We start from the raw sequence: 241,231 nt of genomic DNA on the forward strand, positions 1-241,231 counted from the left end.
ATGGACAGAACAAGACGGAACAACGTAACACATATAACCCACGTTACCGCCTGGACCACGGGAGGCATGGGACACGTAACTAAACCCACTAGAAAGTTGGGATGCACACGAGTTAGCAACAGACCCGGCACAATACACGACAACAAGCAGGGGAAAAAGACGGGACAGAGGGAAACACGACCGAGACACACGGGAAAGACGCCGTCTGAACGGTAACAACCCAGACACCCGCACAACACTGAACCACACACAGCCCTAAGAACATATTCAGCGCACGCGGCGCAGACAGACACCTCTATAGATACCAGGAATACACACCTCACCCACCGAACGACACCCACACACAACTCAAACCAAACACAGCACACAAACTATGATCACCAATAAGGATGCAATAGACATGCCCGAACAGCCTCTGCGCAGGCACCTTTACGTCACCTCGGATGCTAGGTGAAATGAGCCTCGGCGCAGGCGATAAAAATAATAAGACAGACGTATTGAGAAACACGCCTCGGCGCAGGCAACTAAACAATATGTTAGATGCAGGGTATGAAACGCTCCCGCGCAGACACCTGACAGCTTCGATTAATACAACAAGGAACACACCTCCACACAGGCGATCGACTGCAATGTGCACAGGCGACCGCAAACCACATCCACGACATGACACGGATACTAATGTCCGCAACAAAATTACATTTGTCACAAATAACCACCCCAGGGATAGCTATGTGAAAGGTCAAAAGCATAGCATTTTCATTATCCACCTAGGTAAAGCAACAAAACGACGCAAGCCTTTACATGCTCCTCAAGGTACCATTGTAATTCCACAAGGGCCAATTCAGAACCACCATACACAGTTGTTCACAATACACATTTATTGTTCTGTTACTAGACATGTATGTCGAAATGTTAATTCAGAATACTGAGGTTATGTGTTAGATTCTTGCTTAGACATAAGCACCCATGCAAAGTTTATGTACGATAAAATGACCTGATTAATTCGCCTCTGCGCAGGTGATAATTTACATCTATTCTTCTATACAGATGCTTAAGCCTCTGCGCAGGCGACTGTTCGCTTTCCTGAAACTCCGTTTGATGTATGAATACCTGACATGAGACCAATAAACATATTTAAAACAAAAAAATATATATATATATATATATATATATATATATATTTTTTTTTTTTTTTAAACAGTACTCTTAGGGTTGCCAGGTATTTCTCAGGTATTTCTAATGGTTGCCATGTATTTCTCAGAAGTATTTCTTAGGTATTTGAGGCTGCCTAGCCGGTGCCTGCATTGCAGTAATACCGGCAATACAAATGTCAGTCTCAGTATAAACAGAGATTATTCTGCAATACCAGTGCCAGCCAATAGGGGTCGTTGTTTGTGTGGAAAGAGGCAAGGATAAGAAGTTACAGCATCTCCCTCCCTGCCTCTCTCTACTCACTGATCCGCGAGGGAGCATCTCTGTACAGAGAGTCCAGACAGCAACTCTGAGCCTGCAGATACAGCCAAAGCTCAGGAAAGTGAGGGATGGAGGGAAAGGCTGCATGGAGGCACTGGGAGACATAGGGATACTTGGGAACACTGAGACACTAGAGGGCACTGGGAGACCTGGGGACACAGACACTTGGGGACACTGAGACATGGGAACACTGAGACACTAGGGGGCACTGAGACACTAGGGGACACCGGGAGACATAGGGACACTTGAGAGCACTAAGACACTAGGGGGCACTGGGAGACCTGGGGGCACAGACACTAGGGAAAACTTGGAGAGATGGGGATGGGGAGAGACTTGGGGACACTGGGGAACATGGGGACCCTGAGATACTAGGGGCACAGTGGCCCCATGTCTCCCAGTGGCCCCTAGTCTCTCAGTGTCCCCATGTCTCCCAGTGTCCTTGGTGTCTCTCAGTGTCCCCGTATCTCCCAGTGTCCCTGGTGTCTCTGTGTCCCCAGAGTCCCAGTGTCCCCATGTATTACAGCCAGTGTCCCTAGTATCTCAGTATCCCCATGTCTCCCAGTGTCCCTGGTGTCTCTCAGTGTCCGTAGTGTGCCAGTGTCCCTAGTGTCTTAGTGTTTCCTAAAAAATCTCAGGCACTCACTGTAATAGATTTAAGCAGGTTTATTGGACACCGCAATGTTTTGACCTATACCCAGGTCTTTATCAAGTCTCCAGTGTCCCCTAGATATCACAGTGTCCCCTATGTATCACAGTATCTCAGTGTACCATGTCCCCCATAGTCCCCTCATGTCTCAAAGTCACCCAGTGTCCCCAAGTGTCTTAGTGTCCCCAGGTCTCCCAGTGTTCCCTAGTATCTCAGTGTCCCCATGTCTCCCAGTGTCCCAATGTCTCTTATTGTCCCCTAGTGTCCTAGTGACATGGGGACACTGGGAGACATGGGGATACAGACACTAAGGGACTGGGAGACATGGGGACACAGATATGCCCCCTTTTTGTGTTTGCCCCTTTCGGCAGTTCTGGTTATGTGATTTGCGTCAGTACCCACCCTTTTACCCCATCCATAGACTTCCTGCTTTACTGGACACTGCTGCTAGGGGGTATATATTTACTTGAAAGATGAAAGCATGAGATTAGCATAGGGTATATGTTTTCTCATAGCTGCATCCTATGAGTTTCCCTTCAGCACCATCTACATGAGATACATGACGCTTGGGAGGTAGGACTGTTTTAGTGTTTTTGCTCAATAAGATTTTGTAATTAGGCCCATCATAATTTTCAGCACCAGGCCCACTGGGCTCTTAATCTGGCCCTGATCCCCACTAACCATTTTCAATGATTGGTATAAGGAAAAGTTACTAAATTGGCCCCACCTGACTATAATTGATTATTTAATTAAATCTGTGCTTTCCTGAGTGGGGTATTTTTTTAGATACAGGGATGATAATTACCCTAAGGTATGGTATTAAACAACTAATAATTCCATTCCTCTTGATCACTCTTGATAAGAGATCCTGATCACTGAAGCAGTTTGAATACTCACCTTCCTTCCTGGGTTGTAAGAGTAAGAAGTGCATTCTCATTAGCTCATTTATATAGTTGGACAGGTGTGAAAAGGACTATTATAGTACTAATTGGCCATGCTTGAACGCAGTTATCAGAAATATTTCTTTTACAGGAAAGTTGTATATTAATTAGTCCAGGAACGAGCAACCAAAAAAATTATTCATCATAATTAGTGGTAGTCGAAACACTGACATTACTTTATGGTCTGATTGGATGTTTATGCTATTCAAGCATCACTTCACTAGTGGTTTTCAAAGCTCATTGCCTCACTAATGTATTAAATTCTGAATTTTATATATATATATATACACACACACACACACACACACACACACACACACATAAATACACTTATCCTCTTAACTTTGGCAATAGAAATTTGATACAAAGTGACCACCAGAAAAGAAGACAAGAGTTTTTCTTGCCCCAGGAACGGAATATCTACTGGCAGTATGAAGTGTGGCCACCTGTCTAATACCAATGATGCACACCTGATGGTGATTCAGGTTGTAGAGAAGCAGGATACCATTCTTCTCTACAGTGTTAGTGATTAGAAGCTGTCCCTTGATCAGTATTGGAAGAGTCCCTGGTCCTGGCAGCTACAATCACTCTAACCCAGTGACATTTTATTGTCCGCTACATCATTGTCCGTACATCATTGTCCGCTATAAGCTCGACCACCATGCATGCGGCCACACCGGCCCTGTCTTCTGCATGGCAGTAACCATCTTGGGAAGAAGAAGAAGTGGCCGCTGTGGGTGGATCCCCTGTTGGTGCATAGACCAGAGTAGGATACAAGACGTCTGGCAGGATCCTGGAGGCCAAGGATCATGGCCAGACAGCCTCGTGGACGACTTGTGCCCCCTGGGCAAGTAAGAGACTGCCATGACAGGAGGAAGGGAATCAGTGACATATTACTGTCCCTCTTCTTCACTTGTCCCTCCCATGTCACTTGCCTCATGTCACTTGACTTGCCATGAAGGGAACATGCTGTTTGATTGCATCTATGTTGATAAATAACTATAAGGTCTTCAAATTCTGATCTTATATGTGTGTGCATATCTGTGAGAGAGAGAGCATATTCTGAAACGAAGACATCCTAATTAAAACAAGCTAATAAAAATATTAAGATGCATTCGCTAAAACTGAATGATGCAGACTGCACCATTAAATGCATAATAAATCTGGTCACATTGCTTAAAATGCAAAAGGATGGATAAGGACCAGCGCTTATTTACTAAATATTTGTTATACCACTGTGTGTGAATACTTTTTAAAATATTAGCTGCTATACATTCATGCGATACCTTCTCACAAATACAATATACAAGAAAAAAGAATGTAGCGCTTTTTATATAGATAGATAATATATCACCTTGGTGAAATTGAGTGATGTTCTTTTGAAATGTCAAATTATGCCGACATCTACAAAAAGATAATCAAACATAGTATAGACTGTAAGAATATACAAAACACAACGAGGGAACCGGCTGATGGTCTAAATAAGAATGAATAAAGAAAATATAGTGTAATACAGTTTACAATATAAAAACTGCGCAATATGAAATGCACTCACAGGATCTTGGACAATTCAGGCATATATGGTGCCTCCCCTGAAGATACGGGGGGACCTGGGGAGATCCCCTGGATACTTCCACTCAAGCACAGGACTCCGGATGAAGTTTTGAAAAAGCGGCTTTAATTCAATATTAAAAAATAAATATGAAATAAATATAAACAAGGTCCTACGCGTTTCGTCCCTTCAACAAAATGGGGACTTCCTCAGGGACCACAATGTTAAAATACAATTGATGCAATACAATCAAAAAACTGCCTAACAAATCCCCACCCGAAAATCCTTTAAATAGGGCTAATCCCTAGATGTAATTCTGTCACATGTGCCTCTCTGTCCCTCCTCATTGGTCCTGTGTTGATGAAGTTCATCTGTTGATGATCATGAGTATTCACAGCTGATCTCGACCACTTGAATGATCCTCCATTAATTTTCGGCAATTCCGTGCGTTCCAAAAACCGAAAGTGCCGTGCGGTCCAACTGTACTCATGAAACCGGAAGTAGTATATAACCGGAAGTGGCATGCGTTCCAACCTTGTTTATGCGTTTCATTTGTAATCTGTAACGTCTGGCCATAAAAATACATGTGAATATTCCCACTCCATAACTACATTTCTACTAATAATGTATATCATATAGAATATACAAAATTTACATTACGCCATTTGTATAATATCCTCCAAATCATTGTATTTTATCTACTTCATATATACAATTTTTAATGATATGAATCATATATTACCATGTGATCTGTCCCCTAATTTCAGTGGGTTTACTATTTAAATATATAATTTGTATTCCAAATTGCAATAAATTTGTTAATAACTTCGTTAGTGTCAGTCTTTCTTTAATAATAACAATTTTTTTTTTTTGATTGTGTGTTAGATTAAGGGTCTTTCAACCTAAATCAATCTGATTAAAATTAATACTAAACCACTAATAATATGAATTTCTAAAAAAATCTAAATTATAATTATAATTATATAACAATTATACAAATGGTGAAATGCAATCATAGAAAACACACTAGATCCACATCTGCATTCAATCCTCCTGGCTCCAATGTCTGCAGTCTGTGGATCCAGTAAGCAGGGCTGCCATCAGAAATTTTGGGGGCCCTGACAAAGCACAAGGTCTGGGCCCCCCACCCTCTCCCTCCCGGGCCCGCCCACGCCCTACCTAGTCCGCTGACAATGATGCGGGACTGAATGTGGTGTGTATAGTGGAAGTGAATTAGAATGTGTGTAATGGATGTAGTGTTTGTGTGTATTAGATACTGTTTGTGCAGTGAATGCAGAGTGTGTGTTTGTGTAGTGGATGCAGTGTGTATAGTGAACGCAGAGTGTGTTTGAGTAGTGGATGTAGTGTGTGTACAGTGATGTAGTGTGTGTTTGTGTAGTGGATGTAGTGTTTGTATGTACTAGATGAAATGTGTTTAGTGGATGCAGTGTCTGTAGTGGATGTAGTGTGTGTATTAGACGCAGTGTCTGTGTATAGTGAATGCAGAGTGTTTCAATTTGTGGTGGATGTAGTGTGTGTAGTGTGAATACAGGATGTTTGTGTAGTGGATGCTGTGTGTACAGTTAATGCAGAGTGTGTTCAGTATAGTGAATCCAGAGAGTGTGCATAGTTTAGTGAATGCAGAGTGTGTGTTAGTGTGTAATGAATGCAGAGTGTGTGTTAGTGTGTAATGAATGCAGAGTGTGTCCGTGTAATGAATGTAGTGTGTGTGTTAGTGCAGTGAATGCAGAGTGTGTGTAAATGTGTAGTGAATGCAGAGCGTGTGTTAATGTGTAGTGAATGTAGAGAGTGTGTTAGTGTGTAGCGGATGCAGAATGTGTGTTAGTGTAGTGAATGCAGTGTGTTAATGTGTAGTGAATGCAGAGGATGTGTTCGTGTGTAGCGGATGCAGAGTGTGTGTTAGTGTAGTGAATGCAGAGTGTTAATGTGTAGTGAATGCAGAGAGTGTTTGAGTAGTGGATGTAGTGTGTGTACAGTGATGTAGTGAGTGTTTGTGTAGTGGATGTAGTGTTTGTATGTACTAGATGAAATGTGTTTAGTGTATTCAGTGTCTGTAGTGGATGTAGTGTGTGTATTAGACACAGTGTATGTGTATAGTGAATGCAGAGTGTTTCAATTTGTGGTGGATGTAGTGTGTGTCCTGTGAATACAGGATGTTTGTGTAGTGGATGCTGTGTGTACAGTTGATGCAGAGTGTATGCTAGTGTAGTGAATCCAGAGTGTGTGCATAGTTTAGTGAATGCAGAGTGTGTGTTAGTGTGTAATAAATGCAGAGAGTGTGTTAGTGTGTAATAAATGCAGAGTGTGTGTTAGGGTGTAATGAATGCAGAGTGTGTGTTAGTGTAGTGAATGCAGAGAGTGTGTTAATGTGTAGTGAATGCAGAGAGTGTGTTAGTGTGTAGCGGATGCAGAGTGTGTGTTAGTGTAGTGAATGCCGAGTGTTAATGTGTAGTGAATGCAGAGAGTGTGTCAGTATAGTGGATGTGGTGAGTGTGTTAGTGTGTAGTGTATGCAGAGTGCATGTTGTATTAGTGAATGTAGTGTGTGTATTGTATTAGTGTATTAGTGTATGCACTGTGTGTGTTAGTGTATGCAGTGTGAGTGTTGTATTAGTGTATGCAGTGTGTGTTGTGTTAGTGTATGCATTATGTGTGTTGTGTTAGTGTATGCATTATGTGTGTTGTGTTAGTGTATGCAGTGTGTGTTGTATTAGTGTATGCAGTGTGTGTTGTATTAGTGTATGCAGTGTGTGTGTTAGTGTATGCAGTGTGTGTTGTATTAGTGTATGCAGAGTGTGTGTTGTGTTAGTGTATGCAGAGTGTGTGTTGTGTTAGTGTATGCAGAGTGTGTGTTGTGTTAGTGTATGCAGTGTGTGTGTTGTGTCAGTGTATGCAGAGTGTGTGTTGTGTCAGTGTATGCAGTGTGTGTGTGTTGTGTTAGTGTATGTAGTGTGTGTTGTGTTAGTGTATGTAGTGTGTGTGTGTGTGTGTTGTGTAAGTGTATGTAGTGTGTGTTGTGTTAGTGTAGTGTGTGTGTGTGTGTTGTATCAGTGTATGCAGTGTGTGTGTTGTGTCAGTGTATGTAGTGTGTGTGTTGTGTCAGTGTATGTAGTGTGTGTTGTGTCAGTGTATGTAGTGTGTGTTGTGTCAGTGTATGTAGTGTGTGTGTTGTGTCAGTGCACGTAGTGTGTGTGTGTTGTGTCAGTGCACGTAGTGTGTGTGTGTGTGTTGTGTCAATGTAGGTAGTGTGTGTGTGTGTGTGTTGTGTCAGTGTATGTAGTGTGTGTTGTGTCAGTGTGTATGTAATGTGTGTGTGTGTTGTGTCATTGTATGTAGTGCGTGTGTGTGTGTGGTGTGTCAGTGTATGTAGTGTGTGTGTAAATGTGCAATCTGGGGGGAGGGGGAGGGGGAGGGGGAGGAAGGGGGGTCCAGGCAGCACACAGCCTCTTCTCTTGGCAACCGGGTTTCGCGAGAGTTATTAGCAGAGAGGAGAAGAGAAGAGGCTGTGTGCTGCCTGGACCCCCTCTGCGGTAACAGGGAGCCGGGGGCCCGTGGCTGCACACATAGATAGCGATATTTGCTATCTATGTATGCAGAGAGGGAAAGTGGGGCCCAGGACTGCCAGAGCAGTCCGGGCCCCCCAGGGCCGCCGGGCCCGTGACAACCGTCATGGTTGTCACCCCCTGATGGCGGCCCTGCCAGTAAGTCTCACGTTGTGATAATTTTTTTACTCTATCACCCCCTCTCCAATCAATTGATACCCTTTCAATGCCAATGCACCTAAAACTAGTGAAGGAGAATAGTGGACAATGATTACAATGAACTGGAATAAAATGGGTAGCTAAATTCCTTTTGATATTATTAATGTGTTCCATAAAACAAACTTTCAAGACCCTCTTGGTCCTACCAACATATTGTTTGCCGCACGGACACTGCAGTAAATAAACTACATAGTCCGTGCGGCAATTTATCTCAGTCTTAATATGGAAAACCTCCCCTGTAATGAAACTAGAAAATGTATCTGTTCTTTCAATGTTAACAGTGTGACAAGCTTTACAAGAGTTACAACCCCTGAAATAACTATTACCAACGGAATTCCCACTAGCCTCATAAATTTTTATGGCATAACTAGGTGCCAGAATGTTCTTAAAATTCAGATTTTTCCTAAAAATAAATTTGGGCTGATCAGGTAAGACAGAATTAAGTACAGGATCCTGTTGGAGAATCGACCAGTGCTTTTGTAAACTTCTCCTAATTTTAACATGATTTGTACAATTTTGGGTTCTAAAAGCAGCTGTATTGTCCTGGTAGGATTTGGCACAAGGTTTGTCCATCAAATAGTTACCCCTGACGGTCTGTAGAGCTATATGAATTTCCCTTTCAAGTGTGTTCTTCTTATAACCTCTTTCAACCAATTTGTCCTTGATGTGGCCAGATTGTGTTATAAAATCTGGACTTGTGAGCAATTTCTTCTCACCCTGGCAAATTGTCCATTAGCTATTCCTCTAAGCCAGGGGCGGTGATGGCAACTCTGCTGGTGAACATATCCATTGCCATCACTTGGTTTGAAGAAACACTTTGTTCTTATTAAATTATTCTCACATATCAAGGACAAATCTAAGAAATTAATTTCCTTTTGGTTCCATACGGAAGTAAACTTTAAATTATACTTGTTCTGGTTCAAATAATTTTCAAATAATTGAAAAGAAGAAAAAGACCCCTTTCAAATAATAATAACATCATCGATATATCTCCGCCAGAGCACCAGGTTCTCCCTCCAGTCATGACCAGCCCAAACTGATAAATCTTCCCATCTCCGCATATAGGTATTGGCATAACTGGGGGCCAACCTGGTGCCCATGGCGTTTCCCGTGATTTGTAAATAAAATTTGTCATTAAAGAAAAAATAATTGTGTTCTAAAATAAATTTAACTGAGTGTAAAATAAACTCTCTAATATCCTGAGATAAATTTCGATCTTCTGTCATGAAATGGTTAATGGCTTCTAATCCTAATTTATGGCTAATTATAGTGTAAAGGGATGATACATCCAATGTGGCCCAACTATAACTAGAATGCCATTCAATGTTTTCCAATTCTTGTAGGAATGATTTTGTGTCTTTTATATAAGAAAGAGAGCCCTGAGCATACTTTTGTAGATATGAATCTACAAAAGCAGAGAGATTAGCAGACAAGGAATCTACCCCACTAATTATGGGGCGACCTGGGGGATTGAATAAACATTTGTGAATTTTTGGAATAAAATAGAAAATTGGAATTCTCGGATTACTACAAAACAAAAAAATCATAATTTGCCTGTGAAATTGTGTCCTTATTTTTCGCTGCCTCTAATAGATTTTTTAGGACTAAATTGAATTCCCTAGTCGGGTCCCATATTAGTATAATATAGGTTTCACTGTCACTTAAAATGTTTGATGCTTCCTGTAAATAATAATAAGCAGACATAATAACAATACCCCCTCCCTTGTCTGCTTCCTTGATTATCATGTCCTCTCTTTTCTTAAGTTTGTTAAGACATCTATCTTCGTCTCTAGTTAGATTTCTACTACTATTAGAATTTTGTTTATTGATCACTGATTTAAACTCCCTATCCACTAGTTTTTCAAAAATTTCTAAGTATGGACCTCTATTTTGTGTAGGGTAAAAATGTGATTTAGGTCTAAACTTTCTATTTCTTAATTCCTCCTCATCCATGGTTGGAGTCATTGTCTGGCTAGATTGCAACAAAAAATGTCTCTTTAACGTTAATGACCTAATATATTTTTTTTGTATTTTAGATACTTATCCTATTTTGTTGATATCTGTGAGGGTATTGAGGTCTAGAATAGTTTTCATTGTGGGTTTTATTGTAATCTCTCTTATTTTTATGTTCTAGGCTTTTATTGTTTTGTTCTGAGTGGATGGGTCTTTTTTCTCTTATATTAACTTTATTTTGTTGTTCATATATGGAAAAAGACCTGACTTGTTTAAGTTCATAGTCTTTAGTGTCTCTAAGATATATATTTTTTTTAATCCCTATTACGTCCTTTTCTAGTCTATCTAGATTCTTCTCAATTCGTGATGTCATCTCTTCAAATTGTTCCTCACTTACTGAATTTAATAAAGTATCCTGACACTTGTTGATGTCTTTATCTAGTTCTCTCAAATTTTCCTTTGTCCTTTTGATGATTAAGTGCATGCTAGTAAAGGAGAAATTTTCTAACATAAGATTCCGTTCTTCCATAAAGCCATTGTTTTCTCTACCGAAAGTTGGCATTTTAAAGTATCTCAAACCTCTTGGTGTTATTTTCTCTTCTATATACTTCTCTAATGTTGCTATTTCCCATTTAATTTGTAATTCTTTCTCTAAAAAGCGTTCTAATTCATTGCTAACTTTGGGTGTTGTTACTGGTAGTCTGGTTGTTATTTTGTTAGACCAATTAGCCAGTTCCAACTCCATCGTTACATTGATGTTTCTTCTCTTGTCAAATAATGACATGGTTTTTATTTAATTAGCTGCTAGGTACCTTAAAGATTAGAAGGAAAAGATACGAAATGCAAAATGATGGATAAGGACCAGCGCTTATTTACTAAATATTTGTTATACCACTGTGTGTGAATACTTTTTAAAATATTAGCTGCTATACATTCATTCGATACCTTCTCATGTCACAAATACAATATACAAGAAAAAAGAATGTAGCGCTTTTTATATCGAAAGATAGATAATATATCACCTTGGTGAAATAGAGTGATGTTCTTTTGAAATATCAAATTATGCCGACATCTACAAAAAAATAATCAAACATAGTATAGACTGTGTATGATTAAATAATATCGAAAATTATAGTATGGTTTATAAACTCACAAACAGAGAGCTATCCAGTTTGTGCTATTAGATAGCTACAAGGTATAGAACTAAATATACTATTATGTTCTAAGAAAGAAATGATACACGATAATATGATGTATTTAGATATATACAAATCAGCATAAAGAACAGAAACGAACGCTGAATATACCATTATGTTTTAAGAAAGAAATGACACACGATAATATGATATATTTAGATATATACGAATCAGCATAAAGAACAGAAACGAACGCTGAATATTTATCTTTTATTTTTCTCCCTCCTTATATTTATGTATGAACTAACAAATATGGACTATGGCAACCAATGGGTTAATGTGCCCGATATGGACTTTGATTTCATTATTAAGAATGGAGTTCGGAACGAATCTACTAACATATTTATTACTGAGAATCAGACCATGGAATCTTTGACGGAATTCAACAAGAAAAGAAAGAATTCGGATTTACTGAAAGGACGTTAAATTTGAATACAGCAGGAAACAGATCCAAACAGAAGGTAAATAAACAATGTAGAGACTCACCGAAGTGAGGCTCATGAGCTGGTTTTTTTTTAACAATAAATACTTAATGACTTAACATATATACAAATGACTCAACCAGACGCACTGTATAGTATCTATATTATCCTGATGTGTGGCTCCAAATATAGGGCATAGGTTCTAATAAAAATACTTTATAGTGTTCTTTGACAGAACAGAAATCCATAAGAACACATAATGCCTCTGAGGAGGCATTATGTGTTCTTATGGATTTCTGTTCTGTCAAAGAACACTATAAAGTATTTTTATTAGAACCTATGCCCTATATTTGGAGCCACACATCAGGATAATATAGATACTATACAGTGCGTCTGGTTGAGTCATTTGTATATATGTTAAGTCATTAAGTATTTATTGTTAAAAAAACCAGCTCATGAGCCTCACTTCGGTGAGTCTCTACATTGTTTATTTACCTTCTGTTTAATACTCTAATCTGGGTACAAGCCCTTTATGGTGGAACTGGAACCACCGAACTGACCATTGTTTGTCACTCACTCTCATATGTTTATGAGGTGTCTGACACACTCCTCTTATCTTATTTAGGAAACAGATCCAGCCGACACGATTTTGTATAGGAATACTATTGATTGCTATCGACTGCGAGGTGAGAGGGAGGCATGGACCGCACACGTTGTACCTGTGGGTGGTAACAACGTGTTGCGGTACACATGCCCTGACCTTTCACCCGCTGATTTTAGCGGTATTTAATTCGAACAGGGAACTTTGAATTCATTTATCCGGTTGAGGAAGCCACAGCGAAAGTGGTGAAACGCGTTCTGGTTTTTAAGGAAATTACGTTTTTTATTTTTTCATCTTATCCTGGTTCCGGATTTATTTTTTACAGAGGGGAGTGCAGTCCCAAATCTGCATAACACTTTGAAATTGAGTCATTTACATTGACTCCAGTTTTGATTAAAGAAAAATCTTTCCAGCAATAGGGGTGGGTCGCCTAAACGGACCCAGAAGCGATACATACCAGAGCTGGGTCTATAGCTCTCTGTTTGTGAGTTTATAAAACATACTATAATTTTCGATATTATTTAAAGGGACACTATAGTCACCTGAACAACTACAGCTTAATGTATTTGTTCAGGTGAGATCTATAGCTCCCTGCAGGCAATCTAATGTAAACACTGTATTTTCAGAGAAAATACAGTGTTTACATTGATTGATAGGAATACCTCCAGTGGCCGTCACTCAGACGGCCACCAGAGGGACTTCCTATCATGCAGGGCCCTAAAAAGGCCCTGTACACGTCAGACGTATTAAGATACGTCTGACGTGTGCAGGAGAGAGAAGGCACTGTGTGCGCGCCTTCTCTCTCCAGCCTGTCAGAGAGGAGAGGGGGCGGGCAAAAACCGCGAGCTGAGCTGTCAGTCAGCTCAGCTCGCGGCCGCGCACACCGCGCGCATGCGCGGTAGTGTGCTCAGGACTTCTGAGGGCGGCATGAATGCCGCCCTCTGAAGTCTGTGCGCATGTGTGACGAAGTCGCACATGCGCACAAGGGAGCAATGACGCTTCTCTCAGAGAAGCGCCCTATTGGGCCCCGCGATTTGTCATTTTGACGAAAAAGGGGACGCGGCATGGCTGGGAGCTCGGCGCTGGAACGGCAGTAAGTTTTTAATATAAAAAAGCATCGAAAATTATTTTTTATATTTGAAAGGACATATAAAAGCAAGAACGAAGGCTTGGGGACCTGTCTTTCTTGCTTTTATATGTAGACTATAGAGTCCTTTTAATCATATACAGTCTATACTATGTTTGATTATCTTTTTGTAGATGTCGGCATAATTTGACATTTCAAAAGAACATCACTCAATTTCACCAAGGTGATATATTATTTATATATCTATATAAAAAGAGCTACATTCTTTTTTCTTGTACATTGCTTAAAATGTTGCTTTCCGATTAGCTAATAGCTGACCTGATCAAACATGCATAAACATGCTTTACATTTATAGGACAAGTCTTAACATGTTAAAGGAACACTATAGTCACCTAAATCACTTTAGCTAAATAAAGCAGTTTTAGTGTATAGATCATTCCCCTGCAATTTCACTGCTCAGCTCACTGTCATTTCGGAGTTAAATCACTTTGTTTCTGTTTATGCAGCCCTAGCCACACCTCCCCTGGCTATGATTGACAAAGCCTGCATGGAAAAAAAAAAACTAGTTTCACTTTCAAACAGATGTAATTTACCTTAAATAATTGTATCTCAATCTCTAAATTGAACTTTAATCACATACAGGAGGCTCTTGCGGGGTCTAGCAAGCTATTAACATAGCAGGGGATAAAACAAATCTTAATTACACAGAACTTGCATTAAAGAAAGCCTAAATAGGGCTCTCTTTACAGGAAGTATTTATGGAAGGCTGTGCAAGTCACATACAGGGAGGTGTGACTAGGGTTCATAAACAAAGGGATTTAACTCCTAAATGGCAGAGGATTGAGCAGTGAGGCTTCAGGGGCATGTTCTATACACCAAAACTGCTTCATTAAGCTAAAGTTGTTCAGGTGACTATAGTGTCCCTTTAACCCCTTAAGGACCAAACTTCTGGAATAAAAGGGAATCATGACATGTCACACATGTCATGTGTCCTTAAGGGGTTAATGGACATTTCTGGTCCTGTGGCTAAAATGTTTGAAACTTTGGAACATGCGGCAGCTTCGGGGAATCCTCCCAGCATTGATACCTTGAGAGGCTGGACCCAACGCATTATATGCTTTTTGGGGAATGCTAACGCAGCGCTGACCAGCGAACGCCGCAGGTCTATTTTAATGAAAATTGACCCCCAACTGTCAAATTTAGCCACTTCTGAACCTGGTCCAGCTGCAGAAGGTCTCCTATTCGGAGAATCCTTTATTAAAGACATTAATAAATATGTCAATCTATTTAGTTCCCTTGATAAGGCTCAGTCATCCATGAGGAAAGTTTTCCCAAGGTTTTCGGAAGGGCTGGAAGAGGAAGGAACCGTTCTTCCAGCCGTTCCTTTCAGCATAGACAGGTTCCAAGGAACACCTTTCAACCCACCAGGCCCTCATCTGACACCCAACAATCAACTCCTTTCTTTCCACTACGTGGCAGACCTTGGAGATCAAGAGGCCATCGAGGAATGTCTCACTTCAGATCTTCGGTGAGTACGACAACCCCCCTTTCTTCCCTGGTAGGGTTAGGGGGCAGACTCACTTGTTTTTTCCATGTCTGGAGTCAGATTACAAACGATTCTTGGATACTAGACACGGTTCTAGGTTACAAAATAGATTTTATATCATGCCCCGTCCAAAGAAACATGCCTTTCCCGATACATTTTTCGACCCAAGACCAGGCCCTGGTGCATCAAGAAATATTAAGTTTATGCTAAAAAAAATGCCATCATACAGGTGCCCATGAGCAGCCCAGGCTTCATAAGCAATTTATTTTTGGTGAAAAAGAAAGATTCTGGTCACAGACCAGTCATAAACTTGAAATACTTAAACAATTTTGTCAGATACCACCATTTCAAAATTGAGGGAATTTGTTACCTCAAAGACCTATTGATGTTCAACGACTGGTTGATCAAAATAGATTTGAAGGATGCATACCTCACGGTACCTATCCACCACTCATGTCAGAAATATTTACAGTTCGTATGGCAAGGGAAGAAATGGCAATTCAAATCATTGCCATTTGGTTTATCCTCTGCACCTTGGTGTTTCACCAAATTACTCAAACCAGTAATATCCCTACTTCTAAGCAGGGGAATAAGAATGATAATCTTGTCACAGAGTGTGCAAACTCTTCAACTACATTCTCAATGGACATTGAATCTGTTAACAAGCCTTGTCTTTGTAATAAATTACGAAAAATCGATTTTAACTCCCTCTCAGGAGATGGAATTTTTAGAATTTCTAGTGAATTCCAATTTAGCCACTCTCAGCCTTCCATCATGGAAATTGAAAACAATTCGAAAAGAGATCAGGTCAGTTCTAAAGAAGGAATTAATTTCCTTTAGCACAGATTTTTATCAGCCTCGATCCAGGCTATCTTTCCAGCACTTCACTATCGGGCTCTTCAAAGATTGAAAAGAGAACATCTACGCAACGGTCTCCTCTATTCAGACGAGATTTCTCTAACTTCAGAGACAAGAACAGAACTATCCTGGTGGTTAGATCACGTTCAAATTTGGAACGGGAAAGCCATTTTCACGTCATTACCAGACCTAACTATAGAATCCGACGCAAGTCTATTAGGCTGGGGAGCCTATTGTGGAGGCAATTCCACAGGAGGCAAATGGTCTCTAGAAGAGACAAATATGCATATAAACTGCCTGGAACTCATGGCAGGGTTTTTCGCTCTACTCAGTTTTGCAAAACACAAATCCCATTGTTGTATCCTTCTCAAGATGGACAACATATCAGCAGTCCAATATATAAATCGCTTAGGAGGTACAAAATCCAAGCAACTGGCCGACATTTTTTTTGCCTCGATCGAAACATAACGTCACGAGCAGAATACCTTCCCGGCCTTTCCAAAACAGTAGCAGATTGGAATTCCCGCTTCCTAGTGGATTGCAGCGACTGGATGTTGGATCCCAACATCTTCCAACGACTACTTGCTCTGTGGGGTCCATTTCAATACGACCTCTTTGCATCACGGCTCAATCGCCAACTAGAAACATTTTTCAGTTGGCATCCGGATCCAGAAGCAGTAGATCAAGATGCTTTCCTCCAATGTTGGAAAGACGGAATCAATTATGCTTTCCCCCCGTTTACAATGATATCCCGGGTACTTCTGAAAGCATGGTCCCAGAAATCGACCATAGTGGTCATAACCCCTCTCTGGCCATCACAACCATGGTTCCCTCAGCTTCTCAGCATGCTGATATACTAACCACGACTCATACAGATGCGTCAGGATTCTCTTCGCGATCCGGAGGGAAATTTTCATCCTCTAGTGCTGTCGGGCCAACTACCCTTGATTGCATCTCTCATTTCGGGTCATTTGAATCTCATAGTGAATTTTCAAACACTACTAGAAACATTCTCTCAGAAGCATGGGCACCGGGAACCCGTGCAAATTACAGATCAGCCTGGAAAATTTGGCTTAATTGGTGCATGGGACGGGCAGTGGATCCCATACATTCAGATGTAGCAAACATTAAAAAAATGTTGTCAGCCTCTTTTGACTCAGGGAAAGCTTATCGCACGATTAATGTCTATAGATCTGCTATCTCAGCGAATTATGACCCTATTGAATTTTTCCCTGTGGGTAAACATCCTCTAGTCTGCAGACTTATGAAGGGTATCAGATTTAAACGTCCTCCATGCCCTAAATATAATTCCACCTGGGATGTTACTCTGGTACTCCAGTTGATAGAATCATGGGGTGCCAATGACTCATTATCCTTAAAATTGCTTTTGTTTAAGCTTACCACATTAATATGTCTCATCTCTTTCAAAAGAGTTTCTGACTTTAAGGCTTTAGACTTAAATAATAGACAATATACTCCTGATGGTGTTAATTTTTCTATTGTTAGACGTACCAAAACTAATCTCCGCACTGTATTCTATCCTTCATTTTCTGACCATCCTCTTCTATGTGTTGTTAGTTGTCTTCAAACATGAGTTTAAAACCTCTTTGATTCGAAATTCTAATTTCTCGCAATTACTAATCTCTTTTCGTAAACCTTTTCTGCCTGTCTCCTCTACATCTTTAGCTAGATGGGTACGACAAACTATGTCTATCACAGGTATTAATATTTCAATGTTTGGAGCTCACTCATCAAGGGGAGCTATGACTACTAAAGTGTTTCAAGCAGGAGGCTCTTTATCGGATCTGTTAAAAACTGCAGATTGGTCTTCAGAATCTACATTTAAACAGTTTTATTTTAAACCTAGCCTGCATGTTTCAAAAATAATATTGTAATAACTTCTGATGTATGTTATATTATGAACATGCATAATACGAGCCTCCTGTCTTGTTATACAATTCAAGATTTTCCTAGTCTTGACGTCATTATTATCCCTCCCATTAACTCACCCTGTTATTTATATTTCAGCTTAATCCTGTTTGGAGTTTCGTCATTCTATCCTTGGAGTTACTCTGCTAGACACTTCTTCTACATTTGCAGCTCGGAAGAGGGAGAATATTGGGGATCATTCACTATATGGACTATGCTGGATGCTGATTGGCTACCAACATTCCATTTCAGTTACTCTGTTGTTTTATCTTTTTTATTCACTAAACTTTATTGAAAAAATGTCATTGCTGTTGGAGTTAAGTAAAGAAAGTTAATGCATAATACTCGCCTCCTGTCTTTAATAAAATCTATATTTTCTGACGTCAAGACTAGGATTTTGTTTTCACAGATATATACCAAGCAGTATGTAGGATCTTTGTTATGGGAGTAAAGAATTGGAAAAACCAAGCACCCCATATCTTTCCTTATTATTCAGGTGTCCTGTAGGGTTAAGCTTGATGAGCTCCCTGCTCGGCCTTGTCTGGGGTAGAATGGTTTTATCTTTCTCACATCCCACATCCTAAAAAAGTAGATGGTGCAAAGAGTCCCAGTATAGTGAAGAACTTTTGTGAGTCAGCTATTTGGGAGATGTATGGACATTTCCCATTATGTAGAATGGAGAGCTTGCGTCCGGACCCCAAAGATATTGAACTTTATTTTACCTCAGAAAGTTGGGTTGTTATAAAAGGACAACATTGATCTTTCGAACATTTAGGTAGGCAACTCTTGGGCAGCAGTTTGAATTGCTTGTGATGGAGTGACTGAAAGCAAACTAATAAGTCCCATGGGATCTCAAGGGCTTTGGGTGGCTTTGGCAGTCAAAAGAAATGCTCTAAAAGAATGCGCTTCATCTTTCCTCGGGTGAGCATGGAGGCCACTAGCAGCCTCATACAGCTGTGGAGGTCGCGCTGTCTTTTGAAGTCTTGTATTGCAGCTACCTTATCTTCCACATGCTTGTTTAAGGTGATCCATGTCCTTTCTCAGCTCTTCATATTTGTCATCCATAACTGCGCTGTCTGCCTCCACAACTTGCACTCGGGCCATCTTCCCAAACAAGAAGGGCATTCTATTCCACAAGGAGGTTTTGGATGTCAGCTTTACTTGCTAGTATTTGTTGAAGAGGCTTTTAACAGGAGCCTCTTGAGGTCTTCCCTGTCTGTTAGGATCTATGGTCAGGGCCAGATTAGGAGCCCAGTGGGCCTGGTGCTGACAATTATGATGGGCCTAATTACAAAATCTTATTGAGCAAAAACACTAAAACAGTCCTACCTCCCAAGTGTCATGTATCTCATGGAGATGGTGCTGGAAAACATATACCCTATGCTAATCTCATGCTTTCATCTTTCCATACCAAGTAAATCCATACCCCCTAGCAGCGGTGTCCAGTAAAGCAGGAATTCTATGGATGGGGTAAAAGGGTGGGCCACTGATGCAAATCACATAACAAGAACTGCCGAAAGGGGCAAACACACAAAGGGGGCATATCTGTGTCCCCATGTCTCCCAGTCCCTTAGAGTCTGTATCCCCATGTCTCCCAGTGTCCCCATGTCACTAGGACACTCTGGGACAATAAGAGACATTGGGACACTGGGAGACATGGGGACACTAAGACACTTGGGGACACTGGGTGACTTTGAGACACGAGGGGACTATGGGGGACATGGGACACTGAGATACTGTGATACATAGGGGACACTGTGATATAAAGGGCACACTGGAGACTTGATAAAGACCTGGGTACAGGTCAAAACATTGCAGTGTCCAATAAACTTGCTTAAATCTATTACAGTTAGTGCCTGAGATTTTTTAGGAAACACTAAGACACTACGGACACTGAGAGACACCAGGGACACTGGGAGACATGGGGATACTGAGATACTAGGGACACTGGCTGTAAGACATGGGGACACTGGAAGTGCCGCATGTCTCCCAGGTCTCAAAGTTGCCCAGTGTCCCCATGTCTCTGTGTCCCCTAGTCGACCAAGGTCCCCTAGTGTTTGTATCCCCATGTCTCCCAGTGTCCCTTTGAGTCTGTGTCCCCATGTCTCCCAGTGCCCCCATATCACTAGGACACTAGGGGACACTTAGAGACATTGGGACACTGTGAGACACTAGGGGACACTGGGAGAGACATGGGGACACTGATATACATGGAGACACTGGGAGACTAGGGGACTCTGAGGACACATATACACCATGAACACTGGGAGACATGGGGACACTGAGAGACTAGGGGTCACTGGGAGACATGGGGCCACTGTGCCCCTAGTGTCTCAGGGTCCCCATGTTCCCCAGTATCCCAATGTCTCTCACTGTCCCCATGTCTCACAGTTTCCCCTAGTGTATCAATGTCCCCAGGTCTCTAAGTGCCCCCTAGTGTCTTAGTGTCACCAAGTATCCCTATGTCTCCCAGTGTCCCCAAGTCTCTCACCCTCCCAATCTCTCCCAGTTTCGCCTAGTGTCTGTGTCCACAGGTCTCCCAGTGCCCCCAGGTCTCCCAGTGCCCCCTAGTGTCTTAGTGTTCCCAACCGTCCCTATGTCTCCCAGTGTCCCCAAGTCTCTCTCTCACAGTTTCTATCTCTCACAGTTTCCCCTAGTGTCTGTGTCCCCAGGTCTCCCAGTGCCCCCTAGAGTCTCAGTGTTCCCAAGTGTCCCTATGTCTCCCAGTGTCCCCTAGTGTCTCAGTGTCCCCATGTATCACAGTGTCCCCAAGTGTCTCAGTGTCTCCCAGTCTCCCCTAGTGTCTGTGTTCCCATGTCTCCATGCAGCCTTTCCCTCCATCCCTCACTTTCCTGAGCTTTGGCTGTATCTGCAGGCTCAGGGCTGCTGTCTGGGCTCTCTGTGCAGAGATGCTCCCCCGTGGATCAGTGAATAGAGAGAGGCAGGGAGGGAGATGCTGTAACTTATTATCCCTGCCTCTCTCCACACAAACAACGACCCCTACTGGCCGGCGCTGGTATGGCAGAATAATCTCTATTTATACTGAGACTGACATTTGTATTTTGCTGTATTTAGCAATTTATAGGTAAGTCTCCAGAGAGCTCAGTACAACCGGGCCTGCTGCTGTATACAGCTAGCTCTGCCCCCCTCTCAGACTCTTAAAATATTCTAAAATCTTTAACTTGCATATTTAAAACTCCTGATCAATTACTGTTGCTGGACATTTTTTATTTTTTACCTATTTTTCATTTGTTTTGTGTGATTTTGTTTTTGGGGTGTGTTTTCTTCGGGAGAGTTTTTATAAGAAAAAAAACACTGTCTCTTTCCTTTGTTATCTGTCTTTGTTTGAATGGTGCTTGGATTGTGATAGCTTACTTACTAGGATCCTCATGCTGGATCAAAACTTGAAGAGGCTCTCTCACCTTTGACTGTTTCATAGAGATCTTTCTGAAATACTCATATTAACAGTAATGATGATCTTAGCCAGTGGAGGAACGATGGCTAGACTGGTTCACCGGAGGAACTAAAGTAAAGTTAAACTCTTTCATTATTTCTGGGGGGGACTGTAAATCAAAATAGTTGGGACAATTCTATTGTTAGAAAATAATGATTGTAACTGATTAATATCAGTGTGTTCCTTAAAAAAAAAAAAAAAAAAAAAAAACAGCAGTTCAAAGATAGCAGGATCTTCACTAAGCACAAATGGTTATTTAATTTGAAAACGGAAACATAAAAGAATGACTAATATATTTATTTGTTTTACAAAATAAGTTGGAAAAAAATCTTAAATGAGATCGCTTCTTTGGTCTAGGTTTTTCCTGTCATAGGTCAATCCCCAGTACCCACACTTTAGTAAACAATCCCTGAAAAAATATATGATCCAGTCACATGCCATTCAGGAGAGTCACAAACCACTTTTGGGGGTACTTTAAGAATATTGTGCTTAGACACGGGCCTTATGGGAAATACTATCCCATAATGACATATAACAGGAGTCTGGCTATCCCAATATACAAAACCATACTCTCAGCTTTTCAAAAAAGCCTGCAGTTTTAATGTGCCATTAAAAGAACTTTAAAGAGCTGTTCTGTGATTAGAAAATACATTTGGAAATGAAATGTCTGTTGTATCATTTCTTGTCTTAACATTCTTAAAATGGCTAAGGACATGTTGGGCGGGGGTGCCTGTGTAGGATACATATATAATTAGCGGCTGATAGCAAACTGGGATAAGTGGAAAAACGTATATCTTATCATATAGACTTGACAGCACATTCAGATCATCGTAGAGATGCAAAGGAAAGAACAGACTTAAACATTGGATAATGGTGATGAAAATATTCTAGATGGTAGAAACTCGACTAAACAAACATCTGGACTCTGAGAGAATTTACATTAAATAATCTGCCATCTGCCTTCATTCTCTCTATTTCCTTTTCCATTCTGTGCTGCCAAGATTAGTTCATTGTAACAAATTATTTACATTGCCGGCCCAACTAACTTCTCGAGATGTGCATGTATTTCTGATACTGAACTTTGCTAATTTATGCAATGCATGGACTTTGTCTTCTATAATGGCAGACAAATGGTGGCACAGCATCAATGTTGAAGAGGCAAGTATTGGCCGGAGTTGTAGTGGTTAGACAGAGCTGGGACTGGGATGGGGATCTACTGATAAGCTATGAATGTTTAGTATATGCGATTAAATTCCTTTAAACATGAAGTGGTTTATGTGACTTTTTGGACTCTTTCACCCCTGGTCTTGAGAACTCCAACCAATAATGATTTGTGAATAACATTTTTAAATCTGATCCTTTTTTTCTACTGTTTCCTTCATTCTACCTTTATGGCATTCCAAATCTACATATTGGAAAGGACTGATAGTTCATTTGAAAGCCCAATGCTAAACTGCAAGGCACAAAAAATGCATTAAAAAAAATAAAGTATGTGATTGAGCCAAGAGCCAATGTGAGTATAACAAAAAGACCACATGACAAGATCATTCACTGTAAATACAAACATTTCTATGCATAGCAAAGTAAAAAAATAAAATATGTATTCTTTTAAAAATAGCTTACAGATGTATGATATTTAGATTGAATAACTAATTTGAAATTACAATACAATGTTGTATTTGCAATAAAGATCTTACTAAAGCTGATAGTCAATTCACAATGGTTCATATAACCTCCTCCCCCAAGTTTATTGCAGGAAATGAAAACTAAAATATGTTTGTAGAAGAAAAGATAGGTGGATAAGAAAACTTTCCTGTAGTGAAATATTTAGAAATATACTAGCAAGAGACTACAGTAATTCAGAAGAAACTAATCGAATTTCCATTTTCTGACAAGATTTGAAAGTGCTTAGGGTGCCATCATTTTGGCTGTCTGTTAGCATGTGAGTCATGCCAAACTTTTGAGTATTTTATATTTCTGTTTTCCAAAGTGTCTGCAGAATATTATTATTATCTATAGCGCACCAACATTTTTTACAGTAGGATACAAACAGTATACAAAACAAATACACAAAATGTGACAAACGTCAAAAGTAAAGGAATCAAAGAAAAAAGTTACCTGCTCTCTTCCAAAATCCCTATGTATATTTAAACAAATGGAGGTTTTTAGTTACCTCCAATGGCCATGAGAGGGTATGCCCACCTGTCACGTCAAGGCAGACCTCTTAGGTGGGTCCTAACTCTAACCATTCACCTTGCTTCCTTGAGCTTTGGCAAATATATCTCTAATGAGACAGAAAGGGGTATTTTTTATATACATCCCTACATGCTTATTAACCCTTAATAGGGAACACATGGGATGGGCGGCAGCATTGTAACAAATCTGTGTGATACAAAAGTGAATACAAGTACACAAGGAAAATGTCCTGCGCTCAAACTCCCACTACTCTTGGGTGGCAGCTACGACCATAGTACACATGCCGCCTAAGAGTAGTGTGAGTTTGAGCTCAGGACTTGTTTTGTGTAAAGGTAAAGGCATCCTTTGGGCACCACAACAACTTAAACTAACCCGGTCATGACAAATATAGGTTTGCAGTTTTCTAACCATCTGACTTGATGGTATTTCTTACCTTAATACTATTAAAAGGTCCTATTTTAATGTATTTCCATTACCTCTGTCGCCCGCTGAGAGTATCAGTCATATTTCAGTGGGTATTATACTTGCTGTAAGATACACATTTCCTGCATAACCCTGTTTCGGATGTACAGACGTGCTTCCCATAACAGGTTAAAAGTCCCCAACACTGTATGTTAGTTTTATGGTAGGTATTAAAACATATCTGTTCTCTCCCTCTCTCCATCCTCAGATTGCTTGCCCAAAGCTACTGCAATAAATCATTCTGACACTTTCTCTCTTGTGCTTTTGCACAGAGCCTGCCCCCTCCCTCATACTCCTTGCATGCACTGCTTTCCCATAGGCTGAAGGCAAGAAGGCGAGATGCCTAGAGGAGGGTTTCTTTGATAGCTGACATGCAGAACACAGCCTTCTTATCCCTGTGCCAATAGGCACAGAGTGAACTGTTTGCAGTCGAAAAGGATGGTGCACTTAACAGAGGTGTACTTCCACCAGGGTGCTTCGGACAGGAGGGCTAAGTTCCTATTAAAATCCAATGGTAGTAGATACATGTTGTGGCAGACCCACTACCTGTCCGTGAATTGCCTGTCTTTACATTGTGTGTGTTTTCTCGATTCTTTCATTTATTGTGCCTGCTCCTCATTTGGGATGTCTTCCTCCAAGGGAATCCATTTACCTCTCGAACGGGGATCACCCCAATCCCTCATTTAGAATGCTAGGATAGAATGTTCACATCTCGGATTCACAATAATTACCCGATACACCAATCACACATGAGTTACCTCCCACACATCTCCTCCCCTCAGCATGACACATAATCCACTTACTCATGTACATTATTTCCCCACTTTCTGGATGTACCCCAGATACCTAGTGTACACTCCTAAATAGGGGATCCCCTGATAGCCCTGGTCTGGGTGAGTAACATACTCAAAAATCACCCAGATCGGACCAGGGGTTCGGGAGTTATGGAGGTTTAAAGTTATGACAACCGCACAGGCAACAGTAGCCAAAAATAGTTCCATAAGTCCCATAAAATACCGGATGAAACAGCTGTTGCTTGCCTTCATTTGAATTTGTTCGTTTGAATATTTCTACCGAACGACGGCCCGTTCGGTAGTTTCGGCACGAATCCATGGAAGTCTGGAGGTCTCAGCGGTGTTTTCCTAGTCGAGTGTCTGATTTTAGTTCCAGACACTCGACGGCAAAACACCGCTGTTCGGGAGTTTAAGATGGCCACCGCCACGTGTTCGTTCCCCGAATGGCGGCCACCCAGAGGACAAAGCCCATACTGCACGGATTGCCAATTACCCGTTTGCAACATTGTTGCGGACGGTAATTGGAGGCACACTTCCTCCTGGGGTGGTCTGATTGTTTGGTAGTTTCACTTGTATAATAAATGGAGTGATTTTACCGAACAATCAAACGAATGCGGCATACAAGGTGAATATACAGAATAAGCAATACACGAACACCTTTTAAAAGACACAAATTTTGTTAGACAGCTCAATGTCCTGTGCTGCATAGTTTATATAGTCCGAAGTCTCTGCAATATTATTTTATATTCCTTTGGTTGGTTCTTAAAGGGCCAGTAATGACGGACAAAAATCCCCTTAAGCCCAGTCAATGTGTTTAAAGGGTCCCATCTTCATAATCAATGGGCAGGAGGCGAGCAAGCAGTTCCCTCCAGGAAACTGGGGCAGACTCTGGTACAGGGCTTAGTCCGCTACACAGTCTTCATTTGAAATGCCAAAAATAGAGCCTGCAATAGAAGAGGATGATGCACACAATTAACAAAGGGGTACTTCCAGTTTGTTTGTCTTTTTAAAATACACTTTCAGGTGTGCCTGGATACTTGTACTTACAGGCACATAGTGAAATGGGGAGGAAATAGTTAATTTTAGAGAAATCTAGACATTTGATAGTAGTTAGATAAAATAGAAAATTAGATTTTCTATAATTTAAAGTGAAATTGTATTCGTCATAACTGGCACCCTTTAGTCTTAATAAAGGTGCAATGGTGCCTGGAGTGCATCAGCAGAGTCTTCCCTTTAAGTGATAAAATGTTCTCAAATGTTTAATGCTCAAGTATGTCCCTTGGCTCTGGTCTGCTTTTTTCTTCTTCTGCTCAGGCTAATGGTGAAGCATTAGCATGAGTCACAAGCTGGCAGCAGTGATTGGCTGAGAGCATCAATGAGTGAGAGCATCAGTAAGTGATCTCAGCCGATCACTGTCTCTATATTGCGAGTAAAGGATAGAAATGTAAATTTGTGATGGGTTATCAGTTGCAGCTGAGAGAGTCAAATGACACTCAACCAATCACTGCGGTCACTTTGCTGCTTGCACTACTGCTTGCACTACTGCTTCCACATTAGTCAAGACCACTCGGGCAAATCGGTCATGGCCCGCCCCTGCTGCAGTAAGTAATGGCTGAGCTGGGGAGTTAAACAATCTCCCCAGCCAGCCTGCACTCAGTAAGGGGCCCGCATAGCCTTCCGCGGGCCACTGCTGCTAAAAATATAATCCCACTTGCAGGGCACACTGAGGGACAGCCAAGGGTCCTTCCAAAGACCCCGCTAGGTTTCCCCGCAATGTGCCTGTCTCCAAACACAGCCTCACTGAGCTGCCTGTAACACTGCTCAGGGTAGCTCCGTGCGGCTTGTTTTGCATGAAGTGACATCACCAGTCACAGTGAGCTATGCGGAGCTGCCCTGAGCCGACTTACAGGCAGCATGTCAGCATTGTGTGCACTCAGGGAGGTTCCTTCAGAAGAGGTACACCAGAGAGGTAAGGTTTGGGAGGGGGGGGGGGGCTTTATTTTTTTAAATTAAAATGTTTTATTCTATAATTTCCCCCACTACTGCCCCATCAGAGCCCCTACCCCCTCTGCTCCCTCTGCATCCCCTACCCCCCTGCTCCCACTGCATCCCCTACCCCCCCTGCATTCCACTGCATCCCCTACCCCCCTGCATCCCCTACCCCCTTGCTTCCACTGCATCCCCTACCCCCTGCATCCCACTGTATCCCCCTGCATCCCCTGCTCCCACTGCAGCCCCCTGCATCCCCTGCTCCCACTGCAGCCCCCACCTCCCACTGCAGCCCCCACCCCCTGCATCCCCTACCCCCCAGCATTCCACTGCATCCCCTACCCCCTACATTACACTGCATCCCCTACCCCCCTGCATCCCCTACCTCTTGCTTCCACTGCATCCCTTACCCCCCTGCATCCCACTGCATCCCCTGCTCCCACTGCAGCCCCCACCTCCCCTGCTCCCATTGCATCCCCTACACCACTGATCCCACTGCAGCCCCTACTCACTGCAGATCCTACTCCCTGCTCCCACTGCAGCCCATACCCCCTACAGCCCCTACCTCTGCAGCACCTACCCCTGCTCCCTCTGCAGCCCATACCCCCTGCTCCCTCTACAGCCCCTACCCCCTGCACTGTGCTTTTGGTAGTGGCTAGTGGGCTACCCAACTGCTCCCACTGCAGCTCCTATTACCCTTTGCACCCACTACAGGCTGTCCCTCCTCTGCACCCACTACAGCCTCTATTCCCCCGTACCCTCTGCAGCCCCTTCCACTAGCACCCTTTACAGCCCCTTCCTTTCGGCACCCTCTGCAGTCCCTACCCCTTTGCACGCACAAACATAAAGGGACACTATAGTTACCAGAACAACTGCAGCTTAATTTATATTATACAGCTTAATGTATATTATATAGCTTAATGTAGTTGTTCTGGTGAGTATAGTCTACCACTGCAGGGTTTTTGCTCTAAAGACTGCCTTTTCAGAGAAAAGGCAGTGTTTACATTGCTGCCTAGGAACACCTAGGCGCTTCCTGTTTCAGTGTTGTAAAATGTGCAGCACTGACATTCAGCATCTCCATGCTCTCCATGTCGACGCTGAACACTTGTCATAGAGAAGCACTGATTCAATGCATCTCTATGAGGAGATGGTGATTGGCACAGCACAGCGTTTTGCTGCGCGTGCACAATAGCCTTCCAGTGCTTTCCTATGGTAGAGCATTGGGTTGGCTGAGATCATCTAAATTGATGAATTCTGCCAAGGAGTTTGGTCGGTGCTGGGAAACAGGTGAGTAAATCGCATTTTTAAGGGGGGAATATACATTTGTATTCCTGAAGCTATAGTGTTCCTTTATAGGGACACTCCAGGCACCCAAACCACTTCTGCCCATTGGAGTGGTCTGGGTGCCAACTCCCACTACCCTTAACCCTGCAAGTGTAGTTACCTTGCAGGGTTAACTCCTCCTCTAGTGGCTGTCTAGAGGGCACTTCCTGGTCTATAGCACAGATTTTCTGCCGAGCATGCGCATTAGGTCTCCCCCGCCGGCTAACGTGATGAAGAGGAGGAGGGTGAGTTTTCACCCCTTCAGCAACCGGGGATGGAAGGTGGGAGGGAGAGGGGACCTGCAGTGCCAGGAAAACGGATTGTTTTCCTGGCACTGGAGAGTCCCTTTAAAGTGGCTCGTAACATTTAACACTTGGTTTCACAAATACCCCCTTATACATACTGCCATGCTACACAAACACACACAAAAAAATACTACCCTATTCACAAAACCAAAAACATGTATTCAAATATACTAATAATCCACATATCCTGACACTACACCCAAAGACATACATATATTCACTTACACTACCGCTCACAGTGAATATACACACAGAAACATGCATTCACTTTACATGTACATACAATCAAATATACGGTACATCAATATCAGCATATATATCGGTCTGCTGGGGTCCCAGGAGCTAATTTTGCCCGGGGGCCCAGGCCACTGTCAGTCCGTCCCTGGTCAAGACATAAGAGGAGAGAAGTAGGCCAGTACCTGGAGAAGGATCTGATGTATAACACTTAAAAGTAGGGCGGGGGCGTGGCCTAACTACTGAAGAGGAAAGTCGCATGGCCTCTGAGCTCCGGCATATCGGAGGGGAATAAACAACAAAAATAGCCAGCCAACACTTACAAAACCCACTGATGTAGAATTATTAAAAATCTTTATTGAACTTGTATTGAATTATTGCACTAACTCCATTTTAACTTCATACTGTGACAAATCCTCCATTTTGTCCTCATAACCTGACTTCTTCATTTTAAAACTACATTACATGACAGAATTTCCCAGCACATCTAACACAATGGACAAAGACTGTATTCTCTATAAAGACATGACTAACTCAGGAACTGCTGAATTTCCCCTAACTCGCAACATAGTATAAATTGAAGGCCATGAGAACACTGTAGTAATGAAATGTTCTATTCATAAGAGACTCTGCACCTGACCACAGACCTGACATCATGACAGTGTAAATTGACGCTCAAGCCCCCCTTTCCACCGAGTAAACCTCATGCTAAGGGAAATGGCGCTTGAGCCCCTTGTCCCCACCCGTGTCCAAACAATACCACCTCTCGGTGGGTGGACACATAGCTAACCACTTAGTTTTTGAGCCAATTAATTATATTGATAGGTGGACACTAATCCAGACACTTAACAATTAATCCAATTAATGATGTGTATTTACTGATATTCTGATAATCAATGATGACGCAAAATGCCTCTTAAAAGGGCCTGCGCGCCCGCTTTTCTTCACTTGCCAATAAATTTTCTCGAAGTTATTTTAACCTGAACTCCGTGTGTCAGACTTAATTACTTCAGCGTATATACGCAATTCAATTTTCTTAATTTGGACAGGAACAGATAGACATTTAAACATTTTGGTTTACTGCTAAAAAGTACCATAACACCACTACATACCCCATGGGTTGGAAAAGCAAGAACCAAAACTGGACAGACCCTGGCAGGGCACAAGAGGAGCACAAGATGGCGGCGCTCCATGGAGGGTGCTCGGACTTCTCAAACGGCATGTTGGATGAGGAGGTGGGAGTACTCACACTGCCTCCACGGGTACCGGAGACCAGTGGCAGATGCATGGGGAGGGCAACGGGGCAATTTCCCTCCCCCCACCACCCCGAGAAAACCAATGGTCTCCCTCTTCCCTGCCGGCTAATGCAGGGCTGGCACTGTCTAAGTGCCAGCCCTGCAATGTGCCTTCAAGGACCGGAGGGGAGATCAGATATGCTGGCAGTCAGCAGGGGAGGGAGAGAGGACCCGGGAGCTCAGCCTGAGCTCCTCCGGGTCCTACTCTCGCGAGCACGGAGCGTTGCCATGGTTACCACAGCAACGCTCCAAATCTCGCGAGAGTGAACTCTAGCCCTGAAGCGCAGGCTAGAGTTCACCTCAACACCACTGGGACCACCAGGGATTCCCCACCGGACCACCAGGGATCCAGAAATGTTCCTCTTCCTCCCAGTAAAGCAAGAAGGGAAGGGGGACATAATGAACATTTGTTTTAATTACATGTAAATAATTAAAAAAAAAAAAAAACACATGAAGGGGGGGGCTTTTAATATTTTTATCTAAAATGTGTTTTTTTAAAAAATGTAATTAATATTTATGTATGGGGCAGTGTGTGTGTGTAAGGGGAGGCAATGTGTGCGATAAGAAGGGTAGGGGGCTTTTTTATAATCACACACATTGCTCCCACACACACACAGACACTTCCCCACACACACACTGCCCCCCATACACACACACACACACACACACACTGCCCCCATACACACACACACACACTGCCCCCATACACACACACACACACTGTCCCCATACACACACACACACACGCTGCCCCCATACACACACACACACGCTGCCCCCATACACACACACACTGCGCCCCATACACACACAAACACTGCCCCCATACAAACATTGCCCCACACATACACTGCCCCTCCATACACACACATACACTGTAATCCTCACACACACACACTGCAAATGTCACACACAAATACTGACCCACACATACACTGCCCCCCTAACACACACACACACACACACACTGCACTCCTGACATATACTGCTGCCCTCACTCACACACTGCAACCTTCACACACACACACAGTCCCCCTCACACACACACTGCACCCCTTACACATTGCACCACTCACACACACACACCACTGCTCCTATGCTCTACTACAGCCCTATTTCCCAGCAGACCTCAGGTAAATTGTCAAACTATTCTTAAACAGTTTGACTACTTACTCTGGGAGGGGGTCCTGGCACTATTGACACCATAACCGCTGCACTGAGCTGTAGTGGTTATTGTGTCTGGATTATTTCTTTAAATAATATGCACGTGCCCCTCCCGAGATCAGGCTCCGGATCCGCCACTGCCGGAGACAGCACACCCGACACCCTCACTTCCAGGTGCAGGTGCCGCATCAGCAACACTGATGACTATGAAAGAGCTCATGGTCGACCTCCACCGAAAGAAATCAGCAGATGTGTCCCTAATAAGGGAAGACTTGCGGGACCTGACCGGCCACCTTGGCCAAGTGGAAAATACCACACAAAAGCACACTCACACCATCGCTGAACTGCAAAGGGAGGTGAGGAACATGCAACAACGGAACCAGGCCTTAGAATGCAGGCTAGACGCCCAGGAATATAGGCGAAGGCAGAAACATTTAAAAATCAGGGGAATCCCAGAAAATATACCCGCGGCTGAGCTCCCACACCTTACCCGGTGCCTCATAGCAGCCCTGCTGATGCCGAAACAAGCAAAGGCAGTATCTCTAGAAGGAATATTCCAACTCCCGAGGCCTACCAAAGCACCACTGGCAACATCAGGGGACCTGGTGGTCCAGTTCCAGAGCCTTAAGAACATGGCAGCGGTAATGACCGCCATCAGAGGGCAATCGCCCTACAGCTTTGAGGGGATGTCACTGGCCTTTTATGCAGACCTTTCCGGAGGGACCCTGGCATGGCGGCGATCGCTACACAAGTTTACTCTACTCCTACAAGCAAAAAATGTTAGCTGCCACTGGAGCCAAGCCCACTCGCTGCTCGTCGTACAGGGGGACTCCACCATCTCAATCCATGACCTGGCCGAAGCTACTACACACCTTTAGGCACTGTGGCGAAACCAACCTCGCCACTGGGCCCTGGAGAAGCCTGTTTGCCCGCCTCCTACCTGCTGACTATGGCCCCTGGATTATTTAAGCACAGTGAATGGTATTTTATTGTACTGCTGCTGGCCCTTTAAGAACTGTCTGGGGTCATATTGAGACTTTGGGTAACAATACCCTTTAAGACTATGGCCCCTGAAAACGTATGGACTTTTATTCGGTGTGTATGGCCCTTTAAGAACCGTCTGGGGACATCTTGTAACTTTGGTGAACAATGTTCCTTTAAGACTATGTCCCCAGACCTGTAAAATAACTTGCCCCTGGCTTTCTCCCACTTGGTTCAGTAAATAGGGCTTACTGAACCAAGTACCACACAGGCGGACCACCCAGGAGTTAAAGTGTGCAGGCAATTTACCTGCGGTTACTGCAGGTTAATTGCACGTGGCGGCGGCCATCTTTGTTCAGTCGAATGCGGTCAGCGGTGTATGCTAAAGATTCTGTGGAACTAAAATCGGCTACACATTTTACCGAACACCGCTGACCCTTACCTTCTCCTACACTTCGTTTTTCAGCTCCAGAGACTGTTCAAAATGGGACTTAGTCGTTTTTCCGCATGAAATTGACCGACCGCACAGCCCAAATCTATGGAACAGTTTTGGGCAGGAAAATGTGCTTGCGGTCGGTCATAAAGGGACCTCCAGCTAACTTTTGATCCACTGGAGGGATTTGTCTGATTTTTGGAAGGGTGTATGTGTAACCCCTTAAGGACCAAACTTCTGGAATAAAAGGGAATCATGACGTGTCACACACGTCATGTGTCCTTAAGGGGTTAAAGTGTGCTGATTCTAAATATGTAGTTTTTAGGAAGATTGGATGTATGGATTTAAAGTTATAGCACATGTATAAAAACTGTAGTTTGCCTGGCTGTATAATTATGTTAACTGGTTATCTGAGGGGAGGGGATGTGTGGGTTGTACCATGTATCTGACTGGTTATTTTATGCCTCCCCCTGGGTGTGGCCTGTAAGTGTACAAGTGTAATAAAAGCCAGGCTGGATGAGCCAGTCCAGAGTTCCTGTTTAACCCTCAAAGTGAAGTGTCGTCTCATTATTGGGGGAGGATTTATTGTATGCTGTTCCAGTTTGACTGCTAGGAGTGCAAACCTATTCGTATGGTTCCTATTCAACTGTCTACAGCATTCATATGCTTGGGAGAATTTAAAAGGTTTCTCGGATTCGGTGATTGTGGTGTCTGCCAGAGTGCTTGGAGTCCTCAGGAAGCACTAGGAGCATCCATTAACAGAGGTACCAAGTCGGGGTGCCAGGTGATCCGTTACAGGCACTATGAAAGGTTGTTGAGGTACAATGAAGAATAGCATTAATTTACCTGATAACTGATAATAACCAGTACTTCCAGGAACGAGGTACAGGCAAGCAATATCCAAAGGCGTAGTCAGGGACGGAATCAAATGGACAGGACAGGCGGCTATCAGGCATAAACGAAGGACGAGCAGAGGATCAAGAAACATGAGTCAGATTAACAGCAGAAACACCAAACAGGAACAAAACGATCTGAACACGAGACACCAACCAGGCAGGGTTTAAATAGGGAAACATCAGCCACTTATCAGGAACAGGTGTGCAGGGTCCAGGAGGGGAGACACAGACAACAGGATACCAGGAACCATCAGAAAATAACAAAAGAAGTGTGGAGTACCTACTGGGAAGCAGGAGACTCAGGTTCAAACCCAGCCAGGCCCAAGAGCACAATATTAGCGGAAGGCACGATGACAATCGTGACAGAGGGTAGGTTTGCCAAGCACCCCAATGACCGGATGATGAACCTTTTGCATAAACCCTGTAAATTAGAGCAGCATCACTACATATAAATGTATGTGTCCTGAAGACCACACATTCACCATCAAGTCTCTATGTCAGACCATCCTATTTGTAGTAATTGAAATAGTGTGGCTTACCACAGCATGAGTATGTCGATACTCTACCGGTCTGTAAACTCTAGTTCCTCCCACATAACATTTTGGAGACATAAGCACGTTATCTCCAGTCATGAATAGAAGTGAGAGAGGTATAAATAGTAGAAACTAAACCCTTTGTGTAGGTTTCTTGATAGCATAATTTTTCAAACAAAGAGATTTGTGCAAATGCAGCTGCCTGAACAGGAGGTTATGGGCAAAGCTTCTTAGTTGCAAAAAACTAAAATAGTATTTTCTACCTACAGGCGCCTTAGAGCTTATTGAAATCCATTAAAGAGCCTCAATGTATGAATTATAGCACATAGTGTGACTTCACCCGTTATTCAGAATGAGATTTGAAATCACCTACTATTGAAAAAACAGATCATGTAATACATGGGGCAAGTAGATTACTAATCAAGATTTTACACAGTTTGCACAATGTCATTAAATACACATACTCCCTCCCAGCACTCAGAGATCTTATACAAAAGAAATACTTTATTTTCACTGTGTTTTTGCAATTGATCTAAGTCTCATCCACAGCTGAGTCACATCACTTTACATGGTGAATTCATCAAAGGCTGATAGAAAAAAATAACATATGGTTTATCGCCTAACATTTTACATTTTTTAATATCATTATTCATGATTGCAATGTGCCTAAACATAATATGATATCTATCTGTGAGATATGTACAGAATAGCCTGAAGGGGCTCTTCATACACAAAAAGAAAGCAAAGAGTTAAAGTGGAACTGTCATCTTCCCAAATCTTATGTTTTACAATTGAGTTTTCTTAATAGAACCATCTGGCACTGTTTATCTAGATTAAAGTAAACAATATACAGTATGTATGTGATATCCACCTAATGCATGACTGCATGTGGCATGGGAAACGTAATTTCAATTGTCCCATGATTTGCAGGGTTCTTACATTTCATTAAATTGATCCTTCCCTGTGTGTAAACCAATTCTGGAAACCTTAAGAGGCATCTCAAACATTATGTCCCCTAAGATTTTCTGAATCACAAATCCTATGATATTTTTTTGGCCATCTATTGCATTCAAATAATTCTGGGAGATGTAGGTAATTAACATTTCGGGAAGGGGGGAGAGTTTGAGATGCATGCCTTAAAATGGACACTGCATGCACTAAAAAACATTTCATCTCATAGATTTGATTCTAGTGCCTAGGGTTGTCTTGTATTGTCCCATCTTTCAGTGTTGTACCATTTTGAGCTATTTTAACACTAAATAGAGGTCCCTAGCCTCTAGTGAAGGTATAACCAAGCCATATGGATACTCTGATCTAAAAACGGTATAACGCTGACTAGTAGGACGATGCCAGAAGCCTCTTAACATTTTAATGAGATGAATTTACAGTGCTTATTTCCATGTAAACATGACAGTAACATTCTGCTTACGATAGTTTCAACCTTGTAAGGTATCATCAGTGAGGTATAACCAATATCCCTCTACGCACCGTAAGTAAGGGGTCCACATCTGGATTGTGTCAGGGTGGCAGTCCGAAGACCGGGACCCATGTTCCTGATATGGAGATGAGCGGAGTCTTCAGTGTGGTAGGGGACACGTAGGGCCTGGTGCAGGGTAACCACACGCCCTCTGGTGATGAGCACCAGCGTTTGTGCAGCCACAAACTAAGACCCTGTAGCAGCTTAGTGGAAGCAAGAACAGACATATGCTGAGATGTATCCAGTACTAGAAACAAGGCAAGGCTGGGATAGACACCAAACAAGAAAACAAGACAAAACTAGTAGAACCCAGAACCCGAGAAGGACAGAAAGCTAAACCCAGAACATGTACACAATACATCTGGGAAATATTAACATAACATGGGCAGGACAGGACAGGACTGCACATGAACTGGAAATACAAAATAGACAAGATAATAATAGGCAAAACAAGAGGAGACATAACTAAGCACTATATATGAAAAGTATGGGGATTTAGTTACATTATATGATCATACATTGCATAAGCCTGCCACAACGCCAATGTACCCCATATTCGGCAGGTCCTACACTGCCTAATGTTCACTAAAAGAACCATACTAGACCAACAGTACTTACCTGCAAGAAAGGGCAGAAGTCTTGAGCAGCTGCCTGCAGGAACACTGAAACAAAACGGAATGATGGAAAACAAACGGGTGTGGTAACATAAAACAAACATTTAAATGAAACCAAGAGACTGGGAAATCCAGGGACGGAATATAAGAATGAACCCAGAAACCCAGCAATAAAGAAAACCAGACATAGACTAGAAAACCAGAAAACCAAACAAGAATAGCAAAAGGAGTACTGGATACCAGAAGCCATGGTCAGACATCAGAACAGGACAGAGCAGATCTTGACAGATTGCCCTTTAAACTTAAGAAGATAAAAACAAGTAGCAGGAGAGGTGAGAATGGACAACAGCTCAATTAGCCTGCCCTCCAGTGGGTCTCCGCTCAGATCTCAAGCTGGTTTTAGCTCATCTTGTGCCATTACAGAGAGAACATCTCTGATGCATATCTATGTGTAAGCCAAGTGGCTAAATAGATCATAAATATAGGTTGTACTTTATTTGTTTTTGCACACACTCCATCACTGGAGTGACCATTGCGTATGTTCAATGCATGAGAGGGAGCATGATTCATGAATATTTCAATGAAACAGTCAACCAGTATGTTAATCAATTTACAGCTAACATTAAGAAATAAAACAGAATATTTGCAAGTTTTACATTACAGAGTCCCTCTGAAGAATGAATGATAAATTCCTGTGTAAATGACAGGTTAATTTAAAAAAGTAACTATACTATTTCATCAGGTGTGTTGCAAAGATAAGTATAAAAATCATTTTCCCAGCACTCCCAGTGGAAGTAGCTGCATTGTTCCCATGATGCCCCGAGTGCACACGCCTGCTGGGTTTCTTCCTAAGACTCTCTGACTACATATTCATGCTTGGAATCATGGGAAAAAGATTCATTTGCATTCATATTAAAGGCTGTAGAAAATACAATTGAAAAAAATGCCTCAACCGCCTTTATTGTTTATACACACATACATTATATGTAGCTTTGTTTTACATATTTGCTGGTTTCTGAAACAGGCAAAGTCGTGGCATTAATAGCAAATTAACTTTATTTCCTGTGTTTCTGTCTTGTTGGTGACAAATTATTATGATTGAACCAATGTATACTGCCGCCCTTCACAGTTTTACCGTGCAAATGCATTACAGCAAGAAATTAGCAAACAAAATAATTTCTAAAATCCAAAAATAGAGGAGACTGCAGTTATAGAGGCACAGCTATAACTGCAGTATACGACAGAATGTGCTTTAATCACGCATCAACCGAGAGGTTGTAGACACCTGCTGTGCAACACTGAGGAGCCAAAAACTAGACATGGTAGGAGGACGTGTGAGCAGTGTACATATGTATGGACTACTAAACAAAAAAAAAAAAATCACCAGAAAAAAATAAATAAATAGTGCATTGCTCATATGAGTTTACAGTATAGGAGAACTTATTAAACAAGTTGATGTTTTTAAGTCACTGTCGACTGACTGCCAGTTGGCAAGATTTGCAAGTAGCTAAATTTGCATGTTTGAAAACTAGTTATTGAACACATTACCCGTTATGTTGGCAGATGTAGGCGGATTGTATGCAACATTTCCTAATGCTGTGTAAGAAACCTCTTATATCAATAGAATACATTGAGTAGAAGGCATTGTAAGAAGACATCATATAGAATGAGCTAGGTCAGGACATCAAAAATATAAATGTGATTGTAGGTTCCTTTTTAAAGATGGAAAACATTGGAATTACTCACTAAAAATGGATTGGAAATATAGTGAATTACAAACAGGAATGTAAAATATGGGGCCATATAAATAGAAAATTGCTGAACTTGAGATTTTGTGGTTATGGAGCTGTGTATGGTATACTTTCGTTAAGGGGTTAATGTGGTAGGAACTCATAACATATTATACAGTTTTTTTTTTTTTATATTTTCCAATGTTTATATTATTAGTAGTAGGATATAATGCATGCAGTAAACGTGTTTAGGTTTATAATTGTGATAATTTTGTTTAAAAGAATTTACATGTCCGTTCACATGCCACAAGATAAATTAATGTTACCTCCATTACAAATTAGTTTCCTGACGTGTGTCAATATCTTATATTATATGTAAGATGGCCAAAGATTTAATAAGGAATGCGTATGAAAGTAAATACTGAAAATGATTGATTGTTTAATATACAGACTTGTAATGAAGGATTTTCATAAAATGCATGTTTTTTGAAAATGGAATTACGAACATATTTTCTAAATAATGAGAATGATTCATTTTTAAAGTGACAGTAACACTTTTTTTTCATTTATTTTTTTTTAAATTAACTATTTATGACAAATCCTTGTACATTGTTTTGGAAATTCATTGAAAATGCAACCAAACAGAAGATAGAGTAGAGACAAGGAATGGACATTTTTACTTGGTCTAATGTTTGGCTTAATGTGGCCATACCATACAGGGGTGCTTCCTGCACCACATCCTGCCATTTCCCTGCCTGCAAAAGACAGTAACAGGCCTTCTCTTGCATGATGCACAAAAGATGCATGTGGCAAAAGATCATTTACAAACCATATCACTGCCTTGTCCATAGATCCCTGCTTTATACTCTTGCTTATCCTGACACCTTGATGACTAAGAGGTGCGAAGGAATGAGAGAGGTTTATATAAGCATATCTATCTTGCCGTGCTCCCTCCTAGTACCACCTTCTAATGGTACCACTAACAGTGCTGCTTTAACAACAGATCAGTCACAGCAGGGTTTATTCACTAAATAACATATGTGGTTGGACGACAAAGAAAAATGGAATTTGACCAAATTTGAGACTTTTCCATCTACACTATTTTTGTATTTTACAAATTGGTTCTCAAGCCACCATAACTCACTGTTTAGTGAAAAGGCCCCATGTGTAGATAGATGTCAGACATGAAACAAAATATATCTTTCAATGTGTCTCTATTTTCTCAATGCCCCCCAAGAATCTTAGTGAACTTTCCTAAAATAAAATGTTTATTTTGTTGTTTTTTTTAATGCAAACATCTCCAAAGCAGACTGAGGTGGGTTTCACAGTGTAACAAAATTCCTGCTTAGCTCAACCCAGCCCTCTATCGTTCAGTTTGATGGTAGCACCTTATCAGCTTCTTTGCTTTGAATCCACACAAAATAATAATTAGGAGCCCCTCTCCCTTTCTTCCTCCCTTGAACAAGCCTCTCCCAGTCATAGACCAGTGGCACTAATAGGTTGCTCACATTCCCTTCCCACACAATGCTCCTCCCATTGCCATCCTCAACTGTGCCCCCTCTCAGCACAGATTCTCTCCAAGCTACAGAGCAGGACTGAGCGTCCAGGCGATCCTGTGTCTTCTCCAAGTCCAAAGCTGACCCAACAGGTCACCTCCAGAGCTTCAGGCACAGGGGATCGCTAAGAATCCATCCTATTACCCCATTCAGCGCCTGTTTGCACTTTAGCTGAAGCTGTCCGTGGTGCTGAAATCCGACCCCTTGACCTGTTGTGCTTAAATTTCTGCAAACTTTAAACTTGGATGTGGGGAGAAGACATGGTGGCAGTGTGATGGCATCTGGATGTGCTTCAGGCAGACCTTGCATGGAGGTGTATGGGGGCTTCTGGCGGTGCAGTGGGGATGTAAAGAAGGCTAAGGTGCCCATATGAAAGTGCGCTTGTTTTACTCAGAGCTGGAGGAAGACAAGGGATGTGGTTTATGATCCCCTCCAAAGAGAGTTGTTGGCCACGGGAAATGTTTTTGATCGGCCTTTTGATTGCTTTGCGGGAATCCATGGCAGTGCCAACCCCTACAGCGGAGGATATAAACCGAGGAGTTGTAAGTGACCAAACGGGCAGCTTCTGTGTTACATAGTATGTTACATTATGGGATATAAATATATTCATTAAATGTATTAATAATTTATTATCCATAGTATGTTTAATTATATCTATTTATAAAAAATGTCATGGTAAATAAACCATGCCTATACAGAGGATTGCAGGCGAGGAAATATAAAGCTGGCTTTAAGTTAGGGTGCTCGATCCCCTGTTAGCTTGGTGGTAAAGTTGGACTCGTTAACCCTGTAATTGCCGTGCGAGGGTGATACAGATGCAGGGTTATTCCGCCGGTGGGTGTGAGCACAGGTGTCCGATAAATCCGTTCCATGTGCTGCCCAGTCCATCAGTCACTGTGCGGTGACACAATCCATGGAACCGAACGCTGATCATCGAACGTGGGAGAAGAATTCTACAGTGTGAGGTGTTCGCTTCCATCAAATATCCCTCCTTAACCCTTCCTACCCGTACCCTTGAATTGCCCCCCTCAAAAAAAATAATAATGATTACAATCCAGAACTGGTGTCATGAAAGGGTGAGATGTTTAACCCTGTGAAAGCCAGAGTCTGCAACGCTTTACTGATCAGCGTGCTATTCTATAGTGATTTTAATTCAGCATCGTGTCGTATCCTGAAAACCGAAATGATTAACTACCTGCATGCTAATTCAAAGGAGTATCTTTAATCCCATAGTCACATCCAGTCACTCAAAGAAGCGAACGTGCTTCGTGTGACATCAATAGGCTGGATGTGGTTAAAAGTGGCTGCCTCATCTAAAGCTATTTGATATCTGCTCAGTTATATGCCGGTATGAGGTACTCTCTGATATACTGTAGAATGTGCGGTAATGAAACCCCTGACCCATAGTAAACACCTGGCTTTAAAGTTGCTGTGAAACCACAACTTTGGCTGTGTAGAATTGTCATTGCAGTCCATATAGAAACAAAGCAAGCAAGGGTTAAAGACTTGTCATGTGTCAGCAAGACATTGCGTTGATTGTTGTCCAGAGATAGTCGTCTGGAGGATTGTTAGCATTTATGTTTAACCCACTAATAACTGGAACAGATTTATTATTTCTTTTTAATTATTTTCCAAGGAACTGTTAGTTAATATAGAAAACATTCAGCTTCATTGCGTAGCAACAGTTTTCAGTTTTATCATATTTTTAGAAGAATGGATAGCAGTCAAATTGCCTAATCCATATAAAAAACTAAAAAAAAAAAAAAAAACAAGCTTTGAATAGGTCTTCGGTTCCTCTTTGTAACATTATTCTTAATTCTAGAACTGAACAGATTTTTCTCATATTTTCCAAGAAAGTTGCAGAGTTGTGAGCTTGCTCAGTACGCCCTATAATATGCCTTGTAAATGAATAGGATCCTATGGACAAAAGCAGATCATTTGGTTTTACCACTGGTATGTGTTACGCCACTTAACCTTGGCTAATGTCAACTTGTTCTAAATGATGAGATGGCAATTAATTTCCTGCAGTCTGTGGAATGATTCCATTACTTGAATGATACATTTTAAAAGGTCAAAAAGTCTCCCATATCCTGGGGCATTCCTCTCAGCATGACTTTTATTGATAGTGATGCTAGCCCTTCTCCTGGCATATAGAAAGAACACGTCTTCCTTCCAAAACCCAACACAATGACATTAAAAGCAAATATGTATTGATTAGATGCACCTATGCTTTTAATATCTTTTCTAACGGAAAACAACGAATTGTGGTTTGCAGTTATTAATGAAATGTTATTCTATCCATTGCAATATAATGATGATATATCCATAACTTTCATTTGATTCCCACTTGTATTACCACTACAGTCTCAGTACAACCACTGGATTTCAGCTCAGTTGACATATTTGTATGTGCATGATTATATATATATATATATATATACACACACACACACACACACACACACACACACACACTAATAAAGGCAAACAGATGCAATTTGGGATGCATGGTGCAAAATGTAGAGAAGAATTCTCTTGGTATCCATGTTGATTACTACTTATTTAGCTCTTTCCCTTGGAATTACCTGGATAATTCTCCCCCAATAATCTTACTTCCCAAATAGTGATATCATTTGATGAAGGCTGTTTTTTTGGCCATTTTGAGCAAGTAGTTGTTATTACCTTCATTATTCTATCCTATATGACCGTCTGCAAATAGTAGGCCTAGATTTGATGATATCAAACTTAAAAAAGGTAACTAGTGATACAGCTGGATATACATATTTAGTTGTTATTTTAAGCCAGCTCGTTGTCTTTATGGTTAGCATGGTGTGTACATTAAATAAAGGCTACTACTAGCCATAATGGTAAGTGGATTCACTTGCCAAGTCTGTTTGACTTTTCCACAGACTACTTAAAGTAGCATATCCAGAGCTATGAGTATGCAACTATACTGGACATGGTGAATAGCTAGAGTGGCACCTACATACACGAGGAATCTCTAGTCAAAGTGAAGCAGGGAGAGTTTTTTAAAATTGGAATTGCAAGTGAGAGTGAAATAGCCCTCAAGTAAAATCAACCACTCCTTGTTCTGTGTTACTCATAATGTAGATAGATAGATAGATAGAACTTGGAGTCAATTTTCATGTAAACATTTGTCTGTGAATGCAGGGTCCACCAGAAACAAGGTGAGAAAATGTAGACGTGGATTGTAAGTTTCTTTTAGCAAGTGCAATGGGGGAGAGAAGGTGTTTGATGAGCACTGAAAACCATGTGAGAAGGCTTTCAATACTTTTCTCACGCAGTTTTGTATACCATGCCTCACAAGCACTGACTACGTATGAATTCTATAGCTAAAGCTGGAAACCAGCAATTAGCAGACGCGAATCTCTGTGAAATATGTCAACCAATCCGAGTAAATTATAGCAAACGATAAATAAATGCAAAACAAAAATATCAAGTGTAGAAAGTACAGTCTCAAAAGAACTGGCATACATCATCTACACACTGACAAATGGATTTTTAAGCAACACAGTTTGGAGAACATCAGTTGACTCCTATAGGTCCAAAATAACGCAGTAACTTACAGAGATTTAGAGTGACACGCAGTGGATGCTGATTTGCATATTCCTCAGCATTCTGGGAGAGTGGTTGAAATATCATATTCTCTAAATTGCAGTGCATTAAGTGTTCCAATTATCAATGTGTGAAACATGAATGTCAGTACTTTTTAAATCATGCATTGGAGATACATTTTATATACTAACATCACAGATAAGGTTGCTGAAATGAAAATGAAGTCAAAATGTTTTGATACAGTGGAAAGGAAAGCGGACGTGTAATAAAAAGAGTATAGAGGTTGTATAAAATAATTGAATCTGCATCAAGCAAATGTTGAATAGAAGAGTAAAAATATATTTATATTATTATTTTTCAAGAATGGTAACATCACTGAATGTGTGTGGTTGATGGTTCAAAACAGTGGATTAGCCCACCTCCCCCTTTTATTTGTTATCCAAGTATTTACAAAAAACAAACATAAACCAAGTGAAGGAATACCTATGTTGTGCTGTGTATTCAGTGATATCTGCATAGTTTTCGGAATGGGAACTCTGTCAGCCTTTCCCAGCTGTAATGTTGCCTTTAATAGGAGTACTGTACATATCTCAATTTTGCAGAGCAGAATATTCTTTCATAGGTTTCTACTAAGAAAAGTAATGTTGCAGGGAGTGTGCTCCACAGACTCAGTAGAGGGAGTTTTGTTAATAAATTATGACATCCAGCGTTTTGTATTAACTTACATGAGTAATTTCATTCTTTTTTTCCCCCCTTCCTTGAATGAATGCCACTGCACTTCTTATTACACATGACTGATATACAGGTTCTTATTGAAAGCTGAACCAAGTTTTACCCTCTATTTCAGGGTTTAGGGATTACCCAGTTGTGCCTAAGGTGTTTACAAAGTAAAAGAAAAAACACATAGACACAACTGGGTAATCCCTAAATCCTGGACTGGTTGGCGTGCCTTGAGGACTATTGATGTCCCGAACGGTTCGCAGGCGATTAGTTCTTGGCGAACATAGCATGTTTGCGTTCGCCACGGACGGCGAACATATGCGATGTTTGGTTCGCCTCCTATTCGTCATCATTGAGTAAACTTTGACCCTGTACCTCACAGTCAGCAGACACATTCCAGCCAATCAGCAGCAGACCCTCCCTCCCAGACCCTCCCACCTCCTAGACAGCATACAAGATTAATTCTGAAGCTGCATTCTTTTTTTTGTTTTTTGTTTGACAGAAGTGTGTTATATTTGAGCATGCTAGGCTGAACGTGCGTATATCATGGCTAGTTGCACTGAGGGTATGAGTATATAGCAGTACATTGTTGTGAAAGATGGCTGTCATGTTTAGGGTGTAGCTTGCACGTTATAAACTGTGTATTTATATCAGCAGCTCCACCACTAGTTGTAAATCAAGTGTGAGTCACCCCATGAGATGAGACTAGTGAATAACATAATACATGAACGGTTAAGGTAAAGGCATGTAAGGAACTACGACAATAAACTCTTTAGGAGGTGAAATAATGACATGTTTAAACGCTTGCTACTTTACGATTAGTTAATGTGCAGAGAGCAGTTCATGTGATCAAAGGCATGGTGTGGAGGATCAGCTATAGTGGGACATGCTTGGCAGGCTGCTGTTTTCTGCTTGTGCTCATCCGATCCCTTCTGGGCGCCAGGTGCAGGCCCTGGGAGTCCCTGATACCTGGAACAACAAAGGCAAGTCTCTGGCTGAGTGCCGGGTTCGCGGCTTTAGGTGGTGGAAGCTTGTTTTGTTGGGTGGTCGGATCTGTCCCGGTGGTGCTTCACGTCCGGTGCGGGATTGTGGTGGTTTAAGGTGGAGGCGAGTGCTTGACGTGGGGCAGGCTCTTCGACGCCTTTTGCGTTGGTGGATTTTAATGGGGACTCTTCGCTTAGCTGTGGTGGAGCTTGTTGGGGCTGTGGTGGAGCTTGTTGGGGCTTCCTGCTTGTTATTTGCTTCCAAAATTGATTAAAGAGTCTGTCCAGCTTAGACTCAATATCCTGCCATGCTTTGCTGGTACCAGGAGGACACGCGGCTGCCACCATATTGGGAGAGTCGCAGATGAGTATGTCAGCCTGAGCGGCTGTGCTCTGTGCGTCCATTAGCTCCAGATAGCCTCTCAGGGGTGGACCGGGATAACCCTCACCGGTCCGAGGGGGGGGGGGTAACGGAGCTCCTACCGGGAAGTAGCTGCTCCTGGGCATCCCAGGATCGGGAGATCGGCCGCCTCTCCCGCCCGGTGAGCACCAGGCCACACTTGCCACGCGGAGGTAAGTAAGACTCTGTCGAGTTGCTGACCGCTATTAAGCATGTCGGGTCAGTCAGGTAGGAGCAACATTGCTGGGTCATCCCCTTCTGGGGTGAAATTCGCTTGTTGATAGCTGCTTAAAGTGAGATATTGAGGGAGCTCACACGAAGTGTGTCTTTCCTCCATGACAGCTAGGCCCCGCCCCCCGGAAGCTGCAATCTTAGTGAGAGGAGGGACAGTGTAGCTGCTGCTGATTTAATAGGGAAATCGATAGCTAGGCTAGTGTATTCAGTGTCCACTACAGTCCTGAAGGACTCATCTGATCTCTGCTGTAAGGACAGCACCCCAAAAAGCCATTTTTAGGGCTAGAACATCAGTCTGCTTTTTTTTTTTCCTGTGTAATCTAATTGCAGTTACCTGCCTGCCAGCGTGTGTGTCAGGCTCACAGCGTATACTGTGCCCACTTGCCCAGTGCCACCACTCATATCTGGTGTCACAATAGCTTGCATTTAACAAAAAAAAACTTTTTTGACTGTAATATAATAGCAGTCAGTTTCCTTCACACGTGTGCGTTTCAGGGCCTGCCAGGGCACAGTGTCACACCAGTGCAACTCTCAATATCTGGTGTAACAGTAGTGTAAATTTTAAAAATAAAACTACAGGGGGCTTGTTGTCACCTTTCAGGGACCCTTGGTGTTGTACGTGGCTGGGTGGAGGAAGAGACCTTCAATGACATCAGTGAGGACAAGGAACGGGACATGGCTAGCTTGGTATCCAACCTTGTGCAAATGGGGAGTTTGCGGTTGTGCAAATGGACTGTTTGCGGTGCGTTAAACGGGGAGTTTGGTCTGTCACTGTGAAGCGGGCGTAACCCTTACACTACCTGATCGATACAACATCATACCTGATGTTTTAAAGCACGTTATTCCAAACAATTTAGGAATGTTAGGTGATTTATGCCCTTTATGGATTAAAACCAGACTCTGCATCAACTATGTAATTTTGTATGTGAGTTTTGCCATGGATCCCCCTCCGGCATGCCACAGTCCAGGTGTTAGTCCCCTTGAAACAACTTTTCCATCACTATTGTGGCCAGAAAGAGTCCCTGTGGGTTTTAAAATTCGCCTGCCTATTGAAGTCTATGGCGGTTCGCCCGTTCGCAAACATTTGCGGAAGTTCGCGTTCGCCATTCGAGAACGGAAAATGTTATGTTCGCGACATCACTCTTGAGGACTGGTTTGGAAACCACTGCTCTATTTTATTTCTTTTTTGTGTGTTACCATTTGCTATCGGAAGAGGCAATCCACTAGTTGGAGCTAGGGTGCAAGTGTTTTTGCAAAAACAGTGCATCTGGCAACACAGACATTTTTTATTGTTTGTTTTTTGCATGATGCACTCATCAGAAATACACTTGCACCATAATTGTCCAGAGTGTCTGTTTTTTTTTAGCGGAAAACACTGAAGAACATTATATTGTTTAAGGTTTTTGAGATATAGGAAAGTAAAGGAACATTCCAAGCACCATAACCACTACAATCGCTGCCCTGGTGCCCACTCTTCACTATAAGTAGTCAAAAGATCCTAGGTCGGGTGTTCAACAGATGTCACTCCCAGCCTTCAGTAATTCTTATGGAGAGCCAGAAGCTCATAAGTAGAATCCTCAGCTCTCCTGAGCTAAGCCCTGCAATGCAAGGCGAGCTCACTTGCTAATCTCTCTCAACGAAGTCCTGCACAGTATGACTTAGGGTTTATAGAGACCTTCCAGTGGGGGCAGGGAGAGACACCCAATGAACCACAGGCAAAAAGTAAAATCATTATAAAACAGCTGTCAACAATGGAGGAGTGCCACTGCACTCCCAGCACAATAACCACCACAGCAAGTAGTTTTGAGTGTTCCTTTAAAAAAATAGTTAGGGATTTGAACGTTTGCAAATAACTGGAGGGTTTTCCTGAGCTGAGGAAGTATGTTATTGTATGTATTGAAACAAGTATTGTTCTGGGAATTGCATGAGAATAGTTAAGTAAAATGACGTGCAGGGTGTTGGGAAGGGGAAATCTTCAATAACAATATAGGGGCTGTCCATGTTTTGTAGTCTAAAGAATCAAAATATATACTTTGATAAATCAGTATAATTAGTAAAATCGTAAAGATCAATCACAGTACGCATAATACTGACCCAGATGGCTGGGCAATGTTCTGAAGCCTAAGCTGCCACTGAGCTTCCAGGTCTAGGCCCCCTACTAGGTCTTTTTTGTCACATATTGGGAACTCAAACACAGAGCAATGGAGCACCATGGGACCTTCAAACACACTTTCTCACATCAAACTCCTGTTGCCATGACCTTCTGAGTGATGAGGTGCTGTCTACAAGCAATTATCACTATTTATTTTTATTTATTCATTTTAAGCCGCATCGGTACATGTTTAATTCATTTTTGTCAGTCAGTTTTTTTGACACTTTTCTTCTCACTGGTTTTTGCACACTGGAAAGTCCACAGCATTATCAGTAGCCCAGGAGCAAGAGTCTTTGGCCATTTGGTTGCATTGTCTCTCTGAAGATCTTTATTGAATTTCCTTGAAAAAGAATAGGTCATGCTAGGCACAGTGGATGCAGTGGTAGAAGACCAATCCTGGACTGGTCTTATCTGGCCAAAGAGGCAACGTACAATGATAACCTTGAATAGACAAAGTACAGGGTTCACAAAGACTGAAAGGTGGCTCACCTTCACAGCTGGAGTATAGGTTTGGCACAGAACGATAGCTACTTTTTTAAGCATCAAGACATCATGTACTTTGGTTTTACAAAAATGAAGTAAAACAGCAGCTACAAAAAGAACAAAAGTACAATACATGTCTTTTTTTTACTTCACATCCTGAGTGTCAGTGAAAGGTTCTACCTAGGGACAGAACTACCAGGAGTTTAATAAATTCTACAATATAAAAAAGGAATCACAAGTGTTGTTTTTTTCAGGGCACACATTGCTGGAAGTAAAAATAAAAAAGTCAGCGTGACAAAAATATTCTCTTTATTCTGTATCAAGCGGACTCTATCAGTGCCATTCAGGGATTCCATGATTTGCTTCTGTGGTGACAGATGGCATTTTATATTGATAGAGATTTTGAAGGCAGATCAGCCTGGGTGTCTTATATGACCAAGTGGCATCATCATCGCATACAATTGAATAGTTCTTGCAGCTTCCAAAATATCTTCACTGTCAGCTTCAAGAACATTTTCTAGATCATTTTCTGCTCACAAAAGGATTTCATTAGCTCAATTGATAGCATGGAGGTCAACAATAAACATACATGGCCCACAAAGGAACTTGAGCATCTGTTGTGATATAACCCAGTGCTGCTAATCCCCAGGGCATTATATCCCACATTTTTTTTTTTTACTAACTCAATACATTGACAGTACTCCCAGCAGACACTACAGTCACCATTTCTGTGCCCAGTGAAGGCGGTTTCTTATATTACATAGACGCAAAGGGTTAATGCTATTGGCAGAAATAGATGCATACAGTGTTTGAATGAGCATGTAAGTATTGGGATACAAACCTTTAGCATGGTGTGTGACTGCATGTGCTCTGCTGCTGATCAATGTTCATAAAAAAAAAAAAAAACATAGCCAAAGAATCTATCATTGGAATTCTTCAGCAAGGTTTTTGTTTTCAGAGCAATTCTGTCCTGCAGTCAGTTCAGAAATTGGCTATTTTATGTTGAGGCACAGATAGCATACATGATGAGCAGGAGGTAGTTTCCTCTTCTTGCAATCACTTGTTTAGGATCTTACAGGTAGGTCGATGGACCACCTGTCACTTAGTTTGGCAGACATCCAGCTCCTCTGAACCTGACATATTGCTTAAGACCTGTCCTGAGTATGATCCAAATCGTTGAAGCTGGCTTGCATTGTCCCTTCTTAATTAGGATCATATGTTCACCATAACTTCTGGCTAAAACCTCACAAAATTCATTGAGGAACTGGAAGGCATCATAATTCTTTCATAAATTACTGACCAATAAATCCCCTTCCAGGCAGAGGTTCCAGCCACACATCACAGCATCGCCTCTGTTGGCTCAAATGGGTTAAATCATTATGATCTCCCAACAGGAATAATGAGAAAGAATTCACCCACGCAGCCGCTCTTTACAACGCAATAAGACAATAATGAAAATACTCAGTGACAGCCTTTGTCTATAAAGCCTGAAAAAAAACTGCAATAGAAATGATATATTTAGATATTGATAACACAGATGGAAATATTTCTGGATATATAAAATCATACACATGGCTGGTTTGATGTGAATGAAGGAGTTATAGGATTAAATGAATGTATACGACTATAGCATAATGTTCTGTGCTTGTTTGTAACCATTTTGCATCTGGGCCATATAACTTTGCATATTTTGCAATGTTTCCTTTACCCATACCTGGTGCAAACAGGGTTCATTTACAATAGCAGCACACTCCCATGACTGAAATGGTTAAGAAACAAGTTTCTGAATGAGATCACCAATCTATCTGAGCCCATTTATGGTTAATCTGTCACTGGTGAAACCATAGCATGCACTTTAAGATCTCTATGAACATCTGAAAGCTGAATTACTGTGTTTAATATGAATTTGCTTTTAGTGATGGCTGAAAGAGAGGAAGTAAGCTATTCTGATGGAAATGTGCCACGTCTACTGGCAAGGAATGTTCAGTGTGTTTGTGTGCCTGTGTGTGTGTGTTTGTGTGCCTGTGTGTGTGTGGCTAAACATTGCATGTTGTAGTTTGAGTCTGAGAAATACATTATGAAAAATACAAAAACATCAGCATGTGTTCACTTGAATTTAAACACTGAAATCAGATTCAATAGGAAACATATAGGTAAGGATTATGGTGTACACTTTGCAAAGAAGAAGATAGTTTAGCACATGGAGTTAAAGAAGACATCCTCATTCTAGTTAAGTGTGTTCTCTTCTTTGTATAATGCTTGTGTTGTTATTGTTACAGAAATTGTGATTTTTTTTGAACTCAGCAAATTGGAAGGAATCTGCTGGTAGTATAACTAAAGATTCTGGCACAAACTAAAAGGAAATGACAAAAAGGAACACCTGTAGCTTAATCTCATAAGGAAATCAGCATCTGTACATGTTTTGTTTTTTCTAATTGTGTTTCAGTAAAGATTTTTTTTATATATAGTTTAATGACTTACTGCAGCACTTGATTCTAGAAATCTGTAAACTCCATTTATTCACTCTGATGTGCAGTGTACAATCACCTGATCGGCCTACCTGTCTAAGAACTTTGTGATCACATGCATTACATGTCCACTGCAATACTGCGTGGAAAACCAATACACCCATTTTAAAGGTTTCTCGGCCATAGAATGGAACTTGCATGGAATATATATTGTTGCAGAAAAAAAGTGGACCTTGCTTACTAAACCAACACAAGTACAATTGAAGATGCCAAAGTCTTCAATAGAACAAACAGAATGTAATTTAAACACTTCTAACAAATGAACCCATTAGCACGTCCTATGGCAACCCAATACAACTGCTAAATGCAAACAGCCTTTAATAACTAAATAAATTCAGATTTAAAATTGCACCATTCATTGAATAGCAATGTGATTGGCAACAACCAATGAGCCTTCTGATATTATATTCCTCTAATGAGAATTGAAAAAACGATGATCAGAACAACGTATAACACAGAACATATGGCTTGTATTGGACAGCATCTCTGCTCTCTTTAGGTTTTACAGAGATAGCTTGGAAGCTGAAGGTTGAGCCATCCTTAGTCCTGTGGCACTGAAATAGTTAAAAATAAATTGATCAATAATCTGGGAGTGACAGGGTTCTACAAAAGGATTAGAAATCTCAATAGGGTGTATATGATTTTCTCTCACCACTGCCAACAAAAGGTCAAATATAGACACAGTGAATTAAGATGGGTATTTTTTCCATCATCAACAAAGATTCATTGCTTTGTCAAATTTTAAAAAATTATATTTGTAACTTTTTTTTTTTTTTTTTTTTTTAAAGGCCAGGAAATTTCCCTATGGCTCGTTCGTCACACTTTAAATAACACCAGTGTCCTGACCTGCTTTATCAGTAGCATGGCATATTCATTTATTATGCAGTCACGCTTGCTTTCCTAGACCCCATGTCCATCTGGGACAAGATGCTCTTTCCAAACAGGTGCCAGATGTATTGGCTTGCTCTTTGTGTAATTAAAATCATCTGTCAGGCGTTAGTGATGTCTCCTGCCGGAGCCTGTTCCAATGCAGGAAGGAGGGGGCTGCAAATGTATTATTTTCCTCACAAATAATATTTAACGTCTCATTTTGGCAGCAGGCCCACTACGCTAGTTAAGGTTAAGAGCCAGTAAGTGCTGGATATTACCAAGCTGCACATTACCCTATAATTTACACTAGTACTATCCAAAAAATGTATCATTGTAAATGGTTAATGGAAAACAGCCCTGATTTAGCAAGTGGCAATAGCCATATACTAGCAAGCATTTGGAATATAGATTGCTCTCTATAGTTAGTCTTTCTGTAGAACATAGAAGTCTTGCAGGAAACTAGATTCTAGAACATTGTCAATACCCTGAGGCCATTGGATCTCTTATGTTGACGCTGGACCCAAATGTCCACGTAAGATTTATGAAGTAATTTATATTTATTTTTTTTAAAGAAAAAAAAAATCATTATCAAAATGGCAGATGGTGGTTTCTGCTGTTGCTACCAGCGCTGTCATTGACCTTATTTTGCCCTACATAAGGGTTGTTGGTACACATTTTAATGATTCAAATAATCAGGATATTGGATTTCTGTGAGAGGTTCCTGAAGCCATTCTTAAAACTTCTAATTATAGCAATTTATCTTAGCAGCGTTTAAAGGGGAAACGTATAACACTGAAGCAGTAATACTATGAGACATGATAGATTACTTGTTATTTGATTAAATTGAAACAACTTTTGTAAGACCTACCTTGAAATGAATAAACTGAAACTAGTTTATCTCACTGAATGTTAGGTTTTTTTTAAGTAGTTCTCGTGTGGTTTTCTTCCAAGCTTCCTATGAGAATTATCCTTTTTTTTTCTTTTGAATTTGGTTGCTTTTTGGTCTTAACCATGTCCAGGTGTTCACACACACATTAAGAGGGTTATTTACTAAAGTGAGAAATCAAAGTGGATTGAAAGTAAATTCAATTAAGTCTAATACGTTGAATGCCTGATCTTCTGACTTCATCTCTAAATAGGCCTTAATTGGGTTTCTTGAGTGTTTTGAGTTACTATTGTGCTACAAATCAAAATTTTACTCATTTGTGTTCCTAAAAGAATGGATGAACAGACAAACCATGGACAGAATAATACTTTTTCCATTGTCATACCTCCCAAGTGTCCCTATTTAGGAGAGACAGTCCCTAATTTGGGCACAAATCCATTTGTCCCTCTTCTCTATCTTAATGTCCGTCTTTTCTAGTAGCTCTATATAGTCCGTGTCAGAGTGTATAACAGTGCGACAAAGCAATAATTCTCATAGTAATGTGTCTTTAAACTGAAATAAAAATGCTTAGAAATCAGTCTGTGTAAATATATTGTTTTTGTTCTAATTTACATTTTATTGTATAAATTGTTATTAGTAAGTAACTTAAAATTTCTCAGCCAAGCCTCACCCCTGGCCACAACCCCATTCACAACCCCTAAAATAAAAGTGTCCCTCTTTGTCCATTTGAAATGTTAGGAGGTATGATCTGTTATTTTGTCTGCTTCTTAAAAATTGCCTTTCAGTTAACTACAATTCATTGTTTGGTGAACAAACTATGTTTTTTTTTTTTAGTTGCACATCTGGGCATGTAAACAAAATGGGGCAGGTTTAAAATGTGCCTTGTTTCAGCAGGTTTTGCACGTCTAGTGTCCTTTAACCCCTTAAGGACACCTGACGTGTGACATGTCATGATTCCCTTTTATTCCAGAAGTTTGGTCCTTAACCCCTTAAGGACACATGACATGTGTGACATGTCATGATTCCCTTTTATTCCAGAAGTTTGGTCCTTAAGGGGTTAAGGGGTTAAGAAGGAATTTCAGGAATTTTACATTGAGTTGCCATTCTGGCAGCAGAACCAGCTGCCCTTGAGTAAAGGGATGCTATTAGTCCATCTATTCAAAGGCCATCATTGGCCCATAGCATCAGGAGATGGGGTTACAGTGCTCACAGAAGAGAAGCAAGAAGACATCTTGGAAGTAACACAGAGAGAGCACCTCAGCAGTTCTTGCCCCTGCCAAATATAAGTGTATGATATTATATTTTTCTCCCCTCCAATAGCCGCAGTGACTGTCTCAATTATATAATTAAAATATATATTATGCTAAGAAAGCCCAGGGGCGACAAAGAGGGAGGGTGGAGGGCATTTCTGACACACAGCACTGTGGTGCCTGTCACTAATAGCTTTAATATCTCCTACTGCACATACCCACCATCTTTTTTTAGTGCCCTGTCACTCTACAGCTGAGACCTAAGACACTCACGTGGCTAGCTGAAAAGTTGTGAAGTTTCAAAATGCAGGACTGGGACTGTGACTCTGAGGACTGATCTGATTCTTGTTTTAATATGTAATGATTGTTGATTATGTTAACCATGTCAGCCTATTTATATTGTCAGTTGCAAAGGTAATAAAGGTATCAGTTTATTGATGCTTTAACCAAGTGCACACTGTGCTAAGAGCTAGTGGAATAGCTGACATGTTTCATAACTGCAGCAATATTTAATATAAACCTTAATTTATCATACTAGAAGCATTTCTGAAGGTGAGATCATTAGAGTGGAGCTAAGAGGGGGATAGGAAGTTAGAGAACCAAAACATTCTACAGAGACATTGTACTATGTGGGGATCTCTGTAGCTTTTGTGACTCATTATAGTGATCCTGGCTGTGTGGGATCGTTATGTTACCTCCTGATTATGCCTAGCTTTGTTTGTTATTTCTCAGTTTTTTACTCATCTCTATCTGTTTTATGGGTACCTATGTAGCCTGCGTCTAGGTATCTTTGTATTGTGCCCAGCTCTGTGGATTATATCTCTATTTTTTCTCTGCTCTGTTTGTGGTATCAGGTCCATTTATTTTACAGATATCTTTATGTTATGCACAGCTTGTTTTATTGTATGAGCATCTGTGTATTATGATCAGCTCTCTGTATTGTATGAGAGGAACCTTCACCATCTTAAAATGGCATCAGCCGCCACTGCAAATTAGCACGTTTTTTTTGCTATGCATTGTGTTAATTGTCACTGTGATAACTAGTTTGTCTCTGCCCAAGATGTCATATCATACTGTGTTGTAACCTTGACTTGCTTGATTTTTGTACAAGAGAATCAGCAATGATATGTTTCTAGTTCATCACAGCCTTTAACACATAATTGCATATTGCCTGCATTAAATAACTGGGTAATCCATCATGTGAATAGAGTTCTGTACTGCTATTATTTATGTATAGAATTTCTACTTTGGTTACATTGTACCAGGAACCTGTCTTTTACTGAACATTTGATAATCGAATGAATACCTGAAAATTCTTCCTACATGACCTTCTATTTCATGTGTAGCCCACTCATTACGTAGGAATCAAACTACCTGTGGGGCACTTGTGTCCCTAATGGTTTTTTTCCTAATAGGCTATATGGAAAAATGTATTGGGACACCTGACCATTAAACTAACAGGGACTTTTATGACAACATTGGTCCCCCCTTTATAGCTATAACAGCTTCCGCTATTCTGGGAAGGCTTTCCACACATTTTAATGTGTTTTAGTGGGAATATTTCAACATTCATCCAGTAGAACAGTGCTCCTGAACATTTTCTCACCCAAGGCACATCACAGCTCTTCCCAGAATTTCGCTGAACACCACAGGTAAAAACTGCATGTTCCCTGGTGGTCCGGTGGCGCTGTAGAGGCTCTCGGCCTTCCCTTCAGGCTTTGCGGCTCTGCCGGGTGAAGACTCTTCTTGTGAGCCTCTGCACCATGTGAATATGAGCCTCCTGCCCTACCTACATGCTGTGCATCTCTGCAAAGACCTGGGGAAGGAGATCTTTCACATGCAAGGGCACAGACCACTTTGGATATATGCCTTGTGAGCCCAGGCCCCTTACAAGTGTAGGGGTTCTACCGTCCTGATGGCCCACCTATCACAATCCTGCAGTACACTGGTTGCAGAGCACTGTAGTAGAGCATTTGTGAGGTGAGGAACTGATGTTGGATGGGAATGCCTATATCCCTTTAAAATAAGTTAAAGACTGTGTCAATGATGGGTGGAGTAGTGAAATCCTCACTGCAAACAACATGTTCATGAATCATTAACAGTCAAACTCAGAGACAAATATCCCTCTGCTGAATACTACAGAGATCTCCCACATCCAATTAATTCCTATGGTGGCCTCATTATCTCATTCTTCCCAAACTTTATGCATGGTTTATACAGCTGTACCCAGAGGACACACAGTAGTCTGAATAGGGATGAGGGTAAATAGTGGGTCACATGTCGGCTTAGCAATTCTTTGTGGGACCTGCTATTATTAGAGAAAGCACTGAACTATTTATACATTATAATGGGGGAAAACGAATGTAGAAAACAAAGTGTCTGCTTGTTCCCTTCAGAGAATCTTTAGGTTGCTTGTTCCTTACACATCAGTTAACTAAAAAAGGAATTCATATTAAAACTGACGGTACATTTTTACCCATTTCCATGAATTGTGTTTAATTCATTAATAAACATGTGGTGAACTGGAATCTAAATTGGTAAAAAATATAGGTATAAGTATACGAGTTGTAAAAGTTATCTAACAGTAGTCCCAACTTGTCTGTTTTGGCCTGGATTTTGACAGTTTGTTTTTCAATTTATCACACTATAGTGTTTAAGGGAAATAAACCTTAGGGGTTTTCTTTGCAGGAACACAGGCCTTTTATTTTTGACAGTAAATCTGCCATAAGCATTTAAAACTGTCTGTAACAGCTTATTTTTTTCTCCTTACTTCCTGTGGGATCCCATAGACAATAGATCCCTTTTATAAGTGTCACAAACTCCATATTGTTCTGTTTTCAATCTCATGCTGTTGAGCAGTGTGAGAAAACCAACAACAGACATAGTGAAATATAGTTAGTATTAATGTGGTACACTATTTCTTTTTTTTTTTATAAGGGAGTGACTGGTACTACTAGTAGTGCAGAAATATAAGAAGCATAGTGGCACATAGTACTATCTAACTAACTAGCAACCAGTGTGTCAAAAGCAATGCATCATTTTCTCTTGATTATGAACTGGCCAATTTTTACATCAAAATTACTCTCCTTTTCAAATTTTCCATCCCGCTCAGAACACTCTGTTTTTCATAACTTGTATGATAAGCTGTGTAATCATACACATATCAAGCAAAATCAGAAGTATTGTATAATTTTCCATTTAATGTCTAAACCAAAACCCATAGAGCTTGTGACTGTTCTTTTTGTGGAATTGCTACCTCTCTGTCTGAGTTTCATAGCTCTTCAGTCAATCACAAACACATCTCGATCAGTGATATAATAGCTAGGAGCAAAGCATTATAAGGAGCTCCTTACAATTATCTGATCTTAACGATAATTTCTTGTACTGCACCCAAGCTTAGCATTTTCACCATTAGGCAACGGTAGGGTCTTCTCCTTAGGCAGAATGAATCGGTACATATAAGGTTCTTAATTTTTCAAGATATTTGAAATATAAGCATATCAACCTAAATTTGAATGTATAGTTTCTTTCAATAATGTTAACCAGAATTTGCAAAAATGTCTTTAAGTGGAAAATTAGAAATAATGTGTGGATTTTTCTAGGAGCAGACTTTAGCACTGCCAAGGACAGATGCATCTTCACTATGGGTACTGTGACTGTGACTAAGACAGACACTTCATATAGGTCCCCGGTTGACTTTTATTTTTAACTAACCCTATGCCCATTATAGGTTCAGGGTGTGTATTATTGTTCATTGTTAAATGTTTTGTGTGCTCTCCTGTCCGGCTGATGCTCTCTACAAACTAGGTGGATATGGCATCTCTTGGTTGTGAAGATCTTGCAACAGTTATATACAGTACACTGCCACCTGTTGGTTGCAACTGTTATGTGCACTACCTGAATAGAAAAATTCTGTCATTTGCATATGCAAGTAGATTTGTATATTAGGGTTTCTGCAGGCAGGAGAGAAATTTCTTGTTAGTTTTTGTGTTCCCCACTCTTTTATAAATATTCTATTGTGTTATTATGAGTGCCTGTATGATTTCCCTACATTATTTGGTTAAATGTATTGGATTGAGTGTGTCTCCACAGGTTTAATGTAATGCGGGTAGGGGCCTAACATATGTTTTTTGTGTTTTAAATATTTTTATTGTTATCACAACATAAAAGCAGGTTTCAAGTATAAAACAGTTTAAGCAGGTAGTCGCCTTCGCAGAGGCGTGCGTATTTAATTTTCAGTTAGCATGGGGCAAACATATTGCAGATTCGTCTGAATATCATGTATTTGCCTACGCAGAGGCGATTGAGTCATTGTAGGCATGTATTCACAAATATTAAGTTTATATAAGCTTTGCAGGGTTGGACATCGATAAACAAGAATATTCTGTACTGAACTAGTATAACAAAGGTAGCGAGTTAAGAAGAAGAAAAATGAACAAAGAACTATTAACTGAAGAGTATATCTTAGTTATGCGTTTTAGACCATTGCACATTTGTGTGCTCCAGCATATTTCCAGTTGCATGTAAACAGTTGGTCGTGCTGTCTGGTATTTAACGTAGTTGGCCTGCTGACATGGCTAGCGTCTTAGTGTGCGTTCTATGTAGGTCTGTGTGTGTGCCCCAATCCTGTGGGTCGTATTTGTCGGAGAGTTCGGTTTGGGGTCTGGTGTCTGTACGTGTGTGTGTGTTTGTTTAGAGTATTGTCGTAACGTGTTTGTGTGTAGCCTTTTTGTATATTTCTCTCTGCGTCTCGGTTGTTTGTTTATCTAGGCCGGGACGTGGTCTTTGTGTCCTCGTGTTGGGTTGTATCGTGTGTGTAGTGTCTCTAGTCCGACATGTTCAGTGGGGGGTGTCTCTCCCCTGTCTGTCTGTCGCGTGTCGCTGCCGTGTCCGTCTTGTGTGACATGGTAGTGGGTCTGGTCCAAGTTTGGTGGGGGATGGTGGGTTGGTGTAAGGGTATGGGGTCATTTGTGGCTCCTTCCCCTGCTGCTGCTCCACTCCGCCGCACCCCTCTGCCCCCCCTCTGGTTTCCCCTGCTGCTCTCTCCTTCCTCTCGTCTCCCCCGGTTACTGCTGGACTAGGCGTAGTTGAAAGTCGTTCGATGTGGTTATCCTCAGCCAGTGAAACCAGCGTGAGATGTAACGGTCTCTGAGCTTCGGGGTGTTTGCCTTTATATCTTCGTACTTCCTGGTGGTTTCCACCTCTTCCACCCACCGCGATATCGGGGGTACGTTTCCCTGCTTCCAATAGATGGGGATTATAGCTTTGGCTGCGTTTAGCAGTCGCGGTACAACGGACCTGCTGTATGTTTGCACTGCTATGTTGGTATGATGGAGGAGGAAGGCTGCCGGGGTTCTTGGGAGCATCTCGTCTGACACCTCTCGTATGACGTCCCTGACCGTGTCCCAAAATGGCGTTAGCCGTGTGCATGACCACCAGATATGTAAAAATGTGCCTGTTTCCTCCCCGCATCTCCAGCAGGTGTCTGGCATGTCTGGGTTCCTAGCGTGTAGTGTTGTTGGTGTCAAATACCATCTGGTGAGTATCTTGTAGGAGTTTTCTTGTAGGCGTGCGGAGCTAGGCGTTTTTTGTACTAGGGTGAGGCATTTGTCCCAGTCTGCCTCTCACATGGCCAGCAGTCTGCTAATTGGTGGGCATGTAGAAGGCGAAGTGTGTTGGCATGTTTGTCGTGTGGTGTTGTTCCGCGTGGTGACGTGGAGTCCTGATCTGGGTGCAGTGCCAAGTTCAAGTCTCCCCCGATGATCAAGGTGCCCTCCGTGAATTTCATCAAGGTGCTTAGGGCATTCCGGAGGAAGTAGTGCTGTTTCGTGTTTGGAGCATACAGGTTGGCGAATGTGTAGGTCTGATCTACTATTGTGCCTTTAGTGAAAAGGTATCTGCCTTGTTTGCACCTGAGGGTGGCTATCTCCTTGTATGGGGTCCCGTTTGAAAAGAGAATGCAGACTCCTAGTGTTCTTTTATCCGGGTTGTTACTAAAGTACCCTGTTCGAAAGTTGCGGTCTTTCAAGGCTGGCGCCCTGCCTTCTTGGAAGTGCGTTTCTTGGATAAATGCCACCGACGCCCTGTAGTGTTTCAGGTCTCTCAGGAGCCTTGTGCGCTTCTCTCTGACGTTGAGGCCGTTTACATTGTAGGAGAGAATGCTCAGGTCTTCCCGGGTGTACCCGTCGGGGCTCGGGGTCGGCATCGTCAGGGCAGCCGCAGGGGGTGGATAGGAGGGTAAGGGCAGGAAGGGGCGGAGGATGAGGTTGTGGTTAGTGTGTTTGTATAGTGTGGTGCGGTTCTGTGTTTAGTCTCTCCTTGTGCTAGTGCTGTGTGGGTCTACGTAATCCGTAGAAGTACTGTGAACTTTAGGTTAATGGACAATCGTCCCGGTGGATTGACCGTGTAGCTCCACCAGTTGGTGGGCTTGGGTCGTTTCCGGGAGTTGTATGGCCCCCTAGTATCGGGGGTTTCTGTGTCCTACACCTGTGGGGGTGTCGGGTAGTTCGTCCGTGGTGGGTTATCCCTCCGCTTGTCGTAAATAGTAGTTAGTTCTAGTAGTAGTCTGTGATCCTTCGTCTCCTAAGTGGCTGTGTATCGGTAGCGTCTGCTCGGTTTCTCTGTGTGTGTTGGGTTTTATACTGTGTGTGCGCGGTGCGCTGTGCCGTGTGCGTGTTGTTACTGCCGCGCTCTTACAGCTTTTCTGATTCTGAATTGTATTGCCTTGGGTACGGTGTGCCGTGTGGGGTTGGGTCTTGCGTGCTGTTGAGTTTAGGATCAGTCTGGGCTGGGCTGATCATTGTTGTGGGGTGGGGGCTAGTCGCTATTCTGTAGTCTGCTGGTGGTGCATGTCTATTCGGAGTTAGGGGATTGGACACCATGTGACATGGGGGGGTTATATTGTTTCCTGGCCTGCGTCTTAACGTCAATTTCTGCTCAGCGTGTGGGTGGTCTGGCATCTATGTGTTGCTTCTCACGGTATGGAATATCCCTCTGTTGTGGCTATGGTTCGTCTGGGTCTCTGAGTTTTACGCTTTGTCATGTTCGTCTCCCTAAGCTTGTGTTGCGTCCCGTTTTGTCGTGTGCGTACGCCGTCTGGTGCTCTGGGTACCACAAATTTTGTCATGGGCATAACGTTTCGTGCAGTACATCTTAATGCAATGTCACACAATTTATATACATAACATATACACCATTCTCAGTTTCCCTCTTTCTGCTTGTAAGTGTCGTGGGACCTGGGCTGTAAGGATCGGGTGTCTGCCTAGATTCTTGCTTGCCTCTACCCATTCGCGTGGTCTGTATCCCCGTGTTCAGTGGCTGAGCGCATGTGGGTCAACTTTTTGTACTTCCCCCCCCCTCCCCCTCCCCCCTCCCCTCCCCTCCCCCCCTCGTGTGTTTGGGAAAGTTTTGGAGCTTTTATCTTGTCGTTTCCCCCCCTCTCCTTCACCTTTCTTCCCCCTCCCCTCCTTCCCCCTATCACCCCCAGTTGTTAACCTACATGTCTGTATTATTGTTTCTTCCCCCTGCGCCAACCCTCCCCCCTCCCCTCTGCCTTCCTGCGACCCCCCCTTCTGCCACTCTTTCTGTCTCGAGTGCATCCCGTCTTCCTGCTCTTGCCGTGCTTCCTTCATTCCCTTCCCTGAACCCTTCCTATGCTCGACTCAGCTTTTGTGCCCCGTGGGTCCCGCTCCCCCTCCATCTCAGGTGCCGTCCCTCAGGTTCCAACCCCTCTCCCTCCCCCTGTGGGTTGTTAGTTGGTATTGCAACATGAGGTGGGACCCAAGCGTCTGTCTGAGTTGCACCTCAGGTAATAGTTCTGCTGGGATGTTTGCGTATCTGTTTGTGCTGCTGCTCGCCATCTTCGTTGCCCACTGTGGCTGGGCTGCCCGTCCCCCTCCCCAAAGTGTCCCGTCTGCCCCCCCTGCGCCTTATCTGGCGGTATAGGTGTTGCCATTCGTTCGTCTTTATGCAGGAACCCCCACGGTGTGGAGCTGATGTGGCTGGTGTCCCCTGCGTCCCTTAGCTCCCCCATCCCCCTCCCCACGGCTTGCTGACAAGTGTTGTATGAATTGGTCTGTACCCACTGCTTGTACTCACGGTTTCGTTGAGCTGTGTAGTGATTCCCATGTCCCCACACCCGTTCCCCGGCTGCGCTGCTTGGTGTTTGGTTACCGCTCCCTCCTCACTGGGCCCTGGTTCCCGTCTCGTTGTTGCTGTTGCTGGGGCCTTTGTTGGCCTGCGTTAGGTCTGCGTGGTGGTTGTGGTCCCGGTGGTTGCTGAAGAAACGATCTCGCCAACCAGTCAGGTACCTGTTGTGGCGGGAGGCCTAGGCTACGTAGGAATCCTGGGACGTCACCTGGCTTTCTTATGAACAGTTGGTCCTGACCGTGTCTTGCAGAAAGTGAGAACGGGTAGCCCCAGCGATATTGGATTCCCGCCTGTTGGAGGGCTGATGTCACTGGGCGTAAGGCTCTCCTGGCTTGTAGAGTGTACCTGGATAAGTCTTGGTATATGGAGATAGTTTGGCCTGCCATGCGGACATTTCCCATGCGGCGGGCTGTGCGTAGTATTTCTTCTTTGAGATGATAGTTGTCGAGGCAGCATATTATGTCCCTGGGTTGTTCTTCTGGTGCTGGCATGGGTCTCAGAGCTCTGTGCGCTCGGACCAGACCTATTCGTGGCGTGTGTTGGCCGCCCAGGACTTGGGCGAAAATTTGCCTCAGTAGTTCCGGTACGTTCTCCGAGGGGCCTCCCTCCCGTACCCCACGGACTCGCAGGTTCAGTCTGCGGCCACGGTTGTCCAGGTCGTCGACCCATGTTGTAAGGTATGCTATATCAGCCTCCTGGTTCATCACTGCCGTGTTTGTCTGCTCGACGTCTGTTCTCAGCGCCTTGGTCTCGGTTTCTGTTACCGCCATGCGTGCCTCCATGTTCACTAGGTCGGCACGCAGTTGGGCTACCTCCTCGCGGACCACACGGCCCAGGCGGTCTGATAGGGCTTCAAAGTCAGATTTATGGAGCAGATTGGGGAGAATGTCTCTCCACTCACCCCCTTGCTGCTGCTGCTGGGGCTCTGATAGTGTTGGGGAGAATCTGGCTGGTGTGGATGGGAGTGATTCGTCTGCCTGACTTGCGGCCTCCATCTCCCGTTGCGGTGACTGTGCGCGGGTTGCTGCCTGGAGGTAGGACCGGATTGTGTGGTCTCCCCCGGGTCCCGAGGGTCTTGGGGTGCCGCCGGGGTCTGTCTGCCGTTTTGTGCGGCCCATCTGTGGTGTGAGAGTGTGCCGGTTTCGCTTGTTGAGCGGTATTATTGCGGGCGCCACGAGGATCTCTGGAACTAAGCCGCCATCTTCGTCAGCTGCCGGACACGCCCCCCGGGGCTTAACATATGTATTTATTACAAAATAAAAAAATACTGCATCACAAACAACATTTTCTTGTCAGCAATAATGAAAAATGATAATAGCTTCCTTTATGTTAGCAATCATGTATTGTATATTGATTTTATTTAACCTGAAACGGGCACTCCAAGGAATCTATCATTCTTGTGATTTGTAATCCCCTTTCATGAATATTTATTAAACATACGAGAAAATTTCTGATCAGGTTTAAATAAGCTAAAACTCAAACTTCATACACTTTGTTAGTATTCTCGTGCCAATCCTTTGTATTCATTTGCCTAGGGTCCGTGAGCCGTAGTTTGCCAGAGGTTGGATATGTTCTGGCCTCTTTTTCAAGTCTTTTTACATTAATGTTTAAATGCATTGTCCCTTCAGTCTTCTGATGCCAGTGAAACCGTTATCATATTGATGCATTCAAGAACCTTCCATTTTGGCTCCTTGAAATCTACTCAGTTGTCTTAGCATTATGCTAGTGATATCATCCGTCTGTAAGATGAAATGTTTGCAGTCACTTTTGAAGTATATAGTATTTGGGGTTCCTAATAGTAGGCACAATGTCAATAAATACTAGCGAACTAGTTCCATTATTAGTCTAGACTCTAGCATAACATCACCTACACTGTGTTTCCTAGTTGAGGACCATGCTCCTTTCTTTCTCCACAACTCTCTATCACTCTAGTGCAAGATAATCTTCCTAAAATCAATAGATAGTCAAACAGCGTTGTGCCTGATTCCTTCAGTTTGTTATGTGTTCCTTAGAAAACTGTAACCTAGTTATTCTGTATCGGTGTTTTGCGTTTTTGCTAAACACTAGAGGTTTTTCCAGTCTAGATTTTCTTTCACACTCCTATGCCTTTGACACATCCATGCATTGATATCCCAGAGAGTGGTCTTGATCTGCTCATCAACTGATATATATTTTATTTCTCAAACATTAACCGCAATGAATTTCTCTACAGAGGATATTTCTCCATAAGCCGGTAGGTTTCTATCTTTGAGCAGTCCATTGCCTTCCAAATTCTCAATATAAGCAGTGTAGTTTATTACAATTCTTCTAATGCTGACTATGCCTCGGATTGATACATTGTAACTGTTGAGAGACAACATTAAAAAATCCCAATGCATACTTTGAATCGCCCTTAGACCTTTTGTTAGCTCTCTTGTGTATGAACTAATTATGCAGAAACTATGCCATCACCGAGTTAGCTGCCAACTGTTCAATATCAATTAGTCCCTAAAATTGGAGGTACTGTAAAAGGGGCTTTAATTCTGATATGGTTCATGATTTATGGATGTAAATACTATTATAAAGCATATATGTCCTCAGTTTAATCATTTAAAATCCAATCTTCTAGACTCAAGTACACATTTGAAATACTTCTATCGGTGTACAAATATTTATTGATGGGACTTTATCTAGTGGACTAGGAAAGTCCCAAATAAATGTATAGATTAAAGAATATATGTTCTTGAATATTGGCATACCTTCCTGCATGGAATCATAAATAACTAAAAACATGTAACGATATATTTCACATTGTAAAAATGTTACTACATGTTTGTAGCCAGTAGGATGAGTAGATACATTGACATTATTTTTAAAGTTATACCATGTCATTTTTTGGCACTTACATTTTAATTGGGCACTCTAAGAACCATAACCACTACAGCACATTTTTTTGCATACTGCAGTGGAGATTGGTTCTTAGGTGCAGGTGGGACACCACTCCCTACCCTACTGCTTAATTTGTTTTGCAAAATATAAAATCAGATTTATTGGCATTGTAAGGACTACATGTAGGTATGTAGTCCTTACAAAGTATGTGTTTGTTATTGTTATAACTGCAGTTGCTATTCTCTTTATTGATGACTGGAGATGCAGCTAGTTTTGAACAGGGCAGGTTGGGTGGGTAGAGTCAAACATGTCAGGTGCGGGCAGCTCCCTACCATCTTTAAACTTCGCTAGACACCAGTTGGGATCTATAAACTCCACCCTCTTCAGATATACTTATTAAACCAAAATTGCATTTCCTTATTATCAAGTGAGATTATCAACAACCAGGATGGCAGTGATAGGTTGAAATAGCTGGGGGATAGTTTATATCCCCTCGCCTGATTTAATAGCAATGTGAAAAGATTTCACTGTGATAGCAAAGTGTGAATATCACTACTGGACCTGTACATCTCCATCAGCCCCTGCTGACTGAATGCAGTGCCTACTGATGCCCTAGTTTTCACAACCAGTATCCGCTGGGTGGCAGTGATTACAGAACATTATGTATTGGCAAAAATACATGAGCTTTACTTTGCTCATGCAGCAACAGGCTTCAAATAGCTGCTTCTTTCATAGAAGTGACAGGTAAAATTACATGTTTAGTGACACCTTTTCCATCAAGTTAGCTTTATTTATAACTCTTAAGCAGTTTCCAATATTTTATTTTACAATATATTTCAACGTACTAGTCAAAAAGGTTAACATACAGTCACAATACATTAATTTAACTGTCTCCTCTCTCCTGATTATTTTGCTTGTTACCAGGCCTTTTACAGAAGAATGGAAACCTTATAAAGCAGACACTCAGAAATAGAAAATCAGACGCCTGTAGGTAAATATGAGGTAGCTGTTGCCTTTAAAACTGGCCAAATCAGGCATAGATGGTACATGGAATAAAGCAAAAGCAATAATGCCACCGGGGGCTGCTCCTTAATTGGCCAAGAGCAACATGGCAGCGGGCACCTGGTCACAGCTCAATGAAGTGGTCTGGCTGCCAGGTCCCTCTAGTTTTAACCCTGTAGCTGAAAACATAGCAGTTTCAAAGAAACTGCTATGTTTAACTGAGGGTTAATCAAGCCTCAAGTGGCTGTCTCACTGACAGCCGCTAGAGGATCTTCTGCGATTCTCACTGTGAAAATCACAGTAAATAGATGCTGAACGTCCATAGGAAAGCATTGAGTAATGCTTTCCTATGGGCGGTTTGAATGCGCACGCTGCTCTTGCTGCGCATGCGCATTCGGAGCTGAGAGGCGGATTGGGGCGGAGGGATCCCCAGCACCAAGGGAGTCCGGCGCTGGAGAAAGGTAAGTGCTGAAGACACACACACTCTCATGAACAGACGCATACACACTAGCTAACAGAGACACACATTTACTGACAGACACACACTCAGTGACAGACATACATACACACTCACTTACAAAACACACACTCACTAACAGACACCAAACAGACTCACTAACAGACACACACAAACTAACACACTCAGTAACACACACACACACAAACTAACACACACACTGACACAAAAACTAACACTAACACACACACACTCTAACACTAACACACAAACACTCTAACACACACACTCTAACACACACGTTTTTTTTTCTTTTCTATTTCATCCCCCAGCCTCTTTACCTTTGGGAGAGCTGAGGGGATTTCCTGGAATCCAGTGGTGTCACCGGACGGGCAGGCTGGCGCGCGTGCGAGGGAGCAATCTCCCCTGAGTGCTTCCTGTTCAGCTCCCTTGCGCGCCGCGTCATCTTCCGGCTCCTGCATTAGTATCAGAGGGAGCTGGGCAGGGAGCACTGAGGGGAGAGTGCTCCCTCGCGCGCCCACCAGCCGGGTGATACCAGGGACAGCCTCGGGGGGCCCTGAGGTTGCCGGCTCCTGGGCCCCCAGGAGAAGAGGCTGGCCACAGTGGGTACACACCGGGTCGCAGTCAATAAGGTTAACATACAGTCACAATACATTAATTTAACTGCCTCCTCGATCCTGATTATTTTGCTTGTTACCAGGCCTTTTACAGAAGAATGGAAACCTTATAAAGCAGACACTCGGAAATAGAAAATCAGACGCCTGTAGGGAAATATTAAGTAGCTGTTGCCTTTAAAACTGGCCGAATCAGGCGTAGATGGTACATGGAATAAAGCAAAAGCAATAATGCCACCGGGGGCTGCTCCTTAATTGGCCAAGAGCAGAATGCCCATGTTACATCTCCCCCTTATAAGAAGACAAAGGTTCAGTCTATAGTCTACTATCTGGACTGCTCAAATCAAATTGTCCCAATACACATTACCATCCTTTGAAAACAACATATGAATCTGATTATATAATCTTTGTAACAAAAAGAAATATATATATGTTTTATTCATTGTCAGCCTAATTACTTTAATAATTTGCACCACACTTGACTAACTGCTGTAACTCACTTGGGTCTTCTGACACCCTGGTTAAAAATTGCTTGTTTTTGCTAATAAATGTTGTCAGAGCTCCCTCTAGTGGGTTTAAAAAAAATATGATATCATCAAAGTCATTATGTAGCTCCAACCTGTTCCATATTAGAATGTATTCCCAACACATCTGCCTTGAAGATAGAATCTTTTATTTTTGTCTCATGGGCTGTCACTTTTACTCAGGTTGTTAAGCTGAGGAAGCTCTTTGTATAATGAGTGTTTAGCCTTTTGCTCAGAGAATTTAAACTAGATTCTTACTCTAAAACCCCTTAACAGCGCGTCATTCAAACATACACCATCTGCTGTATCTGATTTACCCTCTAAAACTATTGAATGGGGCAGCTTGTAATATAAAATTATTATTTTTCTGTTACCATCTGCACAGACTGGTCTCATAAAACCTTGGATTTAAACACTAACCCCCTAAGTGCCAGAAAGGTATAGTTTGCATTGTGTCAAACTAGCTCAAGTCTACAGATGGTTTATTGAAATAACCCCATGAATTATACATTTAATTCCAACGACAAAGATATAATTTTACATAAAGTCATGCTTTACTGTGATTTTTTTTTTTTTTTGTGGCCAGGTAGGATAAGTTGAATGTGTAAATCAGGTAGCTTAACAATCCAGCTGTATACTGATTGACAGTAATAGTGGTTCTCATATTGCACAATGGATAGATAGCTAGACCACCAATGTGTTAGCAGCATCAGTGTTTTTTCTGCATGGATTGCCTTACTTGCTGTTGTAGAACTTCAGCTATGATGTTTGACATCCTTAAGAAGTCATATTTAAACTGTGGAACACATATTGGCCACTTTTTTAGGAAGGAAGGAAGAGAGGGAGGAAGCTGTCCATGCAGAAAAAAGAAGGACCAATGTGACTGGCTAGGGCAGGGGAAGGCAACCTTTTAGCACTGTTCCGATATAGGATTGTGATGTCCCGTAGCGTGCCGGTCCTATTTTTTTAAAATTGAGGTGTGTATGCGGCCGTATTCTTCTTGTGTTATTTTTACTGCAGTTGCTTTGCATCGTTGTATTTGTGCGTATATGAGCTATTATATTGTATATGTTCATTAGTAGTTTATGGTATTGTGTATGATACATATGAATGTGGGCTGTGTATGAGGGCTGCTTGTGGAATTGTGTGTGGATTGATATGTCACATTGTGTGTTTGGTAGTGTGTGTGGGCTGTTTGGTGTATTGCATGTGAGAGGCTGCATGTTGGGTTGTGTGCATGTATGTGGATTGTTAGCAGGTTACGTTTGTGCAGATTGTGTTTGTGTGTGGGCTGTTCGTATTATTTGTATAAGGGGAGGGTTATTCTTCATTTCTGTGTTATGGCGCCTACATCCGGAGTAAAATCCCGGGATGATGGTGACATCACACCTCGTAGGATGTGCATTAGATAAGACACTTAACACCTAACCAATTAAATATGGATTCTCTCTGTTATCTACATTTTTGCCTTTATAAGGGGCTTGCTGCCCCCTGATTAAACATTCCAACCTGTGTCTCAGTGTGATTTACTTCAGAGCGTGCATGCATTTATTTTAACAATTTGGAAATGAGCAGATACTCAGATAAACACTTGGTTTGATCCACAATATCTGTGTATATCTAGCAGTATGGTTGGGTTCCAGTGGGGACCAGGCTGGCCTGGTACAGGTCAAAGACAGTTGCTGCAACAGCAGCTGCAGGCTGCTCTACTACAGTGTGGATTCCCATTCATAAGTGCTTGGAGGAAGTGATCTGAGATCACTTCCTCTATGTGCTGCAATGCTTAAATTCAGGATTGTCCTTCACCATCTTTTCGTCTTAGCAGATATTTGAAGTTTTACTGGGACTCCTGATAGGCCAGAGCCTGTTTGGCTCCAGCAGCCTTGAGTGCCGTGCAAAGACAACTCGAGTGCCGTGCACGGCACTAGTGCCGTAGGTTGCCTACCCCTGGGCTAGGGTGTTCAAGCCAATCACAATGCTCTTCTGCAATTTTTGCATTTACCCTCACACCATTATCTATGATGTGATAGAATAGGAGAGTGGTTGACCATATTTTTCCTTATGGCTAACAGAGAGCCCCTTGAATCCTCATTCATTCATTTTAATTCTACTTTTATTTGCTATTTTTTCCTCTGGCTATTAGATTGGATAACTACCCTCAGGTGTTGAATTTCCAGTTATCTGCTATATTATCTCTAAGGAATGTTGGTGTTATTTATATAAACTTACCTTGCTGTTGATTACATTTGTTCGTAAAAGGTAAAATTAATATTGTAGTATAGTGTTTAGATATTTGTGAAAGGGACATTTTGCCAAGTACTCTTGAATTCATTTAATAAAATGGGCATTGTTGAGACTTGAGAACAAACTTTAAAATGTAAGAAATAAAATTTGCAATTCAGCTTTAATTTTACAGGAATAGATGTTTATATCATGTAAAAAGCAGCATATTGTAGAGCGGGCTCAAAATTTCCATTTGATAATCCAGTTTAGTAGCATAGGACTTCAGATTTTGAGCCCTGTTCTTTAGAGGACCACATTCTGGGGTACAGACTGAGGTGCAGCCTGTGATTTAACCATACTTTTTCCAACTCAGCATCATCCGCGCATATTGTCAAACTTTAGTTCAAAACCAGAGTCCTTCAAGGTATAGCAAGCTAGACTAGGGACACACCTGTAGTTTTACTTGTGTTCCCATCATGCTCTTCCAGTCAGAGATATAAAAATATTTATGTCCAAATATGGCAATGAAGGAAGACACAGGTTTCATATCGAATGCAAGAATTCATTTAGAACCATCAGTTCATCAAATAAATCTCCTGTGTTTTCGTGTTTGGTCTGCTTTTCTCATAAAGCTATATCAGTTTTATACGTGAATGTGTCTGCTCTAGAAAATTGGCATCATGAACTAAAACTGATTAGCTTCTCTCTGATAAATGACTACCCTATATCTCCTGTGTGGGGGTTTGTGCAAGCAGGGGATGTTCAGCGCACTGTGTGAACCAGCTGGTAAGCCATTACTTAGTATATCCTGTATGTTCCAGAAAGGCTTTTAGGCACATTCATACACTAAGCAATGCCAACCCTTTCAGTGTTTGGCAGCCGTATGAATAACTGTGTAGTGCCATAGCTGCTTGTACCTTCACAACCCCTTTAATGGACTTCGTTTGTGGCCAATGAGGCCTGTGATGCATTGCAGAGACTAATAGGAATGCTCAAAGAATCAACTGGCAGGTGAATAGAACAATCGTTAATTTTTCATCCCGTGCTCTAAGTTTTATTTCTTACTAGCTGCGATGCCACCCTTCCTGTTATCCCATTAATATTGTATATCTGGACCTCGAGTGAATCCAATTAGGTGGAAAAAAAAAAAACCACATCAGTTTCAGTAATGTGAAAGGATTGCTAACTCCTTAACATACTATACAAGATGCATCATGCAGGGTTTTGTTGATTCCAATGCGGCCCTGCTATATTCCTTTTCCATAAGCATCACTAGCAAAATACAAGAGGTGGTCACTCTACATATTTTTAGTAAAACATGTTCTACTGACAGAAAACACAAGACATATTGTTCCTGCCTTCTATCTGTATCCTTCGCCATGATCCATCTGTAACTTTCATATAACTGGTGGCTAGATTCACCTCCATGTAACGGCCAGTGAATGAGGAGAATTCAGTCATTCTACATGCATATCTTCCAAGTATAACACAAATCCCTCTACACTAGAATATACATGAGCATATGCAGACTTTGGTACCCCACCCCTGACCTTTGGTATATCAGCCCGCATCTCTATGATGAAAGATGACTGTATCTTCGCATGAGTTGTTTCTTGTTTGTTATTCGTTCTCCCTTTCTGCTCTGCCTATGTTTCTCCTGTGATGCCTGTTTATATTTTGGCTGGCAGTTCAGAAGCTCACAGTGAGCAGGGCTACTGACTTATTGTCACTGGAGCCTAGCACACATTAACTGCATAACCAAGTCTTATCGTTATCTGTTTTCTTTTGGAGGTCTGAGGTGTAAGCATGGGGAATAAAACACATTTCTGGTGTCAACAAAAGAAAGAGTTTTTAATACCCTATATGAAAATAGTCCCCCCCCCCCCTCCACCAGATGATGTGTAAAAGCTGAATTAACATAATATAAAAATGCAATTAAAAGGAATTTTTGTAGCAGGTTTATTATTACCTCTTTAACCAAGCATTGTTTGTGGTTAAATGAATTGATAGATCAACACAAAGTGGTTTAATAATTGTCCTGTGATCCGTCTTGATTGGAAACTATTCTGGCCAGAATAAGTGTTCTGGACATTTATGCTTACTCCAAGCATTGCTTTTGCCAGACCATTGTGAACGGAGTGTCTATGACATTGGGTAGGAGATGACCTACTGTGACATCTTGCAAAGGTTCCTTTCCATCGGTAAATTGTAATGGCTATGTTGCTTACAGTGCCACCAATTATGGTCATCTTTTTCACAAAAGACATTATAATAAGGAAGCTGTGCATTTATCATACAGATCTTAGACATATATAGACAACTTAAATTTGTAATAACTCTCACATTCAACAACCTTCACAATTTTAATAGCTAAAGATTTTCAGTATTGATATGCATAAGGTCAGAGACTGGTGGCAATCAATCAAGAGAATGGAAAATGGATGTCCTATCTTTGCGACAAATAATATAGAAAGGCAACACACAAGAGAAACAATTTTGCATTGACAATTCCCCTGTGATTTATGAAATGCATTTGAAAAGACAGGACTCATTATATATAACAAAGTTCTGATCAGTGTAGCTGAATAGCCTGTTTGAAGAATATGACAAAATATGCCAGGAATCAAGACGTAAATTCTGTACAGGAACACAAGATGCAGGATCTGCAGAGACTTGTTCTACTCATAAGCTGCTAATTAATAATGAACTCTATTACCCCATGCATTTTGGATATCCTGAAAGGGAATTGTTCACAATTTCAACCCCACTCACATCTACAGGAGCCTCCATAGCTTAATACAGTGTTTCTTGATAGCACAGCAGATACTTAAGCACCTTACAATCTAAATTGTGTATAAGTATTTTTATTTTAATGTATTTTTCAGAATGAAATCTATTTGCTAAAGTCAGCCGTATGAATAACGTAGGAATTTACCCTCATCTATATTCTAATGATGACTGCCAGCCTGTAGAGGAACACATTTCTTTGCCAGAAGCCACTAGTCACTGATACAATGCATGTACATTTGCTGAAAATGTAAGCTCATCCCCTGCTATCAAACTGCCAAGGAAGCTCCAATGGGTGATATCATTCATACAGTCGGAGGTGGGAAGGGAGTGAATTAAATCTACCATTCTACTGTCAGCATTAAAACAGCATTCCTGAGATTGATAAAGACTAGTATAGTAGTTTTAGGTACATTATTGCACTGCATATGGTCTAAAGCTTTTCATTTCTCAAATATTTTTATAAACAGATAAGTGACATATAAAAATTGATGTGTTATGCTAGCTATGCATCTCTTGCTTCAGATTGTCACGATTACTGTGTGACCCAACACACAAAACTATATTAACACAAACAACATATACCTGGCCTTAGAATGACCGGACTTAATGTTAAAGAGAATGGTCAAATAACAAGCCAAGGTTGGGTATACAGAATGAGACAATACGAATAAACTAGCCAAGGGTTGGGATACTAGAAGTAGGGAAAGTCAAAAACATAAGCTAAAGTCAAAAACCAAAAAATATAACAAGAACGTGCTCTCTGACAACCAACAAGTGGAAACTACGACAGGGCACTGAGAAAAGGCATTACAGGGTTTAAATATGCCTCTCAGTGCTGTGATTGGTCAGTACATGGCCTTTGACCCCAAAAGGTGCGTGTGCGTCGACATCGTGACATCACATGCACGCTGGCACCATCTTTAATGTGGGCAGTGTGCCCTTTTACAGTAAGAACGAGACCACAGCAGTCGGCATCCCTTAGACCACACAAGACAGGACCCAGGTAAGTTTTTATTTCCCTTTTGAGCGCCGATTGGGGACATAATAGTCTTAGTAGTATTGTCATGACTATACAAATAATTTATTTCATCAAAAAGTGCTCAGTTGTGAAGGGATTCATTTGACAGTTTATCATTCTTTCATCTCTTATGCTGTTTACCCTAATGTCTAAATAAAATACAGACATTTAGGGAACCTCAAATTAAAATTTATGAAGAGTTTAAAAAATATCTAATACTGCTGTAAAATAGACTGTTATCCTAGAAAATTCTCAAAATATACAGTGACATAAAAAGTGCATAAACCATTATATCACCCATGATCTGAACTGTTGACAGGTAAAAAAAATTGTACTCACATGCATAGGAGCACTTACATGCTCCCTCGTAGCTGGCTAAGCAAATTAGAAGGAAGAAATGTATGTTTTAACAAGAAAAATAAATTGAGTTTTCTCTTAATATGTTAACTCACTCTCATACATCCAGTATGGCAGTAACATAAGAACATGCAAATACACTTTCCATATACAGTTTGCGTGTGACTAAAATACTGGCAGTAGAGCCTTATTTACTGCTGCTATTCAACATATACAGTAGCATTGCAAATAATGTCTGTCTCTTGGTGATTTGCAATACATGTAAATGCTAATGTTTCCTCTTGGTTTTGTTTTTTTTATTTGTGTTTCCCCTTGGGAAAGATGTCTCAAATGTTACAATTATATTGTAGAATATCATAATCGTTGCTGGCACCACGCGTCTTGTACATGACTGTGCATTGAATCAGACTTTAGTCAGATGTTCATAAAGCTAGCACTTAGCAGGGGGGAGTTGTTGGCTTTTGTTTCTTGGGTTAGTGTTTGGTCCACATAACTATTCACACAAGGAAGCTGCTTAATTGCTAACAACATTGATTGCTTGCCTGCCTTTTGCTGCCAACTGTATAAAGCATCAAGTCTGTATCCTGGTCCCATATGCTGCTGTCAAAGCATATGTCTCTGATTTGAAACTGAATTTTAACCCAACACCATATCCATATATATCAAAATAATGCAACTGAGCCACTAAATACATTAGCTTGGAGGCTTCCACCTTTGTGTAGTATACAAACAATTTTGACAGAGGGGTCTCTCCCCCATGTGTCTTTGACTCCATAGTATTTTTTTACATACCTGCCAACATTTCAATTGGACAAAGAGAAACACTTTAATTTTTGGGTATTTGAGTGAGGCCAGGGGACGTGCTTACTAATAACAATTTAGGAAACTAAAATGTAAGTTAGAACAAGAGCAATTTATATTATTTACACAGACTGGTTGCTAAACACATTTATTCTAGTTTAAAGGAGCTCTGTTATACACTGTTAGACAAACCAACAATCTGAAACTCCTTGAAAAGAGGGACATTAGGATAGAAAAGAGGGAAATAAGGATTTGTACCAACGTTGGGACATTTCCACCTAAGTAGGGACACTTGGTAGCTATGGTATAGACTACAGGTTCTCAACATGTGGTATGAATATCCTAGGGAAAACATGCACCACCAGCAGGAGTATGCCAAAACTACCAGTTGGCCACCTTAGTGTCCTGCATGAGGCTGCAGGGTGTTTGCTAAGGAAGAACAGGCACCCCCAGATGGCAGATGAGGAATGAAGGTGGATTGCATGGGAACACTGATGTATGTGCTCTACCAGCACTGCTCCCTTGCATGCCCTGTTGTGATACTGGGAGCTGGATTATGACATAATTCTGTCCCCAGCATCACTAAACACCGCGCAAGGGAGCAGAGAAAGAAGACCATAAAGATGACAGATGATAACACTAGATCCCATGGAAAGGATCCATCCAGCTCTCCCAAATACATTTATTTATTATGTGTGTGTGTGTGTGTCTCTGTGTGTGTCAAATCAGTGAGTGTGTTTGTCAGTGTATGTCAAATCAGTAAGCGTGTGTTTGTCAATGAGTGTTTCAATGTCCTCTGTGTAAATGTTTGTCTGTTAGTGTCCTATGTGTGTGTGTCTCAGTGTCCTCTGTGTGTGTTTGTGTGTGTGCGCGTCGGTGTCCTCTGTGTTTGTGTGTGTGTGTGTGTGTCAGTGTCCTCTGTAAATGTGCATGTGTTTCAGTGTCCTTTGTTTGTAACTATTGTGTGCATTATATTTTCATTTTGTGACATTTATTCTTCAGAATAATGGGTCATACACTTCTCCTTACACACAAAATGTTTACATTGTCATTTTTTATTTATATATATTCTTTGCTATCTTTAATCATTGGGGTTGTTCTCCAATATGGGCTTAATTCAATGGTTCCCAAACCAGTCCTCATGTCCCACTAGCAATCCAGGATTTAAGTATTTCCCTGTTTTATATCAATGGAGATACTGACAAAACCTGGACTCTTGGTGGGTCTTGAGGACTGGTCTGGGAAACACTGGATTAACTTAACTATCAGTGTCTACATGCTAATTACACACAGTGCATCCACAACACATGCACTAACACACACTGCATCCACATAACACACACCCTGTATACACTCTGCTTCCTTGTGGGCAGATTTGGAGGTGGGTCATCTGGTGGGATTTGGGGGCGAGCTAGGAGGCAGGCACCTGAGGGCCCAGACCTTATCCACTTAAAGGTTGTCCCTTAGTGTTTTATGTAGATTGGGACCTACACAGTCATAAAAGGTCTATTAGTATTCAGTGATACTGATGCAGTGTGACTCTTTTTGGATGCAGACTGTTTTGGTTAGGAAGCTGGAAGAATCCCAGGATATTGCAGGGATTGGATCTCACTTTGCAGTCCTTCCCTAACATCAAGTAGAGTTTACGGATTATACTTTTGTCTGATGGCTGTACCCAATATCCAAACCCTTGGCTCGAATCATGTACAACTTACAGCAAACATCGTCAAACGTATATCTGATCAGGCATGGGAGATACTCAATTGCTAGACTAATATCAAGGGAGAAAGAGTGTAAACAGGTCTACTGTTTCGACTGGTCTGGCATAGCAAGGAAAGGATTCTCCTCTTTGTTCTCAGAGCTTGGAGTGGTAGTCCTAGGTAGCATGTGGCTGTAACAGCCCTCCTCTCAAAAGTCAGCCAACTAGCAAAACGACTGACTGATATAAATGCTTTACTGTCTGCAACCCAGTATCCATGACAACCAAGTTATTCACTACACTGCATCAGTGATCATTTCATAACTCAAACAAGCCAAACCACCGAGCACATCTAGATGTTTAATGATTAATATTGCTGTGATGTTTGTTTTATCACAAGGTGGTCTCGCAACTGGTGTTAGTCCAGGAGCTTATACAAAGTATCCACACTGGGTTTAAGGTAAGATAAGGAGAGGACCAGTTTAGGTCAGTGTGGCATCTGTGTATTGGGTGCAACATATAATATCTGTGGATTTTTTATACCAGCATGTGGCATTTATAGAGCTAATTATGAATGGGCAAAGCAGAATTTGATATCTTAGATCTTTTAAACTTTAACAGTACATAGAAGATTTTGTTCCTTACGTGTAAGAGCCACATTCTCAGTTTTCTTTTTCCTACCCAATTACTTCTTCATCTCCCATACTTAATTTCTCTTTGTTTTCACAAACATTTGATGATTGAAACCAGCATTAGTGATGGGGGAATTAGGGTCAATATATCAGAAATCAGTCCACTTAACATCAAACGAACAGCACAGAGTGGAGTCCTTGTATAGTATTTTACAGGGCCGTCTTTAAGGAGGGGCAAACGGGGCAGCTGCCCTGGGCCCAGTTACTCATTGGGGGCCCAAAGCAGCTGCCCCGAGGGCCCCACCGCCTGCAATTATTATTATTATTTTTTTTTTTTTTTTAATATTTCCCTACCTAATAGTCCCGCGGTGCTAGTATTGCGGCTGCACCGGGGCCCGCACACTAAGGGGGCTTACTGGGTGGCCCATACCCTTAGGGCCACCCAGTGAGCATATTCTAGCAGGGGTCCGGTCGGCGCTGTGGCCCTTTAACAGCGCGACCAGGCCCTTGCTTAACGGCTGCATGGGAGGAAGTGACATCCGTGAATCACTTCCTCCCACCTCACGGACATCGGGCCGCGCGGGAGGCTGCTGAGCCAGCATCCAGTGAGGAGGGGGAGCAAAGAGAGCCAGACCCCCAACTCCCAACTACCCCAGCCAGCACACTGGACCCCAGGGAAGGAAGCCTCTTTCAAAGGTAGGAAACTGAAGAGTGTCTGCCTGTGTGTGTGTGTGTGTGTGTGTGTCAGGATGTGTGTCTGTGTGTCAGTATGTCTATCTGTGTGTCAGTATGTATGTTTGTGTGTCAGTATGTTTGTCTGTGTGTCAGTATGTATGTGTGTGTGTCAGTATGTATGTCTGTGAGTGTGTGTCAGTATGTTTGTGTGTGTGTCAGTATGTTTGTCTGTGTGTCAGTATGTCTGTCTGTGTGTGACAGTATGTCTGTGTGTGTGTCAGTATGTCTGTGTGTGTGTCAGTATGTATGTCTGTGTGTGTGTCAGTATATGTATGTATGTGTGTGTGTCAGTATGTCTGTCTGTGTGTCAGTATGTATGTCTGTGTGTGTGTCAGTATGTATGTCTTTGTGTGTGTCAGTATGTCTGTGTGTGTGTCAGCAGTGGTGTATCCTGGTTTTGTGCTGGCCCCCCCGCGCCACCCCCACCCAACCTTTCCCCCCGCCCCGCATTCTAAATACACACACACACATTCACTGACAGATACGCATACACTAGCTAACAGAAACACACACTCGCTAACAGAAACACACACACTAACAGACACACTCACACTCAGTAACAGACAAACACACTCACTAACAGACACACACTCACTCACTAGCAGACACAAACTAGCAGACACACACACTCACTAACATACACACACACTCACAGGCAAACACACACACTAACAGACACACACACTCACTAACAGACACACACACTCACAGGCAAACACACTAACAGAAACACACTAACAGACACACACACTAACAGACACACACTAACAGACACACACTAACAGACACACACACACTAACAGACAGACACACTCACAGGCAAACACACTAACAGAAACACACTAACAGAAACACATTAACAGACACACACTAACAGACACAGACACACACCAACAGACACATACACTAACAGACACACAGACTAACAGACACACACTAACAGACACACACACACTAACAGACACACACACTAACACACACACACACTAACACACACACACACACTAACACACACACACACACACATTAACACATTTTGTAAAATTTATTTAAACACCCCCCCAAGCCTTTGGGAATGCTGGGGGGGTCTCTTCCTCCCTGGTGGTCCAGTGGCTGCTGGGCGAACGGCACTGGTGGGCGGGCGGGCGGGTGGCTGGCGAGGGAGCACTTCCTCTGAGCTGTCTGCTCAGCTCCCTCTCGCGCCTCAGAGTGAGGCTGGGAGCCGGAATATGACGTCATATTCCGGCTCCCAGCCTCACTCTGCGGCGCGCGAGGGAGCTGAGCAGACAGCTCAGAGGAAGTGCTCCCTCGACAGCCGCCCACCAGCGCCGCCCGACCGCCCAGCAGCCCGCCGGCAGCCCAGCATGTCTGTTAGCCGCAAGGCTAACAAGACATTTGCCTTGGGCATTTGGGGGCGGCTTTTTTTGCCACCCCCTGGAAAATGCCACCCAAGGCAAATGCCTTGTTTGCCTCGCGGCTAATACGCCCCTGTGTGTCAGTATGTATGTCTTTGTGTGTGTCAGTATGTATGTATGTATGTGTGTGTGTCAGTATGTATGTGTCAGTCAGTATATGTCTGTGTGTGTGTCAGTATGTCTGTGTGTGTGTCAGTATGTCTGTGTGTGTGTCAATATGTATGTATGTCTGTGTGTGTGTCAGTATGTATGTGTCAGTCAGTATATCTCTGTGTGTCAGTTTGTATGTCTGTGTGTGTGTCAGTTTGTCTGTCTGTGTGTGTCAGTATGTATGTCTGTGTGTATGTCAGTATGTCTGTGTGTGTCAGTTTGTGTGTCTGTATGTATGTCAGTGTGCCAGTCAGTATGTCTGTGTATGTGTCAGTATGTATGTCTGTCACAGTGTCAGTATGTCTGTCACAGTGTCTGTGTGTGTGTGTGTGTGTGTGTGTGTCAGTGTGTATCTGTATGTTGTCAGTATGTATGTATCTGTGTGTGTGCCAGTGTGTATACCTGTGCATGTATCTGTATGTATCCAATGTGTGTATCTGTGTCAGTGTTTGTATCTGCATTTGTCAGGTTATGTATCTGTGTGTCTGTATGTTGTCATTGTGTGTGTTTGTGTATCTGCATGTTGTCAGTGTATCTGCGTGTGTGTGCGTGTATGTGCATGTGTGCATCTGTGTGTCTGCATGTGTGCCAGGTTGTGTGTCTGTATGTGGGTGTGTCAGTGTGTGTAGATGTGTCTGTATAGCTGCATCTGTATTATTGTGTATATCTGTGTATCTGCAAGTGTTTCTGTGTGTGTATGTGTATCACAGTGTGTGTGTGTGTGTGTGTTTGTGGCAGTGCATATTTTTGTGCATACATCTCAGCATTCAACACTACACGCAAATACACATCTGCATTCAAACTTCAACACTACATTTAAACACATCTCTTTTTTTAAACAACAAAATTATATATAAACACACCAGTGTATTCATAAACCAACACTACACATAAATGCATACTTGCCTTTAAATGCCATCTCCACACACGAACACACCCCTACATTCACACAAACATACTCCATACAAAAACATGCTTACACTCAAACACACAAATACTGCTCAGTGCTAAATACAACCCTGCATGCATGGGAAAATGGTAGCGCCCCAGCTGTCAAAGCATTGTTGGAGTTGCATGACAGATGGGGATCTACCTTTTTCCCCCTCTTGCCCAAAATAATTCATGCACCAGAGCCCTCTCTACTTTACATCCGCCTCTGCGTTGTGGTGGGGGGCATGATTGCATGCCAGGGAGGGGACGACAGGGTTCAGGGGGCCCAAGCAAATGTTTGCCCAGGGTCCAATCCATATTAAAGTCGGCCCTGGTATTTTAGGTAACATTTTGATAAATAGAAACGCTTACTCTAACTGCAACATCTAGCTTGTAAATTTACCATTGGAATAGGGCCCTCAGCTCCTCCTGTATTTGTTTGTCAAATTTATTTTTTGTCTGTTTTGATGTGTTGTACCTTTGTCTTTTTATTTGTACCAATTGTACTCATGGACAGTGCTTCAGAATGTGTTGACGATTTATAAATAAAGTAGAATAATAATAACCTCCATACCAATTCCCTTAAAACATTTTTTTTTAAAAAAAAGCAGACTTCAATGGATTAGTCAGTTGTCACCTCTAATATCCATGACTATCTAAATGTCATGAAAGGCAAACATAACGAGATGTGACACCTTGATCATGCAGTCAAATGTATTACAAATTGTATTTCAGTCGTTTTTTCTCTCTTTTATTTGTAATTTGAGGTTTGTTAATAAAAATTTGTTCATAACACGCACACATACACACCACACGCAATTTGTTGCTTGTCAAAATATATAACGCTATACATAGTTTATTGTAAATAAATTATACAGAAGGTGTTCCAGGTGTTACATATATACTATGATTTTGGCAACGCATTCAATACAGTTGCACACAATAGGTTAGTGTTCAAAATAAACTAAATTGAACATTCTTGGGTAGAACATTGGCTTAAAGGCAAAGTAGAGGGAGTTTCATTAATGGTGTTTTCAGGCTGGACAAAAGTGGTAAGTGGCGTCCCTCAGTGTTATGTTCTGGAACCCCTTCTGTTCAAACATATTTATAAATGATCTTGAAATAAGCATTGAAAGTAATTTTCAGGTTTGTAGCTAATACAAAACTTTGTAAAGTTTTACAATGCGTGCAGGATATTACTCAGCTAAAAAGGGATTTAGACATATTGGGGCACTGGGCACTCAAATGGTAGGTGAAATGTAATGTAGATAAATGCAAAGTTTTGCACTTTGGGTTAAAGAATGCACAAACAACTTACACCCTAAACTGTAGTGAATTAGGATTTGGGAATTCTTATAAACAAATTAGACAACAACGTGCAACATCAATCAGCAGTTGCTAAGGCCAGTAAGGTATTGTTATGTATAAAAAGGAATTTTTCTCCTAGTTTGTTGCAAAAATTTGAAAACACTTCAAACAGTGTTTTTTTGCCTTCTTTTGGATCAAAAGCAAAACCAGATGCGAGAAAGGCTGAACTTAATGGACGCATGTCTCTTTTTAGCCTATGTAACTAGATAATATATCCACTGGAGTGGTAATGATTTCCTGGCTCTAGCCCTTATGATGAGTATTGATTCAGCTATGGGTCATATCATTTTTCTAAACATTATTAGAATTTACTCAGCTTCGTCCATCAGCCTTTCTGTCCTAATAATGTGTTTTTCAGTTTGTACCTTCATCTCCTATTTTCCTTCTTTTTTATTTTTATTCTTGAATCCACTCTTTATTATTTTATATCCCTTTAGTTATCTGAGTCCGCAAACTGCTGATCGTTTCCATTCTGCTATGTATCCCCTCTACCCTGTACTTCCTTACTGTCATAACTCAGCACTTACTGAGATCAGTGAAATGTATTCTGTTTAAGGTGATCAGATAAATAAAAAATAAAAAATGCTTAAAAACAAGGGTACGTGCCAGGAAGTTTGTAATCCCCTCACCGTCTGTATATGGCAGGCTGCATTACTCGCAGATATTTAAATCCAGATAATACTCCAGTTTCCTAGCTGATGTGGATTATCCAGATCTGACAGCAATACGAAAGATGAAAATCAGGCTGAATTAGACTGAGTGTGATACGGATGTTGCATTATCCTCACGCAGTTGGACATTGGATGCTTTCAACTTGTTCAAGGATTAGAGTCTTACAAGTATTTGTTCCCAATATCTTAATGTCTCGGCAGTTTGCCTGCACCTTGACGACAGGAAGGCATTGCAGAAGGGATTAGTGTAATGAAGAAAGATGTAATTTTAAAAATCAGTCACATACCAGATATTAGTAATCATACTATTTTGATCAGGGAAAGGACGTTGAGATTTTTTTTATTCATAATTTTGAAATAAGAGCATATAATAATAAACTCACGGGAGCTAATTTTATAAAGCTCAAAAGAATAAAAAGCTAAATAACACACTGATAGGAATAGATATTGCTACCAGTTCTACAATTGGTGGAATAATCAACTGAGCTATCTCACCAGTTCAAATATTTTTTTATTTTTTTTTATATATATATATTTACGTTTTATTGTTTTAAAAAAGTATTGGGTTGCGGGGTACGGAAAAGAAAAAGGGAGGGGAGGGAGTGGGGTACATCACAAAGTCATTCATTATTTTGTACAGCTGGTTTCAAGTTACATACATCATATTGAAATTTCTCAGTGAGTCTGGCTCTTTTTGTGATGGTGTCTGAACAAGGTAGGGCGTTGGAATTTTTTTTTTTAAAATTTTTTTAAATATAAATTTTAATAGTTCACTAAATAATTTAGTGAAAAGGAGCTGTGATGTGATGCAACACCGTGATCATAAAACATAAATCATACACAGTCTAAAGGAATCGCGGCTCACTTTCTTTCTTTTTTATTTATAAGTGTTTGTGTGAAGACACTAAAAAGGATCTGTATTTAGATCATTGTTTTTTTTCCTGTTTGATAGTTACTTGTATTCTTTTTATGAAATAATTTAGGCCAAAATAGCCAAATTGGAAACATTTTCCACATCAGGTATGTTTTTCAGTTTGGCTATTTTTTTCTAAAATTGTATTTACTTTGAACTCCCAACATTTTAGTGAATAACCCTGACAGTATTTAGCAGCCATAAGTAGTAGCTCAGCAACTTAAAAAAAAAAAAAAATCTGATTAACTTTTCATAGAAGAATGAAAGAGATCTAAACACAAGCAATGTATTCAAAAGAAAAACTATTCAAATCAGTATGTTTATCAAACATGTAATCTTTTTTTTTTTTTTAAACTGCAGTTTAGGCTCTATTTAAAGTTGAACAGTAATAATGAGCTGCTTTCACTGCAGCACATATATACGTATTTGTAAACTAATTAAGCAATTTGATTTCTCAGAAGAAAACTTGCTATATTTAACTTGCTATAAATAACTTGCTATATTTCACTTTCCTAGCCGCAATATTATAAAGTAGTCTTTGAAGATTTCAGATTGACATGTATACTTACCCCTTAGTTACATGAGTGTATTGAGTGTTTGTATTTATCATTTATTTTGCCTTGAGTATGCTTAGGCTGTGCATGGGTATCCTATGATATGATAGAATGAGCTCTATGGTATCTTATTGGCATCGTTATAAATTCTATCGAAACAGACTATTATATGTCTGATTTATGCATCATACTGGCTTTCAGCTGCACAAAATGAACATTAAAGGATCACTATAGGGTCAGGAACACAAACATGTATTCCTGACCCTATAGTGTTAACCCCCCTGGGCCCCTTAATGCCTCCATAAATATAGTAAAATCTTACTGTATTCAAACCTGAAGCTGTAGATCTGCATGCTGTTAGACTCAGAAAAACAAGCAGTCTGCTGACATGTGGTAGCCTGATCCAATCACAGTGCTTCCCCATAGGATTGGTTGAGACTGACAAGGAGGCAGATCAGGGGCAGAGCCAGCATGATTCAAACACAGCCCTGGCAAATCAGCATCTCCTCATAGAGATGAAGTGAATCAATGAATCTCTATGAGGAAAGTTCAGTGTCTGCATACAGAGGGAGGAGACACTGAATGTTTGGATGCATTTTAGGCAGCCACGACCCAGGAAGGATCTCTAACAGCTATCTGAGGAGTGGCCAGTGAAGTTATCACTAGGCTGTAATGTAAACACTGCATTTTCTCTGAAAAGACAGTGTTTACAGCAAAAAGCCTGAAGGTAATGATTCTACTCACCAAAACAAATTCAATATGTTCTGGTGACTATAGTGTCCCTTTAAACATGCCAAGAGTGGAAATATTTGGTTTGAAAGAAAAATTAGTTGTCCATGTTGTAATTAGTCTCATCTGAATATCATCCATGTGAAACCAAAATGGCACAGACATGCGCCAGTCTACGGAAAAATATATACATAATTGAAATATTATTTATATATTTTGTAGAGCATTTTCGTACCATTTGCTTTACAAATATAATGAAAAAAATGTAACCAAAAAAAAAGAGAAAGATAAGAAGAAAAAAAATCTCTTTATATATTATATATATATATATTACACACACATATATATATATATATATATATATAAATACAGATTTTTTTTTTTTTACTGTCTCCTTTTCCTCCCACACCAACTAGCCACTTCTCACATGATCTGTGAATAGAATCAACATTTAAAGTATGAATAGATAAATAAGGTGGTGCAGAGTGAAACAAGACCCAATGTACTATATTGGAAAAAAGAAAATTCATGTTACTAGTTAGTCTTTAAAACTCTCCTCGGGCCCATCCCAAATAAAAAGCAAGTCATCTATGTAATGACGATAGGCTAGTGTCCGTGCACACCAGTCATGTTAGCATAACTGGGTGCATAAGTACTGCCCATCGAGGTCCCCCTATTCTGTAAAAAATATGAGGAATTAAACCAAAAATAGTTATCTAGGGTTCATCTAATACAATCAAGTAAAAAAGTATATTTGTTTAGAGGGTAATGTGTGATCATCAAAAATACCTGACAGCTGCACACCCTTAATCATGTGGGATACATGTATAAAGAGAAGCCACATCGCATGTGACTAGAAGGCAACCCTATTTCATGTCCCTTATCATTTTAATGACATCAACGGTGTCCTTCAAAAAGGACTTGGTCTTAAATACCACTGGTTGAAGGAAGAAGTCAATATATTTAGATAAATTATGGGAGATCAATCCAATCTCAGAGACTATAGGTCGCCCAGGGTGGTTATAGAGGTCCTTGTGGATCTTTGGAAGGATATAGAAAACTGGAGTTCTCGGTGAACTGACATTAAGAAAATCCTATTTCTTGATATTCCTTTAGAATCGTTTCCAGCTTTCCCCTATCCAGAGTTTCCACAAGAGATCTCCTCATCCCACCTAGCGGATCTCCATTTAGTTTTGTGTATAGTTTAACATTCTCCAATTGTCGTGTGCATTGTGCCATGTATTCATGGGTGCCTCTTCTATATTGCCTTTTTTAAGATGACTTGGATAAAAAATAGATTTGTTCTGTAGGGATGAATGCTTAAAATTATTTTGCTCTAATTCTATTACTTTGCTACTGCAATTATTTTAAAATAATTTCCTAATTGATAATTTCCTCCCATACTTTAAAAGATCAGCATAAGCTGAGAATGAGTTAAAACCTCTCATCGGTGCGAATTTCAAACCCTTACTTAGTACCCTTTCCTCATTCCTCTTCAGATTAAATGAGGAAATATTATTAATGCCTATGGGGATTACCGATTGTACCTTTTTTTTTTTTTCAACTTGTTGCTATTTTTCGTATGAGATTGAAAATGACTGCAATACCAGCGCCGACCAGTAGGTGGTGCTGTGTATGGAGAGAGACAGGGATAGGAAGCTGCATCTTATCACTGCTTGTCTCTGCTGACTGAAACCGCAGGGGAGCGGCACATGCAGGCAACAGAGACAGCCTACAGATCAGGTAAGTGAGGGATGGGGGGGCAGAGATAGCCTACAGATCAGGGAAGTGAGGGATGGGGGGGATGGGCAGAGATAGCCTACAGATCAGGGAAGTGAGGGATGGGGGGGATGGGCAGAGATAGCCTACAGATCAGGGAAGTGAGGGATGGGGGGATGGGCAGAGATAGCCTACAGATCAGGGAAGTGAGGGATGGGGGGATGGGCAGAGATAGCCTACAGATCAGGGAAGTGAGGGATGGGGGGATGGGCAGAGATAGCCTACAGATCAGGGAAGTGAGGGATGGGGGGATGGGCAGAGATAGCCTACAGATCAGGGAAGTGAGGGATGGGGGGGGATGGGCAGAGATAGCCTACAGATCAGGGAAGTGAGGGATGGGGGGATGGGCAGAGATAGCCTACATATCAGGGAAGTGAGGGATGGGGGGGAGGGGCAGAGATAGCCTACAGATCAGGGAAGTGAGGGATGGGGGGGGAGGGGCAGAGATAGCCTACAGATCAGGGAAGTGAGGGAGGGGGGGGGAGGGGCAGAGATAGCCTACAGATCAGGGAAGTGAGGGAGGGGGGGGGAGGGGCAGAGATAGCCTACAGATCAGGGAAGTGAGGGAGGGGGGGGGGAGGGGCAGAGATAGCCTACAGATCAGGGAAGTGAGGGATGGGGGGAGGGGCAGATATAGCCTACAGATCAGGGAAGTGAGGGATGGGGGGGATGGGCAGAGATAGCCTACCGATCAGGGAAGTGAGGGATGGGAGGGAGGGGCAGAGATAGCCTACAGATCAGGGAAGTGAGGGATGGGGGAGGTAAAGTAAGAAAAGGAACAGAAAGGAGAAGGAATGCGCAGAAAGAAGAAGGAATAGAAATTAGCAGAAAGGGGCAGCAAGGATCTGGAAGGGACAGCAAGGAGCACAACAGGTAAAGAAGAAGAAGGAGCACAAAGGAACACAAATGAGCAGAAAGGGGCAGCAAGGAGCTGGAAGGTAAAGCAGCACAAAGGTAAAGTAGAAGGAGCACAAAGGGTCAGCAAGGAGCTGAAAATAGCAGCAAGGAGCAGGAAGGGACAGAAGGAGCACAAAGGTAAAGTAGGCGAATGAACAGAAATGAGCAGGAAGGGTCTGCAAGGAGAAGGAATGGTCTGCAAAGAGCAGACAGGGACAGAAGGAGCACAAAGGTAAAGTAGGGGAAGGAGCAGAAAAGGGTAGCAAGGAGCAGAAAGGGACAGCAAGGAGCACAAAGGTAAAGTAGGAGAAGGAGCAGAAAGGTCAGAGAGAGACAGGAGCAGAAGGGGGAGCACAATAAGCAGAAAGTAGCAGAAAGGTAAAGGAGCAGAAGGAGCCAAGGAGTAGAGAAGACAGTGTCAGAAGAAAAAGAAGACTGTGACAAATAAAGGAGAAGAAAAGGATATTGGAGCAGGAAGGACAAGTGAAGTGAACCCTCCACTTTATTCTGGACTCCACATCATAAGTACCTGGTCCTGGCAGGGAAACTTTGGACCTTCTCATCTCCCCAGGTAAAAAAAATACCAGTGTTAATGTGTTCACTTTTATTTACTGAGTGTCAGGAAGCACAGAGGGCTGCTGGGGAGGGGTGTCACTGATTGGCTAGAGTGGTCAGCTGGCACTCTAAGCCAATCAGTAGGTATGGTGAGGGAGTCCACTTTTAGCGAGGTGTGCGCCTGGCAGGCTCCGGTCGTGTGCAGCTGCTCAGCCGTACCCCTCCGAGTGCCTAGTACAGTCCCAGAAGATATTGGTAAGAGGGGCCCAATGCAGGGGCACAGTTCAGCCTGGTCTCGAGTGTTGCAGCGTGGCGATGGCAGTGGGCTCAGGTATCCCGGGAGCTTGCTGCAGGTGTCCTCTGCTAGTTAGCTGTGGCATAGAGAGTTCTTGGGTACTGTTGCCTCTCGTGGTTGGGCTGAAATACCTTATTAGAGTGTCGCCTCTTGCTGGGTCGACCCGCAGGTAGGTTCTCGCGCAGGGGGAGCTGTGTGGGATACTGCAGCGCCACTTTGCCTGTTGTGATGAATGGCCTGTGGCGGATCTGTTTTTGGCGCCTTGACGTTTAGCCTCCGCCATCTTGTCTGCTGTGTCTGGGTGTCGGAGCTGGTCGGCCCTGTTGCTGCGCCCTGGATGATCGGGGGCGTGCGGGGGTGTGGACCGGGATCACCCCCCCGGTCCAGAGGGGGGGGGAACGGGGCCATTCCCGACGGGTCTGGCCTTGGTTAAGCACCGATGGGCAGGATAGTGGGGCAGCGGCCGTCTGCCCCATTCACCGCCGGAGTAGGCCTCATTTGCGCCAGTGAGGATTCTTCCTCCAGGGGACTGAAACCAGTCAGGCCAGCCTCACCCTGGGTCTGGTGCTCTCCACACGATGGGGTCCACCTGTCAGGGTACCTGAAGTCTCTACCTCTGGGAGAGGTAGAGACTTAGACGTCTATCCATCCGGACGGTCTGTTTCCCCTGTTCCTCGCGGTCCACCCGGTCACATAAACGCCGGCCGCGAGGGAGTGACTTCCTTTTGTAGCATGACGTCCGGAAGTCGACGTCATGACGCCAACCCGGAACGACCTGTCACTCAATTGTTTGGAGACTAATCAGGACTCGTCTGAGGCGTGTCTACCCTTCTGAGCCAGGGTATTTAACAGTGCTTCTCTCATTTGCTCATTGCCCTGTCGTGGTTCTAGCCTGCCTAGTCACACAGTGCTCTGGTATTGTCAGTTATCCCTTTGGTTCCGACCCGGCTTGTTTGACTTACTCTGTTTACCTCTGTTATCCTTGACCCGTCTTGTTCCTCGCTTACCTGTCCTCTCGTTCCCTCGACCTCGGCTTGTCTCTGACCATTCTCTATATTCTCCGTACGTTAGTCCGGCCATTCTAAGGTCCGGTATACGTATCCTGTACCTGTTTGTACTCTGCGTGTTGGATCCCTGTCCCGATCCTGACACCACCTCAGCTGGTCGTTTTTCCTGCTTAAAGTCCGGTTTCCAGGCTTATTTCTTTCAAGGTTGCAGGAGCTGGTCATACATGCGACCATCTTGCTTGGCGGCCTGGCCCTGCCCCTATCCTCGTTTTTTGCCTGCACACTTACTTCCACACTATTTGAATTTAGCACATATTCACTTGTATGGCATGTATTTATATGAGGGGTTTTAATATTTGCGCATTATTACTTTGTACAGAATCAACATTTAATTGCTGTCCCTCAACCACCAATCATCTTTTTTTTTTCCCCATCAATCACATCTCTTTTTGGCACCATGGCCAGAAAGTCGAATTACGAATCAAACGAACATGTTCGTGCAAGTTGTTCAGTTGTACATACATATGACGCTTCAGAGAATGTAATTCAGACTACTCACTGATCAGCCTAAAATGTGATTTTTTGCAATTCGGCTAAAAATGTATACACAGGTCAATTATTTTTTATTAAAGATCTTTTATTTAAAACCTGCTTAAACAGTGATTTACTATATTTCTGCTCACCTAAAATAGAAAGTAATGTCATCTTTACTTAATGCCATAGAGTATTTAATCAACTTAAACTTCATGTGACTAGCCTGTATTTACAGACCATTGAACTGCCCTCTTGATCATGCTAATACTGTAAATGTTCAGTATTTTCACACATCATTGAATTGTATGCTCCCTGATATTGATTAAGCTTGTATTGATATTGATTGAGTTTAGCTGTGCTCTTCTGGTCATGTGTGCTGACATTTATTGGTTGATGTTTATATTGTCTTGATTATGTTTTGCTGTGTATTTTCCTGTTGGTTGTCTCTGCCTTGTGAGAAGTATTTCATGCTCCTATCAGCTATGAAATTCACATGTATATTATGGTCTGTGCTGTGTCCCTTCAGTCATCCCAGTTGTATAAATTAATGCCCACTTCTTGAGCTTAGTAGACTTTCAAGTGTATTGTAACTGTCTTTTTAATTTAACCAATTACCCGTGGACTGTGCAACGTGCGGTTGCATTATAAATAAAGAGCAATGTTATACAGGAAACACGAGTGGTACCGACAACAACATATGAAGTAACCAAAATATACCCAATATAAAACCAATATATAATAATGGCATTTTGGCTGAGCTAAATACATTATCAGACAAGACGTAGAAGAAATTCTGACATTTAGTCAGCCATGAATGGTCAGACATTAAAAGGTGGCTTAAAAGAGAGACAGAGAGGGAGTCTCAGGGTTGGTTAGAGGCAGCAACCTAACAAAGACAAAGACAGAGGGATAGGAAGAGACGTGTTACCGGACCTTATAGTGGCCTGGCTACAACAGGACAGACTACTACACTGGACAAGAGGAGTCTACAGGCCAGGACAGGAACAAAATAAAAATGCACAATACCAGACACAGATAAAACAAAGAAAAACAATGTTGGGTGCAAGCCAGGGACTGGTACAGGATGTCAGACAAGCCAGGGACTGGTACATGGAACTGGATGTCAGACAAGCCTGGAAGTGGTACATGGTACTGGACGTCAGACATGCCAGGGACTGGTACATGGGTCAGGAAACAGACAAGCCAGAGAATGAAACACGAAATCAGGCGGAAGGCAAACACAAGGGAATAACAATGAATAAAGATCAGGACAAAACATAACAATAATTATGAAACCAAGAATCAGCTCACAGCAGCCATATAGCCCTCCTTAAATAGGGAGGATCTGTACCTGATTAGCTCTTGAAATTACATCAAAAAGGTAGCATCTGTGTTACTCAAAGGTACCCTACAAAAAACAAGCAGTCGGTAAATATCAGGTAGGTCAGAATCAAAGTCCCACCAAAAGAAGGTTTCCTGAGAGGGAGGGAGACATATTGGAGAGACAGATTTAAGAAATGCTCCATCCATTATGAAGAGTGTCTTTAATTTCACCATTTGTTAATGCATACAGCTCTGTCATTTGCAGTAGTCTGAGATGTTTGTAATTTACTTTTTCCTAAAGTCATCACAATCCACGGAAATTATTTTCAGTAATGGGTTTTTGAAAAGGCTAATGAGGTCAAGGTCTGCAAAGACAGCAGAATTAAATGGCCAGTAATGTTGTAATATAAATGAATCTTATATGAAATAGCACAATGGAATTAGTTCAAATATTTGTGTAAAAGTTATGGGACTTGCCTTTTTGCCATTTGCCACTGGAAGAAGCCCAACATTTTAGACACAGCAGGTAAAGAGAATGGTAGAACTGACCTGTGTAAAAATAAGGCTTCATCTAATTTACATCACGATCAGTAGGCAGAAAATTCACTGATTACAAGAAATGCAGATTTCCTGGGTATTTACAGGGCTATTTGCTGAACTCTCAGCTGAATTTTCACCAAATAATTCTAAAATGAACCCTCTGATTCCCCATAGTCTCCCCTTTTTTCAGAGTGTGTAATGTGTCCCCACCTTCTTTGGGTTGCACCCACTTTCTCTCCCTCCCACTGGTGTCCCAATTCATCTGGCGCCAATTTTTAATTTAACAAAAACGGGAGACATACAATCTTGCACAGAGGGGAAGTATAACAAAATATAGAAACATCACAGTATACTCGGGTGTACTGTGATGGTGCAAATTCTTCTAAACACGCAATGGAAGAAAGCAAAAAATGACCTTTTCCTAAAGATAAAATCTTCCTGAAATTTTACTGAAATTTCAATTCAGTCAATATCATAAGACAAAGCCAGGACTATATATTTTTCTGACGCTGGACAAAAAGGTGCTGCTTTCGTTGTCAGGCTTTGTGAAGACCTAAGCTGACACTGGTGGTGGCTGAGGGGAAAAAGGCTGTGTTTATGGAGAAACATGTGATCTTGAGCAATCCTTCAAAGACATAAATGTTGAATCCTCCAAGGATATCAGTGTTGCATGCTTGTGCATGCACAATAGTACATGATAATGGCTACTGGCACGTAAAGCTTCATGAGCAGAAGAATACCTTGCGGAAGATAGCAGAGGACGCAAGGGACCATCCCCTGCACCCCTGGAGTCTTTGTGAAATATGTAAAGACTCCAGAAGTTGACAGAGACACTTTAAACGGATGGTCTAGGAACCATAACAACTACATAACAATTACATGGTTATGGTGCAATTCGTCTGTGGGTGCCATCTTCCAATTCTAGGTTAAACTGTTTTAAAGTTATTTGACCGAAACATGGGGCTATTGAAGAGCCCACCGCCCTGTCCCCAGCTCTCCTATTGTGGTTCTGAATGTTCTATTGGATGAGTCTGTCAGCTGACCTGCTGAAAGAGTCACAGAGACAAAGAGAACATTATGGCATTATATATCACGCTATGGCATTGAAGCAAACTAGGAATCTTCGTAAGACATTGTGGAATTAGCATCTTGGGAAAGATAGAATCAACTGAACACTTAAGGTGGGACATAAATAAATGGTATTCATTAAGTCCACAACAAGTGCTCTACTGGAGTCTAAATATGTTAATAGAGACTAGAGATTACATTTAAAAATGGTGCAGACTCTCAATACATCTCCCACATACCTCTCAGAGAATGGGAAAATGAAAACTGAAGGGTAAAGCATAATCAGAAAGTAATACTATTAGGCAGCTATCAATTTATTTTATTTTTAAAGGCATATATCTAACGGACTGTATTGCACATGACCAACGTAGTATCCTGGATTTTGCATTAAACATGACTATCCGGCCGGAGGAGAGAAATGTGTGTCATTGTAACTAAATAATAGTTGAAATATTTTTCTCGAAGGCACAGCTACCACATGGAAATAACATTTGGATAAACCTAACACCATTTTAATGACTGTATGTGCAGTACAGAATCCCATTATTGGACACTTTTTTTAGATCTCGATTCCCCAGGGAATTCCAGTTTCCATTTATTATAGTTTTCGTGTAGATATAACCATGTATACCCAGGTGATTTATTGGAGAACTGAGCAGCAGGTCGGTACATTTACATTAGGAAAATATTAATATCATCACCAGTTTAATATTTTCATGTGTTTGTTTTTTTACATATGATTATGATTATTATGTTTTATAATAATAATAATATACATGTTTTAAATATCTCTTATACCATTTTAATTACTGACTGTGTTCTTTGAGAAGTACAGTTTTGGAAGTTAATGTACTCTCACTTTAGCTACATGTGGTGGAGATAAGTCTAGCTTCTACTTCCATTAGAGTGATATAGAGTAGCACTATATGATTCATAAACTTGTGTACAGCAAAAAAAATATTTCAGCTGAACCACTTGAACTGAAAGGAAAACAATTTTATAAATAGATTTAGTAAAAATGTCTCAAAATAGATTCAAGAAAACAAATCAGAGAAACCATCGGGGTGGACTAAATTCTTTTCAGTACACCGATAGAAGCATTTTTCCACCAAAGTTCAAGTGAGAACAATAAATAGAGCAGTAAAAAAAAATCTACATTTTTTTATTATATATTTATAAAATTTATAAATATAGATTTATTTTTTACCTTGGTTGGTCTGAATTGGTCTGAATTCTGAATCACAAAGCAAAGTTTGGTTCTTGATTCAGCTACATTTCTGCTTGGAGTTCAGGAATTTGTACGATCACCCGATGAGCCCAAATTTTGTCTCAAGACTTAAATAACAAACATATGATGTATAGTACAACATTTTAATAAATAATAGTTTGACCAGGCTCTATGTGTCACTATGAGGCAGATGTATGCCTCCAGTTATAATGATCTGCTGTGATGATACGCGCCGGTGACTTCACTATAAAGGCAGTACCTATTATTTTGTGTAAGAAGGCTGCTATAAAAACGTATGTAAGGGCACTTACAATGAGATTTTGGTGGGGAGAAGCACTCTCTCTCAATAGAGTTCCTGCATGTCACTGTCTGCTGATAATTACGATATGGTGACAAGTTTCATTGTGTGAGTGACAGGTGAAATCTATCACTGTCTGGAGAGTTTTACATTTCCGTGATATTTTCTGTGAGTTATCAGGGTTAGATGTTCCATGGTCTGTCAAAGCAAAGTCCCAGAGGGACATACTTTGCTTGAAGTGTCCATTTAGGCCTTTAAAGCCAGTCCTAAAGATAGATAGTTTGTATTGGCTTATAATGGTTGTAGCACAAAACGGATTTAATTTTTGAGATTGAAGGTATATCCTTATTTTGCCTAGAGTCATGTTCTCTGTCACTGTACGGGAAACGTACATTCATGATTAGTAGCATCCTCATTGTAAAGAATAGATTGATATAACCGGGGGTAAAGGAAGAACTGTTTGTAATTATAAGCTGCAAGGGCAAGTAGTGGAGAAGGTTAGCCCAACACTCGCAGACTATTCACCAACATCTAGAATTGGATGACTTTGTATAGGTAATTTGACAGTGAAAATTCCTTATTATTATACCTACAGCAGACTGTTTTGGATGGTAGGAGAACAGCATTTTTTATGAACATTTTAATTCAAGGGTTATAAAATGTTCATACAAAAGTGGCAAGTACAAATAAGCTACACATTGGAAAAAGCATAGACATGGTAGATAGTACTAGACAATAAAGGTAACAAAAGCTGTAAACGGGTCAATATTTTTAAAATGGTTTGTCAGAAAATAGAAGAGCAACATCTAAATTCTACTTGTACCATAGCCACAGCAATAGGCTGCACTGTATGGTGTTTAGGTGTTACCTAAACCCTTTTTTAATATATATATATATATATATATATATATATATATACACTTATCAGCCACAACATTAAAACCACCAACAGCTGAAGTGAATAACATTGATTTTATTGTATATATAATATAAGGCAGCAAGTAAATACTCAGATGTTGAATTTTGTGGCCGAACTGCTGCCTGATCGTGACTTTCCCTTTTTTTATGTATGTGTATTGTGCCCACTCCCCATCTGGCAGTGCTTCCACAAAGGGAATCCTTTCCCCTCCTGAATGGGACCACCCTGATGTTCTCACCTCGCAACATAAGTGTCAAACCGCAAAGGAAAAATTAATTAGCGCTCCCCTGGGTGGCCACCATTTTGTTAGACGAATGCCAACCAGGGGGAGCGTTCGTGGGTTATTTCCTGAATGAAGACCTCCCCAGCGCCCCATTAGAACGTTCGCACCAATTAATCAGAACGTTCACACTTGCAACATAGGTGTGAAACCGCAAGAGAAGTAATTAATGAGTGCTCCCTGGGTGGCCGCCATTCATACCAATGAACGGCGACCAGGGGGAGCATTTATACCCGGAAAGGAGACGCTTCCTTTGTCTGGGTTCCACAGCTGGACCTCGTGAATAGAGGTCCGTCGAAAGAGGAGCCGTTGTCTGGGTCCCTGAGATTGGTGTGGATGCTTTTGGGGCACTGGCTGGTGTGGCTGGCTTTCCTGTGCCCAAGGGACAAAGAGACAAACTCTTTTCCCGCAGGCAGGCACAGAGGCTCCTGGAAAGAAGACCCCCTGGCATCTGGGGTGGCAAACCCTGTGTTTTGGTGGTGGGCTTTGGGGACAAAGGGAACAGAGTCCCCTTTCCGCGTTAGGGCCCCAAGGAGGGGGAAGGATCCTGGGATGTGACCCTGTATGATTGTGTAGGAGACCCCTTGCATGGGGATATGCATAAAAGCTATGTGTGGCCAATAACATTATATTGTACCTCCAGGCCTGTGTGTCGTCCAGTTACTGTGGAGAAATGGGTCTCTATATACTCTAGGTGGTTCCTGACTGGCTGTAGGAAGGGAATTGGCGGAGGTAACCGGTCGGGATCCCCATGGTTCGCTACAAAGTTCATGTGTTGAAAGCAGGAAAAATGGGCAAGCAAAAAGATGTTTAATCAAATGCTTCTTGTAGATTAGACCAATCTCCAGTCTCAGAGGAGGGACGGGAGGGAGAGATGGGTGGAAAACGGGAGTAGATAGAGGTGCGGATTAAAAAAAAAAAAAATTCAGTGGTGGAAAGGGCTGGGAGGAAGAGGACATACACGCTTCTCCATACAGGCACAGCTCACTGCTCTGCCATCAAGGGGAGGAACTGATATGTCTATCCCTAGTGTGCAGTGCATGCTGATGACACATACTTTTTGCACAGAATTAGCCTTAGACATGTGTGTAGGGGATGCAATAAACCTCTGACAGAAAAATACAGATTACTCTCACTTTTACCTTGCTCAAAAAGCAAAAATGGTCATGGAGATTGAAGTAACCCTTTACATTCTAAGAGTAAAACAATCAAGACATTGCCCCTGGAATGTTCTGCTATATTTGTTGGTTTCCAGTTTCTTTTACAAACACTTTTTGAAATTTCCCACTGACTGTAGGTTTGTGTGGAGGTATAGTGTGGGCAGTTCTCTCATTGCTAATGTGTAGTATATATTCATGATAAGGTCTCAGGCTGTCACTCAAAGATTTCAAACCTTCTTGGAAACTAATAAGGACTGTAAAAAAAAAAAAAGTTCACAGATTTAATAAGTTTAAAAAAATATTCACAGTTTCAGCATCATTAACTGCCTCTCGTGGCAATATCTCCCGGCGCCTGTGCTTTTCCAACACAGCTGTTTATTTCTGGTTTTAAATCACTGTAAATTGTTTTTTGACTGGTGCAGAAAAAAACCAAAAAATAAATAACCAAAAAAGATGGTTGAGATGAGTTCCCAAGAAGCCTATTTTATAGTTTTATAGCAGCTAGGCTGAACGCTATCATTAAAAATGTAAACTGCAGTCTGATATTTGTTAAGCTACGCTGCTATACTGTTTCAATGAACCAGTTTGAAATTAAAAATATCTTAAAACCTGCATAACCAATATAAACAATGGTAAAACAACACGTTCTATAATGCTCTGTGCTCCAATGAGTAATATGTTTATGTTCCATTAGAATTTTGCTTTAAATAATTGCCAGGTCTGAGTTCTCTCTGCCTCGTAGGAAGCATATGTATTGCTATCTACAAGAGAAGTTACATTATAATTTAACCAACTTTCAGTGCAATTCTAAACAGAAGCATCGTATAAATAATTCAGAAATCATATAGTTAATTACAAACTAATGTATGTTAACATCCATTAATTTTATTTACATGATATCACTTTGGTTGTTTGCACACCTGCCAATTTAGAATTGCCATGGTTACTGACAGTAAAAATAGAAATGTATGTTCTCTTATCTGTAATTATTTGCGGCAGGTCTTAGTAGTGTTAGTGTTAATTCACAGTTTTCAGTGCTTCCTGTATATTTAGAGAATTTGTATAGCAGTAAAAAGAGCAGATATTTTCATCCGTGGATTTTCTATCTCTCTATCCTTCTTTTTTAGACCATCTAGCCGCACAGTAAATGCACTCACTTCCTATTCATCGCAAGGTCCTATAATCATCTTCCCTACAGTGTTCGCCCACCCGCGCTTCAAGCAAACCAGCATGGAATGTATTTCTGTCACTCAAACACCTCCTGCCTTAGGGCAGTTTTTTTCTTGCCTTTGTATCAACACAGCACTGCATGAAGCCAGAAGTTTATTAAAAGATCTCAAAAGTCCATTATTGTTACACCTGCTGACAGAGGTGGGCGCAAGGTTAAAAGCTTTTAGTGTCTCCATATATTTCTAACAAGTGCTCGGATGGATGTCATTGAGGGTATCGTGGCCCTTTGCCTCGTGTCCTTTTCTCAAAAGAAAGATTGGGGTTTTTTTTAGCCCACTCACCGTAAACTATGCGCTCTTCTTCTACTCTCTGAGTATTCATTTCTGCTCATCTAGGTATTCCATCTGCTCGAATGCAGAGAGCTTTTCGGTTCAATAGATGGTATATATAGTTAACAAGTAAGGTAAAGGTGATAATCCAATTCTTTCATTTCTAAAATGCCAACATATATCTCAGCTGTAAATAGCAGGTAAACAAACCATGTATGTAAAATGATAAATTATGCATTTAACTATACAGGGCCATGATTGCAAGAACAAAATACAGTGGTTTCAAAACGTATGTTCTCAGTTCTAGAACTTTGTGTACAAAGAACTTGTCATGTGATGCAGAATTCCATTAAAATATATCCTTTATGTCTACAGTAGGAGGGACAGTAAGCTCAAGGACATTATTAAGACTATAAAGATATCGCAAATACTATTTAGCAAGGATGTATTTGTTTCCTCTTAAATGTGCTGTATAGGTGGTTAATATATTTCTCCAGATTCAAGAATGCTAGCATACAAGGACTTCTTTTGTTTCGGTAAATAATGCAGTGTTCTCATCAAGTCTTGGAATAAGTGCCCTTTGTTAAATTGTAGTATTATAATACCACCTTATAGTAAAAGTATACACAGCTGTATCCTTTGAAAACTATTTTAAGCAATCTGTTGACTGCCAAGTCGGATCATGATACAGGCTTCTGTATTCTGCCTACGTCAACTCACATGCACATGTAACAGCCTAACACAAAAATTCTTTAATAAACAGACTTAAATAGCGAAGTCTTGGCTTGTAATCACTTCTTAACCCCTTAAGGACCAAGCTTCTGGAATAAAAGGGAATCATGACATGTCACACATGTCATGTGTCCTTAAGGGGTTAAAGAGGTACCCTAGGTAAGGTTTGACCCTCGTTGTTAATGCATTAGATAATTTTCAAAAAATATAATGCCTATGCTATTTCTGCTGTTTTGTAATCCTCTGCGAAAATGCAATAAAAATCGAAAACAAGAAAAAAAACGAAGCCCTGTGGATGTTTGCCCGCAGACTCACTGTGACTTGGAAGAAATCACCAAAGAGGCATTTTTGCAATTATTTATAAAAGTGCCAACTTCCAATCGAATCCAGCACTTTTTTAAACTGCAATTAAAATGTTCGTATTCTCACATATAAAGCACCTCAGCAAACTGAAGTGCTTTACGTGTGTGGAGTCTTCTGTTTAATAATTTAAATAGGATGTTAAATAATTTAAATAAAATGCTAAAATACCAAGGAGCATGAGAGACAAACAAGACAGATAAAAATAAGAGGTTATTCGCCATCAACTCCTTTCCCAATATTTAGTATCATCATAAGATACAACAAGCAAAGTGGGGCCAGAGCCAATTATTTTCAAATGTGTACATAGTTAAATAGTAGTGAAACTCATGGGATATCGTCCACAGTTAGACACACAGTTTCAATTGTTATCTCAATTTTCGTATTTGTGTTCCTTGCAGAATGGTTATAAGATATTTTAAAAAGTTAGGGAGAAGAGGTGAACAGGTAGCAATTGGATATCGACCAAGCAGAAAGCATAAACAAGAAAGAAAATGAAAAAAGAATAAAGAGAAAAAGAGGTGCTGGTGAAAGGAGGATCAGAGGAGTTAGGGGAAGGTTCAATAGATATGAACTTGCCGATATCTATTCAGTCGGCGGCGGCAGTCATGTATGTTTGACCAGAAAAGAAGAGAAGAACTCCAGGCCATAAAAGCATTGGTATGAATATGTTTCTTTGTTTCCTGAAACAAATGAAAATCTTCATGTGTCTTATTTCCTATGCTGCCTGTACCCAGGCCCTTAAGGTGTGCTGTCTCCACCCCAGTTAAGGGGAATAATAGAGTTATATGAGGTGCCCAGATACCCAGGGCCATCATTTTTGCACTGTTCTTGTGGAATGATGTTAGCTTAACTTGAAATGAAGGTAAAAAGAAGAGGTACCAGCTACAATTCTTTAAGGATTTCTAAACCTGTTTCTAAAAAGTTAAAAATGTTTCCGAAGCCCTAAAAAGCTCCTCCCTGTGATATTTCCCATATTATTATTATTATTATTATTGTTATTATATTTATATTGCGCCATTAAATTCCGCAGCGCTTTACAATGGGTGGACGAACAGACATGTAGTTGTAACCAGACAAGTTGGACACACAGGAACAGAGGGGTTGAGGGCCCTGCTCAATGAGCTTACATGCTAGAGGGAGTAGGGTAAAATGACACAAAAAGGTAAGGATAGTATAAGACTAGGGGGGTGTATTGGTTGACTCTTGTCCTTCTTCTACTAGGTCTGGTATGTTGTCTTTATTTTTGTGTAATTTATCATTTTTTGGGGGGTTATTGAATTTGGCATCTCATATAGCTGTCTTGTATACTCATATATAATTTTTTATGCATTATGCAGTTTGCTTGTATGCAACTTAAGAACCTATAGATATTGCATTGTATTCTTTATTGGACATTTATTGTCTTTTTTATGCATTGATACTGTTTATGAGAGCCTATTATTTTGACCCATGTAATAAACATATTTTTCTATATACTTTTGTGGTTGTGCTCCTTGTTCAAGCAATAAATAGTATTAGACTAGTGACAGTTGCAGAAGAGGAATCAGTTAGGAGCTATTAACAGTTTAATTGATACGCTTTTATGAAGAAGTGGGTTTTTAATGATTTTTTGAAGGAGTGGAGACTGGTTGAGCATCTAACGGAGGAGGGAAGCGAGTTCCACAGGAACGGTGCAGGTATCAACTGTATTATAGCATATAGCACCTGTGGGACTTGACACCCTCTGGAAAGTAGTTTATACAACATTTTCTAAGTCATCGCAAATATTTTGCGAACATCTATGCACTGCTAAGGACATTATATATGAAAGAAATAATTCTAACTACGGTTTATGTACCTTAACATACAACATGTTTGCAGCTATAATTAATAGACTGAGGGAAGATATGGATAGTTGAATCCCTAGCACCATAATGATCATAGATAAGTTATGGTGCTGAGGGTGTCCCTTTACTAAGAGCTGTGGCCATTGTACTACCTACTAATTGTGAGTTTGGTTATGGGTGGGTGATGGAAATATATCATATGCATATAGTATTAGCAATCTAGAAAGCAAACTTCCTTCAGCCAGTAAATTCAAAATAAAATGAAACAAAATTATAGAGGTTACATTACATTCACTGACTAACCCAGCTTAAAGCATAAAATATAATACAATATACATGATTATTCTTTTGTATTCACACTTTTATTCCCGATCAGAGACTGACTCTTTTCATCAATCACCTGACATCTTTAGTATATATAAAAAAAAATCATATAACCTTATCCCCTCATCCTATATAATGAAACCACCAAACATCAATCAATAGTATTACCTTCTCAATCCTGCTGTATTATATTCCTTTACCTATCATCTCATTTTTCATTGATTTAACAAGCAAATGCTAACAGAAGCTCATGTATTGTATTTTAGCGTAAAGCCATAGCTTTATAAAAGAGTTATGTGAACCTATTATTTGGCTATTTTTTATTAAGAAGGTTTGAGTGTTGGAATGAGACTAAGATTGGAAATGATCCATTCCAAATTTGTAAATAAATTGCACGGCAATCTCTTTTTTACAACATGTCAACAGACCTTGCTTATCAAAGTCACAGGGATGTATAAAACGTTGATGGTCTTGACAAGTGTATGTATGTGACGGAACCCAAGGGGATCAATTTCCTTGACTATTGATCTACAAAATCCAATATCTTTAATTCATAGCTGAGCTTCTAGCAATAACAAACACTGGTAACAGGTGATGGGTCCCTAGTTTAGGGATAAACTGCCAAGAGCATTCAGCCATCTGGCTCAATAAAGAAGTCACTTGAAAAGTGGCAGCTTTTCTGGGTAGGGAATTAGAGAGAAACCATGGTTCTGCATGCTGGCAAGGATTAACTGTTCTACTGCCAAAACATTCTGTAATTCATATTGTTTAAATCTGTACAATTCACCCAACAGAAAAATGTTAAGTGGAAATGGATATTTACCTCTTAGTTTACAATTAATTAGTTTACTAAAGCAAGCAATATATTAATATTAATATATTTTCTGACTGTCGCTGAATTCTTATCGATTTATGATATAGTCTGGTTCTCGTGTACAATGTGTGGTCTTATTCACACACAAAAAAAACACAATTTCTCAAATGTGCTTATCTTTTATTTGCTAGGTTATTTGTACTGCAGATCACTGTATTCCAACCATTTACATGTCCGTCAAATTAAATCCCTGCTGCTGGCATGGATTTCACGTCATTTAAGCCGGTGCTCCAGACGACAGTTCCTTGACCAGACTCTTCAATCCAAAAAGAATTGCTCTCATAACAATTTTAACAATAGCCTATTATTGGGAATACTTTTAATACCCTAATATTTTAGAAACCTATAACAGGTCATACATTACGGAAATATTATAACTTTTTACTGCTCTAAAAGAGAATATATATCAAATGAAAGAAATAAAACCTCCTGTACAGAAAAAGAATGGAAGAAGGATAATTGAGTGACGTGTTCCCTGATACCTGCTTTGTGTGTGTCTTAAGAGTTCTAAATGCATAGCAGATTAAGCCAGTTTCGTTCTATAGATAATTAAATAAACATTTTGACATAGAGCCAATGACAAGATGCAAGATGTATTTAAGTCCCAGGCATAATTTAACAAATAAAATGTTACTGTTTGGACTCGCCACGCCAGTGCATATTAACTAAAATGATGCAGAGAATAGGATCCTCTCTTTGTTATAATGTTCATAATTCCTTCTTAAACAAACAATAATGAACCCCGACGTTTTTAGTACATTGTGCGGCTCTTCCTGCTGCGATGGGATGTTATATTTTATTGCTTTCCAAAGGAAACTATGAACCTCAATACAAGCACTTCTGGTGCAGCGTCTCTTGATCATACCAAGGACATGCTTTTACAAATGAAAGCTGCGATTTATGTGGATATATGTTGGCAACATTAGGCAATGGGTCCATCACTGAAGATTCTTTTATTTCCTGTTCATGCTTCTGGGACCTATTTACATTACGATGGGGGTCCCAAGTACACTATCTTCATTGGTTTTTTTTAATGTGTTTGGCGCCAGACAATGTTATTGTTCTCTGTATGTTTATGAAACTTGATCTGCAGTGTTAATAGTTAAAAAGCTCAGTAAATGATGATGTAGAAGTGATTTGCCCAGCACACAGACACTCGCAAAAAAAAAATCAATAATCTGCATGTCTTCTGCTGCAGTTTCCAACAGACTCCCTTGTGCTTTGCAAAAATACTTATTTCATAAATAACAATGTAGAATTCCTTAGAGGTGGTCTCGTGCTGCTTGTTGCCATTTTGAGAAGATAGAAGGATATACAATACATGTCCCCATTGATTTAAAAAAAAATGAAAATTTCCCTCTAACTTCTTAGCAACTTTCCAATATACTATTGTTCCTTGTGGCACAGCAGGTTTAAACATAGCATAGCTCATGTAATATTTTGAAGGCATTTTTTGATTGAACGTTCCTAAACAGTTTCCTCCAGAATTCTGCCCTATGGCTTCTGATGTCTATGGCATTGATTCATTATGGTGCTTTCATGGGGATTCTTGAGCTATATTTATTATGAGCAATAGAAGATTAAAGATAAGTTTATGTTCCATTAGTTATAGGCAACAGCAGCATGGACTGAAAATCTGCTACATTTTACAATGAATTACCTTGTTAGAAACTGCAGGGTTGAGTGCACACAATTACAACCATCCTTTTCACTTTATCAGCTTACAACCTGACATATAACCATGAACTCAAACAATTTTAATGTCCACTCTGAAGACAGTAAAAAACACTAAATATATGGATATACTTAATAAATTCTGAAAATAAATTCCTTTTTCTGAAAAATCGTTAAAATGTATTTTACTAGTAATTTGTATTATAGGGCAGCTTTAAAAATAGTATTATTTTATAGGATGCATGTTTTGTAAGTATCCCTATTTAAAGGGACTCTATAGACACCCAGACCACTTCATCATATTGTGTAACTCTGTGCGACAATCCCAATGTTCTTTTCTAGCATTCCTGGGGATAGGGCACTGATTGGCTGGTAAAAATGAATAATTCGATAACATATTTAACTGCTTTTCTTTCATCCTGCAGAGTTAGGCAACTGTCTCATTCAAAGCTAAAGATTTTGAATGAGACAGTTGTCTCAAAGTGATGCCTGTCCCTTTAATGTCCCTGGGGAAATACATTCTCGTGTGTGAGGTCCAAGGCAAGAAAGAGCTTCAAAACACCAAATCATCAAGGATGACTTGCCAAATACTTTAACGGGAAGGAGCTGATGCTCATTACTGGCAAATCTATGAGGCAAGTAACACCACGTTCTTGATATAATGAAGATCAATAGTGGCTCCAGTGTGAACAAGCAGGCTCTGTAGCAGCATCTGTTTCTCCATGATGGTGCTAGGGCAAATGGCACCAAGCTGAAGGTATACTGAAGGTCAAGACCAACAAATTTGTGGTCATGCACAGTACTGTCACAGGTAACAGGTGTCATTTTCCTTTATGATTCCTACTAGTAGCTGTCCATAGTTAGCCAAATACCATACTAATCGGACAACCTCTTTAGAAAATTGGGCAGACTAGATGGGCCGAATGGTTCTCATCTGCCGTCACATTTTATGTTTCTTTACAGACAGCTAGAGCATGTAGGATCAATGTATGAGCAATTTAGGTAAAAACAATTATTACAATATACCAATATGCCTTTAAATTATACAATTATGTAAAACCTAATTAAAATATGATGCATTCATTTAAAAGCTTGGTGTGATTAGAGGTATAAATCATATAAGCATATTTTTTTTCTATATATCAAAGACTTGTTCAAATAAAGTTTTTTGTTTGTACATTTATAGTAAATTAATTTATTTAAAAACACACTTTCTATTCCAAATGCTCTCTGCTTAACAGATAATATCTAAGCTAACAACTATACGTTTTTCTTATCTTAAAGAAGAAAAGTACCATTAGATTTTGTTAAGATATAAATGAAAGATTAGTAGACAATGCTTCAGCAGCAGTGAATTGGAATATATAAATAGAACAAAACATACAAATACCGTATATAGGGCCAGAAACACAACAGGCATTTTGAAAATATCACAATTAGTTGCTAATAAACTTATTTAATATTTTAAAGCGGTATGTAATGATAATAAGGCCAAATGACAGTTTTTGAATAACTGTTGTCAGCAAAGATTAAAAAATATATTAAATGTAATTATTTTCATAATTATATAACACTATTAATTTATTTAAAAAAATATGTCTCTCTTCATACACCAGGAAATTGTACAGAACCTTGAAAATTTATGTAAGGCTGGCAGGATGGTGGACCATGTGCTGGTTGCAAACAACTTTCAGATTGTTGCCCTCTCAAATCGCCACTACATTTATATTTACCATAAATCATTATAGTGGAATTTCTATTCACAAATGAATAGATAACAAGGTTGTTTATGAGAAATAAAGCTTAATTTTTACATCTTTGTAATGTTTACATTAAAATATATATTTACCTGATATTTGCTCTTTTTTTTCTTTTTTTTAAATCTAAAATATTCTTTCACTTTCTGTGCAAGTTAGTAGGCTTACTCCGTCACAACAGCTGGAGTAACGGCTTATTAGAACGCATGGTTTTAGAGAGTCATGGCATATAAAGTATTTGCACATATTTTATGTAAAAGCAAATTATAAAAGATATAGACACAAGAAGGAGCATAATGCTGAGTGTGACTGTTATGTAGACTGATATAAAACAAGCAATATGCACTATAGTTGGTCCACAGATTGTTACAGTATAATAACATGAGAGATAGCAGAGTGATAGCCCAGGAAGTTCCCCAAAGTGGTGGGAAAAACCTAAAAGCAGCATAAAGTGTTCAAGGCAACAGCCCACAAAGCAGGAAACACTATGGAGTGTGGAACCATAGGACAGTGAGCTCTATAAGGTGGAAAAGATGAGAGACCAAGAGTGGTATTCTGGCCAGTCCATGTGCCCAGATCATCCTATGCCCTCCATAGGCAGAGCATAGTTCCATTGCAGATAGTGGCAATGCAGGCCCTCCAGCCCCGCAGAAAACAGGCTTGGGTGAGTAAGTGGTAGGATCTTGTGCTCCGGTGAATCTTTAGGCGCTCCTCCAGCATCAGCAATGTGCCAGACTGATGCCTGTCCCCTTGGCGCCGTGTGCACGCTTCACCACCATCTTAGGGTCTTGAGAGTATGGAGGTGGTCTTCGGGGGAGACTGCACTCGGCTGTTGTTGGACAGGTTGGTGCAGCCTGTGCTCCAGCTTGCGCCGGAAGTCTTTGAAAAGCCTGTCCAGCTTTGTCAGGATATCAAGTGTACAGCTGCTGGAGTCATTAGCACATGCTGCATCCGCCATCTTAATTTGGTTGCCATGTGTTTCCTTCACCTTTGCAGTATGCTGGTCATGCTGGTATGGCCCCTGCCCCAATATTTGCTTTCTGGTCTGTATGAACACATAGCATTCTGGGATGGAGACGCCTACATACTATTCCCACCTCGATAAAAAATATATAATTTTAGCAGAATTAGATAGCTACCCCTTGTGAGGGACCATGTACAATGGCATTTAAATGTAAGTAGAGTTCATGTATTATGTAACAGTATTGTCAGAAATCCAAAGTGAATTCAGAGTGCATTTAAATTAAATATTAGACAAAAACTGGAACTGGAATCAAAGTTGACTTGGAGGAACAAAACACGGTTAGTTAATGAGTGTGCCAAACTGATTTGTTCCACCAGATCTAGGACATTGGAGAGGTCAGTAGTGGGGAATATTTACTGACAGCAAGAGTTTTCTCATTGTGAGACCAGAGAACCAAAGATAGTAAGTATATTTTCAGTCATGTTCTCTGGACATGTTGAAACAGTAAGGAGGAGACATTTGGGGATGTGGAAAATCTCACAATACATGTGCATGTAATAGAGGGTAAGACATGAAATCTAAGAATGAAAGGATAAATCCCAAGTTACCCCTAAAAGTGACCGTTCTGGCTTTAGTATTGAGTAAAAAGTTCTCCTCATCTTTCTCTGTCATCATGTGAAAAGGAGCAGCCTGATCACTGGATCTCTGAGGTTGGTTGGGTTTGGCATGGGTGGATTGAGATTCACAGATGTAAAATATTAGGGATCAACACCATTAGTTCATCATTATTCAGAAGTTGGATGGTTGGCATCTACATCTACCTATATTGCAGCCCACTTCATTTTAATATTTCTCATCTCTCTATGTTCTGCTGTTGGAATATGAATTCAATCAAAGGTGCTACAACCCCGTGTTGTCTATCTTACCAGCAAAAATGGCCCCATACCAAGAGATCTTCAATATTTCCATTTGTTCTATAGATTCGGTACCAAAAACTCAAACCTAGTTGCCACAAGAGATAACTGCATAATTAAAGTCAAAGTCCTAAGTGAGCTTAGAGGAAATATAGGTGAAGAATTCCATGAACAGAGGTTTAAACAGATACATAAACATAGAAAGAAAAGTACATTATGTGCGAATAGTATCTGCTTGATCAGAGAAGACGTTTCATCACAGGTACCCAGTGAGATTAATACTTCTTTCAACACACGTACTTTTTTCAAGATGTATGTACATAATGCTATTGGGTACTTGGCATTATATATTCTGTAAATTCGGAACTAAAAGAAATTGCTTTTTATTTAAAGAAAGTCTTTTACTTCTGAGTATTTAATATAGATAAACTGATTGTGAAAGATGTATATTGACAATAAGTGGAAACTTCAGGTAAATAGTTCTCCCATTAGCTTCTACGGGCTGATACACTTCGATTCTTTTCAAAATGTGCCATCAACCCGAAAGTGACAGAGTGCATTTTACAATGTACAATTATGCAAGTGTCAGCGGGGTTCAGATTATTAATAATTGAATATCAAAACATATGAAGTAAAAAGAAAAGAAGAAAAAAAAACAGCAAACGTTTTTAACACAATAGATTTCCTTTAACCTTTTTGCTGCAGAGGAGTAGGGCGATCAAAACACAGTATGGCTAGTAAAAGATACTGCCAATCTTCTTTTTTACAAGGGTTAATAGGCTCAGAATATTTCGAATTTGCAAACACCAGATGTGCTAGGCTCGCTAATGACTTTATTCACTTTGTCCTCATGAAAATAATGAGAGGAAAATGAGACTAATATTGAAACAAATGTCTTCTATTTACTCCCTTTTCAACAAACATTTACTTTGTATCATTGAGACCCACTAAAATAAATATTACATGTGCTTCTGACTTGCCCTGTGCCAAATAATTAGCTAGTTGGTTTCAGAACAATTGTATTCCTTCCTGCATTGTAATAGATAGTAAGGACTGGTGATGAGGCTGGAATTGAAGGCTCATTTAGAAGAAAGTACTCTCTGATCAGCTCCCCTAGCACAGCCTGCACACGGCTATTGTTTGTGCTAATGGACGCCTGGGCAATTTATGATAATTGGTGTTCTTATAATATATTTATATATTGTAGTTCTTTTAATAGATACAAAACTTACACAGAAATGAAAACAAAAAATGAAAACAAATGTTCTGTTGTAAAAATTAAATGGTTTTAGACAGGGATATCTGTAGGCACATACAGATAGATTAAGTGTGTGTGTGGTGTGTGGACATGTGTGCTAATGGCTATGTGTATTTATGACTGTGTATGTGTGTGTATGTGTAGAGTGTGTCTGTCCCCTAGACTCCCCTCTCCAATCAATCATATCTGCAGTTTCCTTCCCACCACATTCACACCTATCCTAGATCCTTCTCCAATCCACCTCAGATAGCCAATCTCCAGTCCTCTTCATTCTTGAAATAACAAATAGTCATGTTTCCAGCCCCATTCTCCCTTTCCATTGCCCATGTTTACGGCAAACTTCCCCTTTGGCTACAGCGCTACCATAAGCTCTACTTTGCAGGATCACTGCCTATGTGTTCGCTTTGACTCAAACCTTTTCTTCACCCCTCTTGTGCAGTCGATAATCAAATCCTGTCTCTTCCATCTCAAAAATATAGCCCCAGACTCGGTTAAGGTGCTGATCCATGCCGCCTTTCTTTCTCGCCTTGACTATTGCACTCCACTTCTCAGTCTTCTTACGTATGCTCAACTTTCCCCGGTACAGTCTATAATGAATGCGGTGGTGAGGCTATTCTTCCTTTCCTCCCACGCCTCCTCCCTGTTCATGCTTTCACACCTGATGCTCACCTTCAATACTTCTCCAAGGCTGCACCATTCCTACGGAACTCACTTCCCTGCTCTGGTAGACTCTAACTTAGTCTCCATACCTTCAAAAAATCATTAAGAATTATCTTCTTCTGGAAAGCATATCAATTAACCTGTTAACAGCTCTCCTTCCCCGCACCTTGCACTCAAATAAGCACTCATTGAAAACTATTCTAGCAATCTACTTTTCTATACTTACCCTTTGTGTCACTTTACCCCACTCCTAGAATGTAAGCTCATTTGAACAGAGCCCTCAACTCATCTGGTAACAATTATTTGTCTGTTAGTCCACCCATTGTACAGCTCTGCAGAATTTATTGGTGCTTTATAAATATTGATATAAATATACATATACGTGCATTTCTAAATTACTTATTATTTAATTTGCTTATTTGCTTTGGGTTTACTGAGATGCTGTTTATGCATGTTCAGTAGCTATAGCATTTTGCAGGGATCTGTGATCATTTGTTCTTAGGAATAACGCAAGTCTCTTATAGACAGCTAGAAGGCCTTGTCTGCCTTGCAAAGAATGCTGCCAGCGAAGCAATCAGCTAGTTGTTCCTCACCCTGATTTAAATGTGCAAGACAGTTAATGGCTGTCCTTACACAAGTGGAAATAATTTGAGTAGAGCAAAAATGACCCAGTCATACATTCCTCATGAAAAATAAGCAATATTGTAAAGGGAATGCAATATGACCAAATGCTTGTGCCTTAAAATGTAATATTTCTTCTTAATAAAAAATAACAAATGAAATACATTTCAATAGTATGTTGAGAAATTGTACAGTTTTACCATAAACATCCAAGAGAACGCATTGAGTGATCACTCTTTGCTGATGAAGATGGACAAATCATCACCTTAAAGGGTTACTCTAAGCTTCTGTTGCTCTGCCTGTACTGAGTGTTTGATTAAAGGCTTAGACTCGCAGGGATAGGCAACCTTCGGCACTCCAGATGTTGTGGACTACACCTCCCATGATGCTTTGTCAGCATTATGGGTGTAAGAGCATTATGGGTGATGTAGTCCACAACATCTGGAGTGCCGAAGGTTGCCTATCCCTGCGAGTCTAAGCCTTTAATCAAACACTCAGTACAGGCAGAGCAACAGAAGCCTACCTGAAGGCTTCCGATGCTCTTACCTACACTGCTGGGCGCCACGTCCGGCAACCCAGAAGTGATCGCTCGGGTGCCCGGCAATGTGGGGGGGTATTCCACGATGCCTCGATATCGAGGCATCATGTATTACCCATAAAGTGGCTGGACGCGATCATGATCATAAAGGGGTTAAATACCTCTAGTGGCTGTTACTCTGAGTAGCTGAGTGAAACATGGCTATTTACATCAGATTCATCTGATTGGTGCAGCATGGCATTTTGCTGCTCATGAGCTTGAGTTTCCCAGTGCTTTCCTTTGGGAAAGCATTGGATTCATTGCGATCATCAGTCTTGATTATCTCAGCCATAGAGGCAGGATGGCAGCACAGAGGCCAGTGCTGCAAGGGAGAAAAAGTAAGTAAAATGTATTTTTTTTTTTCCCTCGAGTTTGAACCCTTTTTCAGACATGAAGACGTCTATGTCAAGTGGTCTGGGAGCCTATAGTGTTCCTTTAAGATGTTGACATTGTTCTAAGGGAGGGGTGTCTCTTTAACACACATAAATAAATGACCTGGAAAAATTGTCAATCTCAGCTATATTCTCATCTTGGCTATATTCTCATACTTTGCTCTCTTCATTTTAAGCTGGGTTTCACTTTTCACAATAATTCACAGTTTAGTTAATAAACCCCTTGGACATCAGGAATTTTCTGTCATTTAGGGCAACAGATATTGAAAAGAAAGAATGCTTTATGTTTCTTATTTACAGAGGATCTGTTTTTCAATTAAAAAATATTATGTATTAAATCTCCATTCTGAATATTTCCACTTTCAATCTGTTTAGAATTTAGAACTGATCTCTAGCATCCATCTGTATTGGCCATACGGAAAGGATAGCTTATCCTCTCCAATGTTCTAATGCCTGGTCACTCTATCTCTTCCTCTTCAATTCTATTTCTAAAAATTTCTAAACTGAACTTGTCTGATTTGCTTTAGGTACAGTCTCCACCGGAAACCTTATTAAGGGAACAGGAATACCCTCACAGATTAGTTTCTATATCCACTTGTCTGGTAGCATCTGCACTAGTAGCAGTTTATCGCATGTATGAATGTTTAACTGAGGTTTTGATTTTGCTACAAACCATGGTGTACATAACTTTCCGTCCTGCACCATTTATTCTGTTGCTTTCATGTTATTTAACTGAAAATCTAAGGACAATTCTTGAGATGTGTAACTTTAAGTCCTCTATTCAAAAGAATTATTAGAATGTAAAATCTCCTTGTATATATCAGTAAAATAACTAGCTACAGATCATTTTAGTTCTTGGATAGATTATTTCGTTATGGAATAGGACCTTTTAAAGGGACACTGTAGTCACCAGAACAACTTTCCCTTCATGAAGCAGTTTTGCTGTATACATCGTGCACCTGCAGTGTCACTGCTCAATTCTCTGCCATTTAGGAGTCCAATCACTTTGTCTGTGAAGCCCTAGCCACACCTCCCTGCATGTGACTTTTAGAGGTTTCCTCAACAATTCTTGTAAAGAGTCATCTAATATTTACATTTCCTTTATTGTACATTCGGTTTAATTTTAAATTCCTTATCTCCTTCTCTGTCACTACAGGAGCCTCCAAGGTCAATTCACAGAGCAGCAGATAAAAACGTTTAAAGTAATTTACATCTGAACAAAAAAATTAATCTTTTTTTTTTCATGCGGGTTGTGTCAGTCACAGACAGGGGATGTGTGGCTAGGGCTGCATAAACAAAAACAAAAGTGATTTAACTCCTAAATTACACTAAATTGAGCAGTGAAAATTCAGAGGTATGATCTGAAAAGTGCTTTATTAAACTAAGTTGTTTTGGGGACTATAGTGTCCCTTTAAGTTTTAATTTTCCAGGTTTAACATTTTTGGAATTGGGAGGTCAAAAATATCTAAATTCATCAAGGTAGACAAAACAACCTTCTGATACTTTAAATGCAACTTCTTGATTGGCCAATAAATAAAGGACAACTGCCATCTCGAAAATATTTTAATATGAAATTCCTTTCATTGAGTATTGAGTATGTGTGTGTCAGAGTTTGTCTGTACTACGTGTGTGTGTGTGTGTGTGTGTGTGTGTGTGTGTATGTATACCAATAAGTTTGTCTGTGTGTGTAAGTGATATTGTCTGTCAGTGAGCCTATTTGTGTGCATCCGTGAACTTGTGTTTTTATGTCAATTAGCTTATGTATATCAGTGAGATTGTTTGTCTATGAGGGTGTGAATCAATGAGCTTGTCTGTGTCCGTGAGATTGTCCGTGTCTGCATACGAGTATGCTTACTGTATCATTAGATGTTTTACTCTGAAAGGACCAATATTTTATATTAGAAAAATAAATATACACATAATGTTCATATATTATTCAATCATCTGGAGTGGCAAGACATAGCCTTGCATATTACATGTGATAATACATGGCACAGTGTACATTTCTTTTTCTAATATAAATGACTTATGGGGCTGGCATAGAATTTTTTTCCAGGGCTGCTTTGTATCCCCAGTGTGGCCCTGACATGCTCTCTGGTCTTTGGTGCTTTTGTGCAGAGAGTGAGGCAGGAAAGATCACAGTGACAGACAGTTGTTTTTAGAACACTGTCCGAACAGAGGTGCATGCAGCATGCATAAGGCTGAAGGCTGAAGGATCTTGTCATATACTAAAGGTAGGGGTGAGTTTTTCTCATTTTGCTTTTTACACATACTTATTTTAAATAAAAATCTATTTCCTTCCACTACATGATAAGAGGAATATTATATTAAAAAACATTTTTGAGGTGATAGTTGTCCTTTAATGTAGCTCTGCTGGAGTCTTATTGTAAAGCCAATTTATAAGAAAGTAAAGCTTCAGTAATGCATTTAGTTAAAAACAATTTTTAACTGAAATATCATCTACATCCTCATCATTATCAAGTATGGATGGAAGCAATGGTCCATCCTCAGTAGCGATTTTAAATTAAATATTATGTAAAATCAGATCCGTTATTACTATTAGCTATGGGAAATGTACACCCTGTAATTGAAATTAAAGGTAGATTAACCTCTCGATCTGTGTGGGCTTGTGTGAGAGGAATTCCAATACGGCTTTTGAAAACCAATTTAGAGGGTGGACCTGAAAGCTGTGACTGTAGGTGCTCTAATGTTTAAATATTTGTATATATATCCAATTAAAATTATGTTTTTGGTAACAAAAAAGGCTCTTTTCATTAGAATATCACTAATTTCTTCACGCTCACAATCTCAGTATTCTTAAAGGTACACTACAGACCCCTAGAGAACGTAACCACTTGCAGTTTCAGATTAAAACACTGCTTCGATTTACCTGCATGAGAGCCTGGTTTCTATTCTGTGAAATACTACATCACTCTCAGCTAGTATATTTCCAACTTAATGTGCACATTTAAATAGCTTTTTTTTTTTTTTTTATAGCAGTAGCATTGTAAATGTATAAGCAGCAGGATCACATTCAAAGTTACTTCCTAATAAAAGAGTTATTTTTATACTGCAACATGCACGTTTAGTAAAATGATTAACTAAACAACATAGCCACTAGAGCTTAGTTAAAGCAACACTGTGGGCACCATAAGCACTTCAAATGCATGAAATAATTACGGTGCCTGGAATCCGTTTGTGTCCCGTCCCATATCTCTGTTGAACCGTTAATCCATAATTTGGCAGAGATGCTTGGTTCTCAGCAGTCTGCAGCTTAGCCCCCAATGAAAAATTGACAGTAGTGTAGATATGCTCCACTTTAACGTCATACCAGGTATAGTGGGCATTGACAGACTGAGAGTGTCAACACTTCCCTTCAAGGTATAAAATTAATCAAGAGAAACTTCTAACTTGTGGCTAGATCCGATGTACACTTCTGATAGAGTACACTTCTGGGCATGCCACTATCAGGGCTCTCCTGCCAATAGATTAAGGTGTTAGGTACTATTGTATAAAATACATTTGTATCCTCCTGGGGCTTCTTGAAATAACTCTTTTAAATTTTATAGCAGATGCCTTTTAAATAAAATATCAAATATAAATTTGAAATATATGAGTGATGTTACATGCTTTATGTGTCTATGTAAAATGAGTTACTGCTCTCTGTTGCTTTCACATTTTTCGCATGGTCACTGAGCTTAGATCCATATGGATGATGTTCACTCCTGCCATTTGTATGACGTAACTTTTCTGAATTATATTTGTGGAATACTGTTCATAGCTTTCGAGAGAAAACGAAATAATCTAAAACTAACAACAGGATCTGCCATTCAACGATAAGCCCTTTATAATTATCTCAGGACCAGATGAGAATAAGCATGTCTTACTGTCATAAGCAGCAGCTTCATATCATCAGTAATTGTTTATGCTTGTCTGTTTCTAATGTCGCTGGTTACCTCCATGTTATTGGTGCCCTGCTCATTGCAGATAACCTATTTCTATTGATCAGCAGTAGCTAATGATTTTGAGTCTAATGTTTTTCAATACCTTTTGCCACTACCACTATTTTTACATTTGATTGAATGGTTTCCTGTCCACATGATATGTTTCTTTTCTTGATCAGTCACCATGGAAGCATTATGGGCGTTAAGCTTGTTACGAAGACTGACTAAAAGGGAGCTGCGGCTTCAATTTATACTGAGTTCAGAGTTCTATTTCCTGACTTTATTCGTGGCCATTGGTTAAAGGACCACTATAGTGCCAGGAAAACAAACTCGTTTTCCTGGCACTATAGTGCCCTGAGGGTGCCCCCACCGGTGCTGGGGACTCTCCTCCTCCTTTAGCCGTCATCGGCTGAATGCGCATGCGTGCATTCAGCCAGTCCGTATGAAAGCATTTTCAATGCTTTTCTATGGACGCTGGCGTCTTCTCACTGTGAAAATCACAGTGAGAAGCGCGGAAGCGCCTCTAGCGGCTGTCAATGAGACAGCCACTAGAGGCTGGATTAACCCATAGGTGTCAGGGTACCTGAGGTCTCTACCTCTGAGAGAGGTAGAGACTTAGAAGTTTATCCGTCCAGAAGGGCTGTTTCCTCCGTTCCTCGCGGTCCTCCCGGTCATTTACACGCCTGCCGCGAGGGATCCACTTCCTTTTGTAACACGACGCCCAGCAGTCGACGTCATGACGCCAACCCGGACCGACCTGTCACTCAATTGTCTGGAGACTAATCAGGACTCGTCGGAGGCGTGTCTACTCTCCTGCGCCAGGGTATTTAACAGTGCTTCTTCCATTTGCTCATTGCCCTGTCGTGGTTCTAGCCTGTCTAGTCACCCAGCGCTCTTGTATTCCAGTTATCCTTTTGGTTCCGACCCGGCTTGTTTGTATTACTGTCAGGATCGGGACAGGGATCCAACACGCAGAGTACAAAGAGTAGCAGATACGTATACCGGACCTTAGAATGGCCGGACTTAACGTAATACTACGTATAGAATGGTCAGGGACAAGCCGAGGTCGAGGGAACGAGAAGACAGGTAAGCGAGAGACAAGCCGGGTCAAGGATAACAGAGAAGACAGGTAAGAAATAACAAAGCCGGGTCAGAACCAAAAGACAAGAGAATACAAGAGCACTGTGTGACTAGGCTGGCTAGAACCACGACAGGGCAATGAGCAAATGCTGAGAGCTCCCTTAAATACCCTGGTTCTAGAGACTAATCACGCCTCCGCCGAGACCTGATTCGTGTCCGGGATTTGACTGACAGGTCGGGCTAGAATAGCGTCATGACGTCGACTATTGAGCGTCACGTTACAAAAAGGCATAGTTCTCTCGCGGCCGGCGTTTACATGCGCGAGGGGACCGCGAGGAACGGAAGAATCATGCCGTCTGGATGGAAAAACGTCTAAGTCTCTACCCGTCTCAGGGGTAGAGACTACAGGTACCCTAACAGTACCCCCCCTCTCAGAAACGCCCACCGGGCGGAAGGAACCGGGACGAGATGGAAAGCGGGAATGAAAAGCCCTGCGAAGACGAGGAGCATGGACATCCTCCTGTGGTACCCAGGTCCTCTCTTCTGGACCATATCCCTTCCAGTCAACCAGGTATTGGATTTTCCCCCGGGAGATTCGAGAATCGATGATGGAGTTGATTTCGTACTCCTCCTGACCCTCAACCTGAACAGAGTGAGGAGAGGAGACCTTGGAGGAGAATCTGTTACAGATCAGGGGTTTTAGCAAGGAAACATGAAAGGAATTAGGAATACGTAAGGCAGAGGGAAGCGCTAGGCGATACGCAACAGGATTAATTCGATTCAGAATCCTATAGGGTCCAATGTAGCGAGGAGCGAATTTCATAGACGGTACTTTCAAACGAATGTTTCTAGTACTCAACCATACCCTATCACCAGGTACAAAACTAGGAGCCGGCCTTCTGCGTTTGTCAGCGTGTTTTTTATACAGTATAGAATTATGTAGGAGAATTTGTCGAGTGTGATCCCACAACTTCTTCAGATTGGCAACATGAGTATCAACCGACGGTACTCCCTGGGAAGAAGGAACCGAGGGAATTATGGAAGGATGAAAACCATAATTCATGAAAAAGGGGCTAGAGCGAGTTGAATCGCAAACAAGATTATTGTGTGCGAACTCTGCCCAAGGAATCAGACGGACCCAATCGTCCTGGTGTTCAGAAACAAAACAACGCAGATATTGTTCAATCTTTTGATTGGTACGTTCAGCGGCTCCGTTAGACTGAGGGTGATAAGCAGAAGAAAAATTCAATTTAATGCCTAGTTGAGAACAGAATGATCTCCAGAAACGTGAAACAAACTGGGAACCTCTATCAGAAGTAATCTCGGAAGGTATCCCATGTAAGCGAAAGATCTCTTTAGCAAAAATCTCCGCTAATTCAGGTGAAGTCGGAAGTTTAGGTAAAGGCACGAAATGAGCCATCTTGGTAAACCTATCCACCACTGTGAGAATAACAGTGTGCTTTTTCGAAACAGGCAAATCCACAATAAAATCCATCGCCAAACAGGACCAAGGTTTTTCTGGAACTTCCAGGGGATGTAAGAGACCACAAGGAAGCGAATGAGGTAGTTTAGTCTTAGTACAGACCTCACAGGCTCCGATAAAATCCTTAATATCCCTCCGTAAAGAAGGCCACCAGAAATCCTTAGAGATCAAGGAATATGTTTTGCGAACGCCCGGATGACCAGCCACCTTACTCTCGTGAAGACACTGTAAGAGCTCCAGTTGGAGTTCAGGAGGAACGAAGTGTCTAGACGCAGGAGTCAGTCTAGGTGCCAGATGCTGCAAGCTCCTGATCTGAGCAAGAAGCGGAGAATGGATTTTGAGAGTTGTGTTAGCGATAATATTACACTTAGGTACTATAGAGGATAAAACCGGCTCAGATATGGCAGAAGGTTCATGTTGGCGAGACAAGGCATCAGCTTTAGAATTCTTAGAACCAGGTCTATATGTGAGTATGTAATTGAAGTGAGTAAGAAATATAGACCAACGGGCCTGTCTCGATGATAATCGTTTAGCCTCCCCAATATAGGATAAGTTTTTATGATCCGTCAAAATGGTAACAGGATGCAAAGTCCCCTCCAATAGATGTCTCCACTCCTTTAAAGCCATGATAACCGCTAGGAGTTCCCTGTCACCAATGTCATATCTGCTCTCAGTACCCGATAATTTTTTGGAAAAATACCCACATGGATGTAATGGTTTATCCCCACCCAAACTTTGGGACAGGATGGCACCTATACCCGTCTCAGAAGCGTCAACTTCGAGTAGGAAAGGCAGAGTAGTATCAGGGTGAACTAAAATTGGTGCGGAAGCAAACAGCTCCTTGAGAGTTTTAAAAGCCAGAAGTGCTTCAGTAGACCAATTCTTAGTGTCAGCCCCTTGTCTGGTCATATTGGTGATAGGAGCAATAATAGAGGAGTAACCCTTAATGAAACGTCTGTAATAATTAGAGAAACCAATAAATCTCTGAATGGCCTTGAGACCCTTAGGTAAAGGCCAATCTAAAATGGATTGGAGTTTCTCCGGATCCATTTCAAACCCCTCTCCAGAAATCACGTAACCAAGAAAGATAGTCTGGGATTGGTCAAAGCTACATTTCTCTAATTTGCAGTACAAGCCATGTTGAAGAAGTTTGTGCAAAACCCTTCTGACCTGTCCGTGGTGAGTCTCAATATCCCTGGAATGTATAAGTATATCATCGAGGTATACAATAAAACAGTCATGTTGAAACTCCCTAAGAACTTCATTAATTAGATCCTGAAATACCGCCGGGACATTACAGAGACCAAAAGGCATTACTGTATACTCATAGTGCCCATAACAAGTATTGAACGCAGTCTATCACTCGTGTCCCTGCTGAATTCTCACCAAGTTATAAGCACCTCTGAGGTCTAACTTAGTGAAAATCTTGGAACCCTTTAATCGATCAAAAAGCTCGGTGATCAAGGGGATCGGGTAGGCATTTCTAATGGTTATCTTGTTCAAACCTCGGTAGTCAATGCAAGGTCTTAAAGAACCATCCTTCTTTTTAACAAAAAAAAATCCAGCCCCAGCAGGGGAGGAGGATCTCCTAATGAACCCTTTGTCTAGGTTTTCACGAATATACTCCTCTAAGTTCTCATTCGTAGACAAAGGGTATACATGGCCCCTGGGAGGCATAGTACCAGGAAGTAAATTAATTTTGCAATCAAAAGGCCTGTGTGGTGGTAAGGTATCAGCCTTTCCTTTGTCAAATACCGCCTTTAAATCTAGATACAAGGACGGTATCTGTACTTTAGTAGAGTCGGTAGAGTTATTAAGTGTGTTAACAATACAAAGGGGTGACACTCTCTTTAAACATATCTCTTGACATCCCTGACCCCACGGGACTATTTCCCCTGATTTCCAATCTGTAATGGGGTTATGTCTCTTCAGCCAGGAGTATCCCAGGACTATGGGAACAGAAGGAGATGAAATGAGTAGTAGAGATATCTCCTCCTTGTGTAGAATACCAGTAGTTAAGTTAAGAGGTGTGGTTTCCCGGAAAATCACAGGCTCAACTAAAGGTCTACCATCTATGGCCTCAACAGCCAAAGGTGTCTTCCTTAACTGGGATGGGATAGCGTGTTTGGTGAGAAAAACTTGGTCGATAAAGCTCTCAGCAGCTCCGGAGTCTATCAATGCCATAGTCTCTAAAGTTCCCTTCTCCCAAGTTAAAGAGACGGGTAATAGAAGCCTGTGTTCTTTGTAGTTATGAGTAGAGGACAAAATAGAAACACCCAAGGCCTGTCCTCTAGAGAAACTTTGGTGCGAGCGTTTCCCGGGCGATTGGGACAATTCAAACGTAAGTGACCTCTGACTCCACAATACATACACAGTCCCTCCCTTCTCCTGTACTGTCTCTCCTCTTCTGAGAGGCGAGTAAGGCCTATCTGCATAGGTTCTGGAAACTGTGGAGTTTTGGTTTCAGGGCTTTGAAATGATGGAGCTAGTCTAAAGGAAGGTCTACCGGTTCTATCTCGAGTGTTCTGCCTCTCTCTTAGACGTTCGTCAATGCGAGAGATAAAGGAAATTAAGTCCTCCAAATTCTCGGGAAGCTCTCTCGACGCTACCTCGTCAAGTATTACATTGGATAATCCGTTTAAAAATACGTCTATATAAGCCTGTTCATTCCACTTAACCTCTGCCGCCAAAGACCTGAACTCTAGTGCGTAATCCACAAGTGTTCTACTTCTAGACGCGTACTACTTCTATTTCCCCTGTGAGTTCAGGCCTAGAGGTAGCCACTGTAGGTGCCTCTTCCCGTATTACCCCACCAGTACGTTATGGTGGTTCACCTGAGAAGTGTCGTGGTTTTTTAAACCAGATCAGTATCCACTTTGAATTACAACCTCGCTCCTACCCTACAGATAGGGCGAAGGTTGGATTTATTATCACCTTACTCATTGAGAGAGCTCTGAGAAGGGCCAACCCATTATGGGAGAATGATAACCCGTTAGTATATAATTATAATGCCTTTGTAGCTTCCTTTAGAAGAACTTTTGACCCCCCTGGTAGAAAGGTCAATGCAGCTAGATTACTTTTGCGCCTGAGACAGGAGAACCGAACACTTGTGGATTATGCACTAGAGTTCAGGTCTTTGGCGGCAGAAGTTAAGTGGAATGAGCAGGCTTATATAGATGTATTTTTGAACGGGCTATCAGATGTAATCCTTGACGAGGTTGCTACTAGAGAGCTTCCTGAAAATTTGGAGGATTTAATTTCGTTCATATCTCGTATTGATGAGCATTTAAGAGAGAGACAGAACACTCGAGAGAGGAACTTTAGACCTTCCTTTAAATTAGCTCCCGCATTTCAAAGTCCTGATTCCACTACCTCACTGTTTCCTGAACCTATGCAGATAGGCAATACTCGCCTCTCTGAAGAGGAGAGACAGTACAGGAGAAGGGAGGGATTGTGTATGTATTGTGGAGTCAGAGGTCACTTACGCCTGAATTGTCCTAATCGCTCGGGAAACGCCCGCACCTAAGTTTCTCTAGAGGACAGGCCTTGGGTGTTTCTATTTTGTCCTCTACTCATAACTATAAAGATCACAGGCTTCTGCTACCAGTTTCTTTAACTTGGGAGAAGGGAGTACTAAAGACCATGGCTTTGATAGATTCCGGAGCTGCCGAGAATTTATCGACCAGGCCTTTGCTACTAAACACACTATCCCATCCCAGTTAAGGGATACACCCTTGGCCGTTGAGGCCATAGATGGTAGACCTTTACTTGAGCCTGTTATCTTTCGTGAAACCATACCCGTTAACTTAACTGTTGGTATCTTACACGAGGAAAACTTATCGCTTATGCTTATTTCGTCCCCTTCTGTTCCCATAGTGCTGGGTTACCCATGGTTAAAGAGACATAACCCTATTATTGATTGGGAGTTAGGGGAGATACTCTCATGGGGCCAGGGCTGCCAGGAGAAGTGTTTACGGAGGGTTTCTCCATTGGGGGTAATTAACACACCAGGTAGTTCTACCCAGTCTACAGATTTACAGATACCGCCTCTGTACCTGGATTTAAAAGCAGTATTCGACAAAAGGAATGCTGATACTCTACCTCCACACAGGACTTTTGACTGTAAAATTAATCTGCTACCTGGTACCATGCCTCCGAGGGGTAATGTATATCCTCTATCCACCAAAGAGAATTCTGTTCTAGAGGAGTATATTCGGGAGAATCTAGACAAAGGATTCATTAGGAGATCTTCTTCTCCTGCCGGGGCTGGTTTTTTTTTTGTTAAAAAGAAGGATGGTTCCCTAAGACCTTGCATTGATTACCGAGGTTTGAATAAAATAACCATCAGAAATGCCTATCCGATCCCCTTGATTACCGAGCTGTTTGATCGCCTAAAGGGCTCTAAAATTTTCACCAAGTTGGATCTCAGAGGGGCATATAACTTGGTGAGAATCCAGCAAGGACACGAGTGGATGACAGCGTTCAATACCCGTTATGGGCATTATGAATACACGGTCATGCCTTTTGGTCTTTGTAACGCACCGGCAGTATTTCAGGATTTGATTAATGAAGTTCTCAGGGAATTTCAACATGATTGTGTTATTGTGTACCTGGACGACATACTCATACAATCTGGAGAGATTGAGACCCACCACAGACAAGTCAGAAAGGTATTACACAAACTTCTTCAACATGGGTTATACTGCAAATTGGAGAAATGTAGTTTTGACCAGTCTCAGATAGACTTTCTTGGTTACGTGATTTCTGGGGAAGGCTTTAAGATGGATCCCGACAAACTCCAGTCTATTTTAGATTGGCCATTGCCTAAGGGACTCAAGGCTATTCAGAGGTTTATTGGTTTCTCCAATTATTATAGGCGCTTCATTAAGGGATACTCTTCTATTATTGCGCCTATTACCAATATGACCAGACAGGGGGCTGACACTAAGACTTGGTCTACTGAAGCTCTCGTTGCTTTCAAGACTCTCAAGGAACTTTTTGCCTCTGCCCCAATTTTAGTCCACCCTGATACGACTCTGCCGTTCCTACTCGAGGTCGATGCCTCTGAGACAGGCGTAGGTGCTGTTCTGTCACAAAGGTTGGGTGTGGACAAACCACTACACCCTTGTGGTTTTTTTTCCAAGAAACTGTCTGGTCCTGAGAGCAGGTATGACATCGGTGATAGGGAATTATTAGCGGTCATTATGGCTTTAAAGGAGTGGAGACATTTATTGGAGGGGACCTTACATCCTGTTACCATTTTAACGGATCACAAGAACTTGTCCTATATTGGGGAGGCCAAGCGACTGTCCGCCAGACAAGCTCGTTGGTCCTTATTCCTGACTCACTTCAATTATGTGCTTACTTATAGACCTGGTTCTAAGAACTCTAAAGCCGATGCTTTGTCTCGCCAATATGAACCCTCTACTATAGCTGAACCTGTTCTTTCCTCTATAGTTCCGAAATGCAATATTATCGCTAACACGAATCTCAGGATTCACTCTCCGTTACTTGCCGAGATCTTAAAGTTGCAACATCTAGCCCCTAAACAGACTCCCGGGGATTGACATTTCGTTCCTCCTGCTCTTCAACTGGAACTGTTACAATGTTTCCACAACAGCAAGGTGGCTGGACACCCTGGCATTCGCAAGACGTGCGCTTTGATCTCCAAAGACTTCTGGTGGCCTGCTTTACGTAGGGATATCAAAGATTTCATCGGTGCGTGTGAGGTTTGTACCAAGACCAAGCAACCTCATACGCTTCCGTGTGGATTTCTGCATCCCTTAGAGGTTCCAGAAAAGCCCTGGTCCTGCTTGGCTATGGACTTTATTGTCGATTTACCTATATCTAAAAAACAGACTGTTATCCTCACCGTGGTTGACAGATTCACCAAGATGGCTCACTTCGTTCCTCTGCCTAAACTTCCATCTTCTCCCGAGTTGGCAGAGATATTCGCAAGGGAGATTTTTCGTTTACATGGGATACCCTCCCAAATTGTATCTGACAGAGGTTCCCAATTTGTTTCTCGTTTTTGGAGATCCTTTTGCTCTCAACTGGGTATCAAATTGAATTTCTCTTCCGCCTATCATCCTCAGTCTAACGGAGCTGCTGAACGCACCAACCAAAAGATTGAACAATATTTACATTGTTTTGTTTCCGAACACCAGGACGATTGGGTCGGTTTGATTCCTTGGGCGGAGTTCGCGCACAACAATCTCGTTTGCGATTCTACTCATTCAAGCCCCTTCTTCATGAATTATGGCTTTCATCCATCCATTCTTCCCTCGGTTTCTCCTTCCCAAGGGGTACCGTCGGTTGATGTTCATGTTGCCAATTTGAGGAAGTTGTGGGATCAGACTCGACAAATTCTTCTGCACAATTCTATGCTGGTTAAGAAACACGCTGATAAACGTAGAAGGTCGGCTCCGGTTTTTGTTCCAGGCGATAGAGTATGGCTAAGTACTAGAAACATTCGTTTAAAAGTACCTTCCATGAAGTTCGCTCCTCGTTATATTGGACCTTACAGGGTTCTGACTAGAATTAACCCAGTTGCGTATCGTCTAGCTCTCCCATCTGCCTTACGCATCCCTAACTCCTTTCATGTTTCATTGCTGAAACCGCTAGTCTGCAACAGATTTTCCTCCACGGTATCCTCTCCTCGCTCTGTTCAGGTGGAGGGTCAGGAGGAGTATGAGGTCAACTCTATCATCGATTCTCGAATATCCCGGGGGAGAGTACAATATCTGGTCGACTGGAAAGGATATGGTCCTGAGGAGAGGAGTTGGGTACCTCAAGAGGATGTTCATGCTCCTCGCCTCCGCAGGGCGTTTCACTCCCGCTTCCCATCTCGTCCCGGTTCCTTCCGCCCGGTGGGCGTATCTGAGAGGGGGGGTACTGTCAGGGTACCTGAGGTCTCTACCTCTGAGAGAGGTAGAGACTTAGAAGTTTATCCGTCCAGAAGGGCTGTTTCCTCCGTTCCTCGCGGTCCTCCCGGTCATTTACACGCCGGCCGCGAGGGATCCACTTCCTTTTGTAACACGACGCCCAGCAGTCGACGTCATGACGCCAACCCGGACCGACCTGTCACTCAATTGTCTGGAGACTAATCAGGACTCGTCGGAGGCGTGTCTACTCTCCTGAGCCAGGGTATTTAACAGTGCTTCTTCCATTTGCTCATTGCCCTGTCGTGGTTCTAGCCTGTCTAGTCACCCAGCGCTCTTGTATTCCAGTTATCCTTTTGGTTCCGACCCGGCTTGTTTGTATTACTCTGCTTATCTCTATTACCCTTTGACCCGGCTTGTTCCTCGCTTACCTGTCTTCTCGTTCCCTCGACCTCGGCTTGTCTTTGACCATTCTCTATATCTCCGTACGTTAGTCCGGCCATTCTAAGGTCCGGTATACGTACCTTTCTACTGTCTGTACTCTGCGTGTTGGATCCCTGTCCCGATCCTGACAATAGGTAAACATAGCAGTTTCTCTGAAACTGCTATGTTTATAGCAGGCAGGGTTAATCCTAGATGGACCTGGCACCCAGACCACTTCATTGAGCTGAATTGGTCTGGGTGCCTATAGTGGTCCTTTAATGCTGCCACGGTGAATGATCAGGTAAAGAAAATGATGATAACTATGGAAACAGTTTTATTGAAGATACAGTTTTGGTGGACATGTTGAATGTCATAGAGAAAACTGTGAGTTCCTAAATATTCGTCTCTAATATGTCAAATTATAATACCATCCCTTTGGCTTATTTTTAAATTAAATTAGTAGATTATTGCATTAACATGCAACTCTTTGTCAGAGACTTGTTGGCTCACCTTTTATTCTCTTTCATTCTCATTTTAAGGATGATACAAAAGTACAGACGGTCCTCATAATTAATGTTATGCAAGGTTCCAGGAAAAGACTGTGCAAATTGAAATATGTGCAGAGTCTGACTAAGGATTCGATTGCAACTTTATACGTGATCATACAATATTGCTTGATCATCTGTGTTCACAGAATACATAATGTATTGGTATACCGGACTCTAAAGTACAACATTTTATAAAATATACTCCTTAATATAAAACCATTACATGTAACAAAAATAATATATAAACACACATGCACTTTGAACCGCTTCCTTAACCCCTTCAGGACGGAGTCAATAGTACACGTTCTGAGCAAAACAAAATGTAAACAAAACATTGAATTTGCGCTATATGTCTGTTTAACTGTAATTCACCTCTTTCATATTAAGTGCACCCACACTTATTATATATCATTTGTTCAGGAAAAACAGAGCTTTAATTCCTCATGAACTATTCATATATGAAACATAATTTATTGTGAATAAAATAAAAAAATCTGTGAGAAATTAAGATTTTTTTTAAAAAATTTGAAGTTCCGCCTGCCATTTTAGCTGTAAATGTCATAATGCTATTAGCTTTTACTGTAATAAAATGCACATATTTGTATTCAGCAGAGTCTCACGTGTACAACAGTACCCCCAATAAACATATTTCATGGTGTTTTGGAAATTTACAGGGTCAAATATAGCACATTCCATTTTTCATTTTTTTCACAATAACATTTGCCAGATTAGTAATGTTACCTTTGAGACCGTGTGGTAGCCCAGGAATGAGAATTACCCACATGATGGCACACCATTTGCAAACGTACAAAACCCAAAGTATTGTAAGTGGGGTGTGTCCAGTCTTTTTTAGTAGCCACGCAGGATATAATTTTCAGAAGAGCATTAAGCGATGCAGGGAGGTGGGGACAGATGGGAGGGCTAAAACAAGGAGGAGGTGGGGACAGAGGGGGGGAGAGGGCATTGAAGATTCATATTGTAGGTGTGCAACGAGCACTCTCTAGTAGCTTATACCTGTTGGATGCGCGCCGTGCGTGATAATAATAATAATAAAGTATTTAACCAGGAAAGGTATATCCAGATTGCTCTGGTTTCCAAGTACGTCCTGGGTATGTTACTTTTGCCCAACATCCAGGGGATGTTACTATTACCCAATTTAATAGTACTCATTTTATCTACCTTGGAAGGATGAAGGGCTTAGTCAACCATGCCAGAATTTGAACCTGCGATGACAACAGACATTGTTTTTTCACAGAATTAACATCAGGCAGCCTGGAACAGAGTTGCACAGACAGATTCCAACCACCATCACGACTTCTAAAAGCAGAAGTGGTCATGGTAGTTGGAGGAACCATTTAGGTCAGTATCTGTGTCATCTCAACCTGTCATATGGAAGATGGTAGGCCATCTGTTATAGCTACTGCAAAACTGCAGTTCAGCATTGCTGTACAGATTTTACAAGTCTGTTTTAAATGGTATTTTCCTTTAAAATGGATTCCTGTGTATTTGTTCACCCAGACAGATCTAAAGCTTATCTGCAGCCGGGTCAGTAATGTTAAATCTGGTACTGTACATCTGAGCTGTGTTGTGTGTGAATTGAAATGCTTTGTAAGCTTGTTTCTGGACGGTTACATTTTACACTTACTTGGGCCATCAGTGAAAATCAGAGCATTTTTTTCATGGTTTGATAATCTAATTATTTTCAAATTGGTTTTAAGGCCCCTTTATCTGTGTCCATTAATTTGGTAATTTTATTTAAAAGGCTAATTTTGTTTTGTTTTGTTTTGTTCAGTTACATTTGTTCATTGAATAGCGATCATGTAACATAATTTAGAGCAACCCAACTGTAATGAGGTTACCAAGACAGCTCTCTGTCCTCAAACGCTTTTGTTTTGCCACTGGTAGAACAGTTTTCTATACTCAAATGCATCTGTTCTGTCCAGATTTAATGCACGTAATAAAATAAACAAAAAAACAATAGATTGTGATAAAAGATAACCAGTTGGCCCATTTAGCCTGGCAATTGGCAAACACCATATTCATTAGATTCTTCGAGATAGGATCATTCCTCTACTAGATTTCCTGTAAATTGTATTTTTGCACATCACCCTTTTCACATTCCAGCTTCAGGTCATGCCCCAGAGTACTGTAGTCATCTTTTTTACTGACTTGTTTTCTTCATGATCTTTATTTGATCACTTACTTAATAACTTCATTCTTGCTAGGTGTACACTGAGCTTTGAGAAAAAACAAAACCAAAAAAAAATAGACATATAATTTATGTGAAATTTGGGATGAATCACTAGCACATAAACGTAGGCCAAAGCAGCAATTTCATGAATAGATTTCTGTTCAAGCATTCTACACAAATTGAATTTACTCAATTTTAATTACCTTTACAAAAATATTGGGAGGTAAACATGAGTATTCTTATGATTTCCAATACTCCAGTATCATAAAAGAAAACATTAAAAATATAACTAAATTAAATGAAACATTATATATATTTAAATGTTATACACTAAAAACTAAATATTTTATATTTGAATGATCCCATTTCATCTCCCCTCTGCCCACACTAAAAATATGATTAAAACCTCACCAGCTTTTGTTAACGTTTTTAATTCTAATGAATTTGATATCTGTAGGTTCTTGATCATACAGCAGATGTTGACAGACATGACATAATTAGTATAGTCTGTTTTTTGATAGTTTACAATATTATAACGTTGTTAATTAACAGTCTTATACATGTCACTGATGTATTGTCATTAGCACAGCGATATCTACACCCCTGGCATTGACTGCATTTTAAAAAGTCTTTGTTTGCATTTAAACTGAGTTCTGCAGGTTTATTTTTTTCATTGTCTTGACAGATAATAGTGTAATAAAAAATTCCACTGTTTACCAACAATATTTGCAATAGCTATTGCATTACTGTTAAAATCATAAACAATGACGATGTTATTATCAGCACACTTCCTTGCTACGTTTGCTATGTAATTTTGTAAGCAAATCTGCTTGACTCTTTCTCCGTACTTCATTATAAGCTTTCCTTAAGCTTGGTATTGGGGTATTGCTTCTTTTGGCATCCACCTAATTATATTTGTGCCTGCGTTTCAGAATCCTATCATCCATACGGCTACTTCTCATATGATACTATTGACCTTTGGAAATATTATTAAACCACAATGTGTAATTCCCAGTGCTACATAGAACATGCCTACTGGAATCCGTGGTTTTCAAACAATTGCTAGTATTAAGAACATTATTTTTAACAATAAATGTCTAGGTCTTAACAATTTAGTGTGCATAAAGGTAAACTCAAAATTAATTTGTATCCCCCAGTCATTCCTACTGAGATGTCCAATAAACGAATTTATGGCATTGATGGATCTAGTACTAATAAAAACAAATAATCAATGTACCCTCAGTTGGTAACTAGGGAAGACACCCAATCATGCCCCTCATTAACAAATCTCATTTTCCAACTGGAGAAAGAGGTTGACATCACAGGGACAAACCCGGACAAAATTTTAATACATTTTAATTGAAGAAAAAAATTCTAAATCAAGATAAAAATAATTATTACTCAGGTATTATTGGTTATTGCTCTGTTGAGCCCAGTACACATTTTCGGTTGCAGGATCACATAGACATACAGGGAATGATTTGGGTTGCCCTTGTCTTTTTTACTGCAGGAGGGTGTCTAAACCGTGTTTCTGGTTGTTAATTCCTTTTTGATTGTGTACCAGTATTTTACCAAAAATTGCATATGTCAAACAGTAGCACAGGAGTTATGCACGACATTCTATCTCCCTATAAGCTCTGTGCCAGGACACTTGCAATGCATAATTAAACGGGCACATGTACGTTCTGCTATGAGATAGGTCTTATTATAGTTAAGTTAAATAAAAAAAAACTTTGCTATCAGCGACACATTTATTTACCTTAGCAGATGTTGAAGATTTGTCATATGTGTAATTTATTATGTTAGAGGTGTTCCGTTATGTATTTTATATCAAGCACGGACTGGCAGACCATTTCTGCCACATAGATGGATATTTCCAAAATATTGTTCCCTTCCTTGCTTGGAGGATGCACTGAGCTCAGAGGCTTTACAGTTGGCACACAGACAACTCTCATTAAACGTAGCCATAATTCCTTCCCCTGATCTCTATCTCTGTACATTCAGATCCTCATATCTTACAAATTGCGTTCTTCAATAACACAGCTACATTGTCCAAATCTGGTTCTATTATGCGGTTACATTTCATGCAGTACTGACCTTGATAAGATCATGCACTTACATTTCATGATTGTAAACCTCATTGAGATTGTAGATTATATACTACAATTCACTTTTATACCCTTGTAAAACCTACATTGCAGAACAGCTTGTTGCTCAGTTCTTTTGGAACTTCCATATTACAAGACATGTTTTTCATATAGCTCGTGAGCCTTTGGTAACTGATGTGTAATTTCTCTAGCATTGCAGTTTTCCCTATGTCTTGTTGATTTGGATTATTATGTGTTTCTGTTATCTGACGGCCTAGAACCAGAGCTCTTGAAAAGACTCCTGTTCTCTCCCTTTATTTTTAATGTGGTAGTTAGAAGCCTGGAGTTTATCCTTGGGTGGTCAACGATTGTCTCCAAATCCAGTCTTTTCAATCCTTTGAGCTAAAATTAAAAAAACAAAGCAAAAAAAAAAAACAGTCATTCTTAATTCTTACCACAATCTTTTCCTCCCGAATATTTTCCTTTTTCTCATACTAAGTAGCCCGAGCCTGACCAAGTTACATGTGCCATTTGGGTTTCTGTTATTGTACAGATTTTTTTCACTGTTTAATAAAACATGTTGCACTGGATCTTTATCCAATGTATTCCTTATAGGCTGTAGTCTAGAAAATTTTATTGGAAAGCTATTATATTAAAATCTACATCGGGCTACATTTGCCCAACAAATAATTATTCCTGAGACCATCAGATCTCCCACCTGACATCTGACATGAGCCAATTCTCTACATACTTTCAAAAATCACAATTTAAAGTGTAATTTTGTGAATTTCCAAAGAGATGCTCTGTGATTATAAAACACAATTAAAATGCGAAAAGACTCTGCTTTAATTTAAGTCACTGTATTTTGTATGTTAATTATTTCCTTTTCAAAGTTTTCCTATGTGTTACACACATTTGCTACAATGGGAGCTAAATAGGCAAATTGCTGTTACTGTGCATACTCAAAAGAAAATCAAACACAAAGACATTTGTTTTCAGTCATTCCAATGTCATGCATGTCAGTTTTATAATAAATACAAGTACAATATGTATTATTCAATATGATTAGGAGTGCTCAGATATTTTGGAACATAAATGTTTTTTTTTTTTATCTGTTTGAATTTTCAACATACAATTAACCTTTCTTCAAATTATAGCTCCAGTATATTGCATGTCTCAGAAACGTAAAAGACAACTGTCATCCATTTTTTTACACTTTTTTTAAAAAATATATTTCTTAAAATTTTATTTAATGAGGCTTAATGTTCAGGGTTTTTTTTAATGACGTACAATGATATTTTTTGAGAACATTTCACATTTTTTTTAAATCTGGCTGAGCAGCCATTTTGGATCAAACTCTATGGATATCTGACCAGCTGCTGCTCAACCTAACTTGCCTGCAACTATCAATTTCCAGCCTAAAAATAAATTAACATTATAATAGTGCCACCAAATAAAAATCCAACACACAACTAATAATTTAGTTAATACTATAGTTCAAGTAAATATCTAATCCTTTTTAGTATATCTTAATCATGTGACATGAAAGTGCTTAAGGTAAGCCCAAAGCCTCATGCATCAAGTGCAAAATGTAAGCACATAGACCATATACATTTACCCAAAAGGAATGTCCTTTTCTGACATTCATCTATCTCTATGATCATTTTACATACTGCTTTGATATTTGAAGAGAGCCTGGCTAAACCGATGGCAAAGTGCAAGATTCATCAATGATAATAGCAAATGTTAATGATAACATTAAATGGACACTATAGTCACCGGAACAACTACAGCTTATTGAATTTGTGCTGGTGAGTAGAATCATTACCTTCAGGCTTTTTGCTGTAAACACTGTCTTTTCAGAGAAAATGCAGTGTTTACATTACATCCTAGTGATAACTTCACTGGCCACTCCTCAGATAGCTGTTAGAGATCCTTCCTGGGGCATGGCCAGGGGCGGGCTGGGAAGGGGGGCAGGGAAGCAATTGGCCCCCAGGCCACCCTATACACAGGGCTGTCTGCATCCAGCAAACAAAGGAAAAATCTGAATCCCTGCCTCTGGCTCTGGCTCTGCCTCTGTCTGAGGACTTAGATTTTTCAACTTACCTCACTCTTCCTGCAGTCAGTGGAGTCAACTGGCCTCTCCTGATAATGTCAGGAGGAGGGGGTGTGACTTCCACCATAGACATAGAACACATAGACGCCGTACGTCTATGGCATTGTGTGCTGAGTGGCGAGGAATGCGGCAGCCATCTTGGACTGGTCGCCACTCTACTGAAGCTATTGAACACTTGGAAAGTCCATCTCACAAAAGGTAATTGAAGGACTTGGGGCACTTATAGTCCTTAATACCCTTACCCCTTAATACCCCTAGTCCTAGTCCTTAATACCCCTACCCCTAGTCCTACCCCTTAATATCCCTACCCCAGGTCATTAATACCCCTACCACTACAGTGGTAAAGGGACACTATAGTCACCTGAACAACTTTAGCTTAATAAAGCCGTTTTGGTGTATAGAACATGCCCCTGCAGCCTCACTGCTCAATCCTCTGCCATTTAGGAGTTAAATCCCTTTGTTTATGAACCCTAGTCACACCTCCCTGCATGTGACTTGCACAGCCTTCCATAAACACTTCCTGTAAAGAGAGCCCTATTTAGGCTTTCTTTATTGCAAGTTCTGTTTAATTAAGATTTTCTTATCCCCTGCTATGTTAATAGCTTGCTAGACCCTGCAAGAGCCTCCTGTATGTGATTAAAGTTCAATTTAGAGATTGAGATACAATTATTTAAGGTAAATTGCATCTGTTTGAAAGTGAAACCAGTTTTTTTTTTCATGCAGGCTCTGTCAATCAAAGCCAGGGGAGGTGTGGCTAGAGCTGCATAAACAGAAACAAAGTGATTTAACTCCTAAATGACAGTGAATTGAGCAGTGAAATTGCAGGGGAATGATCTATACACTAAAACTGCTTTATTTAGCTAAAGTAATTTAGATGACTATAGTGTTCCTTTAATACCCCTACCCACATAGTGTTAATGCCCCTACAATGGATGTACCCCCAATTTTTTCAAACATCATATGTGGAGTGCAGACATGTCCAGAACCATGCCATTATATATATTATAATAGGTGTGAATTATTAAATTAAATTATGATCCTTAGTGGTTTTTATAAACGTTATGCAGCTGTGAAATGTTCACACTCAGCGTGACCTCCACATAGCCCAAATTTGGAATCTGTTTTCCCAAGTCATAAGCAGTAAAGACATGCAGGATACACTCACACATATTAGGTGCAATGCATATATTATGTTACAGGTAAGTTATATGTTTATTATTATTATATATTTTTTTAAATAATAAATGGTTTTGCTCCATAAACCCATAATTTCTGTCCCTCCCAACCGGCAGTATTTCCCATATATTTTATATTATAAAGCCATTCATTGGCTGAGGAGATAAATGTCAATTTCTATTGAAATCTACACCTTTTTGTAAAATAAAAGAGGACACACTCTTCACATATAAAACAATTCCACAAGCTATATATAGTGCTTTAGATGTTTGGAGTGTTCCTTTAAGAAATAGGTCATCTGTAGCCTCAGTGTCCCTTTAACATCAAGAATAAAAAGCACAGTCCTTTATGCTTTTACACTAATATACACACAAGCCATCTTGGACTTGTCATATATCACAATTATATTAAAGTGTAGAAAAAAAAATCCATATTCTGAAAAATGGTTATTAGTACCTTGACTGTCCATAGCTTTATAGAACTTGTCAAAACTTGCCTCGTGATCCAACATCTTTGCGAACATTGTTACAATTAGATGTTGTGAGCTGCAGACTTATAAAGAATAACAGAAGTGAAAATGGATTGAAATTATCGTTGCAGATGGTTAATTTAAAAAGAAAATTCTCTGCACATACAATAGCTGAACAAACATTTTCGTTGTATAAAATAAACAAGTGAAACTCAGCATGGATGCGTACAGCACAATAATACCAAGGCTGGATAGAAGTGAAGACCCATTATATCCGCCCCTTTCTATTATGTTTTATGTGTTTGTCAAATAACTGGTTTGGAAATCTTGTTTATGTTCCTAAGAAGTGGCCAACGTGTCTTGAAAGGTAGTAATAATTCATGGAGGAGGCTTTGTATACACAACATGTTCTATTATTTAAGTATTGTGTTTCTGCTTTAGGAATTTTAGAGTGAAAAGTATTACTTTCCCAAAAGTATTACTTATTATACAAGCAAAAATGTATCTATTTCAGCAGGTGAAGAAAAAATGTGCACAATATTCTGCAATCATCTGCTATGACAGTATGAAGACAGATTTTTTATTTATTTTACATTCTTTATTTTTGTTATGCTTTGTAAGGTGCATAACATTCAGCAAGACATGTCAGCAACAATGTAACAATGGTCAAAGTGCTATAAACAAGACATATCAGCAATACAGTAAATTGATCAACATATAAAGGTCAGTCAGCCGTTGTCTTGAGTGAGGTTAGAGCTTTAGAACCTCTGGGTTATTGGGGGACGGGGGAGGCTAGTAAACTGCGGTACATCTGCAGTGGTCATATCTGCTGTTGGGTTATCAGTCTACCTCTAAGAGGAGATTATTGTAGGTGGGTATTGTCAGCAAGTGTCATGCAGTAACTACCATATGGGAGAGACGTCTGTAAACAGGGCAGCTAGGTAGGGATGGTGTGCAACTCAAAGACACAATAAAACGAGGCATAATAACATAGTCAATAGTTAGAAAGAAAAGTAAATTATGCTTCTAAAGAGCATGTATTGTAGGTTAAACAAGGTGGTGTGATAGCGTTCATCATGGTGGCGAATCACTGGATCCCGGTGCAGCTACTCTCGGGAAGAATGGAATTATCCAGTCGACCGACCATGAAGGATGTTGTGGTATGGTGAAGGGACCCTCAAGTAATCCCAACTCCTGTAGTAGGTTAAGTGCCTCGGAGAGGAGAGTAAGTGAGTGGGTCTTGGCTCCCTTTTCAACAATGAGCCTGCGTATGCCCCATTTGTACGGCACATTGCGTTCCCGTAAGTGCTGGGTGAGTTGGCAGAGAGATTGCCTCCAGGCAATGGTGTGGCGGGATACATCCCTGTAGAACGTCAGTTGGTGGCTTTCAAATTCTGTAGTAGGGGAATCTCAGGTCGCTGCCAGAATAGTACCTCTGTCATAGTCCGGAACAAATTTAACCAGAATGTCTCCGGAGGGGCTCTAGGGGCCTTAGGCAATCTAAAGCAATGGTCCATTGTGACCTGTCTTGACAAGACATCAAACAGTTCTCAAATGGTTTGAGTACTTATAATACATGGGTGCCAGGACACTCCTGGCACCATAACCAGTACAGTACACTGCAGGGCTTATGTCCAGAACCGAACTGCTGGCAAGTTCTCTCTGCACAAGTGATACAGCAACCCCAGATGATTCAGCCTTCTTTGAGCCTAATTAGCGAGGCACAGCTGATACCCCTCTAAGCACAGTGAGCATGGAGTCGACATAGACTGACAGGCAACTTGTCAGGATAAAAGAGTATAAATAAATTCACACACACTAGAAGGTACAATATATAAATGTGTGTGTGTGAATTTATTTATACTCTTTTACTCTGTTTCTAGGTGTTAAGGGATTACACTCACGCTTACTGCTATATTTAAGATTGGAAGCGCCTACACAACTTTTTGTATATTTAACTTGTCAGATTAAACTGTGACCCAAAACACAGTGCCTAAGTAGTGACACAAGGAAAAATAAATGTAGGTGATCAATGCGTATTACTTGGTCTTCGTGTGAGCAGACCTAACGCCAAAATAAAATAGTCTGAGACAAGCCAAGCTCAGGGATATAGAATGAGAAGTCAGGACAAAAGGTCAAGGATTAAATAGAGAAGAATAGTCAATAACAAGCCGAAGATATAAAACCCAAAGAGTACTACAAGATAAACTAGCTCTCTGGTAACCAGTGAATGGAAACCACGACATGGCACAGAAGAGAAGCTAAATGGATTTAAATAGCCATACAAGGTCAGAGGTTGGTCAGTGCTGCCCCTGAGACGGTAAAACGTGCATGCAGGTTGTTGAAGCAAGCACCTTTTGTGTCACTAACTTTATCAAAGAGGCAGTGTTATAAAGCGTCTCTTTCAAAAAGCGTCCAGAACACCACAAAGGGTTGGGGCCACATAGGAGGCAGACCGAAGCTGCATTCAAGGCACGGTAAGAGGCCACCTGTGGATGCGCCTTGCATAGACACGCCAATCCGGTGCCATAACACAACTGCTCTAGATTGCTCCACAAAGAGCTACCTATAAAAAGCTGTTTGTGAACACTGTGCAGCACTGGGATAGGAAGCACCTGTAGTGGCTGTTTGAGTGACAGACATAGAGGTGCTACTAGCAACCAATGTAAACACTGCCTTTTCTCTGAAACGTCAGCATTTACATTGAAAAGCCTGCATGGACAGGTTAAAGACACCAGAACAAATACAGTAAGCTGTAGTTGTTTTGGTGACTATAGTGTTTCTTTAAATAGACAAGTTAAGACTATATAACTTAGTTAAAAAACATTTCTCTAAATCAGCTATGTTGGCAAACATTTTGACATTTGCATTTAATTTCACCACAATTTAGTATAAAATTAATAAACCACTCTGTTAAAGATGTAGACAGTTAAAGGGTTAGTGGGGTGACAGGGAACAACTAGATATTACATAAAACTGCATAAAGGCTGGAAAGCAGAGTGGGAGGGGACCTCAAAGCACCTTGAGGTACAATAAGATAGGAGTTAGATAGCAGGCAAGAACAGTGCAAGTATAGCTTTGTATTGGTTTGTACTTGCGCTGATGACCTCCAAGCTCAATGTTCTCCGGGCTTGAAATGGCCAATTGGGATATTTACAGGATCTCTGAATTTTGCGTGCAGTTCATCAAGCCATTTGTTTGTATTTGCCCCCAGACCCAAAATTGCCAGCTTTCCCCTGTAAGGCAGGAAGAAGACTCATGCTCTATGATGTTAAATGGTAGTGTGGTGGGTTAACACATGTTGAAACGAGCTGTGGATCTGACAGAGTGTTTCTTATGTTGTTAAATTAACTGTGAGGATTGGGGGCACAAAGCAATTTTACAAATGCCAGCTTTATTTAAGAAACCATCCAGCATGCTGTTCAACATATCTTAGCATTGAGATCCATCATATTAAAAGTAAAACTACCGCTCATATAGATATTTTTATGCAGTCCTGGTCTGGGGTATTAAATTAATCAATGTTTTCACTTTATCTAAAAGTAGCTCTCCCAGCAGGTTTAAAAACAAATAATAGAAGCACAATGCAAACCATTTGTCAGATATTATCACAGATGTTACTGTTCTTTCGGATTTTTTAATCTATCATCGGGATATTGGTTTCCTGCAAATTCAGTTATTTGTATCATTTATTGGCATCACTGTGATTATTTTAATATGATTGAACCAGAGGTGCAGTGTTTCCCAGATTCCGTACATGAAGGCCAGTCAACAATTTGGAGCTCTCTGTTGTAAAGCAGTCATAAATCATTCAGAGGAAAGGCTGCCTCACCAACTATTTAAGAAGACAGCAATGCTTCAACTTAAAGATGCACTCCATAGCAGATATCAATGTTGATAAATGGATAATAGCTTGTATATATCAGATTAAGGATCCTAAATCAACAGATTAAATCATTTGATCAGTTACAGATGGAAAATTATTTGTCATGTAGTGAGGTATTTTCTTATCTAATAAAGCATTACTTACAAAAAATAAAATAAATTTGAGATCCTTAAGATGAAAGTATAGAGAATGAGAATTTATTGACATTAGATAAATTAAAGATATTGATCTCATTCAAGATAAAATTAATTTGAGATGAACCACAGACTGTTTTAATTCCCATTATTAAAAAAATAAGTATACAGATTGTTACTTGGATTTTTAATTGCTAAAAAGTGGAGATCTTTTAATACACCTTTTGACATGAAGATAGGAACCAACTTCTATATCAATTAACTATGGAGAGTGGTACCTTTCTTTAGGTGAGACAAAAATGGGAACTTTGGATGAATAGAATGTCTAAGGGATTGTAGCTATACCACGGGGGAGGGAGAGTGAGATCTACCTTCTTTTTCTTTTGTTTTTTCCATTTAAGCTAGGAACACATACTAATAAATAGGATGAGGTCCCCTCCCTCCTTCTCTGCTCTACTTCTCCAATAAAAGTTAATGTTAGTATGTTTGTCTTGTCTTTAACTACACTCAATATAATAATGTAATAGTGTAAATATAAATAATGTGTTGTGTCAATGTATATTATATGTACTTTTTGAATAATTAATTTTATAAAATGAATATATTTATAAAGATAAACTTGAAACTCCTTTAAGGAATACTACATTGTGATACATAAATATTTCTGATACTGGAGTTCTGAGACGTCTCGTAGGCCCCCTTTGCCGCTCCTCCTGTAAATAAACAGTTAAACTACCTATAATCCAGCAGTACAATGGTTCAGATCCACCTGCTGGAAGACAATTAGCAATTATAATCTCTCAGCCAATGTGATGCATCTCATTGAGAAGCACTGGGATTCAGGGCACAGGCACGGCAACCACCACACTGCACTTGCAGAAGCATAGAATCCAGTGCATAGCTTTTAACTTTGTAATGGGGCTCAATGCAATCAGGAAGTGCAAACTTGCTACCTTATAAAAGTGCTAATTATTCTTGAATTCACACGCAAGGTGAAGTGCTTTGGGTGTTTGGAGCATTTCTTTTAGCTCCTTGGATCATTTCATAAGTTATATTGAAAAAGGTTCCGGTATAAGCCTACACTCAAATATATCAGAGGGGTAGTTGCCTCCACGTTCCCTGACTGAGCTTCTTTTATGGAGCCAAAACTGCAGCCACATCTAGCTCAATCCATATGTAAATATGAATGGACGTATGTGATAAGATTTACAATCTTGGATAGCTATTTCTACTATTTTATTGCATGAAACATACACACACATTGCTTCAATATTTGGTACTGAGTACTGACAGGAAAATCGATTTTCTCTTTGATGTGTGTACATAGCTACAGGGTAAGCAGGAGTTGTATTTTAGATTACCAAAAATAATTCTAGTAGGCACAGATAGGAAAGAAAAAATGCTCTGGACTAATAGCTTGACCCAAATTAACTAAAATGGTTGTATCTCCTCTGCATAAGCAACATAGAGAATTCGAATAAGGCAATAGTGGCAACTGTGCTTCTTACCCTCTCAAATAAGATTTTTATCGTAGCTTACTGAGCTATGGTTCATTTTAGAGTGTTTTTTCTTAGCAAGCCTTTATTTTGGATCATTAGAGACTACAGAGTGGTACACCATGAGCAATGCAATTCTAAAGCAACCATACCCATCATCAGATGTTGGTTAATAGTGAGACAGTGAATGGCTACAACCTGTCTCCTCAATAACTTAACTGTCACACAGCTCCATCTCATACATTAAATATTCGTTATATGTATCACCAGTAGCACAATTCCCCTTGCAGTTTTGTACATCTGCTGTGTACCTTCGCATATAACCCTTGTTGTAACGCTACATGAACCTATTCATTACATCTAAGTGCCTGTGCACTGCAAACCTTTTCGGTGATGTAGGAATGGTAGGTTAACCCCTGATAAAGTCTTCTTACCATACCTATTCGGCTGTTCCGTTTTCTTGTTACGAGAGCCCTTTGAAATGAATGTACCATGTTAATGAAGAATTTATTTCAATCTGATATGTAGTGATTAATAACCAGCTCATCCCAGAAGCAAGCTGCCTAGAGGTGTGAGTTGATAAAAGAACTTGCTGCATATATCTTGCATTGTGTCATAGATATCTCCATTGTCTCTTGTAAGCACCTGAGTCACACAAAAAAAATGGAATCTATTGTTACTGTTCATCAATTGTCACTAAGAAGCTTTTTTGTAATCTTCAACATACGCAGTTAACCTAACATCACCATCAAATCTCCAACAAGGGGCAAGCACATCAATTGGTTGGTTAGAAAATCTCAAACATATTGTGGGCCAGAAATACTGGAGCTGCAAACATAGCTGATTATGCTTTTTTTCCAGGTCAATTTATTTTGCCTAAAATGTGCAATACCTGTTATCTAATTCTTTATGAAAGAGCCAACCACATTATGAATAAAAGGGCATGATTAGACAATAAGAATATGACCAGCCAATAAGAATATGACCATCCAGGGGGGCGTGGCTTGACGCCGAAAGAGATGGCAGTTTAAGGTCCGAGCTCTGCGCCCCGACCGATCTCAAACACCCAGCAAACTGCTATTTACCCCTGGGAACACAGCTGCAACTCACCCCAGACATGAAGGGAGGACGATGGCCTCGACCGGGAGTAAAAAATACGGTAAAAAACCGAGAGACAGCACCCCGTCAGTGGCGGATCTGCTACACACACACAGGCCGCAAACCACTAAAGATGGCACCGGCCCTGAAAGCGCGGACCCTCCATGCACACAGGAGACTGAGAAACTCGACCACCATCCACACCAGGCACCAAACCAGGCAACACATGGAGAAATCCTCCAATCCCTGGCGGAGGTCAGGCACTTTTTAGCAGCAGAAATAGAAAAATCCACTAAAGAAGTAAAAGCCGAAATACAAGCTGTGGGCCAGCGTACAGAGGCCCTGGAGTGGAGAATGGACCATGTGGTCGCAGCCCACAATGAAGCCGCTACAACAACTAATAATCTGCTTGCCAGAGTGGCTGAGCTGGAGACTGAGGTGGAGGATGCATCAAATAGATCGCGGAGAAACAACCTCCGAATTAAAGGCTTCACTGAAAAAATCAAAGACGCAGATCTGCAAAAGGTACTCACGAGGCTGTTCCGCGCTCGCCTCCCTGATGTCCCCGAACACCTGTGGGCAGTGGATAGGGCCCACAGGGCGCTCAGAGCAAAGGGCCGCCCTGACGGACCCCCACGGGACGTGATAATGAGATGGCATTATTTTGCTACAAAGGAAGCCATTATAAAGAGCACCAGGAACCACACTTACACCTATGATGGCTCACCTATACACCTATACCAGGATATCTTGCCTGCCACGCTGGCGAGGAGAAGAGACTGGAAGCCAATAGCTGACCTGGTAAGAGCCAAGGGCCTGAAATTCCCCTGGGGTCACCCGTTTAAAATTATGTTTTTTAACGGCCCACGGCCAGCGGTTCTCCTACCGACAGCAGACCCCAGAGTATTCCTCAGAGACATCGGCATAGAGGTACCGGCCGACTTCCGCATACCCGACAGGGGAGCCCGGGCACTGGGGCAAATACCAAGAGAGGGAGAGGCACGCATCAGAAACGCTCCCTAAGGTGCCACAATGGCACAGCCCCCACGCAACATAGCACAGTGAAATGCAGGATGGATCACCATGGAGCGGCGACAAATACATAACCACAACAGAAGCAGCATAAACTCAGAAAAGCCCCCCACCCCAAAAAAAGAGAAAAGACAAAAAAAACGAACGTATGGCTCCGGGGAAGAGGGGGGAACACGAAGGGGAAAAAAAAAAAAAAGGAAAACAAGAAAAAGAAAAGAAGGAGGGGAGGAAAAAACAAAGGGGAAAAGAGAGGGGGAGGAGGAGGGGGGGAGGGAAAGAGGAGGAAAAACAGAAAAAAAGAAACAAAGAGGAAGGGAAACAGATGGGAACAACAGAAAAACAAAGGAAAAACATAACAAAAACTGAATCAAACTAAAAAGGGAAAAAGAGGGAGGGGAGGGTGGAAAAAAGGGGGGAAAAAGAGGCAAAAAAGAAAAAAGAAAAATGGGAGGGGGGAGGGGAACAAAAAAAAATAAACAGGGAAGAAGAGGGGAGGGAGGGGGGAGTCAGGGGGGGAAAAAAGGTAAAGAAACGTAACAAACCACGGGGGAAGGGAGGGGATGTTCCCGCTAAGGCACGCATCAGCAGCATAAAAGAGAGACCGCCTCTGCGGAGGGCCCTGAACCGCCCACGAGTTCCCCTGGGAGAAAGCACAACCCAAGTCACGAGCCTTCCAACAGACAAAAAAGTTTTTACAACAAAAAGAAAACCTACAAGCAACGGGGCCATACAGCATCATACAGAGACTTGGCGGAGACTGCAATGATGTACACTTGCGGGACTCACAGATGACCAGAAAAGAATACAGTGGCAACAGTCACAGCAAGGCAAGGAAATGGACAGGAAAGATCCATAATGCACCCACCATGACGTGCAGGACACATGAACACGGATGACAAAACCCACAGGGCACAGCTTCGACGCCAGCATCCCTACGACACAAGCTCTGTCAACAACGGCCTGCACGACCGACCATGCAAGTGTATGCCCCTTCCCCCCTTTCCCGGGGCATTACAGACACGAACACTTGATAAGGGTGGTGATGGGGGGTTAGGGGGGGACTGATGGGGGGATGGGGCGGGGGAGACTTAATGGATCATATGGGGACCTGGGGGAGACTCCACAAGGACCTACTGTACCCTGACGACCTCCCCCCCCTCCTTCCCCTGAATGACGGGGCCGACTACTGAGAGACCGGACAGTCCACGCTGCTCATGGGGATCCAAATGTTGCTGTGAGGGGAAATGAAATGTATATATGAATGTTTTTACATATGTTCTTCCTTTCTTGTTTTATGAAAAAGTTATGCCTTTGCCATTGCTTATGCCAGAAGACAAGTAGCGGATACAGGACAAATTAGAGTACATACAGGTGGCACAATGACCCACCAACGCTTACACTCTAGAGATAAATAGACACACCCCAAATATAGAGATCGGACACGGGGGGCTAGGCGAACAGGCGACCGTACTCCCACCCCGCACACTAGAACTCACTAGCGGAGGGAACCGCCACCCCCGGACAGACCAGGCAAGTAAAGACCAGGTACACACCCACCCCCATACCACCCCCCTAGGCAGGAGATCGGATTCTTCCCCAGCCCCCCCCCAAACACCCATCCGAGGCGGCCCGGCACGCCTTTCCCCCCCACCCCTTCTCCACCCACCACCTACTCCACCGCCCCTTGCACACAGAAGATTAGGGGAGTATATACCCCGGAGCCTAAGGACACACTACCCATCCCGCCAGACTCCACACCAACTAAGGGAGCGCGCTGCGGGACCGAACAGACCCGGACACCAACTGATCACAGACAGGGGTAATTCCCAAGACCAGGACAGACATCATGGCCTCACTCAAGCTCACCTCCCTCAATGTAAATGGATTAAATACCCCAACCAAATGAAGGCTACTAATGAGGGAATTAAAACGGCAAAAACGGACATAGCCTTTATAAAGGAGTCGCATCTCTTGCGCTCGGCCCGAATACAGCTCACAGACCACCTATACACCAGATCATATTCCTCAAGGGGAACGTCGACGAAAAATGGGTTAGACATACTAATACATAAACGATGCCCATTTGTAACACAAAACTCGCAGACAGATGACATGGGCAGACACATTATCCTCACGGGCACTCTATATAACACCGCCTACCACCTGGTTAACATATATGCGCCCAACCAACCTGACCCAGACTTTTGGGAACGGCTATGTAGGCTTAAACAAATGCTCTCATTCGGAGTTCTGATAGTGGGGGGCGACTACAACTCCATACCCTGTCCGGCAATAGATCGCAGCGCACCACAAGGGGAGCGCAGAACACAGGGGGGAGGGAGCCAAGACAAGTTGTTGGCCAAATTTATACAACAAACAAAACGACTTGACCCATGGAGACTGCAACACCCTGGCCAAAGGGACTACACATTCTATTCGGCGGCCCACTCGACGTACTCCCGAATAGACATGTTCCTTATCAACCAAGGAGGGATCCCATGGATTCAGTCCGCGCCAATCAATCTGATAATATGGTGCAATCATGCAGATGTAGAACTCACACTAAGACTTCCAGGACCTAAACCCCCCTGGAAATGGAGACTTAGGGACACACTAATTAAGGACCCAGAGGTCACGAAAAACAAATACAAGACGAACTAGCTGCCTACTTCACCACTAACGACACGCCAGACGTGTCACAGACAACAATATGGGCTGCCCATAAGGCGGTTATAAGGGGGACCCTTATTAAAATATCAACTAGCCGCAAAAAACAGAGAGCAGAAACCCTGTTTGAGCTCCAGAAGGAACTGAGGCAGGCGGAAACCAAACATAAACAGACGCCTTCGGCCCGGGGACTCCAGGTGCTCAGGGACCTGCGGCACAAAATAAGGGTCACAGCAATAGACGAACTGGGCAGGGAACTGGTTTGTAAAAAACGCCTCTACTATGAACGTTCCAACAAAATGGACAACTTGCTCGCTAGAGCACTGAACCCAAAACCGAAACACCACAACATAGCCGCGTTAAAGGACGCGAGTGGACAGATAACACATAACCCCAAAGAGATCAATCAGATCTTCACAGAGCTCTTCTCTAAGATCAATAATCACTCCCCAGAGCTCAATGGAGATAATAAACTGTACGACCAGGCTATTTCTTAACAAGACCAACATGCCCACACCCAGCCCGGAGGTCATGCTGACACTGGGCGTGCCCATCGAGGAAGAAGTGGTAGATAAGGCAATCACAGCCCTCAAAGGCAACAAAGCCCCGGGGCCGGACGGCTTCAGCGGCACCTATTATAAAATATTGAGGAAGACACTGACGCCCCGGCTCGTAAAAGTATACACGGAGTGGATGGAGGGCAGGCACCCGAACTCGGAGACACTCACTGCAGACATAACGCTCATTCCCAAGCCAGGGAAAGACCCGACGGACGCAATAAACCACCGACCCATCTCCCTAATCAACTTTGATGTGAAAGTATTCGCAAAAATCATGGCAACGTGGCTCAACCCCCTCTTGACGACCATAAACCATGCGGATCAGGTCGGATTTGTCCCGACGAGACAGCTATATGAGAACACGAGGCGTGGCGCAGATGTCATATGGTGGGCAACGAGGACCCGGACGCCTTCTCTGGTCCTATCGCTGGATGCGGAGAAGGCATTCAACAGGGTACTCTGGCACTACCTATTCACATTATTAAAGCATCTACAGATGCCAGAGCCCTTCGTGAGGGGGATAGGGGCCTTATATACCGACCCCAGAGCACAGACGATGGTACCGGGGGCAACCCCAACCCCCTTTCGGCCCAACAACGGCACCAGGCAGGGATGCCCCCTGTTCCCCCTGCTGTTCCCCCTGGCCTTAGAGCCATTGCTGCACAGAATACGGGAGACGGGGGGCATAGAGGGGATACGGGCCGGGCATGAAGAGTACAAAGTCTCCGCCTATGCGGATGACATCATGATCACGATAACCAACCCACAGCACTCGCTCCCCTGGCTTCTGTCCCTATTGGAGGAATACGCATATGTGTCAGGATATAAAATTAATATGGGAAAATCGGTGGCCATGCCCGTAGGAATGGACCCACGAGAGATAGATCAGACCACACATTCACAATAGTAAAAACCAACATTAAATACCTGGGCGTCAGGCTCAACGCAGACCCGGACAAATTATACTTTGAAAATTACACACCAAGCCTAAAATCACTGTGCTGGGACATAAACAAGTGGCAGGAAAAAACAATCTCCTGGATAGGCAGACTCCACGCCATAAAAATGACGCTGCTCCCGCGTCTGCTGTTTCTGTTTCAGGCCCTGCCTGTAAGAGTAACCAAACAAGACCTAATGCCCTTACAAAGAACCATTGACAACTTCATATGGGCACAAAAACGCCACCGCATAACCAGGCAGGTACTATATCGCCCAAAAACCAGAGGGGGAATGGGACTCCCAAATCTCTACTATTACTACCTAGCTGCCCAGCTTGCCCAGGTGGTAGCCTGGCACTCAGGGGTGGGATCCCACAGATGGGTAGAGCTAGAAACGCGACTGATGAGCACTGACCTACCACAGTTTTGGATTTGGGTACCCAGACAAGACAGACCACCCCTCCGCACCACATGTCCAGCAATACTCCACTCGATACGAATCTGGGACCTAGCGGCTGACAAACACGCCCTAAAACACACACCATCACCAAGGACCCCATACCTACACAACGAGCCAGGGCTGAGCGCAAGGGACTTCCACGGCATTGAGAGCACTGGGGTACAGAGATATGCCCACTTGTACGACAAGGGGACCTTCAAAACGTTCGAACACTTAAAAACCCTAGCTCCACTAACCACAAAAGACGTATTCAGATACATACAGCTTAAAGACTTTGCCAACAGCCCAGAGGTCAAAAGAGCAGCACAAGCCCCAATGACATTTTTTGAACAAATGTGTAACGCAGAGTCGGACCAGAAAGGACTGATCACAACCATATACGCACAACTGAGTGCACCAGACAAAAACACCAAAGATCCGAACTACATTGGCCAATGGGAGAGGGACCTGGGAGGTGAGCTTGAGGGAGAGGACTGGGTAGACATATGGGAGGTGACGGCCAAGACTTCGATATGTGTGCTACACCAGGAACAATCATATAAAATGTTGATGAGATGGTACACCACACCAGTCCAACTGTATAGGATGGGAAAAACCACGACGGACACGTGTTGGAAGGGTTGTGGAGGCAAGGGAACATTTGTACACATGTGGTGGGAATACCCAGTTATAGACGGGTACTGGAAACGAGTACAGACCTTACTGACAAACGTCATGGGGAGACACATGTACATTGACCCGTGGTCCGTCCTATTGTCAAGGCCCATAGACGGTCTTCCCAGAAAAGAACAACAACTCCTCAACAAAATCACACTAGCAGCCAGAAGGGCACTAGCCCAGGCGTGGCTGGCACCTACAGTCCCCACTGACACTGACATCATAATGAAGATCAAAGATACCTATTTAATGGATAAACTCACAGCCAAAATCAGGAACACTGAAAAATCATTTTAAAAAATCTGGCAACCCTGGGAAGATTACATGAATGACTGAGACCCGCACAAACACACAAGGATAAGACTTGGAGAACAGATAGAGACGGATCACGCAGCGCGCCCCCCCTCCTCCCCTTCTTCCCCTCCCAGCAGATCAATTGTTTTTCCCACTCTCCTCCTGCCTCTCCGCCCCCCCCTCGCCTCGCCCCATTACCCCCGCCCCCACCAACACCAACACGAAAGTAAACAAGGCAACAGTGTCCACACGACCTACTGCGCAGAGTGCGACCTCTTCCCCGCTAAATGGGATAAAACATACCCCTTCACCGCAAAGGAGGCATAAACTAAGCCAACCAGCTACCGACACCCTATACTGACGGGGTACTGAATAGTATAAATACCATACGCACTCCTATACGAATTCACCTTGTCGAGGCAAGGTGTAACCACATAGTTGCCTAACCCACACGCACTAACAGAAAAGTGATGTTATCCTAGGCATTAGTATCTATGTTAATCCTATGTTAATGTTGATTTTATGATTTTATGATGTAATGAAAATTGACATTGTTCAGCCAGACAAATGTAAAAATGTAAACAACAATTTTGTTTATCTCCGGAAATGTGCACAATATAGCCACATCTCAACTTGACCAACGTACATGCCAATGTAAACTGATACGCTGTTGCATATGTCAAAATGAAAATAAAGAAATTTAAAAAAAAAAGAATATGACCATCCAATAATAATGTGACCAGCCAATAAGAATATGACCAGTCAATAAGAATATGAATATATAATATTTCATTCATATATAACACTGTTGTTTCACACTTCTCACTATCCGGTGCAGGCACTAATGCTATCCCTAGCTTAAACTCTTCTTCTCTCTTTACCCTTCCCCTTTCTATCCCCATATTTTCATATATCCCTCGGACTCTCCCTTACCTGATTCCATTATGCTGCCAATCTTTTTACCTCCCCTCATTTCTAGTGTTTTATCCCTCACCGTTTGTCCTTTTATTTTTGCTCCTCTCAATATATGGATCAAACAGTTAGTGTTCTCTCTTCTGCAAAATGTCTGTCGGTTTCTGGCACTGCCTGCATGAACTTAGTCAGGATTGGGGCACACCCCTAGGGGCAAGGCACACTACCTTCTATAATTGTCTTGTAAGACCAGGGTAATGAGGCACATAGACACAAGATGTCTATTATGTAACTAGGACATGTCAGTTCTGCTACCTTCTAGTGGAAATGTAGCAATATCAGTTCTCCTTTAGATTGAATGTCTTGATAGTCACACCTAGCATAGTTATCACTTTAAACCCAAGACCCATGTCTGTGTGGGGCCACATATGTAAAGGATCTATGCAGTATAGCTCTTGTCTGTGGTGTCACAGTGCCCACAGCGCATACAGCGTGGTGGCGTGTCCCCGCGTGGCTGGTTAGTATAGCGAGGTTGCCACTCCCATCTCCTCCCTCTGTGTCTGGTCTCTAATCCATCATATTTTCCGACACCGACCCCTGCAAAATGTCAATCATTGGTTTTAGAGTGGTCAGCTGATACTCTCAGCCAGTGACTGGTAACAGCCATGGCTTCCAGCTTCTGTAGCTCTACTGAAGCCATAAGCAAGTCATCTGACCACCAAGGAGCCTTGGAGCCTGGCAAAGAACCCAGGTAAGGGAGCAAACCCCTGGTATTATAACATCACAGTGGACTGTAGTGGTTATAATGCTTAGAGTAAACCTTTAACTGCTTAGTCTTTCATTTGCAAAGTTAGGTTTTGGTGTTCCTTTAAATAGCAGTTGGTTTTGAAAGAAGTATGTGCTGTTTCCTTGAATGCCAAAACTCATCCAGACAAGCAAATCGTAAACCTAATTCTTATTACCAGGAACCATTACTTTATTAAGATACATTTTGTCAGATATAAAGTATTAACTATGATTATAGCACAATATCAGCCAGGTTGGAAACCAATGTGGACAATTTAGAGAACCGTGTTCGTTAATACTGAAATGACTCTTCAAGGAACATTAACTTTCATTTTCCATTTAACAAGAACCAATAAACTACTGTGAACCTGCAACCAATGTTTTAAAGCAAGTCAAAGACACAGACAAAAAAGGGATATAGAACCAGCAGGGGAATGCGTGATAATCATTTTATATGGTATAGTAAGATATGTGATTTAAAAAGGTAATACAGAATCCAACGCTGCCAACATTTCATTGCAAGGTTGTATTTTCTTTTATTTTAAATTGTTTCAAGATAATTTCCCTTTAAGCTGTAAAGGCAATTCCTTAATTAACTTTCAGCGAACACATCCCAGTGTGGTGCCAGATTTAGGTGCACAAGCAATCTATTTAACGCACGCATCTTTGGCGACTTGATGCCCCCCTCTGCCAATCTAGTGTCTTTGGCAATGTCTCTTAGCTTTCTTTATGAATTGGATTTTAAGAAATGTTGACCCTTTCAAGGAGAATAAATCAGGATCAGAACAGAAACATTAGGAAGCCACATTTGTTTTTAATTACAGCTTTCCTTTTAGAACAAAGCTAATCGAGAGTAGAAATGAATGAATAGGTAGAATGAAATTAATCATTCTGAGTTGAAAGATATTCTAATACAGTTCATCAACAAAAGGCCAGATTCAAATGAATAAACCGAACAGTGTATTGCATGTGATATGAAAGATAATTTGAAAATCTTCTGTAACACAAATGTATGGGGAATGCATGATAGAAAGAGTAGAATCAGAGAACCTTTGGGAACTAAAGTATCTCCCATGTTAACTGTACTAAAAATAAACAGAGATTTCTGAAGCAGAAATTCAATGTCTCCCACACAGTTGCCACCAACCACGTAGCTACAGAGAACTGCATTTGCATTGATGGTGCCTACAGGGCCTTTGCAGTGCCATCTGTATTAACTCCTGGAGTGCTCGGAAGGTGGACAAGGCACTGCTTTCTGTTGCTCAATTATTATATGCAAGAACCATTAAAAGTATTCTACTTTATGTGTGAACACAATGAATTTCACAGCAGCTTTCCTTGTACAGCTGCTACAATGCAGAGGTATCTTCCATCTACACCCTGCTTCTCCTTCTCCATTCTCTTGATCATGTTCCCTCCTCATTCCTTCAGTTCATATTTTAATATTTCCTGGTATTAGTTTGTTTTTTCTCAGCTACTGTTCTACATTTATGTTTTATGTTTTGTCATCTGCACATGTATTCTGCCATCCCTTGTACTTGTATATTCAATTTCCCTTTCCATTTGGTTCTCTTTTATTCTCAGCCTCTTAACCAAGACAAATCCTGCTTTCTTTATCACGCTAGCATTATGACTTGCCTAAGCCAGCAACAGCATCTGGATTGAGCCTAAAGTCATCTACTGGATTTAATAAACGTTTATAGGCAGATAATACCACTTAGCAATATTAGTAGTTTTAGTATTATTTAAGACCTACCAATTTTCCCAGGTCCTGATCCACCATTCTAACTTCTGCCCTGCTTTTGGGGACACCATAGAACAGTTTCCAAAAAGCATAGCACGAGCACATCATTAGAGGCACTAGTGCTATGCTCAGACCCTGCAGAGTGTATTAAAACAGTGCTCCTTGTAAGGTCCACTTTTTGTGGGCCAGCCTGCATGATTGGCAGGTAGCATGACATGCATTCACACCAGGTTGTTGTGCCAATTCATGGGCTGGTCTGACCCCTTTCTGTGCAGAGTCACTACTTTTGGGCAATGCCAGTGACACGACATGCTTCATTGGCCCACCTACTGGATATGTTATTTACCTCACTTGTATCATAGAACGCCTTTCCTGGAATGTACAGTGAACCTCCTTTTAACTGAATGTACAGTGAACCTCCTTTTAATTGAATGTACAGTGAGCCTCCTTTTAATTGATTGTACAGTGAGCCTCCTTTTAATTGATGTCACTTATCCTTTGTACAGTCCTGTTAAAGCTAAACTGTACGTTTTTTTTTCGCAAAATCATAGGTAGTTAAAAATTCACCATGAGGTTTGGTTTATGCCTCACTGTCCTGGCATGTTTAGAGCATGGCGTAGAAATTAATTTCACCATTTACTACTTTGAGGAAATGAGTATCTGTCAAAGTAAAGTGACAGTTCTGCTTTTACTGAACAACCCCAGATAGCTCGTCATTGATACTGTATATATGTTATGGTCATGTGAGATCCAACTTGTATAATAATCGTTGCTAGATATTATTTCAACCGCATTGTACCTATATGATAAAAACCAAGGCATGCCAGAAACATAGGGAGAATAGACAGAACCAGTTATTTATCAGTATTTGTGAACTAGCGTCCTTATACTCATAGATATAATATTGAAAAGATAATTTTTATTTATTTTGTATTTAATCCCAACTGGGTTAGAGCATGGGATGCACTCAAAACTAACTCCTGATTTGTGACCTCATTGCAAGTCGTTTGTATCTGTCAACATTGATTTGTCTGTCCATTACAAAAATGTAATTTTGTTTTTTTCTGGAATTCACTCAAATAGTTGCATGAAGGTTTCAGATAAGTGGTTAAGAAATCATAAATAATTACCATCATAAGCTATGTGATGGTTTCACTATATCATACCCCCTTCTACCAGATCCCATCACATCAGATCCCTTCCTCACCAGACGAGTAGGAAGTGTGGGAATGCAATTAAGGCTGAATGAATAATTAAATTGTAAATTAAAATATTTTTACATTTCTCTGAAAAACAAAGTATAGACAAAATTCTATGTTATGATATGTTTATATTCTTCAAATACATGTTATGCTATGTCATTTTTCAAATAAATAAAATGCAGAATAATAGTGCAGGGTGTTGTTAAAGGTTCACAACTGGTTATCCATAATATGTTGCTCACCTGGTTCTGGAGCCCATATAGTACTGGCTCCAAGTTTTTGCACCTGCTTGCCAAATGTTGGTCCCCTTTTATTGTGGATGGAATGGATATTTATCAAAGAGGACTCAAATTGGTATTTAAATTAAATAAAACAAAGTTGATTAAAAAATACAAATATATAGTCCTCCTGGTGTCTGAGAAGTGTTTTGGCCGGTATATAGGCTTTTTCAATCGGAATATTGCTTCCATCCATGTTCCTTGTTATAAAAGGGGTTCATTCGTCCAACGAGATGCTTGTTTGGTAGGGGGTGTGGAACGAAACAGGTGTTGTAAATATTAATTCTTGCGTCCATCCTTATGAATGGTGGAAGTGACGTATCAGACTGAATCCAAGTCCATGTGCATAGTTCCTACACGTCACTCACACTATCCATTCGTATTAACGAAAAGACTATAGGATCCATAAGTCTTTGCGCTCAAATATTGTCATACAGTTTTGAAAGTCCCAACATGCAAAAAAGAAGAGGGAGGGGAGATAGGAGGAACAAAAATTATAGTAAATGGAAATGGCAAAGGAAGAGGAAAAAAAGGAAAAAGGGGAGAAATAATAAAGAAATATGCAGAGCAGAGATAACATTTGTTCATTTGCAAAATAATATATTCTTTAGAAAACCGCACAATATTATTTTCACAATTCTGTTCAGACTGATTTTAACTATACTTTGGGTGTCAGTCTGCTACAGTGAGATCACCACTATAATAAAAGATTTTTGGCTTTAAAACAACATGGTGTCATTTTTGAGAGCTAATAAAAATGTCCTCTTAAAATGAATATGATAATATAAAATTATAAAAAGTGGCATAATTCAAAATCCACATTCAAGCCTCGAGTGGTTATAGTGTCCAAATTAAAAATCCACCTAATCTCTGTTTGGCCTAAATCTTACCTCTACGAAGAAGTAAGTAGAAATATAGATCAGGGTGTTGCATTGGATGTGATCTACTTGGATTTTGCCAAGGCATTTGATACGGTTCCTCACAATAGGTTAGTCTTCAAACTAAAAGAAATTGGTCTAGATGAATATTCTTGTTCTTGGGTAGAACATTGGCTTAAGGATAGAGTACAGAGAGTTGTAATTAATGGTAAATTTTCAGGCTGGACAAAAGTGGTAAGTGGTGTTCCTCAGGGTTCTGTTTTGGGATCACTTCTATTTAACATATTTATAAATGATCTTGAAATGGGCATTGAAAGCCATGTATCAGTGTTTGCAGATGACACAAAACTTTGTAAAGTAATAAAATGTGAGCAGGATATTGCTTTGCTGCAGAGGGATTTGGATAGATTGGGGGACTGGGCACTAAAATGGCAGATGAAATTTAACGTAGAAAAATGCAAAGTTATGCACTTCGGGGTTAAGAATGCACAAGCAATTTACACCCTAAATGGTAGTGAACTAGGGATAACCACACACGAGAAGGATTTGGGAATTGTTATAGACAACAAATTAGGTAGCAATATGCAATGTCAATCTGCCGTTGCTAAGGCCAGTAAGGTTTTGTCATGTATAAATAGGGGCATAAATTCTCGAGATGAAAATATAATTTTGCCTCTTTATAAATCGCTGGTAAGACCACACCTTGAATATGCTGTGCAATTTTGGGCACCTGTTCTAAAGAAGGATATCATGGCACTAGAAAAAGTGCAGAGACGAGCTACAAAATTGATAAAAGGAATGGAGCTTTTTAGTTATGAAGAAAGGTTAAAAAATTTAAATCTCTTCAGTTTGGAAAAACTGCGCCTTAGAGGGGATATGATAACATTATACAAATATATTCGGGGCCAGTACAAACCATTATCTGGAAATCTATTCATAAACAGGGCTATACATAGGACACGAGGTCACACATTTAGGCTTGAAGAAAGGAGATTTCATCTAAGGCAAAGAAAAGGTTTTTTTACAGTAAGAGCAATAAGGATATGGAATTCATTGCCAGAAGAGGTGGTTTTGTCAGAGTCTATACAGATGTTTAAATTGCAATTGGATAAATACCGTATATACTCGAGTATAAGCCGAGTTTTTCAGCACATTTTTTGTGCTGAAAAACCCCAACTCAGCTTATACTCGAGTCAATAGTCTGTATTATGGCAATTTACATTGCCATAATACAGACAGGGGCTGTGGGGGCTGTCAGAGCTGTAACTTACCTCTCCTGCAGCTCCTGTCAGCTCTCTCCTCCTCCGCGCCGTCTGTTCAGCACCTCGGTCAGCTCCCAGTGTAAATCTCGCGAGAGAAGTGGCTCTCGCGAGACTTACAGTGGGAGCTGACAGAAGAGCTGACCGGACGGCGCGGAGGAGGAGAGAGCTGACAGGAGCTGCAGGAGAGGTAAGTTACAGCTCTGACAGCCCCCCTCTCCCCCCCCCCCCCTGAACTGCCAATGCCACTGGACCACCAGGGAGTAAGAGCCCCCCTCCCTGCCATGTATCAAGCAGGGAGGGGGGACGAAAAAATAAAAAAATATAATAATAATAAAATAATTAAATTAAATAAATAATAAGAAGAAGAAATAATAAAAAAAATGAAAATAATTAAAAAAATAATAATAAAATTGCCCACCCCCACCAAAGCTCTGCAACACACACACACACACACTGCACACATACACATACACATACACACACTGCACTCATACACACACACTGCATTCATACACACACACTGCACTCATACACACACACTGCACTCATACACACACACTGCATTCATACACACACTGCATTCATATACACACACTGCATTCATACACACACTGCACTCATACACACACTGCACTCATACACACACACTGCATTCATACACACACACTGCATTCATATACACACACTGCACTCATATACACACTGCACTCATACACACACTGCATTCATATACACACACTGCACTCATACACACACACTGCATTCATATACACACACTGCACTCATACACACACACTGCACTCATACACACACACTGCATTCATACACACACTGCACTCATACACACACACATACACACGCTGCACACATACACACGCTGCACTCATACACACGCTGCACTCATACACACGCTGCACTCATACACACGCTGCACTCACACACGCTGCACTCACACACGCTGCACTCACACACGCTGCACTCATACACACGCTGCATTCATACACACGCTGCATTCATACACACGCTGCATTCATACGCACACACTGCATTCATACACACACACTGCACTCATACACACACACTGCATTCATACACACACTGCACTCATACACACACACTGCACACATACACACGCTGCACACATACACACGCTGCACTCATACACACGCTGCACTCACACACGCTGCACTCATACACACGCTGCATTCATACACACGCTGCATTCATACACACGCTGCATTCATACACACACACTGCACTCATACACACACACTGCATTCATACACACACTGCACTCATACACACACATTGCACACATACACACGCTGTACACATACACACGCTGCACTCCTACACACGCTGCACTCATACACACGCTGCACTCATACACACGCTGCACTCACACACGCTGCACTCATACACACGCTGCATTCATACACACGCTGCATTCATACGCACACACTTGCATTCATACGCACACACTGCACTCTTACGCACACACTGCACTCATACGCACACACTGCATTCATTATACACACACTGTAAATAAATATTCAATTAATATATTTTTTTTAGGATCTAATTTTATTTAGAAATTTACCAGTAGCTGCTGCATTTCCCACTGTACGTGGGTTGTTATTATGGAGTATTTTATAATGTAAAGATACATTATGTTTTTCATACCCTTTTCTAATTCACATTTCAAATTCACATATACTCATTTCATACACATAGAAAGAACATTATACACTAATATGCCCCTATATTCAATCTCAGATTATGAACTGGAAGCATAGCTGGCTTGGAGAATTTTTCTAGTTCTGCTATATTAGCCTTAAATTTGACATTCACTTTAAATTCCTGACAAGTTTCACTTTAGTGAATAACCTTGACACTTAAAAATGCATTAATGCAAATGCCTTCACAATAAACACACACAAAGATATGCACACACCACATACTTTATTTACTGAACTGGGAATAGTAGATAACCGATAAATTAATTTTGTAGGTTAATATAGCAGATTTTGAAAAATCCTACAACTCGGGAATGTTTAAGATTCATCTTTTTCAGCCTAGAATTAAAATTTCTATAGATAATCATATAGATATGTTTAGTGACTTGAAGATCAAATCACAAAAATCATGCTAAAATAGGCAAGACATGAATATAGCAGTGTTGTAAAATGTATCCAAACCACCTATATTGCCCTAAATTTTGCAATTTCAATACAACTAACTTTTTTATGAATAAAATTGTGTGTGTGTTTGTGTGTGTGTGTGTGTGTGTGTGTGTGTGTGTGTGTGTGTGTGTGTCAGGGCCTCTGGCTACTGTCAGTCCATCTCTGGCTGGAAGACAGTCTGTTTGGACCAAGACAGGCGCCATTAAAACATCATTGAAATCAAGTTATTATGGTGTCCAGAGGGTTTGTTAAGCATAATTGGTGGGACACAGTGGCAAAAAACTTTCCACATCAGATGTTTGTAAATTACATACCCTTTAGTGGCTGGCTGAGGTTTATGAGAAGTGTAGTTCACACAGATCTGGAGTGGCAATGTTAGCCATAAGTCATCACACTTATATTCACATATTACGACCATGTACATTCTTTCATACTTGTTGTACACAAGCACATGTATTCACACACTCTGCACACACATTAGAAAATAGTTGGTATAGTTATTTATGCCAGAACGAGCATTGGGCAGCAAAAAAACTAAACACATTAGCCAGACACAGCTGAACACAGTTTTCCATTTGTAATCAGTTATAACATGTATAAAGTGGTAAAACGAACGAATGCTTTCTATAGCTTTTTGTAGTCTTTCCACAATGTTATGTAGTTACATAGTAATCTAGGTTTAAAAAAAAGTCCATAATTTCTAAAACTCTAATTGCTTTCAGAACCAGTCACAATCATTTTTTGTCTGACACAAACCCAATACGCTGTAGGTGACCCAGTAAACATAATCTAAATTTTAACTTTTTTTGACAATTTTTATTTTCTTGATTAATTCTCAGAAAAGAATAGAGACCACGTAAAATGGTATAGTAGAAAATAAGACGATAAAAGACTAGTTTACTAATGTCTAGATATCACTTATCACCCCCAGGTCCAGACAGTGTATATTTCCTGTACATATTTTAGAGCAATCTGTATTGGTAAGACAATCTTCAAAGTCAGGCATAGAGAAAGCAACTGCCAAAATTATTTATAGCAATATTTGTCTTCTATAGGGCCTGCATGCTGGTGAAGACTCAGTTAGGAAATGGACAGTGTTGAGTACAGAGGAATCGTAAATCACAGATTTTTGAGTCCGACAAGTCTCTCAAACCTTAAGAAGAATCTCAACTTGAAGCAGATAGTGTGAAATAATTGAACAAGTAGAGAATTAATGTTCAGAAGTGGACAGATCAGAAGTCTGCCTTTAATCAAAAATCTGTAGTTGGACTTCTCAGTTTCTGTTCAGTGACAATCCCCAGTGCTATCAAAAGTGGAACAGTATCCACTAAAGAATGTCTTTAACCCCTTAAGGACACATGATGGAAATATTCCGTCATAATTCCCTTTTATTCTAGAAGTTGTGTCCTTAAGGGGTCAAAACATGTGCAAACTAGTCAAAAAACTCACAGCCGTAATTTCTGTTAATAAAAAAGTGCTTCCACAAAGCATTGTTTTAAATGCTGAACACTCGCTCAACAATGACATTTTATTTCATACAATTTCTTAGCCAGATTAAGTGACATTGGCATTCTTGTACAAACGTTTGACGTTACCACTATTTGATAAAAAAAAAAATTGGATGACACTCTTTCTTCGTGTATTTATAGTGCGATACAAGATGACAGATTTTAGAGGTGTAAATGATCTGTTATCTATATACTGTTGAATATAATATTGAATATGTCTAGAAAAGTGTTGGACTCTGACAGTGACATTGAGAGTATGAACTTGGATTGCGATAATAGAATTAAAAACAATGTAGGAAAAAATATTATTAACATACCTTCGATATGACTGGTATTTCAATTATGTATTACATTAAAATAGTTTTTAGTTCAGTTTTTACAACAGTAACCTACCACGCATCATCTGTCTTTCTTCCCAAGATCGGTTAAATTAAGGTGTTGACTGGTCAATGAAACTTGCTAGCACATGCACGGATCTTGAAAGGATATGACAAATCCATTCTAATTACGCACTTTGTAATGTGAAAGGTTAACAAAATAATGATAGATAGTGTGTGTGTTCTGAGAGGATATGAAAAACAGAACTAAGCGGAGCAGGAAAATAAATGTATAATATTTCTGTTAATGAGAATACACTATTATATTCAACCCCTTACAATGACCCCTAAAATTTCTTTGTTAATTCTCAGAATTGTCTCACGCTCAAGTAGCAAAATAATGTGACATTTGTTTTTTTACATCGATGAGTCATGCCATTATTAAACAACTTATAAGAGAATACTAAAAGGTCTCCTTATCAGTTTTGCAATATGGGCCCTCTCAAAAGCAGGCGTTTTGTGTAAGATCCATTTATAGAAAGCTTAAGCCATAGAGCAACAGGTAGGTATAATGGTATAATGTGTATTGTATTGACAGATGTGTGCCCTGATTAAATACCCCACTTGTGGCTGCTTGTACAGATTAAGAGCCCCTTCATTAGTAATATAGGTTTCTTGCATAGAATCCAGTGTCGTTTTGGGTAATGTAAACTCAAGAGTGCTCTGTGTAATCTTGTAACTTGGCACTTTTTTTCAAACAGTGTCCAAAAGAGATATCAGCAGAAGCAGAGCAGGAATAGTGCACTTTTAAAGGCCAGAAGAGCAGATATGTTACAAAAAGAGGGTTAAATTCAGTCAAAGTATGTATATCGCACAGTCAAGAGAATACAATAAACAAATAAGAAGCACACAAACAAAGATGCTGGAATAATAAATATAAAATGCCTTAACTTTATGAGAACACATACAAATTCTATATAGTATAACATCAGCAACAGACAAATACACCTTCAATTAGCTGTACACCCAGAGCTCAATATTTTACCTGAGCAGTCTGCCTAGCTAGCCACAATGAGACAACATGCCCCAACCCACCCCATTTACTAGGAGCTGTAATAGGAAAGGTGGGACACTGATCTCCACTCTTCCCCGTGTGCGACTTCTTAGATGGAAGACCAAATTGTAGACTACAAAACAAAAGTGATATACTGCAACTTAAAACCAGAAACCGTTAATATAACAAATGTGAAATTCTTTATTTCAAATGCAAGTAAAAACTATAGAATGATGAAGGGAACAAGCTCTGGTCATTGGTTAATATGTGATTTATACTATGTGAAACGCGATGGCTGACTTGGGTAGACTCAGTGTCCCCGAGAATGTCCTTCCAAAACATGTTCCAATACAATCCCAGCTTGTGAAGTTGGTATTAGGAGCTAATTTTCTGTCTTAAAAAAACCTTGCCATTCTTGTTGGGTTTACAACCTGCTTCAAAAGAAAACTTTCGAGGCTCCCAAAGCTGCTTATCTCACACTGCTCAAAAGATACATTTATAACATCCATTAATATATATGTACAATATACAGCTGCAAAACAATATGGAAATGGTTTTCTAGTATACATCTGAGAATAATAACTTAATTAGTTATTGCAGAGTTTCAAGTGTGGGGAGTTGTTTATTTTACTATTTCTGTACTTAATGAACAATTCATATTCTTTCAAGAAAGTTATTATATCTATTAAATATTGCATACTTATGGTCACGATGTATAAATTGACATCCACATTCCATTCCCTGAAGGAATATCCTACTTTAAAAGTCCCAATGTGTGCAATCACAGCTTTGTATAAATACTAGGGCAACTTGAATTCTCAGTGAAAGATTAGAATTCCTTTCTAATTTTATGTAGAAACTCTTATCGCGTACTTGTCAGTTTACCCAGTTACTGTCCTTATCACTCCTTATAGAGCTGCAACAGCAAAAATAAAGAGGGATTAGTTGATCATGCATTGGAGTCAAACAGAAAGGGAGTAACCGTCCATTAAATCCATGATGAATAATACAGACTTGACCCTATATTTTGTATAGCTGGGATGATAGAGAAAGATTCATTCAATTATAATGTTCTGATAAAACTGTACAAGGTACTAAAAGTGGCAATCAGCAGGCGCTAGGGACTGGTTAGGTACATAAAAAGAAGGTAGTCATTGTCTGAAAAAATGGCAATGTGAAACATCGACATTTATGAGAAATTACCAGGTTTATTTTTAGCCTAAAACAAATCTTTGGTAGCTGTCAGACAGACAGCACTACTTCTATAAGACCTTCCAATCAAAGCTTCAGTATAAGAAGTACGGGGTTTGTGGAGCTTTGTCACTCTTGCACATGCATGTTATGTATACCATGTTTCTCTGTAAGAAACATTTGGATTAGACAAAAGTCATCACAACTGATGACTTAATCATAGCAGGTCTGGCTGCAGCAAGGTGTGTGTCTCAGTGGAAGATTACAGGTAAGTTTTATGGCCTTTTAAACTTTTTTATTATAATAAACTACAGTAATCTAAAGTAAATAAGAGATATTTTAATGTTAAAAATTTATATATTTAAATTTAACATTAGAGTATCCCTTTAAGCCAACAAGTAACCTAGAGCCATTATTTCTAAAGATTATGCCATGCTGCATCCACATCAGGGAACAAACTGATTATTATCAGATTCGAGAACATCTGGACCAGGCAAATCATGTTTACACACCTACTTTATGGAAGGTAAAAATTATCTTAAACCCACCGGAGAGATGGCCCACTCTCTACACAACACCATAATTAAAAATCTGATGATATCTGAACTTACAATGTTATTCTTGAGCTTCTTTGTGGACTATGTTATTGAATTGAATACTTATTGAAAAGCAGCATAAGCAAGAGAGCTTCATCTTAACACAGAGAGAGTAGTTAAAGTAACACCAAAGTGTCCAAAATACACATGTGAACGTTCAGTGCCTCCATACAGAGCTTGAAGATGCTAAACGTCAGTGCTGCACATTGTGCACATTGTGCAGCACTGATCCAGGAAGCACATCTAGTGTCTGTCTGAGTGACTTCCACTAGAGGTGTTACAATGCAGTAATGTAAATACATAATTTTCTCTGAAAAGGCAGTGTTTACATTAAAATGCCTGCAGGGACAGGCAATAGAAACCAGAACAACTACATTAAGCTGTAGTTGTTCTGGTGACTATAGTGTCCTTTTAATTAAAGTGAGAACTTTTAGTGAATTTGAATTTTTACGGCTAAACCAATTATGCTTCCGTTTCAGCTACTTTGGTCTTAAATATTAAATACACTTTGAATTTTCAACACATCTGACTTTAGTGAATAACCCTGAAATTGTATTTATATTGTTCCAACTTGTATTAAAAATATTAAAATGTGTATATATAGATGTCCTATATTAAGTCAATTTAAAGTCATTGCTATTTCCTTTACATGTTAATAATGAATAGTTATTAATTGCTGATTGTTTATCTCCTTTTTAACAGGATTGGTTGACTAGATTTGGCTATCTCCCCCCACACGATCCTGTTACGGGACAACTGCAGACACAGGAAGAGCTTTCTAAAGCTATCAAAGCAATGCAAGAGTTTGGTGGACTGAAAGCTACTGGGATTTTAGGTGAGTTCAAACCAAACATCAAAGAGAGTGTGTGAATTAAGAGCTTCAGTAATTAAACTGGGTTATTCAGGATCTGTGGTACATATTTTCAGTATGTTCTCTTCTAATTCATCAGTCTCTAAATAAGAATAAATCAATAGAATTATTACAATATAATTTGATGAACACAGGCCTTTGTAATGTAGTACACCGTTTTATTTCATTTGGGTGACAGATTACATTATACTGTTATATTCTGAGACCAATGTTTTATTGGAATGGAATCCCTTAGTGGAACTATAAATCTTATCTTACCAGCCTTCAGAATAACCCTGTAGGGCATAAACTAACCTGCTGCTTTAAAAAAAAAACATTGAATATGTCATCCCTTATTACTTTGTAAAATATGTGTGTTATTTCAAGTCCTTCTTACAACAGTGGCAAAAATAAGGTAGTTACAGGGCCTGTGCAACAATGTCTCTGAGTCCCACAATTTGTTTATGTGTCTAACCTTGGCCATTTGTCCTGCCAATTATATCACAAGAGCTGTTCTCATCTATTTATGATACGAGGGGCTTATACAAGGCATGCAGTATATATAGCACAATATTTAGATTAACAGACACTTTAAAAATTCAATAATTATCATGTGTAAAATAGGACTTTGCACATGTTACCCAGCACCCTCTGCAATTTGTCTTTGCTTTTAGAACAAGGACAAGGGATGTTGGCGAAGCACTTGGCAGTAAAGAACTTCCATAAAGTTTAGGATGTTTTATACAGTTGTAATCAAAATGATTCAACCCCCATTGCAAATCAGGTTTATTATCAAAATGTACAGACTTTCAGCTGTTTGCAATTAACAAATCAAACAAAATCAATTAAAATAACTCAACACAACGAATGCTTCAAGTGGTTTCCCCAAATTCAACTGAAAATGCAACTTATTATGACTTCTCTAGTCATTGTAGATAAATCGAGGGAGGGATGGTGGGATGAATGGGCAGAGATAGTTATCCTTTTAAAATGGTGTTCTTCGTGTAAAAAATATTTTGCTGGTTGCTATCACATAGTTAATTTGACAAAAATGGTGTCTAGTCTTTATTGCCATACTAACATTCCATAAGAAGACATAATTGAATAACCTCACAGAGATGGGTTTTCAATATGACATACTATGACTATCATACTAATGGTACATAGATTAGGGTGACCAAGCTGAACCTCCAGCTCCAGTGTTGATGGACAACTTCCATAATGCTGTGTCAGCTATAGACCTGTAGAGCATTATGACAGATATATTCAAAGGATATTTGGGGCAGGAGTAGATCTATAACTCCAACTTAGGGCAACACAGGTTCCTTAATGAACTTCCTAATTAACTAAACTGCTATGTCAATGCCATACTTTTGTTGTCCACACAAGCTCATTTTCATGTACCTCTAATATAGTTAGGTTACATATGACTGGGTGTTATTGCTATGTCTCATCACTGTGGAGTTCTGTGCTACAACCCTGAACACCAAACATTTTAATCTTATAATAGGATGGACACAAGGGTAGGAAAGCGTAACTAGGAATGGGGCGTTTTGGGTCACAAAGAGATACTGTATTTTCAAGAGGATATATTTTAGGTATGGACCCAGTTATTATTGGTTGATATTAAATAATGGAATTATAGTTTTATTTTTATTTCCAAAAGTTAATGCGTTACAGGGTTTTCATGAAGTGATACGTTAACCTCAGTAATTTAGGAATATGGGAGTAGAGTTGTAAACTTAAAACCTGTACTGGTCTGTAAGAACTTTCAAGATACAAGCTTTGAGCAACTAAAATTAAATTCACTTGACTACTGAAAGGCCCTAGAAACATATTGTCTGTCAAGGGCCTTAAGGAGCAAAGGGATTAAGCAGCATCTGTTCTTCAAATTTCCCTCTCAACTTAATTCCCTTCAGACAGTAAATTCTCTTAATTATTAATTAGAATTTTACAATAAATTATTTTAATGTTGTCTGAAGCATAATGCAGCTGTCTGAATTTTTACTGCATTTTTTAACCCATGGAAATGAAGCAAACCTACCCTCATGCACTAAGCAAGTCATGATTCCATTTTATTCCAGAAGTTTGGTCCTTAAGGGGTTAAAAAAGGAATTGAAGCAATAGGATACCAGGGAATTATTTGTGCCGACTTTTCATTTGTGATGTCAGTTTAGGAGACAAGCTACAGTTTTGAAGTATGATGGATGAATCCATGTCTCTTCTTTGTTGGGTAATCTATTAAGCCTGGATTTAACAGTAGCGAACCTTGTTCCAATCTATAATAATTATCTTGATTATACACTGATAATATGCATCATATTAAGATCCCAGTCAGGGTCTAGTGACTAGAGTACAACAAGAATTATTGCCTTTTTCATAAATATTATTAATAAGCAGTGGTGATTACCATAATTTAAGAGCTATGAGACTACAGAATCAAGACTTTTTTGAAGTGTCGTAACTACCCACAGATATCATATTAAGTACATCCAGAATTAAACCTAGTATATCAATTTATCAGTTCCGCAGGACCCATAATTATGCCTTTTTTATCACTAGTTTTGAAAAGAATGCCCGCTTATTTGTGTCTATTTATGTCCCCATCAAGCATTTGATTTCATTGTCTTATTTGGTTGACAAATGGTTAACTGTCAGTATACTAAAATAAAAAAGTTTTATTTTCTGCAATACAGATGAGGCCACCTTAGAACTAATGAAAACGCCTCGCTGTTCTCTTCCCGACTTGTCCCATTCACCAGTCACCAGGAAAAAGAGAAATACACAAACAATGACAAAGTGGAACAAACGGAATCTGTCCTGGAGGTAGGTATTACTTATTATCATGTCTAATAGTGTTCAGCCCAGCATAGTGCAGAATACACATTGTTTTGTGCACCAAGTATCCAGCACAGTGCACAATACACAAACAGACTAAGACATAAATATATGTTGGTGTGGGTGGGGAGCAGGTTAATGCAAAAGCCCTACCACATGGTAACTTAAAAAGATTTTCAGCTGCATAAACCATTTCTAACAATGATGGCTTGCTCAATGAATGTAAAGTTCCCACTAAAGTGACAATTATATGCAGCACAGCGATGGCATTAACCTTTCAAACACCAGAGCCAAGTGCATCTTTTTGGCTCCACCTCTGTGAGTGTTTCCTATTATCTTTTGTTTATCTGTATTGCCGCAATTGATCTGCACTACTGGGTTTTCTTCTGTTTCATTTTTCCAGAAAAACATCAATCCTAGTGTATAACACTTACTTCATAAAACAACTTCATTTCAGTGTACAACAAATATGTGTATTATCATTACTGGTATTTATGTAATATATTATTTAGAATTGTAACTCCACCCCCAATTTGTCTTGTTTTTGTTGTGTTTAAGGTGTGGGTTAAGGTGATCGCCCACGGGAGTGTTCAGGATCGCCCACGGGAGCATGTGATACCATTACCACTGTGTTATTACCATAGTGTTCAAAGATCCACTAGTAGACACCAGTGATTTTGCAAGTAAACAAGTTGCTGATCCCGTTTATTACAATTAGAGCAGCTCTGATAGCAGTTTGAGTAAAAGTTTAGAATCCTAGGTTCGGTATCTTAACCTCCAGCTGAAACCTCCAAGATAACATTTAGTAACTGTGGCAATAGTAAAACATGTGGCATTAGAATGCTGCCGTCAAAGGTGGCCAGAACAAGGACAAGTGCTAGAGATCTGTCCTAATACCACAGGAATACAATGTGTAAAAATGAATCACTAATATAGTATCATTTTTTTATCTGTATAATATTAATAAATAGCATAAATACATGTATTATGTTAGGAATGTGCCGCTTTATCATGAGTGGTCTGTAGTTTGGACAAAAGAGTTCATGAGGTAATACGGTCATCGTGATTTTAAAATGCGCATTACTATGTGACTGCATGAATCAGACGTCTGCCCATCTAATAACCTTCAGACCTGCATTTTCCAAAAGCAAAGACCAACATTTGGCCCTGCAGATTGTCTATGAGCTGCGCCTGAGCATCATGGTAAATTAATATACTTGGCAATTGTTAACTATCACTATTCTAGAGCAATTACACTACTACCACTTACAGCAAAATAAAAAAAAATAAAAAAGGTGTTGACACAATCATAATTTAAAATACATTCACTTACTAGTCAATTCCTCTGGCGTTAAGTTGATTGGTGTTACACTTCCAGTGTTTAAAATCTTTTAAAAGACCTACAAATTTGAAGATTAATATGAATTCATGGTAAACTTCTTTAACCCCTTAAGGACACATGACATGTGTGACATGTCATGATTCCCTTTTATTCCAGAAGTTTGGTCCTTAAGGGGTTAAAGTAGATCTGTCATTTTCTAAGCTTTTTCCAATTATTTTCACTTATCCCTATGTTTAACAAATATGTAAGGTGTAAGGTGTAAAGGTAAAATTAAAAGTAGAAATCCGGGGGCGTGGCCTGCAGCTCGATCGGCATGGACGCGCACATGTAAAGCTCCTGACGGTTTTGGGAATAAAGCAAAAATAAACGGACTAAAACGCAACAATTGAGACACCCCAGGAATCACAATGACCCACAGACAGAAGCAAAGGACCGCCAAAACAGAAAGGGAGTCCTTCTTCCTAGCAAGATCCGCCGGTAAGAAACCGCGGGAAGCTGGTAGCCCCATCCAAGATGGCGGTGGGAACCGCTCCCCCGAGGGATCCCTCTCACCAGCAGCATCCATAGGCTCCCTTGCGGAGGAACAGCCTCTTACTGCAACCTCAATGAGACTGATGCTCTCAGAATTAGCAGATACCTTCCAGGCAACCATGAAGAAACAACTGCAAGGCCTGGCAGCAGAGTTGAGGACATAGCTGAAATAGGACAGCGCATGGCTCAAGTGGAGCAGAAACTAGATGAATGTGCAGATGCACACAACTGCCTAGCCGACAAAGTGCAAGAATATGCAGCAAGCCTACAAACGCTAAAATTAAAGTGGCAGACCTGGAGGACCAGTCCCGGAGAAATAATATCCGGATAAGGGGCATACCTGAAACGGTGCTACCTACTGGCCCACATGACTACCTCCACGACATGTTCCAGGTGCTCGCTCCGGAGATACACCCAGACCAATTGGTAGTGGATAGGGTGCACTGCCTTAGACGACCACAGCACCTCCCGCCAACAGCAGAGAGAGATGTAATAGCACGCATCCATTTTTTCCACGTGAAGGAAAAGATTGTGAAGGCAGACATGCCGGATCCATATGGGCACATTAAAATCTTTGCCGACCTATAAGCAGAAACTTTGCAATATAGGAAAAGCTTGGCTCAGATCACCACCACCCTGCGAGAGCAGAACATAGCCTACCAACCAACTTAAGGACTGGGGCCTCCAAATCTCGGGTGAGCTGAAACAACACCCTACCACAGCCGCCAGGGTCGTAAGAGACTGGTCCACCACTTGAACATTAAAGGGCAACCTACCTCCGAAGGAGGCAAGTCACTGTCACTCGCTATGCAGCGTACCAGAGACTTATGAAACCCAGAAAACAGGTTCTATGTTCACCACAGTTATGATTTATGTTCCCACAGGGATTTTTTTAAAGAATTTACTATGTTAACAGTATTCTACGGTTAAAGTTAAGGGCCAGATAGCTTGTTGCCAGAGCAGCGGAAGCACAAACCCAGACCATTAAGGGTCACAAAGCTGCATCATAGCAGAATTAAGCCCTACAAGGGCAATCACTCATAAGGAATTCCATTGCTATTTCCCACCGTTATGGCCACTAATGAGTCTCCAAAATGTAGCCGGGCTCATACCCCAACCCCACGCAGTATGTGGACGGGACTCCCCCGCCACATCTCAGCTCCATACGGAGAAAGTATTGTGGGCATACTGCCCAACTGTCTGTTATAATTCCCCAAGGTTCCACTACCCCTTGTTGTCACACCCCCCTCGATACCCCCTAAGCATCAACACAAGCCAACCTACATTTTACAACCACCTCACCCCAATGGCTAACATGATAGATAGCTCAGAGAGACGGAGTCACGTACGGTATAGAGACAATATGACACAAAACCATGAAATAAGTCTCCTATAATGTGAAAGGATTAAACACCCCGGGCAAACGTAGACTACTACTTAAAGACCTCTCTAAACACGGAGTTGACATAGCGTGTATCCAGGAAACTCACTTTAGAAATGACCGCACCCCAGCTATCTATATGAAAACATATCCCACTCAATTCCACTCCCTAGCCGCCACGAAATCCAAAGGGGTGTCAATCCTCATCCACAAAGAGGTCGCAGTCACGGTACAACAACACTATATAGATTTGAAAGGTAGATATATCATACTGGTGGGTCAGTTTAATAACACCACTCTCACAATTGTGGCCACGTACCTCCCTAACGAGAATTAATGGCAATACCTGCAAATGTTGCTCCGCAAACTAGATAAAATCAAAATGGGCAGTGTAATCCTATGCGGGGACTTCAACTGCATACAATCACCCACTATGCACACGGCAGCCACCCTCATGGGCAATAGCAAGAAACAGATGGTATCCACCAGCAAACGCTTCACCAAGCTGATAGACCAATACGATCTATATGATGCTTGGAGGACACTCCACCCAAATGATAGGAATTATTCCTTCCACTCAAGGTTCTACAACACATACACATGCATAGACACGTTCTTCCTAGATAGACCACTTTTAGCACAACTGACAGGGTGTACCATAGGGGACATAACGTGGTCAGACCACGGACTGATATACCTAGACCTACTTGACGCATACCAATTTAAAGGAAGGGGAACGTGGCGACTGAATGACTCATTGCTACAGAATACGGAATTTGCACAAGAAATTAGAGAGGCACTCCAGACCAACTTCGCTACCAATAAAGGAGGTCGAAGTATCAGACTCCACGGTTTGGGCAGCACACAAGGCGGTTATGAGGGGACTGTTCATTAGAAGGGCCTCCTTCCTGAAAAGACACCACCAAAGCAACCTCCTAGAATGCCACTAACAACTAGCCATAATCTCCAAACAAAACAAACAACAACCTAAACCAATACTGGCAACACAATTACAAACATTACACAGAAGATTAACTGAACTAAACGCAGGAAAAAATAAAACCTTGCTCTACACACTTAAAGCCAACTTCTATCACAATAGCGGCAAATCCAATAAATGTCTAGCTAATAGACTTCGAGATATGCCAGATGCTAGATATGCCAATACAAAAATAGCACGCATTATAGGGGACAATGGTACACTGCACCAGACACCAGCAGACATCAGCAAGGAATTCGCTAAATTCTACTCCAAACTATACAACCTACAATTGTCAGGTGCCACATACACAGCGAGTCACACAGAAATAGATAACTTCCTAAGGCAGACCAACCCCCCTCAATTATACCTGGACCAAAAACAGCACTAACCACACCAATAAGCCTACAGGAAGTCCTGAAGGTGATAGCAAGTTTACCAAAGGGAAAATCACCAGGGGCAGATGGTCTCACCAATGACTACTATAAACTGTACGCTAACAAACTCACTCCACACCTCCTTCGAGTGTACCAAACAGCCATATCCACTGGGAAACTACCACCAGAGATGCTCCTGGCCACTATTGTCACCCTCCCGAAACCGGGAAAGTCCCCAGACAAATGGCAAAACTACAGACCCATATCGCCATTGAATACCGACGCTAAGATATACGCAAAGATTTTAGCATACAGACTTAGAGATATTCTGCCCGACCTTATAGAAGACGATCAGACAGGATTCGTGACTGGCAGACAGGGGCTTGACAATACGCGTAAACTAACACTACTACTAGAGCGCTTATGGAAAACTAAGGAGGGAGGAATGCTATTAGCACTAGACGCGGAAAAGGCGTTCGACCGCCTCAGCTGGTCTTTTTTAGACCGAACGCTGAAAGCATACGGATTCCCTCCCCTAGTCATAAGCCAAATCTTTGCACTATACTCAGCCCCAGCAGCAAAAGTCCTTCAATCAGGGTTCAAATTGGATCCATTTAACATCTCCAACGGGACGCGGCAGGGCTGCCCGCTCTCGCCCCTCCTATATGTACTAGCATTGGAACCCCTTCTTTGCACTATTCGGGCCCACCCCCTAATAGAGGGTATTACAATAAAGAATACCGAATACAAAACCAGCGCCTTCGCAGACGACATATTACTCTACATAACGCGACCACTAGACTCCCTACCACACATCATGCAGGCAATACAGACGTACGGCCACCTATCGTACTATTCTCTGACCGCGGCAAAAACGCAAGCCCTAGAAATAAATCTCCCCGCACATATAATTCGGTCATTACGCACCAAATACAATTTTGAATGGAGGAAAGACTACATCACATACCTGGGGCTCCACATTACCAGACAGCATACAGACCTAATACCAGGGAATTACATCAGGGAGTGGAATGAATGTAAAGAGATCCTCAAAACTTGGGGTCCCCTATTCCTCACCTGGACAGACCGGATAATTGCAATAAAAATGTCCATACTCCCTAGATTACAATACATATTTAGGACACTGCTAATGAATGTCCCTCAAACATACTTTACTTCAGAAGGATATTGGCACATTCAAATTGGCTGGTAAGAGCCCAAGAGTAGCGCGGAAACTGCTGATGGCACCACTGATAGCAGGTGGACTGGCGGTACCAGACGTACAGGTTTACCACCATGCTTCCATACTAGCATCGGCGATGCCGCACCTCATAGACCTACCCCCTCCTCAATGGGTGACGCTGGAAAAACACTTGATGGAACCATACGAGATCCCACATATACTATGGCTTCCCAAAAAACTTAGACCACCACTGTCCGATACCCCAGCACAGATCGCGCTACTCCTGAAAATCTGGGACTTGCACAGACACAAGCTCAGCTCTAGCTCCCACATCTCACAGGCCACACCGCTAAGAGCCCTCACATACTGTATCCCCACATTTCATGCAACGCCATGGCAAGAGAGAGGCATCACGACTCTAACCCAAGTGCACACGGGATGTAAGCTCATGGACTTCAACAGGTTGCAAAAAACTTATGACATACCGCCAACTTCACACTTCTCATACAGACAACTATCATCATACCTCCATGCACATAGCTCCAAAGCCTCATGCAGAACAGCCCAAACCCACCTGCATACACTCTATGGGAAAATTTATGCATAAACCGTAGACTCCCTAGGGCTTGCAGACCTTTGTCTACTTGCTATAAACTGCTCCTAGACTACAGTCCACTACCAACAACTACACCAGCGGTACAATGGGAAAGAGAGCTGGGCACGAACCTTACCAAACAACAATGGGAAGAATTAGTGAGCTCCCCTAGAAAACTGGTTAAGTCTGCGCCACTCATAGAACAACATATGAAGATAGTATATAGGTGGTATTTGGTCCCAGAAAAACTGAACAGGCTCTATCCCTCCAGCTCACCAGAATGCTGGAGATGCACTAATCCGTTCGGAACTACTTTACATGTCTGGTGGCAGTGCCCACTGATACAGCCATTTTGGAAGGCAATACAGGGAGTGCTCAAGGAACTCATGATCTCTGAACCACCTTATGACCCAAGCACATACCTACTACTAGTATTACCTTCAATGACCCCACAACACATGAAGAAACTGGCATACCATCTCATGCTCACGGCCCAACGCGTAATCGCAAGGGCATGGAAATCCTGCAATACCCTCTCCATAGAAACAGTTCTAGCAGAGGTAGATAAACATTGAATTTATGAAAAACACTTCCATAACATATGCCCCCCCCAACAATACGACATTGGCTACATGGGAAAGCTGGGATAAATGGAGACAAAAGCACCCCCCCAGATAGCCAGGTGCCCCATTACTCAAGGGACAACTGAAGGGATAGAAGGATGGTATAGTAGAGAATAGAGGTCTAGACAAAGCCTACACAGCAAAGAGAGGTAACGGAAAAGCCATGCATGTACCCCACGGTGGTCTCCCTGAAAGGAAGACAAATGCTTGTAAATCCAAATGTAACTAAGTATATAATTAGTGATGTCGCGAACTGTCCGCCGAACCGTTCGCGAACATTTCGCCGGCGAACAATAGCGTGTTCGCGGCGAAACAAACATACGCAATTTCCGGTCCGCCTCCTATACGTCATCATTGAGTGAACTTTGGCCCGGAACCTCACAGTCAGCAGACACATTCCAGCCAATCAGCAGCAGACCCTCCCTCCCAGGATGTGTCTGCTGACTGTGAGGTTCCCGGCCAAAGTTAAAAAAAAAAAAAAAAAAAAAAAGTAGAAATCCATATTTTTGTCTAAAAACTGGGCACCTCCATAATGGCTTCCTTTCTGTCATTGTTCTAAGCTCTGTTCTTTGCACATGGTAGTCTGCATAGAGAAAGCAGACAGAGAAGAGGAGACATTAAACAATTAATCTTTTTTTCTATTTCTCCTCCAATTTGCAACGATTGCATTGGCTTTGCCTTTTCAGAACTGTATTATGATGTAATGTCCCAAATATTTACTACATTTAAAAGAAAACTGAGCATCTCATGACATAAATGTTAACATGAGTGCTAGATGGTTTTCGATGTCTTATTCTATGGTCTAAATTCCAGAAAAGTGATGGTTCCCTTTAAGTACTTACATAAATACTAGCACTATCGCAGAAGGTTAATTTAAGAAAAATCACAGAGATGTTTTGCGTTTGCTCAAATTGACAGCTTGTATGGTTGTAAAATATGACGCTACTAGAATTTTGAACTCTTATCTCTGGCTTTTTCTGTGATTTAGAAAGTAGACAATGTAAAAAGCCTGCATCACAAAAGCATTCATGTAACAAGACTGCCCTCTTGAGACGCAGGCCTTGCATTTAGCCTTACATGCCAGCACTAAACAGAGAGCATTAGATGAATTCATATTCATAGACTGCAGAATGGTTTGGAAATATTCTGTATGTTCAAACTAAGTATAACAAGCAAAATAATTTAATACATCTATATTGAAGTTCATAGCTTTACCTAATTTATAGCATACCTTCCTTTTATTGTGATGTAAGTGGGGTTTGTGTTCTGAGCAGTGGATTGTGTCAAACAGAAGATCAAATTACAAAAACTAGAAAACAAAAAAAAATCTCTAACTATACTCTTTTAATTACTGTTTTTATCCTAAATTTTGAGATACTATTTTCAGATTTAGTTTAGTAATTATAGGGATACTCTAAGCATCAGAACAACTCTAGCTGAATGAAGCAGTTTTCATGCGTAGCGTATGCCCCTGCAGTCTCATTTCTCAATCCGCTGCCATTTAAGAGTTATATAATTCTTGTTTCTGTTCCCCTGGTTGTGAGTCACATGTCACATATCCAGCATGACAAAAGTGATTAATTTTCAACCAGATGTGACAGCACAGAGTATTTACTTTAGAAGTTTTTATCTCCTGCTCTGTTAATCTAACTTTAATCACACACACATAGCAGGCTATAAACAAAGTAGGAGATAAAAAAAAATTCTAAAGTAGACACTGTGCAAAAAGGGAAGTTAAACTTAAATCTCTCTTTGTGGGAGGTGTTTAGGGAGGCTGTGTGAGTCTCAGCCAGGGGAGGAATAGCTAGGGATGCACAAATGAAGTGACTAGATGGCAGAGAATTGGGTAGTAAAACTGCAGAGACATGATCACCAAAACTACTTCATTAAGCTAAAGTTGTTTTGGTGCTTAGAGTGTCCCTTTAAAACGCATTTGTATTCCATGTATTGGCGTCTAATGTTTTATATTAAGCTGAAACTTTACTCTAAAACATGATCACTACCATCGTTATGTCACCTTTTTAAAATGTTATACTATTTGTTATTCACAGAGTTCGAACATTCCCCAAAGAATCAACTTTAGGACATGACACAGTCAGAGCACTGATGTATTATGCTCTCAAGGTGTGGAGTGATATCACCCCACTGAACTTCCATGAAGTTGCTGGGAATAATGCAGATATTCAAATAGACTTCTCAAAGGCTGACCACAATGATGGCTACCCTTTCGATGGACCTGGAGGCACAGTGGCTCATGCTTTCTTCCCAGGCGAGCACCACACTTCTGGGGATACCCATTTTGATGATGAAGAATCTTGGACATTCCGATCATCAGGTACGTCAGGGTAAGAAACTCTACCTAAAAGATAAAGTCAAGAGTCAGCAAGGCTTGACAGCATAGGTCGTACTCATATCAATATATATTATTGACAAGTATGACTCTCCTTGACCTGTTGCATTCTTTAAGGGAGAGAGCTTTGCTACTTTGTCTTTTGCAAATTCCGTTTACAACTGATTCTCAGCCTTTCATTTAGTTATGGTAAATGTGGCCCACAACATGTAGCATGCCACATGTTTGCTTTCTATGTTATATCAAATACATTAGATACATTTGAGTTACAGCAAATGATAAAGAGGAACTTTCACTTTTCTGGAATTTACATCACTTAAAAAGAATGAATATCACCAATAACTTATTTTAATCTTTTTTTCCTGAGATGTTGTTTCTTTTAAATATATAGAGAGATTTAGCAAATTAAATTATATTACAGTTCAGAAAGGGCAAAGCCGGTCCAAACATTGCAAACGAGGAGTAATAGAAACACTGTTTAGTTTCTCGTCTTCTCTGAATGTTTTGTTTCTATGATGACTGTCAGGTAAAAAGAACAATGACTAACAGGGAGCTAATATGGAGGTACCCAGGTATAGGATAAAGGGGCGTGAATTGCTACATTTCATTTTATTTTTACACCTCGCAAAAACTGATTTGTTAAATTTAGATAAGTAAGCATTGTATTAAAATTCCTGGGAAGTGAATTTAGTTTTAGTAAATCACATAAAAAGTGGGTTCCTTGCAAGCAAGACAATAATTGCCTCTATTTTTTATCACTAGAGTGATCCAACATAAAACCGGGATTATTATTTTATTCTCTATCATTATTTGATAGATATCACTAATGTGATACGTTATAAATCGGGATTAGGATGTTATTTCACTGTTATGTTATCCCTAAAATACTCATAAGATGAAGTAATGGTCTAAGGGATTTCAAAGCAATTGTGATTTCTAATAACACCACTTTGTACAAATTTTGGAACAGTTTTAAGTTATGAGCCATTTCTTGTAATAAAAAATAAAATTTCCTTTCAGACGATACGTTAAAAGAAATCTGTCGCTTAGAACAAAGTCAGCTCAAATAGGAGTAGATTTCTTTCTTGCCAAAGAGCTCTTGTGTAAGTGTATGAGTCATTAAAGGCTCTAGCATGCATTTTAAGAATGTATACTAAGATTATACCGACCCTCCGCTGTAATACCCTGAGCTTGGCTCAATGTGTGGAACCAACTGAGAAAATATTATTAAATTGTTCTGTACAATGCAAAATGTTGTCCCAATATATATTTGAATTGTATTGCCGCAGCTACTAAGGAAAGAAATGAAAGAACAATTATAATCTAAAGTAAAATTTTATATTTTTATTGTTGGCCATTCAATCTGATTTTTCCAACCTTTAACATTCCGGATGACATGCCAATGTTCGAGTGGAATTTTTTATAGAAATATCTGTCTATTTGTAGGTAGTCACACAGAGAGGATATTGTAGATAGCGGGTCTTCATATAGGTTTTATTTAGTGGTTTATTATAAACTGAGCAAAAACAGACTGCAGACACTTAAGAAAAGACAAAAGCTTGATGGCTTTCATTTGGCATGTGGCATATTTCTATGGTTTTCTTAAATCGAAAGAGTGATCTGGATGTGGGCTTCTTGTTTATTGGCATACTTTAACCACAAGACTTACGAGAAGCCAAACTAGTTGTCTTTGTTAACTATTATTCACGACTTGTTATATTAAAGTATTTTTATATCGTTGGCCATTTATTGCAGTTAGTAGTAGGGAAGGGCCAAATAAAATGTAGAAGGAGCATCTGCGTTAGTGGGTTTGTCCAGATAGTATTGTAACTTTCAAGGCACCTATTAATGGATTTATTCAAATGAATCACCTGCTATGTTCCCTTTGCAAGGCTGTTGAACATTTAGAGACCAGTTTGTATGTAAAGCATTCATATGGATCATTTAATGACTTACAGATTTACATTCAATACTTGACATGTGCAATTTGTTTTGATCCGAATGTACATTCATACGAATTTTCATGCAATTCGGACATTTGGATGCTTATGAATGTCCGAAGTTCGAATTGCCGAATTTCCAAATTGCTGAAGTGCCGAATTGAACCGAATTGTCGAAGTTCCAAATTGCTGAAGTGCCGAATCGAACCGAATTGCCGAAGTTCCAAATTGCTGAAGTTCCGAAGTGCTTTGGATTTCTGAAAAGTGGCAAAACAAGTGGTTAGGGTTAGGGTATGGGTTTAGGGTCTGAATTACCGAAGTTCTGAATTGCCAAAGTTCCAAATTGCTGAATTGCCAAACCGAATCAAATGCCATTGTTCCGAATTTCCAAAGCAGACATTTTTTTACTTACCCGAATTTCCGAACCGAACCAAATTTTTTGCCCATGCACATCCATATTCAATACAATCTATATACAGCTTTAAATACTCTACAAAATGTTGTTAACATTTGTTTGAAAATAACATTTCACTACGTTTTAGTATTTATATCTTCTGTTTATTTACAGATGTTCATGGTATGGATCTGTTTGCCGTGGCAGTTCATGAATTTGGTCATGCTATTGGACTGACTCACATTTCTGATATGGAGTCTATAATGAGGCCTTATTATCAAGGACCAGTGGGTGACCCTTTGAAATATGATCTACCCTACGACGACAAAGTTAGAATATGGCAACTCTATGGTACGTTTTTCTCTGTAACATGGATTGGGTGTACCATGTTTTGGAGAGATAGCATATTATAGCCTTGACAAAAAAAAAAAAAAAAAAGAGTTGTTGAGATTAACAGCCTGGCACGGAGACAAGCTAGGTGCACAGCATCTGGGCATCTTTGCTCTCCTTAAAAGATGGGACAGCCAAAATTCAACGCAGCAGAGTTTAATTATAGGCTAATGGGATCGAAAAATCTGCCTGACTGCCAGTATTGCGTGCCATCTCTATAATGCAGTAGAGTTTATGGTCTGCACCTCCGGCCCACACCCAGCTTCACCACACACAATATATTATACAAGTAGAAGGAATAGCTTTCACTTTTATACATTTAATAATAATAGATGCATTTTGAGTGCCACCACATACATATATTGCATGAATGTCTCTTTAAACTGCATTGTACAATAACTACTAACAAGCTCCTCTGTTTTGTCCCACAATAGTAATTTTGCAGAACATTTTTACCAACTAGCACTTTTATTAAAACCTTTCTGTGTGTCTTTGTTTCACTCAAATTGTGTTGCTATCTTATTATGTGATAGTTCATAATTATGTACACATCAACTTTATAAAACATTTTAGAGAGTTTAAAACTGAATTGCAAACTTTAGGCAACAATAGCTGATTAGGGAAGATTTGCCAGAGCTTTGCAATTTCCTAATATTTCTTTATGCTTTAAAAACAATATTAAACTAATAGAAACGGTGTGATAAATATCAAATGAATAAGTGGGTAGCAACATACGTCTACAAGCGTCTCAAATTGAGTGTAAGCTCAAAATTCAAAAGAGTATGTGCGCTCCTAAATGTACTGAAATAACTGTAAAATATGTAAATATGTATTTATTGGTAAAAAAAAACCAACATATAAATTTGTAAATCAATTCAATCTTTAAATTAAAAACATGACTAAGTAGATCTGTTACTGAACGGTACACAATGATTAAAAAACAAAATAAAATAAAATAAATGTATCCTGACAAATATAAATACCAAAGTAGATACTTGACAGACACTATGGATACAATGTGTGAAGCAACACACATTTGCTTCACACATTGTATCCATAGTGTCTGTCAAGTATCTACTTTGGTATTTATATTTGTCAGGATACATTTATTTCATTTTATTTTGTTTTTTAATCATTGTGTACCGTTCAGCAACAGATCTACTTAGTCATGTTTTTAATTTCTTTATGCTTCCCTAATACACACTTTGCTGTTCTTAGTACATTATATATATATATTTTTTTGTTTGTTTTCTGCTTCATTTCAGACGTCACCAGCCTCTTGTATTCTTTCAAGCTTTCTGCATCTTAGGCATTGGTATATTAGTCATCATCAATGTTTTCTCTCCCCTCTTTTTCCTATTTATATGACTTTAATTTATATAAAACATTAATATTACTCCTTTAAAAAAAAAATGACTATAACATAAAGCAGACAAACACAACATTCACACACGATGATGAAACCCTCTTCGCCAGTCTCTCTGCCTTGCTATTCATAATATTGATATATGAGATTTAAAAAAATTATTTATTTTTTCCCTTCTTCCTTTTTCTCCTTCCCCCTTCTTTTCTCCTCACCTTTCCCCCTTTTTATCTCTCTTTCCTTTTTGCCTCCTTTTCTCTTCTCTAGTACATTATATTTTTAGTGATGTTGTTAGTGGTATATAAAAGCAACACTGCCTGATATTAGCGAGAGTTACAGTCTGGGGCAGCAACTGTTTTAGGTACTGTTATTAAAATGGCGGCAGGTGCTGCTGAGGAATGTAAATCGCACTAAACTCAAGAGACTGGGACATGTATGTCCAAGAGATTAGTGCCCCCAGACTGCTCGGAAATTATTATTGCAGTATTACACATTCATTACAGGGAATAATTGCATGGATGACATCACCAAAATAACAAGTGATAAGTGATATGTCAGCATGAGAATGTCCGACGGACTATTTTTGCTCAAATTGTTATGAACTTACATAAGGCAGATGTATGCAGGAAACATAAATTCAAACTGTTATAATCATTCAGTCATCTACGTATACCATTAACATCCCCTTACATTGTGATCCTATTAAATGGTGAATGCACATGAGAGTAGCAAAAAAATGTTTTGCTCAATATCATACCTAATTATGGAAATGTATAGGACATATATAGAAAGGCAATAACATACCATGGATGGATCAAACTTTTGAGATGGCTTCAATTATTGGTATGATACTCCACTCACTACTTTTGTCTAACTTGAGAATTTTCCATTAATATCAGCTCTAAGCATTCCACCTTTAAGCCAATTTTCAGTCCAAGTGCAATCATTTTTCCTCAAAGCTTATCTCCTTCCGCTTGTACAATTCCGTACTGTGTAGAACTATATCAAATACTTTTAACAACATCTATATAAATTACATCCACTGGAAACAACCCGGCTGTATATTGTATTTATTTTTTCATAGAGCACAATTAAGTCTGTTCGACGTGTTCTCTCCTTCTTGAAATCTTGATCATGTTACTAAAATGCATTCTTGAATATTATCCTTTAATAACCAGTTAACCAGTTTCTCCTTTAAAATAATGTAAAGCTTAGTCTGTAATTTTCCGGTTAGGATTTTGATCTCTATTTAAATTAATTCTGCATCTGCTTTATGCCACTTATTTGGCACAGAATATGATGATATATGGTTAAAATGAATGGCCTAGCTATTGCAAATCTAAAGCACCCTAGATATACTATACATGTATGAATATACTTTATACCATGTCATCTAATTACATTCCTGTACGGATTATCTAACAACCATGATTTACATTTCTACAGCCTTTTTCTTCCTTGCTGTGCATTAAAGACAATAATTCCTCCTCCGCCCTCATGTGATCCTCAGTAGCCAACATACCCATTGAGGGCTCTTTTACAATTTTCACACTGCTTTTTACCAGCCAGCCACAACTCACTAAAGTGTCTTTTGCTTCTATTACCGAGTAACGGCTACTTATCGACTGCCATAGTAGTGTTACGGAGTTACCAACTGATGCTACTGAAAGTCAGATACTTAGTAGCAGCAACAGATTCCAATATGTTCTGTGTGAGCTGCTATTTACTTAAGGACTGTTTTCCACATTTGTCACTACTGTTTAATGGCTGCTGCTAACACAAAAAAAAAAAAATAGCACCAGACTCTTACCTGTTGCAAAGATGTTAAAAGAACATGTTTGTTTAATTTCTAAGTTATTATCTCCTTCAGTGTTAAATGCCAGCTAGATCCTGTAGTGGCCTCATGTGTGTACTTGGAGTTAAATTATCAGAGCAGGAGATAAGAACTTCTAAAATAAACACAATGTGCTAGAAGATTGGTTTCATGAAAGATGTGTGAGTTACATTCAGGGGAAGTGTGACTAGGGCTGCATAGACAGATTGATTTAACTCCTAAATGGCAGATAATTATTCAGTGAGACTGTAGGGACATGCTTCATTAAGCTAGAGTTGTCCTAGTAGAAGATTTCGTTTCTGGCCAAGATATTATACCTGTTTTGCGTAGTCTTTCTCCAAGTTGTTAAAATATATCTTGGTTGCTTCCAAAGAGTGACTTGCATATATTTAGAATTTTACGTGTTGTTAGATTTCTAGGGCTCTCTTGCATTGAACAAACCTGTCTGGAGGATCTTGGTATGTCTAATATTTATTTTTAGATTTAGATTTAAAATGCAAGATGATCTCCAACAATTCCACTCTGAAATGTCCTGTGGATCTTTCAGATCTAGACTGCATTTGCATCCTCCAACATTACATACCCTAATAAATATTGGAGCTTTTCCTACCAATTCCTAACCTTTAGCTGCTTACAGGCAGAGGTATACAGAGAGGGCCATACCACGGCCTGTAGAGCAAGTGGGGAAATCAAGGGCAAAATAATTCAGTCACTCTGCACAAAGCAGATGGATTGAACAAAATACCTGTTGTAAAATTAATTTCTCTGTGGTGAAGACCAGCGTAGGAGAGCAGGTGGCAAGGTAAGTGGGGTTTTATTTTTTTTAATTTTGTTTTGCATTGCATTTTAAAGTAAGGCATACCAAAATCAGTGTAAGCACATAATTGGTAAGTGCTAATGAGGGACTGGTTTACCTGTTTTTATTTAAAAGGTGTCCTAAACGTTGAAATGTATTTTTGTGTTACATCTTTTTCCTTGTAATTCATTCAACCCAGTGGTGTATCCTGGTTTTGTGCTGCCCTAGGCAGGACAAAACTCAGGCACCCCCCCTCCCCCCGCGCCACCCCCACCCAACCTTTCCCCCCGCCCCGCATTCTAAATACACACACACACATTCACTGACAGATACGCATACACTAACAGAAACACACAATCGCTAACAGAAACACACACACACTAACAGACACACTCACACTCAGTAACAGACAAACACACTCACTAACAGACACACACTAACAGACACACACTCACTCACTAGCAGACACAAACTAGCAGACACACACACTCACTAACATACACACACACTCACAGGCAAACAAACACTCACAGGCAAACACACACTAACAGACACACACAGTCAGACACACACACTAACAGACACAGACACACACTAACAGACACAGACACACACACTAACAGACACACACACACTAACAGACACAGACAGAAACACTAACAGACACACACACTAACAGACACACACACTAACAGACACAGACACACACTAACACATTTTTTTAAATTTATTTTTAACACTTTTTTTTAAATTTATTTTTACCACATTTTTTTAAATTTATTTTTAACACATTTTTTTTTTAATTTATTTGTAACACTTTTTTTAAATTTATTTTTAACACATTTTTTATTTATTTATTTTTAGCACATTTTTTTTTAATTTAACACCCCCCCCCCCCCCCCAGCCTCCTTACCTTTGGGAATGCTGGGAGGGGGGTGTCTCTTCCTCCCTGGTGGTCCAGTGGATGCTGGGCGATCGGGCGGCACTGCCGGCGAGGGAGCACTTCCCCTGAGCTGTCTGCTCAGCTCCCTCGCCAGCCGCAAGTGAGGCTGGGAGCCGGAATATGACGTCATATTCCGGCTCCGCCTCCCAGCCTCACTCTGCGGCTGGCGAGGGAGCTGAGTAGACAGCTCAGGGGAAGTGCTCCCTCGCCGGCCGACCGCCCGCCCGCCAGGCAGTGCCGCCCGATCGCCCAGCAGCCCGCCGGCATGTCTGTTAGCCGCAAGGCTAACAAGACATTTGCCTTGGGCATTTGGGGGCGGCTTTTTTTGCCGCCCCCTGGAAAATGCCGCCCAAGGAAAATGCCTTGTTTGCCTCGCGGCTAATACGCCCCTGATTCAACCACTGTTGTTGTTTTTTTGTTTGCTTTTTCCTTAATAAGTTTGACCTAGTCAACGAGGAGCTTAATTATTTATCTTGTGATGCAGACTTCACACAAGCAGATTCACAGAAATGTGTGCACATCCTTATAGGATTCCAATATTATAAATTGTATGCCAGGTTACAAACAAATAGAAAGTTATCTACGCTCTGGACTAAATCCCTATGTGCATTTAAACAAAATGGAGGCTCTTTAGTTGTATTCCAATGACCATTTGAATATAAGCTCAAGGCAAGCCCCAAAAGGCGAGTCCTACTCTAGCCATTAGATTTGCTGATATCAGCCAAGAATCTCCAATGAGACAGGAAGGGTTATTTTATAGACCCTTACACATTTAACCCTTTCTATGGCTTCTACAGATACAATAAACTTTGCTGGTATCAGAAAAAGAGTAAACAAAGAGCCTCCATTTTGTTTAAATGTACATAGGGATTTAGGCCAGAGCGCAGGTAACGTTCTCTTTGTTTTTACCATGTATTTTGAGCTGTTGGATACTAAGCTACTGCTGCTGTAAGCGCGGTGCTTTATCTTTGTGTATGCCAGGTTATACCTTCTCAGTCTGACCAATGAGGTTTATGCAAATAAAGTTTAAAAAAAGGTCCAGTATAAAAAAATGCATAACCCATAGCAAACTATTTTTGTTTGAGTCATGATTTCAATTGTTTACACCCCCAACCCCCATAGACTCTATTTTAGATTAAACTAACATATCTTGTAAACTTTTGATCAATACACAGGCACATATATACACACAGACAAACATCTTTCTTTCATACAGTGACTTGCTCATTTTAAAGACACGATCACAGCAAGTGAAGAATGTCTCTGCCTAACATCCAATTACTTTGCTGAATTATCCATTCTTCATTTTCTCTCTGGGTGGACTGTTGTGAAATTAGTTTTTGAAGAGATGCTGTATCTTTTCTGTTCCAGTTTCCTACATGGCTTCTAATACTTCACCCTCTCTCACCCCAGGAGTCCGAGAGTCTGTGTCACCAACAGCAAAACCAGAAATATTCAGAGGTGAAGATCATCCGTTTTTGCCCGATCTGCCAGAGAACCGCTCTACCATACAGTAAGATATCTCATCTTAATGTCGGCTGGCTATGAATCTGCTTCCGACTTCCAAAGTAGTTTCATAATAAGAATTCAGTGCATTCTAGAACACAGCGTGATACTTTATTCACATTTGAACAATATGAGCTTGCTGATTTCGCTATGTATTTTTATTTTTTTTACTTAAATACAATAGTACCATTATGTACAGATTAATAGAAATGGGATGTGTAAAGCAATTATACGATATTAAAAGCAACACAGATATAATACACAGAATTATTTATTGCATAACAACAACATCCCACTGGTAGAGAAAATTGGCTGCTCCATTGAAAATTGATACTGACACAGGCAAAATAGAAGGGTCAGTTACAAAAGCTTACAGTGTTTGGTAGACAAATTGCTGAGCTCGTACAACACTAACTCAGCCAATCAAAACGTAATGTTATGTCGTGATGTTTCCGTATTTACAAAACACACAGTCTGTGCAGCTAACCAGATGTTTTTATAAAGATCCATAGACTAGAGTAAGAATATTTGCCACCTCCTGCTCCGACATGCCTAATTGTTTAGTCATCAAATTTGTGTTTGTATGTTCTGTTTACCTACTTTACAGAACAGTGTAAAATATTCAGCTCTATATAAAAAAAATCATAATATTCATATTCTCCAATGCTGTTCAATAGAGTCAAAAAGTAAAAACCACTATTCTTAGCAATTTTTCAAACACTTTTATACTCAGTGTGAAATTTCATATTCTTTCATTCTTTTGAATTTATCGCCCTCTCACCTCCCCCGTGACTCAGATATAATACCAACATCACTATAATATGCACGAGCAGCGTACAATAGCTGCAACTGAAGATTATTGTACAATCTCAATGAAGCACCAAGCAAAGACATTTCCATTCATCTCACAGTCGAGCAAACTACAATTTCTGAGATGATGTTGGAATGCGACTCACATCAGGCTCTCTTATTGGGATGACCAATAACAGGCTTAGAATAAATGGCAGCTGAAGTCCAGTGAGAAATGTAGGGATGGGGATAAAACAGGCAAACCAACCAACGGAAATTAAGTCATTTGTCCAGTACATGCACTAAATTATATAGTTTTTCATGGCATTGAACGTGCATTAAAAGAGCTGGGCTTTATTTCTATCAATTTATTCATATTTTAAATACAGTACCTCAGTTTACGAATTTAATGCGCTCTCTGGGACGTTTCTTATTGCGAAAAATTTGTAAACTGAAACGCAGTTTCCCATAGGAATGCATAGAAAATCAATTAATCCGTTCTGGAGGTCAGAAAAAAGTCAAAATTAACTGGCATGGAAACCAACCCGCAATGCAGAACACACAATAAAAGGCATGCAAACAACGAAGCTCAGCTCCCTCCCTTACCACAGCTTGAGAAATGCACCAAAAAGTCCCAAAACAACTGCAAACAACTTCCAGAATGGCTCCAAAACTCGATGCAAAAGCCACTCCAACACCTCCACACTCGACACCATGTGCTACCCACAGGCTCCAGCATGCAGGGGGCGGTGCTATAAACCTCCCAGGTGCAATGCATCCTGGGGAAACTTGCTTTGTATTGTGAAAAAAATGTGTAAACCGAGGCATTATTTTCAATGGATTTTCATTTGTAAACCAAAAATTATGTTAACCGAGGCGTTTGTAAACCGAGGTCCCACTGTCTGTTCAGATCATACGTTAATTGTTATTTTAGTGTTGGATTTGTGTCTTAATATGGGAATATTAGACTCTTCATCAACCTTTATTGAACAATAAAAGTCACATACGAGAGCTAAGAGTGCTGGTAAGCATTAGGCTTTAGATTAATGAGCTCTGCCTACAAATACTGTCCTTGCAGAATGCATGATGGAGATACAGGAAAATATGTCAGTGCTTCCAGAGCTCTTAGGACCATCCAAATGTTGTATTCAAACGTTGCTATTTCTCTTAGATACCAGAGAAAACCACTAAGAATTGTTCATATGCCTGTACACATGTTAGAGTGCAATCAAGCATAGGCATGTTTTTGAAAACCATAAATTCATTTTATAGTGCTCTGCACTAGTGCAGAGATAGTTGTAACACTTAGGGAAGCAACAGGGCAAATGCAGACCATGCAATGGCAGACATATATGCTTAGACACCTATTTTTGAAGACAAAGTAAAGAGACATCCTCAATGTGATGAGTCGAGCAATATGTCAAGAAGTTTAGATTATTTCCTTTAAAAAAAATGCAGATGGAATTCCGGTCCAACTGAGCGGTCGCATGCTGTGAGAGCTCCGTGACTGGATCTGCCTAAACAGCGGCATAATAAGCAGCAAACAGCCCACACAACTCCACAAAAGACACTAGAGGTAAGGGGAACACCCCCCACCCCAACATGGCACCTCTAAAAGCCCAATGATCATCTGATTTTTTCCGACAAGGGAAAAAAGACCGGCTCCGTTCCGACCAAGTCGGGGGAAGGATCTGACAATGAGTCAAGACAATCCTCCACAGGTGACCTCTCTGTGTCGGAGAAGAAACTAGCAGCCATGCTCCATGAGCTGCGCACTTCTATGAGAACCGACTTTCAAACAGCGGTCTCGGATATGCGCAAAGACCTCCTGGAAGTGGGGACACGTGTAAATGTATTGGAGGAAAAAACAGATGAACTATGTCAAGCCAATGACGCAATAGTGGAAAAATTGCAGCAACTGGAAAAAGACAACAGGCGCCTGACGGAAAAAATGGCGGACCTGGAGGACCGCTCCCACCGCAACAACATCCACGTGCGAGGAGTGCCGGAAAAGATAACACAGGAAGAACTGCCGTCCTACCTGCTGCAACTCTTTCAGGCAATTCAACCTGCCCTGGCACCAGCAGACCTACGCCTTGATCGGGCGCACCGAGTACCAAAACCCAGCAACCTTGCTCGAGATGTCCCGAGGGACAGTGACTAGATTACATTATTACAGCGCGAAGGAAGCTATACTTACAGCGCAAAGGAAGGCCTCCGAGATGCCGCCCAACTATGAGGAGATATCACTATATGCTGACCTATCTCCAACGACGATGTCCAGGAGACGGGACTTTATTAACGTCACAAAGTGCCTCAGAAATCACAAAGTGCCCTACAGATGGGGCTTTCCCACTAAACTCTTGATATGGCGAAATGGATCTCTGACTAAAGTTGAAGACCTGACCCAGGGAATGGAGACACTCAAATCCTGGGGATTGTTCCCCATCGAAAACGCACCAACACCTCTGGCCCCACTGCGGAAAATGGCCACGAGCTGGACAAAAGCCTAGCCAATGGCGCCGCCAAGGAGTTGAAGCTATCGCTATTACCTACTCAGGCGGGTCCAAGCTAAGTCTCCAAGGCCTGCGAAATCCCAAAGACCAACGCCCACGCTATGGAACTGTGGTAACAAAAGGGTTTTTCACCTGCACGTGAGTACAATTGTGCCCTCGCCCTATCACGCTCAGCTACTTTGACACTATTTTTTCCACCACTCCACACTTCGGACTTATTGCCACACTCGAGAGCCAGGAACTTTGTCCGAAGGAGAGACTTGTATGGACTTAAAATAGTAATGGGCGAAGGGTCTCTCCACCCATGCTCCACACCCTGATATGCCCTATAGGGACAAGATGAGGCGCACAAGCTGGCCTAGACCTATACCCTGGTCCTTGCTGCCACCGGCCTTTACCAATTCTTACAGTGGGCCTCTCCTTGTAGCCCCTTCTCAGAGCAGTAGAGGGTGCGCGCTCGGCGGTGGGGTCCTCCACATAATGCTTTTTAGCTATTGGCTCTGTATATACTTTGTTTATGTTATCTATTTTTGTTATAACCATTATAAGTTGTGTTATATCCCGTGCCCCAGTCCTACCCTTGAGATGCTCCCTTCCTACCACAGGATAAGTAATGAGGTGTTCACTAAAGACCTCACTAAGCCTTACTGCGCAAAATCCGCAGGGATACCCACACCCACCCAGATGTGCCTATGTGGCACCCTACCCCCACTGCAATGAACCCCCCTAATAAGTTTCTCTTAGTGTCCCTGAATGCCCATGGCCTAAATACCCCACAAAAACGCAGGCTGGCCTTGTCCCAACTAAGGACCCTGCATGCCTCAGTCGCATGTATACAGGAAACCCACTTTTCAACTACGAACCCCCCAAAGTTTTCATCCTCCTCCTATCCGTTAGCGTATCACGCCCTAGCACCTAACAAGACAAGAGGAGTCAGCACACTATTCCACTCAGATTGGCATTTCCAATGTGAAAGGGAATACAAAAGCCCTGACGGTAGGCTCTTGATTCTGGTGGGCCTCTTCAATGATGCACAGGTGACTATAGCGAATCTATACGCCCCCAATGCCAACCAGTATGACTTCCTACGGAAGACACTGAGACGGATTGACAAACTAAAGAAGGGACAGACGATGATCTGCGGAGACTTTAACTGTGTGTTAGACCCTGACCTAGATAGGTCAGGGGCACCAGGCTCCCACCCAAGTTCCACACCCCTGGGAGACAAACTGACGACACTCCTCCATCTCCATAATCTACATGACACCTGGCAGGCACTTTATCCAGCCTCTAGGGACTATACCTTTTACTCCAGGGTCCATGACCAATATTCCCGCATCGACATGTGTTTGGTCGATACTAAAACCCTGGATACCCTAGCGGAGGTTGCTATTGCCCCGATAACTTGGTCGGACCACGCCCCCCTCATATCATCATTCACTACACTACATCCAGTCCGAGGGCGGGGCCAGTGGAGACTTAACGAGTCCCTCATAGACAATCCCAAGAGGGCCTCTGAGATCAGGAGATCCCTAACACACTACTTCATGGACAATCACTACACTGACACAAACATTACCACGACATGGCTGGCCCACAAATAAGTCACGCGTGGCGCACTCATACAGATGGGGGCGAAACTGAAGCGCCAACTCTCTGAGAAAAGTGACTCCTTACTGAAGGATTCAAAGCTAGCCGAAACACGACACAAAGCCTCACCCACTGAACCCCATAGACGTGAAGTCCAAAAAATTAGGACCACGTTAGAAACACTACAAATGCAACAGGTCGAGCGGGCCATTAGGAAGATGAAAACGACTTACTACAGGCAGGGGAACAGGGCGGGTAAACTGCTGGCCTCTCAGCTTAAGGCAAGAATCTCCCAGGTAAAAATCCCCTATGTCAAGTATGGTCATGGTACCAAAGTTATGAACCCTAAAGCGATTGTAGACGAATTTGCTGCATTTTACGTAAAACTATACAACCTCTCCGAAGATCCCACCCAGCACCAGCCCACTCCTCAGAACATCACCACCTTCCTGGAGGGGATACACCTTCCCCAGCTCTCCACCGCAGGGCCGCCATCAGAAACCCCTAACACAGCTCAAGGTCTGGGCCCCCCTTCAAGCCCGCCCAGAAGGCCCGCCTCCAAATCCCGCCCACAGGAATACACACACACTAACATATACAAATACTGAAACAGACATACACACATGCATAGGGAGATACTGACACACACACACACACATATACATGCAGACATACATACTGACAAACATACATATACATACACATACTGCATACTGATATATACATACATACATACATACATACACACACACTGGCATACATACATACACACAATGTGGCATACACACACACACACACACTGTGGCATACACACACACACACTGGCATACACACACTGGCATACATACACTGGCATACATACATACATACATACACTGGCATACATACATACATACACTGGCATACATACACTGGCACACTGGCATACACACATACATACACTGGCACACTGGCATACACACATACATACACTGCCATACACTGGCATACACACACTGGCACACACACACATACACTGGCACACTGGCATACACACATACATACACTGGCATCAGTGGCGGATCCAGGGGGGGGGCAACGGGGCAATTGCCCCCCCCGAGAAAATTGACGGTCTCCCTCACCCCTGCCAGCACATGCAGGTGCCAGCCCTGCAATGTGCCTGCGGACTGGGGAGGGAGATCAGAGATCTCCCTCCCCGGTCCGCAGGCACTATGCTGACAGCCGGCAGGGGAGAGGGAGAGGGAGGAGAGAGGACCCGGGAGCTCTGCCTGCAGCTCCTCCGGGTCCTCATCTCGCGAGCTTGGAGCGTTGCCGCGGTAACCACGGCAACGCTCCAAATCTCGCGAGAGTGAACTCTAGCCCGGGAGCTATGGGCTAGAGCTCACGCTCCCCACTGGGCCACCAGGGAATCACCCTCTGACCACCAGGGATCAAGAAATGTCCCCCCTCCTCCCGGTAAAGGTAAGAAGGGAGGGGGGACATCAATATTTATTTAAATTAAATAAAAAAATATATATATATATTATTAAAAAAGAAAAGCCCCCCCTTCCCTTATCACACACAATCTACACACATACACTGCCCCCATACACACACATTGCCCCCCATACTGCCCCCATACACACACATTGCCCCCCATACTGCCCCCATATACACACATTGCCCCCCCATACTGCCCCCATACACACATTGGCCCCCATACTGCCCCCATACACACACATTGGCCCCCATACTGCCCCCATACACACACATTGGCCCCCATACTGCCCCCATACACACATTGCCCCCCATACTGCCCCCATACACACACATTGCCCCTCATACTGCCCCCATACACACACATTGCCCCCCATACTGCCCCCATATACACACATTGCCCCCCATACTGCCCCCATACACACATTGGCCCCCATACTGCCCCCATATACACACATTGGCCCCCATATACACACATTGCCCCCCATACTGCCTCCATACACACATTGCCCCCATACTGCCCCATATACACACATTGCCCCCCATACTGCCCCCATACACACATTGGCACCCATACTGCCCCCATATACAAACATTGCCCCCATACTGCCCCCATATACACACATTGCCCCCCATACTGCCCCCATACACACATTGCCCCATACTGCCCCCATATACACACACTGCCCCCATACACACACATTGCCCCCCATACTGCCCCATACACACATTGCCCCCATACCGCCCCCATATACACACATTGCCCCCCATACTGCCCCCATACACACACATTGCCCCCCATACTGCCCCATATACACACATTGCCCCCCATACTGCCCCCATACACACACATTGCCCCCATACACACACATTGCCCCCATACTGCCCCCATACACACACCTTGCCCCCCATATACACACATTGCCCCCCATACTGCCTCATACACACACGTTGCCCCCATACTACCCCCATACTACCCCCATACACACACATTGCCCCATAGACACATTGCCCCATACACACATTGCCCCCATACACACATTGCCCCCATACACACACTGCCCCTCATACACACATACTGCCCCCCATACACACATACTGCCCCCCATACACACACACTGCCCCCCATACACACACACTGCCCCCCATACACACACACTGCCCCCCATACACACACACTGCCCCCATACACACACACTGCCCCCCATACACACACACTGCCCCCCATACACACACACTGCCCCCCATACACACACTGCCCCCCATACACACACACTGCCCCCATACACACACACTGCCCCCCATACACACACACTGCCCCCCATACACACACACTGCCCCCATACACACTCACTGCCCCCATACACACACACTGCCCCCATACACACACACTGCCCCCCATACACACACACTGCCCCTCATACACACACACTTCCCCTCATACACACACACTGTCCCCCATACACACACACTGCCCCTCATACACACACACTGTCCCCCATACACACATACTGCCCCCATACACACACATACTGCCCCCATACACACACACTGCCCCCATACACACACACTGCCCCCCATACACACACACTGCCCCCCATACACACACACACACTGCCCCCCATACACACATATTGCCCCCATACACACATACTGCTCCCCCATACACACACACACACTCTATATACATACACTAACCCCATACACACACACTGCTCCCCATACACTGCCGCCCCATACACACACGTTGCCCACACTCACACATACACTGCCGCCCTCACTCACACACTACAACCTTCACACACACACACACTGCTCACACACTGTCCCCCTCACACACACACTGCACCCCTTACACATTGCACCACTCACACACACCACTCCTACTACAGCCCCAGTTCCCAGCAGACCTCAGGTAAGTTGTCAAACTGTTCTTAAACGGTTTGACTACTTACTCTGGGAGGGGGTCCCGCCACTATTGACACCATAACCACTACACTGAGCTGTAGTGGTTATTGTGTCTGGATTATTTCTTTAAATAATCTACAAGTGCCCCTCCCGAGATCAGGCTCTGGATCCGCCACTGACTGGCATACACACATACACTGGCACACTGGCATACATACACTGGCATGCATACATACATACACTGGCATACACACATACATACACTGGCATACACTGGCATACACACATACATACACTGGCATACATACACTGGCATACACACATACATACACTGGCATACACACATACATACACTGGTATACACACATACATACACTGGCATACATACACTGGCATACACACATACATACACTGGCACACTGGCATACACACATACATACACTGACCTACACACATACATACACTGGCACACTGGCATACACACATACATACACTGGCACACTGGCATACATACACTGGCATGCATACATACATACACTGGCATACACACATACATACACTGGCACACTGGCATACATACACTGGCATGCATACATACATACACTGGCATACACACACATACACTGGCACACTGGCATACATACACATACACTGGCACACTGGCATACATACACTGGCATACATACACTGGCATACACACATACATACACTGGCATACACGCATACATACACTGGCACACTGGCATACATACACACACCTCATTTTCAGCCACTCTCCTCTATTCCTTACCATTTCGCAGGAGGGGATGGGGATGATGTGCGTCGGCTGCCTCTCCTCGCGGCCTTTCTCTTCTCCTTCCCCCGCGCGGAGTAAACAGGGAGGAAGTGACCGGACGTCACTCCCTCCCAGCAGCACTTGCTTTCCGGCTGCATTTTCTTTTTAAAGGGGCCCGGTCACGCTATTACAGAGCTGACCGGGCCCCTGAAGATAATAGGGCCCATTGGGTGGCCTTAAATGCTTGGGCCACCTGATGGGCCCCATCAGCGTGTGGGCCCCGGTGCAGATGCACCGGCGGCAGTTAAGCTAATACACGTGGGGCCCGGGCGGCCGGGCCCCCCAGGGCCGCCGGGCCCGTGACAATTGTCACGGTTGTCATGCCCTGATGGCGGCCCTGCTCCACCGTACAGGCCACATCACTGACAAATCCGATTCTACCCACCGAGATAACTAGGGCATTACGTGACACCCCGAGACACAAGGCCCCAGGCCCGGATGGCTACTCCACTCACTATTATAGGGTGTTTGAGGACCTATTAATCCCCCATCTCACAGCACTATTCAACCACATTTTAGACACGGGCAAAATACCCCCGGAAATGTTAGAAGCCACAATTGTTACACTTCCCAAACCGGGCAAACCCACAGACTTATGCGCAAACTACCGCCCGATTTCGCTTCTTAATGCTGACACCAAGCTATTCGCCAAGGTCCTAGCGGATAGAATCCGCCCCCTACTATGTGAACTTGTCTCACCTGAGCAGTCGGGCTTTGTTCCCAGACGCCAGGTAGAGGACAACACCAGACGAGTTCTGGACATAATGGAACTCATGAACTCGGACCGCTCACAAGACCTTATGATCGCACTAGATGCGGAGAAAGCCTTCGACAGGCTCCACTGGGGCTATATGTCGGAGGTCCTCCGCAGATTTAACTTCCCACCCAAATTCCTGACTGGACTCCTATCCCTGTACTCTTCCCTTCAAGCTACAGTCATGAGCTCCGGATTCGTCTCTAGACGCTTTGCTCTGACGAACGGCACACGACAGGGCTGCCCACTCTCGCCCTCATTTTTATCCTTGCGCTGGAGCCCCTAATCCGCAAAATCAAGGTAAACCCTAACATCGCGGGTGTCCCCTCCCCAACTGGCCAGTAAAAATTGGCAGTGTTTGCAGATTACATTCTCCTCTTTCTCACCAACCCCTCAGACTCCCTCCACACTCTATTGCACCTATACAAGACTACGGCCGGGTCTCTTATTATAAGAACAATGTGGCAAAGACCCAGGTGTTGTCCATGAACCTGCCCAGATCCCACCTCGAGTCTCTAAAAACACTTTACCCCTTCGAATGGAGGAAAGATACCCTCTCCTATTTAGGTACACAGTTAACGCCCTCAAAAAACAAGCTCATAAAGCATAATCATGGGAAATTGATGGGGGAAATAGAGCGACGGATGGAGAGCTGGGGCAACAAAAACACATCTTGGCTAGGATGTATTAATGCCATCAAAATGGTCATCCTCCCACAGATACTATTCCTTTTCAGAGCCCTACCGATTAGCTTTCCTAAGTACACCCTTCGGGCATTCCAAAGCCTCCTTAATGCGCACATATGGAAAAGAAAACCACCAAGGGTATCTCTAGCGAACATTAGCATGATCATGGGAGGGGGTGGAGTGGGAGTACCCCACATAACCAAATACTACCTAGCGACACACCTTTCCCCGATGGCACGCCTCCTGACCTTCTCAGACTACCCAATGTGGTATCACCTGGAGAGCGCATTCAGCGCACCTCTTTCCCTCGGTGACCTACTGTGGATCCCAGCCAAGGCCCAACCCCGCCATCCCAAGACCCTCACGACAACAAGAGGATCACTTCAGTTGTGGCTAAGATGGGCCTCAAAAATGACCAGCTGGAATTTAGAGGCCCTTGCCCCGCTGACTAGTCTCCAGCGCCACACTCACGACCTCCCCTTGCATGGATGGACAGAAAAAGGGGTGACCAGAATATCACATCTCCTGGGAATCGAGGGGCTACTACCGTTCCCCGACCTCCAGAAGAAATACCTTCTTCCTAACAATGAAATCTTTACATACATTCGCATAAAGCATATAGTAGGAGACGTCAAAAAAATAACCACGCTCACACAGCCCCACAACCAATTTGACATGCTATGCCTGGGCCAAAAAATCCCCAAAAAGCCACTATCCCTATGTTACCACCACCTACTAGACTTAGACAGACCGACAAAACAATCCTATATGTTACAATGGGAAAGAGAGCTGAATGGTACCTTTGAGCCGCACAGGTGGGTGGGGGCCATGACACTGGTAAAAAAGGCTACACACTGTATAGACCATGTAGAAGCAGTCTACAAAGGTTGGCCCAAATATACCCGGGCACCCAGGCAACGTGCTGGCGATGCAACCAACAGGAAGGCACCCTAAGCCACATATTCTGGTACTGCCCTGCACTCAGCCAATACTGGCAACAAATCCAAGACCTGATAAAATCCAAGGTAGGGATAACCCTGCCACCTACTCCTGAACATTACCTGCTCCATATGCTACCGCACGGTATTACGGCTCACAAGGCATCACTGATCACCCACATCACACTAGCTGCAAAGCAACGCATAGCTGCCCTATGGAAATCCACCCTAGCACCAGATATACAGTCGGTAATTGCCAAAGTGAGTCTCCCTCAACAGTATGAGAAAATGTCACACACGATCAGCGGTACCCTACTGAAATATAACCGCACTTGGTCCAAATGGTAGATGGTTGTGACAACGAGGTGACGAAAACCAATCTCTGAAGTATGTGCAAAGTAGAGCATCTCAATCCTCCCCCCCCCCTTCCTAGTTCAATGTCCTCTTCCACCTCCTACCACCTCCCCCACTCCTCTCAAAAAAACAAGGGTTATAGCCATGTTGGCAAGCCTTGAAAACCCTGAGGAGACTAGTAGAGGACACAACCTCACAATGCGTGTCTCACTGTAGAGGCCCAACGGCAGTCAAACACCTGACTGCTCCGAGGTACTAGGGAACGAAGGCTCAGAGTTAAATCCCAGCACTTACCATGCACACCTGGGACCCCTTTTCCGCAATATCCTTACACACACGCATTACTCCCTGTGCCTACCGGGCGCTGGGCTCTGGCATTTCTGCCTCCTCCCACAGCAGTTCCGGAATGAATAGCCCTTGGTGGTAATGTGTATACGACATCCTGAAGTACAGTTTGAATGCCTATGTAAATGGTTATTAGTTACTCTTCAAAATCTGTTACTGTACCTGCTTTCTTATGGCTCCAACATACTGTATTCTACTGTGTGATACTATGATGTTAAACCCCTAATAAAAATGATACATTTAAAAAAAAAAAAAAAATGCAGATGGATATATTTTATGCTCTTTTCCTTGCTTTGTAGACCAAGAAAAGATGAGCCTGACAGATGCAACACACATTTTGACGCTGTGGCTCAGATCCGAGGAGAAGCTTTCTTTTTCAAAGGTAAAAGTAAAACTGAAATGTTGCCTGGCTTCAGCCACCGGAAAAAGTAAAAGCTATGTCAGCCAAGATTTTTTTTATATATTTTATATGTATTAAGCTATTAGAAGAAAATTATTGACAAGAAAAATTGGTTCTTTGTTACATTAAAATGAACCTTGGATCTCTATCAGAATCATTGATTCGAAGATAATGTTTTCATCTTCCCAAATGTCTCTTAGGAGGGAGAGTCATTTTGACGCCATCTGTTCCTTATTTGAGTATATTCCAAAATTTGAAGATCTTCACTATAGACATTCATTTCCTGGGGGAGCAAGTAAACTTTGATTCATTAACTTATAATATGCTTTCTTTATAGGGAAGTATTTCTGGAGACTCACGCGAAACAAGCATTTGGTCTCTCTCCAGCCGGCTCAGATTCATCGTTTCTGGAAGGGGTTACCGCTAAACATGGACAGTGTTGATGCAGTCTATGAGAGAACAACTGATCACAAAATAGTTTTCTTCAAAGGTAAGGGACTATGATACAGGATTCCCCAGCACGAAATTAGTTGATACTTCGATATGCATTTGAGTTTACACGGATATGTTGTAGAACAGTATATTAAATTACTTTTTATAATATACACTAAATTCAAACAGGTACTCACCTTTTTCAACTAAATGAATATTACAATTACGAGAATTTACCTTAATTTTGGTCTTGTTAAATTTAAATATTTTCTTTTTTGCAATTGCAAGGTAGTAATGCTCAGAAATTTAAATGTGTATACTAAATTATTAAAAGAGTGCCCAAAGGGCAACAAACAGGGCCGGACTGGCCCACCGGGATACTGGGAAATTTCCCGGTGGGCCGTCGGCACCTGGGGCCGGGCAGACACGTGGGTCTGCTGGCGGCCGCTGGGGGAGGTCTGCTGGCGGCCGCATGTGAAGCTGTGCTGTGCTGGCTCTGCTCCCCAGCGTGCAGCTGAATGAGACCGGGGCCGGAATATGACGTCATATTCCGGTTGCGGTCTCATTCAGCAGCGCGCGAAGGCGGGAGAGCAGAGCCAGCACAGCACAGCTTCACATGCGGCCGCCAGCAGACCTCCCCCAGCGGCCGCCAGACTCCAGCACAAGTCCCCCAGCGGCCGCCAGCACAGTCAGCAGTCTGCACTGCACGCCCCCCTGGCAGCCAGGTAGGAGTAATGTGTGTTATGTAAGTAATGTGTGTTAATGTGTCTGTCTGTCTGTCTGTATGGTGTGTGTCTGTCTGTCATGGTGTGTGTGTGTGTGTGTGTGTGTGTGTGTGTCTGTCTGTATGGTGTGTGTGTGTCTGTCTGTCTGTATGGTGTGTGTGTGTGTGTGTGTCTGTCTGTCCGTCATGGTGTGTGTGTGTCTGTCTGTCCGTCATGGTGTGTGTGTCTGTCTGTCTGTCCGTCATGGTGTGTGTGTGTGTGTGTGTGTGTGTCTGTCCGTCATGGTGTGTGTGTGTGTGTCTGTCCGTCATGGTGTGTGTGTGTGTGTGTCTGTATGGTGTGTGTGTCTGTCTGTCTGTCATGGGGTGTGTGTCTGTCTGTCATGGTGTGTGTGTGTCTGTCTGTCTGTCATGGTGTGTGTGTGTCTGTCTGTCCGTCATGGTGTGTGTGTCTGTCTGTCCGTCATGGTGTGTGTGTGTCTGTCTGTCCGTCATGGTGTGTGTGTGTCTGTCTGTCCGTCATAGTGTGTGTACGGTGTGTGTGTGTGTCTGTCTGTCATGGGATGTGTGTCTGCCCGTCATGGGGTGTGTGTCATGGTATATGTGTGTGTGTCATGGTGTGTGTGTGTCTGTCTGTGTCATCGTGTGTGTGTCTGCCTGTGTCATCGTGTGTGTGTCTGTCTGTCTGTCATGGGATGTGTGTCATGGTATATGTGTGTGTGTCATGGTGTGTGTCTGTGTCTGTCTGTCACAGTGTGTGTATGGTGTGTGTGTGTGTCTGTCTGTATGTTGTGTGCTGGCTGTCTGTATGTTGTGTGCGTGTCTGTCTGTGTCATGGTGTGTGTGTGTCTGCCTGTGTCATGGTGTGTGTGTCTGTCTGTCTGTCATGGGATGTGTGTGTCTGTCTGTGTCATGGGGTGTGGTTCTGTCTGTGTCATGGTGTGTGTGTGTGTCTGTCCGTCATAGTGTGTGTATGGTGTGTGTGTGTCTGTCTGTATGTTGTGTGTGTGTGTGTCTGCCTGAGTCATGGTGTGTGTGTCTGTCTGTCATGGGATGTGTGTCTGCCCGTCATGGGGTGTGTGTCATGGTATATGTGTGTGTGTCATGGTGTGTGTGTGTGGTTCTGTCTGTGTCATGGTATATGTGTGTGTCATGGTATATGTGTGTTTTAAAAATAGTGTTTTTGCTCACCTTTTTTTCTCCCACGTAGCGTGCGGGTCTCCCCTCGACTTGCCCTGCCTCTATGACTAAGATCATCAAGCTTGATGATCTCAGCCAATCCAATGCTTTGCCATAGGATTGGCTGCAAAACACTACACCAATCAGCATCTCCTCATAGAGATGCATTGAATCAATGTATCTCTATGGGGAACGTTCAGCGCCTCCAGAGTGTGGAGGCCCTGAATGTAGGTGCACTGACACAGGAAGCACCTCTAGTGACCGTCTGAGTGACTGTCACTAGCGGTGTCACTTTGAAGCAATGTAAACACTGCCTTTTCTCTGAAAAGTCAGTGTTTACGTTGAAAACCTGTAGAGACATGTTATAGATATCAGTACCACTAGATTAAACTGTGTGTGTGCGTCTATATCAATCATCTGTCATCTGGGGTGGTAAGATATAGCCTTACATATTACATACGGCAATATATGGCGCAATGACTTATGGGGCTGGCATAACATTTTTTTCCAGGGCTGCTTTGTATCCCCAGTCCGGCCCTGGCAACAAAATAAGGCAAATAAGTCATTTTTACCTCCGCCCGCCAACAATGGCAGGACACTGCTCCTTTCTAAGCATTCTCTTAGCCTACTGTCTTCCGACCAGTTGATTACTGTCTTGCAGAGATCCACCAGTAGGCAATGGCCGAAAAACAATATAATAGATATCTGTTAATTAGAGAAAATAAAAAAATGCATCTGTACATAGTTACTGAAACTAGATCAGCAAGTAATGTCCTATGGCTGAAATTTAACGCAAGATACATTGTACATCCCATCCTTTCAAATGTCAAAGGGAGGTCCAAACATGGTATATTCAACTTTTAGTAATCAAAGAGCTAATTCTTATAACTATGTAATAGTCTCTGTTTGTTATGCATCTAAGCATAGTTAGAAAACATCCTTCAACATTAAGAGATACCTAGCTTTCAAAAGAGAAATAAAATTCATATTTAACTAAGATAATACATAAACAGTTCAAGCTATGCAGGGTAGACTGATTACAGTGGGGGGAAAAAACATGCTTTTTTTCCATACGAAAGGTGGTAATTGTGGATTAAGATGCTGCACTAAATTGGAAAAGGCTACATCAAGGGAATTTTAAAATTAAAAAATATAAGCCTAGTAAGAAATAATTTAGGTTTTACAAGCAGAGCGGTATATGGGCAGACGAGGTGGGTCAAGTGATTAGTTACAGTCTTAACATTGTGTTTTCCTATGTATTGAAATATATATTTAAATTTGTAAGAAGTAGATATTCATACTTCTTATGAACTGTGTCTGCATTTTGAGCAAGTCTCCTCTGAAATGATCACTATTTCCCACCTCCTCTCCCATGACTCTTTTAGGAGATCGATACTGGGTTTTCAAAGATAATAACGTCGAGGAAGGATACCCTCGTCCAATTACAGATTATGGATTGCCTCTAGGGGGTGTAGATGCTGCCTTCTTCTGGTCCCACAATGATAAAACATATTTCTTTAAGGATAACCTTTTCTGGTGTTACGATGACCGTGAACACAGAATGGATGATGGATATCCAGTGGAGGTTACATTATGGAAGGGTATCCCAACCGTTTTGGATGATGCTATGAGCTGGTCAGATGGTGAGTGTCTGTCATTGACCCATGGAATGCAATCCCAACCTGTTTGTGTATATATATGTTTAGATTATACTACCACTCAATAGCATTTTTTATATCTGTTGTCAATAAACCAGCAGAGTGTTGTATTTAATCTTAAAAGGCAATATGTTCCTTTATAGATATTCATTAACCTGTTATTATTGGACATCCTCACAGATTGCACCCATTTTGCAACATCATAGCAATTGCAGCACATTAAAAAAAATCTGGGCTAACCAGCCATCTCACCTGCAAGAAGGGATGCTATTTTATTGTTCTTATTGACTGACTGCTATAGATGTAATAATCAAAACCACAACACTGAAGACATTTCTTGACACATTATTTATCATACTGCACCTACACCAAAGTCCTTAATATAATACTGATGGCTGCATATATCTACACCACTAGTAATTTAGGGTTCAGTCACCTGTAAGTATTACACACCCACAACACATCAACTTGAGCTGAATTTTGGAATATGGAGACCAGGCAGTGGGGAGAGCTATAAAGACATACACTGGTTTAAGTCACAAAAAAACAGAAATAAAAAAATGTGGGAACGGTTGTGATACTTTTGTCAATAAAGTGGAACAGATGTGTAGCATTGAAATGAGATATAAAAGTATTAAACAAAAGTAATCCACCTATCTTTGTATAAATGTGGAAAAATGCCTTTACATTTTTTAAAGGGACACTTCAAACAGCATGTCCCTCTTGTGAAGTTTGATTCACTTCAGATAAACAATCATTCCAGCAGTGGGAGCATCCTAAGGGAAGCATTAGCCTACTGCTTCCTTATAGTAAGCTTTCCATTGGGAGATCACCATCATAGTTGCATTTGATTGTTGCATATACAGCAATTGCCATAAACCCACCAATTTCGGCCAGAGAGGAAAGGAGATTGTCGTGAGACTGGCGGGGCATGATCTATACACCAAAATTGCTTCATTAAGCTAAAGTTATTTTGGTGCCTATAGTGTCCCTTTAACTATATTTTTAAAATGTATTAGGGGTGGGTGCTTGGCATATAGGGGCGTTAAGGAACACACTAAACGTTAAAACAAAATACCAATTTTTACCATAGTGTACCTTTAGACCTTAGAACCGCAAGGTACATGTAGCCTTGAGGGCAGAGCAGGATTTACCATTAGGTGACGCTAGACAGCTGCCTACGGCCCTGGGGTTAAACAAGGGTCCCAGAACCATGTATTTGCCTGGCCCCATCAAACATCCCTATCTTAAGAATGAATAGGGGTGCCCCAAACTGATAACCAAAATTATAATCAAACTTAATACTACATTCACCCCGCACGTCCATACCTCCCTCTGAGTTGTGAATAATTGTGCACTTTACATGGATGGCAGCTGGAGAGAAAACTATTTAAAAAGCCCTGTTCACATAACTGAACAGAGCTATCAATAAACTGATTCTGATACAGCTGCAATTAGCTTATTCAGCAGTACCATTTTAAGTTAAATTATACTGAGTAACAAGAAAAATAAAGTGCAGAGAAACATATGAATTACTGCGTTCATTATAATAATTGTCAGATATAATTTTCTAATTTGTACTAATGCTCCATTAAAAGCAGTCTCCGTTTCTTCTGTTGAATTAGCTTGATAAAAACAACCAATTGAAATGCAAATTGCTTTGATGCTAAATGCATATTTAAAATAGTATTGTTTGAACTTTAATATATACCGTATTACAGCGACAAGCGACCTGGTTTTAGTTGCAGTAAACACAGCTAAAATCCAATGCAAACATCTCAATCTTACTAAAATTCTGTGCAAGTAAATTAACTAAATTCAAATTGCATAGTTGTTAAAGAAGTAAACGATTTGTGAGCCATGGTTCTCTGGCAGATTTTGTTAAGATCTTTGTGTCAATGTTTTCAGGGGCAGCATATTTTTTTCGCGGCAAAGAATACTGGAAAGTGGTTGACAGTAACATGGAAGCCGACCAAGGATACCCACAACCCATTGCAAGAGACTGGCTGGTGTGCAGTGACATGCAAGCTGATGGACCAAGCTCTGAAAGCAGTCGAACTGGGGCACGATCCAGGCAGGGCCAGCAGGACGAAAGTAGATCAGAGAATGGTTACGAGGTCTGTTCTTGTACATCGTCAGCAAAGTCTGTCTGCACCAGCATACCAACTGACTTTACACTGGTCCTGACAGTTATCCACCTATTCACAGTAGCCTTGGTCTCATTCCTATGATGCGGTGAGCGAAAGAACTTTATACTTATACAAGAGACAAGAGGAATTTCATCAAAATGATCCTCTGGGTGCCGCTTCCCAGTAGGTCAAACATTCCGAGGAGCTTGGAAGTGAATGATACCAAATTCTCCATGAGAAATTACCTTTTATTTTTAAGATAATGTTCTATAAACTGGTGCTCGATTTATTTGGATATGGATTGGGAACTGTCAGTGCGAGCTACAGTATATATATAAGTAAATCTCAGTGAAAGTAAGACGTTCAGAAACGTCCTTTCTGTGACCCATAAAGGAAAACCTCTATTTCTGTTTCATAGTACATTTTAAATGCAAAATAGCGCCCAAAATGGCCTCCATAATTGGCAGAGCTAGTGTATTTCCTGAGCTCATTAATTCTAAAAATTCTCACACAGTCAAGAAGAATGATTCTAAAATCCTGGTCTAAAAAATAATGGTGCAAGACGTTGGTCCTTTACTCATTTTGGAAAATCAGTTGTGGTTGGTTTTATATATATATATATTATGGGGCAAAGTGCTAAAAATGGAGCAAACTGGACCAATCCCTTTGTTTCCATTGTGCTTGCACCATTTTTAGAAAATAGAGTAAGAATCATCTACACAACGACTAAAGGACTGTATTCCAAATAATTGTGATATTTTATCATTTTGTTTCTCTGCAAATCTCCCATTAATTGATAATATGTATATACGGACATGTACTATTTAATAGAAGGTAATTATATCTTGACATCAATTATATTTGTGTTATTCAAACTCCTGTGTGAAACTGGGCTACCAAATAGTTTTGATGCATAGTCGGATAGAAGTTATATATGGTAGCATAAAGTTTGAAAAGGTGGCCCTACATTCATACAGCTATTGCTTGCTGATAATTACCTGTGTTCCTCCAGAGAGCTCTATTAATTATCATTTATGTTTGGCTTCTGAATGAAGGTGAGAAAGGATTATCATGGAGTTGAAGACAGATTGGCGCCCATGTGTTGAATATTAACTTTAGACCAACCAAAGAAGTCCTTGGTCCCACACCATAATAGATGGGAAATAAAATTGAATTCTAAAAATAGAGTATGTATTTTTTTTTTTTTTTTTTTTTTTTTTAAACTTCAGGGATGTTATGGAAAGGGCATGCTAACCACATGCTTTAATACTGAGACTAGTCTGTATGGCACTTTTGTACAAAGCAACCCCACTTAAAGGGGACATCTGGTTGTCTTAATATAGATTGCACATATTTTTTGAAGATGTAGTTTGAAAACCACGGGAAAGATAGGGTGATGCGAACCAAAAAGAGATTAAAAGGGGAACCATCAATTTCCCAGGATTTTTAATATTATATTTACGTATCCCCTATATTTAACAAATATGTGTTGGTGAGGTCTGGAAAATAAAATTTTATGTAGAAATATAGACCATTCTTTGTTCTTGCTCCCTGTGTTATAAGCTCTTCCCTTCTATGGCACTGAATATAATTATAGGTGGACGAGAAAAAAAAACAATGTTTTTGTGTCTCCTCCAAAACACGTGCCTTGGCTGTGCCAGGACTGAATTGCATTTTGATGTCAATTGCTAAATCTTTAACATGGATTTAGAAGTAAACCGCGCATCACCTAAAAAAAAAAGAAAAAAAAAAAAAAAAAAAGGTTATCACAAGTTATAGGTGTATTCCAACAATATATTTAAAGGGACTCTCCAGGCTAAGTCTTTTACTCACCTGGTTCCAGCGCCGGGAGCCTTGTGAAGCCGCGACCCCTACTTCGTCACAATGACGAAATAGGCGGGCGCGAGCAGGGAGCAATCAGACGCTTCCATTTGGAAGCGTCATTGCTCCCTTGTGCGCATGCGCGGCTTCGCCACACATATGCACATACTTCAGAGGGTGGCATTCATGCCGCCCTCTGAAGTCCTGAGCGCACTACCGCGCATGTGCGCGGTGTGCGCGGCCGTGAGCTGACTGACAGCTCAGCTCGCGGTCTTTGCCCGCCCCCTCTCCTCTCTGACAGGCTGGAGAGAGAAGGCGCGCACACAGTGCCTTCTCTCTCCTGTACACGTCAGACGTATTTTAATACGTCTGACGTGTACAGGGCCTTTTTAGGGCCCTACATGATAGGAAGTCCCTCTGGTGGCCGTCTGAGTGACGGCCACTGGAGGTATTCCTATCAATCAATGTAAACACTGTATTTTCTCTGAAAACACAGTGTTTACATTAGATTGCCTGCAGGGAGCTATAGATCTCACCTGAACAAATACATTAAGCTGTAGTTGTTCAGGTGACTATAGTGTCCCTTTAATAGTGTCATTTTGAGAGAAATGACTATGCCCCTTTAAAAAATGAACTGCAATTTTCTTTCATTTTCAAGTCTTGCCACTACCATAAAATTGATTAATCCAAACCAAATAAAAAAGAGATTTTATTAGCTGACTTTATCTCACTGCTGTTTACTGCTTCCCTACCAACAACACATGTACTTAACTTAACATTTTTTTTGCATAGTAATGTAATCACAAGTTACTTACCTATTAACCCCTTAAGGACCAAACTTCTGGAATAAAAGGGAATCATTACATGTCACACGTCATGTGTCCTTAAGGGGTTAAGCACTATTTAACTTCTGTTTTGCTGCAGCACTGCTATTCACCCTCCCAGAATTGGATGTGCATTCGTTGCACTCTTCTATATATATATATATATATATATATATATATAATCGATTTGTTTGGAGACAAATCTATTTATTAGGCACTGAACCCCTTTTGATTAATTTTTAAATTCATCCGTCATTTAAAAAAAAAAAAATAATTGAAAGGGATTTTTTGTCAGACATACTGATTTTTTGTCAAAGTTTTCCCCTCAAATTCTATAAATGGCAGCCCCACCATCATCCCTCGATGTGCAGATAGAGGTAACTGTTAGAATGTCAGAGGTGTAGGCAGGTGGGGAGATTTGACAGCACAACTTCAGATACACAGTCACATACAAACACCCTTCACGTAATTTTCCTGTTTTAAAGTAACATTCAGGGCACCATAACAACTTAATCTCAATTAAATTGCTATAGTGCCAGGCGGTCCTGGGCATCATCTTACCTTAAGAAGTAAAACATTTAAATATGGTTTAACCCAAAAGTTGGGAAGATGGCACCCGTTTGTTCGCCCTCTTGGCTTCCAACGATGGTCAATGAGAAAGCATCAGACTGATCTTTGCAGACATGCTGAGAGCATCACCTGATATTCTTAGCCTTTCCCTCAGATACCTGTGAAATGTTGTGTATGGGAAGATATTGATAGGCTGAGTTTTGTGAAATGGAAGCCAATGATAAACAATTTAACCTCTTGAGGTAAGATGGCGCCCAGGACAACTTCCTTAATGTGAAGATGCTATGGTGCGCAGAATGTTCCTTTAAAGAATTACTCGACACAGACCATTTTAGTGATTTGAATGGGTCATGGTGCTGAGCCTGTATGTGCAGCATTTAACCCCTCTACTGCCAGTGGAGTGACTTCACCTCTGGCATCTTCTTTGAGGTGTCATTAGCCCTCCCAGAACAAGACTTCCAAGCTGACTAATATGACCTCTGTTTATACAGAAGGGGAGGAGAGCAGCACAGCAAGGGTTACTCTTAGCAAAACTAATGTTTTCTTAAAAGTTTAGAGTAACCCTTTAATAAGCTAAATTAGAAGTTATTTTATACTTTAATACCTTTACTGTATTCTGGCAGCTTGTGATTATCTCTCTTTTTCTTGTAGTATGACACTGTACAGTTTCACCGATTCATTTATTTTTATGAAATGGCTTATAAGTAATCATATTATTTGACCATTTTAATTGAGTTTTTTGTCACATCTACTGTATGTGGAAAAAAATGGTAGAGATGGGTTAATAAAGTGAATGATAGTATCAATAGCAAAATCAGCAGTTTTTAGTTCATTTGAAGCCATTTGATTTCTGCAGGTTACATTTTCTTTTCAGGTGATTGTTTTTCTGTGGACTGTGTCTGTGACTAGTCGGTTGCAAAACAGGAGTGTTAATATGATTTAGTCTACTGTTTAAAAACCTATAACAATTTCATCTTTTAGTAAACGCACCCATCAGAGATTCTAATGTGTACAATATTGCAGGTAACAGTGACATTCAATGTGGGTATGTATGCTATGGCTGCTGAGGTCATAAACAAGGTTTTGTATTTCTGAATCAACCCAAATAATACGAGCACTGCCACAAGTGAATTCTGTAATGTTGCTTCTTTGGCTATCTAAGGACCAGTTGTACAATAAAAACGCACATTTTGTTTACACCAAGAAAGCTATAGGAGTGGATTTATTTTATAAATATTTAAAGATACACTGTGGACAAATGTATTGGGACACATCTCTTAATTGTTGATTTTAGGTATTTTAATTAGACCCATTGCCACAGGTGTATAAAATCAAGCACCTAGCCATGCAGTCCGTATTTACAAATATTTGTGGGGGAAAATGGGTCATTCTGAAGAACTAAGTGAATCCAAGTGTGGTACTGTGATAGGATGCCATCTTTGCAAGTTAGTTTGTGAAATGTTATCCCTGCTAGATGTTCCCTGGTCAACTGTAAGTCGCATAATTAGAAAGTGGAAACATTTAGGAACATCAGATACTCAGCCAAGAAACGAAGATCATGTAAAGTCACAGAACAGGGTTACGGAACGCTGAGGCCCACGGTGCCAACACTCTGCTGGTTCCATAGCTGAAGAGTTCCAAACTTCCACTGGCATGCAGGTCTCACATCAAGCACAATGTCAAGTGTCAAATCAATTGGTGTAAAGCACGTCGCCACTGAGTTCTGGAGCAGTAGAAACGTGTTCTGTGGAGTGACTAATCACGCTGCTATGTTTGGCAGTCTGATGGCGAGTCTGGGTTTGGCGGATGCCAAGAAAACATTACTTGCATGACTTCATTAAGTCAAGTGCAAAGCTTGGTGGAGGAGGAATAATGATATGGGACTGTTTTTCAGGGGTTGAACTAGGCTTCTTATTGCAGCGAAGGGAAATCATAATGCTTCAACGTACCAAAACATTTTGGACAGTGCTATGCTTTCAACTTCGTGGGAACAGTTTGGGATGGCCCTTTCCTATTCCAGCATGGCTGTGTCCCAGAACACAAAGCAAGGTCCTTAAATACATGTTTGAATGGGTTTGGTGTCAAAGAACTTGACTAACCCACACAGAACCCCTGTCCTCAACTCTATCCAACACCTTTGGGATGGACTGGAATGGAGATTGCAAGCCAGGCCTTCTCGTCTGACATCAGTACCTAACCTCACAAATGCTCTAATATATGAATGGGCAAAACATCCGACATAAACATTCCAAAGCCTTGTGTAAGCCTACCCAGATATGACTATGTATTTAGAATGCAATGTCAAAAGTCCCTGTTTGTGTAATGGTCAGGTTTCCCAATACTTTTGTCCATAGAGTATATGTGATGCTTTATAGATTTTTTATTTTTTTTTAAAAAAGCTAATATTGGCAATTCCTATGCAATATTGAAGATATGTTTCGGATATAGGATTTTTTTGCTTAACCCCTTAAGGACACATGACATGTGTGACATGTCATGATTCCCTTTTATTCCAGAAGTTTGGTCCTTAAGGGGTTAAACCCTTAAGGACCAAACTTCTGGAATAAAAGGGAATCATGATATGTCACACATGGCATGTGTCCTTAAGGGGTTAAACTTACAGCACTTTTATTTTAGCACTGTTTGGAGTGTTAATTTAGTTTATGGGGAGAAGAAGCTGGACTTAAGCACTGTTTAGAAAGGGGCTTTGTCTCCTAATGACTTAGTAGCCTTCCTATACACATGATTAGTAATGGACAGCTTTTAGCACAAGATGTGCAACAGTTTAGTGTGTATAATCACTTGGAATTAGCTGTTCATTATTTCATATCAAGAGATTTGCTATATCTGGGTGTCAGGGTGGCGGTCCGGTGCCCGGGACCCAGACACTATCCAGGCGGCGGAGCAGGACCGGGACCCAGTATGCCTGATGATAAGTAGGAGTCACAGCGTGGAAGTAGATTAGCAGGGTCTGGTGCAGGGTAACCACACGCCCCCTGGTGTTGAGCACCAGCGTTTGTGCGGCCACAAACCAAGACCCTGTAGCAGCTTAGTGGAAGCCAGAGCAGACATATGCTGAGATGTATCCAGTACTAGAAACAAGATAAAGCTAGGATAGACACCAAACAAGAAAACAAGACAAAACTAGTAGAACCCAGAACCAGAGAAGGATAGTAAGCTAAACCCAGAACATATACACAAGACATGAGGAAAACAAGAACATAACATGGGCAAGACTGGACAGGACTGTACATGGACTGGGTATACAAACTAAAACAAGACAAGAAATATTAGGCAAAACAAGAGGAGGCATAACTAAGCACTAATGAGAAAAGTATGGGGATTTAGTTACATTATATGATCATACATTGCATAAGCCTGCCACAACGCCAATGTACCCCATATTCGGCAGGTCCTACACTGCCTAATGTTCACTAAAAGAATCATACTAGACCAATAGTACTTACCTGCAAGAAAGGGCAGAAGTCTTGAGCAGCTGCCATCAGGAACTCTGGAACCAAAGGGAAAATGGAAAACAACAGGTGTGGCAAAAAACAAACATTTAAATGAAACCAAGAGACTGGGAAATCCAGGGACGGAATATAAGAATGAACCCAGAAACCCAGCAATAATAAAAACCAGACACAGAATAGAAAACCAAAAACCAAGAAATACTAAACAAGAATAGTAACAGGAGTACTGGATACCAGAACCCAAGTCCAGACATAGAACAGAGCAGAGCAGATCATGACACTGGGTGAATAGGGCTAGAGTGTTTAGCTACATATCTATTCAGTGTATCTTTACATTACCAGTTCTAGGATTTGACAACTGATTGGCTTTTATTCCAGAAGTTTGGTCCTTAAGGGGTTAAAAAATCATCATACGCCCAACGCGTTTCGGCGCTTAAACGAGCGCCTGCCCTAGGATCCCTTTTTCTTTTGTAAGTTAATATTTAGGGTTACCCCCTGTCTGGATATTTTCAGGACACACTCCATAGTCCCTGCCTACGGGAGAGATTATTTTCTCTTTTTTTTCTTTTTGTAAAATATTACTTACCTGAAACCCATCGCTCCAGCACTGCCATCCCAGAGTGCCCATGGGTATTACAATATTGTAGTATCCGCCCTCCTTTGCTGCCCCCTGTCTATTGTGGCTGGCCCTGCTTTGGGACTCTTCCCCAAGTTGGGCAGTCAACACTTCTGATGCGGACAACCTGGCTTCACTGCCAGCAGTTTGACATCCCAGCTTACAATACTCCACCAGCAAGCATGAGGAACACCTACTGGAGGATTAACATTGTGACAGAGAGAAAGAGAACCAATGGGAGAAAGAGTGATACCAGACACAGAGCTGTTACCATGAAGGGTCACAGCAGCTTACAACCATTAGTCATTGAGGGTGACCATCATGGGGTCACCATACTTGCACATGCTGTGATGTGAGGCTTCCAAGAGGGAGAAAAATTACCTCTCCTAAAGATCTTACAGGAAAACCCAAAGAAACTGGTATAGAATGGTCAGAGACAAGCCGAGGTCGAGGGAACGAGAAGACAGGTAAGCGAGAGACAAGCCGAGGTCAAAGGATAACAGAGAAGCAGGAGAGTAATAACAAAACCGGGTCAGAACCAAAAGACAATCAGGATACAAGAGCACACAAAAATAACTTAATTAAGTGATTTTGGTACATAGATCATGCACATGCAGGCTCACTGCTCAATTATCTGTAATTTAGGAGATAAATCACTTTGTTTATGCAGCCATAACAACACGTCACCTGGCTGTGACTCACATAGTCTCCTTACACACTTCCTGTAAAGAATGATCTCATTTTTAAACTTCCTTTATTGAAGGGTGTATTTAATTAAAAAAAATATATATATATCCTGCTCTAAATGCCTGCTAGAAGTAGCATGAGCATCATGAGTAATTATCTCCTGCTCTGTTAATTGAACGTTAAAGATGTCTAAAGTAAGATATGATATGATTGGGAAAAAAAATGTCATGGTAGTTGTATGAGTCACTACCAGGGAAGGTGTGGCTAGGGCTGCATAAACAAAAACAATAGTGATTTCATGCCTAAACTCCTTTTGTTGACTATAGTATGCCTTTAAGGAGCAAAACTATCTTTCCGAAGGTGTATACAGAAAGAAAAGACAAGGGAGGAAGGTCCTTTTTATTAATTTGCACTTAAGCAATAGGTGGGAGCGGCAGTATGCACTCAATATTGTTTAGGAAAGTTCAACAACACATAAAATACAGGTTTTAACCCCTGTACCAAGGCTTATTTGTGATGTGACACATTTGTGAGCAAAACCCTTTTGGCACTTTGTCATGTGTTTATTTTACCACAATTTTCACTTTTTGTTTAAGTGAAGCCATACATATTATATTATAAATATATATAAAAATAGAGATTTCTTTTGATACCCTATATGTAAATATCACAGAATATTAAATGACAATACAATATTAACAAATGGGAAATAAATTGAAAACACATTTTTTTTTTAAATCAGTTTCAAACGTAATAATGTCTACACACCAAGAGCAAATAAAGAAAACATACTCAAACTAGATTCCATAATTGTTAAAATGCCCTACATGTTTAGATTTCCAATTATTTTTTAGAAGTTATAACAAAATATTGCAAGGAATGAATTATGGTCTTAAAGCTAAAACTTAGCAAAATGTGGAATGTTGAGATTAGAACTCTTAAAGTAGTCACAGAAAAGTGCTACATGAATGTTTATATTTGTATAAAGTACATCCCCCAGGCTACGAAACTAAGAGCATTTCAACACTTTTCTATTAACCATTTTATCACAAACCAAGGTCAAACGAGTTTATCTTTTGTGCTTTTTCCACACGTGTTTTATTTTGGGGAAAGTTTACAGATCAGAGATCACACAAGTCCCACTACTGCAAACTCCCTATATTTGTATTCTGCTACTGTTCTTTAGTATAATGAAACCCCACATGTATACCTTTTCCCTAATCTATTCATCAAGGGCACTTTGCCCTATGTGTGACTTTGCCACCTCATACACCGCAAACAGCGATGTACTGGGTGTTCTTACACCTTTCTCTTATAGCCAGCATTATGTTTTTCAGTAATTTGAGCTATAGTAGCGCTTCTGTGTGATCAGATCAGACAGGTTAGCCTTCGCACCCAATGTGCATCAATGAGCTATGGACGCCCATGGCAATGATGCCGGTTCACCGGCAGTGCTTCCTTGCAACACTTTTGGTAGGTTACTAGCCACTGCATACTGGGAACACCTCACAAGAATCTTTTTGATTGCCAATTTGTCCTGCTTCTAACACATCTACTGACTATTCCCTTGCTGCCTGATATATACACCATTACTTTACAGGTGTCATTGTAACAATATAATTAATATTATTAAAGGAACACTATAGTCACCTAAATTACTTTAGCTAAATAAAGCAGTTTTAGTGTATAGATCATTCCCCTGCAAATTCACTGCTCAATTCACTGTCATTTAGGAGTTAAATCACTTTGTTTCTGTTTATGCAGCCCTAGCGACACCTCCCCTGGCTATGATTGACAGAGTCTGCATGAAAAAAAAAACTGGTTTCACTTTCAAACAGATGTAATTTACCTTAAATAATTGTATCTCAATCTCTAAATTGAACTTTAGTCACATACAGGAGGCTCTTGCAGGGTCTAGCAAGCTATTAACGTGGCAGGGGATAAGAAAATCTTAATTAAACAGAACTTGCAATAAAGAAAGCCTAAATAGGGCTCTCTTTACAGGAAGTGTTTATGGAAGGCTGTGCAAGTCACATGCAGGGAGGTGTGACTAGAGTTCATAAACAAAGGGATTTAACTCCTAAATGGCAGAGGATTGAGCAGTGAGGCTGCAGGGGCATGTTCTATACACCAAAACTGCTTCATTAAGCTAAAGTTGTTCAGGTGACTATAGTGTCCCTTTAAGTTCAGTTTATTACGTTTAGTGAATGTGTACACTATCACGTGGTATCTTACTAAAGCATTTCAGCTTTTACAGCCTTAGCTACAAAATAACTTTACCTTTTTTGCTGGAGCACGTCAATATAATATTTTCAAATTAAGCACAATATTTACACATATCAACGTCGCCTCAAAAATGGCCTCAAGCTGTTTAAGGACATCTGCTAGAAACCTGCAATGAATATAGGCGAGACATAAATGAAAGGAAAGAGTAAAAAAAAAAAATGATAAAAAGATGAATTAAATTAAAAGTCATAGGGGGAAGTCAGAATACACCTCTAATGAAGACAGAGCCTCAGAAAGCATCAAAAGAGTAGAAAGAGTAAGCCAAAGTAAAAACAATTTGAAAATGTCTACAGCAAAAAAATAGTGAGGGTCAAAACAAAATTACAGATTAAACACACTGAAGATAAAAGTAACTATGACAAGGCACTGAAAATTCAAAACTAGCCAGCATTCTGTGTGCACATGTATCTAACAGACACTAGGGGGTGCTGGAATACTGCCTCACAAAGGAATAAAGAATAGGGGCAGGAGAGCTGTTGCGATTGTTAGAAGCAGCATTAGTGTGGGATAGGGAGGAAGTAAGAAATAAATAAAGGTTTTACTAAAGACTATTATTTATTGCTACACCAATAAATCTTCTAAATATCATATTGGATATTTTTTATATGAGATTATTGATGTGTTGTCCAATAAAATGTCATGCAGTGATGTACGACTTCATGTACCTTCAGACCAGACAACTTTGGCAGGCCTGATATGGGAAGAGGGAGCAGAAGAGCTGTCAGAGGGCACGTATCCATGATGCAACATATCCGCCTGTAAAAAAAGGTATATCATCGACCAATCAAGAGCTGCCAAAGTTTTTCGAGTCCGAGCTTACATTTTCTGAATAATGGTTAAAAATGCAGCTCAAGCACCATTAATAATGTGTTTACTCTGCACAAGCTGTCAGTCCTAACAGCAGATGATATAGTCCACCTGTCAATCTAGATGAAGAGTGTGATTTGACAGGTCTGTAACAATTTGTACACATGCTTGGAAATGCTTGTGCCTCATAACTACATGATACATCACAATGCACTTCCCGTATCACACATGACATCATAACAATCTATCTATCTAAGATCGGGTTATGGTGTGTGAGACATGGATACAGGAATTTATATATACTTATGTGCATGTATGTACAACACAAAAATACATAGGCAAAGTAGCACAGTTTTACAAATAAAACCAACAACAATTTAACAGAAATTAAAATGCTACCCTCTCTTGTGCTTCCTCGTGGTATGAAAAACTAGTTCATGGCTAACTGGAGAGAAAAAAAACAGCAAAAAAATTCATTATACAATAGGAAATTAAAAGCTATGCTCATGAACAAGGCACTTTTTCTGTGTAGATTATTATTAATATGATTTAGAGAAGGCCCCACCTGCATTTTTTTTCCAAACACAATAAAAGGCTTTATTAAATCAGCAAGTTTCAGCGTATTTTACTTAGTCTGCATAATTAGCCTTAAGCTCTCATAAATTCAGCAACAAATGGTTTAACCATTTAGGTTTTTTAGGTGGATGAGATTCCTATTTAATGACAAAAATATTGTGCTTGTAAAGTTTATGTGTACCATCCACAGATTTTGTAAATTTCAATTTTCAATGAGCATGTTACATAAGTAAGTAAACTCTTCAAGAGAACACTTAGTTATTTCTCCCATTTCTGCTTTATGGCTAACAGCTTGGCTGTATTATAAAATTACTAAACGAGACATTTAAAGAACAATGACCAGCAAGAATCACTAAGACATGGTGGGAATATCTCACCCATTGCTCAAGGCAAGGGAGACACCAGTACAAAAAGATTGTTTGATCCAGGTGACTAAGAGAGGTTAGTACTGCCTAATTCCAGTAGACTTCAAACAAAAGGGGAAAATTAGAATCTCATATCCAATAGTTATTGGCACTGTAACTAGTGGTGTATTCTGGTTTTGTGCTGCCCTAGGCATGACAAAAAAATTGGGCACCCCCGACCCCTGTTGTCCCCTTAAAATTTCTCTTCCTGACAGACACACGCCCTCACTGATGCATGCACTGACATCTACTTACTTACAGATACACAGTCATTGTCACACACACTGTCTAACTAACACACACTTTCACTGAAACATACACATTCACAGACATAAACACTCACACTCACATTCACCGACAGACACACATACACTAACTGACAGAAACGCATTCACCGACAGACACATACACACTCACTAACTAACAGAAATACATACACACTCAGTGTCACACACACACACAGGGACACACCCACTGACAAACACATATAAAAGCTCACTGACAGACATATATGCACTTCGTGTCAGACACACACAATGACTGACAGACACACATACACTAGCTGACAGACAAACACTAACATACATACACATTCACTGACAGACATACACACTCTGTGACAGACACGCGCTTAAACACGCATACACACACTGACAGACACATACTCTCAGTGACAGATACACACTGACAAACGCGTACACGCTCTCACTGACACACATACACACTGACAAATTTGTTTGGAATTTAGGAGCCAGCTAAAAATGTTAGTAGCCAGTTGTTGTTTTTTAAAAGACACTATAGTTACTAGAACCACTACAGGTTAATGTAGTTGTTCTGTTGCCTATAGCCTGTCTCTGTAGCCTTTTCAATGTAAACGGGGCCTTGTCAGAGAAAAGGCAGTGTTTACATTGCTGCCTACTATTGACAGACACTCAGATGGCCACTAGAGTCCTGTGTCAGTGCTCTACATGGAGGCGCTGAATGTTACCCATAGAGAACATGCGTAATATCCTCCCAATGCTTTCCTATGGGAAAGCATTGGCTTAGCTGAGATCATTAATATCTCTGCTATGGAGGCGGGACAAGCAACAGCGAAACCAGCACGGCGTGGGGGAAAAAGGGTAAGTAAAAACACCAATCGTGATCGGAGGAGGGCAGGTACCTAAACAGACACACACTCTCTGACAGACATACACACACTCATTGACAGAGACACACACAAACATACACACACTCATTGACAGAGACACACACAGACATATACACACACTTTTTCTCTAACACTCACACATTTATATTTTTAATTCTAATCCACCCAGCCTCCTTACCTTTGGGAGAGCTGAGTGGAGTTTCCCTGGGGTCCAGTAGGGCTGATATTCCTGTGCGCGAGGGAGCAGTTTTCCTGCAGCTCTTCTCTGCACTCTCGCACGGTCTGCAGTGATGCCGGGGCCGGAATGATGCTCCTGGCATTATTACACAGCGCAAGGGAGCAGAGAGGAGCTGCAGGAAGATCACTGTTCCCTCGAGCGCTGCCCCAGCCTGCCACCTCCATACCTCCCGTGAGCAGACTGCTACAAAGCTCCCTGAGCTGACCGCCTCCATGCTCCCATGGGCGGCCACAAAGTTCCCTGAGTGGATGGGCAGCAGGTCGGCTTAATTGTTTGCCCAGCCGGCCACTTTAAGTAAAAGGCTGACAAATCCCAGACGCCAGGGCGAAATTTCTAGTAGCCATGGCGACCTGGCGCCTGGGATTTGTTGAGCCCTTCACTAGAGTTACAGGAGAGGCAGAAGCTCTCTTCTTTCACTGGGTAAGTTTATTAGTACTTAGGCAATACTGTGCTTCAGAACTTCGGCACTTCGACACTTTGGAAGTACCCGAATGTCTGAATTGTCAGAAATTCGTCCGAATACATATTCGGACCGAAACGAATTGCACATGTCTAATAGGGAGGAGTCGGGCAACTATAGGCCAGTAAGCCTTACTTCAGTAGTGGGGAAAGTGATGGAAACCATGATAAAGGATAGGATTGTTGAAGCACTGGATTTGATGCTTCTCTATAAGAAACACTCAATAAGCTGAATGAGGTAATTGCATGCATCACATGGCCCCAGTGCATCCCTATCAAATGCCAAACTAATCTTATTGATTTTTTTTTGATTGGGTAATTAAAATTATAGATCAGGGTGGTGCAGTAGACATTGCTTACCTAGATTTCAGTAAGGCTTTTGACACTGTTGCACATAGAAGGCTTATCAATAAACTGCAATCTTTGAGTTTGGATTCCAATATTGTTGAATGGGTGAGGCAGTGGCTGAGTGACAGGCAACAGAGGGTTGTAGTCAATGGAGTATATTCGAAGCTTGGGCTTGTCAGCAGTGGGGTACCTCAGGGATCTGTACTTGGACCCATTCTCTTTAATATTTTTATTAGTGATATTGCAGAAGGTCTTGATGATAAGGTATGTCTTTTTGCTGATGATACTAAGATATGTAACAGGGTTGATGTTCCAGGAGGGATAAGCCAAATGGCTAATGATTTAGGTAAACTAGAAAAATGGTCAGAGTTGTGGCAACTGACATTTAATGTGGCTAAATGCAAGATAATGCATCTTGGACGTAAAAACCCAAGGGCAGAGTACAGAATATTTGATAGAGTCCTAACCTCAACATCTGAGGAAAGGGATTTAGGGGTGATTATTTCTGATGACTTAAAGGTAGGCAGACAATGTAATAGAGCAGCAGGAAATGCTAGCAGAATGCTTGGTTGTATAGGGAGAGGCATTAGCAGTAGAAAGAGGGAAGTGCTCATGCCATTGTACAGAACACTGGTGAGACCTCACTTGGAGTATTGTACGCAGTACTGGAGACCATATCTTCAGAAGGATATTGATACCTTAGAGAGAGTTCAAAGAAGGGCTACTAAACTGGTTCATGGATTGCAGGATAAAACTTACCATGAAAGGTTAAAGGATCTTAACATGTATAGCTTGGAGGAAATACAAGACAGGGGGGATATGATAGAAACATTTAAATACATAAAGGGAATCAACACAGTAAAGGAGGAGACTATATTTAAAAGAAGAAAAACGACCACAACAAGAGGACATAGTCTTAAATTAGAGGGACAAAGGTTTACAAATAATATCAGGAAGTATTACTTTACTGAGAGGGTAGTGGATGCATGGAATAGCCTTCCAACTGAAGTGGTAGAGGTTAACACAGTAAAGGAGTTTAAGCATGCGTGGGATAGGCATAAGGCTATGCTAACTATAAGATAAGACCAGGGACTATTGAAAGTATTTAGAAAATTGGGCAGACTAGATGGGCCAAATGGTTCTTATCTGCCGTCACATTCTATGTTTCTATATTTCTCTCAGTCAATGAGCTATCCAAGCACTCAGGTGACTGAAGTGTTTCTTTAAAGTGGTACTGAAAGCAGCATAAACACTACAAGCAGAAATAGGGATTATGTGTCTTTCCAGTACCCCTTTAATTGCTCCTTCGCCCAAGAAGAGAATTCCATAATGTTAGTCCTGAGTTGATTGTGGATGTTTCTGCTTTACTATGCTATGGGCACTGGAATATCAGTGTCTATGCTACAGGCCAGCCTGTTCACCACCTCCTTGAACATTCTATGTCTGTTCTCCTTCTCCTAGTCATTAAAGTCAAATTCCACAAGGGGTCCACCACTAGTGTTCTTGACAACTTGCTAAGAAAAAACTAAAATAAAAGCTGCGCCAAATTAGACCAATAAAATATATATAATAAAATAAGAGAGTAGTCCAAATACAAAAGTCTTAGCTGAATAGATCTTCCTTAGATGATTATTATTATTATTTCCATTTATATAGCGCCAACAGATTCCGTAGTGCTTTACAATATTATGAGAGGGGATTTAACTATAAATAGGACAATTACAAATAAACTTGCAGGAACAATAGGTTGAAGAGGACCCTGCTCAATCGAGCTTACATTCTATAGGAGGAAGAGTGTAAAACACATTAGGACAGGAATTTGCAATCAAATAAGGTGGGCTGCCCTTTAAGAGAGGGCAAGAGACAGGTATGTGAGGTAAGGGTTAGTCTTGGAGGCCATAAGCTTTCCTAAAGAGATGGGTTTTAAGGCACTTCTTAAAAGATGCAAGACTAGGGGAGAGTCTGATGGCGGTAGGCAGGCTATTCCATAGGAAAGAAGCCGCCCGCGAGAAGTCCTGCAAGCGCGAGTTGGCCGTACGGGTGCGGACAACGGAGAGGAGGTGGTCACGGGCAGAGCATAGAGACCGAGAAGGGACATACCTATGGATCTGTGAGGAGATATAAGAGGGGCTAGAGTTGTTCAGTGCTTTATAGGTGTGAGTTAGTACCTTGAATGGACTCCTATAGCATACAGGAAGCCAATGTAAGGACTGGCAGAGGGGTGAGGTGTGAGAGAAACGACTAGAGAGGAAAATGAATCTAGCAGCAGCGTTCATTACGGACTGTTGGGGTGCAGTACGGCTATTGGGAAGACCAATTTAGGAGAGGGTTACAATAATCCATGCGGGAAATTACTAGAGCATGGACAAGCTCCTTGGTAGTATCTGGTGCAAGAAAGGGGCGGATGCGGGCTATGTTTTTAAGATGGAATCTACAGGATTTGGCAACATGCTGAATGTGAGGCTGAAAGGTGAGACCAGAGTCAAGTATGACGCCAAGACAGCGCGCTTGCAAGGATGGACTGATGTTGGTACCACAAACTTGAAGGGAGAGCGAAAGGATCAGTATTAGGAGGAGGAAAGACAAGGAGCTCAGTTTTTGAGAGATTGAGTTTCAGAAAGCAGGAGGACATCCAGTCAGAGATGGAAGAAAGGCAAGCAGTGACACATTGCAGGACGGCAGGGGAGAGGTCCGGGGAGGAGAGATATAGCTGGGTGTCATCGGCGTACAGGCGGTAGTGGAATCCAAAAGAAGTAATAAGTTTGCCAAGAGAGGCAGTATAAAGAGAAAATAGAGGGGACCAAGGACGGAGCCTTAGGGGACTCCAACCGAGACAGGACGAGGGGAGGAGGTATCATTAGAAAAAGAGACACTGAATGAGTGTTGGGAGAGATAAGAGGAAAACCACGAGAGGACAGAGTCACAGAGACCAAGCGATTGAAGAGTTTGAAGAAGGAGAGCATGATCAATGGTGTCAAAGGCCGCTGAGAGGTCAAGAAGAATTAGTATGGAGTAGTGGCTTTTGGATTTAGCTGCGATTAGGTCGTTAGTAACTTTGATAAGGGCAGTCTCTGTAGAGTGGAGAGGGCGGAAGCCAGATTGAAGGGGGTCAAGGAGAGAGTTGAAATTGAGGAAATGAGACACACAGGTAAAGACAAGTCTTTCCAGCAGCTTTGAGGAAAAAGGGAGCAGGGATATGGGACGGTAGTTAGAGGGGGTGGATGGGTCGAGGGATGTTTTTTTTAGTATAGGTACTACAGTGGCATGTTTAAGGTCAGCAGGGATGATGCCAGAAGAGAGCGAGCAGTTGAAGATGTGTGTTAAAGAAGGCACGAGACAAGTGGAGAGAGATCTGATAAGGTGAGATGGGACAGGATCGAGTGGGCAAGTGGTGGGGCGAGAGGAGCAAAGAAGAGCAGCCACCACTTGGTCAGTAGCTGGGGAGAATGTCTGAAGGGTAGGAAAGGCATGATCTATGTGTGGTTGAGAAACAGAAAGGCAAGGAGGGGAGAATTCTTTCCTTAGCTGTTCAATCTTGTCAGTGAAGTAACATGCAAAGTTATCAGCAGTAAGGTTAGTTTGGGGGGTGGCCACAGCAGAGCGAAGAAGAGAATTAAAGGTGTCAAAGAGACGCCTGGGGTTGTGGGAACATGAACTAATGAGAGAGGAAAAATAGGACTGTTTGGCAAGGGCAAGGGCTGCACTGTATCAACACAATATGAATCTATAATGGAGAAAGTCTGATTGGGTGCGAGACTTCCTCCAGGAGCGTTCAGCACAACGGGAGCATCTTTGCAGGTAGCGCGTTGATTTAGTATGCCATGGTTGGGGGCGGGTCCTCCTCGAGGTACTTGTTTGGAGTGGCGCTGCAGCGTTCAAGGCAGATGTAAGAGTATAATTATATGTGGATATGGCCAGTGAAGGACAGGAGAGGAAAGGGATGGACAGCAGTCGTGAATCAATGTCAGCTGACAACTGCTGGAGATCAAGAGAATTAAGGTCCCTCCTGAGTTGAGGGGGGTTAGGCTGAGGTTGTTGGGTGAGGGGGTACGCGAGAGCAAATGATTAGAGGTGGTGATCAGAGAGTGGATATGGAGTGTTGCAGATATTAGATACTGTACATGCATAAGTGAAGATTAGGTCAAGGCTATTGCCAGCTACATGGGTGGGAGAATTTGCCCACTGCGATAGCCCGAGGAAGGAAGTAATTGAAAGTAGTTTAGTGGCTGCAGAGGTCAAAGGTGGGTTTATAGCAATATTGAAGTCCCCGAGAATTAGGGATGGAATGTCAGAAGAGAGGAAATAGGGTAGCCAGGCAGCATAGTGGTCAAGGAAGAGGAGAGGGGAACCAGGGGGAAGGTAAATAACAGCAATGTTAGCAGAGAAGGGTTTGAAAAGGCGAATTGAATGTATTTCAAATGACGGGAAAGAGAGGGAAGGGGGGGTGGGAAGAGGTTTAAAGGAGCAGTGAGGGGAGAGGAGAAACCCAACACCACCACCTTTACATTCAGAGTTTCTTGGGTTGTGGGTAAGTTGGTGTAACGTTTACATAAGTTGATATGGAGCACAACTGCAGATTTCTTAGGACTTAGATTGTTGATTAGGATACTTAGAGAATAGAATAGGAACCGTGTATTCAATAATGGAAAATACAGGTACTGTATCTTTAATTACTTCGCTGTTGGTTTAATTGGAGTAAGCAGCTTCCGATATACATGCAATCTAACACATTGGTGTTTGCAAGTTTTAAGGAAATGGAGGAACTTAGAAATTAAGTTCTAACAGGAGTGATTTGTTTTGGAGTTAGAGATAGCAGGCCTGGAAGCAGCTGTAGCCTGTATGATTAACGGACTTGAGAGCAGGCTGTAGCAGAAATGCTTGGCAAACTTGAGAACAGACTATGGCAGGAATGCTTAGCGGTTTTGAGAGAAGGTAAGCTCTTATCACAGATATAACAATTGACTTGGCTTCCAAAGGGTGAAAAATCAGGTTCTCGGAGTTCTCCTCTGGGGAGGGTTGTTTCTCAGGCAGGATGAGGAAAGTCCAGATACTAGCCGTGGTCGAGGAGAGGAGAAGGAGGGTAAGTAGAATTCCAGTATGGTTCGGTACACAATAGAGGTCACAGCGAAACTTTTAGCCGGGTTGATATCGCGGTTACGTTGTTCAATAATCCAGCGTCTTGTATCTGGCGCGGTCGCATTATGTAGCGTGGGGAGACCGCGTCAGAGAAGGGGTGTGGCTAAACTCAGTCAACCCGGAAGAGACAAGGAATTACCGGTAGTTGAGGCATGGCAGTTGGAGACCACCGAAGGACAAAGATGCAGGGGTGGCAGTGTCAGAGGGGGAGAGCCAGGTTTCTGTTAAGGCTAGTAAATCTATTGAACGAGAGATGAAGAAGTCATGGACAGCAGTGGATTTAGTTATATTGCAAACAGAGCGTGCGTTCCAGAGGGCAGTATTGAAGGAGGATTTAGAGGAACATGAGATGGGTATGAGATTAGTGTGGATCCTTGGGTTAGTATGTGGTGAGTTTGTTGAGAGGGGACCGGGGTTTGGAGAGACATCACTTGCTGCTAGGAGCAGAAGGATAGAAAGGAAGTGAAGGTGGGAGAAGGATATGAAAGTTTTGTAGGAGGGTATGTATGTAGAGGATTTGGGAGGAGTTGGTGGAGATAGGCTGGAAAGGTATGTGTAGAGTGCAAGGGATGAATAGAGAGGGGAGGGGAGTAAGGTGGAAGTAATGATGATGGTGTTGCCAGGGACAGGTGAGCGAAAGGATAGGGATATTTTAGTAATGAGAGAAGTTAGTGTTAAAGTGAAAAATAGAAGGGAGAACATTAGAGAAAATGTGTATTATATAGATATGTAGATCATATATACAAACACACACAAATATTAATGAGTGTTTAGATCAAATAGTCTGTAAAGTGCTTGGTCAGGAACAATGTCCTCGCTCTCCTTCCCCAGGGGGATCCAATAGTATGAAAAGATAAAACAAATAGAAAACCAAATAGTGTGGTATGTTCAATAGGGTACAACAGATGATAAAAGAAGATAGTAATGCACTCACATGTATTAGAGCTATAGCTAGCTCTAGTGTGGAAAGTGTACAGCGGTATGATCCCCGCTTGTGGGATATAATGCAGGCTTCTTCCTTCAAAGATATGTTGACCACTCAAAGAGAATAAAAGAGACGACCAATAGTGCCCTCTGAATAAAACAGTAATGAAATAAAATATATTTAAAATGGTACTCACAAGAATGGAGCAGGCAGACTGCTCCTTGATGGTAGCGTTGGTGGTATGATCCCCACCGAGGATTACTTTGAGTCCAGGATAGTAAAAAATGCCAGGTTAAAAACAAAGTATAAAGTGTATTAAAAGATGATTGGCACAATAAAAGGTGACCAAAAAATCTTTAATGAGTAAAATACACAGCAAAATATCCAACATAACTTGCTAAGAAAGCCCACTTTTTTAAGCTTTGTCAAAACATTTCACACAATTGATCATACACTTGTCTTGTGTTGCCAAATACTGCACCCACTGTCCTTTTGTCACAGAAAACAGACAGTGTATATGTATCAGAACCTCTACATTTAAATGTATGGGATTTGGTGCTTAAAGTGTCCCTTTAATGTAATGAATTCAATATTTTTTTATGCATACAGTCATTTCCCATCCTTTCACAAACAAGGACAATTTATAAATCAGTCAACATGCAGTTGGTCTTTAATGCCACCCTGACAATAATGCAAGGATTATGGAAGGCATATTACGTGTATATATTATGTGATTTTGACCTAAAAAAAGGACTGGTTGCTGGGAAAGGGATACACTATGACAAATGTGCAATATACCAAAAATTTAATTTCTACTAAGAGATAGAATTAGGTCTTAATTCTGATTACATCTATAGCTTGCCAAATAATTAACCAGTTTGATTGCCTCGATTAAAGAGTATAAAACACTAATGTAGATTTTATATGAAACATCTGCAAAAACATCTTATACAGGTTATTAAACACGTTCCTTTCTAGAGCTTCACTCTACCTTGCATTTTTATTTTCCGCACAAATCTAGTGTGGATTAAAATGATTTTGATTTGTACAAATTGTTTATGCACAGAACAAACTTTTTGCACAAGCCTACTGCTGTGTTCCTCTTTAGCTCGGTCTGTTAGTTCCATCTAACAGGTTCATATCACTGATGTACTGTTATGCATGTTGACAGTGCAAGTGAGGACTGAGTCGGATTTACACATTCATTCAGTCCTACCGACACCATGTGACAGAGCAAGTCTATCCAGTGATCAGGATGACTGAGGCAAAACCGGGTGTCATGCAGAGCAACCATGTGACTTTACAGTTCCATGCCTTAATATTTGTTTCATTTGATCCAACTTTATTTTTCCTCTATGTGTTTATTCAGGGATTTATACTTTTCACCATTGGTGCTGTAATAAGGAGATATGTTTATTACAGACGTGAATTCCCTTTGTCCCACAAAAGGTGTCAGCTATTCAACGATTTGTACATTTCATTTATACAAAATGCACTTTTAGCTCCTGTAGTTTCTCTAAGACTTCTTAACTGACTGCATGTGATCCTCAGCAACTTTGCTTGAGCCTTGTTTAGGTTTTTTTTTTTTTTTTTTGGTTCAATGGCTTTCTTTATTGTTTCCACTTGGTTTATATGTTCAGGAATAAACATTATTATTGTCCATTTAATAGTAAATCATACCTGTCAATACCTGAATGGCTACACTAGGCTCAAGTTGACTTTCATTTTTAACATATTGTATAGAGAGAAAAAAATAATGTTTACTGCACATCCTCAGGATTAGTGAAAGTGGCATGGAACACGGTGGACTCTTTTGTTCTTTGCACCTTAGGCCCAGCCACTCCGGCCCGGTAATACAAAATGTTAACGGTTTTCCTGTACTTGTGTGACCTAATTTTGCGTTGGGTCACCTATACTTACATATCCTTATTGTTTTTACCCTAAAGAACAATTTCCTTTGCCTTAGACTAAATCTCCTTTTTTATAGTCTAAATGGGTAAACACGTGCCCTATGTATAGTCCTGTTTATGAATATATTTCCAGACTGTGATGCCAGTGCTTATTGATGATATGTTTAACAAAGCCTGATCTTCTGGAAATTGTGGTAACACAAGGAAGATGATCCGATGACTGTTTTTTTACCAGAGGATTTAAGCAAATCACTACTCTACAGTTGTCTAACCTTTTCCGAATCTTGTAATGCAAATGTAACCATGAGAGGCAAAATCATCAATTATCTTAGATGCCTGAGTTTCAAAGTTGTCCTCCTGAGAAACAATACGAATATGTAATAATTGACTATATGGTAGGCTGCAGATCATACTTGTAGGATGGAAAGCGTCAGTTTTTTCAAAGAGTCATCAAAGTGTTAGTAGCACCCTGTAGATGGTCTGCACAGCCCAGAATGTGTTCAAATTTGCTTTCCCTATACATGAAATGTATAGGTGTGGACATTGTGTCAATTGCAACAGTATTGTGGTTGGCACAAGTTTCATCCATCCGAGAACAGGCAAACAATTTCTTATCAGGGCATTTCTCAATTGCCAATCTGACCAGGTGATTTATCTACGCAAATATCCCTGTGGCCAGGGCTGGCGCGTCCATAAGGCGGCCTAAGCGGCCGCCTTAGGGCGCACCGGCCCGGGGGGGGGCGTTAGATTGGAGTGACAGGCAGGAGGTGGCACTCTGTATAGCGTGGTCGAGCGGAGTAGTGCGCACCGCGGTACAGGAACTTATGTTTCCTGTACCCGGCCGGACTGAGAGGAAGTGCTCACTGAGAAAGCACTTCCTCTCAGTCCGGCCGGGTACAGAAGACTGAAGCTCCTGTATTGCTGTTCGCTCGGCCACACTACAACAAAGGTAGGAGACACACCGGGGCACTAAGGGGAGGAAAACTATGGGGGGGGGGAGAAAAACTATGGGAGGTGGTGAGGGAAAACTATGGGAGGGGGGAAAAGAACACTATGGGACAGGGGAGGGGGAAAAGAATGCTATGGGACAGGGGAGGGGGCACTAAGGGACATGGAGGGGAGAGTGGGGAGAAAGACACACAGAGGGACACGAGGGGGAAGAAAGGCACACAGATGGGCCTGGGGGTGAGAAAGTCCACAGAGGGGCTGGGGATGAAAGCACAACACAAAAGAGCCTGTGAGTGGAAATACAAAAGGGGTTGGGAGTTAAAGAGACACAGAGGGGCTGAAGAAGAGGAAAAAGAGGCACAAAGGGGCTAGGGGGAGATAGACAGGCTGGTGGTGAAAGAGAAACACACAAAGGTAATGGTAAGAGTTAAAGACACAAAGGGTCTGGGAGAGAAGGAGACACAGAGGCTGGGGGTAGTAAGAAACAAAAAGAGGGGTAGTAAGAAATACACAAGGGAGAAGTAAGACGCACAATGGGGAAAGAATAGGGGATAAGACACTAAAGGGGGTAAGACATTTAAAAAAGGGGATAAGAAACAAAAGAAGATGCTTTTTACACAAAAAATCTTGCACCGGCCCTACCCGTGGCTTGGGCTAAGTTTGTCAGAGGCTTTTGACTGTTCACAAAGGGGAATGTAAAAGTACAAGTACACCCATTTTGTGTGTTGTAGTCACTTGTTGTCCAGGCCTTTATTTTCAATTATGTTCTGTCTATTTGGGTGGTTGGGATATGTAATTTATTTTTGTTATTATACATCTCTTTTGATCATATTGTTTCATGTTATTTGTCATGTTTTGTTTCTTTTTCAAAATGCTCATTTTTTCTATTTACTTGGAGTCCTAACCACCTATGATCATGTGATCATGGGTGCTCCTGTTATGGGTGGCCATCCACCTTGCAGGTGTATTTGGTCTCCTTTTTATTTTGGTACATGTATAGTACAGAGCACTCTCTTGTTTTTCATCCTCCATTGACAAAGACTTCCAGTCAAAACATTGTGGAGGGTTCGAATTTGGTATCCTGTCAACCTCACACACAACTTTTTTTGCCTATTGCCTTTTTTTTTTTTATTCATTACCATTGAAGCCTGCATATTTTGCCATGTTTATTGTCAAGTTATTTTATTTTTTTCTTGGTTTATGTGACCTATGTATACATTGTCACTGTTCAGGATATCTAGTTTGAGATTATGCTGTCATCCATACAGGGGTATTATATACATGTTTGTATTTATTCAATAAAGATCGGTTGTTATCTTAATTCATTTATTAATGTGTGGGATCAATGAACATGAAATAAGCCCTCACGACAATCGTCAATATTTCATAACATAAAAGCGTTACATCTAAGCTTACTTCTCCACATTTAAGATTTTAAATGAATAATACCAGTGAACTTACTACAACCTAAGTAAAGAATGTAGCCCATCTTTGGATTTTGCTGAATTAAGCTTTTTAAAAGGTGCCAGGACTTTGCCCATATACTGTCAGAAGTCCTAATTTGAGCAATTAAGATTGTGATCCTGACCTAGTTTGTGGTATTACGGCTCCTGTCAGATCCATACACAATCATACACAGTTTTATGACACTTACAAGTCACTTTGATAACCTTATCTCTTCTGATGAACAAAAGAAACTGGTTTAACCGTGGCTCTGAATAATGCTTTATAAAGGAACCTTTTTTTTTTTATATATATTCTTTATTTTCAAAAAAGGCAAGTAGATGAGATAGACATCAGATTGTTCAGAGAGTACAGGAGTCAAGAGACAATAACATTGTACAACATGTTTCGCGTAACAATGCATCAGATGGCAATACTGTTAAATGAACCCTTGGTGCACAATAATGAATGATAGATTGCACGTATGCGTTGTTGAGGGTCTGTCGTTAAACTTCGTTGGTTTACTCTGTCTACTGCCTCATTTTCTATTTTTAGTAGAGTAGGAAATAGGAGAAGAAAAATAGGTGTTAGGGATAGAGGTGAAGTTAAGAGATAACTGTTAGGTGTCCTGTTAGGTGGTGGGTCGAACCCCCTTTATCCCCATGCTCTTGGAACCTTGTTTTTTTATCCTTTGAAGGACTGAAATAACACAATGTAAGACATGTTAACTCACACCAATCATAGGTATACATTTCATAATAATATCCTAATGACAAAAGAACCGTATATAGCATTTTCCCCATAATGCACTCTACACACACACACACACACCACAACATGATACCATGGAATCCACTTCAGAACATACATGTCCCGGCATGGGCGTCCGCAGGAATTTTTCCAGGCGGGGGCATAATTGTAATGACATCCATGCTTGGCCCCTTTTTGACAGTGTCATGAAGGGGAGGAGCATAGTCATTATCACATAAAGCCAGGGTGAATAGCGTTTTCACAACTATGGTGTCAGGAATACATGTTTGTATTGCTGACACTATAGTGTTACTTTAAGCAAATTAAAGGAATATTCTGGTCACCATAACAACTTCATCTAAATGAAAATGCTATGATGCCAGGAAGCCCCTGGGCGCTCTTTTCTTTAAGGGGTTAAACTGCTCTCAAATGGTTTAACCCCAAAGGCTTCCTCAAGCTCTAGGTCCCTCAGTGGTATTCGGCATCTGAAACGGAGTGTCAGGAAGTGCAGACTTACGTCAGGCATGGGTGCCGCTGATTGGCTAGAGTTGACAGTTGACACTCTAAGCCAATCGCTAGTTCCCGGTTCATCATTTTTTTTTAACTTTTTTATGAATGGGGAGATACTGATTGGCTTAGCGTGCCAGCTGACCGCTCTAGCCAATCAGCAGCAACCCTACCCAGCAGCACTCTGTGCTTCCTGACACTCAGTAAATAAAAGTGAACACATTAACACTGATATATTTTTTTACCTGGGGAGATGAGATGGTCCAGAGTTTCCCTGCCAGGCCCAGGTACCAAAGCCTTATGATGTGGTGTCCAGAATAAAGTGGAGGGTTCACTTCATTTGTCCTTCCTGCTCCAATCTCCTTTTCTTCTCATTCATTTGACAGTCTTCTTTTTCTTCTGACACTGTCTTCTATATTTGGCTCCTTCTGCTCCTTTACCTTTCTGCTTATTTTGCGCCCTTCTGCTCCTTTCTCATTCTGATTCCTTTCTGCTCCTTGAAGGCCCTTCCTGCTCCTTGCTGCCCCTGCATTTAGCCCCCCCCCCCACTCCCCATGCCTCACTTGCCTAATCTATAGGCTGCCCCCCCCACATGCCTCACTGGCCTAATCTATAGGCTGCCCCCCCCACATGCCTCACTGGCCTAATCTATAGGCTGCCCCCCTCCAATGCCTCACTGGCCTAATCTATAGGCTGCCCCCCTCCAATGCCTCACTGGCCTAATCTATAGGCTGCCCCCCTCCAATGCCTCACTGGCCAAAACTATAGGCTGCCCCCCTCCAATGCCTCACTGGCCAAAACTATAGGCTGCCCCCCTCCAATGCCTCACTGGCCTAATCTATAGGCTGCCCCCTCCAATGCCTCACTGGCCTAATCTATAGGCTGCCCCCCTCCAATGCCTCACTGGCCTAATCTATAGGCTGCCCCCCTCCAATGCCTCACTGGCCTAATCTATAGGCTGCCCCCCCCCCCCCCACATGCCTCACTGGCCTAATCTATAGGCTGCCCCCCTCCAATGCCTTACTCCCCTAATCTATAGGCTGCCCCCTCCAATGCCTTACTCCCCTAATATATAGGCTGCCCCCTCCAATGCCTCACTGGCCAAATCTATAGGCTGCCCCCCCCCCCCCACATGCCTCACTGGCCTAATCTATAGGCTGCCCCCCCCCACATGCCTCACTGGCCTAATCTATAGGCTGCCCCCCCCACATGCCTCACTGGCCTAATCTATAGGCTGCCCCCCCCCCCCGACCCCCATGCCTCACTGGCCTAATCTATAGGCTGCCCCCCTCCAATGCCTCACTGGCCTAATCTATAGGCTGCCCCGTCCAATGCCTCACTGGCCTAATCTATAGGCTGCCCCCCTCCAATGCCTCACTGGCCTAATCTATAGGCTGCCCCCCTCCAATGCCTCACTGGCCTAATCTATAGGCTGCCCCCCTCCAATGCCTCACTGGCCTAATCTATAGGCTGCCCCCCTCCAATGCCTCACTGGCCTAATCTATAGGCTGCCCCCCTCCAATGCCTCACTGGCCTAATCTATAGGCTGCCCCCTCCAATGCCTTACTCCCCTAATATATAGGTTATCTCCCCCCCATCCCTCACTTGCCTAATCTATAGGCTATTTTAAACCCCCACCCCATGCCTCACTTACCTGGTCTGTAGGCTGTCTCTGGCTGTATGTGTTGCTCCCCTGCAGTTTCAATCAGCAGAGAGAAGCAGGGATAGATGCAGCTTCCTGTCCCTGTCTCTCTCCATACACAGCGCCACCTACTGGCCGGCGCTGGTATTGCAGTTCATTTTAAATCTCACACGAAAATGAGCAAAACAAGGTGAAAAATCCAGGGGGGGGCAAGTGCCCCTCCCTTGCCCCCCCCCCTGCGGACGCCCATGTGTCCCGGTTTCAAGGAAACATTCTATCAAGTAAGTGTGAATACTTACAATTAAAAAGTGCCAAAGTGTGTCTTATCACCCAAAGTGGTAATGCAATCTGATATATCAATGCAAGATGGACCGATCTTATGTGCAACCTATAGAAACCAATGTAGATGGAAACAATCATGGTAGATGCATACTGTGAAAAGTACTTACATAGACCCAAAGAAAAAAGTAACAATAAAAATGTAGATAATTAAAAAAATAACAAAAAATTAAACAGGGGCAGAAAGTGGAACCCTAGGCTAATGCCTAAAAAGAAAAGTGTTTTTGAAAGACACTGGTGAAAAACTTGGGATAATTATCATTCCTAACCATCATGTGGTATTTGTGACTATAGCCATAGAGTCTTTATGCAGTACTTCCACATATGCTATTGAATTTATTTTGGAATGCTTGGAATTGACTTTTACCAACTATTATTTTAGATATGAAAAAAGTTACATCAAACAAGACAGAATGGTGATGGGTTCAACGTAACTTTAACGTATGCAACTGTTTTACATACATGTAAGAATGAACGAAGATTTTGCTAAGTTACAATAGTTTCTTCTTGATATATCATAGATTTGTGGATTATGTCTTCATTGTGTGGAATGGACCCATTTCTAGTATGCTCATAGTTGAGGATTTGAGGAACGAGATCACCCATATTAAATTAGGTTTAACATACAATTTTGAAAAACAACTGTAAAACCATGCTGGATACACTTTGTATATATATATATAAAAAAAATATCAGACTGTAATGCATTGTTACACGCCAATATATTTCATCCATCATCTCTCAAAAACTCTCACAGTTTTTAAGGGTGCCAATGAACAATTCTGATTCAGTGTGATGTGAGCAACAAATTGAGGCAATTAAATAGTCTTTCCTTGAAAGGGGTCTTAGTAAGCAGGTATGGCATTAGTCCTTGGACAGCACTTCACCACTTGTACAGAGAAACAAACTTCTACATTTACAATTCCTTTGATTCAACGAGTGATCAGATTGCATTGTCCATTAGAAAGAGCTGTGATCTCATGTCTAGTGACTACACAGTTAAGTCTACAGAAACTAACAAATAGCATACAGAAGAAGTAAGAATTCTGTTTAAAACCAATGCACCCTGTTGCACAAGACTCAGAAACCCTTACAGAAGAAAGGTTGTTACAAATGCTCTGGTTGTGTCACTTGTAGTCACATGTTGACCACAAACCATTTGCACATCCAATTTAGGCAAACAGGTCCTCCTTAAACATGACATAGCTTGTTAGACTGATTATGTCATATATTTATTTTCATGCCCTGTGGGTTTTGTTATGTTCCCATTTCGGAACAGTTTATCACGTAAACGCTGGGGAACTTGAGGCCCCATAACAACTTCACTGAAATAAAGTATCATGGTGTTCAGATGATTATTATAATGTCTTTGTAATTGCCTGAGACCATTATTTCTTATTTTAGTATCAATGTTAGCCACTTACAAGCTCAAAAGTGGTGCCAAGGAAAGAACGTTAAGCAGTCAATGAAGGTAAAATAAGTCATCTACTAGTAACATTGAATAATTAAAAAACACGACAGGTGAAATTCCATAGGAATACAAAACTAAGCCTTGTGCTCAAACTACCACTATTCCTGGGCATCAGCAATCACTATAGTAGCCCCAATACATACAATAAAAAAAACTAATTAAAAAGTATCACTCCAATGGCCATTCAAGTGTAAGCTCACCTGCCCCTTCAAGGCAATATCTCTTAGGTGAGCCCAACACAAACATTTCACCTTGCATCTTTCAATTAAAAGGCAAAATCTCTAATGAGGCAACCCATACAAACTTATTGACCCTTAAAGGGACACTATAGTCACCTGAACAACTTTAGCTTAATGAAGCAGTTTTGGTGTATAGGACATGCCCATGCAGCCTCACTGCTCAATCCTCTGCCATTTAGGAGTTAAATCCCTTTGTTTATGAACTCTAGTCACACCTCCCTGCATGTGACTTGCACAGCCTTCCATAAACACTTCCTGTAAAGAGAGCCCTATTTAGGCTTTCTTTATTGCAAGTTCTGTTTAATTAAGATTTTCTTATCCCCTGCCACGTTAATAGCTTGCTAGACCCTGCAAGAGCCTCCTGTATGTGATTAAAGTTCAATTTAGAGATTGAGATACAATTATTTAAGGTAAATTACATCTGTTTGAAAGTGAAACCAGTTGGTTTTTTTTTCATGCAGACTCTGTCAATCATAGCCAGGGGAGGTGTGGCTAGGGCTGCATAAACAGAAACAAAGTGATTTAACTCCTAAATGACAGTGAATTGAGCAGTGAAATTGCAGGGGAATGATCTATACACTAAAACTGCTTTATTTAGCTAAAGTAATTTAGGTGACTATAGTGTTCCTTTAACCCCTTGAGGACACATGACATGTGTGACATGTCATGATTCCCTTTTATTCCAGAAGTTTGGTCCTTAAGGGGTTAATAAGGAGCACATGGGGTATGAGGCAGCACTGTAGTATAGCTACGTAATAGAAAACCAAATACAAAATTAAGCCCTGCGCTCAAACGCCCACTACTCTGGTTGGCAATGACTATAGTACACATCAGCCCCAATATATACAATAAAAAACAAGGAAATAAAAAGTTACTTGTGCACTATCCCGAATCCCTATGCACATTTAAATAACAGGAGATTTTTATGTATTAGTCAAATGGCCATTGAAGTGAGACAGAGAGGGGTATATTTTTAAACCCCAACACAATTATTAACCTTTAATAGGGAACACATGGGGATGGCGGCAGTGCCTGATTAATTTTGTAGGTTTGTATTTGCATTTGTATTACACAGCCATGTTAAAGCCAAATGATGTCTGTGACGATACAGCCTTAATATATCGTCAGTGGGTATTCTTTTTACATACCGGTAACTTGCAGCACTAAACTGCTCCACTAAATGCTAGGACTCCTCTTTCGTAGCATATGCAGGATATACTGAGCTGATATCTGGTTACTACATGATATTCCATCCGTCCAGTCTTCTGGCAATACTATTATTAGTAATTACTCTATAGAGGACAATGGATAACCATTTCTTGTGAGACCTCAAAGAAGAGACAACACCAGCTTCTTTCTTGACAACTCCTCGGAACTCAGACTCCATCTGACTGTTTGTTGTATCCAGATCCAGCTAACAAAGATCACAGCATCCAGTAAAATAAACATTACACAAAACTTTCACCAATGGGAATACAGAACAGATCACAGGGAAAGAAATACAAAGCAACAAAGTGATTCCTTCAGGGCCGGACTGGGGATACAAAGCAGCCCTGGAAAAAAAAAATCTATGCCAGCCCCATAAGTCATAGCGCCATATATTGTCGCATGTAATATGTAAGGCTGTGTCTTGCCACCCCAGATGATTGAGTTATATATATATATATATATACAGGGAGTGCAGAATTATTAGGCAAATTAGTATTTTGACCACATCATCCTCTTTATGCATGTTGTCTTACTCCAAGCTGTATAGGCTCGAAAGCCTACTACCAATTAAGCATATTAGGTGTTGTGCATCTCTGTAATGAGAAGGGGTGTGGTCTAATGACATCAACACCCTATATCAGGTGTGCATAATTATTAGGCAACTTCCTTTCCTTTGGCAAAATGGGTCAAAAGAAGGACTTGACAGGCTCAGAAAAGTCAAAAATAGTGAGATATCTTGCAGAGGGATGCAGCACTCTTAACATTGCAAAGCTTCTGAAGCGTGATCATCGAACAATCAAGCGTTTCATTCAAAATAGTCAACAGGGTCGCAAGAAGCGTGTGGAAAAACCAAGGCGCAAAATAACTGCCCATGAAGTGAGAAAAGTCAAGCGTGCAGCTGCCAAGATGCCACTTGCCACCAGTTTGGCCATATTTCAGAGCTGCAACATCACTGGAGTGCCCAAAAGCACAAGGTGTGCAATACTCAGAGACATGGCCAAGGTAAGAAAGGCTGAAAGACGACCACCACTGAACAAGACACACAAGCTGAAACGTCAAGACTGGGCTAAGAAATATCTCAAGACTGATTTTACTAAGGTTTTATGGACTGATGAAATGAGAGTGAGTCTTGATGGGCCAGATGGATGGGCCCGTGGCTGGATTGGTAAAGGGCAGAGAGCTCCAGTCCGACTCAGACGCCAGCAAGGTGGAGGTGGAGTACTGGTTTGGGCTGGTATCATCAAAGATGAGCTTGTGGGGCCTTTTCGGGTTGAGGGTGGAGTCAAGCTCAACTCCCAGTCCTACTGCCAGTTTCTGGAAGACACCTTCTTCAAGCAGTGGTACAGGAAGAAGTCTGCATCCTTCAAGAAAAACCTGATTTTCATGCAGGACAATGCTCCATCACACGCGTCCAAGTACTCCACAGCGTGGCTGGCAAGAAAGGGTATAAAAAGAAAATCTAATGACATGGCCTCCTTGTTCACCTGATCTGAACCCCATTGAGAACCTGTGGTCCATCATCAAATGTGAGATTTACAAGGAGGGAAAACAGTACACCTCTCTGAACAGTGTCTGGGAGGCTGTGGTTGCTTCTGCACGCAATGTTGATGGTGAACAGATCAAAACACTGACAGAATCCATGGATGGCAGGCTTTTGAGTGTCCTTGCAAAGAAAGGTGGCTATATTGGTCACTGATTTGTTTTTGTTTTGTTTTTGAATGTCAGAAATGTATATTTGTGAATGTTGAGATGTTATATTGGTTTCACTGGTAAAAATAAATAATTGAAATGGGTATATATTTGTTTTTTGTTAAGTTGCCTAATAATTATGCACAGTAATAGTCACCTGCACACACAGATATCCCCCTAAAATAGCTAAAACTAAAAACAAACTAAAAACTACTTCCAAAAATATTCAGCTTTGATATTAATGAGTTTTTTGGGTTCATTGAGAACATGGTTGTTGTTCAATAATAAAATTAATCCTCAAAAATACAACTTGCCTAATAATTCTGCACTCCATATATATATATATACATAGACAAACAATTTCACTAATATACATAAGCTCATTGGCATAAAAACACAAGCTCACTCACTAGCAGGCACACACACACATGCAAGCAAGCTCACTCACTAGCAGGAGCACACACACACAGCTTAATGTAGTGGTTCTGGTGTCTATAGCCTGTCCCTGCAGGCTTTTGAATGTAAACACTGACTTTTCAGAGAAAAGGCAGTGTTTGCATTGCTTCCTAGTGACACCTCTAGTGACAGACACTCAGACGGTCACTAGAGGCGCTTCCTGTGTCAGTGCAGATTGGCTGAGATCATCAAGGTGAGTAAAACACTATTTTTAAAAACACACACACAGACACCACGACTGACACACACACCATGACAGACACACCATGACACAGACACACTGTGACACAGACACACACACACCATGACCCAGACAGACACACACAGCATGACCCAGACAGACACACACACAGCATGACACACACACACGACACAGACACACACACCATGACCCCGACAGACACACACAGCATGACACAGACAGACACACACAGCATGACACAGACAGACACACACACACACACCATGACACAGACAGACACACACACACACACACAGCATGACATTGACAGACACACACCATGACACAGACAGACACACACACACACACCATGACCCAGACAGACACACACAGCCACACACACACCATGACACAGACAGACACACACAGCATGACACAGACAGACACACACAGCATGACACAGACACACACACCATGACCCAGACAGAGACACACACACACACACACACACACCATGACAGACAGACACACACAGCATGACACACACACACTTTTTGGTACCTGTGGGTGGGCAGACTGATAGCTGTGCTGGCGGCCGCAGGGGAAGCTCTTCTTGCGGCCGCTGGGGGAGCAGGCTGTTGTGTCTCTGCTCCCCCTCCCTCGCGTGCAGCTTAATGAGACCGGGGCAGGAATATGACTTCATATTCCTGCCCCGGTCTCTTTCTAGCGCGTGAGGGAGGGGGAGCAGAGACAGAACAGCCTGCTCCCCCAGCGGCCGCAAGAAGAGCTTCCCCTGCGGCCGCCAGCACAGCTCTCCATGCGGCCGCAGGACACCCACATGGCCTACCGGCCCCAGGTGCCGACGGCCCACCAGGAAATTTCCCGGTATCCCGGTGGGCCAGTCCGGCCCTGGATTCCTTACACTAGTTACCACCTCCCCCTGTGCCAATACACCATGACAACAAAAGGTTATCTTGATTGGACCCACTGTCCCTTCACAGCAATCTCTGGTTACATTAACACAGCCCCTTGCTGTAGTACATAGATCTGCTGGCTCCCACGGCAGGTGGTTACTCACAGTGCAGCATTTAACCTGATTAGCCCACAGAATACATTTCACACCTAATTATACGTTATAGGAACCCCCTCCCCACACCCCCCATGTTGACCCGCAACTGCATATACAAACACACACACTGCTCTATGTATAATACAGGTATACAATACAGCGGTATCAAGATAAATGGAAAACTGTCACGAAAATGACGCCGTGAGCTTGTCACAATGTCAAATGTTGAATTTGATCTAACAACTGAAGAAGCAATGTCGCTCAGCCATGGTGAGTCTCTGGAGCAGCTTGATTGTGGGAGACCCGCAGAGACATTTCCTCCATGCCCCTATCCTTTTGATGGGATTTGGATTAGGATTCAGATTAGGATTAGTGTAGGCAAGGGAATTTTTCTGCGGATATCAGCAGAGGGCATCCTTTTAACACTATTATTAGAGTTATGATTAAGATTAAGGTAAGGATTAGGGCTATAGGAGTTAGAAATAGAATTAGGGTTCAGACTAGGATTTGGGTGATCTTTATGTTTATGATTAGAAATAGATTGGATTATGATTTGATTTAGCATTAGAGTTCGGTATAGGATTAGGGATGGGATTAAGATTGTTTCTTTGCAAAGGTATACATAGGGTATTGCTGTACTCAGGAGATGTTAAAGGACCACTACAGTGCCAGGAAAACAAACTCGTTTTCCTGGCACTATAGGGCCTATAGGCCCCCCCCCCCCCACCCTCAGGGTTCCACTCCCACTGGGCTGAAGGGGTTAAACAAATGTCAACAATAAAAAATAAATAAATAAAAAACAGTGTACATTATTTCATCTGCATGTTTTATTGCCAGGAAAAGTATAAACAAACAGTTAATACAAGGTTGCAGCAACTGAAGACACATCATAACACAATTATTATGAGAACTCTCAATGTCACAAAGTTGCCAGTGAAGCTTATTTCATTGATATTACAAGCAAATCTATTACGCACAAATTATTAAGTAATCAGATGTCTCTTAGAAATCAGCAAGTACTTAAACACTGCATTTTTTTGGGGGTATTCAAGGATTTCCATTTATTAGCAACCATTAACAGGGCTATTTACTAAAGTGAGAATTCAAAGTGAATTTTAAATTCAAAGTAATAGTCGAACTGAAAAAATGTTCTATGTTAGCGGTTCTTTCACTTGAGCAACTCTGGCCTTAAATTTGAAATTCACTTTAAATTTTCACTTAAAGGGACACTATAGTCACCAGAGCAACTACAGCTCATTATATTGGTTCTGGTGAGTTTAACCATTCCTTTCAGGCTTTTTGCAGTAAAATTTGTCTTTTCAGAGAAAATGCAGTGCTTACGTTACAGCCTAGAGATACCTCCACTGGTCACTCTTCAGATGGTTACTAAATGTGCTTCCTGGAACAGTGGTGCACAGTGTGCAGGGGGGCAATTGGTGTTTTTAACACTATAGGGTCATAAATACATGTCGGTGTTCCTGACCCTATAGTATTTCTATACCTTATATAACATAATGTCCAAAACGTTTTTAAAGTGGCCCTGTAGGCAATAAAGCATGGCATAGTACTTGGAGGCCCCTTCCACTGTGCCTCCATTGAGTGTTAAACCATTTGTGAGAAGTTTAACACTGATTAAGGCTCTTTGGCCACACACAACCTGGCCCTCACTGGAGGTATGGCTAAGGTAGAGATTACACACTTCCTTATAGCCCTGCACAGTCATACCAGCAGTGAGTGCACTCTCAGCCAATAACAGCCACCTATTACTGCTTGTTTAGCATTAAGACATTAAAAACGGCTCAATGCTGAATTTGATGGACAGTGCCAGGGGACTTCTTACAAAGTGATTTAACTCCTAAATGGTAGAGAATTGAGCAGTGAGACTGCAGGTGCATGATCTAAATACCAAATCATGCACTTGCAAAATAAATACCAAAACTGCTTCTTTAAACCAAAGTTGTATTGGTGACTATAGTGTCACTTTAAGCCAGGGATGGGCAACCTTTGGCCCTACAGTTGTTTTTGACTACATCTCCCATAATGCTCTTACAACCATAATGCAGGGAGATGTGGTCCACAACAACTGGACGGCCGAAGGTCCCCCATCCCTGCTCTAAGCAATGAGTATGAACTTGCAAGCCTGATTAAAGCCCTACAGAGGACACTGTAAATAATTTTTTTAGAATAAATATGAAATAATGTGAACATTGTGTATGTAAGGAGGAGCGTATGAATGATTAATCTGAAGTATAAAAGTCACAAAATGAAAATATAATGCACACATAAACACACAGATGACAATGACATACACACATAAACACACAGATGACAATGACATACACACATAAACACACAGAGGACAATGACATTTAAAGTCCACCCAGTTTCCCTACATTTGGGAGAGCTGGTGTGGATCCTTTCCCTGGGATTCATTGTGGGGCTTGTGTAATCTTTATGCTAATCCTGCACTGCTCCTGTTGTCCGCCCTGTGGTGATACTGGGAGCCGGGTTATGATGTCAGTCCAGCCTCAGCATCACTAAACAGTGCACATGAGGGGGCAGTGCTGGAAGTTCATTAAGAGTACAGCTCCTTTGTAGCCTCTATTCTCCCTCAGGTGGCCGCTTCCTGGTGGACACTCAGGGGACCAGTCGGCCAGCAGCCTATGGTGTGCGTATTCCCTGGGAGTTAATTAACTTTTGTTTCTGATTTTGCAACCCTAGCCACACCTCAGCCTGCTCCTGCTCTGTAAATTGAGCTCTAATTTTCAGACAGGAGGCTCCTGCAGGGTCTAGGAGGCTGTTAATCGAGCAGGAGATACGAAATTAAAGATTAAGCAGACTGTGCAAAAAAAGGAACCTAGAATCAGTGGTGTATTTTGAAATGGTGCTGCCCTAGGCATGGCAGATCTTGGGCACTCCCTAATTTAAATTTAACCACCCTTTCCTGCCAAGGCCACACCTCTTCCTGTTAATTAACACACATTTTGACTGACAGACACACACACGCGGGCCAGCACACAGTCTCAAATACACTAACATATACACACATACACTCACTGATTTGACACAATCTGACAGACACATACAATCATTCAGACACACAATGACAGATGCACCCACTTACTGACAGACACACACAAACACACACACATTCAGTGACACACTGACGTCATATTCCGGCTCCCGGCATCACTACGGGTCGCGCACGATCTGAAAACAAATTGCTGCCTGCCCCGGGGGGGCCTAAAGGTGGCCAGCCGGCCAGCTCTTGGGCCCCTATAAAACGAGGCAACCAAGGCATTAGCCTGGCCATTTGGGGGCTCCATTTTTTGCCGCCCCCTGGAAAGTGCCGCCCAGGGCAAATGCCTTGTTTGCCTCTCGGTGGATACATCCCTGCCTAGAATACCTAGGATATTTTTCAGGAAGTGTTTAGGAAGCCTGTGCAAGACACATGCAGGGTAGTGTAACTAGGTCTGTACAAACAAAGTGATTTAACTCCTAAATGGCAGAGAATTGAGCAAAGAGACTGCGGGGGCATGCTCTAAAGACTAAAACTGCTTCATTACAAGACATTTAGGGAACGGAAAATAAATGGGGAGAAATGTAGGTAATGCAGACAGACATATGTAGGAAAGGAGAAAGAACAGGGAGACATTTAGGGAAAGGAGATGGACCGGGGAAACTTTTAGGGAAAGGAGAGATACTGTTGAGATATTTAAGAAACAGAGACACTACCTATATACACACACAGCTTAGTATATAAAGGGCCCCTTCCAAATGACCCATCCCTGGTTCTTCACAAATAACATGCCTCCTGACATACTCACAATCACTTACAGACACATACACACAGACAGACTCACACATCAATGCGCACACAGACAGACACAGTCAGGGACAGATACACAGACAGGTGGAAACTGACACGGACAGGCACACAGTCATACGTAAATAAATACAGGCACACACAGACAGACACAAATAGGTATACAGAGAAAAACACAGACAGGTACACCCAGGCACACACAGACAGGCACACAATGATACAAAACCGGTATCTGTGTGGCCAATGGCCACACAAGCCTCCTGTAGGGAGAGCTGACAGCATTCTTCCATCCCTGCTCTTCATTTTCAATGTCCCCAGGCTCTTCTGCCCCAGCTGCTGTCCATCTCCATGCTCAGCTCTCTGAGTTTATATCAGCCGGGACAGGAAACAGCACAGTGATAGAGATACACAGGGAACATGAAAGAATGCCATATTCCCTCTATCTCCATCACTACACTGCTTCCACTCTTAAGGATAGCAGGCACACAGATCGTTCACCCTATCAGGGCAAAAAGATTTTAGGCTACAGGATCTACATTCAGGACTATATCTCCAAACAGACTCTAATTATCCCCTCCCTCCCGCCGATGCCCATGCATCCATACACACACGCTGCCCTATACAAACATCCATACATATACACTGCCCAGTGCATACATCAATAAACACACTGCCCACAATACATGCATCCATACATACACGGCCCACAATACATACATCCATATACAAAGACACTGCCCAGTACATCCGTACACACACTACTCAATATATACATACAGATTGCCTAGTATATATACACATACACACACATTGCCAATGAAAGTGTTATTAATAAGAGTAGTGACAAAATGTATACTGAGGGCATGTTGAGGGAGTTAATTTTAAAGTTCTAAATGATTTTTAAAGTGAATGAAGTACACTGTTTCAGAGCTAGTCAGTTTCCACAGGCAGGCATGGGGTTAAATCAGCAAAACCCTGACCTGTCATACCTTCTACTGGGGGGAGGGAGGACTTGAAAACCAACTGATATTGGGCTGGTTGCTTGCATTGAAATGTTCTTTCCAATCAACATATGCTGTGCTTAGGCAGATGTGAAAGCCAGAATATCAAAGGAACCTAAACAACTTTAGCTTAATGAAGCAGTTGTAGTGTATAAAGCATGCCTCTCATGTTTTACTGTTCAATTTGCTGCCATTTAGGAGTTAAATCACTTTGTTTCTGTTTATGCAGCCCAGGCTAGGCTCCAGAAACATCTGTACGTGAGCCCAAAGCTTAAAGGGACTCTCCAGTGCCAGGAAAACAAACAGTTTTCCTGGCACTGCAGGTCCCCTCTCCCTCCCACCCCCATCCCATGTTGCTGAGGGGGTTAAAACCCCTTCAGTGACTTACCTGTATGCAGCGCCAATGTCCCTCGGCGCTGGGTCAGGCTCCGCCTACGCCCCTCCCCGGGCGGGGGAGACCTATTGAGCATGCGCGGCGGGGGAGACCTAATGCGCATGCGCGGCGGGCGGCGGGGGAGACCTAATGCGCATGCGCAGCAATGCCGCACACACGCACATTAGACCTCCCCATTGGAAAGCATTGAATAATGCTTTCAAATGGAGATTTCGGCGACGCTGGAGGTCCTCACATAGCGTGAGGAGGTCCAGCATCGTTATAACACACTTTTCGTGTTCTATGAATACGGAAGTGTCCTCTAGTGGCTGTCTACCCTTAAAGGTAAATATTGCAGTTTATGAAAACTGCAATAATTAATTACACTTCCAGGGTTAAGGGTAGTGGGAGTTGGCACCCAGACCACTCCAAGAGGCATAAGTGGTCTGGGTGCCTGGAATCTCCCTTTAACGTTATAAACTCTACACCAACAGATAGGTGGAGTTATGTCATGACATGTCCTCTCTGTCTATTTTATATCTCCTCCTCTCTTACCATGAACAGCATGAAGTTTGTTCTTCCCAGGATACCAGTGAAAACAAGCACATGCTGATTGCATCATGGTACCTAACTAACAGAGGGATATGCAGCAAAATACTGTTCCCAAGCACCCTCACTCAACAGTTACCTTGCAGAGCACTATAAGATAGTAGTGATCTTTCTTTTTATATTAGGCAACTGCATTAAGTGAAATAAATAATAAAATAAAGACTATTATGATTCTGTCCCCTCCACAACGAGTAGAGATCTGGGGTTGCAGAGTTCCACAAGCAGGGCTTCAAAGCCTCTACCAACACCTATGGTGGAGTAACCTTTTAATAAAACATTATTTTTGTTTTAGGTGTTTCAATACAGGCAGAAAAAAAACTGTCAGGGTCACGCTTTGAGTGTTCCTTTAA

General features: G+C 41.4%; 1 protein-coding gene across 4 annotated transcripts; it reads left to right on the top strand.

Moving 5' to 3' along the window:
* The first annotated feature begins 39,427 nt into the window (after window positions 1-39,427).
* On the top strand, window positions 39,428-202,815 carry MMP17 (matrix metallopeptidase 17). Of its 4 annotated transcripts, none has more exons than XM_063454384.1 (10): window positions 39,428-39,963; window positions 160,674-160,806; window positions 163,518-163,647; window positions 172,722-173,005; window positions 175,529-175,705; window positions 182,052-182,193; window positions 194,677-194,759; window positions 195,115-195,267; window positions 198,498-198,755; window positions 200,679-202,815. In XM_063454384.1, exons 1-10 carry the CDS (start codon window positions 39,835-39,837, stop codon window positions 200,999-201,001), a joined length of 1,812 nt encoding a protein of 603 aa, XP_063310454.1. In that variant the 5' UTR covers window positions 39,428-39,834; the 3' UTR covers window positions 201,002-202,815. The 4 variants fall into 4 exon arrangements, with proteins under 4 accessions (XP_063310454.1, XP_063310456.1, XP_063310455.1 ...); XM_063454386.1 differs by having other exon boundaries at window positions 39,428-39,734; XM_063454385.1 differs by having other exon boundaries at window positions 182,094-182,193; window positions 200,679-202,814.
* Window positions 202,816-241,231: the final 38,416 nt, after the last annotated feature.

The sequence above is a fragment of the Pelobates fuscus genome, chromosome 5, assembly GCF_036172605.1.
Source record: "Pelobates fuscus isolate aPelFus1 chromosome 5, aPelFus1.pri, whole genome shotgun sequence".
Lineage (NCBI taxonomy): Eukaryota > Metazoa > Chordata > Amphibia > Anura > Pelobatidae > Pelobates > Pelobates fuscus.

Bases quoted from the DNA above. Each gene is read 5' to 3' on its own strand.
- MMP17 (XM_063454384.1), top strand. From the start codon at position 39,835: ATGTGGTTTATGATCCCCTCCAAAGAGAGTTGTTGGCCACGGGAAATG. The intron at 173,006-175,528 runs GTACGTCAGGGT...GTTTATTTACAG, and splicing joins TTGGACATTCCGATCATCAG to ATGTTCATGGTATGGATCTG. The intron at 195,268-198,497 runs GTAAGGGACTAT...TGACTCTTTTAG, and splicing joins CAAAATAGTTTTCTTCAAAG to GAGATCGATACTGGGTTTTC.